Raw genomic sequence first — 288,358 nt, forward strand, 5'->3', positions numbered from 1 at the left:
AATTAACTAAAACTATGCCACCTGAACAAGGAATTTTAAAGTGGAAATAGGTTTGCCCTACATTGAGTTGTGAACACCTCTAAATGGAAGGTAAAGTCACTGTAGTCCCAGAGGACTACAAAGCTGCTCTCTCAGTGGAGAGATGACTGGTGGTGAGCATAACCCTTTGTTCACCATACTTCAGGTGAAGGGAGAATTTGAGAAGGTTGACCTTCGTGGTGACCTCAGCCGATATTGGAATTGAACCAGTCTGTTGGCGTCACTCTGCATCGCAAACCAGGTATCCAGTCACCGAGTTAACTGACCCCCTATGGGGTACTGTGGTGCAATGGCAGTATCATTACATCTGGGCCAGAGGTCTGGTTTCACGTCTCACCTGTCCTGAGGGTGTGTCATAATATGTTCAAACAGTTTGATTAAAATAATCTTAAGTGATCTGCTGTCAGCATGACTTACTTCCTCATGCTTAATGAGTATCTGTAACATTGTTGTTGAGGTTAAAAGAATTTTGTGTGTGATTTTTGTAGTAAAACTGTTTCAAATTGTTCTTGTATATTATATTTACCATTTTTTGCCTATGAACTCTCACCAAGTTCCATTCAATCACATTCATTGACACCAAATTGAGTAACGTCTCCCCTTTAAGTTTCTCAAACTTCTCTTGAAATTCTCCAATGGCCTCACTCTTCCTCTTCTCCTGTAATTTCCAGGCCTACAATTCTACTAAGTACAAAGCTGTCTAATTCTGGCCTCTTGAATACTCAACTCTCCCTTTCTCTAGCTGTACAAAGCTCCTCAAAACGTATCTCTGACCAAATGTTTGATCATCCACCTCGATGTAGCTTGGCATTGAACTTTGTTTCATAGTGCACTTGTGAAGCACCCTTGTGCCATGTAAATGCTGTTGTCTCCACTGGGTAGTGGGTCTGTTTGTTAGTCCAATATTCTTTATTTTGCATATGTACCTTACTTTACGAGGGAACAATTTTCAGCATAATCATTGATGTTATTTTGCTTGTTGCCAAAAACTTATTAATTCTTATATGAAACAAATCCCTGTTTTTCATTTATTTGCTATTCAGATTTTTCTGAAACATTCCTCCAGTGAATGGTGAGGACCCACTGTAAATGTATACTAGCTGGTTTCAATAGGAAGATGTTAATATTTAGAAATTCCATTTCCTCCTGTCCCACTTCAGACTTTTAAAAAAGACTCCACCAAAAATGCTAACTTCAGGTGTCAGATGCCATTTATTTCCAAGACTTATTTTATTTCCTTATATATGAAATGTGAGTGCGCCTTGCTGGTCTAGCATTTATGGCTTCTTCCTAGTTACCTTTTTGAGAAGGTGGTGGTGAGCTTCCTTCTTGAATCACTGCAGTCCACGTGCTGTAGGTAGACTCACAATGCTATTAGGGAGGGAATTCCAGGATGTTATATTAGAAATTTACAACAATTATCTGGACAAATTTAGGGCAGCATGGTGGCTCAGTGGTTAGCACTGCTGCGTCACAGCGCCAGGAGCCTGCATTCAATTCCACTTTGGGTAACTGTGTGTGGAGTTTGCACATTCTTCCCATGTCTACATGGGTTTCCTCCCACACTTCAAAGGGTAGGTGGCTTGGCCATGCTAAATTTCCCAGAGTGTTCAGGGATGTGTAGATTAGGTGGGTGACAGGGGAGGGCTGAAGGGCCTGTTTCCACACTGTAGAGATTCTGTGGATTCTTTAGAAAATTAGACCTTACAGATGTATGGTGCCACAGCACATGGGGATCCCTTGTATCACTAATGAAGATGTTCTGATTGGAATACTTCTTATTGCTACATAGCAATCATCAGGACTCAATCAATTTGTGCTTTTTGTAAATTATTCACTATGCCCATCTGTTTAGTAAGACAGACTGAAATGAGCAACTCTGGTATACAGAGCTGATCTCCAAAATAAATATGCAGTTTTATCCATATCGTATTTTCAAAATCTCCCCTTCCCCCACTGCATCCCAAAACCAGCCCAGCTCGTCCCCTCCCCCACTGCATCCCAAAACCAGCCCAGCTTGTCGCCGCCTCCCTAATCTGTTCTTCCTCTCACCTATCCCTTCCTCCCCCCTCAAGCCGCACCTCCATATCCTACCTACTATTTATCCTGCCTCCTTGACTGTCTGTCTTCCCTGGACTGACCTATCCCCTCCCTACCTCCCCACCTATCTTCTTTTCTTTCCAACTTCGGTCTGCCTCCCCTCTCTCCCTATTTATTCCAGAACCCTCTCCCCATCCCCCTCTCTGAAGAAGGGTCTAGGCCCGAAACGTCAGCATTTGTGCTCCTAAGATGCTGCTTGGCCTGCTGTGTTCATCCAGCTCCACACTTTGTTATCTCTTATCTCCAAAATAAATGTGCAGTTTTATCCACATCGTATTTCAAACTCCTTGAAATTGTAGTATATGTTTAACAACGGGAAACAAACGATACCCTCGCTGCTTTCTACCACTCTTGAAATTGTACTCCTGTCAAAGTCACAACCATTGTTTGCTTTGTTTCCAGTTCCAGACCATCTCCCACATCCTCAGTACTGATGAGATTTCCAAGACAATAGAAGCTGTTTCCCCAGTGGCATATGTTGGATACTTGTTGTCAAGTGCAGCATTGTGTTTTACAAACCAGAATGCCCATGTTCAGTGTCCAATCTGTGCCAACTCAGTTATGCTAGCAAGAAGGATGCTACAATTGGTATTATTGAGGATAGAGGTGAGAAGATTTCAGCCAGGTTTCTGTACATGATTGCCCTCCCTTGAGTCTTGCTGAAAGATGCATATTGTTGGACGGCAACAGAATACAAGATTTGACAAGCATATTCAATTGGACATAATTTTTAAAAAGAGATAGAGGGAAATTGCATGAATTCCAACATGCATCTGAGAATTTTAAAACCTAAAACAAATTACGCTTGGACCTCCTAGTGACGATATAATACATCTGAGTGGTTTACACATTGAAAAATCACAATGCCATGACACTCCAGAAGAAGCTGTTGTAATAACCAGTGTCTAGGCACCATAATCAAAAGTAGCAGAGGAATGAAAAAGGCAAAGATTAAAAATAAAAAAGTTCACCATTGTACGACATTTTATTTTTATCAAATACAGACTCCCAAAACGTTCACGACATCTTGGCAATTTAGAATATAAATATTAATTTTGGCTATACTGTGCAGGAAACTGGCTCAGGATACTGAGCACGACAGGGCTGGATCTGGAAGAAATTCCATTCACAGTACAAGAATAAAATTAGGACAACACAAATGTAGTTTGTCAGTACAAATATTCTGATTCGGTCATACATTTATAGATTTAATCCCACAGGAAAAAAAAAAGTGACAAGAGCACAGACAAAAAACAAAAATCAGAACAGGCGACAAACTCTGATAGCAAAATGTAACTTGTTTCCTTGTGGGGTGATAGTTTTAAGACTGACTGAATGATTGCACTGAATATACTTTTTCTTTGTTGGTCCAATTGACCGTAACAGTGGCAAACTAGCAGATTCAGTGCAATTATCCTGATTTTCTTCATCCCGGATTAGTCAGATGTCACCGACAAACAGAATAATCACAATTAAGTTGGCAATTTTCTCTTGTTTAACAGAACAGTTAAAAAAAAAGGAAGCCCAAACATTTTAAAATCTTGCCTGGTCTGCAAAAATACAACTATACCCTCCACTTGTTCATTTTACACAGTGTGTGCACATTCATTTATAGATATAATTCTTTCAAACAGATTTAACAATTGTTAAAGTACTTATATACTGTTAGCACTCCTCAGTAGAATCACTTACTGGGGTAACTGATGCCCAGGGACATAATTGTGTTTTTTTTAAATACCAAAAGAAAACATTTGAATTTTCAGAATGAATGTAATTTCCTTCAGAAAACAGGGAGGTAACTATTATGATTTGACGTATCCTTTCTTTAAAAAAGTGTCAGATTAATCAGGAACTGTGGATAATAGAAAAAAATTCACCAAATGGATACTGTAGATGGTTATGGTCCATAACTTTCTGTGCAACAGTAATTAATTAAGAGTCATCTGATATTTTCCTACAAAGGTGAACTGCAACAAAAGTTGACATCTAAGCAATTAATGCAGAGGTTTTCAAGAAGGCTGTGATAACCCTTCATCAATTGGATTTGAGGCACACACAGCTCCACGAGCACATTTATACCAACATCAAGCACAGGTAGCTATGGTTTATGCTTATACCCTATATATGCATCCACACATCAATAAGGCATATCCACAGGAAAGATTTTAATGACATTATATGAAGTACTTTAACATTTAGTTGGATTAACTTGAATTCATTTAATCAGGTTTGTGGTACCTTTAATATAATTACATGGAAACTGTGGTGCAATTTTGTGTAAAGGTTTACATATCTTTAAACATTTTAAGAGCTTAAGCACAATATTTTGGAAACAGTCTGTTTTTGTTTCAGGTCCACTTGGAGGAGAGATTCTAGCAATGCAAGTGGCTAAAGGGGATGGGGGGGTAGAAAAAAAACACATCCTGCATATCAACAGTTGGGGGGAGGTCACAGATGATATCAGTACTAAGCCATTCTACCATCTTGTTCAAAATAATCAAATAAAAGATTAAAAGTTTAAGAAATAGCACTGTCAATGTGCAAGGACAAGAAAGCGGGGAATAGTTGAACGAGGGGTACTATTCTATTTAAAATCAAAGACCTCTGAGACCAATTGTGAACTCTTGAGCACAACAAAAATTAAATAATTTAAATCAATAGAAATGCTGTATGACATGACACTCATTTAAAGCAGCTGTGATAACAGCACAATTCTCTTCAGAATTATCAGTGAAAACTCTGGCTTCAGAGTCAGTCAAATTGGCATGTTAACACTATGCTGGCACTTATTGGTCTAATTTACCAACATTCAAAGTAATTTTATAATAAAAATGTAATATATCCTAAAATTCAACATTTAGATCAACACATTGGCTGGTAGGGTGTATATTAAATCTCGACGACAAAGGAAGTCAAACCATTTTGCAACTGTACAATACAGCTTAACTCATTTCAGTCAGCTGTGTTTTCTCTCCACAAAATCCTGGGTCTGGATTAACCAGCCCGCTGCAGCTGGTTACTTTCTGTTTTAGCATCAATGGGTTGGGTGCCTTTCAAAAGATAGATTTTACACTTAACCACGTAAAACCAGACAATGGAGTTTCCCATCTACCCCAACACTAGGTCCTTGCTGGGCAGCTGGTCAGATGTGGACTTGGGTTAAATAGTTCATCAGGAGCATCAAATTGATTCTCAGTGTTACCTGCTTTGGATCTGGCAGCTTCTAACAAACAGACAATGAAAATGTATATATACACATGCACATTATATATACATAACATTATATATAGCTTATATATAATATACTATATTGTATATAACATATGTTATATATTTATATTATATTATATATATATTATATATAAATAAATAAGCTCGATATATTATAGACTTCTTCCACATCCAGCAATGTAGATGAAGCACACTCGCACAATGCACCCCCGACGTTGACCATGCTCAGTGAATTCATAATTATCCCTTTTAAAAAAAAGTGTAAAATATACATCCCACCCTGTTATTCCAGAAAAGCCCCTCATAGATGACCAACTGAGACAACAAGATGCCTCAGGAAGATTGTTCTTTGCATTTAGGAAATAAGGATATACTTTTTAAAAGTCCAATTAACTGTTTGCATCTCTGGAGTACAAAAAAAATTAACCACCTTCAATTCGAATTAGCAGCTTTCAGTTGTGAAGTTAGTATCCAGTTTACCATATGTAGCCATGCTGCAGAATCCAGTTAACACACAGGTGGGGATTCCAACTTGATATCTCCTAATTAAACAGTACTTATAGTGTATACAGCTATCTCCATTGGTTGCTGCACATGGGCTGCACACAATACAGTCTCCACTGCATAAAATTTCATTAAAGTTTCCTTCATTGAATTGCACTTGATGATTTTACTCCCCATGTTCTGAGGAACCTTCATTCTAGTCACCGACATCTGCATCTCGATCACCGATCAGCCAGAGAATGTGGAAGCTAAGTGCCAGGAACCCTGTTCCCAGGAGGTCGCCCAGAGCCGTCAGGTAAGGGATTGAGAAGTTATCTGGGTCCATTCCCCGCCCCCACATCCAATGAATCATCCAATCAGCAACATAGAGCAGAATTAGCACCTGTAATGCAGTACAGAATCATAAATCCTGTCCCATCAGACAATTATTGCTCAAATCATTCAAAAGCACTTAAAACATCTCAATTTTATTCATTTATTGGAAGCAAGGCCAGTATTCATCACCCATTCCTAGATGCCCTCGAGATAGTTGTGTCAAGGTGCCTCCTTGAATACAACTCAGGTGGGTTGCTAAGTGAAAGGGTAGTTATGAATCAGTCAAATGTCTTTAGTTATTGTGTCACATGTTCACCGGACTGAGCAGAGATGGAAGATTTCCCTTAGAAGAAACGTCTTCAGCCACAGAGTGGTGAATTCATGGAATTCACTGCCACAGAAAGCTGTGGAGGCCAAATCATTGAGTACATTTAAGACTGAGATAGATAGTTTCTTGATTATCAATGAGATCAAGGGTTATGTGGAGAAAGCAGGAGAATGGGGTTGAGGAACTTATCAGCCATGACTGAATGGCAAAGCAGAATTGGTGGGCCGAATGGCCTTATTTCTGCTCCTATGTCTTATGGTCTTATCAGTGAAGAAGATGGGTTTTTAACATTGGGTTTGAACTTATCTCTAGATCATTTATTCAGGTCTCTGGAATATTAATCTTGAAACAGAAAGAATATACTGTCATATTCTTATTTCGTATCCACCACATTTACATTGCATTTGACTAGAAGTTACATATATTTACAGAAGTAGGGTCTGAAGAAGGGTGTAGGCCCAAAACGTCAGCTTTCCTTCTCTGATGCTGCTTGGCCTGCTGTGTTCATCCAACTGTACACCTTGTTATCTCATATTTACAGAAACCAGTCACAGATGCAGTGATGGTTTTGTTTTTGAGGGAAGGATGATCCTTTGGATGAATGTTTACCTGAGCTTCATATTAAGCATGGTTGAGGGAGGGACAAATAGTTGTCAATATTCCTGGAGTGTCTAGGACAACAACAGTAAGAACTTTCTTCAGTGTTCCCATAAATGGTGTTACCGAGCACTCTGCATCCCACTCTCTACACAAACTAGATAATGATCAAAAATTAAATTGTAGCACCTTTTCAGCTCATCTATGTTTTATTGTAATGTCTAATATTCTCTTCAAGTTCTGAACAATTCTCATTGAAGTGTCGTAACACCTTTGATTTGTTTTTCCCTAAACAGTCATGTGTGATGTGCAGTTGGACTTGTCCCCTTAAGCGCTTTGAATACCTTGCTCTAAAAATAAACAAGTCAAATTGGAGACTAGACAAAGTGACCCAAGTGGGCTCTCCTCTTTGACGAAGACCTTTTCTTTACTTGCAACTTGTACATGCACGTGTCAGACTGAGAACTCTTGAATCTATCAAACGGGAGAATTCACTTTCTAATATTTAACTCTAGACCGGGTCATGATTAGGTTCAGTTTTTAATAATTTCTGATGAAGCTCAGAATAACTAAGTAGTCTTTTTCCAAAATTTTTAATTGCTAAAACCCTACAGTAAAGTTTGAAACTTTGAAAAGAGATACATACTTGCAACAAAGCAGCCATCATGTAGAACACAATAAATATTGGCGTCAGTGTTGTGTGTCCCCCCTGCATTGAGTTAATAGTGTATAGAAAGACAAGGTGTCCAGGGACGACTAGAAGGAACAAGACCCGAGCTGATCTTGAATTCAAATCTGCAAAAGAATAAACAAATGCAAAACGTTCTTTTTACAGCCATCTGAAATGATTAAACACTACAGTTTTAATTCTGGACTAATAAAGCAAATCTTAAGTATCACAAAAATGCACAGACATAAGGCAGGCCATACTGCAGGATTTGCAGTGTTTAGGAAGTTTAACTTTTTTGCTGAATAGCATCATTTCCAATTAGGAAGCCCTTCATTTAATTTGGTCTTATACAAGTGGTGAAACATTCTATCAACAATTATTGTTAATTCTTGGAGATTCTTGTCTTGGACTGAAGGAAAAAATTCAGCATTTAAATAATGGTATTTTACATGATAATTTGACTAGGCATAAATCACAAGCATAAATGTTCAGGCAGAATTAGAGGAGTAGAAAAGTTGATGTTTCGGGTTGGGACCCTACTTCAGAAGTGGGGAGGAAGAAGGCAGCTGAGAAATAGAGAGAGAGAGAGAGAGAGAGGAGGGGTGGGGCTGGGGAAGGTAGGTGGGATGGTGATAAGTGAGTGCAGGTAGGGAGTGGCATGTAATATGTGAAAATGGCCCTTGCTCACTCCTATAGGCACAACAAATCTCAAGTCCATTGAAATAGCAACAACATGATATATACCAATTTGATAACCTGGATCTGAAATGCTAATTCGGGTTGCCTGAAGAGGCTTGAGAGAAATAATTTCTCCTTACTGCCCACTGGATTGGAGTAACATGTGGTATCCACCACAATGAATCAATTTGAATCTGCCCCAAATAGACAGAAGTATTTAAATTGCTTTAAGCCTTTTCAACAATATTTATATAATGCACTTAAAGTTGAAAAGGAACTCACCAAATTCCTACTGAACAAAATTGGATGCTAATTTCAGTACAAAAGGGCTGTGGAGACACAGAGAATATTACCTTTAAGTTTTGAAATCTTAAACTAAATTGACTGATAAGCCTCCTGTGACTAGAAGTGTGTAAAAAGCTGGAGTAATTCCAATTAAGTTTGTGTCCTGAGTACAGAGTTGCCTCTATTCAGTCCCAATTGCTAATCTAATACTCAAGGGTGGCCGATGAGAAAGGTCACTGGCACCGCAGGAAATACAGTTTAGAGACAGGCTTCCTCTGGTCAGTATTATTTTCATTTTGGGAGTTCTTGATTTAGAACAGGCTTAAATGGGTGATGAAACATTTGTTGTAATGCTGGACCAGACTTCTAACTTTATGTTGTGATCTGTCTAGGGAATAATTTTTTTGTTAAATGTAGGCAAAGTATGTGATCCTAAGTACTTGAGAATAAAACCACAAGCTTCTAATTTTGTTCTTTTGGCTTGTGTGTGAATAATTATTTCTGAAAACAACATTTTTTCTATACTAAACTCTTCATTTGGTTTTAAGCTTATTTTGTATTGGAGTAAAGGATAACTTTCACACTAGAACATTTGATGAAATACGATTTTGTCCTATTCACTTGTACTGTGTAAACCAGTAATTTGTGAATACCATAACGTTCGGAGAACTTGGTGTTCCAATATTATTTGCACTTGAGTTCCTGTGCTAGTATACAAAATAATGGGGATTGAAGGAATAATTTGCCTCAACATAAAACAGAAGAAAAATATGTTTCACGATTTAAATCACAAACTGAAATTGCATTCTTAGGAAGTTAGAACACTGGTTACTTTTAGAGGTTTAGTAGAACTCTTGTCACTGTTCATAACAGCCACTGCATTTCCATTCAAGACTGAATTTTACTATAGATCGGCTACAACCCAAGTGTGAAGTAAAAGCATATGTACTTTACTGATGTTGAAAGATACAAGACTTAGAGACATCTATATTACAAAACACCTATCATAAGACCATAAGATATAGGAGCAGAAATTAGGCTATTTGGCCCATTGAGTCTGCTCCACCATTCAATCATGCCTGATAAGTTCCTCAACCACATTCTCCTTTGAGAGTTTTTCTCCCCATAACCCTTGATCCCCTTGACAATCAAGAACTTATCTATCACAGTCTTAAATGTACTCAATGACCTGGACTCCACAGCCTTCTGTGGCAATGAATTCCATAGATTCACCACTCTGGCTGAAGAAGTTTCTCCTTATCTCCGTTCTAAAAAGTCTTCCCTTTATATAGATGATTTGAAGTTGGGGACTATGTGTGGTGTGTCAAAATTTGCAGATGACACTAGGGTGAGTGGTAGACCAAAGTGTGCAGAAGACACAAAGTCTGCAGAGGGATATAGATAGTCTAAGTGAGTGGGCAAAGGTCTGGCAGATGGAGTACAATGTTGATAAGTGTGAGGTCATACATTTTGGTAGGAATAACAGCAAAATGGACAATGTTTTAAATGGTAAAAAATTGCAGCACGCTGCTTGGCAAAATGACTTCGGTGTCCTTGTGTATGAATCGCTGAAGGTGGGATTGCAGATGCAGCAGGTGATTAAAAAGGCAAATGAAATTTTGTCTGCCATTGCTCGAGGGATGGAGTTTAAAAACAGTGACGCTATGCTGCAGCTGTATAGGGTCCTGGTGAGGCTACATCTGGAGTACTGTGTGCAGTTTTGGTCTCCTTACTTGAGAAGGGATATACTAGCACTGGAGGGGGTGCAAAGGACATTCACTCGGTTGCTTCCAGAGTTGAGGGGGTTGGATTATGAGGAGAGACCGAGTAGACTGGGCTTATACTCATTGGAATTCAGGGGAATAAGGGGAGAACTTATAGAAACATATAAGAAATTTGACAGGAATAGATAAAGTGGAGGCAGGGAGGTTGTTTCCACTAGCAGGTGAAACTAGGACTAGAGGGCATCGTCTCAAAATAAAAGGAAGCAGATGTAAGACTGAAGTCAGGAGGAACTTCTTCATCCAAAGGGTTGTGAATCTGTGGAATTCCTGCCCAGTGAAGTGGTTGAAGCTACCCCACTGAATGTTTTTAAGGCAACACTAGATAAATTTTTGACCAGTAAAGGAATTAAGGGTATGGCGAGTAGGCAGGTAAGTGGAGCTGAGTCTCAAAGATCAGCCATGATCTTATTAAGTGGCAGGGCAGGCTCGAGGGGCCAGATGGCCTACTCCTGCTCCTAATTCTTATGTTATGTACGCTAAGGCTGTGCCCTTATGTCCTACACTGTCCTACCAATGGAAGCATCTTCCCAAAATCCACTCTGTCCAGGCCATTCAGTATTCTGTAAGTTTCAATTAGATCCCCCCCTCCCCATGCTTCTGAACTCTAATTAGTATAGTCCCAGATCCTTTTAAAAGTTGCGCAATATACAGATAATTGTGTTCTTCCCTCCACCTAAATACATTTGAATAATATATACATACAGGCCCACCAAGAGATAATTAGTAGTTCTTAAGTGGTACTTCACCTGATTTGTTCATTCTTCTCCACTTAGAACATTCGCCACCCCACTAAATTGTTCATACAGATACAGTGTTTGATTGCGATGTGCAGCCTGGGTATAAAAGCTGATTCAATCACCCAGGCACTCATTTAGAATGTGTCCAATTTTCATTAAATTTGATGGATTTAAATCAGTAGTAATCATATCTGCTTAACACAGAACACCTGCATATTACATGAATATAAATCCTGTGATTCACAGATAGCAAGATTCACAATGCAGAAGCACACTAAGACTGCATTTCACAAATACATTGGGACCTTCCAACAGCAAAACAGACAGACAATTGCCAAATCAAGTTCTGGACAGAAAAAGAGTATCAGAGGGAAATGTTTCATATAAATTAACAATTTTATGGGTTAGTTGAGTGATTTTTTTGTTTTAAGTGTTGAGTACCATTTCTCTGTGGTAAATGAGGTTTCCAGCAGTACATACATCAGTAAAGGAAAATTGGCAGACAAAAGCTCAGAGGAAATTGTTTGCACAATTTTGTTGGCTTCCTGGAACTTGCTGCCAAGTGTAAAAAGGCTTTGTAAAAGAAAGCATCTGACCAATTTACTCAATTTTCTGCCATTTACTCATTTCCCTTCAGGATCATGGACTGAATTGAACTTATTATTTATCAACCTTTAGTGAGATGCGTATTTTAAGGTTCCATCCTGGCTAATGGTGCTTTGAGGAGCCAATAGGGAGTTTATAATGACCTGTTGTCTGTGCAGATGACATGTCAAATATTTAGTTGGATGCACTGCAAAACTTGTTTTTATTTCAATACAAGTTTTTATTTAAATAAAAACAAGCCCTAACTGAGACAGGGGTTAAAATTTCAGGGAAAGTGGCTGCCATCTCAGTGTGCTCGAGAGGACAGCGTCTATCGTTGAAAGTTTTGGAAAAGAACTGTAGCTCGGGTTGTGGATGAGATTGTTGACTTGCTCACTGAGCTGGCTTGTTTTCGTTCAGACATTTTGTCATCATGCTAGGTGACATCATCAGTGCAGCCTCCGATGAAGCAAAATTATTCTACTCCTCTTGGAATTTATATTGTTTGGTCTGTTATGGTGAGTAGTGTCATTTCCGGTTTTGATCTGTATAGGTTTAAATATGGGGTCCAATTCTATAAGTCTGTTGATTGAAGAATAGGTGGAGAACTATGCCTCTAGGAATTCCCATGTGTGTCTGTGTTTGGCTTGGGCTACTTTGGTTACTTTGTCCCAGTTAAACTGATGGCCTTCGTTGTGTGAACGCACAGATATTAAGGAGAGTTCATTGTGTCGTTCTGCTGCTAGTTGATGTTCATGTATTCTGATGGCTAGTTTCCTTTCTGTCTGTCTAATGTAATGTTTGTAGCAGTTGTTGCATGGCATTTTGTAAACCACATTGGTTCTGCAATGTTGTGGGAATGGGGTCTTTAATCCTTGTAAGCGTTTGTCGTAGAGTGGCTTGTGGGCCTCCATGATTCCTAATGGTCTTTGGAGTCTTGTCGTCAGTTCCGACATATTCCTGTTGTATCCCACAACATGCAGAATAAACGTAGTTTACAAATCCCATGTAATGACAGCCACAAACATTACATCGGACAGACAAGGAAACTAGCTGTCAGGATACACGAACGTCAGCTAGCAGCAAAACGGCATGATGTACTCTCCTTAATATTTGTAAATTTAGACAAGGAAGGCCATCAGTTTAAATGGGACAAAGTAACCAAAGTAGCCCAAGCCAAACATAGGCATGCATGGGACTTTCTAAAAGCACGGTTCTCCACCCATTTTTCATCAACAATAATAGAATTGGACCCCATATATAAACTCATACAGATCAAAACCAGAAATGACAGTACTCACCCTAACGGACCAGACAGGATCAATTCCAAGCGGAGGAGACTCCACTGATGATGTCACCAGCATTGTCATGAAACGTCTGAATGAAAACAAGCCAGCTCGGCAAGCAAGTTAACAACCTCAGTGTTTATTGCGAATACCACCAAATGCAGCAATCTTCATGCCTGAGCACAGACACTATATCACAGCCAAATGACATAATTGGCCCTGGATGCACGCACGGGTCCATTTTAGCACTTATTTATAATCATTCCAGCTAGAGGACTAGTTCAAACCAAACAAAATAAAATGCCACAAAATATGGTTTAGTGGAGATAAGCTGTGGTGAGATGAGTATAGGGTAGTTTGAAGAAGAAATCCTGCAGGCTGGACCCAAAAGCAGGGGTGAAAAAGGTAAAATTATTGTCATTGTTTTGAAGGGACTGTTCAACTAGAGCTGGTCACACTGTGTCCACAGAACTGTGATATCACACCATCGTAATCACCGTAAACATAATTGAGGGGGCTCTACACAAGTGCGTCATTTGGTGAAAACCCTGCTTGCTCACTCAGGTTGATTGGGAGGTTATACTGAAGGAGGATCCAAGGCTAAATCCGGTGTGTAAGAGAGGAAATGGAAACTATAGCTGGCGAAGACAGGGTTTTGAAGGATACTGTGCCTGGTGCTGTATGTGTTGAATGAACTACCTGATGAAGCATCCAGACCCATTTTTGTTTTATCTACTTATAACATCCATGTTTTGCCATTAATTCATTGTTTATGCTGGCTTTAGTCTTTTTTAAATAAAAGGAAGAGTGAACAAAAATGAAAACAAATAACTGCAGACACTGGAAATCACAAACAAAATCAGAAATTGCTGGAAAAATTCAGTAGGTCTTTACTATTTACTATTACAAGGGGACATAATATCAAGGTGATTGGAGGAAGGTATGGAGAAATGTCAGAAGTAGGTTCTTCACACTGAGTGGTGGGTATGTGGAATGTGCTGCCGGCAGTGGTAGTGGAGTCAGATACTTTACAGATTTTTAAGTGACTCTTGGATAGGCACACGGAGGATAGTAACATGCAGGGTATACAGGATAGATTGCTCTTCGTAGGATAATAGGTCAGCACAACACCATGGGCTGAAGGGCCTGAACTGTTCTATGTCTGGCAGCATTTGTGGAGAGAAAGCAGTTAATGTTTTGGTTGAATTCTGAAGGAATTGGACCCAAAACATTATTTCTGCTCTCTCTCCACAGATGCTGTCAGACCTGCTGGGATTTTCCAGTAATCTTGATGTTGTTATGAAAAATGTAGTCTTGTTAACTGGTTGTCTTGTCGGATCCCATTAGTCGGTAAATTCAATTCCATTTTATTGATGTTCATGGGATTATCATACCAGCAAAACTTTTATTTAGACTGAATATAAGTTAAGGCTAGAGTGATTGCTCTGAATTAGTTCTTCCACAATAATGTCCCAGTTCGTAAAGCTCACTGCTGCAGATCTTGTGTTCCTCTCTCATGCCCTAAGGAGTCGTATTGTTCATAATCTATTTGTTATAAAGAGCATTGACTGATACAAGGTTATTATTTTGAGGGAGGATAGTATCAAAACACAGAGTGCTTCATAGTTGTCAAAGTTCTACACAAAAATGCCCAGCCGAACTTCAAAGAAAAGCATTAGTCTGACATTGCTTTCTAGACAATGCGAAGAGGGAACAGAAATGCTGGAAAACTCAGCAGGTCTGACAGTATCTGTGGAGAGAAAGCATATTTAACAGTTCAAGTCAGTGACCCTAAAGTTGTGAAATCTGCCTTCTCTCCACAGATGCTACCAGATCTGCTGGCATCTTTGTTTCTGTTTCTAATTTCCAGCACCTGCAGTATTAGTTTATTTTACATGTGTATTGTGATGAGAGGAATGGATTGGTGCCCCCTGCTGACTGGAATTAAATAATGCTTGTTCACCATATCAGGTTATCCCCACAATTTAGGAACCAGCTGTTTTAAACATGTTTAAGATAGGCAGGTTAGCTATGAGGCCACCAGCTTTGAGGATACCACTTTCTAGAAACAATCAAGCTCTCAAATTAGTCACTCCTTAAACATTCAATAATTGATCTGTAATGCACATTTTAGATTTAGATTTTTGTTTCTGACCAGAATTGAGGTTACAAACGACAGAAATTATGTGCCTTTGAGAGACAGAATGTTTGATTTATGCTCTCAGTTCACCACATGCCAATTTGCTGACTGTGTAGACAAGAGGAGACTAGTAGGTGGAAATTTCTTAAATTGCTCCTTGAAGGTTATATCCTATATATCAGCTAAATAAAACATATGAAGAAATTATTTGAGCAATTTACTCAGTCTCATGATACTTGTTGCTTAGTAGAAAAATAATGAGCCTCTTTACTCATCAGCGTTCTCCAGATTACTACTGCAAGGGATTGGTTTGCATCATCATGGAGCTGCAATCCAGACATTTTAACATTCCTCCTCAAAACCTGGCAATTTGCCCTCTCCCACTTAATCAGTAGTGCAACAGAATCAAGCTGGACATTACCTAGGCAACCTGCACCATCTCATGCCTTATTCAATGGGAGCATTAGAGATCTCAAGTTGCTCGTTGGCCACTGACAAAGGGCTCTCACCTGAACTACAGAAAGTACGACAAGGACTTGGGCAGGTTTTGTGCATGTTTTCCGGTCCCACGCCAGGCATACTGGAGAGGTGGAGGAACGTAGAAATTCTGCTGGCTTGCACTGCCACCAGGTTGCCACCAACACCTGAGAAAGGAGGAGAACAATATACAGGATAATAAAGTGTGAGGCTGGATGAACACAGCAGGCCAAGCAGCATCTCAGGAGCACAAAAGCTGACGTTTTGGGCCTAGACCCTTCATGTCAAACAAAGGCCTATACTGCATCTAGATTTTCAGATAAATCTTATTCTGGTTGGAATTTTGTAAAATCAAATCTAAAATACCCTTCAAAAGGTTTGTTAACAAGGATCAGAGTTAAATATAGGTTTCAAGTGAGGAATAAGTTAGAGCTTAATTGAATCATGTGCACAGGTGTAATTCAACACTCATTTCAGAATTGCTATGCTTAAATACTTTGAGTTTATTTATTAATAGCAATGTTTATGGCAATCTGAGAAGTAAAAAGAGTTCTTTAGGGCTTCGTTGTTGCATTGTAGCCCTATGTAGCTAAGAAACTGACAGGGGAGTGATGACCTAGTGGTATTATTGCTGGACTGTTAATCCAGAGATCCAGGTAATGTCCTGGGGACCTAAATTTAAATCCCACCATAGTGGAATTTGAATTCTATAAAATCTGGAATTAAGAGTCTAATGATGACCATGGATCCACTGTCAATTGTCAAGAAAAACCTGACTACTTCACTAATATCGTTTAGGTCTGGCTCACATGTCACTCCAGACCAATAGCAATGTGGTTGACTCCTAACTGCCCTTTGGGATGGGCAACAAATGCTGGCCTAGCCACAGATGCCCACGTCCTGTGAACAAATTTAAACTCGATATGAAACAGCAGTGTGAAATTGCAGTGTACCAGTTTTACAGAGGATGGATGGTGCTTCCGAACACAGTGAGATCGGGAGAACTAGAACAGAAGAAATAGGAGCGGAACTAGACCACCTCTGTGTTATTTAACGCAATCATGGCTGATCTTGGACTTCAACTCCACTTTCCTGCCCACTCTATATCTCCCCAATTTCCTGAGGTAGTGAAAACATGTCTATCCCAGCTCTAAATGCATTCAGTAAGATTGCAACTTTTGCCAAACACTATTTTTTCAAACCCAAAAGCCCCTCACTCGATTGGCTAAACAAGTCCAAATCCATTTGCCTCAATAGGACAAACAGGGCATTGTTCGGTGTTTAAAAAATTGCATTGCTTTCTCCTGCAGTTTCTTCAACTGTTGCAAAGAAAATATCTGTGGATAATTGGGAATGCAAGTACATATATAATTCAGGGACCACAATGTTGACAACACATTCTAATGCCAGAGTACACAGTGGAAGAAACCTGGGATTTTCAACCTCCGGTACTGCCCACTCATTTCTGAATCATTACTGCTGTCAGTTTGTTGAAGCTGTGCAAGTCCAGCTTGTCCGATCCACAATGTTAAGGTGTTTCCAACATACAAACCAAAATGCTTTTCTTTCTTTTCCCCTGTACTCCATATAAATAGGATGATGGCACCGCCTGCTGTACGTAACTCAGACAACTATGTCTGTACTTTTTATAGCAATCACTCTTTTTCTACCAACAGTTAAAATTGACATCCATGCAATTTTGTCAAGCATCATAATGACAAAAATTCACAGCACATGAATAAATGTCCTTACCGTTGATAACTGGAGTGAAAACAGCGATCCCCGCAAAATTTGGATCAGATACTGTTTTATCCAAAATCAGTCCACCAACACTGTAATACACATTATATCACATGGTTATCACAAAGCACAGAAATGTAACATTGTAAAGTTAACTGTTGTTTTATCATTTAAAAAAATGACGTCAATAACAGCAATTCCCATTCAGAACCCAGCAAATGTAAGAAAACAGGCAAAAAGAGTTCTGCACTTAGAACTTTACTATAGTAAATTGGTTAGGTAAGAACATAAGAACACGGGAAATAGGAGAAAAATTATACATGGACTAATTTTCTTGGACAACATAATATACTGGTTTCCATGTGACCTGGTAGCAATACAAGTAGGAATGAAGTAACTGTAAGAAATGTGACATGGCATGAAGACAGCCTGATAGCACACAAATGCAGACACAAACGGAAAGCAGACAGAGACAGAAGGTGGAACGTAATGAATTGTGTGAAGTAGTAAACCTCTCTCCAGAAGAGGTCAATTTTTCTGTTCAGTAACAAAAATGACAGGTCCTCTTGGAGGCACAGTGTGACTAGACTAAACAAAAAAGTTTAAAACCTGGAAGATAAAGTGTGAAGCTGGATGAACACAGCAGGCCAAGCAGCAGAGGAGAAGGAAAGCTGACGTTTCGGGCCGAGACCCTTCATCAGAGAGGGGGATGGGGAGAGGGTTCTGGAATAAATAGGGAGAGAGGGGGAGGCGGACCGAAGATGGAGAGAAAAGATGATAAGTAGAGAGGAGAGTATAGGTGGGAGGTAGGGAGGAGATAAGTCAGTCCAGGGAAGACAGACAGGTCAAGGAGGTGGGGTGACCTGTCTGTCTTCCCTGGACTGACTTATCCCCTCCCTACCTCCCCACCTATACTCTCCTCTCTACTTATCTTCTTTTCTCTCCATCTTCAGTCCGCCTCCCTCTCTCTCCCTATTTATTTCAGAACCCTCCCCCCATCCCCCTCTCTGATGAAGGGTCTCGGCCCGAAACGTCAGCTTTCCTTCTCCTCTGCTGCTTGGCCTGCTGTGTTCATCCACACTTTGTTATCTTGGATTCTCCAGCATCTGCAGTTCCCATTATCACATCACATTAAAACCTAGAAGGTTGTGTGAACACCCAGAGATGCTATATAGCTGCGTTTTTTAACAGAAGGGGATAAACAATGAACTGGGGTATTATTGGTTATTTAGGAGTTCAGGAACCACCAACAGGATAATCATAACCTAAGGAAGACAGGGCTTACGGGAGTCTGCTTTGATGATGGTAACCATTATACCCATGAAACCCAGAAGTGAAATTTCGGTCTGATAGGGTTCCTGACCTATTCTGAATACAGAATTTGCATATCTACTCCATGTTTATGATGAATTGTCTTTAAACAGACATTGAGCTTTACAAACAAAATGCGAAATTTACCATTTTATTTGCAATATCGTTTGCCAGTTAATTCACCTGCAATTTAGAACATAGAACATAGAACAGTACAGCACAGAACAGGCCCTTCAGCCCACAATGTTGTGCCGACCATTGATCCTCATGTGTGCACCCTCAAATTTCTGTGACCATATGCATGTCCAGCAGTCTCTTAAATGACCCCAATGACCTTGCTTCCACAACTGCTGCTGGCAACACATTCCATGCTCTCACAACTCTCTGTGTAAAGAACCCGCCTCTGACATCCCCTCTATACTTTCCTCCAACCAGCTTAAAACTATGACCCCTTGTGCTAGCCATTTCTGCCCTGGGAACCAATTTGCATTGGTTCTGCCGTGTGTGTGAGTAAATGTTAAAAAACGTGAAATTCTGTTTGTAATTTCTTCACTTCTGGGTGATCTGGTAATTTTGGTTGTTTCAGTTATGGTTCCCCCACAGGTTTCAGAATAGAACTTTATTAGTCCACACCTGCTAATTGTCATGGCGATAATAACAGGTTCCCAACCAGAGTATAAGACCTCTCGTGTGGCTGGGTTCTTCTTTGATATGATGATCCACAGAGGTGTCAAAGCCACAAAGAAAGCACACACTAGTGGGTTGATGTAAGGATGTTCTTCTGTAATTATATAAAACAGAAGTAGTTAGAGCATTTCAATAAAATCATAACATTTGCAGCAACACTCACAACAGTCTCATATCCTTTCAGTCTGAGTTTATGTAAAAGCTGTTGGGGAGATGATGATGATGCAGTGATAATATCAGTGGACAATTAATGCCAGAGGCCTCATGGTCTAGATACTTGGGTTGAAATTCGACCAATGGCAGATGGTGGAAATTAAAATTATAGAAGACAGATTCAGTTAAAAATCTAGAATTGACCGTTTTTCCTCAGTAATAGTAATCATAGAATCATGCAGTACAGAGAAGGCCCTTTAGCCCTTTGAGCCTGTATTGCCATAGCAGCTATGATAGCCCCAAAGCTGAACTGCCTGCCCAGTTTCCCTTCACTCGTAGGGCTGTGGGGAGGTGTTGGGGGTGAAGGAAGAATGGACCAGGGTGTCCCAGAGGGAGCGGTCCCTGCGGAAGACTGACAATGGAGGGGAGGGGAATGTGTGTCTGGTGGTGGCATCTTGCTGGAGGTGGTGGAAATGGCGTCTGATAAAGAGGCCTGACCATTTTGGAACTGCAGAGTTAGTAGCGGCATTCTAGCCACGGTAAAAAGCAGTCCCAAGGATGAGCCAGCACCTTCAAGCTTTCGTTCCCAATACTTTTTAGAGAATGTTGTAAGGCACTGTTTCTGGAATAGTACCAGTACAACATGTAACAGTTGAGTTTGATGTATAATTTCTACTACTTTAAGCTAGGGAGAGGATGTGAACCAACCCTCCCTTACAGTGTAGATATTAAGATAAAATTTGTTTGTTTAGCCAAAATGAAGATAAAAGAAATTACACAAAATGAGGACCAAAAATGTATTGAATTGCGGTGATCTGATGATTAGAAAAGTCACTGGTTATAATGTGTTTGCATTTTGCTGAAGCGATGTGCGTATTTTAGATTGAGTGTTCTAACTCAGAATGAGCTAACTGTCACAGTAACTTTTGAAAAGCTAATGTTTTGTTTCAAAATGTCACAGTGAATCAATATAATATGGACTATTTATTGGCTAAATGTGAGACTCTCATAGAATTGTGCTGTGTAAATATCATACAGTTGACTGGAAGACCTCAAAGTGGTGAGCAGCCTGAACAAGCTGGCCTGATGTCAAAGTTCATGTGAGATAAGCCTCTTTCCAGGGAATGGCATACAGGTTTCAATGAACAATTAATCAAACTATCATGGAAAACACTACATGTCTGAGATAAAAACAAAGCTGCCGGAAAAGCTCAGCAGGTCCGGCAGCATCTGTGGAGGAGAAAACAGAGTTAACGTTTTGGGTCCGGTGACCCTTCCTCAGAACTGATGGTGGCTGGGAAAACAGCAGTTTATATGCAGACAATAGGGAGGTGGGTGGTGTAGGGAGTAAACAATAGGATAGAGCCCAAAGAGAGAGAAAGACAATTGGACAGACAAAGGAGTTGCTAACGATCAGGCTGGGAGGGTGAATAGTTGTTAATGGGGACTGTTAGTGACTGACAACCAGGGTTGAGTAGTGGCAGGCTATGTGGTAACAAGGCCTGGTGTGTGGGTGGGGGGTGCTGAGACATGGGAGAGTTTAGGCCCTAAAATTATTGAACTCAATACTGAGTCCGGAGAGCTGTAGGGTCTCCAAGCAGAAAACGAGGTGTTGTTCCTCCAGCTTGCGCTGGGCTTCGCTGGAACACTGTAACAAGCCGGAGACAGAGATGTTGGCCAGGGAGCAGGGTGGTGCTTTGAAGTGGCAGGCAACAGGTAGTTCAGGATCTTTTTTGCGAGCAAAACGTAGATGTTCTGCTAAGTGGTCACCAAGTCTATACTTCGTTTCCCCACTGTAGAGGGGACCACATTGTGAGCAGCAAATGCAGTAGACTAGATTCTTCGAAGTGCAGATGAGGTGTTGCTTCACCTGGAAGGTGTGTTTGGGCCCTCGGATACTGGGAAGGGAGGAGGTAAATGCGCAAGTGTTGTACCTTTGCCAGTTACAGGGGAAGGTGCCATGGGGCTGTGGGGAGGTGTTGGGGGTGACCAGGGTGTCCCAGCAGGACCGGTCCCTGCAGAAGACAGACAAGGGAGGGAAGGGGAATGTGTGTCTGGTGGTGGCATCTTGCTGGAGGTGGCAGAAATGACGTCTGATGATCTTCTGGATGTGGATGCTGGTGGGATGGTAGGTGAGGATAAGGGGAACCCTATCGCTGTTGCGGGAGGGAAGAGAAGGGGCGAGGGCAGATGCGTGGGAGATGGGTCGGACCCAAGTGAGGGCCCTGACAACAACGGAGCTTGGGAATCCTTGGTTGAGGAAGAATGCAGACATTTCGGAGGCTCCCTTGTTGAAGTTGGCCTCATCTGAACATATGCGAAGACAGAGGAACTGAGAGAATGGGATAAAGTCTTTACAGGAAGTGGGATGTGAGGATGTATAGCCCAAGTAGCTGTGGGAGTCGGTGGGTTTGTAATGGACATTAGTGGCCAGTCTATCTCCAAAAATGGAAACAGAAATGTCCAGGAAGGGAAGGAGGAGTCAGAGATTGACCAGGTGAAAATGAGGGCAGGGTGGAAATTGGAGGGGAGATTGATGAAGTTTTCCCATTCTCGACGAGACAGGGAAGCAGCACTGACGATATCATCGATGTATCGGAGAAAGAGTTGTGGGTGGGGGCCGGAAAAGGACTGGAACAAGGAATGTTCCACGGCATAACTGGGCCTATGCAGGTACCCATGGCAACGCCTCTTACCTGAAGAAGATGAAAGGAGTTGAAAGAGAAGTTGTTAAGGGTGAGGACAAGCTCGGCCAAGCGGAGGACGGTGGTGCCTGGGGATGGTTCAGGTCTTTGCTCCAGGAAGAAGCAGAGTGCCCTAAGACCCTCCTGGTGGGGAATGGATGTGTAAAGGGATTGTACGTCCATGGTAAAGAGGTGGTGGCTGGAGCCAGTAAACTGGAAGCTTTGAAACCAGCGTAAGGCGCCAGATGAATCGTGGATGTATGTGGGTAGGGATTGGACCGGAGGGGAGAAGACTGAGATGAGTTCTGTGGGGCATGAGGAGGCTAAAACTCTAGTACGTCGGATGGATCACTTTTTGTCCAACGTATGCAGGAGGGTTTCCTGACTCAGTATGTTGAAGGGTCGACAAGAGGAGAGGCCACACTGGATCTGATACTTGGTAATGAACCAGGCCAGATGTTTGATTTAGTCGTAGGTGAGCACTTTGGAAAGAGTAACCACAACTCGGTTACGTTTAGTTTAGCAATGGAAAGGGATAGGAACATGCCACAGGGCAAGAGTAATAGATGGGGGAAGGGCAATTACAATGCGATTAGGCAAGACTGAAGAGGCATAGAGTGGGTTAGCAAAATGCAGGGGATGGGGGACAATCAAAATGTGGAACTGGCTTAAAGGAACAGATATTGCGTGTACTTGATAGGTATGTCCCTGTCAGGCAGGGAGGAAGCGATAAGGTAAGGGAACCGTGGTTTACTAAAGAAATTGTATCTCTTGTTAAGCGGAAGAGGGAGGCTTATGTGATGAGATGGTTCAGATGAGGCGATGGAGAGTTACAGATTAGCTAGGAAGGATTTAAAGAGAGAGTTAAGAGGAGCAAGGAGGGGACATGAGCAGACATTGGCAGGTAGAATAAAAGGAGAACCCCAAAGCTTTCTATAGGTATGTGAGGAATAAGAGGATAACTAGGATAGGAATAGGGCCAGTCAAAGACAGAAGTGGAAGTTGTGTGTGGACCCTGTAGAGATTGGAGAGGTGCTAAATTATTATTTCTCATCTGTTTTCACTGACGAACAGGAGAATATTGTAGAGGAGATGACTGAGTTACGGGCTACTAGAATTGAAAGGATTAAGGTTAGTAAGGAGGAGGTGTTATCAATTCTAGAAGGTGTGAAGGTAGATAAATCCCCTGGGCCAGATGGGATTTTTCCGAGGATTGTCTGGGAAGCTAGGGAGGAGGTGGCGGAGCCTTTGGCCTTGATCTTTGAGTCCTCATTGTTTACAGGTTTAGTACCAGAGGCCTGGAGGATTACAAATATTGTGCCCTTGTTCAAGAAGGGCAGTAGGGTTGACCCAGGTAATTATAGACCTGTGAGCCTTACGTCTGTTGCAGGAAAAGTTTTTGGAAAGGATTATGAGAGATAGGATTTATAATCATCCACCAAGCAACAATTTGATTGGAGATAGTCAACATGGATTCGTCAAGGGCAGGTCGTGTCTCACAAATCTTCGAGTTTTTTGAGAAGGTGACCAAGCATGTGGATGAGGGAAGGGTAGTTGATGTGGTGTACACGGACTTCAGTAAAGCCTTTGATAAGGTTCCACATGGTAGGCTATTGGAGAAAATACAGAGGTACGGGATTGAGGGAGATTTAGCAATTTGGATTAGAAACTGGCTTTCTGTAAGAAGGCAATGAGTGGTGGTTGATGGAAAATATTTAGCCTGGAGTCAGGTCACTAGTGGTGTGCCTCAAGGATTTGTTTTGGGACCACTGCTGTTTGTCATTTTTATAAATGACTTGGACGCAGGCATAGGTGGATGGGTTAGTAAGTTTGCAGATGACACTAAAGTCGGTGGAGTGGTGGACAGTGTGGAATAATGTTGCAGGTTGCAGGGAGACTTGGATAAACTGCAGAATTGGGCCGCAAGGTGGCAAATGGAGTTTAATACGGATAAATGTGAGGTGATTCACTTTGGGAGGAAAAACAGGAGGGCAGAATACTGGGTCAATGGAAAGATTCTTGGTAGAGTGGATGTGCAGAGGGATCTTGGTGTCCACGTACATAGATTCCTGAAAGTTGCCACCCAGGTTGATAGTGCTGTTAAGAAGGCTTACGGCATGTTAGGTTTTATTGGTAGAGAATTGAGTTCCGGAGACGTGACGTCATGCTGCAACTGTACAAAACGCTAGTGCGGCCTCACTTGGAATATTGCGTGCAGTTCTGGACGCCCCATTACAGGAAGGATGTGGAAGCATTGGAAAAGGCGCAGAGGAGATTTACCAGGATGTTGCCTGGTCTGGAGCGCAGGCCCTATGAAGAAAGGCTGAGGGACTTGCGTCTGTTCTCATTGGAGAGAAGGAGGCTAAGAGGGGATTTAATAGAGACATACAAGATGATCAGAGGATTAGATAGGGTGGACAGTGAGAGTCTTTTTCCAAGGCTGATGACTTCAGCTTGTACAAGGGGCATAGCTACAAATTGAAGGGTGATAGATTTAAGACAGATGTCATAGGCAGGTTCTTTACTCAGAGAGTGGCAAGGGCGTGGAACGTCCTGCCTGCCAATGTAGTTAACTCAGCCACATTAGGGGCATTTAAACAGTCCTTGGATGAGCATATGGATAATGATGGGATAGTGTAGGGGGAGGGGCTTAGATTAGTTCACAGGTCGGCGCAACATCAAGGGCTGAAGGGCCTGTTCTGCGCTGTATTGTTCTAGGTTCTAAACAATGGGTCTACCTGTCTGAGATGTTTGCCAGTGGTTTAATTGATTGCTTGGTGGAGACTGGACAGTATAAAAGGTTTAATGCACAGCTTGTCTGTAAGGTAAAAAGGGTTTAAAGAAAGCTTACCCAGAGCATAGTTAGCTAGTTCAGGAAGGGGTCACCTGATCAGCAGCTGTGGGTTAGGGTGGAACAGACTGATCGCCTGCTCTGATCCTTGGCAGGTCCACCTGTGATCATGAGCACTAGATGGACGAGATTTATTATGTATTTTCTGTCCTGTACTTTTCTTTAATAAAGAACATTGAGTTTATTTCATTGTTGGAACTGCCTTGGGTTATTGATATCTTCAGTGAACCCGACGAACTAGGGAAAATGGGAATAAAAGCTGACAATGGCCAGCCAATCTTAGTAGTTTGTATACTGTACAGCTCTTCCCATCAATTCTGTTCATAATTATTTCTGGCACTTGATCTCCACATCTACAGAATGCATCCCAATTGAGAAACAAAGCTAACATTGTAGTAGATGAGGAAAAATAAAACAAAGCCATAGCAATTATTTGCATTTGTTAATATTATTACTTACGTAGCTGTATGTAAAGACCCCAACTGATTCCAGACAGCAGTGCCAGGGTGATGAGGTCCCCAAGACTAGCAGCAATGGGAGTGGCCACATTATCAGGATTTATACCAATTTTCCTTGAGCCAATAATTACACCGACCATGATTACCCCTGGGTGAGAAATAAAATGAAAGATTAATATTCCTGCAAAAGCACTCAACATTTCAGTGCAGAAGTCTGAAATTGAGTGTGTTTTGCTAAATATTCATGAACTTCCAACCCTCCAGCTGCACGTCAGACAATTTTGTAAAGCCTGTTGTTCTGGGGCATAGTTACTAGGAAATGTCGTCCCTATGGTTTGGTGTTGAAGTGATTGTACTGCAGTGCTATTTCTCAAATTTCTACACCATCTACTTGTTACTGAGCCACAGGCAGAATTAAGTCCATTACATCTGCCTTTTCTCAAACAAACAGTCAGACTGTGGGTTCAAAGATAGTAGGAACTGCAGATGCTGGAGAATCTGAGATAACAAGGTGTAGAGCTGGACGAACACAGCAGGCCAAGCAGCATCAGAGGTGCAGGAAAGCTGATGTTTTGGGCCTTGACTCTTCTTCAGAAATGAAGAACGGTCTCGGCCCGAAACGTCAGCATTCCTGCTCCTCTGATGCTGCTTGGCCTGCTGTGATCTTCCAGCTCTACAGATTGTGGGTTCAGAACAGATACAGAATGATTTATGGAAGTAATAAAATATCAATACAGTAATGAAGTATGAAGTACTTTTTGTCTGAAACGGATGGCTCACTTAATTGGTCATAACTTCAAGTTGCATCTTTGTAGGTGATTCCTATGATATGGTAAAAGGTCAGCTCTTGTTCCTCAAAATAGGCAGCTGCCTATAACGGTGTGAATGTTTTTAAACAACAATTTATACCAAAGTGCTGGAGAAACTTGGCAGGGTCTGGCAGCATCCATGGAGAGAGATAAACAAAGATAAGAGATTTCAAGTCTGATACGTATCTTCTTCAGAAGATTGTATGCAGTATGTGTTTTCCACACTTGGTCCCAAAAATACATTAGTGAGCAGAGTAAAAGGGTTGCAGTAAAATCATCCAAAATAACATTTATTTGTCTGTAATTTGTATGATATCTACTTTTCTACACTATTTCAATTTAAGAAAATTGTTGATGGGATGTGTACATCGCTGGCAAAGCCAGCATTTATTGTCCATTCATAATTGTCTAGAAGATAGTTAAGAGTCAACCACATTACTATGGGTCTGGAGTCAAATAGGCAGGACAAGGAATCTAGAGATTTCTTTCCCTCAATGTCATTAGTAAACCAGATGAATTTTTAACAATGGGCAGTTGTTATGTACTCATCATTAGGTTAGCTATATGTTGCAGGGTTTTATTGCATTCACATTTCACCATCTGCCAATGTGGGGTTTAAACTCATGCCCCTAAAACATTAATCTGGGGTACTGGATCACTAGACCAGTAACCTTACCACTGCCACCCAAACACTGGTCATCCAAAATTGCTCATGGAGGTTGGTAACTCATATTGGATTGCATAAAATTTACAGCAGGAACAGGCCATTCAGCCCACTGCTGTACAATTATGCTCCATGCAAGGCTTCTCTCACTATTTAATTTCTTCATATCAGTATAACCATCTTTCTCCCCTACATTTTCATCTAGTTTCCCTTAAACAACGTTTATGGTTGCCCCCTCAATTCCTCCACTCTACAGTAAGTTCCATCATAATTTCCCATTGCAATGTAAGAACATTCTTCATGAATTATTTATTGGGTTTAATAGTCACTGAGTCAAAGAATGGAAACAAACCCTTCAGTCCAACCAGTGCACCTGACCATGTTCCCAAACTAAACTAGTCCCATCTGCCTGTACTTGGCCTAAATCCCTCCAAACCGGTTTTAGTCATGAATTCATCCAAATGTTAGTGACCACAAAATTATAGCCCCTTGTTTTGGGCAACATTAACCATTTTAATCAATTCCATGTGTTCAGTTCAACAATATTCAAATAAACACAGTTAGCTGCACCAAAAGCTTAAAAGCCATAATAGATTCATTTGTGTATTTTTATGTTTGGTATTACTATGGCAGAACCCACTGGTTTTTGCTGGGCAGAAGCGAAAGGTAAACTGCCCAGCAGTCAATCAAAACAATTTTTAGGGCGGCACGGTGGCTCAGTGGTTAGCAGTGCTGCCTCACAGCGCCAGGGACCCGGGTTCAATTCCAGCCTCGGGTGACTGTCTGTGTGGAGTTTGCACATTCTCCCTGTGTCTGCATGGGTTTCCTCCCTCAGTCCAAAGATGTGCAGGCTAGGTGGATCGGCCATGCTAAATTGCCCGTCGTGTTCAGGGGTGTGTGGGTTATAGGGGGAATGGGTCTGGGTGGGATGCTTCAAGGGGCAGTGTGGACTTGTTGGGCCAAAGGGCCTGTTTCCACACTGTAGGGAATCTAATATGATCTAAAAACAACATCCAAACAAGAGACACTTCTGATTATAGGCTAACATGTATGTCTTACCCAATATGAGGGAAGCTATAAACGCTGTTGCCATGCTGCTGGCACACAGGAGAACAGCATGATCAAGTCGGAAGTGACCCTCAGGGATCCATCCAAACACCACAGCAGCCACAGATGCCAGGAAACCGACCACAGTGGCCTGGACCTAAGAGGGAAAAAAATTACAAAGATCCGATTTAACATTGAGTCAATTTCACAATTTTTTTTTGGCTGGGACCAGCTGTACAAATATACAAACACCAATTTTCTCGACCTCTGACCTATCCCAGGCAAGGCTACTCGAGCACTTAATGTGTTCTTGACAAAAGCCTTTTGGAGTAAAATGTTATTGATCTGTTTTAAACAGAGTTGTTGAAGTTTTCTGCAATTAACCAATCAACAAAACATTCCTCTCAGAAACTGTTCATGTCAAAATTGCACATTTCAAATACCAGCATTCTTCTGTTTTTTTTGGACAGGGAAATTGTGGGCTTTAAGTCATATAAAACTGAAGAGTCTATAGAAATCAAAACTATTCTTTGGCTTCATACTACTTCAATTCATTGCATTGTATGTAGCTATAAGCTTTATCCTCAAACAGACTTATCCCCCTCCCCATCTGCACAACATGCGCATTCTCTTACTTAACACCAATATCTACATTTGAAGACCTGAATCTTCATTTGATTATATTTAATCATGCTAAAATCTATTAGAACTATTAAAAAGAATAGTCCAGACATGCAAAATCCCAATGCATCAACTGCAAACCATTCTGCACTGAATTCCAAGAAATGGGTCTGTTCCAATATGGCAGCAATGATCATTGTTACAAAACAAAATACTCTGGGATCAAGCTAATGGATCATGAATTAGTGGGTAAATGCACCATTAAATGTAGTAAAATAAACAAACTCTGGCACTAACCCTGGACTTCGAGAGTGCAGTGAGACACCAAGAGAGAATGGGATGGGAGCAGGTGGTGGAAGGGAAGATGAAGACTGTGTCCAATTTTGGGCCCCACACCTCAGGAAGGACATACTGGCCCTGGAGCATGTCCAGCAGAGATTCACACAGATGATCCCTGGAATGGTAGGTTTAACATATGATGAACAGCTAAGGATCCTGGGATTGTATTTACTAGAGTTTAGAAGGTTGAGGGGAGAGCTAATAGAAACTTACAGGATAATATATGGCTTAATAGGCGTGGATTCTGGGAAGTTGTTTCCGTTAGGCGAGGAGACTAGGACCCGTGGGCACAGCCTTAAAATTAGAGGGGGTAAATTTAAAACTGAAATGAATCGACATTTCTTCAGCCAGAGTGTGGTGGGCTTGTGGAATTCATTGTCACAGAGTGCAGTGGAGGCCGGGATGTTAGATTACTTCAAGGCAGAGATCGACAAATTCTTGATCTCACAAGGAATCAAGGGCTACGGGGAGAGTGCAGGGAAGTGGAGTTGAAATGCCCATCAGCCATGATTTAAATGGTGGAGCGGTCTTGATGGGCCGAATGGCCTTACTTCCACTCCTATGTTTTATGGTCTTAACAGTAGTTACTGCCCCCATGTAATTAAGAGACCTTTACCGGAGTGAGTACATTTCCAAGTGAGAGCACTGCTATTTTGTCCTCTACACTTGAATAGCCTGCCGACCATCTAGATTCCTTTCACTTTATTTCAAATGGCCAAAGTCGGCATAGTTCCAGAGGATGAGCTCCTCTCTCGTTACAGAGAGACGACCAGTGGTGAGTTTAACATTGAGGGTCACCACACTACAGATTCAATGACAGGCAAAGTGGAGGCAGCAGGGCCTTCACAGCGACCTCAGATTAGTCACTGAATTTAGTCAGTATTGATAAAGCACTCTAATTCTGTAAGTACAAAAAGTTTTTTTGCACTCTCTGATAATATCCACAACTTCCAATAGCTCTCTTATATGTCCATTGTATTTATGGAAAAACACTAACATCAAGGAGAGGGAATTCTAGAGTGGGTCAGGTTGAGACACATTGTTAGGGCAGAGTTGATGAAGCCCAATATTCCTTTAAGGAGCAATTGCACATCATGCACATGAATAACCGAGTTAGATATATTGATCGGCCATGAAAGAAATATAATCTATTTGAACAAGGCAAGGGGTTACCTCGCCTTTCCCGTATTTACCAGTAAAGTTAGTCCACCCTCACATTAGAGGGTAAACCTCCAACACACACACCTGAATTAGTGCCAGATTTCCTGTGATCATCTTCCACTGCTCTGCAGCTGAATCCATCTGGCCAATGTTGGCCTGCGAAAAAACAACAGAAAAGTAACTCGTTAAATGGCGAAGAGGCGGTGGAAAAGGTTTTTCAGTGCTGTTTCTGAACACAGAGATAGATTTGCTCATAAGCTGAAACTTTTACCTCCCACTGTGAGGCAAATACCAAAGAAAATCCTTACAGTTTTTAGCATTTTGATATGAAAATTTCATTTCACTTTCATTTCTTTTAAAAAGTAAAATACCATTTTCCAGCTATTCGCATGTAATTTTACTGTGCCACACTTGCCCGCTCCAAAAAAATAGACCAGTGGAATCCATTCCAGGGAGAGGACTGAATAACTATGCTATGAAAATACCCAACACAAACTTCTTTTCAAATAAATATAAACATAATGTTCAAAGGCTTATGCATCCTTGCTACTTTCAGTGCAGTAGTATGTCCAGTGATATAAGTGAGGTAGCCAAGAGTTTGATCAAGGAGGAAGATGTTATGGAGCATGTTAAGCAGAAGGCAGACAGAGATCCACAAAACATAGGAGCAGAAATTAGGCTATTAAGCCCATCAAGTCTGCTCCACCATTCAATCATGGCTAAGTTTCTGAAACCCACTCTCCTGCTTCATCCCCGTAATCCTATATTCCCTTGAAAATCATAACCCTTGATCCCCTTGACAACTAAGAATCCATCTATCTCTGTCTTAAATATATACAATGACCTGGTCTCCACAGCCTTCTGTGGCAATGAATTCTATAGATTCACCACTCTCTGGCTGAAGATGTTTCTCCTTATCTCTGTTCTAAAAGGTCTTCCCTTTACTCCAAGGCTGTGCCCTTGAGTCCTAGTCTCTCCTACCAATGGAAGTATCTCCCCAACATCCACTCTGTCCAGGCCATTTAGTAAGTTTCAATTAGATCCCCTCCCAGCACGATCCATCCTTTTGAATTCCATCGAACGTAGACCCAGATTCCTCAAACGTTCCTCAAACATTAAGCTTTTCATTCCTGGGACCATTCTTGCGAACCTCTTCTGAACTTGCTCCAGGGCCAGTACCTCTTTCCTGAGATATGGGGCCTAAAACTGCGCACAGTACGGAGAGGTTTAAAGAGGGAATTGGAGAGCTGGGATTTTGCTGACCATGCCGTTGGCAGCCAATGCCTGTGGGTAACATTAAGCAAGAAGCCAGAATTTGAGGACTGCAGAGATCTCCAATATTTGTAGGACTGGTGGAAGAAGTGACAGACATAAGGAAAGGAATGATCAAGAAAGTATTTGTACACAAGGATGAGAATTTTAAGATTAAAAAGTGTGGCTGGATTGGGATTCAAAAGGGCCATGTGCTCCTCCACTATCCAAACCTGAGGCAGGAAGTTTATTTGAGATAAGAGAAGACCGAGAAAAAGAAAAATCAGTGGAAAAATAAGACAAAATCCTCCAATGTTAATGCAGTATCAAGCACAAGTCACGTTAAAAAGTAAGTGTCCACATATACTTTTCATTTTGAAACATCTAGAGATTTAGGCAAATTATGAATGCAGGCAACACACTGAATTTCATAACAGCTGTTTTTTTGCAAGGTTCATATTATTTCAAAAAGATTATCTAACTGCAGAAGCTTTAGACTAATTTCAGCAGCATTTGTCTTACAAGAACTGATGATGATCTCTGTAGACTGTGGAGGATGCATCACCAGGAGTAAACAGAACAATAGTCCAGATCAAAGAGCCAACAGTCCAAGAAGTAGAACCACAGAATCCCTACAATGTGGAAGCAGGCCATTCAGTCCCCCCACCCCCACCCTGACATCCCTATAACCCCATATTTCCCATGGCTAATCCACCTTGCTTGCTCATCCATGGACACCATGGCAATTTAGCATGGCCAATCCACCTAACCTACAGATCTTTGGTCTGTGGGGGGATACTGGAGCAGACACGGGGAGAATGTGCAAACTCCATGTAGAGTGTCATCTGAGGCTGGAATTCAACGTAGGTCCTAGTGCTGTGAGGCAGCAATGCTAACCACTGAGCCACCGTACTGCCCTGAAGTTTCTCGTATAGGACAGTGCTCCAGGTGGAATTGCTATGCAACACATTTAATAATTTTAAAAGTCATTTTAACATTTAATCTCCCCTGCTTAATAAACTAGAGATTACACAAGCATTCATGGCAATACATACGAGTTACAATACGGTAACAGGTCATAGGGTTCAATCAATCAGTCCTTTTCAATGTTTACCATCCTCACAAACAAACAGTCCTAACTCATGGAAAACACACTGAAGTAGCTTTGTGGAAAACTACCAGATCTACCAGTGATTCCTCAAGAAAAGGTCACACAGACATTTCAAAGTAAACAGACAAGGTCATTTGCTGCTCTCTGCCCCAGATCTACTCAACAATCTTCTTACTCATCCAGAAACCAACATAAAAAGCCACGGAACACAGGGCAAGGTTTCAAGGTGCAAATGGAGGGGGTAAGGCCAAAACAGCTGGAGTGACAAGGTGAAATAAGTAGCTCTACAACTGCCCTCTGTCTTGGTCTAGGGCTGACCAGTATCATTTGTCCCTTTACCTTAGTAAAATGCAGCCAGCTTTCCTCTGAACTGTTGGCACTGTGGGTCCTTCTCCTGTGCACATCTAGACACAGCTATGACATTTTGATCAATAGATCGCCAGTCTTCCCAGCCAATGGTCTTCAAAACAGTTTCATTTATTTTGACACGACTGCTGGCTGCTTGAGAACATTATTACTGCAGCCAAAAATTTAAAGTCAATTTAAAAGGAAGTTTCATATGTTAATGAGACCAGTGTGCATAACTTTCCATTTCTTCAAAAAGTGGCCCATTTAGAAACTTCAAAGGAATCTTCCCCACTGTTTTGTACCACATCAGCAATTTTATTGAAAAAATTTCAGAGTGTGAATTCTTTTTAGGCAATGTTTCCCACTGGTTACCACGTTGTACTTTAAAATATTGTCCTTCAGTTGACATTTTATAAACTTCCTGGGTGAGAGGCGTTGAAAAGACAAATATGTATCTGGAAACCCCTTGCTTACAATTCCACTAGATAATCGGAGCTATTCATTGGGAGGGATACCTTTTAAAGACCATTTTTTTTATCTTCCTGTATTTTTGATTGTGGACTCAAGTGGGAAAAGGATTTTTTTAAAAAAGGACAAACAGGGATTTGTGAAGGGATTGCTGCTCTTTTTAAAAGCAGTTGACTGACCGTCATTGTAAGCAAAGTTTACACTGCAAACTGTTCAAGCAGCAGGGAAAGGTTACTGCAGATAGGCTGGAGCTACGGGAACGTCTGCCAGCAACACACAGCTGATTGGTCTGCAGAGTGGTGATTGATTGTTGATGTCAAAGATCTACTGCCTACCAAAAACTACTTGATTGGCTTCTAGGGACCTAAACAGCTTACAGGTGTGAATAATTTAGGCCTTTCGAACTCTGGCAAGGGTGTGCTGTCTTTCTCTAAGCAATTAAAGAAAGTACTTAAAGCCTGAAGAAAGCCAGTGAATTTTCATTCACCAGTTGTTATAACTGTTACTTTTAACTAATAAATCAGAGACTTTGAGTGTGAACCGGGCACTCTGTGCCTCCTGCAAACAGGAGAAAGTACCTAGAGAACAGATATTGAGGAATAGCAAGTCCTGGCAAGCCAAATGAATCATTTCAGTGAATTATGTGCACAGGGACCAGTGAACCACCTTCCCAGTTTTTAACCTCTGCTCATAACACCGGTGTTTTATTTATCTCTGATCACAATTTTATTTTATCTGTTTACATTTGTAGGGGGATTTTAGAAGGACAGTTAGAATTATATATCAACAGTTCATAATTATTTACCGTAGCTAGAATTTTAAAAATTTGTAATAAGTAGTCATTCTGAAATACAGAAACCTGATTGGTGCTGTCAACCTAGGTCTAAAAGGACATGTTAACTGGGAATTTTTCATACTTCTATAAAATCTTTAACTTTTGTGACAACTCCAGGAAGAGTGGGACTTGATTTCCTGTGCACTACCCAACAAAGCTTAACACCCTCAAGAAATAGAAATCTCCCATCACTTGGCATCACCAGTAGAGGTGACATTAAACATGGCCTTGCACAAAATGGTTAATGACTTACTATGATCACAAATTCAGGATGTCAATACCAGTGATCTATTTGCTAAATTCAAAGGCCGGGGACCTCGGTGTTAAAAGATGTGGAGGAAGCACAGGATGTAATTGACCTCATTTCAAACATACTGCAGTGATTCTAACAATTTGGGGCACTGTGAGGTCATAAAGGGCATTATATAAATGCACATTTGTATCAAGCACCAATACCCGGAGTGATGCCACTGACTACAAACTGAACTAGACTAGCCATATAAACATGATGATAGGAACAGCAGGTTGGGAGTTCGGAATTCTGGAGCAAGTAGCTCATCTCCTGACTCCCTAAAGTCTGTCAGCCACAATTCAGGGTGTGACGGAACAACAGCAGATTCAAGAACAGTCAAGATGCTGAAAACTAAGCAGGATGAAGTAGCCTACTTAATTGACACGTCTTTCCACCACCTTAAGCCTTCACTCTTCGCCACCCACAAACATGTATACGCACACACGCACACGCGAGGCATGTGCACAACAACTTGCCAAGGCTCCTTTAACAGCACCTTGTAAACCATCGACCTCCATCAGCAGGAATAAAAAGGGCAGCAGACCTGCCAATTCCTCTGAAATGACATACCAACCTGACTTGGTATTACATTACCGTCCCTTCGCTGCTGCTGGGTTAAATACCTGGAACTCCCTACCTAACAGCAGCTACATTATATGGACATGAATGTTGGCTCATCATCACTTTCTCAATGAGAATTTGAGATTCTAAATAAATACACTCCTTGCTGGTGCTCACACCCAGTGAACAAATAAAAAGTAAGTTATTTAATTGGCATCACTTACAAAGTTTGTATCCAGTTAATGTTGATCTAGTGACTGGACTGTAAATCCATAATGTTACATCAGAGTGAGTAATTTCGGAGATATAATTTGCTGGGTGTAAAGCGCATCAAGATGTCTGGTGATGATGGACGTGTTAAATGCAAGTCTTTTTTCCTTCTTTTGAATAAATGAATGACAAATCCCCCAATTTAAAACAATTATGCATTTATACAACTGGACGATGGCCTTGATTTAGAGTTTCAGGTCATTGTGACATGAATCAAAAGACAGGGACTGAGTCAAGGCTGTCTGCAGTTCCCATTATCTCTAATGCTGATAACATCTCAGGTTAATTCAAAATTTTAAATCAGACTGTGGTTGAGATAATGCATCAATCTTTACAAGCTCTCTGAACACTTGTATTTTTTTGCAGCATTGCTAAATTCACTAATATTTAGGCCCTCTCAGGAATTTGTTTTGTAAGGGGTTGCTGCTGGTAATAATTAGGCCTGTTTGTTGGGAAGTTAAAAAATGAAACAGCAAATTTCATAATGTCCAATGGAAGGTGTCCAGGATGTTCACACAAAGCTCTGCATGATCATGCAAAGTCTGGCCAAGCAGTACAATAAATTCACCCAGCAGCCAGTGCTACTTTTGTGCATGATAAAAACTGATTTAAAGATAATAAAATGTGAGGCTGGATGAACACAGCAGGCCAAGCAGCATCTCAGGAGCACAGATGCTGCTTGGCCTGCTGTGTTCATCCAGCCTCACATTTTATTATCTTGGAATTCTCCAGCATCTGCAGTTCCCATTATCTCTAAAAACTGATTTAAACATGTTTAAAAAAAATAGTAAAATGTACTGCAGACTATAAGGAAATGGATGGATAGCCTAGCAGGTAAATGTATCTGTATCTGTCCATGAGGATCTCAGACTTGTATCCTGAATTAGAGAATTTTATTACCGGCAGCTAGAAGGGGCACTGAACTTGGGTGTGGTATGACTGGCATGATTGCCGGGATGGGTGGTGTTTAAGGTTTAGTCAGCCAGATTTGGCAGTCCTAGCTGTTGTCTATTAACTCTGGAATTACTGTGCATGCACGTATGTGTATGTACATATCTGTTGATGAGATGTCTCTTCATCAGACAGTCTGTGTGGTTTTGTACATGCTGTTTTTACGCAATGGAACCCCAGCACAAATCAGCACCATCAGCATGAAGTACATAAAAGAAAGATTTAGTTTTAAAACGGTGAAAATCTGTCAGTTAATTGGTTAACCAAAACAGAAAACATACACAGATTTAAATCCTATTTGTAGGCATACATCTATCCCATCACAGTTGACAATTACTTGTAAGTCATAAGTGCATGTAAAACTAAAATACATCATTCAGCTGGTTAATGTGGAAAAGCCAAGTTTCTTCAAAGATTAAAGGCACGCCCTGAAACAAGAAGTCATTGTAAAATGCACATTAGAACCAATTTCATAGTCTTAGAGTCCTGAAAGATCTGGTGCTACTTAAAGCATGGAATGTGACTGTGACAAGTTTAAACTGTTTTGTATGTTTTAAAAGTGGCTTTGAATTTATCTGTATGAGAAAACCAGATTCCTTCTGAAAGTCCAGTTAGATGTGAAATAGGGGCCGGCAGCAGGGAAGCATTAATTCCCCTTTATGTGTCAGCCCTAAGCTGACCACTTTGGCCTGCTCCAAAGTTCCCAGCTGCTCATGGCTCACAGCCGCTTACCTTTCTGCCGTAGCCTTGCTCATGAACCGGTGGTCCTGGACAGGGGACAGAGTCTCTGCTGGCCGGGCTCGTGGCCATCGTCACCAGTGGATACCACAGGAATCGCAAAATGGTGCAGACACCATGAATTGTATTGTACGTGTTTAGAGGGCTCCTTAGTTTTATAGTAATGCCCCCCATCAGCTGTGCCCCTTTGAAAAGGGAAGATTTGACTTTGGACTGATGACGACAAAGCAACCAAGCTGGTGTTTTCCTTAAGGAGTTGTTTCAGAAGCTATACTTTGCCAGTGGTGAATCCAAGTTATAAACACAAGTATAGGGCTGGCCTGTCGCCATGTGCTGTGTTCTCTTCATGAAATTAAGTTGATAAAGTTTGATCTTCATTTTTTATCAGAATGGGAGGCATTGACAGAAATTCAAAATTATTTTGAGGACACAGTTGAATTCCCAAGTCTGAGTTGCAGACAAGCCAACACTTTGACTGGATAAGCCCACTAGCTTATATATGAGAAATCTGACAGGTTTCACAGACGTGAACTGGTGAAACTACCAAAGGGGAATAAACTGATTGCAACAATGTGGTTGAAAGAACCACTGAGCAAACCCCAGGAAAAGGCTGAAGCTATGCAGCTCATTGAATACAAACAAGAGATAACACAGTGTGGAGCTGGAGGAACACAGCAGGCCAGGCAGCACCAGAGGAGCAGGAAAGTTGGTGTTTCGGGTCAGGACCTTCTTTAGAAATGAGAAAGGGGGAAGGGAGCTCAGAAATAAAGAGAGGGGGAAGGGGTGGAGCTGGGGAAGGTGGGTGGGATGGTGTTAGATAAGTGCAGGTAGGCAGTGGTGGGGATTGGTCAGTGAGGTGGGACAGAAGATGGACAGTAGATGGACAGTTTGTGTCAGGTCAAGGAGGTGGGGATGAGAGGGAGGGTTGGACATGGGATGAAGCCGGGGTGGGGAGATTTTAAACTGGTGAATTCCATGTTTAGGCCATTGGGCTCCTGAGACGGAATATGAGGTGTTGCTTCTCTAGTTTGTGAGTGGCGTCATTGTGACACTGGAGCCAGCCCAGGATAGTCATGTCACCCAGGGAGTGGAAGGGGGATTTATAATGGATGGTGACTGGAAGGTGGTGTTGTTTGTTGCGTACAGGGCGCAGGTGCTCTTCAAAACGGTCTCCGAGTCTAAGCCTGGTCTCGCGGAGTAGAGAAGGCCACATCAGGAGCAACAGATACAGTAGGCTAGTAAACTAGAACAAGATGCTTTTGATTTCAATTTTACTCACCGCGGTGGAGAGTCTGGAGGCAAGGGTCATTTCCAAGTTGCCCTTGAGACCAAGCAAAGCAGGGACAAGAATGAAAACTTCTGTCACCTCTTTAAACACACTCCAGTGCTGCAAGAGAAGAAGGTGCAAATGAATAAGAGAGACAATGTTAAAGAGAGAATAAGCAAACATGCTCCGATTGTAGTAACTCCTTACAAGATATTGATATAGCCATTCTGCTATACTACAGTGAAAATACAGAAGTTATTCAGCACATCCAGGCCCTGGCAGCATTTACGACTCACTTGAACCTCCTCCCATCCTTTCCATATACTGACGTAAAGCTTTTCCATAAATAGCAGTGGAGGTTAGCTCAGTTGGATGGTCAGTTTGTGACACAAATGATATCAACAGCGTGGATTCAATTCCTGCACCAGCTGAGCTTACCATAAAAAGGCTTTCCTTCTCAACTTCTCCCTTTTCCCGAGGTGTGGTGACCCACAGGTAGTATTATTATTATTAATAATAATTATTATTATTATTAATAATAATCATCATCATCAGATCTCTCTTACGAGACAGCGGCACTATGGTCTGCTGGGACTACAGCAACTTTATCTTTACAACAATGGCTACACTCCAAAAAAGTGACTCATTTTCTGTACAGCTTTGTGATGTCTGGTGGTTGTGAAAAGGTGCGATATAAAAATAGAAGTTTTTTATCCCCCTCAAATACTCCCTCTGGCCTCCGCAACTTAATCTGGCAAATGAGACGTGCCACAGTGGCAAGTCAGTTTGAATTAATAGTCAAGCACAGCATCAGCACACACGAGCAGATTTTACCATCACTACATTTCCCAACACTAAAGGGCTTAAAAAAAAATTGGGATTAATCTGTTATTGTTGATCTCCAGGAGCATGTTAAACAAAAACATTTTAAAATAAACATTGACAAAATAAAAGCAACCATTGAGTCCAATGGTGCTGTTACACATTTTGCTGAACGTGCAAGTAGATTTGAAACATCCTGGCTGACAGTTGGATAGCTAATTAAGGTACCTTCTGGAGATTTCAGCAATTTCTCCAGTATGTATCAATTAGATCAACTGCAACATTCCACTGGTCCAATGTATCAAAAGGGACCGGAAAAGTGAATTTACAACAAATGCAGAGAATTTTGGAGACGCTCAGCAGGACTGGCAACATCAGTGGAGACAGAGTAATGTTTTAAGTCCATTAAGACACGTCTTTAATACTGAGACTCAAGAGTTCCGAAAACTCACACCAGATTTGAAATGTTAACACTGTTTCCCTCTCCATAGATGCCGTCAGACTTGCCGAGTTTTTCCCCCGTTGTGTTTTTTCAGCTTTCTAACGCCCGCAGCATTTTGTTTTAATTTGAAAGCAGAGCTTGCAGCTTGTTCTGCAGAGACTACTTGAACTTCATCCTGATGCCATTGGCTCCCTTTCTCTACACCACTGCACTGTCAGCCCCCAAGGTCAACGAAGCCCTCTTCAGAGACAGAATCCAGAAACTGGACTCAAAATATAATCTTGTGTGGGGCCAAGGAGACTGGGATTCAGCTTCCTGTACCACGTGATTCAACAACCAGCCAAGCACTAGAAAGGACTGTTGAGAAAGTAGCACCAACAGTAGAGGTTCAGGCCTACATTTAAATTTTACATTTGGGCAAAAATTGAGGGATTGGGAAGCAGCTGTTCATGCCAATGAAATTTAGTGTAAGCGGTCACTCTCATAGTAGACAGTGGAGGTGGGAAAGCCAGTGCTTGAGAGGAATTATTTAGAAAGATCATTAGAGAATCCCTATAGTGTGGAAACAGGCCCTTCGCCCCAACAAGTCCTCACCAACCCTGAGCATTCCACCCAGAACCCATCACCCCTATACTCCACCAATTTACACCTCCCTGAACACTGTGGGCAATTTAGCCTGGCCAACCCACCTAGCCTGCACATCTTTTAACTGTGGGAGGAAACCAGAACACCCGGTGGAAACCCACACAGACACGGGAAGAATGTGCAAACTCCACACAGACAGTCGCCTGAGGCTGGAATCAAACCTGGGTCCCAGGTGCTGTGAGGCTGCACTGCTAACCACTGAGCCAGCGTGCCACCTAGATGCTAAGCTGTCATGGCAGAGAGTGGAATGTCAGATGTAACCTGTCCTAACAAGAGCCAGATTAAAGTTGGAACACAACTTGACTGCACCCTAAGTCTGACCAGTAGGTCTCTTAATATCACTTCAGAATGAAGACAATTTAATAGGAAAAGCAATTCAGACTGCGAGTGATCCATGACACTTCCTCGTACAAGTCCAAGAAGCTGCATAGAATCTAAAAGCTTACACACTGCTGATGCCAAACCCTGATAGGTTTTTCAATCTACTTTTTATCCTCTTCAATTAAACAAAACAAACTGCTCTTACATCAAATCAGATGTTTAACAGTAGGTTTGGGGATGGCTCACTGCACTTGGAGTAGGTATATTACCCCAAGTTGCCAACTAACAGTCAACTCTTCAATTCCTGAAACATCCAAGATCAGCCAGAGGCCAACAATGAACTAACTAGGAGCACACAGAGTGACCAATCAATATGAGAATGTGATTTCCATCTCTATGTCTTTGCAGCTCAGATCCTAGAGAAGCCGGGTAAAATTGGATGCTGTGGAATGTTACCCTGAAAGTGTGCAACAGAAAACATGCCGTACAGACCAGGGTATCCTATTTAAAGTATAGACTAGAGCGCAAGTAATTTGACAGCTGTTTGGAAAAATCTATATGAGGCATCCACTTGCATCTCATTACAGTCCACTTCTATAAATCGAATGCAGCTAACTAAGTTTAGTGTTACACAGCCTTCAGTTAAAGGACTGGTGATCAGCACAATAAATAAGACTATAGAAGGCATGTTTCAATGCTTCTACTCCGGACACACACAGAGACTGTGACTGACAGCTAGTTCAAACTCTACTGAAGGGCATCTGTAATTGACATTATCATAATAGTGGTCATTATGTTGAGAAAGAGGTAACAGCCAAGGCTGCTCAAGTGTAGCATCACCCAAATTAAGATGCTCACTGTAGTTACGAGTGCCGCGTAATCTGCAATGCCTCAGGACTCACAAGCTGGTAAATAAAAACAAAGGTGAACTTGGCCCTGTGAGCCTGTTCAACTCATGGCTGATTTGTGCATGACTTAATTTAACAAAAAGTCCATTATTAATTGAAATGTTACCTCCTTACTTTTACTCTCACCCTCCCTACCTCTAATCTTCCACAGTCCCACCTCCCTCCAAAATGTGATGTGGAGGTGCCAACGTTGGACTGGGGTAAACAAGCTCAAAAATCACGCCAGGTTATAGTCCAACAGGTTAATTTGAAATCACAAGCTTTCACAGCACTGCCCCTTCATCAGGTATAATGAGAGAAGGTATCAAAACACAGAATGTTTAGGTACAAGATCAAAAGGAATATACAACTGATGTCAATGTATTGAATAAACCGAAAATGGCTGGCTAACTCCCTCCTGTTCAATCTTTAATCAGGTAGAAAGGAGGTGCAGGTTTTGATTGATTAAAATGCAAATCCCAGAATTTCTTTCAAGTCACTGTCCTAAGATGACTAAAGGTTCCAACACTGTATACAAGAGATGACATCTCAGGTCAGACAATGCATTTTAGGTGTGAGGCCTTGCTTAGAATCTGTGCTTTAACTTGGAGTCAGACTGGTTTTATTTCAAAAGCAGGGATTTACAGAATGCCCCATTGACTGACTGTCTACAAATTGTGCTCTTTTTGTTCAAAATTGAATGTCTATGCAAATAAATATTCACCCCATTATGGGGGGGGGCGGGGGTATGTCTGCGCGTGCGTGTATAGACTACACTCTGACACACACACTGACACACACACACACACAAACAAACACACACAGACCCCTGCCTGCCCGCGAACCCCCCCTTCACACAGTGCACACATGTATTTGCGCTCATTTAATTCTGGACTTTTCACAATTTTCAACTTCAATTGCACCAGTGGTTTTGCCTTCCACGATCTAGACCTTTATTTTTGGGATTCATATGTTACTTTCCGAACTTGAAGAAGTTTATCTGAGACAAAGCCAGATATGAATCTTCAAAATCTTGCCTTGCACAGACAACAAATAACCAAGTAGACTAAAGGTTATAATTTAAGGCAATGGACTTCCATCCTCTCCTTGCGAACAACAAAAATTAGCAAATGCACAACACTGAACTGCTCAAATGAGCTAAAGTTCCATTTTGGCCTTGCATTCTGGTCTGGTGCTCAGCAGAAATATTCACCAATTTGTGGCAATCCAATGAGATCACAGCAAAGATCTGGAAAATCTGAGTGATGCAAAAATATTTCAAACAAAGGCTAGAAGGGGAAAAAGGAGTTCAATTGCAAGTGTCACTTGTTTTTTTTTAAAAAAGCAGGACCCCTGATAAGCAGGCCATCAAATTGCATAGGAATTGGCATCATTATTGTCCCAAGGTTTGTAAAGCCTGGAGCTTGATACTTATTATGTACCCAAGTTATTTCCACATATTATGGACCAAAAACTAGAATCAATATTAGCTCTGTTGTACCTTTTCAGAAGAATAGCTTATAGGAGCTGGAATAGGCCATTTTTGGGCCTTCAAGTCTGATCCACTATTCAACAGGATCACAGCTGATTATCCACCTCAGCATCTTGTTCCTGCTTTCTCGCCATACCTTTTGATCACCTCAGCCCTAAGAACCTTATCTAACTGCTTGGAAACATTCAGCATTTGGGCCTTAACTGCTTTCTGTGACACAGAATTCCACAAATGCTGGATATGGATATGGATATGGATATGGATGATGACATTTCTTCTCACCTTAGTCTTAAATAGCCTATCCCATATCCTTAGACTGTGATCCCTGGCTCTGTATTCCCCAAACATCTTTCCTGCATTTATCCTCTCTAGTGCCGTTAGAATTTTATAGTCTTTTTGTTTTAAGTTCTCAGGTTTTGGACAGAAATTTATTATTATAATGTTATAACAGAGGTTGTCAGGATACCATTCCAGGCTGGGATGACATAATAAAAATTAATACCAAGTATTCCTGAGAAAAGACATTTTGTCAAAGCTTCAGACTCTGCACTCATCGAGACAATTTGCAAGAAATAACAAAAGTAAAGTGAAAACATTTAAACAGTGTTCGCATTGGCGTTCTTGCGAATTGTTCTGAACTATGCAAGATGAACAGCTTTGACAAAATGGGTCCTTTTACAGGAATTTAAAATAAGATGATGAACCAAAGCCCTATCTGCTCTCTCAGATGGGTATATGATCCCAAAGCACATTTCTAAAATGAATGGGGAGTTCACCAATGACCAAGGCAACATTTCAGAATCAATCAACATCAGCCAAAGGACAAATGCTAACTGCATGATTGTGCAGTGCAGAAGGTGCATCACGTAATTTCAAACCACCTACCTTACAGTGACCAAAGGACGAAAAATGTCAGAATTAAACTGCAACCTCTTACATGTTAACGTGCACTTTTTGAGGTTACAATAGTAACTCTCATTTGTTCTACATTTATCAGCCGTCATTACTCACTAGCAACTACACGATAAGTGACTGCACTGTAAAAGTACATAACGGGTTAGGAACAGCCTTGTGATTGAAAATCCGATCGGACCGCATAGATCATTTGGAGCAGCAGTTAGAGGCAATGACGAGTTTGCAACAGCAAAGCGGTAGGCAGTTTTGGGAAGGTGGAGACACTGAAAATACAATAACATAGATGGCTGACCGCTAAAAACGGTAGGATTGACAACTAGGTCATGCAGGAGTCTCCCGTGGTTATCCCCATCTCAAAAAGCTACGTCGTTCTGGATACCGGAGTGGGGGGAAATAACCTCTCAGCAGGGGTACAGCACTGACAACCAGGTCTCTGATACTGAGACTGGTTCAAGTGTAATGGGGGTATGTCAGGTTCCAAGCACTCGATTATAAGAGTCAGGGACACAGATAGATGTTGCTGTGGCCATCTTTGAGACATCAGGATGGTCCATTGCCTCCCTGGTGCCAGATAAAGATGTCTCCGAGAGGGTGCAAAATATTCTGGAAAAGGAGAGTGACCAGCGGAGGGTGTTGCACACCAATGACTCAGGCAGGGATAGGAATGAGGCTCTGCAGGGAGATACCTGTAAGGAAAATAGGGTTGTAATGGTCGGGGATTTTAACTGTTCAAACATATATTCTGGGACTACCATAGTGTTAAAGGCCTAGATGGAGAGGAATTTGTTAAGAATGTACAAAAACAACATGTTATTCAATATTTGGTTGCACCTATTGGAGGACCAGCAATACTTGACCTCCAGGTGGGAAGTAAGGCTGGGCAAATGACCGAGATGTCAGCGAGGGAGCACTTTGGGGCAAGTGATCATAATTCTGTTTGTTTCAAAATAGTTGCAGAAAAGCATAGAACTGATTTGAAAGTTAAAATTTAAGTTGGAATAAGGGTAATTTTGTTGGTATTAGGCAGGAACTTTCTAAAGTTGACTGGGAGAGGCTATCCGCAGGTAAAGGGACAGCTGGGAAGTAGGAGGCTTTAAGAATGAGATAATGAGAGTTCAGAGACAGTACGTTACTGTTAGTGTGCAGGGCAAGGCTGGTAGGTATAGGAAATGCCGGATGACTAGAGAAATTGAGGCACCGGTCAAGAAAAAGAACGAGGCATAAGCCAAGTATAGACAGCTGGGATTGATTGAATCCCGAGAGTATAACAGCAGTAGGGTTACGCTCAAGAGGAAAATCAGGAAGACAAAAATGGGACAAGATATAGCTTTGACAAGAGTTATGGAAAATCCAAAGAGATTTTATAAATACATTAAACAGCAAAACAGTAACTAGGCAGAAATAGGGACCCATTACGATCAAAGGGGCAGTTTATGCGTGGAACCACAAGAGACGAGTGAGATACTAATGAAATATTCTGCATCAGTACATACTGTGGGGAACGACATGGAAGCTAGGAAACTTGGGAAATAAAGAGCGATGTCTTCAGGATATCTGGGTGGCATGGACGAGTGGGACCAAAGAGTCTGTTTCCATACTGTATATCTCTGTGACTCTAAGAGGGGACACTGGAGGTCTTAAAATGCTTAAGGGTAGATAAATCCCCAGGTCCTGATCAGGTGCTTCCCAGAACTTTGCAGCAAGGTTATGGAAGAGATTGCTGGGCCCCTTGACGAGACAGTTGCATCATCAACAGCTACAGATGAGGTGCCAGAAGACTGGAGGTTGGCTAATGTAGTGCCTTGAAGAAAGGCTGCAAGGAAAAGCCAGCAAACAAGGCTGGTTGTTATTATATTTGTGGTGGGCAAGTTGTTGGTGTGGATTCCAAGAGCCAGGATTCACATTCATTTGGAAAGGCAAGGGCTGATTAAGGGATAGTCAGCATGGCTTTGTGTTTGGAAAATCATTGATTGAGTTTCTTTGATTAATGAAGGCAGAGCGGTAGACAATGTCTATATGGACTTCAGTAGGGTGTTCAACCAGGTTCCACATGGTAAGCCGGTTACTAAGGTTAGATCACATGGGATCCGGAAGAGCTAGTCAATTGGATATAAAACTGGTTTGAAAGTAGTTGACAGAGGGTGGTCATGGGAGGTTTGTTTTTTTTAAACTGGAGGCCTGTGACCAGTGGTGCGTCACAAGGATCAATGCTGGGCCACTGCTTTTCACCATTTACATAAAAGTGATCGGGATGTGAATACAGGAAGTATGGTTAGTGAGTTTGTGAATGACACCAAAATTGGTGTCATGGATAGTGAAGGTTATCTCAAAAGTACAATGGGACCTTGATCAAATAGGCCAATGCGCCATGGAGTGGCAGAAAGAGTTTAATTTAGACAAACATGAGGTGTCGCATTTTGGTAAGGCGAGCCAGGGCAGGGCTTGTACAGTTAAAGGTAGGGCCTGAGGGAGTGTTGTTGATAAGAAAGGTTTAAGAGGGATATAGACCAAATGCTGGCAAATGGGACTAGGTCAGATTGGGATGTATGGTTGGAGTGGACTGAAGGCTATATTTCCTCACTGTATGTTGATGAATTCGTGTGTGTTTCTAATGCATCATGAAGAAATCGCCAGTGCTAAGCTTTCCAAATGCATGTTAAATCAACGCTTCCACGTGACTTCCCAGGGCTCACACAGGTCTAATACCTTCGCTGGGCTTGTAGCTCAAGTTCCAAAATAGCTACTGGCTCCACCGTATATAAACAGCATTTTAATTCATTTTTAGTACAGTAAATAGTTTCCCACCATGCTGTATGTTGCAGATTCTGAACAGCATCGAGGCAAGATGGCAAAGCTTCATGAAATGAATTCTGGTCAAAATGTGCACATAATTGCCAAAACATATTTTCTGCATTCTTGGTTGAACATCAAGCTGGCAAAACATGCTTACATTTAGGAACATTGCTGTTTAAAGATCTTAAAACGGAACATGAAATTCTAGTTGTACTAGCTTCAAATTTCTAGTTCCAAAAGCAGAAAAATACAGCCTGAACTTGCCTGTGAAACTCAGTGCAGGAATGCATCTTATGGGTGGTTGGGCGTAGAACAGATGCATACACCTGGGACCATTCTGTGCTCGCAGGAGGATGGAGGGATAGCCATGTTTGTGTTTAGCTCATAACAACAACTGAAAAGGTATTATCAGATGTATCTTAAATTATTATTAAATATGCATTAACACTGAATAAAGATAGGGTCTATCTCGATTGTAATATTGAGGTGATTAAATATGTTGTTAAACGTATGCTCAAATCTAGGACACCTAGTCTATGCTGGCACCTCAATGCAATACTAACAGTTTGCTACACTGCTTTGAGTATAATATTAAACAAAAGCCTTTCCAATTTTCTCAGTCAGGGCAAAAAGATCCCATGGTACTATCTGAAGTGGAGCTGAGGCGTTCTTTCTACGTCCTGACCAATATTTATTTCTCAATTATCATCACATAAAACAGACCTGTCATTGCTTCATGGCTGTAGATTGTACCCTACTCTGTGCATACTGGCTACTACTGTTTCCTTACAATGACGACTACACTTTCCAAGTACATCCTCGGCTAGAAAATATGGAGACACATTTTGAGGTCTGGTGTGTGCTTGCCTCTAACAGGGTGCTAGTTTTTAAACCTGATGCAATAATGCTCATGGTATCTCCTATAAGACGACAAACTTGGAATGCTTGTTGTGGTATTGAAGAATCCAACAAAGGTTTATGTACAAACATTACATCCCCCAGGCACACAAGCATGGGCTAACACTAAGCCAACAAGTTACAGAGGAACAGGTTTTCACTGAGGTGACATGCTACAACTGGTCAGAAGTAAGATGGAGTCTGAAACTTTTATACCCTCCAGTTACAGGCTATGATACAGTGATGATATCTTAAGCATGTCACTGAAAGGCGAGACATAATAGTGAAGCTAACCATATGAATGCAACTCCCTTCTGTTCATTTAGTTTCACATTTATTTTTTGGGGGAATTTAAGTGTTGGGAGAGGACAGTCACATGGGAGTGCCACCATTTGCAGAAAGAGACCTTAGAGTAGCTAGGTGAAGAACAGAACAGGGCCTGAGAAAATGAGTGAAGAGGGTAATATTTGAAAGAAAAGGAGGCAAGCCAAACCAGCCAACTGTCTCCAAATTCTTGAGTTGCCACAGTTCAAAAACAGTGACATCTAATATTTCACATGCCTTGCATAGTAACTTAATAGTGAATCTGTGTCAGGATGGGAAAGGATGTAGCAGATTTGTAAATCTACATGCATTTCACTTCCCTCAGCTTTTTGGAAGTCCTAAGCTTTGAAACTGGATACTAAGCTCGTAAATCAGAGTACGTGTCACATCAAATGCCGGATACTTCTACGAAAGGTAAGTGCACCAAACTATTTCTTCCCCCTCTGGTCACATCAAAAGGTGCATCCTGAGCCTTTCTGCCAAATTAGGAAGCAAAAATTGCACAATTATTTTGACTTTTCAGCTTATGTAGTGCGTAACTTATGACCAAAATCAAGTTGCTAGGACTTTAACTTCCAACTCCAAACACATTTAATTGTCTAATCTTGGAGAACACTATGAGGAACCATAAACACATTCTAAAACATTAACAAGCTTTCCATTCCAAAATAATAAAACCATCTGCAGTCCAACTTGATAGAATTGAATGACAAATTCCAATTTCTAAGGTTACATCTCCATAAATTTGTCACTAAGGTTTCAGCAATGAAGGACAGGAGAAAACAAGAAGGTGGTTCTTATCAAAACAATAAGCTATACGGTAAAAAAGACACTGTGAAAAATGGGTACCCAACACACTCAGCTATGGGCAGGAAATTTCATATAAATCATGATACATTAATATAGAAAAATCTCCCCTGCTGGAAGAACACAAACAAACAAAAACACCCTCAGAACATCCATTAAGTCTAGCAACCTTTGCGAAGTTTAGCAGAGAAGCTCAAACAGAGACAATGCGTAGTGGTTTCAGTAAACAGATAGCCACCCTATAAAAATTCTGATTTTCATCTTCACACCATGTCAGCAATGTCATTAGAACTACAGAGATAATTTGAGAACCACAATGAGGATCAATGAAAGAAGAAAGTAGTAATATTAATTTTCAAGTCAGTTCCGACAACAGGCAATTCTCCACAGTAGTGCTGTATAAAGGAGTTATTTTCAAGTTTTAAAATGCAATATGTCTACAAGATTAAACTCCGTATTGTTACACTTGTGCATCAGCATTATCCGATGCAAATGATCACATCTACCTTTCCAGAAGAAACTGCAACTGTAATGATATCATTCCATAATGCTTCAGTTCCAAAACTCAGCTTCACAGAAAACCACAATGAATAGGATATGTTATCAATTACACATTGCAGTATTCCAATTTCCTGAAGGTTTTGCAATAAAGCTACAAATAAAACACACAAAGTCATAAATACAAATAAAGAAGGAATCATACCTGTATGCCCTGGCCCAATTATCTTGCAGCTTCTGACCTTACACCACCTTTCTAATTTCATTATTTCATGGGTTGTGGGGTGTTGCAGGCAAGCTTAGCATGTTTGTCCATCATTCACTGCCCTTGAGCCAAGTGGTTTGTTATACCATTTGAGAGGGCTGAGAAAACTCGACCACATTGTGATCGCCTGCAGTCACAAGTAGGACAGACCAATTAGGGATGGTAGTGTTCCTTCCACAAAGGACATGAACAAACCACATGGGTTTTTCCAACAATCGTGTTATGGTACCATTACCGAAACTACATTTCAGTCGCAGATGTATTAATTGAATTAAAAACTGTCATGGTGGATTTAAAGAGATAGGAGGAACTGCCAATGCTGGAGAATCTGAGATAACACGATGTGAAGCTGGATGAACACAGCAAGCCAAGTAGCATCAGGGGAGCAGGAAGGGTCCAAACCGAAATGTCAAACTTTCTTGCTCCGCTGATACTGCTTGGCTTACAGTGGATTTAAACTTGTGTTTCCAGAGCATTAACATGAGCTTCTGGATAATTTCAAGAGTTTACTTTGCCCGTGTAATAACGTAGCAGCTTGCACAAACAAATGAAAAATGTAGAATTTAATTGAAACAAATTATGCAAAAAAATTACCATGGCTAACAAGGTGTGGAGCTGGATAAACACAGCAGGCCAGGCAGCATCAGAGGAGCAGGAAAGCTGACATTTCGGGTCTGGACCGCTCTTCAGGAATGGGGGAGGGGAAGGAGACACTGAAATAAACAGAGAGGGAGGGGGAGGAGGCAGATGCAAGGTGTATAAAGGAGCAGTGACAATGGGAACTGCAGATGCTGGAGAATCCAAGATAATAAAATGTGAGGCTGGATGAACACAGCAGGCCCAACAGCATCTCAGGAGCACAAAAGCTGACGTTTCGGGCCTAGACCCTTCATCAGAGAGGGGGATGGGGAGAGGGAACTGGAATAAATAGGGACGGGGGGAGGCGGACCGAAGATGGAGAGAAAAGAAGATAGGTGGAAAGGAGAGTATAGGTGGGGAGGTAGGGAGGGGATAGGTCAGTCCAGGGAAGATGGACAGGTCAAGGAGGCGGGATGAGGTGGTAAGTAGGAAATGGAGGTGTGGCTTGGGGTGGGAGGAAGAACAGGTTAGGGAAGCAGAGACAGGCTGGGCTGGTTTTGGGATGCAGTGGGTGGAGGGGAAGAGCTGGGCTGGTTTTGTGATGCAGTGGGGGGAGGGGACGAACTGGGCTGGTTTTGGGATGCGGTGGGGGAAGGGGTGATTTTGAAGCTGGTGAAGTCTACATTGATACCATTGGGCTGCAGGGTTCCCAGGCGGAATATGAGTTGCTGTTCTTGCAACCTTCGGGTGGCATCATTGTGGCACTGCAGGAGGCTCAGGATGGACATGTCACCTATGGAATGGGAGGGAGAGTTGAAGTGGTTCGCGACTGGGAGGTGCAGTCGTTTGATGCAAACCCAGCGTAGATGTTGCACAAAGCGGGCTCCAAGCCTCCACTTGGTTTCCCCAATGTAGAGGCAGCTACATCGGGAACATTAAATGCAATGTACCACATTAGGAGATGTGCGGGTGAACATCAGTTTAATGTGGAAGGTTTTATTGGGGCCTGGAATGGGGGAGGTTTGGGGCAGGTGTAGCACTGGATGTGAGTTTGCTCACTGAGCTGGAAGGTTAGTTTTCAGACGTTTCGTCACCATTCTAGGTAACATCATCAATGAGCCTCCGGTGAAGCGCTGGTGTTATGTCCCGCTTTCTATTTATCTGTTTAGGTTTCCTTAGGTTGGTGATGTCATTTCCTGTTCATTTTCCTCAGAGGATGGTAGATTGATTTGGAGCCAATGTGTTTGTTGATGGAGTTCCGGTTGGAATGCCATGCTTCTAGGAATTCTCGTGCGTGTCTCTGTTTGGCTTGTCCTAGGATGGATGTGTTGTCCCAATCAAAGTGGTGTCCTTCCTTATCTGTATGTAAGGATACTAGTGATAGTGGGTCATGTCGTTTTGTGGTTAGTTGATGTTCATGTATCCTGGTGGCTAGCTTTCTGCCTGTTTGTCCAATGTAGTGTTTGTCACAGTTCTTGCAAGGTATTTTGTAGATGACGTTCGTTTTGCTTGTTGTCTGTATAGGGTCTTTTAAGTTCATTAGCTGCTGTTTTAGTGTGTTGGTGGGTATGTGGGCTACCCTGATGCCAAGAGGTCCGAGTAGTCTGGCAGTCATTTCGGAAATGTCTTTGATGTAGGGGAGAGTGGTTATGGTTTCTGAGCCCGTTTTTTCTGTTTGTTTGGGTTTATTGCTGTGGAATCGGTGGACTGTGTTCATTGGGTACCTGTTCTTTTTGAATACGCTGTATAGGTGATTTTCTTCTGTTCTGCGTAGTTCCTTTGTGCTGCAGTGTGTGGTGGCTCGTCGGAATAATGTTCTAATGCAGCTTTGTTTGTGGGTGTTGGGATGGTTGCTCCTGTAGTTCAGTATTTGGTCCGTGTGTGTTGTTTTCCTGTAGACGCTGGTTTGAAGTTCCCCATTGACTGTTCGCTCTACTGTGACATCTAGGAATGGCAGTTTGTTGTTGTTTTCCTCCTCTTTTGTGAATGTTATGCCAGTAAAGGGTATTATTGATGGTCTTGAAGGTTTCCTCTCATTTGTTTTGTTTAGTGATGACAAAGGTGTCATCCACGTAGCGGACCCAAAGTTTGGGTTGGATGATTGGCAGAGCTGTTTGTTCGAGTCTCTGCATTACTGCCTCTGCTAAGAACCCTGATATCGGAGATCCCATGGGTGTACCGTTGGTTTGTCTGTAGGTTTTGTTATTGAAAGTGAAGTGGGTGGTGAGGCATAGGTCCACTAGCTTGATGATGTAGTCCTTGCTGATGAGGTTGGTGGTGTCTGGTGTGTGTGTCTTCGGTTCTTCTAATAGTGTAGTCAGTGTTTCTTTGGCCAGGTTGATGTTGATGGATGTGAACAGGGCTGTTACGTCAAAGGAGATCATTATTTCATCCTCTTCTATCTTGGTGTCTTTGATGGTGTTCAGGAATTCTTGGGTGGAGCGAATGGAGTGGCGGGAGTCTTCTACTAGGCGTTTTAGTCTTTGGTGTAGTTCCTTGGCTAATCTGTTGGTTGGTGTTCCAGGTAGCGACACTATGGGCCTGAGGGGGGGCTCCTGGTTTGTGAATTTTTGGTAGTCCGTAGAAGCGTGGTGTGTTGGATCCATCTGGTTTCATTTTTTGGAAGTCTCTCTTGTTTAATTCTCTCTTAAACCCCTTACTGGCATAACATTCACAAAAGAGGAGGAAAACAACAACAAACAGCCATTCCTAGATGTCACAGTAGAGCGAACAGTCAATGGGGAACTTCAAACCAGCGTCTACAGGAAAACAACACATACAGATCAAATACTCAACTACAGGAGCAACCATCCCAACACACACAAAAGCTGCTGCATTGGAACGTTGTTCCAACGAGCCACCACACACTGCAGCACAGAGGAACTACACAGAGCAGAGGACAATCACCTATACAGCGTATTCAAAAAGAACAGGTACCCAATGAACACAGTCCACTGATTCCTCAGCAACAAACCCAAACAAACAGACAAAACGGGCTCAGAAACCGTAACCACTCTCCCCTACATAAAAGACATTTCCGAAATGACTGCCAGACTACTCGGACCTCTTGGCATCAGGGTAGCCCACAAACCCACCAACACACTAAAACAGCAGCTAATGAACTTAAAAGACCCTATACAGACAACAAGCAAAATGAACGTCATCTACAAAATACCTTGCAAGAACTGTGACAAACACTACATTGGACAAACAGGCAGAAAGCTAGCCACCAGGATACATGAACATCAACTAGCCACAAAACGACATGACCCACCATCACTCGTATCCTTACATACAGATGAGGAAGGACACCACTTTGATTGGGACAACACATCCATCCTAGGACAAGCCAAACAGAGACACGCATGAGAATTCCTAGAAGCATGGCATTCCAACCGGAACTCCATCAACAAACACATTGATTTGGAGCCAATCTACCATCCCCTGAGAAAAAGAACAGGAAGTGACATCACCAATGCAGGAAATGACATCACCAACCCAAGGAAACCTAAACAGATAAATAGAAAGCGGGACATAACATCAGCGCTTCATCGGAGGCTCACTGATGATGTTACCTAGAATGGTGACGAAACGTCTGAAAACTAACCTTCCAGCTCAGCGAGCAAACTCACATCCAGAACCTCAACCTGAGCTACAAATCTTCGCAAAACTCGCTAGGTGTAGCACTTCCTGTGGTTGCAGGGAAAAGTGCCAGGGGTGGTGGGCCTAATGGGAGTGTGGACCGACATTGGAGTCATGGAGAGAGCAATCGCTCCGGAAGGCAGATGAGGGTGGGGGCGGTGGGGTGGGGAGGAGGTGCAGAATGTCCTTGGTAGTGGGTTAGATTGCAGGTAGCAGAAGCGGCGGACATTGCATCTGGAAGTTGGGTGAGGACGAGAGGGATTCTGTCTTTGTTGTTATTCCTTCAAGAATGCCATCCCCTATTCCCAAATCCTTCACCTCCGCCATATCTGCTCCCAAGACGAGGCCTTCCACCCCCCAACATCCCAGATGGCCTCATTTTTCAAGGACCGCAACTTCCCCTCCACAGTGGTCGAAAATGCCCTTGACCACATCTCTCGCGTTTCCCACAACTCATCCCTCACACTCCTTCCCCGCAATAACAATAAAGACAGAATCCCCCTTGTCCTCATGTACCACCCCACCAACCTCCAGATTCAACGCAACATCCTCCACCACTTCCGCCACCTGCAACCTGACCCCAGTACTAAGGGCATTTTTCCCTCCCCACCCTTATCTGCCTTCCAGAGGGGCTGCTCCCTTTCCTGACTCCCACACCTACTTTCGACCTACCAACCTCATCACCGCCTCCTCGACCTGTCCATCTTCCCTTCACTGGCCTAGCACCATCCTAACTCACCACCTACACTCATCTTTACTAGCTCCATTCCTGCCTCCTTGACCTGTCCATCTCCTCTCCACCTATCTGCTCCTTCATCCACTTCACCCCCTCTCTCTAATTAGTTCAGAGTTCCCTTCCCCTGCCCCATTTCTGAAGAAGGATCCAGACCTGAAACGTCAGCATTCCTGCTCCTCTGATGCTGCCTGGCCTGCTGTGTTCATCCAGCTCTACACCTTGTTATCTCAGGTTCTCCAGCATCGGCTGTTCCTACTATCGCAAAATTAACATGGAGTTGTCTGAAGTGAGAGTATACAGTCAGGGTTGGATTATGCACCTCTGTACTCGATGTTTCTGTTGCAAGACTAGGTTAAGATTTGGTAGAAGGCTAGGTTCCATACAGGAGTTAATGTGAAGTCTTGAACTGAGTGCTACACCATGTCAATCTAATAGGTCTTTCCACTCCCAGGCTCTTTATTGTTCAGTACATTTTACCAAATAAAGAGCGGGGAGTGGAAAGACATAATAGATTGTCATGGTGTAGCATTCAGCATTTAGAAATGGTGGATTGTGGAAGGTTAAAAAAAAAGTGAAGGTACTGCGAGCCAGGAGGAGGAAAACGAACACTGAAGGTAAAGGACACAATGGTGATATCAAGATGGAGAAAACTACAGTGAGAAATCTAATAGCAAAGGGAAAACAAAATGCATGCCATGACTGAAACATCTCCTCCAATCTAAGAGAAACAAAAGTGTCAGTGTGACTCAATTTGTAGCACTTGTCCAAATCAGAATGTTATGGCTCGAGTCCTTGAAAATAACAATCTGGGCTGGCACAAAGAACGTGAGAGAGAAAGAGAGACTGACAGTGACAGCAACAGGCAAAGAAACAGAAAGAGTTGCATGACTACATACATTCCATCTTAACCAATGTTATTAAGAAAAAATATTATTGCATCTATTTCTGCCTCCAAGCAAACTGGCTTCCAATGTCCCTGTATTACAACAGTGGCTACATTTCTAAAAGTACTAATTAGTTGCGAGAACCTTCAGGACATCCAGATTCTTTCAGGATTGGTATGAATACAAAGTTCTTTCTTTGCTAGACGTGTCATCTTTACAAGTCAGGTGTTAAACAAAGGCATTGTATCCATATAAAAAGGCGGAGATAAAAGGTTCCCAAGGCATTAAGTAAACTGGAGAATGGAGTTCCTCTACTTATCCTCATCACACCTACCCCTCAATAACCAAGAAAATTGAAGAAGTTTTGATGCATCGATGGGCTACCATAAAAGATGTTCCTTGATCTGGATCTTCCAGAGGAAGCAAATGTCTATAAAGATAAACTAGAGGAAGTTTGAATGTGACAAGAAAGGTAGATTGGGTCAACTTGTTCCACACAGCCAGTGGTGCTTATTTAGAATGAGCAGCCAGAGCAAGTGGTGGAGGCTGGTATGATTACAATATTTAAAAAGCATCTGGATACGTACATGAATGGGGAGGGATATGGGCCAAATGTTGGCAAATAGGGCTATATTACTTTAGGATATCTGGTTGGTACAGTCGAGTCGGACCAAAGGGTCTGTTTCCAGGCTGTATGGCTCTGTGACTCTAAAAGCCTTAGGGCAGCAGGTAGGGGGGAAATGAGAAGTAGAATGCAAAAATCAAATATCAGTCAGATAATTCTCGAAGGTTTGGTAATAGGGATAGAAGACATAATAATTAAGAAACCAGAAGTAATTATAGAGGAATTAGACTGTCTTTATTGAAGGACACTATTGGGCTGATATTTTTCTTTTGTTGCCAATTATTTGTGAAAATAAGCAGCAGGATAATGACAGATTAATTAATATGCACTGTACAGAGTGTGATTCAACTGAATGGGTAAGGAACTCCTTCATATCCTGGCAACCCAACTGCGATTTCATTGCAAATTGAACTGGGGTCATGCGTAGGTTCATTGCATCTCTTTAATGCATTGTCCAGATGGAACAATATGAAGAAGTCTCATCGGGATCAAACTGCAGTTAAGGTTTTCGCGTGTGAATGGCTGCAAACACTGCAGAGAATTATTTGATCTTTGCAGCTACCATTATACAAATAACGACAAGGCAGATCTAATTTTAAAAAACGTTTGTACTTGCATTAAGTAAAATATTGCTGACCCATTACTAGGATTAAAATGAATGTAAACCGCAAAGGATTCAATGTATTAATATGACTTGGGATAAATTCAGCTGGTTGCAGATTTTGTTGAACTCTGGCAATATTCCACATCCACACTGCAGAAGAGGAGGGAAGAATAAGAATTGTAGTGGTCATGGAGGAAGGACAGGTAACAATGTGAAGTTTTTCCTCTTTCAGATTCAAAATCACAAATTAGAGTGCAAAAGGAGGTCATTCAGTGCAACGGGTTTGCACCAGCATTATGACTCAGTATTCAGAGTTATGACAGCTGAATGGCATTGTTTCCATTTAAATCATCATCTATGCTCACCCAAATGTCTCAATTGAACTTCTATCTACCACACTTCCAGGCAGTGCATTCCAAACCATCATAATTACTGTGATTAAAAGTTCTCTTGCATCATCTTGCTTCTTTTGCAAATTTCCTTATCTCTATGGCCTCTTGTTCTCAATCCTTTTATAAGGAGGGAACAGTTTCCTTTTCTTCCCCCGCCTTAAGATTCTTAGCTTTTTGCTATTTTCTCATACGCTTCAAAATAATTGTTATCTCCCCAAGCGGTTAACTCACACTATTTTTTTTATATAGGCAATGGTAGATCGATTCCTGACTAGCAGGGGAGGCAAAGCTCATTGTGGGTAGAAGGGAATGTGGAGTTGAAGCCACAAACAGATCAGCCAAGATCTAACTGAATGACAGAGTAGACTCAAGCAGATAATTGGCATACCATTGCCCCACATTCCAATGCTCATAATTATTTCAGTTGATTCTATACTGGCAGTTTTATGTGGGAATGCGTTCTATATTTCATGCCCTCAAAAATGTTGTGTTGTAATTTTGTTAGTGCCTTAACCTGGAATAAAATTTACTTAGTTCAAATTTTATGCTCCCTTGTTTTAAATGCTTTGACCAGAGAGGGGTTAACCCCATCAGGTCCCATTGAAGAATGGTTTTAAATCTGTAAATGACTAAATGATACATTGATGAACTCATCCAGGACAATCCAAAATATCATGACAATGACCTTTGGAGGCACAGCATGCTGATATTCATGACCACAACCTCTTTTTATAATTTGGACATTACATGCCTATCACACACAAATGAGCAACATGGCAAAGACTTTGTCTTCATCTCAAAACCACAATGAGCAGGAGGAGCAGGCAGCCTGGATAATCTCAACCAAACAGGACCGAGGTCAACTGGACGAAGTTGAACAAAAACAGAAGCTGCTGGAAAAGCTCAACGGGTCTGGCAGCTTCTGCCAAGCGAAATCAAAGCTAATGTTTCAGGTCTGGGGACCCTTCCTCAGAACCAAGAAAGTTGAAGACGAGTCACTAGACTCAAAACGTTGATTCTGCTTTCTCTCCAGAGATTCTGCGAGACCTGCTGAGTTTCTCCAGCAATTTCTCTTTTCGTTTCAGATCTTCAGCAGCTGCAGTTCTTTGTTCTATTTTAGTGGGCAAAGGCAAAGCTAGCTTGAAACACAGGCCTTGGTCCCATCATAAATCAGCAATTCTGTTGTTGTGTTAACATCAGGTTACTGGGATCCATCTATGCCATACACAGGTATGGTGACTGGACTACCGATATACAGGAAATTGCTGAGTCTAGTCCACAGGAATATTTCTAGGCAAGGAAAGAAAACACAGCTGTTAAAGGTGTAAATTGATGGATAAGAAACAACATGAACTACAATGGGAAGACCGATCAACCAATGCAAATTCTGCACAGGAAAGGCAAAGCTGTCCTTACCCAGCTTAGACTGACTCAATTCCAAAGTTTTAATTACTCGTTTCAAAACCAGCAAAAGTTGCCCGAGAGGCAGCCAGGAATCTACAACTACAAATCCAGTCTCATTCTCAAAGCTATGCCAGCTTCTCGCAATTTCTCCCGCTCTCTGGGCCAGCAACCCACAAGCTAGAGAAACAAAACAAAACTATGTCGTTTGTTTTGCATGAACCTCTCTGCAAGCCCACTGCAGAAGCACCGAGCACTGCCAACAACCGCAAATTTTCAGGGGCTGTCAAACCGTGATAGCGCCTCTAGTCTGGGAAAGTTATTGAAGCATTACAGGTGGAGAAATAGCATCTGTTTAAAGTTTCTCCATAGTGTTCAAAGGCAGCAATGACGTGTCATGACAGAAATAGCGTTTATGGAATTATACAGGACCGATAGTGATCCCTCAGCACAACATGCCAGTGCCAGTTATTTGGAAGGGTATCCAATTAGTCCCAGTCCCCAGCTCTTTCTCATGCCCTGCAACGTTTTCCATATCAAGTATTTTTATCCAATTCTCTTTTGAAATCGTTATTGATTCTGCTCCCACTGCTCTAGAATGCACTCTAATCAGAACTTGCTACATAAAACAAAATTCTCAGTCCTTCCCTCAGATTCTTTTTTACCAATTGCTTTTAATCTGTGCCCCCTGTTCTGACTCCCTGCCAAAGCTAGTTTCTCCATGGCTATTTTATCTAAAACAGTCATAATGTTTCAATAGCTATGTAACCTTCCCGTAGTCAAATTTATTACCACTTTCTTTCATCCGTCTCATGTTTGTAGCAATATTTGTACTACCTCTTTGGACAATGATAAAAAATCCTATATTGACTTTTCATGACATATCTACACTAACTATTTACAATTAATAATACTGCTGAATAGTAGTATCTGAGGCATCAAGTGAATTAATACAGTGTTGACAGGACAATACAGGTTTAAACATGAGATATTCAGGCAAACCACATCTTTAAATACCACATTTATCAGATTTCATTTGTTTATCGCACAACATCAGATGTGATAACACATCTGCTCTCTCCAGAGTTGGGTGTGGTTCTGACATTTTGCTTCCGCAAAGGACTTGAGGATCTGCAGCCTTCCCCGTGCCCCCCCCCCGAAATGTAAAGTCAGTCAATCTCACACTCAGGTGTGGGTAACAAAGTGTGAAGCTGGATGAACACACCAGGCCAAGCAGCATCTCAGGAGCACAAAAGCTGACGTTTCGGGCCGAGATCCTTCATCAGATGAAGGGTCTCGGCCCGAAACGTCAGCTTTTGTGCTTCTGAGATGCTGCTTGGTCTGCTGTGTTCATCCAGCTTCACACTTTGTTATCTTGGATTCTCCAGCATCTGCAGTTCCCATTATCACTCACACTCAGACGTGCATTGGTAACAACACAAAATCACTGAGCAAAGAAACGAAGGTTTGTCCTCATTCGTTGCTAGTGAAGATACAGCAGTGCCACTCTGATAACTTGCAAATTACTTCCTCAATCTTGCCTTCTGCCTACAACCTTTTAAAGCTCAAATTTCTCCATGACTGAGCACTTATCTCCTGCTCTTCAATATTGGCAAGGCCTTGTCCTGTGGACCTTGGCTCTGCATCTAGGCTTCTAAAAAAAAAATCTACAACACAGAGCTCATGGCACAAGCTCTTGCCTCCAAAAAAGTGACACCACAATGAAAATTGCAGGGCTTAAAGAAAAGCACAACTCATTTGCCACTTTTAAAACTAATCAATACAAAAAAAGCCCAGCAGGCCTAGCCAGTGAGCAATGCCTGCAAAATTATTCACTTCATGACAAACCTTTTTCGCTTTGATTGAGCTGCTGTGAAGTGAACAGACTGTCCACAAACTCAACTGAAGTAGGGGCGCACAAAGGGCAGTGAATTGTACAAAAGATTTGAAAACTGTTAGGATTAACCTTCTGACTGCCTTATTTCCACTGAGTATATCTGTTCTACGATATCTGCAGCTGAACTGTGCAAAGAGATTACTGGCATGCCGAGTGGCTGGAATGAAATCTCAGACATGGGCTGTAGGAGGTTTGAAAAAAGCCGGAGGAGGAGCATGATGATGCCAACAGCGCTACCAGGCTACAACAGAGCAAAAACTGCAAAGCCTCGAATGCTCATTATCTGCTTCGAGGCCACAATACAATCAACTGAATGAATAAAGGGAATGTGGCTATTTTTCCCTACTCTCCTACAACAGAAAATATACCTGCCTCTAATGTCATTCTAGAATTGACAGGACCAGGTGAAACTCTTGAACAGTAAGCAAAGACTGGCACAAATTACGCAGCTGAGGTGACCAATTCACCTCAAGACACATTATGGACTCAAACATTTATAGAAACAAACTAATACACACACGAGGGATTGAGTGGCTTACGTCTATGCTTCAATTTCGATAGCTCAGTATAGGAAAACATTGTAATGAAAAAGACCAGACTTGATTTTCTGTGGGGAGATAAGGACGAGAATAATTCCTCAAACCCCACTCCCACATTAAAGGAAAAGGTGCAAGGTACAATTAACTGAACAAAATTTAGTGGACCACATGGGAACAAAGCGAGTGACAGCCGAGAGAAGAGTTTTTATGGAATGGTTGTACTTGAAAAACACTGAATCAAGGATAAGAAATGATAAACCTGGGAATGTAGAGTACAGTGTTTCCACTGGAATGAAGAACAACTGCAAGGGAACGGGGGAGGAGCAGAAAAAGTTGTAGGTGAAATCTTTTGTATCAAGTCAACTCAAACTTGTGGAAAACATCCGACTTCAACTGTACATCTAGGTTTTGGACATAAAGAAGGTAGACTGAAATATGCAACAGTGCCACACAGCTTTACTGGTTACAGACTGCTGCAGCAGATAGCAGAGGGGTAGCAATCTCTGCTCATAAATACAGAATGTTACAAGTGCGTGTAAATAAGCTCAGTAACAACGTTGGAGCAGGAATCGTAAATAAAATCTCAACTCTTCTTGAGCAGGAGACACAGCCATATTTACACAGCTCAGAGATATAACATTACACTATTTATTTTAGCCAAACAAACAATCAATGTCCTTCCCAACCACGTGCTCTAATTGAGGGCTAGAAGAGGAAAGGGAGAAAGGGAAAGAGGAAGACAGAGCAAAACTACTATAATTACTGTGCATGAAGCTGTCATATCTGTCATAATTATACATGACATCTATCCTGAAATCTCAGACACTCTGGAGACAGAACTTGAAAATTAAACCTCAGTTCTTTGTACTGGCAAGATATGCTCAGAGTGTTGGCAGAGCTTAAGAGCTGCAAAACGTTTAGGATTAGCTTGGGCGATAAATGGGTTAGGGTAACCAGGCAGGCAAGTTTGATTAAGATTACTTGCTGATAAACAGATAGGTTGGGCAGAATGGTTTGTGCCTGAACTATAACTTCCACATCTCTCCCTCTCAATTTGCTCACAGCTGAACCACAGGAAGTACAGAAATGGTGTGCGCTGCTGTACTGTGGTTCACGTGATCTCAAAAACGCTTCAAAACAATAATCTTGGTGACTATTTTCTCCTTCAATCAATATCACCAAACTAGATCGCTTGGGCAGTATTGCCTTCTGGTTGGAGGGGCCTTGTCTCATCTGTTGCATTTTTACATTATAACAGACACTGCAGTGCAGCAGTGCTTCATTCGTTGTAAAGCGTTCTAGGACGTCCTGAAATCATGAAAGGTACTCCACGAGTGCCATTTTTGTTGCCATTTTCTGTTCTCTGAATGAACTGCTCGTCACTGGAGGCAGAGTGATAAAAGACAGATTTAAAAATAAACTTACAGTACAATCTTGTCACATGCATACAAAGGGCAGACTAAAGCCTACTTGTTACCGCAGACACAGACAGCAGTACATTAGTTGTGACAGGTAATCACTAGAGAATTACAAACAATTAACTCGTTTTAGAGATAGGAGGAACTGCAGACGCTGGAGAATCTGAGATAGCAAGGTGTCGAGCTGGATGAACACAGCAGGCCAAGCAGCATCAGAGCAGGAAAGCAGACGTTTCGGGGCCCAGACCCTTCTTCAGAAAAATACATTTGGTTAGGGTTTCCATTTTGGGCAAACAGCTTTAACTATTCAGTGAGATTTCTGACAGCTGCATTTAACAATCCAATTTGTTTGGGACTCAAAAACATTATCACTATAGAATTTGCTCAATTGAAGGAGGAATAAGTGTAATTTTATGAATGCAGTGGGATTAGGTACATATCAGAGGTTAAAAGTGGGGCAAGTGAATTACCAAAGATACAAACATATTTGGAGAAAGTTTCATGTTTTGGGATCATTAGTGCCTCCTGTGTGACATGGACTTTTTTTAAAACACTTTCTGAAACCTTAGAAGAGTTGTAGATGCATTCAGTCAACATTAAATGAGCAGTTGCACTTGAAACAACTGCTCTCATTTCTTGAGCTGACCATGAAATACCAGGTTGTGGGCTATTTAGTACAGCATTAATTTGTGCTGCAGAATAGGACAATCTAGAGCCATAGAGTGATAAAGCATGGAAACAGAGCGTTTGGTTCAACTTGTGCACACCTCCCAGACATCCAAATCTGACCTCGTCCCACTTGCTAGCATTTGACCTAGACCCATTTAAACCCTTCCTACTCACATACCCATCCAGATACCATTTAAATACTGTAATTATAACCACCTCCACCACATCCTCTGACAGCTCATTGCATACATGCACCATCCTCTACATGAAAATATTATACCCCTCAGTTACTTTTTAAAATCTTTTCCCTCTCACCTTAAACCTATGCCCTCTACTTTTGGACTCCCCACAGAAACGTCAAGCTTTCCTGCTCCTCTGATGCTGCTTGGCCTGCCGTGTTCCTCCAGCTTCACACTGTGTTATCTAGGAAAAAAGATCTTGGCTATTCACCCTATCCATGTCCCTCATGTTATAAACATCTGTAAGGTCATCCCCCAGCCTCCGACACTCCAGACAAAATAGCCCCAGCTTATTCAGCCTCTTCCTACAGTTCAAACCCTCCAGCCCACAAGCATTCCTTAAAGGAATCAGATTCCTCAACTAGATGCAATTGGATAGGGAAATTGTTTATTTCCGGCTGTTACCATGTTCCTTGTGAGGAGTCAAATTACAAGATTCTGGGAGTGGCAAAGATGAACTGCAGAGAAGGGGATAACCGGGTTGGAGAGATCTCTACAGGAACCAATTTTTGTTTTGGCATTCTGGAGAACCACAAGGCGCAAAGTTAAATGCTCATTATTTTGGATCACTGCTGCTTTAAAAGGCTGAGGTTCTCTTCTCAAACACACAGCGACTGTAACAGGTAAAGGTAAGACAAGTATCTGAAAACAATTAAAAACCAAAAGAACTGCGGACGCTGTGCGTCAGGAACAAAAACAAAGCTGCTGGAAAAGCTCAGCAGGTCTGGCAGCATCTATGGAGGAGAAAACAGAGTTAATGTTTCGGGTCCAGTGACTCTTCCTCAGAACTGAAAACAACTGTACAGATTTGCAACTCAAGTCCCAAACCATATAGTTATATGATCCAACCAACACAACCTGTACATTTCAGATTGGGTGGGTAGTATTAGATCAGTTTTCATCCTGCCCTGTGAGCACTGATATTTCATCACGGGCAAAAGAGGAAATCAGAAATGCAGTCAAAGTACAATTCAAATTGTAATCTCTCAGATCGGAAGCACAGAAGTAAAAATATACCAATGGGAAACAGTCTGAACCCTTGCACTACACCTCACTGATATTTTTGTCATAACAATTCCTGGAATGAATTTTGTTGGGAAACATGGATATTGGCTAAGGACAGAACAACGTTTACTGCCATTTCCAAACACCATTCACTATCCAAACTCACCTCTGAACTGCAACTCAGTAAAGTATCAAGAGCATTTCAGAGCATGTGAAAGCGAAGCCCAGCTAGAACTCTACCAGACAGGAAACTGCAGAAGGATTCTTTTGCAATTTGTTCCACTGGACACCTTCTCTTTGACCAAGGGCCTTGTTTACCTTCAATGACTGTATCAGACAGAAGATCATTCAGGATCCTCTTTACAAGTAGTAGAATGAAAATTCCACTTATGTAAAAAGGTGAGAGACAGAGACTATTATAGAATCCTGACAGCGCATGTGGAAGGCATTTGGACTATTAGTCCGCACTGACCCTCCAAAGAGCATCCCATTCAGACCTAGGTCCACCCCCAATACCTATCCTATCTCTGTGACCCTGCATTTATCATGGCTAACCCAGCTAGCCTGCACAACCCTGGAAACTATGGGACAATTCAGCATGGCCAATCCACTTAACCTGCTCATTTTTGACTGTGGAAGGGAACTACAGTACCTGCAAAAACCCACACAGACACGAGAAAAACATGCAAACTCCACACAGACAGTTGCCCAAGGTTAGAATCAAGCTCTGATCCCCGATGCTACGAGGCAACAGTGCTATCCACTGTGCTGTGCCACCCAATGATTGAGGTAAGGCACTAGGATCTTTACAAGGGGAACCAGGTTTCAGGTCAGTCCAACAAGCTGTGACAAACTAAAACAGCATTCATTGTTCCTCAAGATGTCTCCTAATTGGGGGAGTAGTTTAGACATGAAACTTGCAAAAATCAGGAGTTCAGTCAGACAAAGGCAAACTTTTTAAAAGTTTTCATTTTTCACCTTAAATCAGTCTATTGTTGAGTCTCTTCATAATCCTGAAAACTTCAAAAACACATCACCTTCTAATTTGCCTTACGCTAACAAAGGATAAACTAGCTTCTTCCTATGCAATCATATCTGTGTCAATGACATTTATGCTTGCTCCTCTGTCCTCAACATTCTTCAAGTCAGGGCACTTAATATTAGATATAAGGCTCTAATTGAATTAAGACCCAACTGCTTATTTTGCGTGGCTAACTCTTTCCCAATCTGCTCGGAAAACAAAATGCAGATAATCTCAGCTGGTGCTACCTGGATGTTGAGGGCCATCATGTGATGAGTTCTCACTAACTGTATTTTTTTCTGGGGGAGGGAGCCGTGGAAAGAGTAAGCAGGTGCAATCTATAGCAGGAATTTGAGAAATTGTGCATACAACTTACAAACAACTGGTAATACAAAATAGGCAAATTCAAAACACGAGCAGTTTGATTATATCATGAGAATAATTTCTAATTGATACAGAAGTATTTTGCTACTCGTTGCACAAGTCTGGGCTCGAGATTACCTGCATTGGGTGCGTTCTCCCGTTTATAAGTTAAGTATTTGGGAATACTAAATCAGCATTAATCTCAACTAATGCTACCTTTCTCCTCAAGGTGAACATTGGTAAACAAACAAACAGTTTACATTATTTCAGGGCATGCAGCTGATACTTTAACTGCCCTCTGAAATGGCTTAACGGGCCACTCCATTCAAAGGCACAATTCTCAAAAAAAAATTCTCATCTCTGTATTAAAAGCATGCTCTTTAAAATTTTAAAACGGCGTCCCCTAGTTCTAGATTCACTCACGATAGGAAAAAAAATTTAATATCCACGTTGTCAAGCCCATTTAGAATCTTATGGACTTTAACCAAGTCACCCCTTCCTCTTCTAAACACCAGTGAAAGCAAATCCAACTTTTTTCCTCATAATACAACTTTCGCATTCCAAGTACCAAAACTTGAATCATCCATAATGTATTTAGAGTCTTCTTTAATAAGGAGACCAAAACCTCTCAGTATTTGACATGTCGTCTCAATAATGCCCTGAAAATTATAAAATAAAAAGTCATAGGTACAGACAATAACACAATCTTTCCCACTGCCTTCCAAGCTCCAAACCACTATAAATATATCCTTCTAATTTCATATGATAGACAAAGCTGCTGCACTTTTTAAAGTTGATTCACAAATCTTGACAAGACATACTCTATGATCCTGTATGGAAGTTGCAACATGTGTCAATGCAAAAGGTGAGAAATCTATTACTTGCAGAATTATGCCACTCAGGCACTTAACACAGTACAAGTGCCATTATTAAATGATGCCTGGTCTGCGCTTGAAAGCAACTTTTCCCACCAGGGAATCTATTTATCACAAAATGCCAATACTCAGTTCTCAATGCTTCAACAAAACCTCTTTCCACACCACAAAACAAAACAAGGTGTGCTCAAAAAGAAATGACAAACTTAAAATGCGCACACACACACACACACACACACACACACACACACACACACACAGTCATTCTAAAGACAGCACTAATTGTAAACTAACGTAGAATAATTACACAAACACTGATTAAAACAAAATTGGATTTTAAAGAGGAACAATGTGTCCCATTAAATCTTCTACTACAGTGGATTTTATGTTATTTTTTGAAACTGAATGGAAGCAGAATAGTGTGTCAAAACTTACGAGGCAAATATCAAAATGCTGAACTGAGAATTTTAATAAATTATTTTTTCCCCCCATCAGAACAAGGTTAAAAACTTGCCAATTTCACCTTCCTCACAAAAAAGAAACACCATTTTACAGCTACCATTGAGTATAATGAAAATAAAAAGGGTACATTTAATGATTGTGACATTACAACAGCAAGTACCAAATCATACAAGGCAGTTTTTTTCCTCCCTCAAGGGGCTTCCACATTCCGCTAGTAAATTTGGAGCAATTTTAACACATGCCAATGTACATCCTACTGAATGCAATCTTAACAAGCAACAGTTTCAAAACCATACAGTAATTCCACAGGAAACACATGGCAGATTTTAAAGAATGAATATTTTATTCATTGATAAATCTAACAAGACCCTGCAATTTCAAGTGGAACAGTCAGTCAGTTCCTGCGCAGGCTTTTTATAGTGGACTTTATTTTCTTTCTCAGGGAAAGAGCAGAGAGATGAAAGAAAGAGTATGCTGCAAATTTCAGCTATTTCCCCACGGGCTGCTCCAGAACTTTACCAGAGACTGGGGTTCTCTACCTGCAATTGTCATTCTAGAGAGATTGGTTTTGCCATCACGGTACCACACAAATAAGACACCCGCGCACACACTTACCTGTACAATATCCAAGACCATTCCAGCTGCCACTGTCCCAAAGCCTGCCAGCAGGAACGGAAACACAACCTGCAGTCCTATGGAGAAAGAAGTCTCTTTAAGGGAATCATGACCTCGAGTTGGGTCAGTGCTGATATCATCGCTGTCAATACTCTGACTGCCGTTCTCCAGAAGGGCATCTTCCTCCCTTAAACCTTTGGCATTGGCACGAGAGTCTCTTACTACAACCTCCACCCTTTCACTCTGTTCTCTCTCTTCTGTTAAATAGTCTGAGTTCTCCACCAGGTCCTTGGAGGAATTAGGAGTTATAGAAATGGCAAATTCATCAGGGTTGCCAACGACAGGATAGGCATTTCCATTGGCATGGTAAAGGGGGCTAAGCTCTTTCTGTTCCACAGAGTTAGACATAGCGAACTCACAATCTTTGGGATATCATAACGTGTTGCCTTGTTTGCTATCCTCTTTTCCGGTTTCAAATATTAAAATGTTTATAAAACGTTGTTCTCCTCCCTCACAAAAAAATGAAGGCAAGCTTTGTAGTTCTTGTTTGCAAACTGTCAGATTTAGGTTATAAAAGATCCTTTTCAGCTTCTAGTTCCACAATGAAATTGGCAGAACTGTATTTTTGTCAGAAGCAGCTTCATGATGAAAATGTACCTTTTCAACACGTGGCAAAAAAACTCCCAGTGCAACACCATGAGACAGACGGACCTTTTTCCAATGGTCTCTGAGTCAGCCTGACGTGAGAAATCGATACAATCTGCGAACAGAAGGAAAATGATACATTAAAATCTAATTCTGCATAATATCTTTGGGGAAAGAAGGGAGCGAACTTGACAAGCTGCACATTGTTCGGAACCAGCCGATCACTCAATGGGAGTCAATCAGGAAATGAAAACTGGTAGCCAACGTTTGGACATTTATGTTTCGTCCACTCCAATAATAAGCAAGCTAAACTGGGACAAACAAAAACAAAAAGAAAACAATCCTCTGAAAAAGCCCAGGGGCAGGAACAAAACAGAAAGCAAAATCAACTTGCAGTTCTATCCACCACTGAGCGTTACCTGACCTGTCTGTCAAAAACAAAAATTCTCTGACTCAGATAGACAGTTAAAGACTCTCTACCTCTCAGTTATCAAACAGTTTGCAAAGTTTCCTCCTGTGATCTCTAAAGACGGATTTTTTTTTAAAAAAAAGACAGCAACAAACTGTGGCCTCACTTTATCCTGTTAAGTTGCCTGACTGGAAGAAAGCCCCCCAACCCCCCGCAGTCTCTTGTCACTGTCTCTCTCACCGTCTCTTGCTCCTTCCTTTTGGGTTTTTCTCTGCAGGCTCTCCACCCACGCCCACACAGAAAGGGGCGGGGGGTAGTGGTGGGAAGAGACAGATTGAGACACCTCGTTCCCTCTCTGCGGGTTAAAATGTTACCTGCTGGTAGACGTAAGGCGTTAATCGACCGTCACTCATTAATCGGCGGTTGAGTCAGCCGCTATGTAACAGGGCCTCCTCCCTCCCCCTGCGGCTTCCTTCCCTCCTTCTCTCTCCTCCCCCTCTCTCCCCGCCTCCACCGTCTCTGATACGGTGCCAGGCTTCGATCCTCCTGCGCCTTCCATCAGTACAGCCTCCACGCAAGCGCGTAACGGAGAAGCCAGGCAGGTCACCTGTCTCCAATGACATCACCGCCCACCAGTCAAAACGTCCGTTTGTTTGATGGACAGTCCAGACACCATTCAAAGTTTAGGCCTGTGAACAAGGAACCCGTCCACGCAAACGTCACAGTGAGATTAGAACTCCATGTATCAGAGAATGTAACAAATTGAGGAAAGTTTCTGTTCATGACTCAGACTCAGCCGGAAGATGGGTGGTGGAATGTTAGGATTCAGTAACTATTTAGGATTTACCATTAAGGGCCAGGCAGATTGCCAACTGAATAATATCCTGCTTTTATTATCCTTGTGTCTCTTGCCTATCTTGTACAATATCCTTTTTTTATTGTCACGTGTACTCCAGTGTAGGTGCACAGTGAAAATTATTTGTAATTTCTGTCTTCCTACAGCGACATCTTAGGTACAAGTACCTAGGTCGGCTCTTGGATACAGCAGAGGAATGGAAGTAGTTGCTTAATTACAGTGTTGAAAGTAAGTGAAAAATAGGAAAATGTTAAGGGGTTGACATTAGTGTTCTAAGGTAAAGGTTTCCCCCTTATACTGGTCTCTTTCCGGGATTCTGCCTGCCTGCATGCAGGCAGCAACGCTGCTTCCCATGTGCTGCTCCATGCTCACTGCGTTCTGGGGTTCACGGGGCATACCCGCAGGCCCCAGAGCACAAGGCCATGCTGCACGTGCTGGGCAAAGGCCTGTGTTTTCATCTGTGCACAGCGGCACTTGGCCCGCTCGCTTCGGTCTGCCACAGAACCCGGCCTGCTTGCTCCACAACACCACCCTCCAGCGGTGGGTGGGAGGGAAGAAAGGGGGAACCACAAGAGGAGAGAACAAAATGGGGGAAAAAGGTAAAGGAACTGGTGAGCTGAGGAGCTCTGACATGTCATTTTCTGGTTGACAACATGTAAGGAGAGATATGCCATAGGTATCAGTACTGGGACCTCCACTGTTTAAAGTTGTAAATCTTTTGGATCCTATTCAAGTAAGATTTCCTTGAAAAATACCCGGAATGGGGCAAGTGTCTCATGAGGACAGGTTAGAAAAGCTAGTTGAACGGTATATATTTTTAGTTACTTTGCTTTACATGGGTGGCAAAGTGAGCTGAGTGGATACTCCAGATGAGTCTGATTCATATCTGCACCACAGAAAATGTTATAATATCATTGGAATTGAGGGGTCTTCCAAAGGTAGAGACACAAGAGCATAAAATAGGCACAAGAACCTCTTGTAGCATTGTAGTAGTGATCTTACCTCTGAGTTACAAGGCCTGGGTTCAAGTCCCACCTGCTTCAGAGGTGTAATAACATCTCAGACAGATTGATTGGGAAAATGTCTGTGGCTATATAGGGAGGATGTTGGAAGTTATTACTAAAGACATAGTAACGTATCAATCAAAAGTTCAAGGTCATCTGGCAGATTCAGCAAGTAAAAGCCAATTCATATCTAACCAATAGTAGAAGTTCTAGGAAACAGCCTGCTATGAATACAGAGATAATGGGAACTGCAGATGCTGGAGAATCCAAGATAATAAAGTGTGAAGCTGGATGAACACAGCAGGCCCAGCAGCATCTCAGGAGCACAAAAGCTGACGTTTCAGGCCTAGACTCTTCATCAGAGAGGGGGAAGGGGTGAGGGTTCTGGAATAAATAGGGAGAGAGGGGGAGGCGGACCGAAGATGGAGAGAAAAGAAGATAGGTGGAGAGGAGAGTATAGGTAGGGAGGGGATAGGTCAGTCCAGGGAAGATGGACAGGTCAAGGAGGTGGGATGAGGTTAATAGGTAGGAAATGGAGGTGCGGCTTGGGGTGGGAGGAAGGGATGGGTGAGAGGAAGGACAGGTTAGGGAGGCAGAGACAGGGTGGGCTGGTTTTGGGATGCAGTGGGGGGAGGGGAAGAGCTGGGCTGGTTGTGTGGTGCAGTGGGGGGAGGGGGCAAACTGGGCTGGTTTTGGGATGCAGTGGAGGAAGGGGAGATTTTGAAGCTGGTGCTATGAATACAGTTGTGTTGTATTGTATTCAGATTTCCAGAAGACTTTGATTAGGTGCCATATCGAAGGTTATTGCAGAAAATAAAAGAACTCATGATGGTGGGGTTAACTATTTATTAAGCTCATGGCTGATCTGATTACTCCACATTCTCGCCTATTCCTGACAACCTTTCATCCTCTTCACATATCATTAATCTATCTATGTATGCCTTTAAAAATATTCAAAGACTCTGCTTCCACTTTCTTCTGAGGAAGAGCAGTCCAAAGGCCCAAAAAACCTTCTGTGAGAAAAGAATTCTCCCCATTTCTGTCAATGATGCCAGCTTAGCTAGTTAATAGGAAACGGAGTACCCTTGAACAGATCATTTTCTGGTGGGCAATATGTAAGGAGAGGTGTGCCATCGGGATCAGTGCTGTTGTAAATCTTTTGGAAGCTATTCAAATAAGGTTTACCAGAAAAATACCTGGAAGTGGGGTTGGGCTGTGTTATGAGGAAAGGTTAGAAAAACTAGGTGTGCGTCGACTGGAGCTTAGAAGAATAAGGTTGCTTATTTGAAATATATAAAATGCTGTAGGATCCTAACCACATGAACATTACTTCTTGTAAGAGAATCTAGAACATGTGGTCACCATTTAGTTATAAGGATCTGCCCATTAGAGACAGAAATGGGGAGAATTCTTTTCTCACAGAAGGTCGTGGGCCTTTGGACTGCTTTTCCTCAGAAGAAAGTGGAAGCAGAATCTTTGAATTTTTTAAAGGCATACATAGATAGATTCATGATATGTGAAAAGGATGAAAGGTTGTCAGGAATAGGTAATCAGATCAGCCATGGGCTTAATAAATAGTGGAGAGAGCTCGAGGGACCTGTTATGGTTGCAAATTCATATATTTGTATGTTGCCATCTGTGAATTGCTGTTTTATTAATGTTAATAAAGAAACTGTGGAATGTGCTGCCTGCAGGAATGGAGGAAGTACAGATGATTGATGATTTCAAAAGGAAATTGTATGGTCACATGAAGGAAATAAACCTTTAGGGTTACTTAGAATAAAGTATGGAAATGGGCTGATTGTACAGCTCGACAGAACTGGCATTGATTTTATGGACCAAATTACCTCCTCCTGCACTATAATTACTCCCTCATACAGAAAGAGGCTATTCAGGCCATCATGTCCATGCCAACCCAAACAGAGCTATCTGGTCTAACCTATCTTTCAGATGCTGATCTGTGAACCTTTAGGTTTACAGCATCTCAAATGAACATTCAATTTAGTTTTTTAAATGCAATAAGGATTTCTGACTGTACCTCCCCTTAAAGAAATGAGTTCCAGACATCACTGTTTGGATGAAATAAAAATTTAAAACCACAGTAACAGATGTGCCACCTTTAGTCTCGGCATGTGCTGTATTAGCTAATCTCAACAGGAGCACCACAACTGATCTGAGCTCCCCTTCCAATAGCAAAGAATGTCAAGCAAGTGTTCCATGCTTCATAGATTTCAGTGGCTCCCTCCTTTAAAAATGTGTTGGATTAATTAGATTTGACTGCAGTGATCTTTACAGTTGAGTCCTTATTGCTGGATGCTCATGTGTAAAATGGCAAACAAATTACTCCTTGACGAATAAAAAGAAAATGTAACTATATGCAATATTGGAGCAAAAGATATTGTTATGTTGCTGGATGCAATGTCATTGCTGAGTTCAAGTCTCACTCCATCAAGGTTGACAGTCCAGTGTGTATGAATTGTTGTGTCGTTGGAGGTGGAATAGCCAAGGTGCCCTTTCTAGGGAATGTAAAATATCCTGTGATGTCATTTTGAAGAAGAACATGGGAGTTTTCCCTGGGGTATAAACAGCAAATTCTGGAGATATCCAGCAGGTCCATTAGAATCCGTGGAGCTATGTTAATGTCAATGACCTTCCTAATCTGATCAATAGTTAGCCACCTGAAACATGAACTCTGCTTCTGCTGTAGTCTCAGAGCTGCTGGATATCCTCAATATTTGCAGTCTTTATTTAAGGCTTCTAGCATCTGCAGTATTTAACTGCCGAGTACTGCACCTGCCCCACCCCCACCCCCCAGGGTCCTGGCCTACACGTATCCCTTAATCAACATCTCTAAACAGATTATCTGGTCATTAATCATTGTTGTTTTTGTGAGTTTGCTGTATGGATTTAACTTCTGCATTTACTACATTACAACAACAACGACTCTTCAACAGTACTTCATTTGTTGTATCGCACTTTGAAAATCCCAATAACCATGAAAAGTGTCAAATCAATGCAAATATTTTGGTCTTCTTGCTCTCCTTCTCCTTAAGAAATCTGTGGAAAACAAGGCTGGACAAAAGTAATACCTGACAGAAGAAAGCTAATGTCGCAGAAATTAATATCTTAAAATGGTAGCACTGCAGCCACGTGCCAGGGACCTGGGTTCAATTCCAGCCTCAGGCGACTGTTTGTGTGGAGTTTGCACATTCTCCCCATGTCTGCGTGGGTTTCCTCTGGGTGCTCTAGTTTCCTCCCACAGTCCAAAGATGTGCAGCCTAGGTGGGTTGGCCATGCTAAATTGCCCGTAGTGTTCAGGGGTGTGTGGGTTATGGGGGATGGGTCTGGGTGGGATGCTTCAAGGGGCGGTGTGGACTTGATGGGCCAAAGGGCCTGTTTCCACACTGTAGGGAATCTAATCCAATCTAAAGAGTTAGGATCAGGCTGATACATTGCAAACATATAAGACTGTATGTAATAAAGTGTAGAATTGGATGAACACAGCAGGCCAAGCAGCATCAGAGGAGCAGGAAAAGCTGACGTTTCAGAGGGTTTAGGCCCGAAATGTCAGTTTTCCTGCTCCTCTGATGCTGTTTGGCCTGCTGTGTTCATCCAAATCTACACCTTATTATCTCAGATTCTCAGCATCTGCAGTTCCTATTACCTCTAATACTGTATATGTCCTATTCAAACTTGTGTGCTTGCCAAGAATAAAAGACACATTTCACCTCAGCAATTAAAAAGGTGTGGAGCTGGATGAACACAGCAGGCCAAGCAGTATCTTTGGAGCAAGAACCCTGATGTTTCGGGCCTAAACCCTTCACCTTCAAACTGCTCGACCATGTCCTGAAGCAAACCAGGTACTACAGCCACATCACCCTTCTTAGTACCTGCCTAAGGAACCTGATCATCCCCAATGGACTACAGTCCACATTCAAGCCTTCCCAATTTGGCCACAACCGTGACAATATCCATGTACAGAACATTGAGACCCTTCAGAAGCGTGTCTCCCTGCGACTCCTGAATCACAAACTCGCAGCTATGCGCCGGCATCTCCAGCCACTGCAATCAAGCCTACCCCAGCTCAGAGCCTCCCTCTCCCAGACCTGCAAAGGACCTCTCCTGTTTTTTTATTCTTGGTAGGATCCACAACCTGAATTCACAGTTCTACTCAGCTTTATTGGACACCATTTCTGATGAAGGGTCCAGGCCCGAAACGTCAGCTTTCCTGCTCCTAAGATGCTGCTTGGCCTGCTGTGATCATTCAGCTCGACACCTTGTTATCTCGGATTCGCCAGCATCTGTAGTTCCTATTATCTCTTGTTCACCTCAGCAAATATTTTTAGGAAGAACTGATATGCATATTCCTTTCCTAAACTGGAAAAGACACTGCTGCACTGGACCATCAGGATTGAAGTGTCTGCTTGTTTTTTCTTAAATAAAATGAATATCACAAACTCATTCATCTTGCTTTGGTGCTAACCAGAAATATAATTATTTTCCATGCCACAAAGGATGGAACTATTGCCAAGGACATGCAAATGGCTCAATGTGTGCAACAATGTGAAACAGTGATCGTGTTTGCCAAAAAGAGCAAATAAAAGGACAAGGAAAATTCTGGTGTGGACATGTACAGGATGTATGCCTGAATGAGCACAAAGCACCACTTTTGTTCCCAACGCATCTGACTCACTACAGATTGTTCTAGTTACTTGGGTCACTTGGGTTCAGCAATTCTCCTTTTAGCAGAATAAATAGTCAGAACAGGAAACTTGAGCTGGACTTTGTTTCCAAATTGTTGTCCATCACCCAACCAAACACATATTAATGATCCTTCCTTGGTAACAGGTTAACAATACTGTAAATTCTTTGTAAAATATTGTACAAGTAACACCAAAGCATCACAGTATGGTTACCCCAGAGTTATGGTTGATTGCGGGCTACTTTAGATACACTGCAAAGATGCAGCCAGTTTATCCAACAGTACAGAAAAAAAAATCTGAAGCAGACATTCTAATTCTCATATTTTCCACTTAATTTGTCCATTTTGTAAAGTTCACGTCCTTGCGCAAGCCACCATTTCGGAATAAAACAATAAGGAAAACCTCCATGTGAAATGGGTAAAATAGACTCTATTAAGAACTGCTGGCTAAAGAAATGCCAATATTGATTTAGTTTGTAGTTGCATAAAGTAATGATAATGGAGTTGCTGACTGCTCATAGCAATAAATCTCTACCAATTAGGCTGCAATAGACAAATGGCATGATGAGAAGCCTCAAGAAAGCTTTGGGAACCAATTATGTGAAGTCTCTTTTATCGTACCAAACATGCTACATTCATGATATGTAACGTCTCAAATAGACCATGTAGTGTATCCCAAATTGTCATTTTCAAAAAGGCATCTATTTTGTATTTGAACAAATTAATAGTAACTACTTCTACTATTTATTAGCTTTCCAGTGGATTGGAAATGTAACAGCTTTAATAAAGAAAGGAGGGGTGGCAGAAAGCAGAAACTATACACCTGTTAGCCTGGGGAAGCTGCTGGAATCTATTGTTAAGGAGTTAATCAGTCAGGGTCAACATATCTGTGAACAGAAAACTGTGTTTAACTAATCAATAAAAGGTTTATGACAAACTAACATCAACAGTGAATAGAGGACCATTGGTTGATACAGTGTACTTGGATCTCTGAAAGACATTTGTTGAGGTGCCACATAAAAGTTGTTGCAAACCTCAGAGCACATGGTATAGGGAGTATCATATTAGCATGGGTAAAGAATTATTTGTCTAACAGAAAACAGAGAGTAGGGATAAATGGGTTTTTCTTGGGCTAGCAAATTGCCATTAATTCTAAGTCCTCAGCCATTTACAAGCTATACCAATGATTTGATTGAGGGAATCAAATGTATAGTCACTAAATTTGACAATAATGCCAAGGTAGGTAGGAAATTTAGTTGTAAAGATAAGGTAGAGAGTCTGTAAAGTGATATAAACAGGTTAAGCGATTGTGTAGAAAAAAGACAAAAGGAGCAAGACCTGGGGAAATGTGAACTTATGCACTTTGGTGGGAAGAATAGGCAAGCAGTCTACTATTTAAATAGAGGAGAATTGCATAGCTTGAAGGTACAGAGGGATCTGGGTAACTTTGTAATTGAATCATCTAAAGTTAACATGCAGCAAATCATTAGGAAGGCAAATGAAATGTTATTGTTTACTGCAGGTGAAATAGAATATAAAAGTAGGGATCTGAATAGGGTGTTAGTGAGACCACATCTGGAGTACTGCATATAGTTTTGGGCTCCATTTTGAAGAAAGGTACAAGGTTCACTCATTCCTAGGATGGAAGGGTTCTGTTATGAAGAAAAGTCAAAAAGGTTAGGTCTATACCTATTGAAGTTTGAAAGGAAGCGAGATGACCTTATCAATGCATAAAAGATTTTGAGAGACCAAGTTGCCATGGATTCTGGAAGGAAATGTTCTCCTTTAGGGGGAGATGAAAGCCAGGGAACATATTTTAAAAATAAGAAGTACCCATGAAGACATAGGTGAAGAGTGAAACTTTCCCCCTTCTGAGGCGACAAGAATGAGGGTAATTCATAGAAACCCTACAGAGTGGAAACAGGCCATTCAGTGCATCAAGTCCACAATGCCCCTTGAACAGCATCCCACCCAGGCCCAACATCCCCACCTCATCCCTATGAAACTGCATTTCCCATGGCTAACCCACCTAGCCTGTACGTTATGGGCAATTTAGCATGGCCAATCCACCCAATCTGCCAAGTCTTTGGATGAGAGGAGGGAAGACACAGAAAGAAATTGCAAACTTGACACAGACAGCCACCCGAGAGTGGCATCAAACCTGGGTTCAAGGTGCTGTGATGTAGTAGCTCTGATCACTAAGCTGCCCTGCTGCTCCATGCAGCAAACTAAATGGGCGAGAGTCCAAAAATCAGATTCTTGTCATCAGGAAAAATTCTCCCATGGGAAGCATGGAAGTGTAAATGTATCAGTCAGACAGAGGGTGGACATGTTACTGCATGGCACATGCTACTTCAAGGTCACAGCGGCAGCATATGTTTGCAGCTTTTATTTTCCTCCAATGTCACATGCAAGGGCAACGTTTGTTATCAATCCCTAATCACCCTTGAACGGATTGGCTTACTAGGCCATTTCAAAGGAATGTTAAGAATCAGCCACATTTCCTTGGGTCAGGAGCAAGCTGATGCTGTAAACACAGTGCATGAGGTAGCATGCTGAATCACAGCATCCCTTCCAAGTGTTATATCCCTGGTACTGTGCGGCAGCAAGCTAACTACTGAGCCCCCATGCTGCTGAAAGTCAAGATCTGCCATTCCTCAAGTCATCACAAAAGTTAAAGGTTTTATCATGGTATGCAAAGTCACCCATTTACCTGTCAGAAAGATCCAGGTTAACAGAAAACATAGACCAGGTTTCCGTACTTAACAAGAACTATTATTTTCTTATACATTAATGCATTCTAACCACAGGTAAACAGCTACAAACTATCAACATATAACTCTATTAAAACTCTTAGTTTGCACCCCACTTACCCCCTGCCAACTAAAGCCTCCCTATACACACGTATAGCCAGGCAAAGACCAAGCAAAAAAAAAGCTAGTGTTATGGGTGGAGGATAAAACAACTGCGGGGGAAACAGTTTGATGGTGCCATTCCTCAGGATTCGACAGAGTGTTTATTTTGTTTCCAATGTCCTTCAGTTGAAGCAGGTCAGAGAAAATAAATTGGCTTTCTTCAGGCTTTTACATTCTACTTGAGAGAGAGAGACAGAGCGAGAACAGCCTGAAGGCTTTAGCCAAGCTGTCCAGCTACCTGGGAGCAAATCAGTTAGTTGCTGGAAGGCTGATAGTCATCCATAACAACTCCACAAACCAATCAGCAACCTATCACAATCCAAATCCATAATTTGTATATACTCTCTGGTCCCATCCCTTTTGAAATGAAGCAACCATGTAAACAGAACTTACGATGAGTTTCAGTAACTTTATTTTCAAAAGTGCCGCAATTCCTTCCGCAAGCCTTTGTTTTAAAACAGTCCTTTTCCCATTGAGTCCACAATCAAAACTACAGAATAATAAAAAAAATTCAACCTTTACAAGGTGCATTAAAAAATGGAGATTTGAGAAGGTCAAAGGGCATGAGTATTCAGTGAGGTGAGGGTGGACTCCAGTCAGGGAGAGCGGGTACTGCCACACTCAGTCAGAATTCTAATCCAGAGGGATTCATTATGGTTAGTCAAGTGCTTAGTCATACTCAATGGGCTTCCAAGCTGTATGAGTAGGGGACTTAGGCAGTGGTCTGTCCTTGCGGCCAAGTTTCAGCAGCCTGGGCATTCCATGTAGGTAAGTCACAGTACTGTTGAGAGATTAGTCCATGGAGTTGGCTATGGTCGGTTTGAAACTGTCCTTTTGAGTCTGTCCTGGGGTGAACCAGAGTCACAAATGGAGTTCAGTTTTTAACTGTCAAGGATAGAGCAGCAAAGTTGACTTCTAAGCCCTGAAACAGGCAATTACAGTAATCAATGCTACTCATATGCCTCAAATCTCACTTCATCTGAAGGATAGATAGTTGCGAAAGAATGCAGATATCAAATAATGGCCTCAAGCAATCACCAGCATTACTTTTTGCCCCTGTTCTTGCAATATAGGCCAACAATCCAGAAGACAGATACTGGAAGACTGAAGGTTGGCTAACATGATGCCATTATTTAAGAAAGGTGATAAAGAAAAGCTAGGGAAGTGTAGATCAGTAAGCCTGACGTCAGTAGTGGGCAAGTTGTTGGAGGGGTTCCTGAGGGACAGGATTTACATGTACTTGAAAAGGCTTTGTACATGGGAAATTGTGTCTCACAAACTTGATTGAATGCTTTGAAGAAGTAACAAAGAGAATTGAATGAGGGCAGATCAGTAGGTGTGATTTCGATGGACTTCAGTAAGGTGTTCAACAAGGCTCGTCATGGTCGACTGGTTGGTAAAGTTAAATCATATGGAATACAGGGAGAACTTGTTATCTGGATACAGAACTGGCTAAAAGGGCGGTGGTGGAGGGTTGTTTTTCAGACTGGAGGCCTGTGACCTACGGCATGCTGCAAGGATAGTGCTCGGTCCACCCCTTTTCATCATTTTTATAAACAATTTGGATGTGAATACAGGAGGTGTGGTTAGTAAGTTTGCAGATGAGACCAAAATTGGAGGTGTAGTGGACAGTGAAAAAGGTTATCTCAGAGTACAATGGGACCTTGGTCAGATGGGCCAAAGAGTTGAAGAGTGGCAGATGGAGTTTAATTTAGATAAATGTGAGGTACTGCATTTTGGAAAGGCAAATCAGGGCAGGACTTATGCACTTAATGGGTAAGATTCTGGGGAGTGCTGCTGAACAAAGAGACCATGGAATGCAGATTCATATTTCCTTGAAAATGGAGTTGCAGGTAGACAGGATAGTGAAGAAAGTGTTTGGTATGCTTGCCCTTATCAGTCAGTGCATTGAGTAGAGGAGTTGGGAGGTCATGTTGGAGCTGTACAGGACATTGGTCAGGCCACTTTTGGAATATTGCATGCAATCTGGTCTCCTTGCTATAAGAAGGATGTTGTGAAACTTGGAAGAATGCAGAAAAGATTTATAAGGATGTTGCCAGGGTTGTAATGTGTGAGGTATAGGGAGAGGCTGAATAGACTGTGGTATTTTCCCTGGAGTGTCAGAGGCTGAGGGGTGACCGTACAGAGGTTTGAAAAATCATGACGGGCATGCATAAGGTGAATAGCCAAGGTTTTTTCCCCAGGGTGGCAGAGTCCAAAACTAGAGGGTATAGATTTAAGTTGACAAAGGAAAGATTTAAAAGGAACCTATGGAACAGCTTTTTCACACTGATTGTGGAGCATGTATGGAATGAACTGCCAAAGGGAGTGGTAGAGTCTGATACAATTACAATGTTTAAAATGCATCTGGATGAACAGGAAGGGTTTGGCGGGATATGGGTCAAATGCTGGCACATTGAACTAGATTAATTTAGGATATCTTGTCAGCATGGCCAAGTTGAACTGAAGGTTCTGTTTCTGTGCTGTACAACTCTATGACTCTATATGTCTTATTGTAACAAGCAACATTGAAGTTAAACCTGATGACCCCAATTGACCATGACATTCTCTAGCAAATACTGGAAAACGTAACAGCTATCAGATCCTCAGACACAAAGGCAAATCTTTGAGGACACATGCTGTGATGTGGAAAGGAGGTTTAGGGATGGGATTATGTTTCATGGGGACCCATTTGCAGAAGGACTGATACTTTGGTTCTCCAATGATCATTCGGTTCGGTTAAATACCATGGAGCTCCAAGGCATGTCTGTGTCCTCCTTGGGAAGCTTCCAATGTACATCGCATGGGAGTAGAACATTCAGCTCGATTTTTCCGGATGTGGGGTTTCAGGGATTCCTACAATTACGATCTGTGACCGCAGACATTTCCCACAGATTATTGTTTAAAACGGAACTGACATGTCAGATGCAGTGTCTGATGCTCTTGTGGCCTCTTCATGCTGTAAATGAACAAGTGGATGAGACTGTGGAGTCGAAGACTTCAGCAAGTCCCATAAAACCATAACCTCCAGTGACTGCTTCACACAGCCTCCAGATGGGGAAGCTGCCGAACAAGGTCCACTAAGGAGGTGCAGAGGAATGTAAGAACCAGGCATTTATGGGCTTCATTGCAGTTATTTGAGAATGTCAGAACATCAATGATGCGGAAAATTAATGATGTCCAGATCCAGCATCTCACAGCGATGCAAACTGTTGGATGATGGCCAAGTCCTAGGTTTTATGTTCCAATGTCTGAAACTGCAGGGCAACTAAGCAGGATGGTAATATACATGGTTCCTTTCCTTCATCTAGTTGTGGTTTTAACTCTCTGATCCTAATGGCATTGACTCCTCGCAGGAGCATGATTCTATGAACATCAGTTGCCACCCAATTAAGAATGCTATTTTAAAGAATTTTTAAAGTTCTCATTTTTGCTTTCCTGCAACATTGATGAAGCAAAAAAACTCCATGCTATAACTCTGACAGCTATCACAGTGTAATCTTTATTGCAGAGATGCAAGGCGCTAAGATTTAATGAGCAGCAAATAGACCACAGATGTGATTTTCCTTTGTCACATCAATAACTAAACTTTAAAAATTTTGGCTATATATTGCTTTGAGACACGCTAAGCTTCCTAAAGGATTTTATCGATGCAAGTTGTTCTTTTTCATTTTTGCTGAGCTATTTTGAAGCAACTGTCAATCCACAAATTCCTGAATTATGCAAAGAAGAGATATTATTAAATAATGATTTCTTATGTACAAACACTGGAGATATTGCATTGGAAAATGGCAGAACAGCTAACGAAGGCTTCAATTTCCAGCCATTTGAAAGGGGTTAATCTCATCAAGGAAACAATATTTTTCTTTAATTCCCTGACTTGCTGTCAGCAATAAATTATATGCAATGCCCAGACACCACTTCTTGCATTGAACACCAATAAATTACAATAAAACATTCATAAAGTGATATTGCATTACCCTTCCACACGCTCTCTGTTCAAAGGTAGGCCTTTGCTCCTGAGCCAGATTTCTTGGCAGATTTTTTGCCAGTGGTTGATCGCCATTGTCTTTCACTGGTAGGGGTAGGGTCAGGAAGCAGGCTGCAGGTCTACCTTATCTGGAACAGGAATCAAAGTCATGATTTTGGCATTATTCTGAGCCACCCTTGCCCAGGTCTTTGAGAGTTTTGTAAGTCCCAATTAGATCACATCACATTCATCTAAAGACTACAGGTTCAGTCTACTCAATTTCTCCACATAAGACAATCCTGCCATCCCAGGAATTTGTTTGGTAAACCTCTGCTGCATTCCTTCAATGAAAAATTCTTCTTTGGAAAGGGGGACCAAAACTGCTCACTATGCTCCAGGAATTGTCCCACTGAAGTTCTATATATTTGCTGCAATACCTCATTACTCCTATATTCAAAAGGAATCCCTCTTGCTCTGCTAATTCTGCTCAGTCACCTTGGCAGCTTCATACACTGATTCGCTACGCTTCTCCAAATGATGACATCTATGCCTAATGATAATCAAAACTAGTTTAGCCCGCAGCACCAGTAAGATAGTCTTTCAAAATCATCTGGATTTTTGAATGATCGGAATGAAATGGCAGTTGATGAATTTTAAGTAGCCTCACCAGGAACACAGTAATACCGGTGATAATGTCATGAGGCAAATAACCAAATGTTCAGGGGACATGGCTTCAAATCCCATGATAGCAGTTGGCGGAATTTAGTTTTAATTAATTTTAAAAAATGCCTGACACTGAACATGTTGACTATGAAACTTGCTCAATTAAGTGAAAAAGCGTCTGGTTGACTAATATTCCTTGAGGGAATAGTCTCTGTCATCCTTACAAAGTCTGGCCTTGATGTGACTCTGAATTACTTTCAAGAGCAGTCAAGGATGTGGAACAAAAGCTGGTATTCCATTAAATAAAGAATAAAAAGATCAATTTTTCCGAAAATTGCCACCAGTGATATTGAACACGAAAGACCATTTACTGTCATTACTGAAATGTCATTATCTGAATTAGCAAATTTATTCGTTAGTTGTTTTACACAAGTAACAGAAGAAAGAGTGATAAGAGATTTAATCTAAATGTAAAGAATTGAGAGAGGATAAGTAAATCAAGATGAATTATTTCCATTTGTTTCTAATTTGATAATTAGAGGGCATGGGGAAGTTTTCAATGAACTGCAATCTTTGGACAGCCTGGTAAACAGTGAATAGCATATTTGTGTATTCAGGTATTGGAATGTACGGGGTTCTTGATATGTAGACATAATATTGTACATCTCAGGCTACTATGTTAAAAGTCACATTGCCAGGACAGCAATACACTCTGCCCCATTGCAGTCCTTAAGCTATATGTTGCTGGCCACTGAGGAAAAGGACCCCAGGCATACTTTTCTTTCCGCAAAGCTCTGAGGATCAGGACTGCTCTAAGATACATGTGACTGTATCTCTCGATATTGTTTACTGCTGCCAGAAATTTAAGGTACTTATTCTATTTGCTGCCCCTTCTAAAGAGGCTGGGATCAGAGGGTAAAAGAAATCTTCTTTAAAAGTGTGATCTCTGTAGGCTTTTCTACGATTACACCGCGATGGAGAAAAATGCAGCCTCAGGCTCAACAAGTGTAATCCCTTTTGGAGAATTACACACCTTGGAGTCTCAACTTCTGTCCCCCTCAATCTATTTTCATTCCATCCCGGGATATTCAATTGAATTGTGAGAGAGATGAAGCAGAAACAGACGAAACACGTCAACTCTATGCAGAAAATATTGAGGGCGGTGATACTTTCTCAAAATGATTGAAACAATTCCCTGTTAGAAAAAATGTGTAATGTAGATAATTGTAGCTTTTGGGATTTGGATTCAAAAATAGAGACTGGTCAATTCTATGAAGATGATTTTTCTGTTAAAAGGTCAGAAAATTATTTGGGACAGTGACTTAAATGATCATTTCCAAGAAGGCATGTGATGTCAGTCCCTCTGATGAAGGGTCGAGGCCCGAAACGTCAGCTTTCGTGCTCCTGAGATGCTGCTTGGCCTGTTGTGTTCATCCGGCTTCACACTTTGTCATCTTGGATTCTCCAGCATCTGCAGTTCCCATTATCACTAATGTCAGTCAAGTCTGGATGGCTATATGAAAAGGAAGGGTTTGGAGGGATGTGGGCCTCTATGCTGCAAATGGAACAAGATTAACATAGGATACCTGGTCGATATGGATGAGTTGGATCAAGGTGTCTGTTTCCTTGCTGTACATCTCTATGACTCCGGGACCATGAATCCGATGATGAAAATCTCCCAAAGCAATGAAAGGGGGTGATGTGCTGGATGCCAAGGAACTGGCAGGAGCGGTCATCCGAGGACGAGAACAAGGACTTTGGGAAGGAGGAATCTGTCCTTGACAATGACAGAGCTCAGCTGCATCAGGTGTTACAAGCCAGACAGGAGCTGGCTGACACCTGGTCCCAGTCACTGGGGCCTGGTTTCAGCAATTGTGAACTATTAGGCAGTTGTTAATCATTATACCAGAATTTGGTTTTTATTGTGGGGTGAAACATAGCCTCTATTTGTTTTGTTTTGCTGGCTATAAATTAAAACACATTTTTGGAACTGTTTGATTAATTTACTGATTGTGATGTTCTGATACTGGCCGTGGTGCCCAGCGGCTCAGTAAGGTCAGAGCAGCAAGGACCCAGAGAGGGTGTTTAGACAGGATGTAGAACAAGTAAACTATATGTGGCCTGGTGTTTAAGGAGTGACTAGGAGTAGAGAATGGGACTGTGAGGAAGTGTCAGGCATGCTGGCTATGTGCTGTAAGCAGTTTGGGTGTATGCCTGCTGTAACGTTACGTTGCGGATGAAGGGCAACCCAATTGTCAGTAATTGCCCAGGTACACAGTGGCCTCTTATCAATGGCACGAGCACTTGAGGGGTTGGACTTTTGAGAATATCTGGTGAGTGGCATTGTTCTGGGAATGGCAGGTGGTAGAATGTGTCCAGATTTGGGTAAGAGGGGACACAACAGGGACAGGATAGGTAGTTAATGGGATGAGGTTGGTAAGATGCAGCAAAATATTGTGCTAGGTCTCACAGAAAACTTGATCCTTCATCACAGTGGGTGTGTGAGGGCTGTCCACTCTTTCTGATCCTTTTTGTCTTCATTGGTTTCGCCATGAGGAAGGTGAAGGGCGAATGCAGCGTTAACAATAACATGATGAACAAACCTGGAGTGAAGTAACAAGTAGTCATTTATTTCTCTCTCTCCATGCATTGGAGTTTCTTTTTGTGAGCGTGTGAGGGGCAGGCGGGGTGTGGATCCGAGAGGTCAATTCTTGACCTCTGGTTGTCGCCTCCTACACCAAAATATTCAAACTCTGGCTCCAAAGCATCTGCAATATCGCAGATATTCTACACTTAAGATTTTGATCAGTAATACTAACCAGAATGTTATGAGATAACACTGTGTGGAGCTGGAGAACAGAGCAGTAGAGGCAGCATCAAAGGAGCAGAAAAGTTGACATTTTGGATCAAGACCCTTCTTCAGAAATGTTATGTGTCTTTGCGGCATTAGTGGGTGTGATATCTGAATTATTCTGAATGCTCTTCCAGGAAAATTTTAAAATTCTGTGATGGATAAAATGACAGAAAATTTTTCAGGAAATAATTAATTAAATAAAATCTGTCCAAAGCTGCTTACCTTTCAACATTTGGAAGAAATTCCCTAATCTAACCTGAATGTAAAACAATTGATTTCAGGACACACTAATTTTTTGGATGTGGATGTTGGGGAAGAGTATTATATTTTTTCTAGGCTCTTAGCTCTGTGAAAGTAGTAATTTTTTCTGTAATCTTTCAATCAGGGAACTCCCTCCGTCCTAACACTTCCTGTGGAGCAAATTTGCAGAACTACCATTACTGAGTTTTGGAAATTTCTCTGTTTTTACCGAGGACAACATTGGGAACCTAGTAGATTTAGGTGTGGAACAATGGCCTAATATGAGGAAAATATCAATGTTCTTTTTGATAATGATTCATTTGTGAACTTTAAAACAGTACTTCTGTTAAATATTGCCAAGGAATTTGTGAGTAGAGAAATAGGAATTATTAACAAGATGCAGTGGCATACATTTTGCTGCAACCTCTGACCAATTGCTGCAATTATAGTAAAATCTCTCTCTCTTGCAACATTATTTGTAACAATATAACACTTCCTTTTAAACTTTTATTTATAACTTTTTGATGGCTTGGGAACATGTTGTTCAGCGATGCGGTGCAGTCAGGTTCCAGGTTAAGCTTCATAATCCCAACCCTAAAAGGCTAGCCCCACATATCATCATTTGTTTATTTTACTTTTTTACTAACTTATGTTCTGAGGTGGGTTTTGAAATTGTGTCACTATTCTGATCTAGCCTATTAAAGATGAACAGTCAGAGAGAGAGAAGGACCAACAACAGGATAGATTAGAATTACTATGGTGCAGGTTTAGTACACTTCCCTCTATGCTAGGAGAATTTGTCTTCAAGACACTTGCACATAAATTTAGACTGACTCTACAATGTCATATTGAAGGAATGCTGCATGGTCAGCGGAGCTGTCTTTTGGATTTGACATTGCAGGGATTGTCTGCCCTCACCAGAGGACATAAAATCATTTTGAAAAGCTGGGGGAGTTCTCATCCATGCCCTGGTCAATTTACCTCCCTCAACATGATTCACTAAAAGCATTCTGAAGAAGAGTCATTGGACTTGAAACATTAATTCTGTTTCCTTCTCCACAGGTGCTGTCAGACCTGCTGAGTTTCTGCAGCATTTTTTGTTTTTATTTCAGACCTCTAGCATCCACAGTGTATTTCTTTTATCCAGAAAAATAGATTTTCGGCTTAATATCTCATTGCTAAGCTCAGTGTGTGTCATTTCCTACATTACACCAACGACTACACTTCTAAAGTACATCACTGCTGTAAAGTACTTTGGAACATTTCAAAGTCATGAAAGATGTTGCATAAATGCAAACGTTTCTTTCAAAAATGCAAAATTAAAACTAGATATATCATTACAGTGAGAGAGACAATGCAGATGCTCTACTTTTCCAAAACCTGATAACCATTACTGGTTATGGTTCTATCATTGATAGAACATTAAGAGTACCACACTGACTTTGTCAAAAGACAGCATTATTAAATGGATATAAATTAACCACACTCTATTCACACTGTAATCATTATGATAATTAACAATAGCCAACAATGCAGCAATTAAACAGCAGCACCTATAAAGATGCAAATAAAACTGGTTTTGGGCTTTGCTGTCATCCTTCTTAACGCCATTTGCTGCTCTTTATTAGATTTTGGTCTTGTAGCCAGCTGCCACCCATCTAATAAAAACTATATTTTTATGCTTTTACTTGCAATAAATTGTACTGGGTTTAGACATGATAACTTACTTAGATATATGACTGTGATGATATAAAGTATGGACAAGTTAACAAAACCTTTATTTTTCATGGAAGTCCAAAGCTTTTGCACACCCATCAGTTGAAAGCCAGATCGCTTGCAGCTTACAGACCCTGTGATAATTTGGAATCTTGAAATCCACATTCTCAAGGGCACTAATTCTCTAAACATGTAAGTGATGATTTATAGTAACATAGATTTAATATTTAGAATGAATTACACATTTGCCAGCAACTCTATACTGATAAATTTATACAATTTAAATATCAAACAGCTTAATCAAGGGCAGATGCATCAGCTCTGCTGTTCAAGAGAAACCGATATTATAATCTGGAATAAACATTGACCTTGTGGTTGTTGGTTGATAACTTTTAGCTTTCATTTCATCATCAGATAACACAACATTATACATATTTATGGTACATTGTAAACGTAAGCCTACATATGAGGAAACAGTGAGGTTGCAGTAATCCAGAGACCTAGACTAATGCTTTGGGGTCATGGATTAAAATCCCACTCAGTTGATAAATTTTAATTTCAAATAGCAAATTTGGAATATAAAGCCTGTCTCAATACTGTGCTGCTAAAACCCCAATTGTTGTAAAAGCCCATTTGGTTTACTTATGTCATTTTGGGAGGGAAATCTGGAATCATTTGCCCTATATGTCATTCTAGGTTTCCAGCAAAGTGATTGATTTTTAATTTCCCTCTGGATTATGGCTGTAGCAAAGCATTCAATTCCAGTGTAGTTAGAGATGGCCAATAATACCCAAATACCATGAAAGAATCAAGAGACAGTAACAGACTTGAATGTGAATTGTTAGGTAAATGATAGTCAAACAAACATGATCTTCATCTTTTACTTGCTGAGTATATAACTTATTCCAGAAGTGATCAAAAACAACGAGGAAATGGAATAACCACATGAGTTGTAGAAGTACTTTACTTCATAGGTATAGAGTAAGCACTGTTGCCACACCTCAAAGTTGAGAATTTTGCTTATACTGTAGGCTGACATGGAGTAGAGTTCCAAACATAAAAACAAATTTAATTTGTGGGTACATAAAGTTATTTATTGTAATTTCAGATCATGCTGAAATGCCCTGTTACTGTGTGCAAGGTGAGTTGCTAGTGTGCTAGAGTGATTGACAGCCACGTTAGAAAGACCAACCAGTTACATTTATGTAGCACCTTTAGATAGTAAAACAGCACAATGCATGGGAAATGGTATTAGAACTTGAGTAAATGTAGTTTCAAATTTCATTTAATTCTGTGTTATTGTGGCGCATGTGCTCAGTGATTCATCACACACAGCAACTATATGCAATCGCAAGTTATGATGACGTTCTTCTTGCTCTGGTACATATTTAGCAGTCTTCCTAGAAATGGTAAATGGATAAATGGAACTCAACTGTTACTAAGTAAAGATGCACTATATCATGTATTTATTTTTCTGCACAGTAATGAATTATGGAGTAGAAGTCAAAAACATTTCAATTGAAATGAAAATTATTTCTGAAAATGAGAAGATCCTGAGACACTGGACTTTTTGGAAAATAGTATAATTCTTTGCACCTGAATATTTTACGCAGCTAACACAAATGTAATCTTCAGTCCCTAAACTCCCTATGTGTTGGCAGTCACTCAAAAAATTACATGATAAAGGTTTGGAATATGTAGCCTTTGGATCCTAAACAACTACAATATTAGGTCTCTGGCAATTTTACATTCAGTTAATAAGGGTACATAATATAGTGGTTATGTTACTAGAATAGTAATTCATTAAGTCTGCACTAGTCTGTCAGAGAATTTGAGATCACATCTCACCATGGAAGCTTGTGAATATGAATTCAGTTTGAAAAATCCTGAGTTAACTATCTAAAATCAGTAAAAGTGACCGCAAAGTTGTTAGGCTATCTTGTAAGGGTTGACTCAATTTGTGGTGCAGAGTGATGCTGACAGCATAGGTTAAATTCCCACACTTGAAGGACTCTCCTTCTCAATCTCTTCCCTCCTCTGAGGTGTGTTGGCTGTCATGGTAAATCTCTACCTGTCGTCTCCCTCTACGAGAGGAGAATTGACAATGTTTCCCGAAACTGTCTTTTCAGGTGGTTCTGTGACATTTAATTAAACGGGAGGTCATAAAGTCATAGAGTGATAGAGTCATGCAGCATGGAAAAGGACCCTTTAAACCAACCAGTCCATGCCAAACGTAATCCCAAACTAAACCAATCCCACCTGCCTGTTCTTGGCCTACATCTCTCCAAATATTTCCTATTCATGTACTTACCCAAATGTCTTTTAAACACGATAATTATATCAGCATCCACCACTTCCTCGGGAAGTTCACTTCACACATGAACTATCTTCTGTGTAAAAAACTTGCCTCTCATGTCTTTTTTAAAAATTTCTCACCTCTCACCTCAAAAATGTCCCCTTGTCTTGAAATTCCACATCCTAGGGGAAAGACAACTACCGTTAATTCCATCTATACACCTCATTAATTTATAAACTTCTGTAAGGTCACCTTTCAAACACCTATGCTCTGGCAGAAGGAGTTCAATCTGGATAAATGTGAGGTGTTTGAGTACAACAAACAAGGGTAGGGCTCAATTATAGGGCCTTGGGAAGTGTTGTAGAACAGAGGGACCTAGGGTGCAGGTATATAATTCTTTGAGTTTGCATCAAATAGACAGGATGGTTGAAAAGGCGTTTGGCACGCTTTCCTTCATTGCTCTGTCCTTTTAGTATAGGAGTTGGCAGGTCATGTTGAGGTTGTATAGGAGATTGGTGAGGCATCTCATGGAATACAGTGTCCAGGTCTGGCCACTCAGCTATTGGAAGGATATTATCAAGCTGGAGAGGGTTCAGAAGAGATTTACCAGGATATGGCTGGGAGGTAGGATTTGTTGCTTTAATTTAATCCCAAAGAAAGCCGTGCAGAAACTATTATTTCCCACCTTGTGTGTCGAAAGCTATGTCATGCACACGTAAATGAGGACAGGTAGACCCAGGCAAGCTGCCTGTACAACTATCCCAGCATAATAAGTACATTAATAAAATTTTAAAAAAAAACACAATTAGAAATCAGTACTTAGTTATTTCATGTTTGTCGCACTTCATAGAAAATGTTAAAGAAAACTTCCCTTCGCTTGGGAGTATTCCTCCCAGATCCTTCAACTGGAAAATGATGTGACATTTACAATGTATTACAATTGATATCTCCAAGTAATTACTTACAGAGATGCTATGCAGTTCACCTGAACACACACTTAAAAGGAATTCTTCAAGATATTTTCTAATTGTTCACTGATGTTATCACACTTTTTTGGGACAGCTGGTACTTGAACCCAGGCCTCCTGCCTCAGAAGTAGGTACATTGCTACTGTACCACAAGAGCCCTTCAGGGAAATATTCAACCTCTGCTGCATTTACTTAACTCAGTTGAGGCAGATTCTCTTTCAAATTTGCTAAAACCCTGGTTCATGTCCCACCTGTTCCACAGGTGCATCGTAACACCTCTGAACAGATTGCTTAGAAAATATCCTCCGTTTGATATGGATTAGTGACAAATTTAAAAAATGCCAAAAGAGAGCTGAACGTCTCAAACTTGTAAAGACTTTGGAACACATACAGGAGGTAAAGCCATGGGAGTTATTTCTTTCAGTGATCATGCGCAATTATCCAACAGCCAATCATCTCAATTTTTTCATGACTTTTCCTTATTTGGTAGTTAAATATACAACTTCTATTGCTGCTCTTCACTTTTGAGATTTCATATAACAGACAAACAAGCTTCCCTCAGGCTTACTTCCTTCTACTATGCTTTCCTTTTGCAATGATTCAACCCAGTTTCAAACTCAAAAGAAACAATTTGGCTTTCTTGGATCTAAAGTGTATCACCTGACACTTCGCCATAATCTGCTAATGTCCCTTTCGAATTTCCTGCTTCTATTTACATAACAAACTGTGCCTACCAACTGAGTCTAAACTGCTGAATTGGATATGCAATTCTCTGTTCCCTCAAACAGCTCAACATTACTATCTGTTAAAACTGAGAATTCTGGTACAGATCATATCTTGTCAATTAGCCTATTTATCTCAATCTTCCTATTTCCAGCCTCATAAACAATTACTATAGAATCACCAGATTCCTGCAGTGCAGAAGCAGGCCATTCAGTCCATATTGACCCTCCAAAGAGCATCCCACCCAGGCCCACCCCATCCCTGAACCCTGCATTTCCCATGGCTATTCCACCTAGCCTGCACACTACAGGGTGATTTATCATGGTCCATCCACCTAATGTGCACATCTTTGGACTGTGGGAGGAAACCCACACAGACATGGGGAGAACATGTAAACACCACACTGACAGTTGCCTGAGGCTGGAATTGAACCTGAGTCCTTAGCACTGTGGGGCAGCAGTGCTAACCACTGAGCCACAAAACCATACCATTAGGTTATTCTAATCCCAAGCACAAGCACTTACTGTCCATCCTTAATTTCCACGTAACCAACTGAGTGGCTTGTTCAGGATGTGCAGGTTTGCAGGTCCACATACATGGTTAGGCAGGTTAATGATGGCTTACTAACGTCATCCAGCCCCTTGACCTGTCCATCCCCCACGGACTGACCTATCCCCTCCCTACCTCCCCACCTACACTCACCTCTACTGGCTCCATCCCCGCCCCTTTAAATTGTCTGTCTCCTCTCCACCTATCCAACTTCGATCCACCCCCCCCCCCATTTATTTCAGAACACTCTTCCCTTCCCCCTTTTCTGATGAAGGGTCTAGGTCCGAAACATCAGCTTTTGTGCTCCTAAGATGCTGCTTGGCCTGCTGTGTTCATCCAGCTCCACACTTTGTGATCTCGGATTCTCCAGCATCTGCAGTTCACGTTATCTCGTATGATGACTGAGTTCTTTCCACAATTAAACCAAGTCTCATATTTTTGTGTTTCAGCAGTTATATGGTTACTAGTATGAACATAGAACATAGAAGATTACAGCACAGTACAGGCTCTTCGGCCCTTGATGTTGTGCCGACCTGTCATACTGATCTCAAGCCTATCTAACCTACACTATTCCAAGTACGTCCATATGCTTGTCCAATGACGACTTAAATCTACTTAAAGTTGGCGAATCTACTACCGTTGCAGGCAAAGTGTTCCATTCCCTTACTACTCTCTGAGTAAAGAAACTACCTCTGACATCTGTCCTATATCTTTCACCCCTCAATTTAAAGCTATGCCCCCTCATGCTCGCTGTCACCATCCGAGGAAAAAGGCTCTCCCTATCCACTCTATCGAACCCTCTGATTATTTTATATGTTTCAATTAAGTCACCTCTCAAACTTCTTCTCTCTAATGAAAACAGCCTCAACTCCCTCAGCCTTTACTCGTAATAAAATGAATGATTCCAGTTATTTTGCAAGAAATAGTGACTCCATTCAAAGATTTTAGTGTGTTATCATCCTCAAATTCCCTACTTTTTTTTAAGATTCCCTACAGTGTGGAAACAGGCGCTTTGGCCCAACAAGTCCACACTGCCCCTTGATGCATCCCACCCAGACCCATCCCCTATAACCCACACACCCCTGAACACTATGGGCAATTTAGCATGGCCAATTCACCTAGCCTGCACACCCTTGGACTGTGGGAGGAAACTGGAGCACCTGGAGGAAACCCACGCAGACACGGGGAGAATGTGCAAACTCCACACAGACAGTCACCCGAGGCTGGAATTGAACCTGGTGCTATGAGGCTGCAGTGCTAACCACTGAGCCACCGTGCCACCCCTGTTGTCCCAAACTTATTACTGACAGAGTAAGTATGTACCACTTCAGCCAATCTATTTACACATTGTGCAGTATTCAACAGTGGATACTCATTTGCAATCAAAAGACTCTGCCACCAACACATTCAGTACTGGGGGTAAATGTCTTTGTAACCAATGCAATATCCTCCCTTTGGTCTGTATTTATATTCTTGTCCCTTAAATCGTCCATTTCTTCTTTACATTGAACATGCCATTTTACCTTTTGGGACAGTTCATGGTGTAATGTACTTTGAATCACATCTGAAAGATTGCTTGATGATACCCCCTGAGCATTTCTAGGATTAACTCTATTATTGCAAATCCCAAATTCTCTTGGATCTTCAAAATTATCAATAGCATTACTGTTCCCATTTGTTTTAGTTACAGTTCCCCTTTCATACTCTTGCCCTGACCTGTATCAAGACAGTCTTGGCCTTTTAATTAATATAATGAACCCATTTTCTGATCTGTCACTGACATTTGTTATTCTCTAAATATTGCTGGAAAGAAATGATTTCCTAAAGTTTTTTTAATGCTTTCAACATTTTCTCCATCTGTGCATGTTTATAGACAAAATTAATCTCTGTCTAAACCAGAATTCTGTTCATATTTGATGCTTTGGCACTATCCAATTATTTAAATGCTCTTGCATACAATCCACTGAATTCCATTGTGCACTTTTCCTTGGTATTACCCTCAACCTTTATAAATTTATCAAAAGCTGACATGCCTCATGCACAGTCAAAAAAATCAGCTTTTTGATAAATTTTATCTATGAAATGTAGCAATTTGTGCAAACTTTCAGCGATGTTCAGAATATCAGATTAAATTCCATAAAAACTTTGCTTCTTACCTCACTTCTACATACTTAAGTATTAAGCGTGTACCTTGTTTCCGCTTTGGCAAACAAGTAACCTATGCCCACAATATAACTTAATTATTCAATCGGCCATAAGGCCATTCATGGAAAACAGGGTGCGTTATCATACTCAGAAACCTTACATTTTGACTCAACCATCTTCTACTGCCAATGTTACAGTGTAGGAGATAAATTTTGTTTTGAACTGAGTCCAAGTCCACACTTTTATGTGAAAGCTTAATTACACTTAACCACACTCCATAAAAGACCCATCCCACTGGTTACTAGCTTCTCATAATTATGCAACCAATTCACACTAAATTAATCCTATATCAGTACATTCATCACTTGTTCACTCATTCCATAAGGCCTCAGACATCTCTTCAGATCTTATTAGATGATAAAATCTTTTATTCACTGTCAAATATCTGGCCCCTTCTTTGAGTTATGCACTTGTACTCAATGGTTTGTAAGAATGTGCTGTAGCTGTTCTCAAGTGCAACCATTGACAATGCAACAAGCCACAATGTGGAAAATCAAATTCACTTCTGTGATGCTTTCAACTACTGCAGCATTATTAGATTTTTTTTTCTCTTCAGGCCTCATTAATTAATGTTGCAGAGAATCCTCAATCAAGTTCTGATGAAGCTGCATGAGGAACATTGGGCTGGTTTTGGTAGGTATAACAGCAAACGGGCAGAAATTGTGGAGGAGGAAACCAGACAAGAAGTTTCCTTTTTTGAGGTACTTTGAATTTAAATATAAACAGAAGATATGTTTATAACACTCCTGCAGTCACGAGGTTAGATTTGAGCTTCCATACTTTCACTACAAATAGATAAGCACAAAATCCAGGGACACACTTCAATGTAGTACTAAACAGATAGCTCTGAGAAAGTACAATCCAACATGGATTTTTCTTTACAGCAGAATCCCTACGGAAGGGAAGCAGGCCATTTGGCTTATCAAGTGTACACTGACCCTCTGGAGATCATCCCACCTATACCCAGACCCCTACCCTATCCCTGTGACCCTGAATTTACCTTAGCCAATCCACCGAGCATGCACATTTTTGGAATAGCTGGGTATCTTTATAACAATGCTTATGACATCCTTTGTTACATAAGAAACTGGGGCGTGGGTACAATGAGATTGAAATATCCAACAGACATTTGTCATTGCTAATTAATATTACATTTACAGGCACATCATTGCTTGGGCAAACATTAAGCTATTAGGTAACACACAGTAGCACATTTCCTCAGTGTGGCATATTTTTCAAGTGGTCCCAATTAAGTTGAAGTCTGAGATCTTTATACCCTCAAGTCACATGCTGTAATTAAAGATGAGATCATGATTGTGTCTCTTAAAGCTACACTGACATACTCAATTTGGGACATAACCCAACCTCACCTAATAGATGATAAGTTAAATCCCTGAAGGTTGCCTCACTAATACAACTGAGCATATCTCATTAATGTTCAAGGGGGCTTACTGTGAGCAAATTAGCTGCTGCATTTCAGTAATATTACAGCAGTGATGCAGTAAAGATGCTCTCTTCACTACAAATCATTTGGAATGTCCTGAGTTTGTGAAAGGTGCTATATAAATTCAATTTTTTCCTTTATGATATTGAGAAGCAATTTGAACTTCAAAAACTAACAGAAGAAAGCATAAGCGAAAACATGGCACATATGGCTGGGAAGTTCATTGGAATTGCTCCTAGCCAAATGCTGCAATTTAAGATTTGGGCCATACATCAGGCAAAGTTATGGCAATTGGAAGCAGTTCAGGAAATTCCAGGCCCTGATTTCTGGAGGAGGAAATGACTTACAGTTCGGAAATAAATACTGTGATTATTACCAGAGGAAGAGGAAGTGTTTTAAACCACAGAGAGGAATGGAAACACTGGGACATCAAAACAGTGTTTGACTTCACAAATACATCCAAGGCGGAAACACAGCATGACTCAGTCAAAACAGCAGGTGAATTTAATAAAGTGCTAAACAAAATACCAGGGAATCAATATTTGTAAAGCAATGTTAGCTCTGGGCCAAAATCAAAGTTGCATGCCACTAATGTGCTACTGACCTTGCGTGGGATTTCAAGACCTAAAGCACAAGGAATTATGCCTCCGAGCTCTGAGAGTCTTTGTACAATGTGGCAAAAGTTACGGAACACTATTTGATTCAGCAGAGTGATACAGATTGCCTTCTGTTTCGGGTGCAGCACTTTAGAAAAATTAAACTGCTTTATTTTGCATAAATATTTGTCAAGACTCTGTCCTTCCCCTCCCCTCCCAGTTTGTTGGCAGTCTAATTCCAATTCTGCTGAATTCTAAACTCTCGAGAAGTTTTCACTTGGTGTGATTCTTATTCCTGTCAGCAACAGTGCATTAATTTATCAACTAGCTCATTTTTTTGCTGACTAATGAATGTGGTATTAAAGTAGGTACATAGTAGGCAGTTGTAATACACAGTTAATCACTGTAAAGGTTAACTGCCATTGCAAGATACCCTCAACCTATCAGAATATAAAGGACTATTTCTGCAAAGAGAGACGCAGACTTATTAAGAGGTGCAGATTGCTCTTCATGCCTTGTCTGAGAGTTGTGTACTGTATCCTTAATGTAACCAATTTTTCAGTGATTGTATCTCACAAAAAAACCATACGTATCTCTGATGTAATTTATTGGCACGGTGGTTCAGTGGTTAGCATTGCTGGCTCATAGCACCAGGGACTCAGGTTCAATTCCAGCCTTGGACAACTGTATGGGTGGAGTTTGCATGTTTCCCTGTTCTGCGTGGGTTACCATCAGGTGCTCCAGTTTCCTCCCACTGTCCAAAGATGTTCAGGTTAAGTGCCTTAGCCATGTTCAATTATCCTGTTGTGTGCAGAAATGCGCAGGTTATGTGCTTTAGCCATGGAAAATGTGAGGTTATGGAAATAAGGTGGGGGTGGTGATCTGGATTTAGGTGGGATGCTATTCTGAGGGTCAAAGTAGACTCGATGGGCCGAAGAGCATCATTCTGCACTGTAGTGTTTCTATGAACTAGTTAATCAACATGATAGTTGGAGACTTCCCAACCCATGAATGACATGAACCATGGCAAGAGTGTTGGGAAAATGAGGTGAGGTGTCCAGCAAGGATCTTCTTAGCATTGAGATCAAATAGTCACATCCTCTAATCAAGTGTTGATCTGCAGATATTTGTTCAGAAGTGGAAAGAGAGGCCTATTTGCATGGGTTATTGCTCGTTATCACTTCCATTTGTGTGCAGTTTCCCACTCTCTCATGCTGTGTACTCAGTGACTTCAACTTGCTACTTGCTCCTCTAGACCTCCACATTGGGACAGCATCTCACGGCATACTCTGTGGACAGTGACCGTGTGCAGCCCACATTCACGGACATTGATATCTGACATGTACCAGCCTCATTGAAACAGCATGACACGCCTCTGATCCACTTATGGTATGGTTCTGCACGTCAATACAGTTTTGGAATTCTATGAAAATTTTCATGGAATGTTACTGCCAGGACATGTTGCCCACAGTGACAGGCACCCTCTCATGGATTTAAACAAGGTGCATCTCTGAGCTGCTTACTCACTTTTTTAGCACTCACTTTGTGCCTACTGCTCTAGCCTTGCCTGGAATTCCTGTGCCTTGTCTTTACTTTCTTTCACTCCCCCAACTAACGGGCTCATGGTACTTCTGTCTTGGCTTACCTTTCAGTCGAGACACAAAGCCAGGCACTTAGTCATGGTTGATCAGTCAAGGGATGGGTATGATGCAGTTTGGCACTGTTTTATGTCAGTTTCACACCTGTACCAACTTTCAAGGTGTACCTCTAAATGCAACACATGTATAGCAATCAAATCAAACTAGGGATTGTATTGCCAATGTTAGAGACAAATAAAAAGTGCAGATGTTGGAATCCAAGGTCGGCAAACAGGAGGCTGGAAGAGCGCAGCAGGCCAGGCAGCATCTGGAGGAAAGGGGCAGGCAATGTTTCTTCAGTCCTAAAGAAGGGTAATACCCGAAACATTGACTGCTCCTTTCCTCCAGATGCTGCCAGGCCTGCTGTGTTCTTCCACCCTCCTGCCTGTCTACCATGGTATTGCCAGTCTTGTACTCTGCAGCCCTATCTATTGATAATCACAATGACCGAGTCAGAGTCTGGAAGACCCATCGAACAACATTATGCAAGAGTCAATGAGAATTCACATGACTTTTAAACATGAGAATAAATGAAATTCCATTCGGAATTGAGCGTGCGAATGAATACAATGCATTTGAACGCAATGATTGAAAGATGCAGAAAAAGAAATCAAATTGGTCCGAGCAAGGGTTTAATTACACAGTCATTATTTCTTTGACACTGTTTCATTTCTACAATGGATCCCAAAGTAATCTACATTGGGTGCAATGACATCTGTTGGTTAACGGGAAGTCACATTCCAAACAGTGTCACAAATGTTTCCTGCATATGTCTGAGGGACAGGAAGTCAAAGCTATTATTTTTTGCACCGAGAGTAAAAATAACTGTGAAAATCTTGTTGATGTGGGCAAACTGCAGGTGCAGGTTTTGACACCAAAGAGGCTGTATCTAAATATTGTACCAACTGGTGCCTAACAATCCTTCTAGATTTGTGCTTCATGCCAGCCTGTATTGGTACTGCCATTGTATTTTGTTTATATATCCAAACCATGAAGGATGCATTAATTCTTCAAGCCACTTCAGACAAAAGGAGTGGCCGAGTGGCCCAGTGGTTAGCACTGATGCCTCATAGTGCCAGGGACCTGGGTTTGATTTCAGCCTTGGGCGGCCGTCTCTGTGCCAAGTTTGCACATTCTCCCTGTGACTGTTCAGGTTTCCTCCAGGCGCTCGTGTCGCCTCCCACAGTCCAAAGACTTGCACGTTAGGTGGATTGGCCATGGGAAGTGCAGGGTTACAGCAATAGGATGGGGGGGGGATGCCCTTCAGAGTGGGTGTGTAGATGCAATGGCCTGCATCCATATTGTAGAAATTCTCCGTAAATGGACATTTTACTTTGTTATAGGCATTGCATAAAGGCAAGTTGTTGTTGTAGTGCATGAATACAATAATGTTAAGAATTCCAAAAGCACTTCGTCAAATTATGCATACTTCCTTGGCTGTAAAGTACTTTGGGATATTCTGACATCCTGAAAGACACTATATAAAGTGCACATCTTTCTCTAAGTCTTTTGCAAAACCTCAGCCACTCTCACTGATTTTGAATGAATGTGTTAAATCTGCAGCATTTGATATGAGGCTAGTTGGCTTGAATATGTGAAGACGATTGCATAAGCCAGGCAATGTCTGTAAGTGGTAGAAGAAAGATTGAAGAATCACATCATAAGCAGACTGTAAGTCTAGTTTTAGTTTTGTGCTGTGTAACCACCGGTTATTTTCTACCTAATGGGAAAGCAGTAAAGTACACCACTATGGTAACATAATGTAATTCTGCTGCTACTATCTGTTTGTACTCCTAATGTTTAATGAATTTCCTGGGCAATTACAGCTGAAAACAGATGTGGTGTGGAGATGATCCAATACTTACAAAGACAAGGAAGCCATAGAGGCACAGAATGAGACTGGTACCTGAAACTGCCTAAAAATAGTTTCTAATCATTATTTCAGGGCAGAACAATATTTCGCCAGAAATCAGAGGAAAAGGGTCACATATGGAGCTGTGTATCTCTGAGATAATGTGAACAATAGAAGACAAAAGCAATACATTAGAAATGGTAGAAGAAGCCAAAATGTAAGGCCTTTTATCTCATTCATTTAATTTTCACTTCTAATTTCTTCATTTTGCATCTTGCATCCCTTGTTTCTTTTCAATCCCTTGTTTTATGGAAAGTTTCAATCTGATCAGCTTTATCCGAACATCAAAACTGTAATTGTGCCACCTCAAAGTCTTTTCCCTTTCTAAAGAGGTCAAGATAGGAATCTTAAACCTCTGCTTGAAACTAATTTCACATATGAGATGGGAAGGTTCAAATATCTGGGCAGTCGTATAAAATTCAAGATGATTTGGAAAGGTGCAATTGGGGTAGTAACATTGGCTGTACTTGGCCACAAAAACGTAGGAAGAGTTCAAATTAGGAATTATCATATTGGACTCGAAGGATTAATTTTATTTTTCACTGCACAGACACTGCTTGATCTGTTGAGTTTCTCCAGCACATTTTATTTTTATTTTTAGATCTGCAGCTTTTGCAGTAATTTGCCTTTAGTCTAGGGTTAGAAATGTTGCTCCCCAATTTTATTCAAAGGTGGATTGTCAGGTTTGGGAAAAATAACAAGAAAAATTTTTTTGAGAAAAATTACAGAGGTGTCCCATAACACATAACATCAGAGTCAAAGAGATGTACAGCATTGAAACAGACCTATTGGTCCAACTGGCCCATACTGATCACATATCCCAAATTAATCTAGTCCCATTTGCCAGCATTTGGCCCATATCCCTCAAAACCCTTTCTATTTAAATGCCTATCCAAATGCCTTTTAAATGTTGTAATTACACCCACCTCCACCATTTTCTCTAGCAGCTCAACCCATACACACACCAACTTCTGCATGATAAAGTTGCTCCTTCGGTCTCTTTTAAATCTTTCCCCCTCACCTTAAACTCGTGTTCTCTAGTCTTGGACTCCCCAGTGCTAGGGAAAAGACCTTGACTATTCACCCCATTCATGCCTCTTGTGATTTTATAAATATCTATAAGGTTGCTCCTCGGTCTCTGGCACGTCAGGGAAAATTGTGCCAGCCTCTTCTGCTCGAACAGGTGGATTTTAAAAAAAGGTTCACTTTTTGTAATGTATACAATGACATGTCACGGTTGTGAAATGAAAGGACTCAATAGTGTAAAATGTACTCAAAGGATTGTTTTGTTTGACTTTTGGAATCCACATTAACACGTGGATAGAACCTTGATCGTCAGCAAACACAAACATTAACGAGAGCTTAACTGTCTCCTTGGTGACACACTAATTATAATGAAGTGTTGTGCAATTCTCAAGAGGTCAGAACATGCTGGGACACTCAAGATGTCAAGTAGCCTTTGTCAAAGGAGAATCTGAGTCATTTGACAGGATGGGTATTGCACATTTTCTTAAATTGAAATGTGAAAAATGAATAGCAGTTAGTAACAGGTCAGAACAAGAGACAATGGCGAGAAGTACACAACAGCTAAACATACAAGAGAAGGAATTGAACTGTTTTAAATTGTCTAAATGGCATACTGGAGATGGTTAACTGATAAAAATGATATAATGCATGAAGTAAAGCATAGATGTGACATTATGTATTCGTTTATTTACAGGGGACTAGATATTAGCCTTGATGCATTTTGGCTCTGGGACTTGGTTCTGTGTAACTAGTTTGTGCCAGAATCAAGATTCATCAGCATCGTTATAGATTGGTGCTTGGGGCATAATAAAATATTCATATACTATAGAATCTGGTTGTACCTCCATAATAATTCCCTTGGATGCAGACATAAAAGTTGGGTTGCTGGCATTCTGAATACAAGCTGAAGAGTAAGTTCAGGAAGTTGGATTGGAATGAGCTATGGGGAAGGAACTGGGGAGGCGAAGGAATGGTCATGGTGATGATATCTGCCTTAGAGTTTGAAAGAACTATCCTGTTCCTCCTGGCTCCAAAGTCTGAGTCTTCTAACATAAAATTATTCCTCTCTTGCCTGAATTTGATATTTGTGGGAACCACTGAGCAATCTTGAGTGGAGAAAGGCTCAAAATCTGCTCCAGTAAGAGGTCCCAACCTAAATGCCAACTTTCTTCCCTCTCCCAACCCTCAAGCCATTGGCCTACATATTTCAAGTGGGAAATACATCTTATTGTCAGTTAAGAAAATAAATCCCTAGATAATACCAGCTGTTTATATTGCATTCTTATTGGAGATGGACAAGAATTAATCACTCAGTAATGCTCTTTTCTGCAGTTTAGACCAATTGTCCTTGCACCCTTTCTGCGGAGATCATAGAGGTTGTCTCCATGTTATGTATAGGATAGCTAATGACAGGAGAAAGTGGTTCAAAAGGTGATTTAGTTGCATCTGTGACTATGTTAATTTGCAGTTTTACTGTCAAAGTGCAACCTCGTGTAAAACACTCCTCAATTATTTGTAGGGCTAACTCCAAAATGGGGCAAAAATAAGTGGAAGAGAAATGTGGATTTCACATATGCTGTGGTTAGATCAGATGCATATTTCTTCTGCAATAAGTTAATTTGGTAAAAAATTGTCAATATCATTTTGAACGTAAAGGAGTTTGCAGTAGGTTACATATCAAGTTATGTGAGGTCGGAAGGTCCATCTTCAAAAGTAATTCCTAATTTAACAAGAGGAAATCACTTTAAAATTTAGAGAAAATCGAGATGCAGCATTTATTCATTAACAGGCTCAGTGACATGTGCCTGCTTTTTAATGAGTTTGATTAGAGAAGATAACTTATTAAGTCCGGTGGAAGTTGATGTTGATTTCTAGCCATCTGAACAGTGTAGATCTGAGACAAAGTCCTATTTTATTTCATGAAACATTCCTAAATAATTTACCTAGAGTTTGATTAGAATGTGGAACCAGATACAGCATGGATTGGTTGATTCAAATAATAGTAATACAATTAGGTTAAAGTAATTAAGTACATGAAGGAGCAAGCTTAGGAAGGTATGCTGAAGAGCGGTTGTGAGAGAAGCCTCATATTGAGCATAAATACCTACATAGAGCAGCTGGCCTGAACGGCCTGCTTCTCTACTGTGAACATAACACAGAATAGGATTATCATTAATTCACAGTTATTGCTTCACAAATTAACCTTCCAGACTGAGTTTCTGCAAAACTATGTCCTGGCATACCTCTGTGAATTCTGATGTGGACAATCGAAAAAGAAACTTAATGCAGCAGAGAGGAAATCACTCGTCAAGTCCAGCATTCCCAGATCATGACCAGACTTTTTCCCGTAGATTACAATAGATTTTTCTCTATTTCCTTGTAGGTTTTCTAATATACTATGTCATGACCGCATTCAAGTGGGAATACACCTGGACAAGAATAAGAGCCCGATATATTGTTAAGAGTCATAAATATAAAGTGGTTGAACATTTGGAAATTGCTAATGGAGTTCAGTCAAAACTTGGAAACCAGAAAGGCAATCATGTAATTGTTTCAAACTTAATTCGTGTTTTGCTGTGTATTGTTTGATTTTTTTTCCCCTCAATTTGCATTTCCTTCACAAATTTTTATTTTTTTTCTCTTCCCTGATGCACCTTTATCCCTCTGCTTTTACAAAAGTGTTGATGTCTCTCACTCTGTTGCTCAATTTACTTCTCGCAGAGCCTTTCTTCTGGGGATTGATTCACACAACATATTCTAGCAAAACTTGCATATCTATGGATTGTCAGTGATATATATTTTGTCCGTCTTCATTAGGCCTGTTCTACTCAGGATTCATCTGCACTTAACCAACAGCCTGACAACATTCTCCCCACAGCACCTAAGGATACTGGTGATGGATATGTTTATTTTTATCTGCTTTATGTGAAACCAGAGGGGCAGGAGCTCATTTCCAACTTCACATTTGTTGCAATTAGCCTCGCATCTAATACTTCTGTTCCAACCTCCTTTCACCCCAAGGACTTGAGTCTTTGTCAGGGAGGCTTGACATTTGTGAGTGACCTCGGGAGTGCATTAGCTGCTGGTACCACGCACTTAAAATGTAAAGACGACATTCCAACCAGCCTTGGGCCTCGATCTCCGTTTCGGTGCATGTTGCCTATACGTTATAAACATCTGCAGTTTGCCTGTGAAAGTTTTATCATTTGGGGCTTTTTCTTTTCTCACTTTCTATCTCAGTTGCTTACATTTCAATTCCAGTCACTTCCTCTCATTCTCTATCTCTCTGGTCTTCAGTAGCCCTAAGTTAAATTACTTTACATTGATCAGTTGTATTTTCTGGCTTCAGCTGCCAAGGTTCTAAACTCTAGATTTACTCTGAAACCTCTCTACATCACAAACACTCTTTCTCCCTTTAAAACCCTCCTTAAAAAGTAAACCTCTTTGACTCTGCTTCTAATAATCTACCCCATTATCTCCAAACTTGCGTTGGCATCAAAGTTTGCTTTTAAACAATCAAGACACAAATATAAGTTGTTAATTTCAATTTTCTCAGCCTCTACCTTCCTGTCTGCTGCTTATTTTCTTTCTTCTAAACTTTCTTGCTTGTTTTTCTTTGTGCCAGGATCATTTTATTTTGGTTCCTCTTGGTTGAAGAAGTTGTATCAAGCACGGGCCAACAAGTGTTGAAAATGAAAGTTAGCAAAATATCTGCTTTTTTTCCCTTTATTCGTTCACTTGCTGAGTGGCGTTGCTGGCTTGGCAGCATTTATTGCCCATCCCTAATTGCCCAGAGGGCCATTAAGAGTCAAGCACATTGCTGTGGATCTAGAGTCACATATATGCCAGACTAGATATGGTAGAGGTTTCCTTCTCTAAAGGGCATTAATGAACCAGATGGCCATCACCTTCCCTAGCAAAAAAAGTTTCGTAGCCAGGTTAACATTATGAGCACAGTTTGACTTTCATTTCCAACTCAATGCTATCCTGGTTAATTAATGCTTTAACTTCTTGGTCTGTTTCTCTTGCTTATCATTCTGTGTCTGCTTCCTGCTGAATGTGTAATTTTCTTCCTGTCCTGTCAATTTCATGTGACCTAGCAAGCATGGTCACTAATTTTTTGAAGTAATTATTATACTATCTGTGGCCATTTTGAAGCAAAATCACATAAACGTTCATGCAGTTTTTAAAAAATGAACATCCTGTGTTTGATGGTCAGTTAGCTTCTTTTTCTACTCATGTCTGGTGTTCTGTTAAATATAAGGATCCTTTGACCTGGGACTTCAAGCTATGTCAGAACCACGTGAACAGAAAATTAAGCAGAGGCTTCAGATTAATAACTGCTGTTACCAGGACATTTCCAACTGTATTTGGACTGTGGTGACAGGAAGTCACTTGCACAGTTCCAAATCTATTAAAACATCTCAAATTTGACTTTGCACTGGTTGAAAATTAGGGATATTTGGGCAATTAAGAGTAGAAATGCCAAGTATTGACGTAAGCTCATTTGTTTTTGCAAATACTGTAAAACAAGTGGCAGTAAGTTAAGTCATGCAATTAATTGCAAGATGCAATCAAAGCAAATTATCAACTCAACAATTAGAAATGAGGTACTTGACCTTTACAAAACAAGATCAAATTTGACACTGGAGTCAAGAGATGTATTAAAAGGAAAGAGGCAGTCAAGGGCTTTAGATCCATATGTTCCTGACAGCTGGAGTTGTGAAGCCTCTGTAAACAAAGCCTATTGACAAAAGAGGGAAGCCAAGGAACTTAGGAAGCAGCTCAACAGTTTAAAATAAGCTACATGTGAAGATGGCTGAGAAGGAAGGGCATAGGAAGACCGGCTGATTCAAAAGTTGACTTCAGAAAGGAAGGTGAATTCAAGTCTCCAGATGTTTGAGGAGGAGACTATATCTATGAGTATTAAAGTTTGTTGAAGGTTGTGTGGATTTTACGAAGGTTTCATTATTTTTCATTAATTTGCTTGATGCCAGTAAAGTGCTGCAAGATGCAGAATAGCTCACCGTTTGCAGTACAAATTGATAAAGACCAAGCAAGCTCATATTTAATGCCAGGTTCAATTACTTCATCTTTACCAAGTCGACAGTTGGACAGAGTTAGAGTCCTGTGTGCTGGGGCAATGAACCTGGGTTCTCAGTGATTGCTAACCATTTGCGCTCACATGTATAATGACATTAGTGGGAGACGGTCTTGTGACTGATGCCTTGAAATAAAATTGGCAAGGGCAAACTCATTGGTGAAACTGACTTATGCAGAATGTCCACCTGGTGACATTTTGGGGGATTACTGTCATCTGTAAAACTGCATCTCTTTCAGGAGAAAAAGATATAGAAAACTCAAATTAAAGTTACAGAATACATAATTAAATGACTAAATAAAACAAAGTGTCAGACCATTTAATGCACTAATACAAAGGGGGGGGGGGTGGTGGTTGGCACCCCAAGTGTGGTTGGGGGCTGAGTGTTTGGGCAGCAATAGGCGCCACTGAGACTGACCATGTTGTCATGGCCGTGTTCTATCTCTACAAGACCCATTCTCTCAATTCTCAGCAAGAGATCGTGAAAATTTATTTGGAATATTGTGTCCAGTTCTGGTCGCCCTATTATAGGTAAGATGTGGAGGCTTTGGAGAGGGTGCAAAGGAGGTTTACCAGGATGCTGCCTGGACTGGAGGGCTTGTCTTACAAGGAGAGGTTGACTGAGCTCGGACTTTTCTCTCTGGAGAGAAGGAAGAAGAGAGGTGACCTGATCGAGGTGTACAAGGTAATGAGAGGCATGGATAGAGTCGATAGCCAGAGACTTTTCCCCAGGGCAGGATTGACTGTCATGAGGGGTCATAGTGTTAAGGTATTAGGAGGAAGGTATAGAGGAGACGTCAGAGGGAGGTTCTTCACTCAGAGAGTTGTGAGCGCATGGAATAGTTTACCAGTGGTAGTCATGGAAGTAGAGTCATTAGTGACATTTAAGCGACTGCTGAACATGCACATGGACAGCAGTGAATTGAGGGGAATGTAGGTTAGGTTATTTTGTTTTTGGATTAGGATTAATTCACGGCACAACATCGTGGGCCGAAGGGCCTGTACTGTGCTGTACTTTTCTATGTTCTATGTTCTAAAAATCAAATGCTTTAAAATGGGAAACACTGCACTATGCCACCAAACAAAGTCAAAGTTCAACTCTTCATGCCTAATTTTGTCTCGTCCTCAATTTGAAAGCTATTAACCAATCTGAAGTGGAGGATGACATAAAAGTTAGTAACCAAGAGACGGGGAGTGGCAGTGCAATTGTACGTAACAAATCTACATTAATAAAATACTGCCAAACCCACAACCTGAGTGAAAAATTGTGTTGGATTTGGTAACTTGTCTGGACTGTCCAGGGAGTGAAATGTTATCAGTGGTAGGTGGGAATATAGAGTAAATAGATCAACTATGATCTGAGTGAATGACTATGCAGGCTTATGGAGACAAGTAGCTTACAGCAGGTCCTTAAGTATTTGTTCATATGTATGTTTCTAAGAAAGAAATATGGTCCTAGTAAAATTCTGACCTCTCTGCACATTCCTTTGTCTTTCAGTTTACTAGGAGGAGAAGCATGGTCTGCACTCTCAGATCATGTCGTATGTGCCACAATCTTCTTCATATTGACTTTGGAATTTTCCAACAGGTGGTCAAGGGAATGAGTAGAACTAGCACTCACATTCACCTGTTGGCCCTACTGGTCTCCTGTCAACCAATCCATTCCACTTCATAGAATCTGCACAGTGTGGAAACAGGCCATTCAGCCCAACAAGTCCACACCAACCCTCTGAAGAGCATCCCACCAAGAACCACCCCCTCCAACCTATCTGTGCATTTCCCATGGCTAACCTACACATCGCTGGACACTATGGGCAATTTAGTGTGGCTAATCCTCCTAACGTGCACATCTTTGGACTGTGGGAGGAAACCGGAGCACCCATCGGAAACCCGCACAGACATGGGGAGGACATGCAAACTCCACACAGACAGTTGACAGAGATTTGAATCGATCCTGGGTTCCTGGCACTGTGAGGCAGCAGTGCTAATCACTGACGCACTGTGCTATCCTGACTTGGGTGTGAAATTTTCCTGGCCAAACCTTGTCTGATACACTTGGATGTCAGAGTGTGTCAAAACGTTCAATTATTGCCAAGTGTCTGATGTGCCATCATGTTCAGAAGCTGACCCATTGGAAGCTCAGAACCTGTCCCATTGGAAGCTTAGAACCTGGCCCATTGGAAGCTCAGAACCTGGCCCATTGGAAGCTCAGAACCTGGCCCATTGGAAGCTCAGAATGGTATTGGCTCTAATTGAAGCTCCACTCCAGACAGCCTGTATTTCTGACATCACTCAGGCAGTAGTGGGTAGAATTAATGACCTGAACATTATCAGTAAAAAAGAACATTCCTGTTGTTTAATAATTTGACTTGTCATCTCTGCTCCTTCCACAGCCTATGTACAAAGAACCATTGCATTGACTTGACCTCATGTGTTTAATCACTTTCAGGAAAGGATTGTGGTCACGACCAAGATCCATAATTCTCAAGGTGTGCCTAAGCCTAAGGCCCAAGAGAGAGCTAAGAGGCAGAATGAAATTTGAGTCAAAGTACCTGTTCACTTAAACTTTCGTGTCATCTTGAGACTTGAACTTAGTTCTCAGACTCCATTTGGAAACCAGCAGTATTGATGAAGCTAATTCCGCAAATAGTTCCCTGATAACTAGGGAGAAATCCAGAAGGTGTATTTATCCAGTGATAATGGGAACTGCAGATGCTGGAGAATGGTGTCGGTGGAGGGTGGCTTGTCGGGTCTGCGGGACAGGAAGAAGCGGAGGGCCTTGAGGCCATCTGCATGCGGAATGCAGGTGTATAGGGACTGGACGTCCATGGTGAAAATGAGGTGTTGGGGGCCAGGGAATTGGAAGTCCTGGAGGAGGTGGAGGGCGTGGGTGGTGTCACGGACGTAGGTAGGGAGTTCCTGGACCAAAGGGGAGAAAATGGAGTCCAGATAGGTGGAGATGAGTTCGGTGGGGCAGGAATAGGCTGAGACAATGGGTTGACCAGGGCAGGCATTTTTGTGGATTTTGGGAAGGAGATAGAAACAGGCCGTGGGGGGTTGGGGAACAATGAGGTTGGTGGCTGTGGGTGGAAGGTCCCCCGAGGTGATGAGGCCATGAATGGTGTTGGAGATGATGGTTTGGTGCTCGGGGGTGGGGTCATGATCGAGGGGGCGGTAGGAGGTGGTGTCGGAGAGTTGGCGTTTGGCCTTGGCGAGGTAGAAGTCAGTGCACCATACTACCACTGCGCCACCCTTGTCTGCGGGTTTGATGGTGAGGTTGGGGTTGGAGCGGTGGGAGCGGAGGGCTGCCCGTTCTGCAGGGGAGAGGTTGGAGTGGGTTTTCCAGATAGGTGGAGATGTGTTCGGTGGGTCCAGGAACTCCGTACCTACGTTCGCGACACCACCCACGCCCTCCACCTCCTCCAGGACTTCCAATTCCCTGGCCCCCAACACCTCATTTTCACCATGGACGTCCAGTCCCTATACACCTGTATTCCGCATGCAGATGGCCTCAAGGCCCTCCGCTTCTTCCTGTCCCGCAGGCCCGACCATTCCCCCTCCACCGACACCCTCATCCGCCTAGCCGAACTCGTCCTCACCCTCAACAACTTCTCTTTCGATTCCTCCCACTTCCTACAGACAAAGGGGGTGGCCATGGCACCCGCATGGGCCCCAGCTATGCCTGCCTCTTTGTAGGCTACATGGAACAGTCTCTCTTCAGCACCTACACAGGCCCCAAACCCCACCTCTTCCTCCGTTACATTGATGACTGTATCGGCGCCGCCTCTTGCTCCCCAGAGGAGCTCGAACAGATCATCCACTTCACCAACACCTTCCACCCCAACCTTCAGTTCATCTGGGCCATCTCCAGCACATCCCTCACATTCCTGGACCTCTCAGTCTCCATCTCAGGCAACCAGCTTGTAACTGATGTCCATTTCAAGCCCACCAACTCCCACAGCTACCTAGAACACACCTCCTCCCACCCACCCTCCTGCAAAAATTCCATCCCCTATTCCCAGTTCCTCCGCCTCCGCTGCATCTGCTCCCACGATGAGGCATTCCGCTCCCGCACATCCCAGATGTCCAAGTTCTTCAAGGACCGCAACTTTCCCCCCACAGTGGTCGAGAACGCCCTTGACCGCGTCTCCCGCATTTCCCGCAACACATCCCTCACACCCCGCCCCCACCACAACCGCCCAAAGAGGAACCACCTCCTTCTCACACACCACCCCACCACCCTCCGGATACAACGCATCATCCTCCGACATTTCCGCCATCTACAATCTGACCCCACCACCCAAGACATTTTTCCATCCCCACCCTTGTCTGATTTCTGGAGAGACCACTCTCTCCGTGACTTGCTTGTTCGCTCCACACTGCCCTCCAACCCCACCACACCCGGCACCTTCCCCTGCAACCGCAGGAAATGCTACACTTGCCCCCACACCTCCTCCCTCAACCCTATCCCAGCCCCCAAGATGACTTTCCATATTAAGCAGAGGTTCACCTGCACATCTGCCAATGTGGTATACTGTATCCATTGTACCCGGTGTGGCTTCCTCTACATTGGGGAAACCAAGCGGAGGCTTGGGGACCGCTTTGCAGAACACCTCCGCTCAGTTCGCAATAAACAACTGCACCTCCCAGTTGCGGACCATTTCCACTCCCCCCTCCCATTCTTTAGATGACATGTCCATCATGGGTCTCCTGCAGTGCCACAATGATGCCACCTGAAGGTTGCAGGAACAGCAACTCATATTCCGCCTGGGAACCCTGCAGCCATATGGTATCAATGTGGACTTCACCAGTGTCAAAATCTCCCCTTCCCCTACTGCATCCCTAAACCAGCCCAGTTTGTCACCTCCCCCCACTGCACCACACAACCAGCCCAGCTCTTCCCCTCCACCCACTGCATCCCAAAACCAGCCCAGCCTGTCTCTGCCTCCCTAACCTGTTCTTCCTCTCACCCATCCCTTCCTCCCACCCCAAGCCGCACCCCCATCTACCTACTAACCTCATCCCACCTCCTTGACCTGTCCGTCTTCCCTGGACTGACCTATCCCCTCCCCACCTCCCCACCTATACTCTCCTCTCCACCTATCTTCTTTTCTCTCCATCTTCAGTCCGCCTCCCCCTCTCTCCCTATTTATTCCAGTTCCCTCTCCCCATCCCCCTCTCTGATGAAGGGTCCAGGCCCGAAACGTCAGCTTTTGTGCTCCTGAGATGCTGCTGGGCCTGCTGTGTTCATCCAGCCTCACATTTTATTATTATGGTTTATTTATCCACTTTGCTTCAGCTTGTCTAACATGCCTTTTCCAAAAACTGTACTGATACTGTTATGTTTTACCTAATGAAAAAGCAAAACAAAACAAATAATAAATTGTTGGAAACGCTCAGCAACTCAGGCAGCATCTGGAGGGACAAACAGAGCTAACTTTTCAGATCTTTGATCTTTCATGTTTTTGTAAGTGTTAAGCATAGCTGGCAGTACACCCTGACCAGATTCCTAGAAAACTGGAACAGTCTTGTAGAACTGTTTTCCCACAGCTCAGGTTAATATTATCCTTAACCTACTTTAACATTTGGATTGAAAAGACAAATTAATGTGAATAATCCTAACTTTGAATTCTGCTGGTGACTTGGATTAGAGATTTTTTTTATTCCACAGATGGTTTTACTTAATAAGTACTGAATCACTGTGCTTGTGCAAGCACATTGTTAACAAGGAGGTTAAGGTAAAACCAGCTTGTTTCTGTTGATGCCAAATTAATGTGAAAGGTCTTCAAGAAAACAATCAAAATGCCTTGGGCCGTGTGCTGCTTTAAGGTCATGTAACGTCCAAATTCTGTCTTAAAAACCTGCCAGATCTCTTCCACTTTAGCCATTTAATGAAAGCTCATAACAAAGCTTTGCTTCAGACACCATGTTCTTTAACCCTGTAAAGAATGGATATACCATTTTTGAGTCCTGTTTCAGAAAAGCACCTGATTAAGCACATTCTAATTCATCAATATCGTGTTTGTAATCCCAGTATTTGTTGTGAGTCAGTCCCACACATCCTATGTTAATAAACTGTAGCTTTGAGAAGAAACAATTAAATGCCTAGTACCAGAGAGGAGAAAAAGCAAGATGCATCATTTTAGAAGGTTAAGGGGTGATCTGATTGAAGTCTTCAAGATATTAACAGGAAAAGGCAGAGTAGATAAATGTAAATTATTTCCACTGGTTGGGGAATAGTCTGAGAATCAGGGCCTGATCATTGAGGAGGCATGTTAGGAAGGACTACCATAACAAAGACTGATAGATATTTGGAAATTTCCTCTACAAACAGTAGTTGATGCTAGATCTGTTGTTAATTTTAAATCTGAGGTAGATAAGCTTTTATGAAGTAAAAATATTAAGGAATATGGCCCAATGGCAGGTATATGGAAACAGGCCACAGGTCAGCCAAGATCTTAGAGTGCTCAAAGAATTGACATCCTCTTCTCAACTTGGTGGCTTCCTTCATGGGTCCGTTGCATTCTGGGAAAAATGCCCACCTAACTTGGTTCTGGCCTTGGACAGGGCAAGTCGGAATGGACAACAAATTCCAGCCCTGTCCAGTTATGACCAACACCGTCTAAATCCACGACCCTTACCACCTTGAAGGACGAAGACGGCAGATGGGAATCCTACCCACCTGCAACTTCCCTACAAGTCACACTTGCCGACTCGAGTTGAAAATCTACCGCTGTTCCTTCAGTGTCACTAGCTCAAAATCCTGCAACTCCCATTCAAACAATATCAGTTTCCCTACACCACGTGGACTGTAGCAGTTCAAGAGGACGGCTTATGACCATCATCTCAAGGGCTGTTGTCACATTGTATGAACAAGTAAAATAAAATTAAGTGAAAGGTCCAGGGACTGAGAATGGAAGTCCTGATGACATCTTTGTTCCATGTACCTGGGTTGGATTTTAATTCAAGCAGCAGGGATTTATTACATTTCATTAACCAGTTTCTTTTGAAAATATTAATGATCTTTTCAGGTCTGGCAAGATGAGGATGATAATGTCAAAGACTAAAATAAAGTGGATTCACAAAAATTCTCAATATTAGGTCAGGTCTAAGAAGTAAATACAGACTAAATCTTCCCTCTCTTTCAAGGGCTGTATTTGGCATCTCAAATGGCGCCATCTAGTTTCTCACTGGTACCTTGGAGAATTGCAGAGATTAAGTAACAATGAGCTGTTAATGCATGCAATTGAGACCCTCACCACATCACTTACAAGTGAGATTCTCATCTAGCTATTAAAGCATCAAACAGAGGATCAGACCTTTTATTTTTGACAACAAAAGTTTCATTTTTTTCATTCTTGTTGCATTTTCCCAATTTTCTTACCATTGCCTGTGTCATTCAGAGGCTGGGAAAATTAATCTCAAGATACTGCCATTAACCCCACCCTCACAAAGGTAACACTTCACACTCTTAATTGTCATTTTTCAACATTGCAATTCTTGCCAATTTGATGTCAAATTCCGGTAGGTTTTGTGATGGGCACTGTCGTGAACGAGGTTACACCCTCCCAAAATATATCTTATTTTAGTCTTTTCAGCAGACAGAAAAAGGCATTCCTTTTGGTAGTTGATAATTGATTCAAGGATTTAAAGGCATTGTCCAATTATACTGTGACCCCTTTTTTTGCCAACTGAGCTGCAAATTGATCTCAAAATAATAACTTGAGGTAACTTTAATGCTAAAATGAGTACAATCTTTGTGTGATTACCAGACATAGTTCAAGTCACACACTCAATCATTTTTGACCCGTCTTTGGGAGATAACATTTCCTCATAGTATTCAGACCTTCCACTAAATTCTTTTGCCCAAAGAATCTGGACCGAAATATGTGCAGAAATCATGGCGTATTGAATCTCTACAGTGTGGAAACAGGCCTTTCAGTGCATCAAGTCCACACCAACCCTCCAAGAGGATTCTACTCCCACAACCCTACATTTTCCATGGCTAATCTACCCAACCTGCACACTATGGGTAATTTACCACAACCAACCCACCTAACCTGCACATCTTTGAACTCTGGGAGGAAACTACAGCATCCAGAGGAAAACCATGCAGACGTAGAGAAAATGTGCAATCTCTACACAGTTGCCAGAAGATGGAATTGAGCCCATGTCTCTGGTGTTGTGAAGTAGCAGTGCGAATCACTGAGCCACCATACTACCCATGGTATGAATTACTTGCTGTTAAAACATCGTGTATTGGGCATATTATTCACACTCCGTTAGGCAATTAAATATTCTACATGTGCATCACCTGAATTTATAGCCTTTCCTAAACTGTTATATAGTCTCAAAACTGAGAAGCAAACCAACAACACTTACTGATATTGACATGTATTTATGGTTGCAATTTATCCCAAGACCAACACCTAAAAGTGGATTATCTGTTCTTTACCTATTGTCATTTGTGGGAGCTTGCTATGTGTAAATTCATTGTAGTCTTTCCCACATTAAAACAGTGACTGCACTTCTAGAGCACTTCATTTACTTTAAAGGATTTTGTGTTGTCCTCACGTTGTGAGATTATAAACTATTGTTTTTTTTCATGATATGACATTTGGAAACATAGTTCTAATTGTCATTCTTTAATCTTTAATTGACTAATTTGCACACTTGAAAATATCTGTGATCACACCAGCCTCCACCTCTTCCTCTGGCAGATCACTCCAAGCACGCACCACCCTTTGTGTGAAAAAATTGCCCCTTAGGACCCTTTTATATTTTTTCCCTTTCACCATAAACCTATGCCCTCCAGTTTTGGGCTCCCTTACACTATCCAAACTGATTACAATTTTTTATGAATAAAAATTTGCTCGTTAATCTAAATGAAATTACCTTATTTATTTTGTTTTATTGTCTGTAGTTCTGTCATTCTCCTGATGTAGTTGGAGCAGATGTAGACCTTCTGTCTTGTTCCATCACTCAATAAGATCACAGCAGATCTGTTTGTGTCTATAATATCACATGCCACTTTACACCTTTGTCATTCTTCCCTGTATGTGTGAATATATGTCCTTGTGGTAATTCTATAGACAGTGTTAATCCTCTGGCACATCACCCAGTCCCTCACCTTGATACCTGAAAGGAAAAGCCAACTTGATTTTCTCAAACGTGAAGACCTTGACTCCAATCATAGTATCTGCAGAATTGGCTCCATGGCTGAAACAATTATTTCAGCATTGGTAATGAATTAAAGCTGATTTTGTGGTCTGTTACCAACATTCTATCACTGTTTATATTAGCTACTTTACTTGACCCTGAGCTGACCTTATAACTACTTTTCCTCAAAGACTTCCAGCTATCCTCCAACGTACTCTTACCTCACCTTACCTTCTGCTAAAACTCCCAAAAATGCATTTTAATTCTGTCAGTCTCAATTAAGTCAATAATCTCCCGGCAACCTCCTAATCTCCAACCTCTGTAACATTAAACTCAACAAAAACTCAATTCCTTTTCTCCCATCTGCACCAAGCCACTTACCAATTATTGTTGGCCTCTACTGAATCTCTGTCTCTTCTACTTCATGTTTGAATATACATTTCAATACATCACTGATTTATTCATAACATTTCCAGTACAGCAATGATTCCTCTGATCCTCAGAGACCAGCCTCTGTCCCATTCCTGGTGAAGGTGAAGTAACTATAGTCTCAGAGGACCGCGGGGCTGCTCTATCAATAGAGAGAGATGACTGGTGGTGAGTTTAACCTGAGAGTGGGTTTTGTTTATCTCAGTTATCTGGACGGCTGATTTGTGATGCAGCATGATGCCAACAGCATTCCTGTATCGTCTGGGGTTACCTTGAAGGACTCCCCTTCTCAACGTCTCTCCTTACCTGAGGCGTGTTGACCTTTTGGTTAAATCACCACCAGTCATCACTCTCTAATGAGACAGCAGCCCCATGGTCCCTGGAACTATGGTAACTTTACCTTAACCTGAGGGTAATCACGCCTCAGGAGAGGGGTAAGGTTGAGCAGGCAGGGCCCTCATGGTGACCTCGGCCAGTGTGGGAACCATGGGCTGCATTTTGGCTCCCATAACCTGGAATTCTGTCTCCAAATCTATTCCCTTCATTCCATCTTCTCTCTCAAGATTGTCCCTAAAAAAAAACTCCTTTGGAAGCATTTGTCACCATATGTCCCAATATCTAATCCAATAACCTTCATAGGCATCTGCGAATCATCTTGAAAGAATTTTCGAGATTGACGTTGGTAGATTAGTCGAATTGGTAGAACCGTCATTTGTTAGTAATCCAGATTCTGCTGACTTACCTGCAAGCCCTGATAAGAGGACACTGAACTGGCCATTTTCCTATCTCCATGAACATTGACTGGTCTGTATAAAGGTTCCGTTCCTTCGATTTGATTTTAGATTTTAGCATTGGCAGAGCATGGTTTTTTTGATGCTCAGCTCAATTACTGTAGCAGATTTTTTAAAATGCAGACATTGAGAGATGACATAGAGCTTCACTTCAGTCTCAAACAGCAGTTGGTAAGGTCAAAGCTAAAATACATTCAAGCCATTACCTTTAGCAAGAGAGTATTCCGATGTCCAAACATACTAAGTATTTTATAAATTAACGATACCTTCTAAAGTTGAGCAGACGAAGCATCAATTATGCAACAGCGAACTTTAAACCCAAACACAATACAGGCCTAAAGGAGCAGACTGATTTTGTATCCCTATCTTATTGCTCCATAGCAGACCAAATTGTGCTTTTATTAATGGCAATGTTATGTAGAGTAAGTCTAGAACCGTTTCATTTAATTTGTATTATTAACTGTACAATTTCTTTAAATCTAATTGCACATGGCTTTACGGTAGGAGATAGAGAGTAAATGGTGGAGGATTGCTTTTCAGACTGGAGGCCTGTGACCAATGGTGTTCATAAGGTTCAGTGCTGCATGCATTTTTATTTGTCATTTATACGAATGATTTAGATGAGAATACAGTAGGTATGGTTAGTAATTTTGTGGATAACACCAAAATTGGTGGTATAGTGGAGAGTGAAGAAGGTAATCTAAGGTTACAAAGAGATTTTGTTCAAGTGGTCAATGAGCTGAGGAATGGCAGATTGAGCTCAATTTAGATAAATGCATTTTGGTAAAACAAGGGCAGGACTAATGCAATTAAAAGTAGCACCTTGGGTGGTGTTGTAGAACAGAGAGGCCTAAGGGTTCAGGTACTTAATTCTTTGACGTCAGTGCCATATAGACAGAGTGATTAGGAAGGCTTTTACCACATTTACCTTCATTGCTCAGCCCAAGTTGGGACATGGCTAAGGTGTTGGTGCGGCATCTTGTGGAGTGCTATGTCCAGTTCTGTTAAAGGAAGGGTGTCATTAAGCTGGAAAGGGCTCAAAAGAGATTTACGGGATGTTGCCAGGAATAGAGTGTTTGAGTTAGGAGGGGAGGCTAGATAGGCTGGGGCTTCTTTCATTGGTGTGTGGGAGTTTGAGAGCTTATAGAGGTTGATAAAATCATGAGGTGTACAGATAAGGTGAATGGCAGGATTCTTTTCCTTCGGGTGGGGGATTTCAAGACTAGGAGGTATTTCTTTAAGATGAGAGGAGAAGTATTTAGAAAAGACTGAGGGGCAACTTCTTTCACACAGAAAGTGGTTCATGTGTGGAATGGATGTCCAGAGGAAGTGGTAGATGCAGACACAGTTACAATGTTTAAAAGACAGTACATGAGTAAGAAACCTTTGGAGAAATATGGGCCAAGTGCAGATCGGTGGGACTAGTTTAGCTTGGGATTATGGTTGGCATGGACCGAAGGGCCTGTTTCTGTGCTTTATGACTCTCTTTGGTTAGAAATGTAGATTGAGTATTTCAAACTTGCGGCTCAGAAGATGGTTTAAGTCTGATTTCTTTAAATTTGTTTACATGCTGAAGGAAGTTCATTGGCACATGATTTGCTAGAAGCAGCAGCCAATAAGATACGGCTGGTTACCAACACACAAACAAAGAGCTAGTATAGGCCATTCAGCCCTTTGAGGCTGTTCCACGATTCAATAAGGTCATGGTTGCTTTGATTTTGACTCAACACTTCCTTCCTGCATAACCCTGATAATCTTTTGTCCCCTTGGTAACTAAGAATCTCTTAAAAATAGTTCAAATCCTACATCCACTGCCTTTTGTGGAAGGAAATTCCAAAGACTCTCAACGATATGAGAGAAATAATTTTGTTTAATACCCTGGGACTCAAAATCACCTCGATGAAAAGAATTTTAAAAGTTTAAGTCAGCAAATTGACAGTCTATCTCCAGTCCACTGGAAGACAATCCATCACAAACATATGAATATAAAAATGCCCTGTGTCAGCACATGCACAGAACATAAAGCACTGCAACACAGTATCTGTAGTTATTTAGTAATCAACCTGTACATGTGCCAAAATCACCATGAGTACATTTGCTACTACTCCCACCATCTCCTTTAGAGCCCTGGGATGCATTCCATCAGGGCCAGGAGATTTGTCTAGCTTTAGCTTTTTTTGTGGCTTTCAGTTGATATCTAAAGCTTTCCCAATCTCCCCTGTAATCAACCTATCACAAGCACTGGAGCATTTAGCGATTGAACCCAAGTCTTCTGATCCAACGATGGGGACACCACCATTGTCCCATAGAACTTCCACCCACAGCAGTGGCAAACGCACATCAGCTTTGGCTCAGTCAGTAATACTCTTACCTTTGACACATCAAGTTGTGGATTCAAGTCCCTCTCCAGCATTGAAAACTAAACTGACTCACTAATGTGGTACCTTGCAGCCTTTAGGATAGGATGCTAATCTGAGACCCTCTCAGGTGGATATAAAACACTCAGAGTTGCTATTTTGAGGGGGAGTTATCCTGAGTGTCCTGGCTGATACTTATCCTTTAATTCAAATCACAAGAAATATGGATTATTTTGTCACATCACCTTGTTTGTTTGTGGGAGCCTGCTGTGTGCGAATTGGCAGCTATTTCGCCCCATCTTACAACTGTGGGTACATTTCAAAATGTAGCCACAGGAATATCCTGTGGTCTTGAAAGTGCTATATAAATGCAAGTTTATACTTTTAAGTGCAAGGTTTGTGAAAAATCACGGACAATGAAGTGGTCCTCCTGTTTTCATATGTATAAAACAGCAACAATGTGCATTTATGAAGCACCTGGAACATAATAAATAGCCCAAGGCCATTCTTAAGCTATATTTGGCATGGAGGCACATAGAAGGTGCAAAGACAGGTGACCAAATACTTTGTTGAAAAGTTAAATGATTTAGGAAACATTTTGGAAAGCAGGAGAAGTTGAGGAAGAAAATCTATAAGAACCAGGAGCAGGAGTGGGTCATCCGACCCTTTGAGCCTGCTCCACCATTCAATAAGATCATGGCTGAACTTTTTGTGGACTCAGTTCCACTTGCCCACCCTCTCACCATAACCCTTAATTCTTTTATTGTTCAAAAAATTATCTATCTTAGCTTTGAAAATATTCAATGAGAAAGCCTCAACTACTTCACTGCGTAGGGAATTCCACAGAGTCACTATTCTTTGGGGAAAGAAGTTCTTCCTCAATTCAGTCCTAAATCTGCTCCCCCTCCTTTTGAGGCAATGCCCTTTTGTTCTAGTTTCAGCCACCAGCAGAAACATTCTCCTTGCTTCGATCTTATATATTCACTCTATAATTTTATATGTTTCTATAAGATCCTCCCCTTCATTCTTCTAAATTCCAATGAATGTAATCCCAGCCTACTCAGTCTCTCCTCACAAGTCAACCCTGTCCACTCTGGAATCACCTAGTGAGCCTCCACTGCACCCTGTCCAGTGCCAGTACATCCTTTCCCAAGTAAGGAGAACAAAACTGGCTGTAATACTCCAGGTGCAGCCCCACCAGCACCTTATATAGCTGTAACATAACCTCTCTGCTTTTAAACTCAATCCCTCTAGCAATGAAGGACAAAATTTTATCTGCCTTTTTAATTACCTGGTGTACTTGCAAGCCAACCCCCCACAAAGCAGCATGCTGTAATTTTTAACTGTTCACATAATACTCCTTTTTAACGTTATTCCTACCAAAATGGATGAATTCACATTGTATACTCCAATTCCAGACCTTAAACTAACTTACTTACTTAATTAAACTATCTATATCTTCCTGCAAACTTCCAGAGTTCACTGTACACTCTGCCCTACCATTCATCTTAGTGTCATCCGCAAATTTTGACACACACTATATGTGACCCCAACTCCAAATCATCAACGTAAATTGTAAACAATTGTGGTCCCAGAACTGATCCCTGAGGGACACCATTAGACACTATCGCCAATCAGAAAAGCTCTTTCCTTCCTGTTAGTTTACCAATCCTCTATCCATGCTAATACATTGCCCATAACACCGTGCCCCTTTATCTTATGTGACAGCCTTTTGTGTGGTACCTTGTCGAATGCCTTTTGGAAATGCAGATACACCACATCCACTGGTCCGCATTGTCTGCCACGCTCATAATGCCTTCATGGAATCCCAACAAATTAATTGAGCTTGACCCGTCTTTCATGAACCCATGAGCAAAAATAAAGTTGCAGGAAAAGCTCAGCAGGTCTGGCAGCATCTGTGGATGAGAAAACAGAGTTAACGTTTCACGTCCTGTGACCCTTCCTTCAGAACTGTGTTCTGAAGGAAGGGTCACCAGACCCGAAATGTTAACTCTGTTTTCTCCTCCACAGATGCTGCCAGACCTGCTGAGCTTTTCCTGCAACTTTATTTTTGTTCCTGATTTACAGCATTCACAGTTCTTTTGGTTTTCATGAACCCATGTTGCATCTGCCCAGTGGGAAAATTTCTATCCGAATGTCTTGCAATTTCTTCCTTGATGATAGATTCAAGCTTTGTCCCCACTACAGAAGTTAGACTAACAGGCCTATAATTCCCCATTTTTGTCTATTTCCTTTTTTGAACAGTGGCATCACATTTCCTGTTTTCCAATCTCCTGGGACTGCCCCGGAATCCAGCGAATTTTGGAAAATCACCATGAGTACATTTGCTACTACTCCCACCATCTCCTTTAGAACCCTGGGATGCATTCCATCAGGGCCAGGAGATTTGTCTAGCTTTAGCTTTTTTTGTGGCTTTCAGTTGATATCTAAAGCTTTCCCAATCTTCGAGTTTCCCACTGGTCTTTGCCATTTTTCATGCCTTATCTTTCAATTTGATAGCCTCCTTTATGTCCTTAGACATCCCAATGGCTGATTACCCCTTTTCCTACAGTCCTTCCTCTTCACTGGTATATACTTCTGGTGAGCACTTTGAAAAATTGCTTTGAAAGTCCTCCACTGTTCCTGAACTGCCCCACCGTAAAGTTGTCACTTCCGGTCTACTTTAGCTAACTCCTCCTCATCCTATTGTAGGCTTCTTTGTTCAAGAATAGAGCCTTAGTATTGGATTTTATTTTCTGACTTCCTATCTATATTCTAAATTCAACCGTTCTGTGATTGCTCCTTCTAAGAAGATCCCTAACTATGAGATCATTCATTATTCCTGTCCCAGTACACGGGACCAGGTATACAGCAGATTGCTCCCTCATCGGTTCCATTCCATACTGTTCAAGACAATAGTCATGGATACATTCAGTTAACTCTTCCACAAGACTGTCTTGTCTGACCTGGTTTGACCAATCGACATGTAGATTAAAATCCCCCCATGATAATTACCATACCATTTATTCAGGCATGAGTTACTTCTTTGTTTATTGCCCGCCCCAGTGTGATGTTATTATATGGTGGCTTATAGGCTACGCCTATCAGTGACCTTTTCTCCTTAGAATTTTTAATTTCCACCCATTTAATTTGGTTTCAATATGAAGTTCTGCTATAGTATTCTCTGGAAAATAAAAATATGAATCAAACTCATCATTATTTTATTGTACGAGCTACAATCATGTTTAAAAATTGGTTTTAACATGCATGTAATATTTCATTTGGCCACAAGAGGATAGTATAAGGTAGTAATATTATAGAAAGGTGCAGCTGGGGAAGAGGGTGTCAAACATTGGGGAACACCATGGAAATCGAAACACTCCCACAGATTATAGTTTGAAAGCAAATGTTTTAGTTTATCAGCATTAGGAAAAATAGACTGGCTCAACAAATGCCAATTTTTCCAATGCTGAAAAGAATTAAATAAAGTTCAGGCATCTGCTATAGTTGCCAACTTCTGCTGGATGTAATTCCTAGGCAATTTTTTGCAGAACTCCTGTTGTTGTGTTATTGCACAGATATTAGAAAAAACACTTTTAAGGCAGCTAAATGATTTACAACATGTGATACTTCAATGTAAAAGTCTCCATCTTATCCTCTGTACAGACAAACAGTAGGTCAGATTAATAGCCAGCCCATCTTCTGGCCATTCAAAGTATGTGTAATAATAAGACAGGGCTTGGGCTATGTAAATCAGAGATGTCGTATTAGTTGTTGTTAATAAACTTCCAGATATCTGTCTCAATAAGAAACCTACACTCATGAGTTAATGTATAGACATCGCCTGCTTCCAAACTTTTCATCCATTGAAATAGTTTTATTTTCGCCCAATCTCCAATATTTTATAACAAGTGAACAAAAATATTGAAAAAAATTGAGACAATTTTGTCAAGTTTTGCAAAGGGTTTCTCTCTGTGAGGCTTTGCAATTTCTCACTATATCATCCTAAATGCCTCTCATTTACAGGAATGGAATTTTGGCCTTTATTGCTTGGGATGGGGGGAGGGTGGGCTTTGGATTTTAAAAATAGGAAGTCTTGTTGTACTGTAACAGGGGAATGGTAAGGCCACACCCGGAGCACTGTGTACAGTTTTAGTGCCCATATTTAAGAAAGGATATGCTGGCATTGTTGACAGTTCAAAAGAGTTTCACTCGGCCAATTCCTGGGATGAAGGTGGTGACTTCTCAAAAATGGCAGAACAGCTTTCTTTAAATTATTCATTCACAGGATTTGGGCATTGCTGGCTGGGCCACCATATATTACCCAGAGGGCAATTAAGAGTCAACCACATAGCCGTGGGTCTGGAGTTACATGTAGGCCAGGCCAGGTGAAGCTGGCAGTTTCCTTCCCTAAAGAGCATTTTGTAAACCAACTGGGTTTTTTTGATAATCAGCCATTGTATCATGGTTATCATTCAACTCCTAATTCCAGATGTTTTATTAAGTTCAAATTCCAACGTCTGTCAATGGCAGGATTTGAACCTGGGACCCTGCAAGATTACCTGAACCTCTGCATTAAAAGCCTAGTGATAATACTACAGGCCACGGGCTTTACTTTAGGTTAGGCCTTTGCTCTTTAGAGTATAGAAGTTTAGGGGTGATCTTATTGAAACAAACAAGATTCTCAGATTTAACAGTAGCCTTGAGATGCAGTCTGGATGATCCCTTGAAGCAATAAGGCCGTAAAACATAACGGCAAAAATAGACCAGTCAGCCCATCGAGTCTGCTCCACCATTCAGAGGCTCAGTGGTAGGGACACTGCCTTTTGTTTTATCCTAGGCTGCTTACGTATGATCCTCCTGAGTGGTTAGCTTTCAATTCTTGAACAGTCCAGGACAATCCCGGAGGGTTGGCAACCCCATGCCAACACTCCTTGTTTTAGTTTCAACATTTCAGAAAAAATATTCCTGCATTAGGTAGTGGCTCTGAGTAAAATTCATTTTACTTTAACTCATTACAGTGTACGGGAGGAACCATCAGGAACAGGTATATCTATAGTAGCTTCCTAACGTCCTAGGAATTATGCCTGACCCAGTGTACTTGTACTTATTGCAATCATGCAAAAACCTTTTTGTTGTCAAAAAACAGTGCCTCTCTTCCGTAGATACTCTATGGTGATGTATCCTCTACCACTAACCACAGGATACATTCAAGACAAAGCAATGACAAAGGAGGATTGGCGTCAGCAAGCTACCCCAAATCAGTCTTACCCAGTACCACAAACTGGTTGAGGATGCAAATACTACACAGGACCACGAGTGGTCATCCGGGAGAGTGCAGTACTACAAGTATTGGATGGCTGGATTGCAGCAAAAGGTAGGCCTGGCCGGACTGTTGGCTACATCCTGCAGTCTCACTGATGTTAATCATTTTTTGATCCTAACCTATCAGCCTGATCTTCAGGACTGTTATTCTGGCTTAATTTCACAGCATCTACTGCCTTGTTCATTAAACTGAGCAGCAGGTAATGGCAGAATGCCATCGAATAAATAAATCTTACACTGTTCCATTTTTACTTAACAGCTGAATTATAGGAAAATAGGACTTGGGTACAAGAGTCCCGATTCAATGAGATAGTGCTTGATTTGATTGTGGCCTCAAATCCTTTTTCCTGTCCGGCTCAATAATCCTTGACCCTGTTGATCAGTCAGAATCTATCTAATCTGAATAGAATACAGGGACATCATTCTGTAAACCATTCTGATTCAATCCTTTTCATATTGTTGGTGTCAAAGCAGTTAAGGATGCAGTCTGTTGCTGTTCCAGCTTTTAGTTACTGCTCAAGGAATAAATGCATAAAAGGAAACACAAGATTCATTATCAGAAACAGCACGATTTTTTCTGCAGGATTTAATATTCATTAACTGTGTCACCTATTATGAGGCATTGCACACAGCAATTATCCATCATAATCCACATCTCTTGATAGATTGTAATAACTTTGTTTGTCTGATTATTACAATGCCAGTCTGGAAATGTTTTGTGACGAACCACAGCTGCCGAGTTGGTTAATCCCACATGCTACTTGCTATAAATTTCATTCCTCATTATTCACAGTTTAGTCTGCATCGTTATGTAATGAAGGGCGTGTTATACAATTAAGAGACATTATAACATAACTAAGCAAACAGCTGTGGCTCATTGTGGCAACTTTCTCTTAGTCAGAAGGCTGTAGGTTGATATGCTAAGTCCCAGAAACCTGATCATAATCAAGACAGGCAAATGTAGAACCAAGACTGGGGGCTTCCATGTAAGATGCCATATCTTGGTGTCACAGTCAATATTTATCCCTCAAATAAAATCGGTAACACACTCCTGCACATCCCAGATGTCCTCGTTCTTCAAGGGCTGCAACTTCGCCTCCCCACAGTGGTCGAGAACGCCCTCGACCCTGTCTCTCGCATTTCCCGCACTTCATCCCTCACACCCTTCCCTCGCAATAACCACCAAAAGAGAATCCCCTAGTCCTCAGACACCACCCCACCAATTTCCGAATTCAACGCATCGCCCTCTGACCCTTCCGCCATCTATAATCCGACCCCACCACTAAAGACATTTTTCCCACCGCACCCTTGTCTGCCTTTCGGAGAGACCACTCTCTCCGTGACTCCCTTGTCCGCTCCACACTGGCCTCCAACCCCACCACACCCGGCACCTTCCGCTGCAACCGCAGGAAGTGCTACACTTGCCCCCACACCTCCTCCCTCACCCCCATCCCAGGCCCCAGGATGACTTTCCATGTCAAGCAGATGTTCACTTGCACATCTGCCAATGTGGTATACTGTATCCATTGTACCCTGGTGTGGCTTCCTCTACATTGGGGAAACCAAGCGGAGGCTTGGGGACCGCTTTGCAGAACACCTCCGCTCGGTTTGCAGTAAACAACTGCACCTCCCAGTCGCGAACCATTTTAACTCCCCCTCCCATTCCTGGGACGACATGTCCATCCTGGGCCTCCTGCAGTGCCATAATGATACCACCCGTAGGTTACAGGAACAGCAACTCATATTCCACTTGGGAACCCTGCAGCCCAATGGTATCAATGTGGATTTCACCAGCTTCAAAATCTTCCCTCCCGCCACTGCATCCCAAAACCAGCCCAGTTCGTCCCCTCCCCCCACTGCATCCCAAAACCAGCCCAGCTTGTTCCTGCCTGCCTAACCTGTTCTTCCTCTCACCTGTCCCCTCCTCCCACCTTAAGCCACACCTCCATTTCCTACCTACTAACCTCATCCCGCCTCCTTGACCTGTCCGTCCTCCCTGAACTGACCTATCCACTCCCTACCTCCCCACCCATACTCTCCTCTCCACCTATCTTCTCCTCTATCCATCTTCAGTCTGCCTCCCCCTCTCTCCTTATTTATTTCAGAATCCTCTCCCCATTCCCCTTTTCTGATGAAGGGTCTAGACCCGAAACATCAGCTTTCCTGCTCCTAAGATATTGCTTGGCCTGCTGTGTCCTTCCAGCCCTACACTTTATTAGCTTGGATTCTCCAGCATCTGCAGTTCCCATTATCTCCCTCACACACATAACCTGGACGTTATTACTAGAGATAGTAGGAACTGCAGATGCTGGAGAATCCGAAGTAACAAGGTGTAGAGCTGGATGAACACAGCAGGCCAAGCAGCATCTTAAAGCAGGAAAGCTGACGTTTCGGGCCCAGACCCTTCATCAGAATGTTGTTTGTAGGAATTTGCTGAGATTGTGACATCTCCACAGTAGGTGTACTTTAGTAATAATTCAAAGGCTGCAAATGTTCTACGGTGCATCCTGAAAGTAATTTAAATATTCAAATAAAATTAAAATATTTATAAGAAGGAATCAGTTCACAGCCTTTTATTATCCAATTGTTAAGTGTTTCTTTCAATGTCATACTTACTCTTCCTGTTTCTTATTTTAGTGTCATTGAATCACACAGCATGGAAACAGGCCCTTTCATCCAACTAGTCCACGCCAACCATGTTCCCAAACAAAACTCACTTGCCTGCGTTTGGCTCATATCCCTCCAAACCTTTTCTTATCATGTACCTAAACTGAGTAATGGAGCATGAGGTTTGCTCAGTGTAGCATATTCTGAGAGTGGATATGAAGTAGTGTGAAATGGGGTCAAAAGATTATGACGGAGACTTTAAATGGGAACAGATTAGAGAAAGTGAATGGAGTGACTTAAACCAATACATGAAGGATAATCATCATGTGACAATCACAGAAGTGACAATTGATCTTCCCCACCCGGGAAAGGCACCCACTGGATGAAGGCAAGGCAGGTAGCTGGATAAATGAATGAATATCATAGAATCCCAAACAGTGTGGAACCAGGCCATTTGGCCCATTGAGTCCACACCAACAGTCTGAAGAGTGGCCCACCCCTATTCCTGTATAACCCTGCACTTCCCATGGCTAACCCACCTAGACTGCACATCCCTGGACTATGGGCAATTTAGCATGGCCAATCCACATAACTTGCACATCTTTGGAGCATGGGAGGGAACTGGAGCACCTGGTGGAAACCCACGCAAACACAGGAGAATGACTATGTGGAGTTTGCACATTCTCCTGAGTGTGGACCGAACTTGGGTCTCTAGCACTGTTAGGCAGCATCACGAACAACTGTGCCACACAAAAGTGAATGCTGCCTCAGGGTGCAATAGAACCAACCTTTCTGTGAACAGTCTGCAGCATTAAAACTAATTGCCTCTCAACTTCATACTCTATTTGTGGTGTATGGTACAAATTCAACACATTCATTTTGCACTATTGCAGATGTTTTATGCTAACTAACTAGTGAATGAGATTTCATATTGTGGCCTATCTGAAGACAGGACGGATGATGCAGAAACTTAATTTTATTTTCATGTTTAAACGCAGTAGCCTAAGCTGACCAACATGCTGTAATATTGGACATGATTTTACATTTCTTTAAGATCTAGTCACTCATCAATAGTTAGTCATTGATGGGTGGTTTCCATGAGAGAAGTGTATGAGTCAATGACTAACCAAGTTAGTGTGAAGTTTTGTCAGGAATCCCATTCATTCCCACCTCTTCATTAAACTAATCAGCACTGGACAAGTATCTACTTAGCTTGTTGTCATTGTAGATCTTAATCCCCAGCAGGTTACATAAATTATACTTTCTGAATTATTGCTGTTTCGTAAAGGATCTTGTGGGTCAGTGGTAGGACACCTGGATTCAAATTTCGCCTGACCAAGTTGTGTAATAACATTTCTGAACCGGTTGATTTGAAAAAATATATACATCTCTGTTTCTCCTCTTGCTTACTCTTTAGGGAAAAGAAACTGGCAAAAGACCATGCGAGTCCCCCAGTCTGAATGTACGCAAAATCTGTGTTTGACAAAATTCACTCTAGCCCTGTAGGTGTAATGCCGCTGAGAAATGTGGTTGTCGCGAAGTGGACATGGGGTGTGGTCTTATGAACTAAAGCCCTAATCTCTCTGTCCAATATCTATACTACACAGGCTCAATGCCACACTGTCAGTGTATCTAATGTTGTGGTCTTGCCAGTATTTACCAGGAATAAAGCATTTTTTTTAGGACAAAGACTCTGGCAGAGGGCTGCAAGAACCTGCCCTGGGACACCACAGCACTAATTGGCTTTCATGAGACCTGCTTGTGACCACTTTGAGAAGAGTAGAAGCATACGCAATGGTCACAAGACGTAAATTGCTTGAAGGAAAATTAGGCTGAGATTTGAATGCAGATCATACAGATTTTGATGTGTAAGTGATTCAAGTGGGACAGGCAGGGAACTGCAGTTTAAAGCTACAATCAGTTTAGTCATAAGCTTGTTGAAAGGGGTAGCAACCTTGAGGGGCTGAATGGACTACTCCTGCTACTGTTTTTCATGATAGTTCCATAGATTGTGAAATTATGGATCCAACAAAGATGAGTTAAAAACAAGCAGCAGAGGAAAACAAGATGCCATATGCACTAATATAAAACACAGAACTGTGGAGGCTGGGAATCTGAAACAGAAATTGCCAAGTCTGGTGGAAAGCAGAGTTAATGTTTCAAATACAGTGACCCTTCTTGGGTTAAGAAGCCAAAGACGGTCACTGAACTCAAAATATTAACGTGCATTCTCTCCACAGATACTGCCAGACCTGTTGACTCTCTCCAGCAATTGCTGTTTCTGTTCCAAAATGAGCCTCCTGCCTCATATATTCAACAATTCGTATCCTTTTACTTCACAGAATAAAACAGCAATATAACCAGGTTTCAAATATGTCTTTATTTATGCAATAAATTTAATACTGTTCTGGCAAAAAGAAAACATAGTGTTGTGAAGCCACAAGAATGGCATTGAAGAATTTTCCTGACTCAATCGGCCCCTTTATAATTCATGTATAAATCATTTTTAAATATAGGCTTTCATTGTGACTACCCTGAATAATTATATAAATATTTCTGGGAAACTATTATTAAGATTATTTCATTAAACATAATTCCACAAACTGCATCGCCTGTAAAAGGTGTTGGATAATGTTATTTACCACACGGAAAAATCCAGTAGGAACATTCTCTCAGGCAGATGACAATATGTATACATATGCATTTCGATGTATTCATATCACCATGTTGATTAAATGCAGTTGTAATTTGTAGGTATCAGCATACTTTGTAATGGTCTTTTCAACTCTTTTCTAATATTTGTTGCTATATATCTCTTGGATCATCACTGTAGTAGTTGCTGATGCAGCTCTAAAAGAGACAATACTTGTCCAGTACATGTGCTTCCTTTCTACCATTCACATTTACAGGCGAATGTAAATGTGTAACCTTCCCTACCCAGCATCAGCCACACATTAACATTTCCAGCTCAGGGCTACTGTGTCGTATCAGGAACTGGTAACCCTGGCTCATTCTTTTCCCATCTTTCCAATCCCCACCACCCACATCCACCATGCTCTCCCTACCTTTCTGAGTCTAAGCACAATAAACCAATTCAACTCAAACCAGAGGATAAACCCTGTTTCACACATCGAGTCATTGAGATGTTTCACAATTCTCATTCCTTATATTAGTTGTGCTAATCACACATGCCCATAAGTCTGCAAAATTAAGACGCGTTGTCCACTCTCTGACAAGATTGAGAGGTAAATATGTGTGGTTGAATTTTAGTTGGATTTTGTGTGAATGTTATGGGAGTATTTGCAACATAGGTTATGCTGGTAGATCCCAGAGAAAGCAGTCCATGCCAATCCGGGAACTTTCTACAGGTCACAAGAGGGAACGTGGGGAGATGGTAGACTGCTTAGATCAGAGTTCTGCAGTAGCCGGAAATAGAACTTCACAATTTCTTCATAGTTCTTTATTGATATTCTTTCATTCACACCGTGTACCCTAAAGAGATAGAGAGATGAAGAAAAAAAGTGCTAATTTAAAGAATAATCCATTGCTTGTGAGAATGACTGTATGAGTTATTGTGTAAGGGCCACTCAGCTCCTGACTTCATTACATGGGATCAAGGAGCCTTGCCAAAACTTGAGTCAACGGGAATCAAGGAGAAATCTCTCCATTGACTGGATCATATCTGGCCCAAAGGAAAGTAGTTGTGTTTGTTGGAGGCCAATCATTTCAGCTCCAGGATCTCCCTGCAGGAGTTCCTCAGGGGAGTGTAGTAAATCCAACTATTTTTAGCTGTTTTATCAATGGCCTTCCCTCCATCATAAGGACCACAGATATTTGCTGATGACTGCATTATATTCACTACCATTTGTGACTCCTCAGATACTGAAGCAGTCCATGCTCATTAAGCAGCAAGAAGTGTATAATATTCAAGTTTGGTTCGGTAAGTGATAAATTCACCATACACAAGGACTTAGAAATGATAACCTTAAAGATAAGAGACAATCAAGTCACTGCCTCTTGATACTCAATGGTGTCTCCATCACTGAATCTCTCATTATCAACATCCAAGGTATTGCCACTGACTAAAAACTGAACTGGGCTCACCATTTAAATACAGTGGCTGCAAGAGCAGCCTCAAGGACGCCAGTTCAGAATAATTATCCAGGGCCCCTGCTCTGGATCACCGAGTGTTGATCCCTGTTTAAACTCAGCCAGGGCGGACATTGCGTGCGTAGATGTTCAAGGTCAAATAGTCCATTGAAAACACAAGTGGCTCATTCATTTAGCTGTTTGTTTAGTACCTGTGGATCAATGCTTGGCAAAATAAAAACAAAACTGCTTCAAGAAGGGCAAGGGGATGAACATGGCAGGGAAATGTACTTAACGTCACTGGGTTCAAGAACCAAAAATGTGAGACTGGTATTTTAACCCCTTCCAATAGTAAGAATGACACAGCTGGTGTGCTAAGGTGAGCTAAGATAGCACATAATAAGTTAAGGTGGCAGACTAGAAAGACCAACAATCTGCTTCTGAATCAGACTCCCCACAGTCTTTCCATCATCTCCAACAAAATGCCAGAAGCTCAATACCAACCAGGACACAGCAACATGTTTAACTGGCACTGTATTCACCGCCTTAAACATTCATGCCACTCATTACCAATGTTCAGTGGCAGCAATGTGTACCATCTACAAAATGCACTGCAGCAACTCAACAAGGCTCCTTAGACAATACCCACCAATCACATGGTGTCCACCACATATAAAGGGCAGCAGATACAGGGGAATACCATCACCTGCAAGTTTCCTTCCAAGCTACATGCCACCTTGACTTGAAAATTTATCACTATTTCTTCATTGTTGCTGGTTCAAAATCCTGGAACTTCTTCCCTCATAGCACTGTGGGTGTACCTGCACTAAACAGATTGCAGCAGCTCAAGAAAGCAGCTCATCACTACCTTCCCAAGGCCAATTAGGGATGGGCAATAAATGCTGGCCCAGCCAGCAACACTCATATCCATGCAAGAATAAAAATAGGGCTTTTAGATATAAACAGCCAATTGGAAATATCGAGTTAGTTAAGCATTGAGCAAGAATTAAAAGTCACGGCAGAACTCAAGGTTTTAAAGTGCAATTGCATGGAAGCAGCAAAAAGAATTCATAATGTTGTACAGAAAGTCCTTGGAAAGAAAGCATATACCAAATCAATCTGTCCCGTACCCTTGTACAAAGTTAGCAAATTATTCTCTGCTGTAATTATAATGAATCAGGGCTAACAGTGTATTGACTCTCCTCAGAGTGACCAAGCCACTTGCTAGGCTACCACATTCACTGTACCAGCCTTCTTCAACATAAGGCAATGACCGAGAATTACTTAACGGCAGACAAGCTAGGCTTGGAGCTCTAGATCAAAAGGGTTGAAAGTTGATTAATATCATTGAGATGACTTCTTACCGAGCTAGGTCTTCTTGCTTCAATATCATTGGAATAAATCTGTAGAGTTCCTTGGTCAGTTTCTGGTAGTGCCTGGTATCTGTATTTGCGATGCACAAACCTAATAGAAGTTAAGAAAATAATTAGCAAGTACCGGGCTGTGTATCTCTTAAGATTCTTGGCCTTCATTGTTTAAACAACAAACTATTAACATCACTTCTGCACTGGACATTGATTCTTACCCATTTGTTCAAAGTAAGCCACATTTGAAAATTTCAATACTTTTTTTTAAGTAAGGTGATCAACCAGATATATTCATGCTGTGTGGTAGATAGACTACTAACTTCCATTGATCTTTCCAATCTACTTTGCCAGGAGATTGATGGATCTCCTGAAAACCAGTGTTCATGGGCAAAAGCCCCCCTTATCTCAAAAAGGTTTCCATCACATGACTGTCAAAGATTAGACAAACCTTGTGGAAATCCATAATCTCGAACTGTATGTGTATTTTCACAAACACTCAATTTGATATCATGCCAGAAACTGGTTAAAAAAATCCAACACTGTCATGAGAGAATGTGCAGCAGCAATAATTGAAAATGGTTGACAGAGGGAAAGAGTTAGTGTGAAGCTTGAGTTAGACTATGACTGGGTACGGCATATCCTAAGGTTCTGTGCTACACATGGCATGTACAGATGATCCTATCTTGCTTGTAATGATGGTACAAAGACAGTGGAAAGGGCTGTCAAAGATTTCAGGAAGACATTTGGGTTGTTTGGTAGCCAAATGGTAGATGCAACTGAACGTGAATGAATGTAATGTAACATAAACAAGGACAGGAAACCCTTGCAGTGTGTTGTTCACTTAAAAGTAGAAAAGTGTTTGCATTTGTTGGGTGTTTGCTGAAGAATAAGGGGGAAATAATTGCCCCCGAGCCCCATGAGTGTATGTTTGTAGAGTTGATCAAAAATGTGGTCAAAGAAATTAGTTGTATGGACAGCTTTGAAGAAGGAAAGGGATGGGAAGACATGCAGGGAGGAATTCTGGAACCTGAAGATTAGTCATTAAAAATATCTGGTGAGACTTTGATTACATTTCAGGCAGAAGGAAAAAGATTTTTGATGAATAAAAAGATAAAAGATTATCAAGGCTAAAGCCAAGTGTGGAAATCAGATTAGCTATGATCTTATTGAATGGCAATGCAGGCTCAAATGGCCTAATCTTGTCCCTAATTCATAGGTTTTGATTTGATTTGAACTGATTTGATTTATTGTCATGTGTACCGAAGTACAGTGAAAAGCTTTGTTTACAAGTGGTACAGACAGATCATTGTAAGTCAGGACATACAAATCATAGCATGAAGAAAACTTTCACAGAGTAAGGCATACAGGCTAGACTGCACAGGATGTGCATGAAGCAAGATCAACACAAACAAGATCGACATTATTTGAAATTAGACAGTCCATCCATCAGTCTAATAACAGCAGGGAAGAAGCTGTTCTTGAACCTGTTGGTACGTGTGTTCAAGCTTCTGTATCTTCTGCACAATGGAAGAGGTTGCAGGAGAGCATTACCATGGTGGGATGGGTTTTGATGACGTTCACAGCCTTTCCTCGGCAAGGAGATGTGTAAATGGACTCCACGGATCAGGTGTTGGCGTTGGCTTCTGTGACGGTCTGGGCTGTGCACACAACTTTCTGTAGTTTCTTACGATTCTGGGCAGAGCAGTTGTCACACCAGGCTATTATGTACCTGGACAGTATGCTTTCTGTGGTGCATCTATAAAAGTTGGTGAGAGTCCTTATGGACATGCCGAATTTCCTAAGCCGCCTGCATTGTTGTGCTTTCTTGACTGTCACCTTTTGTATGTATGTGGCCACCAATGAGGTGAATGTATTGAAGACTTAGAAATCCCGACAATACAGATAGAGACCATCTTGGCGATCAAGTATACACTGACCCTCCAAACAGCATCCCACCCAGACCTACACATCCCCACCATGGTTAACCCACGTAAGCCTACTCATCCCTGGACACTACAAGGAAATTTAACATGGCCAATCCACCTACCTGCACATCTTTGGATTATGGGAGGAAACTGGAGCACCCGAAGGAAACTCATGCCAACACAGAGAGAACGTGCAAACTCCACACAGACTGCCAGCTGCGAGTGGAATAAAAGCTGGGTGTCTGGTGCTGTGAGGCAGCAGCGCTAGCCACTGAGCCACTGTGCCGCCTGCCTGGCTTAAGGTTGAAAAATTAGGAAGAGTTCAAGAGGAGTTGCATTGGGCTTGTTAACCTCTGGCAAACCTACAGATATTTTGTCACAGAGGCTCGCATGTACTTAGCTCCAGATTTTTCCAGACCAGATTGATGTTTTGATCAAACTAGGCCTCAGGTATTGTTCTGCTGTTTTTTACAGTTGTTAATAATTTGTGAGCTACATTTCCACAATAATGAAAGACTATGATGCATCAAACCAGACTTTAAAGATGCTTGAGTCACAAGTCCTGATGGCGTCCCTCATGAAATTTGGAGGATTTCTGGATGTTTTATCAGGAGATGGAGAAGCTGCAGGACAATGTCTCTCTGTGTGATTCCAGACATTACAATTACTTTAATCTAAATGTGACAGTAGACATTGAGTTCAGGAAGTTTTTTTACCTGGAGCAACAGCTACTTCAGGGAAAACATTTTGAATGGTTCCTTTGATAAGTTGATAGCCGAATGAAGTATCATCATAAGAACTCATTGGGAGTGAGGGATAGAGCTGCAGAACTTCAATCTTCACTCGTTCATCAGAAATAATATGCTGAATTTGCTGGAGCAGCTGGAAAGAACATATATTTAATGTATATTAAGTGATTGAGCTCTCTGCTTTAGAAGGTGAAGGGAATGGGGTCATTTTTAAGACAGAGGTAGATAGATTTTTGTTAAACTAGAGAGTCAAAAGGTTATCGATGTTGGATGGGAATGTGGAATTTGAAACACAAACATAGCAGCCCGATCTTATTATTGAATGCCAGTTGCATTGTGATACCCCTCATTCAATGGTATGTTCTGTTTTCCGTGCGTAAGCCTGACCAGCAAATATCAGTAAGACCATATAGGGAAGGGTGCATTACAACTGAGACTGATCAATTGGAATTAATGGACATCGATCATAAATGGGAACCAATCTGCAGATTGGAAGGTCCTAAAGAGAGTAACAATGACTGCCTAGTTCCTACATTTTGGTGATTATTAATTGAGGTATAAATTTTGGCCAAGACAATGAGAAACTCTTCTGCTCTTCAAATAGTAGCACACATTCACAATCAGAAAGTTGGGAGAGACACAGTTTAATGTTCCATCCAGAAACAGTACCTCTGACTGTGTGGCATGTCTTCACTTTGACACTAGAGTGTTAGCTTTGGCTTGGCACTCATGCACATGGAGGGAATTTTTAACCCACAACCTTCTGAATCAGAGGCAAATGGGCCATCACTTAGTCAAGTGAACATGTGGGTAGATACATGGCTGCAATGGAAAAATGTTACCATTCATTCATCTGTTTTTTGATGCTCTGTAGATGATAGTGAACCACATCCACAAAGAGATATCATGGTCTTTAAGGAACCCATTACTGCAGAACATTACAAAATGGGAGTTGAATTCTCCTGAGAGTCTCTGTAGGAACTAAGAGCGGAAGTAGACCATTCAGCCCATTGAGTCAGCTCTACCATTCACTAAGATCATAGCTGATTGGATAGTTCTCAGCTCCACGTCCTTGCCTTTTCCCCACAACCTGTAATTCCCTTACTGATAAAATTATAAGAAAAAAGGCTTATGTATTGGGCATGAATTAGGAGCAAATCAATTTAACCCCTCAAGCCTACACCATACCATCATCCCAGGTGGGGCTTGAACCCATAATCCCTGGCTTTGGAGGTCAGAGTTCCAGTGGCAGCCAACCCCTAACCCGAGACTGTACACAATTTTGACCAAGCATTAGTGAAAGGATTTTGAGAAAATTCACCAAAGGACACTGCAAGATTATTTCCGAAGTTATAGGCCATGTGTGTTAACATCAGTTACAGTTGATAAGAATTGCTTCCAATTAAAATAAGGAGTAGTTGGATCTTAATCACATTATCGGAAGGAGACTTAAGTCAAATGCCCACACACACTGGCTCTGTGAAGCAGAGGGTGAATTTGGAGAAGGCGGCGATGCTTTAAATAGCAGCTTGATGCACCATGTCCAATTAAGAACAGTGGGTAGGCTCCAGAGGCTTGAAGGCCAACAGGTGGTCCTCCTGCACACAGGGGTTGGTCGCCTCATCGTCAGAGGCAGAACCTGCTGAGGTAGGTAGGAGAAAGAGGTGTCTCACGATGGAGGTGCTCTCCAAAGTGATTTCACAAATGTGTTGGCTAGGCCATCATCATAGATTGACTGCAATGGTGGATGTGTGGTCATCATGAGTGCAGGGAGTGAGCTGTGTTCTGTCATGTCACCTCTCCTTCCAAGATCTGCCAACTCCGTCCACTGGCTGTATTTCAATTGTAGTGGGTAAAATTCCAAATGGTGTGTTCAGGGTGGTCTTGGGGCTGCATGATGGCTCAGTGGTTAAGACCTGCTGCCTCACAGCACCTGGGACCAGGGTTCAATTCCACCCTCAGGTAGCTGTGTGGAGTTTGTATGTTCTCCCTGTGTCTGAACTGGTTTCCCAAGATGCACTGGTTAGGTGGATTGGCCATGGGAATTGTGAGGTTATTGGGTAGAGTGAAACGCTGTTCAGAGGGTTGGTGTGGAGTTGATGGGCCAAATGGCCTGGTTGCATGCTGTAGAGATTCTATGCTGAATAAATCCTTTTCTTTGTTGGCTTTCTATTGCATCCAAGCAGATAGCTGTTATACCCACTTCCCTCAACCCCTTCTACATCGCCCCTGATCTGGGCTTGACATAAGGCAGAACTAGACGCCAGCACATTGGCTGGTGATGAAATATCACTGACCTATCTGGCTCCAATATCTTTTACTAATCAACCTGTTCAGAGATGTTAAGACATACCTCTGGAGCAGGTGGGATTTGAATCGGGCCTCCTAGCTCAGAATTAGGGGTGCTACCCCTGTGCCACAAGAGTCTCTCAATCTGCTGCGAGTTCCACCTCTGCAACCAGATGATAATTAAGGCTGGAGTTTGCATTTAGAATCATTCCCAATTCACATTCTGAATACCTGATCCAGAGTGTGGGCTGGATGGAGCCGGAAGTTCACAGTTGCCCTCGCGAAAGGAGCTATCACATTCTCCTGAACAGAAAAGAACAAGAACAACATTGACATGGAATACTTAATGAAATTGCAGCAACTTTTCACCGACTATATACACAAGGCAATGCAAACTCTGGGACATGCAAAACAAGATCTGTTCCAACCTGTGACTTATTCTGGATCGCGAAGTCACCATTGTCCCAGCGACCATTGGGTTGCTTTTCATAAGAGTTGACTGGTGGTGGTTTAACCTGAGGTACACCATGACATAGGTGAGGGAAGAGATTGAACAGTCCTGGTAACCTCAGCCAGTGTAGGAATTAAACTTGCGCTGTGGGCATCACTCCACTTTACAAACCAGCCACCCAGCCAACTGAGCTAACTGCACTAAATAGGACAGTGTAAGTGAGTGAAAATAACGTTATTGCTCTGGTGGTCAGGAGTTGAAGCCTATTTGTCCCACACAGACACTGGTGCTTATGCAGATTGGTTAAACAGTCAGACTGAGAGTCAGTTTCACTGTAGTTGCTGGGACATGCTCTTCAGCGGTGCGTATAATGGGATACCAAACTGCCTCATGTAAACAGAAATTGCTAAATTCCAAACTAACTGTTTGTGTCCCTATGACGCTGAATTTTTTCCCACTCAAACATTGATCCAATTCCCTTTTGAAAAGTATGACTGAATCTGGCAGTGTAATCCAGATCCTAACTAATCAGGTTGGAAAACAATTTTCTCACATGGTCCCTTTGGTTCTTTTGCCAATGGTTTTAAATCAGTGTTTCTCTGGTTCATGATCCTTTTACCAATGAATATAGTTTCTCCCCAGCTACTCTTGTCCAGACCCTCTCGATGTTTTGAACACTTTCTGAAGTATTACCCTAACTTTCACTTCTGCAAGGAGAATACCCTCAGCTTCTCCAGTCCACATAACTTAAGATCCCATCCCTGGAAATGTTGTCAAATCTTTTTGTATGTGCTCTGAAGATGTACATTCCATCTAATCTGCTATGTCCAGAAGTAGCCACAATATTCCTGTGTTTTTAATGAAGAGCAGCAATCAGTGAGGCTAGAAAGTGAACAAGGATGAGACAGAAATTTTACTTTCACTCATTTGCAGGATGCAGGTACCACTTGCCTACCCCTAATTTCCTAGACGGCAGTTAAGAGTCAACCACACTACTGTAGTTCTGAGTCTTTGTAGGTCAGTACAGGTAAAGGACACAAGTGAACCAGACCAGATTTTACGACAGTTATAGACTCATACAGCGCAGAAAAGGTCTCATTTAGCTAACTTTTAATAAATGCAAATTTCATCATCTGCTGTGATGGGACCTGAATCTTTATCCCCAAAACATTAACCTGGGTTTGCTGGTATATTATTCCAGTGACATTACCACTGCACCATCATCAGAGAAAAACAGTGTGAAAAAGCAAGATGAAAGTGGGCCAAATGAGAGACAAATTGAAAGAGAGGGAGAGACACACACACAAAGAGAAAGCACCAGAGTGAAAGAAAGTGCTGAGATAAATTCAGTGTGTTGACTCAATACTGATGACAGCTGCATGTTTGAACAAATCCCTTAATGGAAGCCCAAAACAACAGAAAAATCAGCAGGTGCAATATTGTCAATCACCTATGACACACCAAAGCTTATCTATCAACCTGGTTTTGAAACCAGTCTTTATTTAAACAGCTTGCATTATTGTTGGTTGGATGAATGATAATTAATTGGGTATCTCAATCTGATCTCGCTATACTGCTGCTTGCTTCAAATCCAGGAGAGGCTTTAGATTCAGGGATGCAAATTGCTCATAGATTTTCTCATTTCTGCAAACAAAAATTTCTAGGCGAACAATACTGGTGATTGGGATCTCCTACAGAACATCATGATGTCAATAGTTACATTTCGCATTGTTAGCAAATGTTTCCAAAACAATTCAACATGTACCTGTCTGCAATAATTCAAGAGGATTAAAAATGCGGGAGGAGGAACAGTTATTGAGTCAGTGTTCTTCCTCTAAGTTAAGAGAAGATATCAATCTTACCTTAATTCTTTAGATAGTAATTTTATCACTATCGGGGTAAATTAAAATCTCTTCTAAGATCATCATATCTCTAGAACTGTACCACAGTCTTATATCTTGGCATGATTTCAAAGGCAAACTACAGTTGCTGCAAAACCGATATATATGCAGAACAATAAAATGTGAGGCTGGATGAACACAGCAGGCCAAGCAGCATCTCAGGAGCACAAAAGCTGACGTTTCGGGCCTAGACCCTTCATCAGAGAGGGGGATGGGGAGAGGGAACTGGAATAAATAGGGAGAGAGGGGGAGGCGGACTGAAGATGGAGAGTAAAGAAGACAGGTGGAGAGAGTATAGGTGGGGAGGTAGGGAGGGGATAGGTCAGTCCAGGGAAGACGGACAGGTCAAGGAGGTGGGATGAGGTTAGTAGGTAGATGGGGGTGCGGCTTGGGGTGGGAGGAAGGGATGGGTGAGAGGAAGAACCGGTTAGGGAGGCAGAGACAGGTTGGACTGGTTTTGGGATGCAGTGGGTGGGGGGGAAGAGCTGGGCTGGTTGTGTGGTGCAGTGGGGGGAGGGGACGAACTGGGCTGGTTTAGGGATGCAGTTGGGGAAGGGGAGATTTTGAAACTGGTGAAGTCCACATTGATACCATTAGGCTGCAGGGTTCCCAGGCGGAATATGAGTTGCTGTTCCTGCAACCTTCGGGTGGCATCATTGTGGCAGTGCAGGAGGCCCATGATGGACATGTCATCTAGAGAATGGGAGGGGGAGTGGAAATGGTTTGCGACTGGGAGGTGCAGTTGTTTGTTGCGAACTGAGCGGAGGTGTTCTGCAAAGCGGTCTCCAAGCCTCCGCTTGGTTTCCCCAATGTAGAAGAAGCCACACCGGGTACAGTGGATGCAGTATACCACATTGGCAGATGTGCAGGTGAACCTCTGCTTAATGTGGAATGTCATCTTGGGGCCTGGGATAGGGGTGAGGGAGGAGGTGTGGGGGCAAGTGTAGCATTTCCTGCGGTTGCAGGGGAAGGTGCCGGGTGTGGTGGGGTTGGAGGGCAGTGTGGAGCGAACAAGGGAGTCACGGAGAGAGTGGTCTCTCCGGAAAGCAGACAGGGGTGGGGATGGAAAAATGTCTTGGGTGGCGGGGTCGGATTGTAAATGGCGAAAGTGTCGGAGGATGATGCGTTGTATCCGGAGGTTGGTAGGGTGGTGTGTGAGAACGAGGAGGATCCTCTTAGGGCGGTTGTGGCGGGGGCGGAGTGTGAGGGATGTGTTGCGGGAAATACGGGAGACGCGGTCAAGGGCGTTCTCGATCACTGTGGGGGGAAAGTTGCGGTCCTTGAAGAACTTGGACATCTGGGATGTGCGGGAGTGGAATGTCTTATCGTGGGAGCAGATGCGGCGGAGGTGGAGGAATTGGGAATAGGGGATGGAATATTTGCAGGAGGGTGGGCGAGAGGAGGTGTATTCTAGATAGCTGTGGGAGTCGGTGGGCTTGAAATGGACATCAGTTACAAGCTGGTTGCCTGAGATGGAGACTGAGAGGTCCAGGAAGGTGAGGGATGTGCTGGAGATGGCCCAGGTGAACTGAAGGTTGGGATGGAAGGTGTTGGTGAAGTGGATGAACTGTTCGAGCTCCTCTGGGGAGCAAGAGGCGGCGCCGATACAGTCATCAATGTACCGGAGGAAGAGGTGGGGTTTGGGGCCTGTGTAGGTGCAGAAGAGGGACTGTTCCACGTAACCTACAAAGAGGCAGGCATAGCTGGGGCCCATGCGGGTGCCCATGGCCACCCCCTTATTCTGTAGGAAGTGGGAGGAGTCAAAAGAGAAGTTGTTGAGGGTGAGGACGAGTTCAGCTAGGCGGATGAGAGTGTCGGTGGAGGGGGACTGGTCGGGCCTGCGGGACAGGAAGAAGCGGAGGGCCTTGAGGCCATCTGCATGCGGAATGCAGGTGTATAGGGACTGGACGTCCATGGTGAATATGAGGTGTTGGGGGCCAGGGAATTGGAAGTCCTGGAGGAGGTAGAGGGCGTGGGTGGTGTCACGGACGTAAGTGGGGAGTTCCTGGACCAAAGGGGAGAAAATGGAGTCCAGGTAGGTGGAGATGAGTTCGGTGGGGCAGGAGCAGGCTGAGACGATGGGTCGACCAGGGCAGGCAGGTTTGTGGATTTTGGGAAGGAGATAGAAACGGGCCGTGCGTGGCTGGGGAACAATGAGGTTGGAGGCTGTGGGTGGGAGGTCCCCTGAGGTGATGAGATCGTGAATGGTGTTGGAGATGATGGTTTGGTGCTCGGGTGTGGGGTCATGATCGAGGGGGCGGTAGGAGGTTTTGTCGGAGAGTTGGCGTCTGCTGGGCCTGCTGTGTTCATCCAGCCTCACATTTTATTATCTTGGATTGTCCAGCATCTGCAGTTCCCATTATCTCTGATATATGCAGAACATGCTGGAAATACTGACCTAATTTGTATTTGCAGCATTTTCTGTCTCTGCTTTTGAGCACTGCAGTAATCAATCCTGGACAGTAATTAAAACAAAATGCATTCTCGACTATTCATCCAGAATCCCTACAGAATGGAAAGAGGCCATTCACCCTATCAAGTCTGAACCAAATCTCTGAAAAGCATCCCACACTACCCCCACGACCCTCTATTTACCGTGGCTAACCTACCTAACCTGCACATTTTAGCATGGCTAATCTGTCTACACTGCTCATCTTTGGACTGGGGGAGGAAATGGAGAACCCAGTGGAAACCCACAGGGAGAATGTGCAAACTCCACACAGGCTGGAACTGAACTCAGGTCCCTGGTACTGTGAGGCAGCAGCTCGAACCATTGTGCTGCCATGCCACCCTATCCTGTGGGTTTATAGATAGAGGAGGTTCTGTCCACATGCTGGAAAACAGGAGCCTTTATTAATATCATATACTCATGTGGGTAGAGAGAGCATTCACAGAGCACTGCAGGCTTAGCCCTGGGTCCCAGGGTGTCTCCACTTCTACAGGCATCAGTGAGGATGTAGATACTTCCTAATCTTTCTGTTCAGAGATGTCATTATGCATTTCTGGAACAGATGAGACATGAAGCCGGGCCCCCTGGCTCAGAGGTAGGGACACTACCATCACAACATACCAGCTCCTCCTCCCCCATCACCAATGATCTATGGTTTTCATTGGCTATTATCCTGCAGGGCGCTCACAGTATGAGAATAGAAACATAGCATATTGCAGCAGGAGCAGGCTATTTGGCCCCTTCAAGGATGGTCTGCCATTCAACATGAGCATGGCTGATCATTCGCCTCAGTACCCTGTTCCTATTTTCCTCCCATATCTTTTGATTCCTTTAGCTTTAAGAGCTAAATTAAACTCCTTCTTGAAAACATTAAATCGCTTTCTGTGACAGATTTGCACAGACTCACCACTCCCTGGGTGAAGAAATTCCTCCTCATCTCTGTCTTAAAAGGGACTACTCCCTGGTCATTGAGAATGTCCTTCCTGCATCTAGCCTGTCTAATCTTGTTCAAATTTTATAGATGTCTATGAGAAGTCAGTCATTCTTCTAAATTCTCGTGATTATAGTCCTAACCGTTCCATTATCTCCCCGTTTATCAGTCCCAGGGATCAGTCTGGTAAACCTTAGGCAGCATTCCCTCTATAGCCAGAATCCACAGATAAGGAGATAATCTATATGCATTTCTCCAGGTGTAGTCTCACTAAGGCCCTGTACAATTGCAGTAAGACATCCCAGTTCTTGTACTCAAATCCCTTTGCTACAAAGGCCTATATACCACTTGTCTTTTTCAGTGCCTGTGGCACCTTGCCTACTTTTAGTCACCAGTGCGTGAGGACACACAGGTCATATTTCAGCTCTCCCTTTTCCCGTCTCTTCTTCTCCTTTATTCGTGGCGAGGCCAGCATTTATTGCACATCCCTAACTGCCCATCCCAGACAGCAGCTAAGAGCCAACCACATTGCCATGGGTCTGGAGTCCCATGTACACCAGAACCAGTACGGATGGCAGTTTCCTTCCCTAAAGGACATTAGTGGGTTTTTATGACAATCGGCAATGTTGACCAATTATGGTCTTAATTCCAGATTTTTATTGAATTCAAATTCTGCCATCTGCAGTGGCAGGATTCGAACTGGGTCCCAGAAATGGTACCTGATAATGGGTTCATGGTCATCATTAGACTCTGAATTTGACTTTTTTTTTAAATATCTGGAATTAAAACTCTACAATCTGTCATGGCAGGCTTTGAGTCTTGGTGCCCAGAACATTATCTGGGTCTTGGGTTTAACAGGCTAGTGATAACACCACTAGACCATCACCACCCCAGTCTATTGTCACTTAGATAATAATCTGATTGTCTACTTTTGCTACTAAAATGGATAACCTGACATTTATCCACATTACGCTCCATCTGCTGTGTATTTGCCCACTATCTTATCCAAATAACACTGTCAGCTCTCTGCACCGTCCTCACAGCTCACTTTGCCACACTACTAGGCATACTCTGAGAACTACGCCTGACTTCCAACTGAATTCTGTCAGGCCTGTCTTTGGTGACCGTCCTCTGCAAACAGTTACAGACTGTGTCATTAACTTAACCTGACAGTTGCCCTCAGGTTTGAGATCTTCCTGTCAAGGCATGGTTTCCTGTTGGAGTTGGGTGGGACGGGGTTGGGGGTGCAGAGTTCAGTGACCCAAGGTTGACTCAGCTCAGTCTCCTCTTACCTGACACAACTGGCAGGGGAAGCCTGTAGGGGGAAGTCAAGGGCCCGACTAACAGTCGCCATGACAACAGTAGAAGTAAAGCCTTGAATAAAAAGAAAATGGACTTTCCTTTTCTATCCCCAGTTGTCGTGCAGATTTTCAAGTCTGCCCCACTATTCAGTAAAATTCTGGCTGATCTACCTAAGGCTTCAGCTCTTCTTTCATGCCAGATCCTATTGGGATGTGAGTTTTCAGTGGTAAAGGTCAACAGAGATTTAAAAAATGCCTTGAAATTATTCGGTGGTGCTACATTGATCAGGCTTTAAATTATTTTATTCCTACTTGTTGTATGAGGGATGGGATCTCCCTTCAGACAGGAACCAGTCCAACTCCCCTTTGAAGATACAAAGTGACACAACACTCACCAGATTATTCATGGAATTAAGTAGGAGGGCTGGGTTCAAGTCTCACTTGTTTTAGAGACATAGAACAACATTGCTGAACCGGTTGATTAGAAACATAGATCAAATTTAAAAAAATACAGGTGAGTTACCCATACTGTATCCTGTAAATTTCACTGATAGGTTTATTGAGCAGTTTGCATTTCATCCCCCACATTATGTTTGCAGGAATTTATCTAGGGCAAGCAAGCTCATGAGAATCTGTAAGGTTGTAATTGACAATGATCTCAATCAGGTTAATGATTAAAAGGAGTGACCAGAGATAATGGGAACAGCAGATGCTGCAGAATCTGTGATAACAAAGTCTGGAGCTGGATGAGCACAGCAGGCCAAGCAGCATCTTAGGAACACCTAAGATGCTGCTTGGCCTGCTGTGTTCATCCAGCTCCACACTTTGTTATCTCTATTAATGATTAAAAGTCTAGGTTTGCCCAGGGTGCTCATGTGTGAGTATCTGGTGTGTGACAGTGATTGATCTATGGGGGGGATGTTCCACCTGCTCTTTCTTGGCCATTAAGAGCGTCATGGGACATGGGAAAAGGGTAGGATTGTGGAGTCAAGGTAGACGATGCCACTTGATCTGAATTCCATTCACCTTGTAAACATTCACTGCCTCCATGACTGGAGTCAGTGGCAGAGGCCCATACCAGCCTCGGGGGGCTTGCAGTGCAGCAACTCATCAAGCTCCTTTAACAATACATTCCAAAGCGAGGCCTCAGAAGTGCAAGCAAAGGCTGCACCATCTGTTAGTTCTTCTCCAAGTCACACATTAGCCTGCTTTGGAGATATATCACTGTTTCTTCACTGTCACTGTGCCAGAAACCTGGACATCCCTTCCTCGCAGCACTGTGGGTGTATCAACACCACCAGATGGACTGCAGTGGTTCAAGAAGGCACTCACTTCTACCTTCTCAGGGCACTCAGCAATGGGCAGTAACTCACTTCCCAGTAAGAGCTTGCATGAAAGAAGAGCTGAAGCCTTAGGTAGACCAGCCACGGTTTTACTGAATGGTGGGGCGGACCTTAAAGGCCGAATGGCCTCTTGCTATTTGTTATGTTGCTATTTATTACAAGGATAGGTTACAAGCAACGTTCCCTCTAAGCTGCGTGGCTGCACTGGGAAGCTCTACGCTTGATGATCGTCACTGATGAATGGTCTTCACTCGTGGAAGTTTTTGCCACACAGAGAAGACAGGAAACAGTGCCAAGCATCTTGGCATATTTTCAGGAACAGGATTGTTTGCATTGGTTAGGAGCACTGTCTATATTTGATCATGAAAACTGCCTGGAAGAGAGGGTGAGGAGGTGGAAGGTACCTGGTCATACAGAGCCTGGTGGCCTTTATTGTAATTATTGCTAAATGGATTACAGGTGGACCTTCTCAATAACAACTTCTCAATAGTGACAAGTGGACAATAATGCTGGCCTAGCAAGTGACACCCACATCCTGCGAATAAAATCGATTCACACTAAATGTCCCATCTTCCCCTGTCCCCAGGATTTCTGGATGCCATGAGCAAACTGGTGTCCTTTCAAACAAATGTTGCAATTGATAACTTGGAATTACAATAAACCTTTGTGGAATGGTGTGAATGATTATCCAGTCAAAAACGCTTGCAGTGGACAATGCCAGACATGGTGTTTGACAGTTTGAGTCAAAATTGACCTGGGGAATTGTCAAAATCTGGGCTGCTATGTGGCCAAAGGTGCAAAGTTACAGTAGATGCCCAGTTTTTTGGGAAGCATACTCCAAACCATTCAGCAATGGGTGAAAGATGCAAATCAATTCAAATCTTCAAAATGACATCAAATTTAGAAACTGTTCTGCGGACAGTCAATAGGTTACAAATACTCACCCACTGATAATAACAACTTGATGCGGAGAGAAAACAGGAATGTGGCACTGGGATAGAGGATCAGCCATGATCATACTGAATGCTGGAGCAGATGCTAAGGGTCGAACGGCCTACTCTTGCACCACATTTCTGCGCGCTATCAAATCTCACCATCTTTTTCTGCTCTCAATGGACATTTCTTAAATAATTTATTGCAGTTCATTCAAATCCTCTGGTCATTATAGTTGGGAGTTGGCAAATTCTTCAGACAAATCAAAATCATCTTAAATGACTGATTTGACTCATGATAACATTTGTTCTTTAAAGCTGCATTATAAAGGGAGGTGATGGCCAAATGGCGTTATTGCTGGACTGTTAATTCACAGACCTGGGGGTACTGTTTCACAGACCCAAGTTCAAATCCCACCATGGCAGATGGCAGAATTTGAATTCAATAAAAATCTGGAATTAAGAATCTGATGATGACCACGGTTGGTCAATCATTGCCAATTGTTGGAAAAACCCATCTGGCTCAGTAATATCCTTCAGGGAAGGAAACTGCCATCCTTACATGAGATAATGGGAACTGCAGATGCTGGAGATTCCAAGATAATAAAATGTGAGGCTGGATGAACACAGCAGGCCAAGCAGCATCTCAGGAGCACAAAAGCTGACGTTTCGGGCCTAGACCCTTCATCAGAGAGGGGGATGGGGGGAGGGAACTGGAATAAATAGGGAGAGAGGGGGAGGCGGACCGAAGATGGAGAGTAAAGAAGATAGGTGGAGAGAGTGTAGGTGGGGAGGTAGGGAGGGGATAGGTCAGTCCAGGGAAGACGGACAGACAGGTCAAGGAGGTGGGATGAGGTTAGTAGGTAGCTGGGGGTGCGGCTTGGGGTGGGAGGAAGGGATGGGTGAGAGGAAGAACCGGTTAGGGAGGCAGAGACAGGTTGGACTGGTTTTGGGATGCAGTGGGTGGGGGGGGAAGAGCTGGGCTGGTTGTGTGGTGCAGTGGGGGGAGGGGATGAACTGGGCTGGTTTAGGGATGCAGTAGGGGAAGGGGAGATTTTGAAACTGGTGAAGTCCACATTGATACCATATGGCTGCAGGGTTCCCAGGCGGAATATGAGTTGCTGTTCCTGCAACCTTCGGGTGGCATCATTGTGGCAGTGCAGGAGGCCCATGATGGACATGTCATCAAGAGAATGGGAGGGGGAGTGGAAATGGTTTGCGACTGGGAGGTGCAGTTGTTTGTTGCGAACTGAGCGGAGGTGTTCTGCAAAGCGGTCCCCAAGCCTCCGCTTGGTTTCCCCAATGTAGAGGAAGCCGCACCGGGTACAGTGGATGCAGTATACCACATTGGCAGATGTGCAGGTGAACCTCTGCTTAATGTGGAATGTCATCTTGGGGCCTGGGATGGGGGTGAGGGAGGAGGTGTGGGGACGAGTGTAGCATTTCCTGCGGTTGCAGGGGAAGGTGCCGGGTGTGGTGGGGTTGGAGGGCAGTGTGGAGCGAACAAGGGAGTCACGGAGAGAGTGGTCTCTCCGGAAAGCCGACAGGGGAGGGGATGGAAAAATGTCTTGGGTGTTGGGGTCGGATTGTAAATGGCGGAAGTGTCGGAGGATAATGCGTTGTGTCCGGAGATTGGTAGGGTGGTGTGTGAGAACGAGGGGAATCCTCTTGGGGCGGTTGTGGCGGGGGCGGGGTGTGAGGGATGTGTCGCGGGAAATGCGGTCAAGGGCGTTCTCGATCACCGTGGGGGGAAAGTTGCGGTCCTTAAAGAACTTGGACATCTGGGATGTGCGGGAGTGGAATGTCTTATCGTGGGAGCAGATGCGGCGGAGGCGGAGGAATTGGGAATAGGGGATGGAATTTTTGCAGGAGGGTGGGTGGGAGGTGGTGTATTCTAGGTAGCTGTGGGAGTCGGTGGGCTTGAAATGGACATCAGTTACAAGCTGGTTGCCTGAGATGGAGACCGAGAGGTCCAGGAAGGTGAGGGATGTGCTGGAGATGGCCCAGGTGAACTGAAGGTTGGGGTGGAAGGTGTTGGTGAAGTGGATGAACTGTTCGAGCTCCTCTGGGGAGCAAGAGGCGGCGCTGATACAGTCATCAATGTACCGGAGGAAGAGGTGGGGTTTGGGGCCTGTGTAGGTGCGGAAGAGGGACTGTTCCACGTAACCTACAAAGAGGCAGGCATAGCTGGGGCCCATGCGGGTGCCCATGGCCACCCCCTTAGTCTGTAGGAAGTGGGAGGAGTCAAAAGAGAAGTTGTTGAGTGTGAGGACGAGTTCAGCTAGGCGGATGAGAGTGTCGGTGGAGGGGGCCTGGTCGGGCCTGCGGGACAGGAAGAAGCGGAGGGCCTTGAGGCCATCTCCATGCGGAATGCAGGTGTACAGGGACTGGACGTCCATGGTGAATATGAGGTGTTGGGGGCCAGGGAATTGGAAGTCCTGGATGAGGTGGAGGGCGTGGGTGGTGTCACGGACGTAGGTGGGGAGTTCCTGGACCAAAGGGGAGAAAATGGAGTCCAGATAGGTGGAAATAGCCTGCTCCTGCCCCACCGAAAAATAAAAGCCTGCTCCTGCCCCACCGAAAAATAACCCAAAATCCACAAACCTGCCTGCCCTGGTCGACCCATCGTCTCAGCCTGCTCCTGCCCCACCGAAAAATAAAAACCTCCTCCCTCCGGACCAACCTCAGGGAATCTCTCTCCCATTGCAACTCTCTGGTAATCTCTTCGGCCTTGAAACTGCTCGACCATGTCCTGAAGCAAACCAGGTACCACAGGCACATCACCTTCCTCAGCACCTGCCTACGGAACCAGATCATCCCCAAGGGACTACAGTCCACATTTCAGCCTTCCCAATTTGGCCCCAACCGTGACCACCTCTACACCCAGAACCCTTCAGAAGCGGTTCTCCCTGCGAGTCCTGAAACAGACACTCGCAGCCATGCGCCGGCACCTCCAGGCACTGCAATCCAGTCTGCCCCAGCTCATGGCCTCCCTCTCCCAGACCTGCACAGGACCCCTGCTGTTTTTTATCCTCCGCAGGATCCACAGACTGAACACCCAGTTCCACTCAGCTTTACTAGACACCAAAAATCGTAAGTACAACAAACTCACTGGCCCCTGCCACCCACAAGAGGATTCCTGGGCCTCCCAAATCCCGACTCAGTCCCTGCCCCTCCCCCACCATGCACCCGCCGCCATTGACCATGAGGACACGGCCGGAGACCCCACCGATGACGTCACATCCGCCTCCAACGGCCACAGAACTTCCGGAACCGCTGCTGCAGTCACCACCTCCATGTCCAGGTACTACAGCCCACACACCACCCTCACCTCAGCTGCTGCCGCCCACCCCGATCCTCCAACCGCCGACGCAACCCCGCCCACGGTTGACGCCGACGGAACCCCGCCCACGGCCGGCGAAACCCCGCCCACGGCCGACGCCGACGGAACCCCGCCCACGGCCGACGGAACCCCGCCCACGGCCGACGGAACCCCGCCCATGGCCGACGGAACCCCGCCCACGGCCGACGACCTCATCGCTCCGCCCACAACCTCCACAGCCTGCAACCCCAGAGGACACAGCCACACTGAGCCCTGCCGAATCTTCACCATCCCCCCAGACCTCCCACTGACTGAGGACGAATGGTCAGTCCTTAGCAAGGGGCTCACCTTTGTCTCCCGACAACCACACATCAACGAATACCAGTCACGGTCGGACATAGAGCAGTTTTACCGCCGTCTTCGCCTCCATGCCTACTTCTTCAACCGGGAACCCAACCCTCCTTCCACTGACCCCTTCACCCGCTTCCAACACAAGTCCTCCTCCTGGACACCACCCCCAGGCCTCCTACCCTCCCTCGACCTCTTCATCTCCAACTGCCGTCGAGACATTAACCGCCTCAACCTCTCCACCCCTCTCACCCACTCCAACCTCTCCCCCGCAGAACGGGCAGCCCTCCGCTCCCTCCGCTCCAACCCCAACCTCACCATCAAACCCGCAGACAAGGGTGGCGCAGTGGTAGTATGGCGCACTGACCTCTACATCGCCGAGGCCAGACGCCAACTCTCCGACACGACCTCCTACCGCCTCCTTGATCATGACCCCACACCCGAGCACCAAACCATCATCTCCAACACCATTCACGACCTCATCACCTCAGGGGACCTCCCACCCACAGCCTCCAACCTCATTGTTCCCCAACCCCGCACGGCCCGTTTCTATCTCCTTCCCAAAATCCACAAACCTGCCAGCCCTGGTCGACCCATCGTCTCAGCCTGCTCCTGCCCCACCGAACTCATCTCCACCTATCTGGACTCCATTTTCTCCCCTTTGGTCCAGGAACTCCCCACCTACGTCCGTGACACCACCCACGCCCTCCACCTCCTCCAGGACTTCCAATTCCCTGGCCCCCAACACCTCATATTCACCATGGACGTCCAGTCCCTGTACACCTGCATTCCGCATGGAGATGGCCTCAAGGCCCTCCGCTTCTTCCTGTCCCGCAGGCCCGACCAGGCCCCCTCCACCGACACTCTCATCCGCCTAGCTGAACTCGTCCTCACACTCAACAACTTCTCTTTTGATTCCTCCCACTTCCTACAGACTAAGGGGGTGGCCATGGGCACCCGCATGGGCCCCAGCTATGCCTGCCTCTTTGTAGGTTACGTGGAACAGTCCCTCTTCCGCACCTACACAGGCCCCAAACCCCACCTCTTCCTCCGGTACATTGATGACTGTATCGGCGCTGCCTCTTGCTCCCCAGAGGAGCTCGAACAGTTCATCCACTTCACCAACACCTTCCACCCCAACCTTCAGTTCACCTGGGCCATCTCCAGCACATCCCTCACGTTCCTGGACCTCTCAGTCTCCATCTCAGGCAACCAGCTTGTAACTGATGTCCATTTCAAGCCCACCGACTCCCACAGCTACCTAGAATACACCTCCTCCCACCCACCCTCCTGCAAAAATTCCATCCCCTATTCCCAATTCCTCCGCCTCCGCCGCATCTGCTCCCACGATAAGACATTCCACTCCCGCACATCCCAGATGTCCAAGTTCTTTAAGGACCGCAACTTTCCCCCCACGGTGATCGAGAACGCCCTTGACCGCGTCTCCCGCATTTCCCGCGACACATCCCTCACACCCCGTCCCCGCCACAACCGCCCCAAGAGGATCCCCCTCGTTCTCACACACCACCCTACCAATCTCCAGATACAACGCATTATCCTCCGACACTTCCGCCATTTACAATCCGACCCCAACACCCAAGACATTTTTCCATCCCCTCCCCTGTCTGCTTTCCGGAGAGACCACTCTCTCCGTGACTCCCTTGTTCGCTCCACACTGCCCTCCAACCCCACCACACCCGGCACCTTCCCCTGCAACCGCAGGAAATGCTACACTTGTCCCCACACCTCCTCCCTCACCCCCATCCCAGGCCCCAAGATGACATTCCACATTAAGCAGAGGTTCACCTGCACATCTGCCAATGTGGTATACTGCATCCACTGTACCCGGTGCGGCTTCCTCTACATTGGGGAAACCAAGCGGAGGCTTGGGGACCGCTTTGCAGAACACCTCCGCTCAGTTCGCAACAAACAACTGCACCTCCCAGTCGCAAACCATTTCCACTCCCCCTCCCATTCTCTTGATGACATGTCCATCATGGGCCTCCTGCACTGCCACAATGATGCCACCCGAAGGTTGCAGGAACAGCAACTCATATTCCGCCTGGGAACCCTGCAGCCATATGGTATCAATGTGGACTTCACCAGTTTCAAAATCTCCCCTTTCCCTACTGCATTCCTAAACCAGCCCAGTTCATCCCCTCCCCCCACTGCACCACACAACCAGCCCAGCTCTTCCCCCCCACCCACTGCATCCCAAAACCAGTCCAACCTGTCTCTGCCTCCCTAACCGGTTCTTCCTCTCACCCATCCCTTCCTCCCACCCCAAGCCGCACCCCCAACTACCTACTAACCTCATCCCACCTCCTTGACCTGTCCGTCTTCCCTGGACTGACCTATCCCCTCCCTACCTCCCCACCTACACTCTCTCCACCTATCTTCTTTACTCTCCATCTTCGGTCCGCCTCCCCCTCTCTCCCTATTTATTCCAGTTCCCTCCCCCCATCCCCCTCTCTGATGAAGGGTCTAGGCCCGAAACGTCAGCTTTTGTGCTCCTGAGATGCTGCTTGGCCTGCTGTGTTCATCCAGCCTCACATTTTATTATCTTGCCATCCTTACATGGTCTGGCCTACATTTGACTCCAGGCCAATAGCAATGGTTGACTCTTAATTGCCCTCTGGGATGGGTAATTGATGTTGATGGAGCCAGTGATGCCCAAATCCCATGAATGAATAAAAAGAATCCTACTTAGGGATGGATGTGGTAATGTCAATGGGCTATTGACCTAGAGGTCCCAAAGCCTAATGTCCTGGGAGCATGGGCTCAAATCCCACTAGGGTAGCTGGTGAACTTGAGTTGCATTAGTAAATCTGCTACTGAAAGCTAATCTCAGTAACATTGATCATGAAACTGTCATTTGTTGACTGTAATTTTCTGAAGGAGAACCTTTGGACTCAAACCATTAACTGTTTCTCTATCTACTAATGCTGCCTAATAGGGGTCACTCATTCTTTTCAGGAGAAGAAACCTGTCATCTTGCCTCAGGGATTTGTAGAATCCCTACATGTGGGAGCAGGCCATTCAGCCCTCCATGTCCACAATGACCCTCCAAAGAGCAGCCCACCCAGACCCAGGCCACTACCCTATTTCTGGCATTCCACTTAACGTGTACATCTTAGACTGCAGGACGAAACTGGAGTACCCAGAGAAAACCCACACTGACACAGAGAGAATGTGCAAACTACATAGACAGTCGTCCAAGGGTGGGATTGATCTTGGGTCCCTGGTGCTGTGAGGCAGAACTGCTAATCACTGAATCACCATGCTGTTCTGGCATGCAAATGGCCCCAGACCCACAGCAATGTGGTTTACTTTTTATTGCCCTCTGAAATGGTCCACAAAGTGACTCAGGTAGGGGGGCTGGTAGGTTGGGAAATGAATGCAAGACTTGCCAGTTATATTCACATTCCACATTTTAAAAGAAAATGACGAAAGCCAAACACAGTTGAGAACAACTATGATAAAATACCAAAGTACACTTTTGAAAAGAAAGCTCCTGACTTGTGAAATTAAGTTATTGATTTTTTTTTACCTTAACCCCAGCATGAAACTCTGTAACTGCAGTGGTGGTACGGACAATACTGTTTGTACTTTGTTTCTTCTCCAGCATTCTGGTACATGGAGGAATAAAGAGAAAAAGGGTTTATTTATAGATTTGTTTCACGTGTTTCAGCTGTCCCAATTTAACAGGAAAAGGCATTCTGCAGGATGTTCTGTGGCACCTCATAGGAAAGTAAAAGATTGTAACATGATTAAATTATTCAACCCCAAGTACGTTCTGATGTTTCATAAGATCGTGTCTCAACTTTTATATCAGCTCCACTTTACTGTTTTATCCTCATTCCCCTCGATTCCCTTAATATCCAAACACTAATCCTCCTTGTTTTGAAATTGCCCAACCACCGACCATCCCATGGTTGTCTGGAGTCAAATACTCCAGAGAATTCCAAATACGTGCAACTTTCCGGCTTGTATGTTTTTATGCATCACAGGGAATAGTTCAGGACATGGAGATGTAGCCACAATCAAATTGATTTATTTGGAGCATATAAAATTCCTGAGGGATTTTGACAGGGTGGATGTAAAGAATGCTTCGGGAGAAACTTGAACATGCCCGAGGCTGCAGTGCGAACCACTGAGCCACCGTGCTGCCCAGAATCTTGGTGGTGTGGATGGGCGGAGGGATCTCGGTGTCCGTGTGCGTAGATCCCTGGGAGTTGCCACGCAGATTGATAGGCTTGTTCAGAGGGCGTACGGCGTGTTAGGTTTTATTGGTACAGAGATTGAGTTTCGGAGCCATGAGGTCATGTTGCAGCTGTACAAAACACTGGTGCGGCCGCGCTTGGACTATTGCGTACAGTTCTGATCGCCACATTATCGGAAGGATTTGGAGGGGGTTTATTAGGATCTTGTCTGGTGTGGAAGGAAGGTCTTATGAGGAAAAGCTTCGGGACTTGAGGCTGTTTTTGTCAGAAGAAGGTGAAGAGGCAACTTAATAGAGACATACAAGATAATCAGAGGATTAGATAGGGTGGACAGCGATAGTCTTTTTCCTCGATGGTGATGGCGAGCACGAGTGGAGATAGGTTTAAATGAGGGGAGATAGATATGGGACAGAAGTCAGAGGGAGGTTCTTTATTCAGAGAGTAGTATGGGTGCGGAATGCCCTGCCTGCAACAGGAGTAGATTGCCAAGTTTAAGGGCATTTAAATGAACATTGCTAAATATATGGATGGTTATGGAATAGTGTCGGTTAGATGGGCTTCAGGTTGGATTCACAGGTCGGTGCAACATCGAGGGCCGAAGGGCCTGTACTGCGCTGTAATGTTCTATGTTCTATGTTCTATAGAGGCCACTATTTAAAAGTAATTTGAGACTGATGTCGATAATTTGTTTTGTTGCGAATCTTTGGATCTCTCGTCTTCAAAAGGTGATGGGAACAGTCTTTGAGTCTTTTAGGGCTAGGGCAGTTATGGAGTATTGACCAGCAAGACGGGTGGAAGCTTTTTGGAGGCTGTGGTATATGGAATTTGGAATACAAATCAGCTCATTGTGATCTAATTGAATGGTGGAGAGGCATGAAGGGCCGAGTGGCCTACATTTCCTTCCAATCCCAATGTTCTAATGCATGCTTCGAGTGAAGAAATTTTTCCTCAGCTAGATGTCTCATCCATGGGGCAACAGCCACTGTCAGGCTCCCTTGGAATCCTACACGTTTCAGTGGAATGTTTCTAAGCACCAGAACTGTTGGCTCATTCTACTCAACCTCTCGTCAGAGGACAACTCTCTCATCCTAGAATCTTAGCAAAATCCCTACAGGGGCATCTGCCTCCCATGTGACCATGACCCTCCTATCAGAAGCAGCAGTGGCGTCAGAACAACACTCACATCCCAGTCCAAGGTTCACACAATCTGTCAACCTGGATGTATGTCACTGTTCCTTTATTGCTATTGAACTAACCTCTTTCACCATTGTTTATGGCGATATTTTGGGAAATGCAGATGTACAAAGGGATCTGGGTGTCCTTGTACACCAGATAACAATCAGTGAGTTTACAGAAGACACAAAGATCGGGCAAGCTGCAGATAGTGGAGAGGATTATCAGAGTTTACAGCAAGATATTGATAGGCTGGAGACTTTGGCAGAGAACTGGCAGATGGAATTTAATCCAGATGAATATGAGGTGATATATTTTGGAAGGTCTAATGCAGGAGGGCAGTATACAGTAAATGACCGAACCCTTAGAAGTATTAATATACAGAGAGATTTCAGAGTTCCCTGAAACATGCTGCACAAGTAGATAAGGTGGTTTCATTTGTTGGGGCACAAAGTGTAAAAAAATTGACAAATCATCTTGGAACTGTATAGCCATGATGTGGAGGTGCTGGTGCTAAACTAGGGTGAGCAAAGTCAGAAGTTACATGACACCAGCTCATAGTCCAACAGGTTTATTTGAAATCACAAGCTTTCGGTATGCAGCAGAGATTCACTGGGCTGACAGGACTGGCATTTGAGGAAAGCTGGGTTCATGTGGGCCTGTTTAGAAGAGTGAGAATGGATTTGTTTGAAATGTATAAAATTCTAACAGGGCTGCACAGATGCAGCAGGGATATTTTCCCTGGTTGGGAAGTCTCCAGCAGGGTCACAGTCTCAGGATGTAGGGTAGGTCATTTAGGACTGAGATGAGGAAACATTTCTTCACTCAACGGGGTGGTTAATGTGTGGAATTTTCTCCCACGGGAAGCTATGGAAGCCAGATCACTGAGATACTTAAGAAAGAGATTGATATCAAAGGCATCAATGGTTATATAGAGAGAAAGGGGAAAATGGGGTTGAGAAAGCCATGATCATGATGAATAGTGGACCAGGCTCAAAGTGCTGATTGACCTACTCCAGCTCCTAACTTCTATGTTATTTTTCCAGCAACAACGATTGCAGGGATTCAAATTGCTGGCTGGGGAGATGATTAAAGTTTCAACGTCAAGGTGGGAAATCCACTTGTGGTCAGGTGGCCAGCAGCAGAAATGGCTACAAGACTAGTTAAGGGCTACAATCAGGCATGCTGGGAACTTTGGTCAAGCTAGTTTAACCTCTGACCTGGGTTAAAACTGCAGTCAGGACATGTTGGGACCCGTCCTGTAAGCCGTGACCTGCAGTTTCCTGTGTTAACCAAAGAGGTGTTATAGTGATTTGACTGGTACCATTATCACTTTGTATGGAGAACAGGATCGACTGCTTGTAACTTTGGGAGTTGTTCCCCAGTAAACTCCATTGGCTGGGATCTAACATCGTGATCAGGTTTCAGTCAATTCATTGGCTGAGTGCCAGAAAAGTTTCTGGAAGGGTGAGCACGCTTTGGGATAAAGTTAATTTTCCTTCGTGACCTCTCGAGACCCATGTTCGTGATTTCGGCATCCTGAAATGATGGCGAGAGAGACAAAGAACCCTGAGGCAAAAATCTACAGTGGGAGCGAAAGTTGGCTGCTTCATTTGAATCGGGGTGGTATATGTTACAAGCCAAACTTTTAGGGTTAGAGTTAAATGTGACCCTAAATTTGCAAAACAGAGCGGTTTGCGATTTTTTTGATGTTAACTGTTAAGACAAAAACATATAAAAGGCACTCAAATTCATGCAAATGGAAGAGATTAATAAGTAGAAATTTAACAGCATTTTTGATGCAAGTAGTGGAAATATATGAGAAAAGAAAAGACGCTTGTGTTGATAGGGTTAGATAGCATTATTCAAAGGGACACTGTTGTGAAGTGTAAAACTGACCATGAATTGATAGTCATAACGTTTAGAAGACATTTAGATCAGTACATGAATAAGGAATGTTTGCAGGGATATGGGTTGAGCGTAAGCAGGTGGGACTAGTTTAGTTTGAGATTGTGATCAGCATGGGCCGTTTGGACTAAAGGGTCTGTTTCCGTGCTGTATGAATTTATGACAGAGCCAATTGGCTGATTATTGCTTTCCTTCTTTGCGTTGCTCCCATTTTGTTTGGGATGGTTGATCACCTTTCTCAGTGTGTTCCTGTCAACCACTCATTCCTTTCTCAATCTCACAGCATTCAAATCTCTCACCACTGCATCCTTTCATTACTCTTTGGTCTTCCTCTTCTAACTACTTGGCCACCCATTTCCATCACTTGACTTACTACATGTCCTCTCTCTCTCTCCCCCTCCCCTCCCCATAGCAGGTGACCATAAGCTTTTCAATCTCTCCTCAGACACTTCATTCAACGTTACCACAATTTACATTGACGTCCTGAATTGTTGGTTCCTGGTTTTGTCTTTTCTCAAAACTCCACACATTGCCCATCTCAGAATCTGAATTGCATTATTTTCCAGTTGCTGTTAATACACATCTTCTTAAAATTGCCCCTGTTTCTGTGCTACAGAGCAAGGCCTGTTTCTCCATTGTATACCTTAGGCAAATCATTTGGTCGTCCCTGCCTTCAGACTTTTTTAATGGACATTTTTTGATACATTTTTGGAGCAGGTAGGATTAAGATCCAGACCTCGTGGCTTAGAGACATGAACTTTGCTACTGCACCACAAGACCCTAACTCAATCATATTTAAGGTACAGAGTAATTAGTGTCATTTTGGTCATTACGTACCTGCTAACAATTGGAGAAAACAGCCACAGGTTGGCCATGACCATGTTCAGAGGAAAGTTGAGCTGCAAGATAGGAAAGGAAGACACTTAAGATGCCAAAAGTTTCCAGGGTTAGTAGAGTTTGTGTTCCATCTGTCCTTGTGCACTACCACATGACTGCCCCTGGCATTAACATGTGAACCTTGCACTTTCCCCCACGCACAGCTACAGATTCACACTTGTGGAGCCCCTTCGATCTGATAAAACATCCGAAGGCACTCGCCCGTTTGCACAATGTTTGTTTGTTTGCAGGTTTTCATGATTATTCTGTGTAATGGAAAAGTCACCATAATCCCAGAGAGCCATGGGGCTGCTCTCTCATTAGAGTGACACAACTGGTGCTCAGTTTAGCTGGACATCATGCTAGGTGCTGCTCCTGGCTTGATGGTAATGGTTGAGCCAGGGATGTGCCAGGCCATGAGGTTACAGTTTTTTCCTGGAGTACAATTCCACTGCTGTTGATAGCCCACAGTCTCTCATGGATACCCAGTGGTGAGCTGCTAGATCTGTTCAAAGTCTGTCCTATTTGGCACGGTGATAGTGTCACACAACACAATGGAGGGTATCCTCAATTTGAAGGCGAGGCTTTGTTTCCACAAAGACTGTATGGATCAGATATGCACGTAAAGACAGACATGGTTGGGTGAATATGAAGGAGCTGCTTCTGCACTGCAATACTCAATTGCAGTTATCTGGGAGAATGGGAGTGACGAATCAGGATGGAAGTGTGCCGGGAGACTGTGCGTATGGCTACTAGCTGCCTTGCTCTTGGCTTTAAAAATTGGGAAACCCAGCAGTTATGACAGCATTGGCTTTTACAACGAATGTTACAGCTTCCCTGCGCAACGTGGCATTCTAAATTCACACAATCAAACAAGCTAAATTTTGCTGTTGGAACAGTAGCTACTAAGAAAAATGAAGACCATCCATACCACACCCCTATCGTCATCACTGTAAAACCCAGCAACTAACTGACCATATCTTGCACTAGGTGTTTTTGTCATTAGTGCTGGCCATTGTATAAAATGAGAATTGGTTTCAATGTGTCAGGGGATGAAGATTTTAACAATGAGAGAATGTTAATTGCCGCACTTTGATACTTAATGATATTGCTATTGATGTTCTCCACCATCAACATCCTGGGGGCACCCCATTGACCAGGAACTTAACCAGGTCAGTGCCATAAAGCCCATGGTTTCTAGACCTCGTAAGAGCCGAGTTTTCTTCAATCAGAGAGTCATTTTTTTGACTCCCCAATATCTCTCCATGACCAACAATGCACAACTCAAGACTGTAATGGTATACTCTCCAGTTTCTCTGGTAGCTGCGGTTTCAACAACATCTGGTACCTTGACACTTCAAGACAAAGCTTGATTGACACCTAACCCACTGATTCAACCTTTCACTCTATCCACCAATGGCACAACATAGCTGCAATGCATACTGTCTACAAAGATATGCCACAGCAGCCTGACATTGCTCTTTTGAAAACATCAATAAAACCTGTGGCCTGTCCTGCCTGGAAGGGCAAGGGAAGTAATTGTTGTCCACTCTCCACACAATCATCTCCACATTCCCCTTCAATTCACACACCAGTCTGGCTTGGAGATACCCCTTTCATTGTTGCAGGATTAAGATGCTGAAACATCATTGTGAACAGCAATTTGGGGACATCCCCAACACCGTCTTTATAGGAAAATTAGTCGTGAGCAATCTCTTGCTGGCAACATTTACATCTCAAAAACAAAAGTAATGCATGGTTTAAAAGCTAGGGTCATGGTTACACAAGTGTAGTGAAATTTGGCAGCGTGCATTGTGACTGTACATGACGCATAATGTGTTTTCAACACTCATTCTTTGGATCACAGCTTCCAGATCTAGGTTTCAAATCTCTATTTGAAAAACAAAGCACTAGAATGCCTTTAGAATGTTACACCCTTTTTCAGCTGAAAGGCACCTGGTATTTCATGGTCAGAGCCAATTATTAGCCATCAAGGAGCTAGGAAAGACTCTTGCAAGAAAATAAATGAAATAACTCCACAGAGCCTGTATCCTATCTCCGAGTCACCATTTATTCATACACAAACAGTTCTTGACCTTAGTACTACCTCATACAGAGTCGGACACCTGAGTGTCAGTATCTCAGGCACTCACCCTTTTCATATGTCAGCCAGCGCTCCCTCATTGGACCAGATTAACAGTCCCATTTAGGGAACTCATATTCTATAATGTCCGGCTGGCTGACCTTGCTCCAATCACTACAACAAAAGTCCAAGCAAAATGTTACAGAGATAGTAGGAACTGCTGATGCTGGAAAATCTGAGATAACACGGTGTGAAGCTGGATGAACACAGCAGGCCAAGCAGCATCAGAGGAGCAGGAAAGCTTGACATTTCGGGCCAGGACCCTTCAAGCAAAATGTGTTTTTGGTAATTAACTAATTTCAATCTTAATTTAGCTTGAAGCAATTGAATTCAGTGTCCCATGCTGCAAACAGGGAGAGTTTAGAATGACTCCATATGGTACAGCTGGGTCATGACCTCAAGCCAGATTAGGAACCATGCTGGAGCTGTCATGCCTCCTCGAAACTATAGCACAAGGCTGCAAAATCGATATTCCTGCTATACAATGTTGAGGGTTTCCTTCCTTGCTCCTCGAGTGACCGCTTAGTCGGATGGGAAGTCGTTGCCCACCTTGTTTTGTCTGGCCACAATCTGGACCCTCCCAATTGATAAGGTCACACTCATCGGCGAGAGGAGTTGGGGGGCCTGAATGCCGCTAAAGATAAATTAATATTTCAAAACTCCACTCACCCAATCATGGGGGATGGTAACCTGAACATTTCTGCTGGGACTGTGGTGAATGGATGATGAGAAAAAGTCAGAATCATTGAAGGTCAAAATAATCACCAGTATGTAATTATTTAGAAATACTTGTAACTCTATCTACTAAAATATGAAACGTATAACTGAAGATTTTGTTTATACAATTAGAGTTGTACAATCAGAGATCTACAGCATGCAAAAAGGCCTCTTGGCCCACTGAGTCCATAGCTGGTCAAACACAACCACCTAACTATTCTAATCCCATTTTCTAACACTTGTCCCATAGTCTTTGTATGCCTTGGTATTGTAAGTGCACATCTAAATATTTCTCAAATGTTATGAGAGATTCTGCCTTTATCACCATTACAGGCAATGAGTTCCAGATCCCCATCACCCTCCGAGTGAAATGTTTTCCTCATCTCCTCTAAACCTCCCACCCTTTCTTTTAAATCTATGCCCCCTGGTCATTGATGCCTCCTCCAAACAAAAGTTAAAGGTACATCTAATGTGTAAGATCAAACATAGAGCAGAATAAGTTGTGTTTCATCGAACAGACAGTGTAGCATTCCACTGAAATGTCCTCTGAGATTACATGCAAAAGGTTCTAGAATAGATTTTAAGAACTCACAACTTCTAGACTTACAGTGAGAATGTAGCCACTCAGCCATCGTTGATATGACAGACCTGATGAGCTAAATGCACCTTAAAAAGGAACAGAAGGTCCTTGGAGTGAATGCCCACAATTCTTGGTGGTGGCTAGAGAAACTTGGAATTCTATTCCCTGGGGAACAGAGGAGGCCGGATCATTGAGTATTTACGAGACTGAGTTAGGCATATTTTTGAGTGACAAGTAAGCCAAGAACAGCCATTAAACACTGTCAGACTGCAGGCAATGAAAGGGAAAGACCTTCTCTTATTCTAAGTGCTGCCAGCCAGGCGCTATTGAAAGAAGATTACATGGTGTGAAGCTGGATGAACACAGCAAGCCAAGCAGCATCAGAGGAGCAGGAAAGTTTGACGTTTTGGGTCAGGACCCTTCTTCAGGAAAGTCAAATTTTCCTGCTCCTCTGATGCTGCTTGGCCTGCTGTGTTTATCCAGCTTCATACCGTGTCATCTCAGATTCTCCAGCATCGGCAGTTCCTACTATCTCTATTGAAAGGAAGCAGGATTAGAGAATTTCAATCAACAAGGCTAAGAATTATGAAATTGGCCGTTCAATTACCAACTTCAGTAACATTCATTGTTTTACTGTCCATTCTTCATGAATGGCTCAGAGATTGATCTTTGTTTTAAACTTGGTGTGTTTCTTCCAACTCACCCCTTATTCCTGATCTGTGTATAAGTTGCGTCATTATTTCTTCTTGTGGTTAGTAACAAATAAACTCATCCTTTTGTTAACTAAAGGGAGCCTGGTTTAATTGGTTCCATTTAAAGCATGCACTCATTTGATGTGAGAGAAAGGCATCCCAAACATTTTAAATTAACCTTGATACAACCAACCAAAGGAGTGGATGAATGAAGAGGAGGAGCCAGTGCACGACACTCACCCAGGGTCTTAATGATTTGGGGTGTCTTGTCTGCAAACTGTAACAAACTGGGGAAACTTGCCCCAAGACTGATCATAACAATAGCCTCTTGTCAGCCATAGTGGAGACAATGAGTCAAATGGCTTCCTTTCCTGCAGTAAATGTCGATGATTCTAATTTCATATTTCACTAAACATATCTGCATCATTTATTTCCAGGCCATATTTAGTCTCTAGTCACAAGGTCTGCACATACTGGGCTGAAAAACTGACCTAACTGATGATTACTGATCACTAATGCAACTGAGTTTACATAACTATTTCTTACAACTATTCATTAAAAAAATAGACTGTATGGATACAGTAAACGTTTGGTGCCCAGCTGTAAGTAGCATATTTCCATAAAAGAGAAAACAAAGTTTCATTAAAACATGAAGGATGCAGTTCAAGGAAGTACTACTTTTGATCTTCATGTAACCCAGCTTGAAACATATGTGTTGCGAACTTAAACTCAATAATGCAGGAAGTATTTTTCAGAAATTTGCAACATATGAGTTTTCAGAAAAATAAGAATGAACAGACAGAAAGTTGAGCAACTTAATCCTGAAACACTATATTGAACTAATTTTCATCTTGTTTCTGGTGGTCATTTTATTCTAATGCAAACCAGCTGATTCCTCATGCAGCTGCATAGTGCAAAGATGAAAGGACATTTTTCAGAAAGGGATTCTACATACTGTGCTTCAAATAGCGATCACATTTCTGTTATGTTTACTTTAGTGATGGAAAGGGATAGGTGTATACCACTGGGCAAGTGTTATAGCTGGGGGAAAGGCAATGACGATGAGATTAGGCAAGATTTAGGGACCATAGGATGGGGAAGGAAACTGCAGGGGATGGGCACATTAGAAATGTGGAGCTTATTCAAGGAAAAGCTCCTGTGTGTCCTAGATAAGTATGTAACTGTCAGGCAGGGAGGAAGCTGTAGAGTGCGGGAGCCGTGGTTTACGAAGGAGGTGGAATCTCTGGTCAAGAGGAAGAAGAAGGCTTATGTTAGGATGAGATGTGAAGGCTCAGTTAGGGCACTTGAGGGCTATGAGGTAGCCAGGAAAGACCTAAAGAGAGAGCTCAGAAGAGCCAAGAGGAGACATGAGAAATTGTTGGCGGATAGGATCAGGGTAAACCCTATTGCTTTCGATAGGTATTTAAGGAATAAAAGAATGACGAAAGTAAGATTAGGCCCAATCAAGGATAGTAGTGGGTAAGTTGTGTGTGGAGTCAGATGAGATAGGGGAAAAGTTAAATGAATATTTTTCAACAGTATTCACTCTAGAAAACAACAATGTTGTCGAGGAGAATACTGAGATACAGGCTAACAGACTAGGTGGGATTGAGGTTCACAAGGAGGAGGTATTAGAAATCCTTCAGAAAGTGAAGATAGATAAGTCCCCTTGGCAAGATGGGATTTATGCTCGGATCCTCTGGGAAGCCAGGGAGGAGATTGCCGAGTCTTTGGCATTGATCTTTAACTCGTCATTGTCTACAGGAATAGTGCCAGATGACTGGAGGATAGCAAATGTGGTTCCCCTGTTCAAGAAAGGCAGTAGAGACAACCCTGGTAATTATAGACCAGTGAGCCTTACCTCAGTTGTTGGTAAAGTGTTGGAAAAGGTTATAAGGGATAGGATTTATAATCATCTAGAAAAGAATAAATTGATTAGGGATAGTCAGCACGGTTTTGTGAAGGGAAGGCCGTGCCTCACAAACCTCATTGAGTTCTTTCAGAAGGTGACCAAACAGGTAGATGAGAGTAAACCGGTTGATGTGGTGTATATAGATTTCAGCAAGGCGTTCGATAAGGTTCCCCACAATAGGCTATTGTACAAAATGCAGGGGAATGGAATTGTGGGAAATGTAGCAGTTTGGATCAGAAATTGGCTTGCTGAAAGAAGACAGAGGGTGGTAGTTGATGGGAAATGTTCATCCTGGAGACCAGTGGTGTACCGCAAGGGTCGGTGTTGGGTCCACTGCTGTTTGTCATTTTTATAAATGACCTGGATGAGGGCGTAGAAGGATGGGTTAGTAAATTTGCAGACGACACTAAGGTCGGTGGAGTTGTGGATAGTGACGAAGGATACTGTAGGTTGCAGAGAGACACAGATGAGCTGCTGAGCTGGGCTGAGAGGTGGCAAATGGAGTTTAATGCAGACAAGTGTGAGGTGATGCACTTTGGTAGGAGTAATCAGAAGGCAAAGTAGTGGGCTAATGGTAAGATCCTTAGTAGTGTAGATGAGCAGAGAGATTTCGGTGTCAATGTACACAGATCCTTGAAAGTTGCCACCCAGGTTGACAGGGCTGTTAAGAAGGCATACAGTGTTTTAGCTTTTATTAATAGAGGGATCGAGTTCCGGAACCAAGAGGTTATGGTGAAGCTGTACAAAGTATTGTGTACAGTTCTGGTCACCGCATTATAAGAAGGATGTGGAAGCTTTGGAAAGGGTGCAGAGGAGATTTACTAGGATGTTGCCTGGAATGGAGAGAAGGTCTTACGAGGAAAGGCTGAGGGACTTGAGGCTGTTTTCATTAGAGAGAAGAAGGTTGAGAGGTGACTCAATTGAGACATATAAAATAATCAGAGGGTTAGATAGGGTGGATAGGGAGAGCCTTTTTCCTAGGATGGTGACGGCGAGCACGAGGGGGCATAGATTTAAATTGAGGGGTGAAAGATATAGGATAGATGTCAGAGGTAGTTTCTTTACTCAGAGAGTAGTAAGGGAATGGAACGCTTTGCCTGCAATGGTCGTAGATTCGCCAACTTTAGGTACACTTAAGTCGTCATTGGATAAGCATAGGGACGTACAAGGAATAGTGTAGGTTAGATGGGCTTGAGATCGGTATGACAGGTCGGCACAACATCGAGGGCCGAAGGGCCTGTACTGTGCTGTAATGTTCTATGTTCTAAAACAGCAAATAGCTCTGATCTTTCATTGCATGACTGAAGTATAAAATCTATGATGCTGAGAGTCAGAATCAAGGCAAACATTATGGACGAGAAGAAAACAACTATTGAAGTTTCAATAGTATTTTGCAGATGTTATTTCAATGCATGGTGGAAAAGTCAGCCATTGAAAAAATACCACATTCCTTCCCTGACCTTTAAAATTGTGATCAAGATTACAAGATATTCTGTTGAAATTCCACCCCACATTAGTATGTGAGCAGAAACCACAAAAACTGAGTCTTTTTTTCCTCTTTTTATGGCACAGATAAAGTAATTTGTAGACAAATAGAAGCAAATCATTGCAGACATTCAGCAGGTCTGGCAGCAACTGTGGAGAGAAGGCAGAATTAATATATACAGACCTATCAATTCTCCAACAATTAGTGTTTTAGTTTCATCTTTTATTCATTCATGAGATGAGGGCATCACCAACTAGGACAGCATTTATTGCCTATCTCTAATTGCCTGAGGGCAGTAAAGAGTCAACCAAATTTATCTGGAGTTGCATGCATGTTGGACCAGGTAAGCACAGCAGTTTCCTTCCCTAAAGGACATTTATGAGACAAATTGGTTTTTCTGACAATCAGCAATGGATTGATGATCATCATTGGACTCTTAACTCCAGATTTTTATTGAATTCACATTCTGTCGTAGTGAGTTTTGAACGTGTGTCCCCAGAGTCAGGGGGATTAACTTAGGTCATTAGCTGGGTCTCTTGATTAACAATCCAGCAATAATACCACTACGGCTGTCACTGCCTCTTTCCAGCATCCACTTTTTGTTGTATTGTATTAGTGTAGACAAATAGGTTAGGAAAGTGGTGGTAATGGTAGTGGACATAAGTGCCAATGTTGGCCATTGGGCCCATCAAGTTTGTTCTGTCTTTCTATGAAAACTTGACTGATCTGATAATCTTCAACTCTGCTTTCTTGCCTTTTCCCTGTAGCCCTGCAAATTAAAAATCTACCAGCTTAAATGAAGAAAAAATCTGCAGGAAGTTGTACACAAAGGGCTTGAGGCACTTGTGTGAGAAACATGGAAAGCTAGCACACAGGTGCAGCAGGTATTCAGGAAGGTTATGAAAATATTGGCCCTTATTTCAACGAGTTGGAATACAAGAGTAGCAAGTCTTAATGCAACTGTACAAGGTGCTGGTGAGATCACGGAGATAGCAAGAGCTGCAGATGCTGGAAGTCAGAGTCAATAAGGGTAGAGCTAGAATAACGCAGCAAATCAGGCAGCATCAGAGGAGCAGGAAAGTCATTGTTTCGTGTTTGCACCCTTCATCAGGACTGGGGAGGGGGAGGGGAGCTCAGAAATAAATGACAGGGTGGGGCTGGGGGGAAGGTAGGTGTGTTGGCGATAGGTGGATGCAGGTAGGGGTAATGGAGATTGGTCTGTAGGAAAGGTGGGCCAGACAGGTGGGAAAGGAGATAGAGAGGTTTTGTCAGGCCAAGGAGGCGGGAATGAGAGAGGGGATTGGACATGGATAAGGCTGGGGATGGGGAGATTTTGAGATCATACCTGGTCCCTTATTTCAGGAAAGATATGTCATTGGAGGCAGTTCGGAGAAGTTTCACTCGGATGATCGCTGGTATGGAGAATTGTCGTACCAGCAAAGGCTAAGAATTTTGTGATTCTACTCAATGTGTTAAGAAGAATGAGGTCATCTCAGTGAAACATGCAGGATTCTTGAGGCACTCGACAGGGTAAATGCTGAGAGGATTTTTCCCAATGGGATTAGGACCAGACGGCATAGATTTGGGATAAAAGAATACAAATTTCAGACTGAGATGAGGAAGAATTTCTTCTCAGTGACAAAGTCAGAAATCACACGACACCAGGTATAGTCCAAAACACAACTTTCAGAGCCTCACTCCTCCTTCAGGTATTAGTGAGAGAGTTAGTGTCAGACACAGAATTTATAAGTAAAAGATCAGAGAGTCACACCAATGACGAGGATGATTTAAACAAACCTAAGATGCTGTTAGAAGGTTTTAATTGATTAATATGTATATGTAAATCACTGAATTCTTTTCAAGTCACTGCCCTGACAGAACTAAAGGTTTTCTCACTCTAAAGAAGAGGTGACATTTTCGGTCAGACAATGCATGTTAGGTGTGAGGCCTTGTTTAGAATCGGTTTGTTTTATTGCTCTAACACACACACACACACACACACACACACACACACACACACACACACACACACCTGAAGGAGGAGTGAGGCTATGAAAGCTTGTGTTTTCAATTAAACCTGTTGGACTATAAGCTGGTGTCGTGTGATTTCTGACGTTGTCCATCCCAGTCCAACACCGGCACCTCCACATCATTCTCCCAGAGAGTTGAGAATCTTTGGAATTCCTCGGTACAGAGAGCTGTGGGGGTAGAGTCCTTGTGTATATTTAAGGTTGAGAATAGATTCTTGATCAGTCCTGGAATCAAGGGAGACAGGGAAAGGACAGGGAAGTGGACATGAGGAATGTCGGATCAGCCATGATCCTATTGAATGGCAGAGCAAGCTCAAAAGGCTGAGTGACCTATTGTTTTTCCTATTTCTTATGGTCTTAAGCTTGTGGCAACTGAGCTTTTGCTTTATTTTTGTCTTCATCTCTGTGATGGCATGAACGAAGTCAGAAACTCACCCTGTGAGGAAGTTGTCCAGAAGATATCTCTTTCAGATATCCCTTTAAAACAAAGAACACCTTTACATCACCTTGCCCATTACACACTTAATGTGTATGAGTCACAAAAAGCTAGCATTCACGAGGACCCTTACATTCCTCTATGCTGTAGCTTTCTGCAGTCTTTCGCCATTTAAATAATATTCAATTTCTCTATTCTTCACACTAAAGTATATAACCTCTCATTTTCCAACATTATATTCTACCTGCCTATTTTTTGATCAATCAGTCCATATTTGCCTGTGTCATCTGCAAACCTGGTGACAGTCCATTCACTTCTCTCATCCAAGCCATTAATAGATATTGCAAATAATTGTGGCCCAGTACTGATCCCTGTGGCATGCAACTAGTTAAAGCTGTCATCCTGGAAATGCTCCCATTATCATAACTCTCTCTTCTACTGTATTAGCCAACCCTCTGTCCATGCTGATATATTACATCCAACACCACATGCTCCTATGTTATTAAGTAGCCTAATGTGTGGTACCTTATTGAAAGCCTTCTGAAATTCCAAATGTTTACCAACTGCTTCCTCCTTATCCATCCTGCTCAAAGAATTCTAATAAGTTTGTCAGGCAGGTTCAGTACAAAACTAAATTGTCAAATTTATTTACTAGTTAAGTATTTATAAATGATGCTAGAAACTAACATCCTGATTTCATAATAAGCCACTCTGTACAAAGCAACATAGATCAAAAATCTTTTGACTGCACCTCCAATTATATATTATGCTCTGATGAAGGGTCTAGGCCTGAAACATCAGCTTTTGTGCTCCTGAGATGCTGCTTGGCCTGCTGTGTTCATCCAGCTTCACACTTTGTTACCTTGGATTCTCCAGCATCTGCAGTTCCCATTATCTCTGATATAACAGATTTGTTCTGCTGCCTTAGGCCAGTCACCGGATATCAAAGCAGGATCGAGATTTCTGGGGGGGAACCCAGACATAGCAATATACAGAATATGTAGTATACACGCTGGCCATTTGGGTTAACTGTTTAACATTGGTGTTCATAAACTACATGAGCATTCTTTCACTCCACCTATCTGACTCAGCCTAATGGCAGAGCTAAGCACAGGCAAGGCAGTCTGACAAATCTAACATGCAACAACTAGTATTTGGACCGAAGCACAAAGTTCACCTGTGAGAATTAGTTATTGGCTTTTTTCAAGTCACTGCAATAGGTCAAACAGTGGTAACTTCAAGATAATGGCATCTTGATCTGCAAACATCAGGACAAATGGTGGTATCTGCTGTAATTCCTCTTGTAAAAACAAATAGAAAATAAAAAATCACTTTCTAAAAATGCATCTCCTTGACAACTGTATTTAAATTACATTGTCAATTGAAATAAACACGGAAGTGTTCCTGTTTGAAGCACGATAGAATTGTCCTTCTATCACACATGATCAACGTTTCCTGCAGAGAAAATCATACCTGAGGACTCAGATGTTCAAACAATCCACGTTCTGGTCCTTGCCCAAACATTCTGGGCATTGGGTTCTTTTCCAGTCTAAAAATATAGATAAACAGGTTTAGGCATTATTACAAAGTGCCATTATAATTATTGGTGGACCTTTTGCTTCTTAGAATGTGTCCCGGCTCAAAATCTTTGGTCTTGTAATTCTGGATACAGAAGGTCTGTTTGTCATTGGTCAGGTTCTTTTTAATTCAATTGATGAGGTGTCCAAGTATTTCCCTCTAATTACGTTGTTGAGTTATTCAAAGCAGGGTCTGAAGTATTGAGTAAAACTAAATTTTGGATTAGCTATGTACATTTTATGGACTTTGTTGGAGTTTTTGCGATGTGTTTGAGCTGTGGTTCAAAGATCAGTGGTTTCCAAGCCAGGAAACTGCAGGCTCACAGCTCAATGCAGGATTGAAGTCTGAAAGATTTGGCTGACACGACAGTGCAACACAAAACGGACGTTGTGCAGTCACAAGAGCTGTCTTTTGGATCTGATTTTAAACCACAATGCTTTTCACAATCCTAAGATCTAAAAGATCCCATGGCATTGTTTGGAAGAGTGTAGAGGACATCTCCCCCATATCTTTAGCCCACAATCTATTCGACAGAAAGAGATTTCTGATCATTGATTCATTGTCGTTTGTAGGGAGCTTGCAGTGTACAATTTGGCCACCGAGTCTCCTGCATTGCTATGGTAACAACATTTCAAAAGTATTTGATTTGCTTGGGATGCTTCAGATGTTCTGTAGTTGCGAATGGTGCTGTACATACCAAGGATTTCTTTTTCCCGTTCAAACCCTGGGCGGTGTGTAGTATTGTTTGTGTAATAATACTGTAGATCTAAAATGCAATTTGAGTAAATAAGTTAATGAGAGTGTAAACGGTGCCAAATTCCATCTTTATATCACCACCCACATCTATACAACGATGTAAGAGAAGGGAGGTGATGTGTCTCTCACGGCACTAATATATCACGACCAACAAAGTAGCTAAATAGCAGACAGAAACTCCAAGATAAAGGACTTCTTTCCCCATTCAATGAGTTTAAGCAATGAGCAAAGACTGTGACTTGTGTTTGGGTGGCAACGCTGTCTTTTGTTGCTTCAATGCAGACTCTTTTTTCTTCCCATGAGCAGGCTTTCATTTCCTTTCTGTCCTCCGATTCTCAGATGTGGGTTCCCCCACTGTTGGGTTGTGGGCATCTGTTTATTTTCAATGCTGTGTATCACAGGCAATGTCAAGCAGAGCAAATGATTCGAGTGATTCCAACATAGGCTCAAAGCAGGTCATGCAAAATGATTCACCCAGGAATGTGGGCGGACAGGAGGCCAGCTCAGTGACTCTGTGTCCATTCGGAAGATTGTCAAAATGTATGTGGAAAAAGACAACACTTACATTTGCATCACACCTACAGAGTTACTGGGAATTCCAAAGTGCTTTATAGCTAATGGACAGTTTATAAAGTGTTGACACTATTGTCCGGTAGAAACATAGTCAGCAATTTGTGCACAGCAAGCTCCCACAAGCAGCAATGTGGAAATGACCAGATAATACATTTTTGTGACATTCGGAGAAGGGTAAGTATGAATCAAGACGCTTATAACTAACTCTCTTATCTTCTTCAAAACTGTTATGTTAGTTTCGACATCCACCTGTAAGAGCAGGTATGAGCACAAGAATTAGGAGTAGGCCATTCAGCCCCTCGAACCTGCTCTGTCACTCAAAACAATCATGGCTAAATCTTATTTGGACCTCAACTCCACTTTCTTGCCTGTTTCCCATAACCCTATAACTAGTCTCTCCTTAAAAATTTGAATAAATTTAAGGAGGGGACAGACAATGTTCCAGCATCCACCTCACTCCGAATTCACAAACCTTTGAGAAAAGTTTTAAAATTGCTACCCTTAGCCTGTAACCATAACCTCTTGTTCTAGATCGTCCCATATGAGGAAACATCCTTTCTACATTTACCTTGTCAATCCCTTCAGCATATCATATCTCATTCTTCTAAACTCCAGAGAGTGTATGCTTAAACTTCTCAGTCTGTCTTTATAAAACATCTCTGGAATTAATTTTGTGAACCACCTCTGAGCTGCTTCTAACACAACAACATCCCTCCTAAAGTAAAGGGATCAAAATAGAACAAAACCCCACTGTTAAACTGATTATCTTTTCTGCCCACATTTGGTTCACTTATGTTCAGTTTTCCATTTAATCTGGGGCTGATGTGTGGAAATGATGCATTTCTAAAAAGCTGTTTTTTCATTTTTGCTTGAAAGCCCACTGCTGGGGTTTCCATCCGAGGAAGGTCATTGCAATAAAAACAGGACAGAGTGTCACACCTATCCACAAGGATAGGAAAGGAATTGTAAAAAGGGAGAAACATGCTGTGCTCTGTGCATCTGGGTTACAAGAGGAGACATGACAGAGGGCCGAGTGCAGAAGGACAACTTAAAAATTATAAAACTATATATTTTAAGTAAAAACTGAAAACCGAGGATACTGGAATCAGAAACAAAAATGGATATCGCCAGACCTGGTGAGCTTTTCCAGCAATTTCAGTTTTTGTTAAATATTTTAAGTTTTTGTTTATTATTTCAGGGAATGTAGGTATCAATGGCTGGTCCAGCATTTACTGTCCATCTGTAACTGCTCTGTGCAAGTTAACAGCTCACTGTTACCTTAAATGGGGAAAATGAAGAGAAAGAGTGACAAAAACAGAGAGGGATCAAAAGTATAGGCAAACAAAGAGAGAGAGATGCTGAGAGAGATAGAAATGCTGGTAATAAATGGGAAGTGTAAGTGGTTGAAATGGGGTTGGCTGCGCAAGCAAGACAAGACCTCAAGGTGTGATGGCGTTGTGGAGTAATAACCGACACAGAGAAGGCTAGGCATCTTCTAAAATTGTTAAACTCAATTGTTATTTTGAAATTGTCAATTTGTTAAATGTCTTCCAAGCATCCAGTCCTGTCAGAATTTTATGCGTCTCAATAAGATTCCCTCTTTTCTAAACTCCTGACAGGTTCTGGACAGATGTGAGTCTTGTGGGAGGTGGCAGTCAGGGATTAGAAATTGAGTGAATTGGACACTGGAGAAATCGAGCTTAGGAGTGACCAACATGTACATTCGGGATTTTTGCAATTTAAGTCAGAGATGATAAACTGCATTGAGACCAAAAAGAAATAGCTCAAGAGATTAAGGTGCCTTGAGAACAGTCTTCATGTAAAACATCAATCATTCTCCTCTTACTATCAACAGAGGGAGCTGAATGGGAGGAAGGATCTAGCATCATACACTAAGTCTCCAGAAAAACCATTGGCATCTTAAGAAGAAAGATAACAAGGTGTAGAGCTGGATGAACACAGCAGGCTTTGATGCTGCTTGGCCTGCTGTGTTCATCCAGCTCTGCACCTTGTTATCTCAGATTCTCCAGCATCTGCAGTTCCGACTATCTCGGCATCTGAAGAAGTTCTGAATTTGGAATTCTGAAGAAGCATCGATGGACCCGAAATGTTAACTCTGCTTTCTCTCCGCAGATGCTCCACAGCCAGACCTGCTGAGATTTTCCAGCAATTTCTGTTTTTGTTTCTGATTTCCAGCACCCGCAGTTCTCTTTTTGTAAACCATTTGAATCCTGTGACACTTGCACAGCTACAGAAAAAAATGCACATTGTAGTCAAGCTATTGAGAATGCACAAAGTGATTTAGCTCTATGCGTTCAGTCTCATACTCACTTGGACACTGCTGCTGCCAAGATTCCAATGCTAGTCTCCTTTGGTGGCATTGAGGAATGGCCAGTGTCCGTACTCACACTCAAACTAACGGTAACAAATCCCTTTTCAGAGGTAGCTATACTGGGGAGAATGAGACAGGGGATATTTAGTAAATTTAAATTTCAGTTCATTCCATCCATGTAAAACAAAAAGCAAGAAAAACAAATTGTGTTATTGACAACAATGATTTGCATTTGTCTAGTGCCTCTGACTCACTAAAACCTCTCAAGGCATTTCACAGGACCATTATTAAACTAAAATGTGATGCCGAGTCACATAGAATGATATTAAGGAGTGACCACAAGTTTTGTCATTGAGGTAGGCTTTAAGGAACATCTTAAAAAGGTGAATAATTTTCAGTAAGGTGACGTATTTTTGCTCTGAAATGCCAACCACAACATCAGGAGCTATGGTTTACTGAAACATCTGAAACTGAAGTTACTTTGAAGCTGCTATTGCATCAGATCAGAAGTCAAACTGAGAGATTTAGATTTAAACGGCGGAACAACATTCTCATTTTGCCTCAATGGTCATATACTCAGAAGGGACCTGAGCACATGACTGTTGACTAAATGTTTATGGCATCTCTGAACTAAAATAGCAATTACAACAGCTGACTTGTAGGGTGGAGCGTGTTTGTAACTACCCTGGGTAACAAAAACAGGCAGACAGTTTGTTTTCAGGTTCATTGGTTAAGGATAAAATGTTGGCCAATTTATCAGGAGAACTGCCTGATTCTCAGGCTCAAATGGGATCCTGTGTATCCACTGCAAAGGGGAATATGAGGCCTTGAAACTGCGTTGATATATCAGCCTGGAATATCTGTTCGAGTCTCTGAAGAGGGGATGAACCCACCTGGTTCAACATTTATTTTTAGATTCCTTTACGTGATGAGGGAATCACTGGTATGGTCAGCATAGACCACCAGTTGCCAATTATCCAGTGGGCAGTTGGGAATTAACCACATTTGCATGGCTGTGGAGTCACATGCAGCGCTCCAGCTAATTAACCTCCCCATGTGTGAGGATCTCCATCTGAAGAACCCTAACCTTATCATGCTGTGAATGACATTAGAAAGCCCATCATCATTCATGGACTCGCAGGGCAGCTGTACAACTTAGAGGGAATATCGGTCAAGTGTAAGTCATTTCAGGTTAGAACTGCAGATTTCCCTCCCTAAGGAACATTAGTGATCCAAACTGGTTATCAGGTAAACATCCACCTAACTTTTAAATTCCAGATTTTTTCCTGAATTCAGATTTCACCATCTGCCACCAATATGAACACATGGCTGGAGAACTTTAACTAGCAGTACCAGACTACTAGCTCAGTGGCACTACCACAAACCTTCCACCATCACTTTCACTCTTATGGAATGATATATCACCATGAAGGGGCATTGTGACAAATACACATGGGGAAAGATGGGTAATGTTCCTGACGTCAGGCCTCAATTCCCAGTTCATTGACTTGCTGGAGGGGAGGGATGTGAGGCTGTGAGGGCAGATCAGCAGGGGTAAAGAGTAGTGCACAATGATATAAGTATAGGCTTCCCTTACCTCAGAGGTCTCTAAGCAGGCTCAAGTCTTGCAGATTATCACATTGAGATGTTTGCCAGCTGCTATTGAGAGCTCCATGAGCCACCAGAAAGTCCCAGTGAACTGATGGGCAGCTTAATCCTGACTTCTCCAACTATGTTTCGCTTTTCTGACCCAATCACCTAGAATGGACCCTAGCAGGAGATGATTGATGCCTGAGATGTTACAAAATCAATGACTCTGTCAGCTGGGGTTTGGCATTAACACACAACATTCACCTCCTTACAGGGAATGCTCTAAAGAAAGAGCCTTTTCAGCACAAGACATTTGGCACTCGATACTCTACATGCCTGTTGCAGCAGTGTACACAAGATTTTAGCAAGATCGGCTGTTTAGCAAGACAACATCTCAAATTTCCAAGAGGGTTTTGCGAGAAAAGTTGGGGGAAATCCCTGGAGAACTTCCACCAAAGTAGTGGCGATAGATCTGGTAGATCCTGTGTACATTTCCAGGAAGGTCCTTCAACAATCTGTATTCTGCAATGCAGTTACAACATAAATGCTAAGTTGCTGAAGCTGATGATTCTGGGGCTTACTGCATCATTTCACCATAGCTCAAATTTTAGCAAGGCTCTGTCTGTGCTGTGGTAATATTCTTATCCACTTGTGGAACATTGGCATCACTGGCTAGGTCAGCATTTTGTATTGTGTTTCAAATTACCCTTGAGAAGGTGATGGTGAGCTGCCTTCTTAAACTACTACAGTCCATGTGCCGTGTGTTGACCCACAATGTCCTTAGGGAGGGAATTCTAGGATTTTGACCCAGCAACAGTAAAGGAATGGCCAATATATTTACAGGTCAGGATGGTGAGTTGCTTGGATGGGAACTTGCAGGTGGTGGTGTCCCATGTGCCTGCTACCCTTATCCTTCTAGATGGAAGTGGTCATGGGTTTAAGAGGTGCATCTAAGGATCTTTGGTGAATTTCAGGCTATGAGGAATACCCAACACTTGTCCTGGTGCCATGCTGGGCTATGCTGGAGGATGTACTGTCAATGTGTAAACAGTATAAACAAAGATTAATTGGGCCAATGGCCTGAGGAGTGGCAGATGGAGTTTAATTTGGATAAATGCAAGACATTGCATTTTGGTGAAAAAAATAAGAGCAGGGCTTATACAGTTAATAGTAGGGCCATGGGCAGTGTTGTCTAACAGAGAGACCTAGGGGTTCAGGTACATAGTTCTTTGAACTTTGCTTCACAGGTATATAGGGTAGTGAAGAAAGTATTTAACATGTTTGCCTGCATTGCTCAGGCCATTGAGTATAGGAGTTGGGGCGACATGTAGAGGTCCTTAGGATGTTGGTGACGCCACTTTTGGAGTACTGTGTACAATTCTAGTCACCTTGTTAATGGAAGGATACTATTAAATTAGAGATAGTTCAGAAAAGATTTACCAGGAAATTACCAGAACTGGAGGGTTTTAGTTCTAAGTATAGGCTGGGACATATTTCCTGAAGTATAAGATGTTGAGGGATGACCTCATAGAGGTTTATAAAATCGTGAGGGGCATAGATAAAGTGAATCACAAAGGTCTTTTCATGAGGGTGGAGGAGTTCAAAACTTGGGGGCATGTTTTAAAGGTGAGGGGAGAAAGATTGAAAAGAGACCAGAGGGGCAACATTTTCACACAGAGGGTGGTTTGTGTGTGAAATGCACTGCCTCAGTAAGTGGTGGATGCAGGCACAGTTACAATATTTAAAAGACCTTTAGACAGGTACATGATAGGAAAGGTTTGGAGGTATATGGGCCAAATGGGTCTAGTTTAGTTTGGGAAACTTGGATGGTACGGCCTAGTTGGACCAAAGTGTCTGTTTCTGTGATAGTAGGAACTGCCGATGCTGGAGAATCCAAGAAAACAAGGTGTGGAGCTGGAGGAACACAACAGGCCAAGGCAGCATCAGAGGAGCAGGAAAGCTGACGTTTCAGGTCTGGACCCTGGTGTTTACAGTCTGAACTCCTAAATGGTTGAGTGCATAAAATTTGTAATTGGCATGAGACTTTAAGGACTCTGTGTGTTTCAATTCTAACCAGCCTTGATAGATTCTCAATAGTTGGAGTGAACGGACTGGCTCAAAAGAGTGAAGACAGTGGACAGGTTTATCTGGCAATTACTTTTGAACTTTATGATCACAATGTTTATATCTTGCTCTGTGCTTTCAACAGAGCCTCATAATATGATACAAAATATCCAAGGCATTCCTAAAATTCCAGGCTGTGCCTTAAACCATAGACAAGTTCAAGGCTGACAAACAGCATATGCTGAATCTGATGAGTTGTGAAAGCGCAACCAGTGTGTGTATTTAACAAATGTGGAATTGGCAGCAGTTACAGTCTCCAACACGGCAGGAAGATGATCCTTAATCCCATTCTTTTGAGTGTACGAGCACTCTTGCTTTCACAATACATTAGACAACTCCCATTAACTGCTATTTATGTTTGGACTCCACTTTAAGAAAACAGAGTTAAATACCAAACACACTTGATAGCTATTGGCAGAACTTGTGTACACAATGGTAGAGTATTTCTCTCTGGGGATCCAATTTCCTTTATCAAAGGATTGGGCTGTGAGGTCTATCTTCCCTCAGGTACAGAAGTTTTGCCATTACATGTTTTTCCATATGATTTTTGGCTGAGTCAGTTCACCAGGAGTATGGATAGTAGCTGTGGCTGCTAGCATTTCATTTGTCATTGACCTGGAGAGATGGGGCCTGAAAACGACTCAATCCCAGATTTCAGCTGAGGCTGGCATATCGTTGTATTGATGCTACAGCCTATTAAAAACACATCATGACCAGAGATAAATTCCATTCAGATTTACTTTAGGTTTAAGCTAGTAAATAGACTTTCAGTCAGCCTGGGGGAGGAATGGAGATGGAATCAAACATTTGTTTGTTATGATTTCTTTCAAGACCAATAGAGTACTTAATAAAAAGAAATCAAACTTCCAGCTAATAGATGAAAGATGACAAGATTTCGTTTCTTTTACTTATTTACTGTTTAAAAGCACTATTGACTAAACACTATCTTTGTAAGCAAATTTTAATTTTAACCAGAAACAGAAGACCCCAGATTTTATTTAACAAAATAACTTCACAACTATATGTTACACTGTTCTTTATGTTGATATTCAATTCTTCCAAAATAAGTTCAAAGTGATTCTTAATTCCAAGGGTTTACACTTCTGACCTTTTCCTTTCCCAGTTTAGAATCTTAAAACTCCAGAAATCCCTTTCATTGTTAGAATTTTCCAAAAGAAGTCTCCCCCGAGGTAAATCTTCCAACCTGTCTCAATGCTCATAAATTTGTTTGTTCCAATCTGAAGGCAAGCTCTCACCTGCATTTCTGTGCAGAGATTCAGAGACTCTGAGTCTTTAGCTGCCCTCTTCCTCTTCTGGGCCCTGGAAGACTAAGTGAGTTGGAGTGTTTTTAGGGATAGTTTAGATATTCTTCCTTCCTCAAAGCTCTTTTCCATAACTACATGAGTCAGTTGGGCACGTTTGCAGTTAGAAATGTTGATCAACTATCTCAGAAAACCCAATTTTTCTCATCTGGTAACTAAATGGTCAGTTTACAACATAATGGATACAACCTGACAAAATCAATCAATCAACTAACCAACACTTTCTGGGAAATTGGAGATTAACGGTCCATCCGCTGTTAGAATTCCAGCTATTGCCCTTGTTCAAGAGATATCATCTTGCAAGCTCTTCCCAGAAAAACAGTCTGGGTCCCCTTTAATTTCTAACAATCAAATTAGACTGATGCGCTTCAGAACATGGTCATCTGACTTGGCTAAAATTTCAATTAAATGCAGTCCTCAAACATAATATCAAAATTCACGATGTGCTGCCGGTGTTGGACTGGGGTGGAAAAGGTCAGAAATCATACAACACCAGACTATAGTCCAACAGGTTTATTTGGAAACACAAGCTTGTGTTTTCAAATAAACCTGTTGGACAATAGCCTGGTGTCGTGTGATTTCTGACCTTGTCAAAACTCACAATTGTAACCTTTTCCAATAGAACTAAATAACAAATTGTGATCACCATCCTGTTAGAAAAGTCTTCATCCTTACTAAAACTGCCACTTGGGGATGGGATTAAAAGATGATTATGTCAGCCCTTTTATATGACATGAACATTTTTTTTTATTTCCACATAAATTCACAGACTTATAAAAAAGAGAATTTGTAAAGTTAAGCTGTGAAAGCCGTTTTAGCACATCGCCCTCTGGGCATTTTCTTTCTAGTTTCATCCGGAAAGGATCTGTGATTAATTACATACAAAAGTATTTTGCATTATTTTGTTATGTAGATATTCGCTGCTTGTGAAAGATATTCTTCTGGCAACAAAGAGACCTTGGAGGGCAGTTCATGGTTCCTTGAAGGTGGAGTCACAGATAGACAGGATAACCAAGGAAGCGTCTGGTATGTTTCCCTTTGTTGGTCAGTGCATTGAGCAAAGGAGTTGGGATGTCATGTTATGGTTGAACAGGACTTTGGTTGGGCCACTTTGGGAATACTGCATTCAATTTTAGTCTCCTTGCAATGGGAAGGATGTTGTGAAACTAGGAAAGATTTACAAGGATGTTGCAACATTTAAAAGGCATCTGGATGGATACATTAATAGGAAGGATGAAGAGGGATATGGGCCAAATGCTGGCAAATGAGACTAGATTAATTTATGATATTTGGTCGGCGTGGATGAGTTGGGCTGACAGGTCTATTTCTGTACTTTAGATCTCTATGACTCCAAGACTTTATAACCAACAGAAATTACGCTGTTTGAACAAGGGCAGCCAAGATACTTACATTGCAGCATGTTTGTCCAGCCCTGGTATAACTCCATCGAGTATAACTGAGCCTTCATCCAGAAGAAAGTAGAGCTTTTCTCCTCTGGACTGCAGGACTTTTGCTATGTTTTTAGCTCCATTGTTTCCCCCAACCTATAGGCAAGAAAGAAAGGTTTGCCTTTCAATAAATCCTTTCACAAACTCGTGACTATTGCCAAAGCCCTTTATTGTCAGTTGGAAATGTAGCAAATGTGGCAATTTGCCACAGCGAAGTCCCATAAAGAGCAATGTGGCAATGATTGAACAGTTGGTCTTTTGTTTTAAGGATGTTGGTTAAGGGATAATTATTGATTGATAGGACTGTAACCTAACTTGCACTTCCAATAATGGCATAAAATCTTTTACACCGACGAGATGGCCTGGTTTAACAGCTCATCTGGACCACAGCATGTCTGACAGTGTCACACTGCATTGTTATTGGATTCCTTGTTCAGCTTGAGGCCTTGAATTTACAGTCATTTTATTAATTCGTAGCTTGCGGCCACCATTGACTGAACCAGCACATATTGCCCATCCCCAATTGCTCAAGGGGCTGATAAAAGTATCGTGAGTCTATGTGGAAGCAGTCCATTTGGCCCATCAAGTCTGCACTGGCCCTCCGAAGAGCCTGCACAGACCCATCCAGCTGCCCCAATGCCATAACCTTCCATTCTCCATGGCTAGTGCCACCCAGCCTACACATTCCTCAACACTATGGACAAATTCCCATGGCCAATCCAGCTAATCTGCACATCCTTGGTCTGAGGGAGGAAATCAGAGCACCTGCAGGAAACCCACGCAGACACGAGGAGAATGTACAAACAACTTACAGACAATTGCCCGAGTCTGGAATCGAACATAGGTCCCTGGTGCTGTGAAGCAGCAGAGAGGGGTGGGAAGCTCTTTGGAGGTCAGTTCAGACCCACCGGGCCGAATGGCCTCTATTTGCACTGTATGGATTCTACGATCACATACAAATTGGAAGCACTTACTCGGATGCACCTTACCTTAAACCATAACATGCAGGAGCGTAAGTTTGTGATTCAGCCCATTGACTCCAGCTCCATCATTCAATGAGATTGTGGCTAGTCTGATAATCCTCAGCACTACTTTGCTGCTTTTCCCTATAACTTTCTCAAACAGTTTCCCGAAACTTGCTGTGTTTGTCCACTTTGCAGTGATATTAACATTAGTGACAATATATATGTTTCTTAGTTAATTGTTAATGCTGAGTTTCATCGAACACTAATAAACCTGTATTTATTGGGAGACTCACATCGAAACAGCATCTTAGGAGCACAAAAGCTGACATTTCAGGCCTGGATCCTTCATCAGAGAGGGGGATGGGGAGAGGGTTCTGAAATAAATGGGGAGAGAGGGGGAGGTGGACTGAAGATGGATAGAGGAGAAGATAGTTGGAGAGGAGAGTATGAGTGGGGAGGTAGGGAGGGGATAGGTCAGTCCGGGGAGGACGGTCAGGTCAAGGGGATGGGATGATGTCAGTAGGTAGGAAATGGAGGTGTGGCTTGAAGTGGGAGGAGTGGATAGGTGAGAGGAAGAACAGGTTAGGCAGGTGGGGAGAGCTGGGCTGGTTTTGGGATGCAGTGGGGGGAGGGGAGATTTTGAAGTTGGTGAAATCCACATTGATACGATTGGGCTGCAGGGTTCCCAAGCGGAATATGAGTTGCTGTTCCTGCAGCCTTCGGGTGGCATCGTTGTGGCACTGCAGGAGGCCCAGGATGGACGTGTCGTCTACGAATGGGAGGGGGAGTGGAAATGGTTCGCGACTGAGAGGTGCAGTTGTTTAGTGTGAGCCGAACGTAGGTGTTCTGCAAAGCGGTCCCCAAGCCTCCGCTTGGTTTCCCCAAATGTAGAGGATGCCACACCGGGTACAGTGGATGCAGTATACCACATTGGCAGATGTTGCAGGTGAACCTCTGCTTAATGTGGAAAGTCATCTTGGGGCCTGGGATAGGGGTGAGGGAGGAGGTGTGGGGGCAAGTGTAGCACTTCCTGCAGTTGCAAGGGAAGGTGCCGGGTGTGGTGGGGTTGGAGGGGGGTGTGGAGCAGACAAGGGAGTCCCGGACAGAGTGGTTTCTCTGGAAGGCAGACAAGGGTGGGGATGAAAAAATGTCTTGGGTGGTGGGGTCGGATTGTAGATGGCGTAAGTGTCGGAGGATGATGCGGTTATTGTGGGGGCGGGTTGTGAGGGATGTGGTGCGGGAAATGCGGGAGACACGGTCAAGGGCGTTCTCGACCACTGCAGGGGGAGTTGCGGTCCTTGAAGAACGCGGACATCTGGGATATGCGGGAGTAGAATGCCTCATCCTGGGAGCAGATGCGGTGGAGACAAAGGAATTGGGAATAGGGGATGGAATTTTTGCAGGAGGGTGAGTGGGAGGAGGTGTATTCTAGGTAGCTGTGGGAGTTGGTGGGCTTGAAATGGGCATCAGTTTCTATCTGGTTGCCTGAGATGGAGACAGAGAGGTCCAGGAAGGTGAGGGATGTGTTGGAGATGGCCCAGGTGAACTTGAGGTTGGGGTGGAAGGTATTACTGAAGTGGCTGAACTGTTCGAGCTCCTCTTGAGAGCATTAATGTAACGGAGGAAGAGGTGGGGTTTGGGGTCTGTGTAGGTGCAGAAGAGGGACTGTTCAACGTAACCTAGAAAGAGGCAGGCATAGCTTGGTCCCATGTGGGTATCCATGGCCACCTCCTTTGTCTGTAGGAAGTGGGAGGAATCGAAAGAGAATTTGTTGAGGGTGAGGACGAGTTTGGCTAGGCGGATGAGGGTGTCGGTAGAGGGGGACCGGTCAGGACTGCGGGGCAGGAAGAAGCAGAGGGCCCTGGGGCCATCTGCATGAGGAATGCATGTGTATAGGGACTGGATGTCATTGGTGAAAATGAGGTGTTGGGGGCCAGGGGATTGGAAATTCTGGAGGAGGTGGAGGGCGTGAATGGTGTCATGGACGTAGGTGGGGAGTCCCTGGGCCAAGGGGTGAAAATGGAGTCCAGATAGGTGGAGATAATGGGAACTGCAGATGCTGGAAATTCCAAGATAATAAAATGTGAGGCTGGATGAACACAGCAGGCCAAGCAGCATCTCAGGAGCTCTCTGATGAAGGGTCTAGGCCCGAAACGTCAGCTTTTGTGCTCCTGAGATGCTGCTTGGCCTGCTGTGTTCATCCAGCCTCACATTTTATTATCCAGATAGGTGGAGATGAGTTCGGTGGGCAGGAGCCGGCGGAGACAATGGGTCGACCAGGGCCATCCCCCTCCCATTCCTTCGACGATATGTCCATGCTGGGCCTCCTGCAGTGCCACAATGATGCCACGCAAAGTTCACAGGAACAACAACTCATATTCCTCTTGGGAACCCTGCATCCCAATGGTATCAATGTGGACTTCGCAAGCTTCAAACTCTCTCCTCCCCCCACTGCATCCCAAAACCAGACCAGCTCGTCCCCTCCCCCCACTGCATCCCAAAACCATCCCAGCTCGTCCCTGCTTCCCTAACCTGTTCTTCCTCTCACCTATCCCCTCCTCACACCTCAAGCTGCACCTCCATTTCCTACCTACTAACCTCATCCCACTCCCTTGACCTGTCCGTCCTCCCTGGACTGACCTATCCCCTCCCTACCTGCCCACCTAGTCTCTTCTCTCCACCTATCTTCTCCTCTCTCCATCTTTGGTCCGCCTCCCCCTCGCTCCCTATTTATTTCAGAACCCTCTCCCCATCCCCCTTTTCTGATGAAGGGTCTAGACCCGAAACGTCAGCTTTTGTGCTCCTGAGATGCTGCTTGGCCTGCTGTGTTCATCCAGCTTCACACTTCGTTATCTTAGATTCTCCAGCATCTGCAGTTCCCATCATCTCTGATCAGTTACAGTGGGACAGTTTTATGAAATTCAGACACTGCAGATAGGAATTGATAAGATCCCAGCAAACCACATTGTTCACATAGAAGTGATCTACAATACAAGAGGAGAAGTTCTAAACTATCTTCTGCGGTTGTAATAAAGAGTTCTAATATATCCAAATTCATGCGCAAAAGAGTTCTAATATATCCAAATTCATGTGCAAATTGATTTTGAGACTGCCTGCATCATCTATTAAGAAAGCCCATTTCTTTGAAACTCTGGAGTAAACTGACCTCTTCTGTTCTTGGATCATTTACATTTGAAAAGTTGCCACTTCCACGTTTCCTGACTCACTTGTTTTTGTTTAAATAATCACTCATGGAATGTGTGTGTTGCTGGCTGGGCCAGCATTTATTGCCCATCCCTCCGTGCCCTTGACAAATTGGTGGTGAACTGCCTTCTTGAGCCCCTGCACTCCATTTGCTGTAGGGGTATCCATGATGCCTATAGGGAGGTGGTTATAGAACATAGAACATAGAACAGTACAGGCCCTTTGGCCCATGATGTTGTGCCAAACTCTTGTCCTAAACCTAAGACCTATCTAACCTCCAACGCTACCTTATACTATCATCCATATGCTTATCTAATAGCTGCTTAAATGCCCCTAATGAGGCCGACTCCACTACCCTCTCCGGCAATGCATTCTACACCCCCACCACTCTCTGAGTAAAGAAGCTACCTCTGACGTCTCCCCTATATCTACCTCCGTTCACTTTAAAACTGCGGCCCCTCATAAAAGCTACCTCCACCTGACGAAAATGTCTCTGGCTGTCTACTCTGTGCCTCTGATCATTTTGTACACCTCTATCGAGTCACTTCCCATCCTTCCTAGGTCTAAAGAGAACAGCCCTAGCTCTCTCAACCTTTCCTCGTAAGACCTTCCCTCCATTCCAGGCAACATCCTGGTAAATCGCCTCTGCACCTTTTCCAACGTTTCCACATCTTCCCTGTAATGAGGCGGCCAGAACTGGACACAATACTCCAGATGTGGCCGAATCAGGTTTTTGTACAGCTGGAGCATAACTTCACGGCTCTTGAACTCAATCCCTCCATTAATGAAAGCTGGTTCTACAATATTGACAAGGTGACAGTAAGGAAACAGTAATGTATTTCTAAGTCAGGGTGTTGAGCGGCTTGGAGGAAGTCTTGCAGGGAGTGCAGTCATGGTTTAGAAAGTGCTGTCCAAGGAGATTTGTTGAATGTCTGCCACACGTCCAATAGATAATGCACACTGCTGCTACTGAGCGGAGGTAGTAGAGGGACTGGGTGTTTGTGGATGTGGTGTCAATTAAGCAGGCTGCTTTGTCCTGGACAGTGTCAAGCTTCTTCAGTGTTGTTGGACTTGCACTCAGCCAGGAAAGTGGGGAGTATTGTGCTCCTGAGATGCTGCTTGGCCTGCTGTGTTCATCCAGCTTCACACTTTGTTATCTTGAATTCCATTATACACCTGCTTTGAGCCTTGTAGATGATGGACAGGCTTTGGGGAGCCAGGTGTCTGTTACTCACTGCAGGATTCATAGCATCTCACCTGTTCTTGTAGCCACAGCATTTGTATGTCTAGTCCAGGTCAATTTCCGGTCAATGGTAGCCTCCAGGTCGTGATATTTGGGGCTTCAACAATTGTAATGCCATTGACTATTGAGGAATGATGGTTAGATTGAACTTACACACTTTATTTGAAATTATTAAGGCTTCAGGCTTATATTAAGCAATGAGCACTGCATTGCCCTTCACACTTTACAACTTTAATGGGGGGGGCGCTAAAGAAAAGGGAAATCTGAGAAATGTCTTCTCAAAGGTCATTAACACCACTCTTAAAGGAGACAAGATGTTGTATCATTACATAGTTCCTTATTGTGTCCTTTAAACATCTCACAGCACTTGTTTCGAGCCTTCAAGATACCTACAAAACCTTCAAGATATTCTGACCTCTTGCGCATTCCCAATCACAATTGCTTCAAGAGGAGGGAGTCAAGTTGTCAAGACTCCGGGTTTGGGAATTACTTCCATGTATCTACCTATCTACCTTAAAGCCTGTGTTTTTAGTCAGCTGACCCAGTACCCCCTTATGTGGCTCCATGGCATACTTTAGTTTTAGGTTTGTGAGAAGCACCTTGGTACAAGTCCTCTTAGGGGGAGGAAAGCTGACGTTTCGGGCCTACATCCTTCAAAACGTCAGCTTTCCTGCTCCTCTGAAGCTGCTTGGCCTGCTGTGTTCATCCAGCTTTACACCTTGTTATCTCGGATTCTCCAGCATCGGCAGTCCCTATTATCTTTGGTACAAGCCATGTTGTGTTCTATTTGTGTTGAAGCGTTCTTACTAAAATTTTATTGGTAAACAGGGAAATCGATTTGTAGGCAGCAGAGCCCAACATCCCAAAGCTTTCACTTTCTAATGCTACACCTTCCTTTTCAAAAAGTCCATTTAAATTTCAAAGTCCGCCAAACGGGGCCTCAATCTAACCCAAAACATAATTCTGACACTACCAGTCTTTTTCCATACTGTACTGAAGCAACAGCCTAAATTATATGGCCAATTTTGTCTCAACACAGGAACCCACAACTGCCTGATTTAGAAATGAGTTTGTTCCTATACAGCCAAGTCAACACACAACTATTTTAATGCTCTTTTGAGTGTTTTCACTGCCTTGAGATCTTCTAATGTGATCCACCCATTTTCTCCTCATTCTGTGTGCTTTTATAAATACTTACTAATTAGTTAGTTAACTTCCTCTCCAACAGTATTCCTGACTCTTGGCATTTTTGCTGCACTCAGTCTTTCACCTTTCATAAATATAAATTCGATGAAGAGACAGAGAATAGTGATATAGGTTTGTTGATGATACAAAGCTGGGTGTGAATGCAAGCTGGGAGAAAGACACAGATGCTACAATAAGATATTGACAAGCTAAATGAATGTGCAACAAAGTGGTAAATGGAGTATGATATACAGAATGGTAAGATTATTCTGTTTGGCTTCAAGAACAGAAATTTGTATTTTTTTTGAAGAATGGTGTGAAACTTGTAAATGCTTCGACAATCTTGCACAAGGAACACATAGTTAGTTTGCAAGTGCAGCAAGCAGTTGGACATATGGTATGTTGGCCTTTAATGCAAGGAAGTATAAAACTAAGGGATAGTAAGAACTGCCAATGTTGGAGGCAGAGATAACACAGTGTGGAGGCAGAGATAACACAGTGTGGAGCTGGAGGAGCACAGCAGGCTGGGCAGCATTAGAGGAGCAGGAAAGTTGACGTTCCGGGTCGGGACCCTTCTTCAGAAGAACAGTTCTGACCCGAAATGTCAACTTTCCTCCTCCTCCAACGTTGCCTTGTTTGCTGTGTTCCCCCAGCTCCACACTGTGTTATCAGCTTAAAACTAAAGCACTCTTGCAATTATATAGAGATTTGGTGAAATGCAGTTGCAGTCTTCATGTAAAATGAAGGGAATACTTACCTTGGAGATAATAGTGAAGCTCACTAGGGTCATGTCTTGAATGAGAGGTTATCCTATTGTTAAAGAGCTGGGTAAGCTGGATCTATGTTCTCTGGAGTTAAGAAGAATGACAGGTAATTTCATTGAAAACATTCAAGACTGTGAAGGGATGTGACAGCATAGATACTGAGAAGGCACAGTTTCAAGATAACAAGGTGTGGAGCTGGAGGAACACAGCAGGCCAGGCAGCATCACAGGAAAGTTCTTCTTCAGAAGAAGAGTCCTGACCCGAAACATCAACTTTCCTGCTCCTCTGATGCTGCCTGGCCTGCTGTGTTCCTCCAGCTCCATACCTTGTTATCTCAGACTCCAGCATCGTCTGTTCCTACTATCTCACAGTTTCAAGTTAAGTGGCTGATCACTTGGGATTGATACTGGGAGATTACTTTTTCATTCAAAAGGATTGTGAAATTTGGAATTCTCTACCCAGGAAGGCTGTACCTCCATCATTGAATAAATGTGAGGCTGTGACAGACACAGTTTAGGTCTCTCAGGGAACTAAATGGTATGAGGAGTGTGTAAGTAAATGAAGTCAAAATCAAATATCATCTAATGAATATCAGTGCAGGGTGTGGGCCAGAAATTCCTTTCCTGCTTCTATTTCTTTTGTTTGTTAACCTCCTTACTCCTCTGACACTCTCTGACCTGTTGTGTTCCTCCAGCTCCACACTGTGTTATCTCTGGCTCCAGCATCTGCAGTTCTTCTTATCTCCAAAGCATTTGTTCCACTACAGAAGGCCCCGTACCCCAACCTCCCAGGTTCAGCACTTGACCTTGAGTTACCTCTTCATCATGTCCAATTCCAATGTAGAATGATCGACAGGGTTTGTAGCCTCGTTTCAGTAAGAATTCCAGGCCTTGGAGGATTCCCTAGGGAAAACAGAATACTTAAATACAGATGCACCAGCACTGGAATTTTCTTTAAACAGGTTCTCGATATGCTTAAGAGTTAAACCTTGGCAAAGATCTTATGATTAGGGAAACACAGGGTCCACGATTGTCTGCGTTATGTCAGAACGTTCTACAACACAAAAATAGGAAGCATCACACTTAACGTGATGGCCTTTATCACAACTGAAGTGTCCTCCTCACCAGGGTGCAAACTTGGGTAGTAGTTATGGAAAAATCTTTGTCTGCTTAAAAATTGCGTTATCCGTCTCAAATCCTCTGGCTGAGTCGAATAGAATACAAATCATTAGGTGTGTAACTGTCTTCATTGCAAGAATGACAGGACATGCTGTATCAAGGCTTCATGGATGACATCTTCCAAACCTATGACATCTACCAAGGTTACCTCTGACAAGGGAACACCACCACACACACAAGTTCCTCTCCAAGCGACTCTCCGGTCTGACTTGGAAATACATTGCCATTCCTTCACTATAACTGGGTCAACTCAGGGTCTCGGCCCGAAACGTCAGCCTTCCTGCTCCTTTGATGCTGCTTGGCCTGCTGTGTTCATCCAGCTTTACACCTTGTTGTCTTAAATAAAGGGATGCTTTCCCTGACCGTGGATCTTCCTATACCCCAAGGATTGCAGCAGTTCAAGAAGACAGCTCACTTCCACCTTTTCAAGGGCGATTAGGAACAGACAATAAATGCTGGTCTAGCCAGCAATGCTCACAGCCCATGAACTCATCAGGGAAAAATCTCAAAAAACACAAATTTTATAAAAGCTGACAATTCACAGTCTCACACAATATAGATTGGACGATCTGTTGAACACAATCCATAAGCTCCTATACAGAGGCATTATTATAGTAAAATAAAACCGCTCAGAAAGAAGCCATTCTGCCCATCATGTCCCTGAAAAAACATTTCCCCTATCACTCTACGACTGCGAATATGTTGATTAAATCGACTCCTAAAATCTTTTCTGCTCCAAGGGCAACAAACCCAGTTACTGTAGTATCTCCGGACTTGCCCTCACTCTGTGTGGTGCTGTGGCCAACAGTGCACCACGTTAGCTGCCGTTCCTGTTTATTCTCCTGAATTCCACGTCCCACTCATGCTGCACTTTACAAACTAATAGCTGACACGGGTGGCAAGCAAATTGCTAGCCAACACCACATTGAATCATAGGTCACCCGTGGAAGAAACTACTATCAGACCAAAGAATAGTCTGAGCCTGACGTTGCAAAGAGTTAAATAAACCCAACTTTTCGAATCAGCCTGTCTCTGTAAAAAGGGCTTCTCATTCCTTCGCCATGTATAAGTTGAAGATTTATTAAATATTTCAATTACACAAACATTTCCTAGATTTTGTTTTATTCTGCATGTACTAGTTACTAGGCTTTCTCTTCTTACTCCCATGGTTAAATTAACAATTTGCTTATTTTGTTTGCTGGATAATTCATTTGAAAACATGCCAAACGAAATGCTAGATAAAGGTGCAATTGCAACATTTAACAGACATTTGGACAGGTACAGGGTTAAGAAAGGATTAGAGGGATATGGATCAAATGCAGGCAAATAGACTTTAGGAAACCTGGTTGGCGTGGATGGGTTAGGCCAAAGGTCCTGTTTTTGTGCTGTATGATTCTGAAACAATTCCAGAGTTCAGCAGATACGATTCCCCTTTCTTATCTCATGCATTTTATTCCAGGCCTGAAGTTAAAGCCAACTCATTGCCTGACTAATTGGTGAAAGTGCAAAGTTAAACAGCTTTATTTCACAAATGTCAACCTGACCACAATAAAAGCCAACTGGATTTTTATGAAGTGACGTTGTAGGAAAGTTGTGTTTTAGGAAAGGAAACTGATTGAGCTGGGCAGACCTTACAGCTGTATTTTTCTTCCCCCAGCACAAAGAATGACGAAGGATTCCAGAGTGGAAAACTCTAAGGAATAAAATGATTGATTTGGCATGTGCAATAATACATTTTCCAGAGATGGATCAGGCAATGGGTTTTAAACAGTTTGCCGGAAATTGAGTTCGAACATTTAACTTCAGAAACTTGTACCATAAGAGATGACTTGTCGTCCATAGACCCACGTCCATATACATAGCCATCCTTCTCCTCTGCAGAAAACGGTGGAACATCCCACTCTTCTTCCAATGCAGGGACCACATCCAGGTGGGCAATCAGCATGAATGGCTGCAGGCTGTCGTTTGATCCATGGACAGTAAACAAGTGACTGTAGTTAGCGATAATCTCATGTTGTACAAAGTTCGATGAGAACACAGTGGGAAATACTGCCAAGAAACAAAAAATGGATAATGTAATCAGGTAATGAGCAGATGCGGCTTTTGAGTTTTTCTTTAAGATCCTGGTTTTTGCAAGCGTCTTTGAGAAATGAATGCAACGCTTTGTCCCTGCATAGCAGATCCCTTGTAAGCCTGCCGCAGAATTTAAAAATGCTCGTGGTAAGAGAAGGCAGGAGAATGGGGTTGAGGAGTAGATTGAACGCCAGAGCAGAGGGTCACCGGGCCTGAAATGTTAACTCTGATTTTCTTCTTCACAGATGCTGCCAGGCCTGCTGAGCCTTTCCAGCAACTTCGGTTTTTGTGTCAGGGCAAACTCAACGGGCTGAATGGCCTAATTCTGCTCTCTTCTCTCTCTCTCTCTCTCAGTCTCTTAAGTGACAAGAATCATTTCTTTGCCATTTCTTTATGACTTAAATTCATAATGTTCATCAGTAGTTATTTGTAGAACCTAAATGTTGTGTATTTACTAATTTGCAATATATTTTGTATTGCTGTCTTACCGCAGAACAAATCAGATATGACCCCTATACTAATGAAGGCTTTTACCATTTTTTTGCTCTTCACAGATGCTGCCAGACCTTCTGAGTTTCTCCGTGCCTTTTTAAAAATGTTATAAATATGCTAGTTTTTATTGAAGCACAATGGCAGTGTTACTACCTCTGAGCCAGAAGCCCTGGGTTCAAGTCCCACCCACTCCAAAGGCATCCTTGTGTAACATGCCTGAGCAGGTTTATTAAAAGTATCGACACCAGGTTTATTTACACTGCTTAAGAATATCAGCCATCACAAGTTCTCTACACAACATGTTCCCAGATTAGAGCTCTTAAGTATTTCTGGAAGCTTCTGTTTCCTCTAGCTCTCAGAGCTACACCCATGTTTAAATCAACTATAGTGGAAATAGATCAGCCAACCGACTAACAAAGAGGAATTTACTTATTGAACATTGCATGAAACAAGCTTAAACAGACTTCATGTAGTGTGCTTCTAGCCAGATGCTTATTGTGTCTTGAAAAATATCTTGGTGATGTCTTGCTTAAAACATGAGTTTAATACCTGGAATATCACGTACAATTCTGGTGTCCTTATCAAAGGAAGGATACCCTTGACTGTGAAGGAACGCAACAAGGGGTTCACCAGTTTAACCCCTGCCATTGTTTTATGACAGATTGAGGAAACCGGATATGCGTTCTCTGGAATTTCAAAGAATGAGAGATGGTCTCATTGAAACTTCGCAAGATTTTTATAGCATATAACGATGTGGACATAGATAGGATATTTCGAGTGGGCTGGTGAATCTGATAGCAAGGAGCATGGTCTCTGAATAAGGATCGGGCCATTTAACACAAAGACTTGGAAGGATTTCTTCACTCAGGTGGTGAACCTTTGGAATTCACTCCCACCGTGGGTATGGAAGCTCAATTACTGAGCATGTTTGAGACAGAAATTGGTAGATTTCCAGACCATAGGGATAGCATTTTAGATGTTTTTTTTTAAAAGATCAGTCACGGGATGAGGGCTTCACCGGCAAGACTAGCATTTATTGCCCACCCCAGAGGGCAGTTAAGAGTCAACCACATTGCTGAGGGTTTGGAGTCACATGTAGGCCAGACTAGGTAAGGATGGCGGTTTCCTTCCCTGAAGGACATTAATAAACCAGATGCTGCCCGACCTTCTGAGTTTCTCCTGTGCTTTTCAAAAAATGTTATAAATATGCTAGTTTTTATTGAAGCACTGTGACAGTGTTACCACCTCTGAGCCAGATGCCCTGGGTTCAAATCCCACCCACTCCAAAGGCATCCTTGTGTAACATGTTTCCCAACACCGGTAATGAATTCATGGTCATCATTAAACTCCTGGTTCCAAATTTTTAAAAAATTGAACCCAAATTCCACCACGTCAGGTATTTGAACTCAGGACCCCAGGATGTTATCTGGGTCTCCAGATATAACAGCCTAGTGGTAATACCACAAGGTTATCACCTGCCCTATCATCCCTGTCCAATATAATGGTGGGGTAGGCTCAAGGTGTGAACGTTCCTATGTTCCCCTCTTTAACCTAAATAAAATGAGGAGAAGCCTTGTTCTTCTTAGCAAAGTGCTAACTACACGAGATTCTCACAGTTTATTTCAGAAAGCACTGCACAAATTAACTTGTGTGCTATCACTCAATAAACCATAATATTTTCCAAATGCAAATAAATAAAATTGTTTGGATGACAGAGTGGACATGAAGCACAAATGTATAAACACTTTCATAGTTTATACTTGAATATAGAGTCATTCAGCACAGGCACAGGTCCTTCAGCCCATCACATCCATGCCAACCACATTTACTAAACTGTTCTCGTCCCATTTGCCTTTGTTTGGCAGAGGAAGTATTAGTGGCAAGTACAATGACAACATTTTAAAGATATTTTTACAGGTACATGGATAGGAGTCTATTAAGACATAAAACGACACAATTTATAATTGAAGATGTAAATATTTCATGACTAAGGGTAAAGAGCAGCTGAGTTTCGTCCAAAAGCTGTAATTAAAATGATGGGCTGAATATCCGTCATTCTGTGATTCTATGATTAAGAATCATCTCAGAATCTGAAGCCAGCCAAGTGGGCAAGTCAAAATACTACAATACAAGATAATCACTTACACCAATTAGAATACAGAATGCAACTCCAGTGGTTTGTTGCAGGATTGGAGAAGTACAATAAAATTCCAAAATGAAAAGCCAGATCATTCTGTTACTTCTCAAGTGTTCAGCTGAAGTGCACCACCGTTGGGGAACTGCCTAAGGAGGTAAATATTTTGGTAATGGAATAGCAGCATGATAGCTTAATGGTTAGCACTGCTGCCGCACAGCACCAGGAACCTGGGTTGGATTCCACCCTTGGATGACTGTCTGTATGGAGTTTGCACATTCTCTCTATGTCTGAGTGGATTTTCTCCCATGGTCCGAAGATATACAGGAAAGGTGGGTTGACCATGCTAAATTGCCCATGTTCAGTGTTCAGTGCCATGTTCAGTGATGCGTAGATTATGGAGGGAGGGGTCTGGGTAGGATGCTGTGAGGGTTGGTGTGGACTTGTTGGGCCAAAGGCCCTGTTTCCCCACTGTAGGTTTCCTGTGGAGAAGTACCATTTTTAGCAATTGTGGTGGCATTATCTAAACTACATTAAAATTACAAAATAATCTCACCATTAAGAGTTAACATGACACATATTTTAAAAAAAAGCTCTGAGATAAAAAAGTGACATGTTGCAAAATCTCTGAAGAATTGCACAGAATGAATGAAACAGAAATAGACCATTTGGCCCAACTAGTCCAGTTTGGTCGTGATGCTGACATAAGCCTCCTCACACCCTGCGTTGCCTGATACTCTCAACAATCCTTTTGTTCTTTTCTTGTGTGAACGTATCCAACCTCCCCTATATTCACCTCAACTATTTCACCATGCAAGTTCTTCATTCTAAACATTCAATGGTTAAAGACGTTCCCATTAAAAACTCGACTGGGTTTATGAGTGGCTGTCTTACTTTTATGAAATAAAAAAGTTGTGGGGCAAAGATAGAGAAAAGAATGGGCTTCATTTAATATAAGGCACATATTCCATACTTTATATCGGAAACAGTGTGAGGACGTGAGTTCCAATCTCAATAAAGTCGAACTCTCCAGTATTGAACTGAAATTGATGCTATCTTTTGGATGGATTGTTAAACTGAGTCTTTAACTCCTCTGTCAGGGGAAGATATCTGCCTTTGAAGTACAGCAGGGGTGTTATCCACAGTGATATAGCCAATATTTATCTTATCGACAGGAGCAGATCATCCGTACATTATCACTTTGGTTTTTGTGGGAGCCTGTTGCGTTAAAATTGTTAGAGACAAAAATAAGCTCCAGATGCTGGAATCCAATGTAGACAAAGAGGAGGCTGGAACAACACAGCAGGCCAGCCAGCATCTGGAGGAAAGGTGCAGTCGACGTTTTGGGTATTACCCTACTTCAGGACTGGATGTGGGTTAGCGGGAGCTGTAGATAAAGGGGGTGGGAAAGGAAGTAGTGGAATGGCGGTGGTAGGTGGGCGCTGGTGGTGGGTATGCCCTGGTAGGTCAAAGGGAATGCAGCAACAATCCCAACACAAGTACTTCATTGGCTGAAAAGTCATTTCAGATATCCTGTGATTGCAAATCTTATTTAAATACAAATATTATTGAAGTACACATACAAATCTTATTTACCCTCCCTTTCTTAACCAGAACAAGCCATATTGACAATTAAGGATCTGTTAAAATATTTTCAATTTAATCTTTTCAGATATGCTATTGCACGCCTCTGGAGTGGGTGGGACTTGGACACAGGCCCCCTGACTCAAAAAGCAGGCTAATTACCACTGCACCAAAGCAGCCTTCCAGGCTCTGTTAGATATTTTCTAATTAACCTGTTCAGGGCTATCATTACACAGTTCCAGAGAAGGTGGAACTTGAACCTAAGCCTTTCTCGAGGACGCTGCCACTGTGCCACAATAACCGTATGAGCCACTGCTCATTTTTTTTGAAACACATATCCAGAAGTGCTATTACACACAATTAAACTTCTCTCTCCCATTGTCAAATCATCTGTGCCTTTTTTTCATCCGTTAATAACCACTAGGTAATCACCTGTGTTTTCCAATTGATTAATTTATATGCAAAGCCCATTAACTGCAACAAAACTTTATCGATAATTAGATATATAACATAGTACATAATATAATAAATAAATAATGTGTATATACTATAGTTATATAACATAATATAGATAATTAGACTCTATTTATCGTTTTAAGGAGTTTCAACTCAGAATTAATAATCACTGGTGGCACAAATCTGGTCTTGGGACATTTTAGGTTTGCCTCTTCTTATCCCCGGGCCTTTTCCTTCCCTTCCTTTCCCTTTTAGCCACAGTTGGTCAAATTGTCTGTCTTTTCACAGCTGTACGTCAATGTTAATCTTCACAGGAACCCCCTCGGGAGAAAAGCAGTGGCAAGCAGAAAGAGAAGGACCTCCCTCAGGAGACTGACCAGCAGGCTACACAAAATGGAATTTCCCTTACACACTTGGTCAGTAAGCAAACAGAAGATAATTCTTGTTTGGGCTGGAATACAGCTCTTCATCTTACTTCACGTAAAGTACGATCAATTGTTTTACCATCATTCTGAGACTGTTGCATTTACTCACATCCTCATACAGTGGCAGGAAAGGAAAGGATTCTGGGAAGATCAAACTACTATTTCCTACAAATAAAGGAAGCACTGTTATTTCTATCTTCCACATTTTCTGTACTATAAAACTGTAATCCCAATTGAATCCGTCATTGGCAAAAAACTGTTAAAAGATGTTATTTCAATGGAGTTTATCTTCACTTGAAGACATGTCCAGTACAGCAAAGAAAAATGGAACTCGGTCTTCATAAATCAATACAAAGCAGCTCTTTCACAATTTTATCTGGGATGGAATCTTGAGCATCATGTTATTCCAGGCTCCACAAACAATTTACTGGTTCTCAAGTGACATGACGGCAGAGTGAACATTATCACTTCTCCTCAATCACATTCTGCCATTTAAAAAAATGCATGCTTTCAAGTTAAATTACACAAGTGAAACAAGGTTGTTTTGGTTAGATACAAACATTCAGCTGTGAAATCAGACTGTGATTCTGCTAAGTCATGAAACTTAATAACAAATTGAGAAGGAAGTGCAACAGCAGAATAAACTCCACACTCTTCAACTTTCGAATACCTTATCCAAAGAGACTTTGGATCTATGTGCCTTATGTATCTTGAAATAGGGAGGAAATTGAAGCATCTTGCATGGCTCAGTCACAATACAGTACTGTGAATCTAACCTTAAAAATATCTTAATGATACATATATTGGGGTTTTAAAACTGTGTTCAGCTGCTGAGTATTTATTCTCATGCGTATTCATCTTCATTTGTCCTCCTATCTACAGGGCGAGATCGCAACCTCTAACTTTTCGAGGCAGCTGTTGCTCAAGTTCTGTCTGCACTTCAAACCCACCCTCCTGATCTTTCACAGGACACAATGGCCTAGTGGTATTATTGCTTGACAATTAACCCAAAGACCCAGGGAATGTTCTGGGGACCCAGGTTTGAATCCTGTGAGGGCAGATGGTGCAATTTTAATTCTATTTGGAAAGAAATTGGAATTAAGAGTCTCAGGATGACCATGAAAGTGTTTCCGAGTGTTGGGAAAAACCCATCTGGCTCACGAGTGTTCTCCAGAGAATGAAATCTTCCATCCTCACACAATCTGGTCTACATGTGATTCCAGACCCACAGCAATATGGTTGGCGCTCAGCTGCCCTCTTGCCAATGAATGCTGGCTTAGCAGCAATGCCCTCATCCAGTGAACAGACAGAAAAAGAGATTGAAGACCCCTGTTATGGGTCTGTTTCTGAACCAAGTCTTATCGTATCTCTTCGGTGGCAACATCTATATTGGGGTGTCCCTGGAGAAGGGACAGCGTGTCCCTGGCACACTCAAGATCTTCCTTAACTGGTGGAACTTTGGGCAGCTCAGCGGTTAGCACTGCTGTGTAACAGTGCCAGGGACCCGGGTTTGATTCTACTATCCGGCAACTGTCTGTGCGGCACTTAAAACGTTATCCTAGTGTCCACATGGATTTCCACCAGGTGCTCCGGTTTCCTCCCACAGATTAGGTGAATTGGCTGTGCTAAATTATTCCATTGTGTCCAGGATTGTGTAGGCTGGGTGGATTACCCACGGTAAATGTAGAGTTATGAGAATATGGTGGGATCTGGTTGTGGGTGGGATGCTCTTCAGAAGCTGGTGTCAACTTGATGGGCTGAATGGCCTCTTTCCACACTGTAGGGATTCTATGGTGAGTACCACAGGGACTGTAGTTCATCCTCAGCACCCAAACACCAAATATTAATACAAATTTTGAAATTTTCCTTTGTGATTTTGATTCTTTTACAGTGCCGTTGAGTGTTGTCACTTGTTAATTATATTTATTAGCCAATTGTTTCACAAAATAATGTACACAAGAGCGCACAGACATTGTGAATATTCAATTGAAAGTGTATATTATGTAAAGTGTGTATGAATGAAAGCTTTTAACTTTATAAAGACTTAGCTCCTTTGAGTTCTAACAGTGCCCATTAATCTATAATGTTGAAAAAAAAACCATGTTATAACCTTGTCTGACTTATGTAGCTAAAAGAATGTTGTGAAATTGTTATCCATTATTAAACTTCCATTTGTAAAATATGTTAAAGCAATGGCAATACACTTATTTATTTCAGAATAATACTAATGGAATTAACAAGTTAAAATTTTGACAATTCTGCAATGCTTTATTTTAGAAACTGTAACTTTCAGTTCACTCACAGGAAGTAGTTTGTTTCAAAACATAGTTCCTTTGCATATTCTATGTAACCTTAGCAACAAGCAGACATTTAGCATGTCTCTAGAGTTTAAAATGTTGGCATACTTATTCAAGTAACATTAGAAAAGTTACATTTGGACAATTTACTGTAAGTAAACTTCCTCTTCCTCACTTCACTACCCAATTTATGCATGTATTTATGTGTATCTGGAAGATAAGGAAATCCTTGGTCAGCACTTTCAAGATAATGTTTCACCCCACCCGCATACATTTCCTGAGCTGCAGTTTAAATCTTCTTTGTTGACCTTTGGTCAAGGTAGCCATTATAATCATCATCTTCTCTGATGTGATTTCAACATCTCCATCAGTAAATCTTAGAGTTATTTCCTTCATTGTCTGGGATCCTGATTAGGAACATGTCTAAGCTATGGAAACTTGGCACGGACACACAGCCTTTTCCAGCTGCATTTCGAGCAGCGTCCGAATGCACAGCCCCTTTCCATGGAGAAAAATGCCACAAGATGCTTAGCAGATCGGAGGAGAAAAGCAAACTCACAGGCTTTGAGTGGGGTGGGGGGAAGAAAGGAGAGGTGGGTAAAGCATGGTTAGATACAGATTGCGAGAAAGAGTCACATGGGAGGGTGACGATACAGCAAAGTACTGCCTATCCATTCTCCAGTCAGTAAGAGCTTTGGTGACTTCTTGTAGCTCACTGCACTATGTTGTCTGATAGCTCTGGGCTCAATGTTCTCATGCAGCTGAAATGCCAGAAAAACAATGAAAATAAGCTGTCTTTGCATCACCAGCAGCACTTACTTGTATGAAAAACCTGCTCAAGAAGTATCTTGCTCCCAAATTTTGTCTGTTTCTTTTTCTTTTGGAGTTGTATTCTTTTAAAAGAATATTAAGCAAGGTCTTTCACCAGCAGACATTTACTGATCCCCATTAATACTCATTGTTAACTGAAGAGGGTGGAGGTGGGTACAATTACAACTTTTAAACGACATTTGAACAGATATATGGGTAGGAAAGGTTTAGAAAGACCTGGGCCAAATGCAGACAAATCGAACTGGTCAGCATGGATGAAGTGGGCCGAAGGGTCTGTTACTGTGCTGTACACCTCTATGACTCTAACAACATTAGATAGCCTTTTAATTGCACTTTGCAGTGATTATTCTTCTAAGGGTCTCATACCTTTTTTCTTCGAGGCTCTGGGAATTAAAGGCAGCGAGCTATTACCCACCACCTAATTTAATGTTTATTTAAACACACCACACTTCAGTCTGCATTAAATTTTGTTTGGCAGTCTTTCCTTAAAAATGAATTTTTCTTTATTGTAGCATGAGGTTCAAAAAGTAATATTAAAGTGAAAGAGATAATCTTTTGGTACAGTTTACAAAATATGGACTTCAAGAGACTTTAAAAAGTAGACAAACACCTACACTGCTTTCCAGCACAAGATTTTACAATAATTACAGACAGATAAAAGCATTTGGTCCATCTTTATATTGCTGTTCAATGTCTCTCGCCTATTGGAGTTCTTTTGGGACAGATGAAAACAAATTGAACACAAAAATTAGGAGCAGAAGTAGATAATTTGTTACTTTGCGCCCTCTGCCCTATCCAATAGCTGAGCTGATTCTGGCCTTAACTTTAGAATATAAGAAATTAGCGCTGGAATGAGCCATTTGGCTCTTCGAGTCCATTCCATCATTCAGGGAAGAGTCAGTCATTGCCTAATGGAAACATCAACTATTGTTTAAATAATTCTTTTTTTTCTGCTTATGAGCTGGGTTCTAAATAAATGCTGAACATTAATGCCCGCACATAAGCTCAGGAGAAAGCAACAGCCTCTAAGTGGCTGAAGTGGGCAGAATTTGTGCAGCATTCTATCCTTAATGTTAAAATTCCCATTCGTAACAGCTCATAAAACAGTATTCAAAGCCACTAGCCAAGTATTGGAAAATGAGATTAGAATAAATGGATGCTTCGTGGTCTGTGCTGACATGATGGGCCGAAGAGCCTCTCTCTGTGCTGTAAAAGATCCTTTGGGAAAGCAGTCTGGACAGCCACTTGCAACTTACCTGCAGGATGGAAGGACACAAGCTGAGCCTTATCAGACTTATTGTTTTACGCATGTAAACAAGCAAATCAAGGCTTTATTTCCCCCTCTCCCCAGTGCCCCCAATACCTATCCCTCTAATCTTCCTTCATAGCTCAGAGCAGAGTTTGCAGATCAGCCCTTGTTATGCCCCTCAGCATTAGCTCCAGAGCCTTGGGTGTTCTCTAGTTTCAGGCCAGCAGAGATGAGTTTTGTATTGCACTTTAATCAAAGCACAATCAAATTTGATCAGTACCTCTTTTGCCTTTTCTACTGCTTGACTTTGCGGTTCAAAAATTAGAACTTCAGTCAAAATGTTGTCAATTTATTAAAACCCATCTGGAAAAAATATAGGATAACAAAGTGTGGGGCTGGATGAACACAGCAGGCCAAGCAGCATCTTAGGAGCACAAAAGCTGACGTTTCGGGCCCTGTTACAGTGTCACATGAAACATTTTCCATGATTTTTATGCGCATGCATCAAGTGAAAAATTAGAATTGTGCAAGGAGAAAGCCTGGTTGAAATGAAATGTCCAATCATGTGACCTTTGTAATAGGAGAGGTATAAAACATCCCCATGTCCGCCAGCTTGAAAAACGAGCGAAAGCTTCAAAAAAGCTAATGACGTCTGGAAATCCTTATAATTTCACGTAACAAATAGTTTTACTGAAAGAAAAGTGGGGCTGTACACCATATGGAGTACTGCTTTTTGCATTTTATAGGCTTGTTATATATGGACTTGGGATTCTTGCATACAGGCCAGACCAGTGCATTAAGTTTTCTCAATGTCCATCACCTACTAGAGTTCTTTAGGGATGGATAAACAATTTGGAGCAGAAATAGGTAATTTGTCATTTTGAGCCCTCTGCTCAATTCAATAAAATCATGACTCATCTGATTCCGGCCTTAACATTCGAAAATTCGAAAGTAGAGCAAGAATAGGTTATGAAGCCCTTCAAATTCACTCGACTATTCAGTGAGATTGGGGCTGGTCTTTGACTTCAACATCATTTAGCTGCACTATCCATGAATCTTTGAAGTTCTTTAACATGTAGGTATGTTCTGATCTTGGTCTTAATCATAGTCAATACCTAAGCCTTGCAAACGCTCTGGGTAAGAAAATTCCAAAGACTCCCTACCCCGAGTGAAGAAATTCCTCATCAGTTCTAAATGGGTTACCTGTCATTCTGAGACTTTGTCACCTGATTGTACACTCCTCCCAAGTCAAAGGAAGAATCCTTCCTGTTGAGTTCTGCAAGACCTTGGCATGTTAGTATGAAATTATCTCAATCTTCTCAGCTCCAAAGAATAAAGGCCCAATCTATTCAATATTTTCTCAAAGAACAGTTCCTCCATTCCAGACAATAGTATGGTGGCCTTTGTTGCCCTCTTTCTATGGCAAGTATGTCTTTCGATAGGGAAACAAAGCAAAACTGCACACAATACTCCTGGTGTGGTCTAACCAAGGACCTATATAATTGTAGTGAAATTAGAGCTGATGTTTTGGGTCTAGTGACCCCGAAGTGTTATAAAGATGGGTCACTAGAACTGAAATGTTAACTCTGATTTCTCTCCACAGATGCTGCCAGGCCTGCTGAGTTTTTCCAGCAATTTCAGTTTTTGCTTCTGATTTCTAGCATCTGCAGTTCTTTCAGCTGTTTATAATAATTGCAGTCCTATCCTCAAATCCTCTCGTAACAGGTCCAACATGCCATTTGCTTAGATAACAAAGTGTGAAGCTGGATGAACACAGCAGGCCAAGCAGCATCTCAGGAGCACAAAAGCTGGCATTTTGGGCCTAGCCATTTGCTTACTTATTTGTCTGCTGAACTTGCATATTAAAATTCAGTGATTGGTGAACAAGGATAGCCCATTAAAGTTCAACACTTCCCAGCCTCCCTCCACTTAAGAAATAACTCCATATTTCTGTTTTCTTTTTCAACCAAAGTGGATAATCTCACAATTCTGCACATTATATTGGCCAATCTTCAAATCTTTTCATTCTCCTCACAACTCATCTTCCCATTTAGCTGGGTGCCATCTGCAAGACTAGAATGCAACATCTATTCCCCACATCCAAACCTTTGATATACATTCTGAGCAGCTGGGACTCATGCAATAACCCTTGAGAATCTGTTGATACCAGTCATCACTTGCCAGCGTGAAAATGGCCCATTTATTCTCACTCCCATTTTTCTGTCCATTAACCAGTTCTCATCCCGTACCAGGAGATTTCTCCTGATCCCTGTGCTCTAATTTCATTTACCAACCTCTTGCATGCGGTCTTATAAGACACTTTCTGATAAGCAAAATATATACCAAATGCACGACACCTCTTTATCTACTCTGGGTCCTCAAAAAACTCCACCCAGATTGTTAAACATGATTTCCTTTTCGTGAATTCATGTTGACACTGCCTCATCCTAACCCCTAACTCCATTTTCCTGTCTGCATTTCCATGATCCTTGACTCTTTTGTTAGTCAAAACTCATAGGTACTCAGTTTTGAATACATTCAATGTCAGCACAATGTAGACTAAAAAATGACCTCAAGCTGAGGGGATGGACAGGAGAGGAGATCGTCCAGAGATCTATATTAACTGTCCTGCAGACATTGGTTAGACGGCTTCAAATGAGCATGTGATAGGTACCTTGGCCCCAAGAATTAAGTTATATTAACAAGTGTTTGGAGACATGAGGGCAGTTCTTGTCAGGAAGATGTCTTCTTTAGATGGAAGGTGCACTAGGAATGCTGGAGGAAGACTGGGGGTAAAGAATTTCTTCTCAATTTGCTAGAGTGCAGAATACTGCCGTCACAAATTACTGAGCTCAACACACTCTGTGCCAACCATACACTTGACTGCCTGTTCTCAGTATGTCTGGCTCCCAGCACTAACATATTATAAACTTCTCTTGTTTTTTGAGGAAAAGAGTTCCACAGACCAACGAGCCTCATAAAATGTAGCTCTTCATCTCAGTTTTTAAAAGAGATACAGCTCTATCTTTTAAACTGTGTCTCCTAGTTGTAACCTCACCAATAAGGAGACACATTAATTCCGTCAAGTCCCTTCAGGATCTTATATGTTTTATCAAACTGCTCAAATTTTCTTCATCAGATAACCCATCATGTCGTGAATCAGTTGAATGAGCCTTCACTGAACAATATTATCCTCATTATAACGGAAGTATATACTTCTCAAGTAAAGAGACCAACACTGTACATACCACTCCTGATGTGTTCTCACTAAGCTCCAGTGCAACTGTAGTAACGTTTCCCACTTTTATACTTAATTTTCCTTATAATAAATGGCATTATTCCACGTGCCTACCTAACCCTCGCTAAATATTTGACTAATGTGATCCATGTAGGAGGACTCCCAGATCCCTCAGCGCAGTCTTGCTCAATTTAAATAACACACTGCTTTTGTATTCTTGCTGCATTCCACATTTTGCTCTGACTGCCAACTTTTTGCCCATGATTCAACCAGTTTAAGTACCTTCATAGACTCTGTACTCTTGACAACATACTTTCTGCTTATCTGTGTCACCTACTAATTTAGATACGTTCAATTTTGCCAGCACTTGTCGCTTATTAAACTGGAAATACCTGTAGCTGAGCTGTCAGTACTACTCCTTGGGGCATGCCACTGGTTATAGGTTGCCAACTCAAAAATAACTCATTTATCTCTGCTCTCTCTTTCCTGTTAGCTAACCAATCTACTATCTGAAGTTAATGTCACTACCTAACACATGAGCGCTTACTTTGTGTACTGACATTTGATGTGACACCTTATCACATGTCTTTTGGAAATCTAGCTATATGACATCCATAAAGGTTCTCCTCCGTTTTCCTTGCCTATTAGCAATGATACCAAGTTAGTTTTGCCTTTTGCTTTGCCTAATGACTGGCTTTATGCTTAAAATTTCACTCTCTCTCCCTCTTCACATGTTAACAATCAGTGTGCCTTTCAAATACATTGAAACAGTTATGACTCATCTCCAGTGGCAGAAAAGCCCAAATAAACATTTGTTAAAAAATTACTTGGAGCATGATGTAAGATCTGCTATCAGAGCACAGATACCTTTTAGGTTTTTCAGAAAGAACTAATCAGTATTAAATAGGCCCTTTAAGTTTCAGCTCAGTGAGAGGGAACACCTGATGACTGGGGATGTTTTGTGTAATTTGTAACATGTTTGCAGAAAATAAAATCACATCGGGTGATCACAGGCATGCTGAATCAGCGCGTGTTTTCCAAATGAATGCAAACGGCCATGAACTGAATTAAAAAGGCTGTCAGTGTAAAATAAGAACAATTTTAATGATAACGTTGGTTAAATTAGCTTTGAATTTCTATTCCAAACATTGCATGGTACTTGTGCTTGGCCATAATTCTTAAGGTTTTCTCAAATCTACCATATGGATCTGATCTCTCCCTCCTTTAAGATTGGTCATAAGGTACACCGCTGCCTTTCAAAGATAGAAATATTTACTCCATCATTTTCTAGTCAATACAGGGGTTCTACCACTTCACACCTACACTTCTGTAAGGAATTCTTGTTTAATTGGCTATGCCTGGCTGCTACCTGGATGGATCAGAGTCTACTGGTTACTAAGGCAGCAGCAGCATTTGAAAGGGGTTGTAAATTGCAGTGAAAATCAATCAGACAGTGGATCAGGACCATTGTGGAGGGGAAAGGACTGTAGCATTGCAGGGGTTTGTTGGAAATTGAATCACAACCATTTGCGTTGAAGGAAGGAGACGATAAAGATTTCACTCTGCAATAATTGAACTGAATAGCTCATTGCGATACATCAGGGTAGCACAGATGTGCTTAAATTCCTGGTGGATTCTAGCAAACAGCAATAAATTGACTAAAATAAAATAAAGAACTGTGGGTGTTGGAGATCTGAAACAAAGACAAGAGCTGCTGGAGAAACTCAACAAGTCTGGTACCATCTGTGGACAGAAAACAGGCAACATTGCGAGTACAGTGACCCTTTGAGTTCTGAAGTTCTGAAATGTTAATGGTTTTCTCTCCACTGATACTGCCAGAGGTGCACAGGCGCTGGATCTGCAAATATGACTGTTGCACAGCAGGGGAATTGGTTTTTATGCTTTTCAATAGTACCAAAATGATATTATGGTCCCTGTTCTTATTGGTATTTACTTATTCCTAGGTACTTCATTGAATAGTTGCTTAGAAATGTCGTTACAAACTATTCTGTCAGAATCTCTCCCAAATTAATATTTTGATACTTTTTTTTGTAATTTTCCTCTTTCCTATAGCTTAGTAACCCATCGTGTTATTGCACATTTCTTTTGATTTTCTGATTTCTAATTTCCCCCACAGTAGTAGCTGTGCTCTCTCTCCGTCCAGTTACTGATTTCTTTTAGTGTTAGGGCCCAAGCTAAGAGCCTTGTGTGTGCACCCCATTTTGGAACAATGTGTTGCAATAAAGTTGAATAATGCCATCAGTACGAACAGCAGATAAAAAGTGAACCTGCTACAGAAGTCGATCTTGCATACAAACAAACTGTTCTCTGACATCAGTGACCTAGGATTTTGAAGTTGTGGAGATACCAGTGTTGGATTGGGGTGGACAAGGCATCAAATCAAATGGCATCAGGTTATTGTCCAACAGGTTTATTTGAAAACACAAGCTTCCCGGCATTAAAAGGAGCAGTACAGGATAATTGGGAAACTCTAGTGATTTCAGGTTACAACAGTGTTTCCTAAATGTTTTCCCATTGTGGCCCCATTCGGAGGCTTGAAAAGAGTTGCAACCCCTGGGTGAGCGGTCAGGCCGGGAGAGGAGAAGACGCCATTAGAGAACGGGAAAGTCAGGGCTTGGCCATCTCTGCCTGAGAGCTTAATCCCAGTTAGGGTCCCGGCCACTGCTTTAGGAAATCCATGGAAATTAAGGGACTGAGTTAGTTGTTTTATTGTGGGCTCACTGTGATGTCTGTCATGTGAGGACTGGGGGGTGTCAGTAGAACCAAACCTAGCATGAATCAGCCTGAAGATGTAGAAAAACAACATCAAGCACTAACATTATATTAAACATTGTCTTTGCAAAGTATAATTAGATGGGGCTCTGCCCATGACCTACAATTATACTTGCAGTTGTGCATATTCATGTTTGCAGCTGGCAGTCAGTCAGGCATCCTCCCTGTCATGCATTCAATAACATTTTCCTAACGTAATCAAACATAACACTTGTTACTGGCATAATGCCTTACGTAAAGATGTATGAAGTTGAATTTCTCTCAAACTTTAAATGTTGACCTTAATTTATTCATGTGCTCTTACACTCAATGATGATCCAGCAGCTCCCAATTTCAGCAAAAAAAGACAGTATAGGCTGAGGCAAGGGGGAAGAGATGGCTGTTTGAGTGACAGGATTAGCAATTCAGGAGCTAACACTCTAGGGAATACAGATTCAGATCCCACTGTGCCAATAGCTGGAACTTGAGTTTAATTAACAAAAATTTGGAATTTGAAGCTAATCTGATTAATTGTGACTAGATTATGGCAGAATGCACCAACAGACAATGTATGGTCAATTTATTGTGGGGTTATAACCCCCTATTATAATCTTTTGCCCATGAGGCGCAGTAATTTAGGGGACTATTGTCACTTGCAAACCCACTCCTCACAAAATACCTCAGCCACCGATTCCCAAAACAGAAAGCGAACCGACAGAAGAAAACCTTTTGTCACCAGGAATCCACTGGATCCTGACAATGGACTCATTTTACTGCCAAGTCAACTTCATAAAGAATTCAAAACAGTACCTTTAGGGAGAAAGTCTCCAAACGCTTCCAGGGCGGAGATGTCAAAGTCAGCGGCGTTGTGGCTGACAGTGCGGATGCGAATTGCCTCTTTCAAATTGCCCAGAAGTAGTTTTCTTTCAGACTCACTGAAGTTTGCTGCAAAATTTGCATGATTCCTATCAAAGGCGCTGGAATCCAGGTTCCCGGCGGCGCTGAATGTGTGGGTCCTGATCAACAAAGCGCTCAGAAAGATTAGAAACACAGACAGCAGAAGCAGCAGGATGATCAGGGCGACTTTAACCTTGCCTCTTGTATTTTTCATCTCTCCTGTCCAACATAAAATAAAACACACCCCACTATCCCGGCCCCAGTATTACTTGCAGTAGCACCGACTCCCGCAGTTCTGCGCTAACACAGCTTTATCTCTCTCTGTCAATTGCAGTACTTGGGGGAGCTGTAGTTCCTGTTCTCAATCTAAAATTAAACTTGTGTTGAGCACAATCACATGCGGCTGTCTCACCCCCTCCCTCTCTCCCTCCCACTCCAAAGCACTGCCTACCCCTCACTACCACCATCTCTCTCACACACGGAGACATGAACACAATTCAACAAATTGCTGGAGAAACTCAGGCAGCATCTGTGGGCAGAGAGCAGAGTTAATGCTTGGAGCCAGGTGACTGTTCATTGGAAAATCCAAGGTGGACCCTACCAGTGGGCTGCCGCACTGTTGGAGGTGCCTTTCTCCACATCGCAAAATTGTTACAGCATTGAAGGTAGCCACTCACGAGGAGACATAGCTTTAAATTGAGGGGTGACAGATATAGGACAGATGTCAGAGGTAGGTTCTTTACTCAGAGAGTCGTAAGGGCGTGGAATGCCCTGCTTGCAATAGTAGTAGACTCGTCAACTTTAAGGGCATTTAAATGGTTATTGGATAAACATGTGGATGATAATGGAATAGTGTAGGTTAGATGGACTTCAGATTGGTTTCATAGGTCAGCGCAACATCGAGGGCTGAAGGGCCTGTACCGCACTGTAATGTTCTGTGTTCTCCTCGGTCTGTCATGTCTGTGCTAGGTCTCTGAATGAGCATTGGGATTTGCTGCCATTCCCTAACCCTTTCCCCAAAGCCCCGCTCATGACTTCTATTTAGATAATCACCCAATGCATTGTTCAATGTTTCAATGGAACCTGCATCCATCACATCCTCAGGTAGTGCATTGCAGACCCAAACAACGTGGGTGATTATCAAATCCCTTTTGCTTTTTTGACAAATGACCTTGTTTCATTCTCGATTGTTTTATGAGAAGGAATATTTTCATGACCTTGAAAATTTCTACCAAATATCACCTCAGTCTTCTCTCTGACATAAAACAGTCTCAACCTCTCCAATCTGTCCTCAAAACTAATGCTTCTCATTCCTGGAACAAGTATTACTATTCCTGGTCTGTATACGCTGTGTCGGCATGTCAAAACTGTCTCCAAAGCTGATTTCTGGTTTCTTAAGTTATTGCCTGCACAGACCTCGGAGGTCTGTGTAAAAGAGAACACAAAGGCCTGCAGTTGTCAATGCCAGCATTTATTGCCTGTCCTCACTGGCCTTGAATCAGTCCATTCCAGAGGATAGTTCAGAGTTAATCATTTAGCTGTGGGTATGCAGTCACGTGTGGGTCTGATTGAGGAAGATAAGTATTGTATAATGTGATGGTTATAAACGCGTTAATGTTGAAATTACATTAAGTTCCGCCCACTCTGTCAGACAAACTTTGGTTGGAGGACCAGGTGGTCTAACACAAGGTCCAGATGGGCTCAGAAGTGACATATCCGGCTTCTCATTAATTAATTATAACCAGCTAATCTGCACCCATCGCAATCATGCAATAAGCTGCCTCTTGGTTTGTAAGACAAATACCTCTTCTTGTTAAGACTCATCAATTCTCTTCCACTAATAATGAGAAACCCGTAGGCTCAGCATAGAAAGGAAGGTTCCCAGATTGATATTTTAATTTAAAATCTGTAAGTTTTCTTTGTGACATGACTTTTGTTACAGTGCTTCCTAGGGGCTACTTTCAGATTGGGTTCAATGTCGTTTAAGTTGTTCAAAAAGCAGGAAGGAAAATGGGTGGCAACATTCTATCTTAACCACCCAGAGTTCAATGTAACAATTGGCAGATTTTCTTCCTGAAATCAGATAGAATGAGAATCCCACCACTTTTGACCACCTCAACTCTACAGTCTCCTCCATCTTTACAAATACCCAAGGAATCTGTATTGTTCAAAATCATCTCTTCTGCTTCCTTCACTTTATTCTTCCTGACATTGGTACCTGTTCCTTCAACTGTACAGATGTTAAACTATGAAATTCCTTTCCTAATCTTTTCCACTTCCCTCTGCTCCTTTTAAGATGCCTTGATATCCCTTCCTTTGTAGCAGTGAAATTATGATTGATATGCAGCTTGACATGGGGCTGGTGAGCTCAGTCGGCTGGACAGCAGGTTGGCAATAGACTGGGTTCAATTCCTGTAGTGCCTACGTCACCGTGGAGGTCCTGCTTTCTCAAACTTGCCCCTCACCCGAGGCATGGTAGCCCTCAACACCAACCATCTCTCTCTTTCTCTAATGAGCGAGCATGCCCCTGGACACTGTACTAAGTTACAGTAACTACATAAATGGAGGTTGGCATGTTGGCTCCATCTATTCTCTCATGCTTGCTGGGCATGTTCTATGAATGGCATTCATCGCCATTTTCTTTGATTGTCATCATTGCCTCCCTAAACTCTCAGGAGACATGCTAACCACTTCATGAAACGCAGATAACTTAGGAGACATTATTCAATGTCACACCAAAAGAACAGCCAGATTGTTTGGGGCCCAAACATGTCTAAATTTCTAGATAATGCTATAGTGGAGGTCTTGTGGTGCAGTGGCAATGTCCCTTTCTCTAGGCCAAAAGTTCTGAGATTTGAATCACATGACAGGTCTTTTTTGGCGGTGGGAGGTGCATTTGTAGCCTGACCAATCCAGTCGATTGCCAGCCTGGAAATCATTCCAATTTGCCTGATGCTGAGTATAAGAATGGGTGAGTTTCCTGGCAATGGCAAACCACTGGGGAGTTTTGCCGATTAGGGTGGACCATCCTAGTGGAAAAGTGAGTGGGAGAAAAAACAGGCAGTCATAAGACTATAGTTAAGCAGAAATATGTTTAAGATTTTACAGAAGAAATCTTGGAAATGTGTCGCTAGTACTTCAGGAATTCCCTCCCCAAGGGCATTGTGGGTTTGTACAGCAGATGGACTGCAGCAGTTCAAGAAGGCAGCTCATCCCCACCCATTCAATGGTAATGAGGGATGGAGCAATAAATGCTGGAAAGCCAGTGGCACCCACATCCACAAGGAATAGGGCAAAAATTCCCTTGCATAGTTTTCCAAGTCATATTTGGCAACAGTTACTGAAGTAAACAATGCTTCATAGCAACCACATTATGTTAATCTAATCACAGTCATCATATCAAATCAATATTTATCTTCATTTGCCATTTAAAGTGAAATCTGTGTTGTTGCCTGCTTTTGTTTAATCTCTTTGGTTACTGTCCTGTTTTTATACAACAAAACTTCATTTTCCAGTCCTTGAAAAAATTGACTGTGGTAGCAATGAGTCATTCTGAAGCACTTTATTTTGTACAGGATTACTTTTGTCTCTTTATGAGAATTAAAGGGAGATTTTGCTTATGAACAGAAACTTGATAATAAATCCTACTTTTGATTATTAGTTTAGATGTATTATTTCAAGTTCTGTGATTTCCCATGCAGTTGAGAATCTACTTCTGTCCTGGCTACATTCTCTCATAGTCTTTTCCTCTCACATCATGCCCCAGATCGTATGACCCTGCACACGCCACCTATGTGTCATTTCATGTCTCTACATTGAAGCAACAGTAGCTGCTCCTCCTCTCTTACACTGGGCCATCCTGAACTTCTTGATTATATTTATAAGTCGATTCATATGCAAGTTGGAACATAATGTGAAATAGCTGTTACGAAAACAGACATTGCTGGAAAATCTAAGCAAGTCTGGCAGCATCTATGGAGACAAAGCAGAGTTAATGTTTCAGGTCCAGCGGCCCTTCTTCAGAACTCAGAACTAAAATACATTCAAGAAAATATTCTCAAGTCAGATCTTTAAAATTAATGCGAATACATTCACGTACGGGATCCTGTTTCTAAGTACAAGCATTTGTAATTCAGACATTCATAAATTGGAGACTGCCTCGATAAAAGGGTGCTGCAACTTTTGGGAGTTCAGTCTTTTAGATGTTGTAACAAGTTGACATCTCTCCTGAGGAATGCAGTCTCTGATGAAGGGTCTAGGCGCAAAACGTCAGCTTTTGTGCTCCTGAGATGCTCCTTGCCCTGCTGTGTTCATCCAGCTTCACACTTTATTATCTTGGATTCTCCAGCACCTGCAGTTCCCATAATCTCTGACATCTCTCCTGCTTTTTGGTGTGGATCTAAAAGGCCCCAGGGGGTGATCGGGCAAGTTACCTTAATCTGTTGGCCAATGTTTCTCCCTTGATCGACATGAATAAAGTATTCTTCTTTCTATGCTCCTGTTTATAAAAGCTTGTTCTGTGCAAATTGCTGCACAACTGTAGCTAAACTTCTTAGAGAGATAGTAGGAATTGCCGATGCTGGAGAATCTGAGATAACAAGGTGTAGAGCTGGATGAACACAGCAGGCCAAGCAGCATCAGAGGAGCAGGAACTTCACTAATTATTAAATTAGCTAGAAAGTACTTTGAGAAGTCTTGAGGTTGTGTAAAGTATAAATACATGCTTTTCTTTTTGAAGATCCCTGGCCTTTTGCCCCCATTGACTTTTTCCCTCCTGTTAATTGTAAATCCATGATTGATGATGCGCTCTGAGCATCTCTCTATATTTAATGCATAAACGGTGAATTTCCTTTTGTAAACATGTGATAAATATCCTTGGATTTGCCATAACTTTGCCTCCAAACCATAAAGCATCTTAACTTGGAACCATATCAGTGTTTCTTCACTTTCACTGATGGATACCCAGGGATTCCCTTCCTAATGGTGCTGAGGGTGTCACTACACAACATGGACTGCAGTGGTTCAAGATGACTGCTCACCACCACTCACTCAAGGGCAATTTGAAATGGACAACAAATGCCGGCAAAATCAGAGACAGCCACACCCTGCAAACAACTAAATAAAAATAAACACTTTGGATTACTATATTAGCAGAGTTTTCACTGCCTTTTTGTGGAGATTACAGCTGCAGATTCCGAATAGCTCTGAGGAAATTAGCACTCGTTAGCTTTTTCCTTACTAGAAAGTAAGCATTGGCAGCAATAGGACATGTGAGTTGATATTAATTGCTTGCATGTGCGAATGTACTGTGGCGTTTTCAGAATTTGTCAAAAAATGTGGAGCCATAAGAACACAGCAGGTTAGGCAGCTTCAGAGGAGCAGAGAAGTCAATGTTTTGGGTCAGGACACTTCTTCAGATGCTGTCTGGCCTGTGTTTTTATGGCTCGACATTTTTTGACTCTAGCTTTCAGAATCTGCAGTCTTTTCTGTCTCCAAGTTTTCAAATTCTGCCTTGGTACTTAACAGCAAAAATTGCAGCGGACATCTTGCAGTGCAACGAGTACTGTCCCTGTCTCTGAGCCAGCAGCCATCAGTTTAGGACACTCATGATGGGTTCAGACTCGTTGATTATTAACCTGTAAATCCCCCCAAAATGCCTGTGGCAGACGGCAGGAGCGGAAGCAAGGAGAGCTTATTGTCCAGTCAAAACTGCGGGGTACTCATAGCGCAACAGCCTCCTCTTGTAAAAAGACTCCGCACCCAGATACTCACCACAGGCCACACTTTATGGCAAACATCCCCTTTGCTTCAGGGACGACAGGAAACCCATTTAGCTTATCTTGTCCATACTAGCCCTCTCGCCATCCTCCTGCAAACCTTTCTCCATGTATTTGCCCAGTTCCAGTTGAGAGCTATTGTTGAATCTGGCTCCATCAAACTTGCAATAAATTAATTCTAGACCAGAAGAAAACTCACTGCTTAAAAGCAATATCCTTCTGACCTTGCCCTTTACCATTACATATCTTTAATTTTCATTTAACAGACATCTTATTACTGTTGGCAATGGGTTAACGTTGTCTAGCAGGAACTATTTCTGTAGAGAAATCTACAGTACTTACATCACAAACAACTTAAATTCTTTCCATGTGTGTGTCTTGGCATTTGCTGCTATTTTCAAAGACAATTTGTACTACAAAGATATGAGATATATGATTGGACGCTAAAAACATTGTTACTTGCAGTACACAGGGTACATTTATTTTGAATAAAATGTTATAATATCTATACAGTCAATTGTCACCCCACAGGTGCAAAAGTTCCAAAGGATCAATATTCTATAAAGCAAGATTCACAAATTCAACGGAAGTTTCCTATTTCATAGTCGCCATAGCAGGTTAAAAACCAATGTTTATCCTTCACATGAGGAGTCAGCCTAGGCTGTGTGCTTGTCCTGTTCCCATTTCTCTTCACAGCAATCACCATGCAACTATTTCTTGCATTTTTCTGCAAACACCTGTTTTATTCCAATACCCAAAATGCAGAAGGCGGCCATTTGGCCCATCATGCCTGCACTAGTTGTAGATATGATTAGTAAGGTTGCAGATGACACCTCAGAGTACAATGGAACCATGATCAGATGGGCCAATCGATCGCGGAGTGCCAGATGGAGTTTAATTTCAATTAATGTGAAGTGATGCATTTTGGTAAGGCAAACTAGGGCAGGGTTTATACAGTTAATGGCAGAGCTCTGGGGAGTGTTGCTGATCAATGAGACCTAAAGGTGCATGTGCCTTGATAGTGGAGTCTCAGGTAGACAGGATGGTGAAGAAGACATTTGGCATGCTTGCCTTTATTGGTCAATGCATTGAGTTTAGGAATTAGGATGTCATGTTGTGGCTATACAGGACTTTGGTTAGGGCCGCTTTTGGCATACCGTGTTCGATTCTGGTCTCCCTGCTATAGGAAAGATATTGTTAAACTTGAAAGGGTTCAGAAACGATTTACAAAGGTGTTGCCAGGGTTGGAGGGTTTGAGCGATAGGGAGCGGCTGAATAGATTGGGGCTAGTTCCCCTGGAGTGTTACAGACTGAGGGGTGACCTTATAGGGGTTTATAAACTCATGAGGGGCATAGATAAGGTGAATAGCCAGGGTCTTTTTTTCCAAAGGTAGGGGAGTCCAAAACTAGAGGGCACAGATTTAAGATGAGAGGGGAAATATTTAAACCTATTTAGACCTAAGTGGCAACATTTTCACACAGTGGGTGGTGTGTCTATGCAATGAGCTGCCAGACGAAGTGGTGGAGGCTGGTACAATTACACCATTTAAAAGGAACCCGGACAGGTGTGTGAATAGGAAGGGTTCAGAGGGATATGGGCCAAATGCTGGCAAATAGGACTAGATTAATTTAGGATATCTAGTTGGCATGGATGAATTGCACTGAAGGGTCTGTTTCCATGCAGAGTGATTCTAGTTCAAACACACAGTGCCATTCTTCTAATATCTCCCTGTAATCCTATATGTTGCTCCTTTTCAACTACACTTTAACCCATTTTTGAATATCTCAGTTGAAATTGCCTCCATCTTGTTCTCAGGGAGTGGAATCCACACTCTAATCGCTAACTAAATAGAAATGTTTTTTTTTGCCTTGTGTCACTTTGGCTTCTGTTACCAGTCATCTTCAAAATGTTCCCCGTCATTCCCAATCCTTTTATGAATGTGATCAGCTCCTCCCTATTTATTCTGTCCACAAGCCTTGATGACGGCCACATAGCTACTGACCTCATTACAACCATGGTTCAAACATGGACAGAAGAGCTGAATTCCAGAGGGAAGGTGGTGAGTGACAGCCCTTGACATCAAGCCACATTGACCAAGTGCGGCACTTAAGAAGCTCTAGCAAAACTGGAATCAATGGGAATCAGGGGAAAAAAGAACTCTCAATTGGTTGCAGTCATAATTAGCTCAAAGGAAGATGTGGCTATTGGATATCGATCATCTCAGCTCCAGGCTATCTTTGCAGGAGTTCCTCAGGGCAATGTCCTAGGCCCAACCATCTTCAGCTATTTTAACAATGACTTTCCCTCTGCTGTAGCGTCAAGTGTGGGGGCATTCACTCACGACTGCACAATGTTCAGCACCATCTTCTTGACTTTTCAGGCACTTAAGCAATTTGTACTCACATAAGGCAAGACCTGGATGATATCTAGGTTTGGGCGGTAAGTAGCGAGTAACATTCATGCCATACAAGTTTCTTGCAACAACCATCGCAGATAAGAGAGAAAGCAACCATGGCCCCAAATATTCAATGGCATTACTATCACTGAATCACCCTTGATCAATAACCCAGGGTTTACCATTGATCAGAAACCAGACTGGACCATGGCTGCAAGACCAGGTTGGAGACTGAGAATTCTACAATGAGACTGAGTCCATCTCCCAAGTCCCCAAAGCACTACCACAAGACCCTCTAACTGGCCAATGTAAGTTGTATCTGATTACTTACAAGCAATTAATTACAACACCACCACCTTCTTGGGGGCACTTGTGGATGAGCAATAAATGCTGGCCTAGCTAGTGACATCCCCCATCCTGCAGACAAATTAAATAATGGCCCTCTGCCAAGACCAGGATCCAGCCTGGTAAACTCTGAGCAATTACAAGTGTTTTTATGCCGGGTGAGAGGAAGTGTCACAGCTTGCTGATGAGAAACAGATAGCTGACATTAACATTGTTTCAGGAAAACAAAAGGACTGGGTCATAATGATGAGTCTTTTCAAAATCTGTATTTATGTGGTGCACAGTTCATTCTATCAGCCTAACAGGAAAGGGGAGGGAATTGGTCCAATATTTTAAACTCAAGCACCAGCCTTTGTATCCACAAGTACTTCCTAACACTTTGTTGAACAGTCTGGCCTTAATTTTTTTAAACTATGAATGAGCTTCAAAATCACTGATCTGTCATTAAATATTTACAAGGCTGCTGCAAATGGATCCTTCTTCGGCACGATAATCAGAAGTTATGGAAAGGAGATAGGAGTGTGGAATTTCAAACACCAATAGGTCAAACATGGGTGGAACAGGCTCGAGGGGCTGAATAGCCTACTTGTGCTCCTAGTTCACTTACTTGTGTGTAAATGTTGTACTAATTTGACTCTTGAATTGTGCTGATCCAGTACAGGAGTGGCACCACAATTACTCACATTCTGTCTCCCTACTCCACCCAGGGTGGGAAGGGAAACTAAAACATGAACTGGAATTTCCACACTTAATTCCACAAATTGAGCAGAAAGTTGGAAATTGAGTGGAATTGGAATTGAGGTTGACTGTGAGGTCCGCCCCGGTCAAACAGCCCAACATTCTCGATTCTGATGATAACCAGTTGCATGGGGTACCAGAGAATTCCCAGCACCAATTGAGCTGTAGCTTTGTTCACTTCTTGGGCAGTCTTCTCAGGATCAAGGATAATGTGACTGCGCTTCAGTCCTTTGAGCTTGACTATGGATGAAGAGACTATTGAGTGATCTACTGTGCCACATCCAAGTGTTTCATAGAATCCCTACAATGTAGATAGAGGCCAGCGAGTTTTGAGAAGATTTGTAGTTCAGGTTGAGGTTCTGGATGTGAGTTTGCTCGCTGAGCTGGAAGGCTAGTTTTCAGACGTTTCGTCACCATTCTAGGTAACATCATCAGTGAGCCTCCGGTGAAGCACTGGTGTTATGTCCCGCTTTCTATTTATCTGTTTAGGTTTTCTTGGGTTGGTGGTGTCAATTCCTGCGTTGGTGAAGGACACCACTTTGATTGGGACAACACATCCATCCTAGGACAAGCCAAACAGAGACACGCACGAGAATTCCTAGATGCATGACATTCCAACTGGAACTCTATCCACAAACACATTGATTTGGAGCCAATCTACCACCCTCTGAGAAAAAGAACAGGAAATGACATCATCAATGCAGGGACATCACCAACCCAAGGAAACCTAAACAGATAAATAGAAAGCGGGACATAACACCAGCGCTTCATTGGAGGCTCACTGATGATGTTACCTAGAATGGTGACGAAACGTTTGAAAACTAACCTTCCATCTCAGCGAGCAAACTCACATCCAGTAGATAGAGGCCATTCAGCCCATCAAGTCTGCACTATCCTACCAAAGAACATCCCACCCTTTCCTGTAACCGCCCCCATTTCCCATGGCTAATCCACTTGGTTTGCACATCCCTGGACACTGTGGCCAATTTAGCATGGCTAATTCAGCTAACCTGCATATGTTTGGACTGTGGGAGGAATCCAGATCACACAGCAGGAACCCACATAGATGCAGGAAAAATAGGCAAATTCTACAAAGGCAGTTGCCTTTGGCTTAAGTTCCTGGGGCATTTAAATGGTCATTGGATAAACATATGGATGATAATGGAATAGTGTAGTTTAGATGGGCTTCAGATTGGTTTCACAGGTCGGTCCATCATCAAGGACCGAAGGGCCTGTACTGCACTGTAATGTTCTATGTTCTATCAGGCAACAGTGTTCACCATTGTGCCACCATGCCCTCCCAGGATGATTAGATTGATTTGTTGGGGAGTTCATTCTGCTGCTGCCACCTTTCCTCAGTGTGGTCCCTTTGAAGTCCCTTGGGATTATCAGTGCCTTCCCAAATCTTCTTTCTCCATTTTAGATGTTCGTGGGCTGAGGTTATGAATCAAGGGGTATGGTGGACCTCTTCAGGGATTCTTCAGGACCACTTCTTCTGATCTCCTGGGAGTTTCCTGTTGCAACAAACTAAAGTAGTTAAGAATTACAGGAGATACACAACAGACTTTTTATTGAATTCAATTGCACAATCAGCGTTGGTGGGATTCCAAACAGGGCCCCATTGCATTACCTGGGCCTGTGGATTGGCAGTCCAGGGAAAATACTAGGCCATCACCACTGCCTGGTTGGCTACATGGGTGATCTATTGGTGGCAGTTAATAGCTGAAAACAAAAAAAAAGTCACAGTGATTTGGTAATGGGAAAAGAAAGCCATTCTGGTGCATATACGACCACTTCTGGATCACAAAAATCCCACCAGGCATTGCCCTTAATGAACTTTGCACATAAATTGAACTATTGGAAACATGAGTGATTTAGTGACGGTGATTACTAGATGAAAATTTGCTGGTGGGAAAAGCCATTTAGTTGTGCGTGAGGGACTGGGTGCTTGAGGTGCAGGAGGACTGCTGCTACCTCTGAGCCAGGAGGCCTGGGTTCAAGTCCCACCTGCTCTCAACAGGCTGATTTGATATTATCCTTGAAGGATGCACAAGGGCCTTTCTGGTGAAATGGTACCAATGAATGCAAAGCATACACTGGACATAAAGATGTGTCACAATATGCCTGTTGTGTGTGAGACAGCACTTTTGGATTTTTTTTAAAAAGTTGACAAAAACAGATAATTCCATCTAGTTCCCTGATGCTTATTAAAGAGGGAAACTTGTCCCTTATCAGGTTTGATTCACGTGCAACTCCAGTGGTTGAAATGGTCTACCAAGCCACTAGCAGGGACATGGGCATCAAATGTTGGCCTTGACAGTGACATGTGAAAGAATAAAAAATAAGATTGAGAGTTGAGCTTAATCAATTCTCTGGGGAATCTTTACTGAGTCTGGAAACCCACCTCTGAATCATTTCTGGATGACAGCATTCTTGCTGGGCAAATTGCCAGAAGGGAACAGAATGCAGTTGCCCTTGGAAAAGTGCTATAAATAGGCTTGTCTGAAAATAAACACTGATAGAGGCTTCCCTGTTGGATAAAAACCTAACTTTCAAATCTCACTGAGGCCTGGGGCTCACCCATTGCCAACCATTTGAAACCTTTTGCACAATAAAACACATTCTAAGATGGAACTGATAAAACAAAGAAAAATGTACATCACAAAATATATAAATATTGAGGAAAGCGTTGAAGGATAACAAAGAAGCTGGCTTTAGTTTGGAAAATGTGTATGGTTATCAGGTATTTACACTAAATTTTTATGAGTTTCTTTGTTTTACTATCTTTAAGAATAACTTGTGTCTCTTTAATGGGGTCACATGACATGGGAACCACTGGCTGGGCTAGGATATATTGCCTATCACTAACTCTTTGTGAGAAGGTGATGGGAACCACCTCTGAACTGCTGAGATCCATGTGATGTTGGAAACTCACAATGCTTTAGCAAAGGTAGTATGAGGTTTTCCAAGCAGCAACAGTGAGGGAATAGTTAAGAGTTAGCATGGGGCTTGACTGGGATGGGGACTTATAGCTCATGGTGTCCTGATGCATATGCTGCCCTTATCTTTCTAGGTGGTATGGGTTTGGATTTGAACAGGATGGACAAAAGAGCCTGGTGAGTTACTGCGGCACATGTTGTAGATGGTGCATGCTGCTGCTACTGTGTCACTGATTGAAGAAGTAAATATTTAAATTGGTAGATGGGGCGCCAATCAAGCAGATTGCTTCCTTGGATGGTGTTGACTGTTTTGAGTGTTGTTGGAGCTGCATTTATCCTAGCAAGTGGAGAATGTTTCATCACACTCCTGACCAATGCTTTGCAGATGTGGATTGGCTTTAGATAGTCAGGAGTCGGGATTTTTTCACTCTAAAATTCTCCGCCTCTAAGCAGTTCTTGCAGCCACAGTAATTATATAGCTTGTCCAGTTAAGTTTCTGATCAATGATAAACCCCAGGATGTTGATCAGAGATGGGAACACCAGGCAATGTCAATGGATACATTCTTACAGGATGCCTGGTCATTGCCTGGCACTTTGGTGGTGTTAATGGTTATCAGCCTCAGTTATTGTTCTCCATGTTTTGTTCTATGTACTTCCAGACTGCTTCTTTATCTGAGGAATCGTAAGTAACACTGAGTCCTGTGTAATCATTAGTGAAGATTGTGTCTCTGACCTTGTGATGGAGGGAAGGACACTGATAAAGCAGCTGAAGGTGGTTGGGTCAAAAACATTCGCAGAGAGAGTCACGCAGGGATATCCTGTAGCCGGGATGTTTGGCCTCAAATAACCACAAACTGAGTCACCAAGGAAGATTTTCCTACTGAATCTCATTGACTTCAGATCAACTCAAGTCTGTTTATACTGATCCCAAACAAACCCCATCTCTCATCTCAGTCCAGGGAATTCAGTTTCATTGAGCATGTTGAGACCAAAGATGTTGAGCTCAGTTTTTCTGACAGAATCCAAATGGCCTCATTGAGCTGGTTATTGCTTCGTAAGGACTGGTCAATAGCACCAGGCTATTTGTAACTCCTAATTACTAGCTTTATCAGCAAGTATCACATGTCTTGATCTCGGGGCTCCTTCAATTCTGAACTCTTGCGCATCTCAGCTGTTAGTCACTCCACCATGGACAGCAGACCCTTCACCTGCTGGGCTCTTATGCTCTGAAATTCCATTCCTGGCCATCTCCATCTCCCAACTTCATCAAGATGCTTCTAATACTTATGTCTTTATCCAGGTCTTTGGTCACCAGCCTTAGTTCCTACTTTTCTGCTTGGTGTCTGTTGTGATTGTAATGTTGTTAGTCAAGTGGATCTCATAGAATATGAGTTCCTTGATTGGGGGCTGTTAATCTGGTTCAATTAGGGACCCCTGGCCGACAGTTATAAGTAGGAGTGTCAGAGGTTCTGTTCACTCTGAGAGATGACTCTGATGGAGCTGAATCAGTGCCTAGTGCAGTCCATGTGTAAATAAAAGGTGACTTGCTGACAGGGTACCAGGTACTGTGGAGTTATTTCAGCGGAGAAGAAATTCATTCTCCTCTTCAGGAAGCAAAGATGTTGAGATGGTGACATCCACTGCGACCATCTCAGATCCCAAGCTATCTTCAACACTTGACAGGGAGACAGAATCCATGGGTTCCTGAACAATCAGTCGAGGAGCTGGGCATGTTTTGCGCCTGCACCGTTCGCGAGTTTGCAACTTTCATATGAGGGCCACCTGGTTGACCTTGTTGCGATCACTAGTGTTAAATTACGTTTGATAATGCTCCAATGAAGATCCTTATGATGCTGTATTAATGCACCACGTCTTTGGGAACCCAGTGTAAATTTGTATACTGTGATAGAATAATGGGAATGACTGAATCTGAACTGTTCTTTGGCTATGTCCCATTAAACAGGCCAAGATTGAAAAGCATTTACTGGAGAGGAAGGGTTACCCACTGTAAGATGATTCAAATCTGACACCAGAGAAGTTTGCAGTTGAACTATTAATGTGTGATGTATTTTCATTGATATTAGCATTCACAATGCTGGTGCAAAGAAAACAAAATTACCATCTGCCTTTTTCTCATGTGCTTGGAACCTTGACCGAAGATGACAAGTTTATACTTACTGACATTCAACAAAATTCTTGCGTAATCATTACTCCCTATCTCATTTGATTTTTCATTCCTGGGATTTGAGCATTGCTGATAAAACCAACATTTATTGTCCATCCCTAACTTCAATTGACTAGTTGCTGGGAGCTGTAATCTAAACATCGGAATGTAATTGTACTGGTGGGTCTGGACCCACGTGTAGACCCGAGCGGGTAACAATGGATCAATGGTGTCAGTGGGCAGTAGGGAATTAGTTGGATTTTTGCAGTAATTTGCTAATTATAAGATCACGATAACTGACGTTAGTTTTCCTCTACAACAAGAAAAACAAATCGCTGGAGAAACTCCGAGATAACAAAGTGTGGAGCCTTCATCAGGAGGGTCTGGGCCCGAAACATCAGCTTTTGTGCTCCTAAGATGCTGCTTGGCCTGCTGTGTTCATCCAGATCCACGCTTTGTTACCTCGGATTCTCCAGCATCTGCAGTTCCCATTATCTCTGCTGGAGAAACACAGCAGGTTTGGCAGCATCTGTGGAGAGATATCAGTGTCAACAAATCAGAGTCCTCAGATATGAGTTTTCCTCTATTTCAGATTAATTTAAATAACTGAATTTAAAGTCCACACCTGCTGGTAGTGAGAGTTGAACTCAAGTCCAGGCCTTTTGGATGACTAATTCTGTAACCTAACTTCTAAACCATGGCTTCTCAAACTGGGGGTCGGGACACCACAATGGCTCATTACTGTAATTTTGGGGTCATGACCTCCAAGGAAATGGCCAAGATAGAATTCTGAATGAGTTATGCCAATTGTGTCCTGTGCTAACGGATGGATTCTCACTTGTATATAATGCCCCTTCCTCTGGCCATGCCTCCCTATCACCCTTCATCCCATCTATCACAGCTCGTACTCAGAGCTTGTGACAATTTTAAAACCATAAATTCAGAAATGTGATTAATAGTAGATCAATTGTTAATTTTAAATCTCAGAGAGATAAATTTTTGTCAAGCTGAGGTATTAAGAAATATGGGCCAAAGGCTGATAAGTGTGGTTAGGCCACAGATCATCTACTATCTCATTGATGGAACAGGCCCAAAGGGCTGAATGGCCTAATCCTATTCTTATGTTCCTATGAATAATTTGAGAAGTTCAGTTCTATGCTATCATTCTAATTTTCACTTTTCCTGCCAAGTTTTTACAACATCTTATTTCTTGTCTTTTAAAAAGGCCAGTGTAAAAACAGCTTTTGCAACCACCTTTTGATAGCTTTTCTCCCCCACAATATGGGGTGATTAATTCAAATATTTCAATTTTTCCAGGGATTCATGTACTTTTGCCCACTCTACTATAAGGGTGAGCTGCACCCAGTTTAACCTAAATGTATATGGGTTTGTAAGGTGTACATGTTGTCACGACCAACGGCCCTGAATGTGCTGCAAGCCAGGAATTTGCGTTTGTTTTTGCAGCCTCCTTTCAATTTGTTAGTATGAGGTACAGATTGAGATCAGAAAATACTGTGTAGTTTCAGTGTTTCAGGGAGCATAAAGAAATGCTCTGTTTTAATTCATAAACAACCAACAGCACAAATTTGAGCAAGATAAAAGGTTAGTTTATTCAACAAGTTTTCGCTGGGAGTTATTTGAGTAAAAAGTGATAGTTGTGATCTAAAATATTGACGCGATTTAAAGTAAGTAAGGATAACAGTTACATATAAAGCTGAAAGTGAGATCAGTCTCTGATGTTAGAGATAATGGGAACTGCAGATACTGGAGAATCCGTGATAACAAAGTGTGGAGCTGGATGAGCACAGCAGGCCAAGCAGCATCTCAGGAGCACAAAAGCTGACGTTCTGATGAAGAGTCTAGGCCAAAAATGTCAGCTTTTGTGCTCCTAAGACGCTGCTTGGGCCGCTGTGTTCATCCAGCTCCACACTTCGTTATCTCAGTCTCTGATGTTGTTGTGGGCCTGGCCTACTTGAGGCTTCTTTTGCATAGTGAAGGAATGAAAACTTGAAGCTCAATCCAGAACTGTGATGGTTTCTGTCATCAAATGCTTGGAAATTGCTTCCAGAGCTGGGCTGAGCAGATCAGGTTCTAGGTGTGAGTAAAGGATCCTTTGTTTCACTTTCAGATGATTGCAGTTTGTAGCTCTTGGCTACCTGAAGTTCTGAATCACCTTTCATTCTTCTAAACTCCAATTACTACAAGCCCAACCTGCTCAACATCTCCTCACTCCTTGTAAAAAATGTAGAACGCTATGAAGATCAAGTGAGGTCAGGTTTGTGGGAGCAGGGGCAGTACTGCTTTTGGTTGGCAGATGTTTCCAAAGAATATATTGTGACCTTTAGATATACTTAATCTTCTGAAATGGGACTAGTTCAGCTTAGGAAGCTTGGACTGGTTGGGTCAATGGGCCTGTTTCTGTGCTGCACGACTCCATGAGTCTATGAAAGATTACAAACTATCAGGATTCTATGAGAAAGGGGAAACCCTGATCCCAGCTGAGGTCAATCTGAGGCTGAAACTGGAATGAGATGCTTCAGTGATAATGGGAGCTGCAGATGCTGGAGAATCCAAGATAACAAAGTGTGGAGCTGGATGAACACAGCAGGCCAAGCAGCATCTCAGGACTACAAAAGCTGACGTTTCGGGCCTAGACCGATGAATGCTCTTTGATGAAGGGTCTACACCCGAAACGTCAGCTTTTGTGCTCCTGAGATGCTGCTTGGCCTGCTGTGTTCATCCAGCTCCTCACTTTGTTATCATGAGATTCTTCCTCTTGGCCAGGCAGGCAGTGTGGGCTATCTGAGCTCCTTGAAACTCAGGATGGAAGAGACGTGAGCATTTTCAGAGAATTTTTCTCTCCCTGCGGTCACTACCTGAGAAGCTTTTGTGCAATTACTGCAAATTTCTATCAGTAAGACCTATTTCATGGTAATGAGGTTTTTCTGAGAAGTGTAAAGGAGCATTGTTAGCAAGCCTCATAATTGGCAGATTTTCTCATTGCTGCTGACAAATTTCACAGTTAATGAGTTTACCTGCAGCAGAATCACACACAATACCTGTCACTTTGATAAGGCCTTGCTAATGTAACTGAAAAATGGCAGTTAACACTTCATTTAGTGAAAAGAATAAAAGCTCCCGAATACCAAATACATTTTTTAAAGATTTAATCCCCTCCTTGTCTTCCCACCTCTCCCTCACCTTAGTCGTTTCTGCATTACCCTTAACGGGCTTTGCATGTAAATTAATCAATTGGAAAATGGGTGAATTATTGCATGGTAATAATTATGAAAAATACCACGGTGGCTCAGTGGTCAGCACTGCAGCCTCACAGCACAAGGGACCCGGGTTTGATTCCAGCCTCGGGCGACTGTCTGTGCGGAGTTTGTACCTTCTCCCCGTGTCTGCGTGGGTTTCCTCCGGGTGCTCCGGTTTCCTCCCACAGTCAAAAGATGTGCAGGGTAGGTGGGTTGGCCATGATAAATTGCCCAGAGTGTTCAGGGGTGTGTGGGTTATTGGGTGGGATGCTCCAAGGGGCGGTGTGGACTTGTTGGGGTGAAGGGCCTGTTTCCACACTGTAGCAAATCTAATCTAATCTAACGACAAGTGATTTGGTGATGGGGACAAAACCATTCGGTGGTATGGATATTCAAAAAAGGTCCAAATTATACTTGAATTTGTATGCGGTCCATTTGCACTTATATTATTTTTACAGTGAGCAATATTTGTGGTCATATGAGTTATGCCTCAATCCATTTAATTCTCTGCTGTCTTTAAAGTCCACATATGAGTTAGGATGGCGTTAACTCCATTTGCTACTGATTCTAATTGTCCCTGTTTGTTTATAATCAAAAAACGACAGAAATGATGCAAAAGATGTGCAAAAGAAACAAGTGAGAAAACACTTCTTCCCTTCAGTAAGCAGTTAGAGTGTGCAATGTGCTGTGTGGAAAGATGGTGGATATAGATTCAACTGAGGCATCCAAGACAATATTGGAGGATTATTTGGACAGAAAGAGTGTGCAGAGGTTTGAGGAAAAGGTAGGGGATTGGCACTGAGTAATAGTGCTCACTTGAAGGGGCAGTGCAGCTTTAGAGGAGCAGGAAAGCTGACGTTTCAGGTCAGGACCCTTCTTCAGAAAAATAGCCCAGCTCATTTGGTACTGCACTTTCCTCTAAACCTCGCAGTCCAGAATTCGAGTCCAACTCTGGAACTTGAGTACAAAAAATACCCCTGCAGCCGTTGTGAGGGAGTACTGCAGTGGCTGAGGAGCTAGCTTCCAGGTATGTTAAACCAACCCCTCAGTTGGACAAAACAGATCCCAAGGCACCATTAAAGACAAATCCTCCTGCAGAGGTGTCAACCCTGGTATTTTAGTGAATAGCTATCCCTCAATAGCCATCACAAAAGCAGGTTATCAGGTCATCGTCACATTGGGAGATAGTAAGAACAGCCAATGCTGGAGTCTGAGATAACACGGTGTGGAGCTGGAGGAACACAGCAGGCCAGGCAGCATCAGAGGAGCAGGAAAGTTGATGTTTCGGGTCGGGATCCTTCTTCAGAAAATTTCCTGAAGAAGGGCCCTGACCCGAAACGTCAACTTTCCTGCTCCTCTGATGTTGCCTGGCCTGCTGTGTTCATCCAACTCCACACTATGTTATCATCATATTGGTGTTTGAGGGAGCCTTCAGTGAGCAAATTACTGCCTTTTTTTCCTTCGATGTAACAGTGCCTGCACTTTGAATTAATTGTTTTCACAGAAATGTGAAACATCTAGTGGTGAAAGATAATCAAAAGTCTACCTTTTCTTTCTCCTTTAAGAAAATCAGTTAACGATTTGGAGAACAATTTGTTCTGGAGAAGGGTTACTGGACACGAAACATTAATTCTGTTTGGTCTCCCCACATGCTGTCAGCCTTGTTGAGTTACCCCTGGAACTTGTAAACTTGTTTTGTAACAGTTTGGGAGCTTTTCTGAACAAAGGACTAGAGCAGGATGCTGACGACTGAGATGACTACAGCAGTTAAAACTATTTCACAGTTATCTAAATAGGCTTAACATCTAGGTGTTTTCAAATCAGTAAATTAAGTAAATCTGGAATAAAAAAATCCACTTCAGTAATGGTGACCATGGGCCTATGAATCATGGAACACATCATAACCTATGATTGTCATAAAAGCCATCATATTCTTTCAGCCAGGAAATTGTCCACTTTATTTGGTCACAGCTATCTTTGACTTCAAATCCACTGCAATGTGATCAGTAATTAACAGATTTGTGAAATGGCCTAACAAGCTGCTTAGTTGTTGTGTAGCTTGGTGAGCTAGTTGGTTAGCTTTCAGATGTTTCATTACCCTGCTGGGTAACATCATCAGTGCAGCCTCCAATGAAGGGCTGTTGTACTTTCCTGCTTGTTATTTAAACTCTGGGGTCTGCTTCATCTTTGCAGTGGTGTGTAGAGGGTCTAATTTGATGTGTTTATTGATGGCCTTCTTGGTGGAGAACCAGGCCTCAAGAAACTCCCGGGCTTGTCTCTGTTTGGCTTGTCCTGGGATCCTGATTGTCCCAATTGAACTGGTGGTCCTCCTTGTCCGTGTGCACGCAGACAAGTGAGTGTATCTCTGAGTATCGGTCGTGTCTTTTTGCTGCTAGTTGCTGTTCATGTATTCCCTTAGCCAGTTTCCTTCTTGTCTGTCCAATGTAATGTTTGTCGTGGTCCTCTCATGGAATCCTGTATATTATGTTGGTTCTGTCCATAGTGGGTAAGGGGTCTCTGGTCCTTGCTTGCAGTTGGTGTAGAGTTGATGTAGATTTGTGTGCCGCTCTGATGCCCAGTGGCTGTAGGAGTCTTGTGGTCAGTTCAGATATGTTTTTGATGTATGTTTATGTGACAAGTGTGTCCGGGCAAACTGTATCTTCCTGTTGTTTGTGTAACGGGCATCATTTGAAGCCAGTTGTTCGAGTATCTATTGTCCCTAAATGCTTGGTGGAGGTATTCTTCTAAACTTTTGTGAAGTTGTGGAGAGCTGCAGAGTGTCGTGGCTTTTCTGAGTAGTGCTTTTACGTCACTTTGTTTGTGGGTGTTACCCACTATGGACAGAATCAATGTAACATACAGGATTCCATGCAAGGACAGTGACAAACATTTACATTGTAAAGACAGGAAGGAAACTGGCTATGGGAGTACATGAGCACTAACTAGCAACAAAAAGGCACAATCAACACTCACTTGTCTCCATACACATGGATAAGGAGAATCACCAGTTCAATTAGGACAATGTCAGGATCCTAGGACCGGCCGAACAGAGACAAGTACAGGAATTTGTAGAGGCTTGGTTCTCCACCAAGTCAACCATAAATAAACACGTAGAATTAAACCCTACAGATAAACCACTGCAAAGAAAGACTGGAAATGAGATAATCAACTCCAACAGACCCCAGAGTTTAAACATTGTGTGGGAAAACATAACAATGCTTCATCGAATGCTGCACTGATGATGTTACCCAGCAGGGTAATGGAACATCTGCAAACTAATGAACCAGCTCGGTGAGTGAACCAACCACAGTATCCACAATCTGAGCTACAAACCTGTTCAAGAATCTAAGCCACTCAGTTGTACCAAACAGCTAGGAACACTGTAATGAGAATAAAACAAGTTGGACATTTCAGAACTGACCTTTGTTCTCATCCTGATAAAAGCACACTGTATCCAGTTAACCTTGTAGAAATACGTTAAAAGTGGGCATGTTTTACCACAAGTTAATCAAGCAACAGCTTGATATTGTCATAATTACTGTACTTTTCAACCAATATTCTGGACTCCTCTGTCACTGTTCCTGTGTATGCCCTGTTTCCCCTGCTAGTTATTAAATATGAAATTCATATACAATGGTGTTCACTGGTATATGTCACATTTCATATACTCATAATAAACACAGGCTGTACTCAAATAGACCACACTCTCAAAACCCAAAATGTGACAATGAAATGGCTCAGGGCTGATGGACTTTCTTTAAGCTTTATCTTTCTATTACCTTCTTATTCTTAAAACTATGCAAAATGGAGCTGGATCATGGTGACAGTGGAAAGGCTTTTCACTGCATTTTACTGGTTTTCTCACTGTGAAATATGTGTGACAATAAAATCATTCATTCGTTCACAAAACAGTCGTTATTTGATGCAGTTAATCAGCATTTTTTGAATAATCCTGAGTGTAATACAAGCTATAGTAACAGCTAATTAAGATAACCAGTTGAGCTCCTTACACAATGCACTTCTGGCTGCAAGATATGATAAACATAGGAACACCTGCTTTGCAAAAGAAAGGAATATGTTGAACGCCTGCAGCTTTCTTGAATTATCGGGGAACTTGGGAGCATATATTTCTTATGTTTTCTTCAGGGCAATGACAAAGATAGACAGAGCCAACTTGCTAACCAATCAGCATCTTTATGCTCCTGTACTATAGATTGCTGTGATCATTTGAAAGTTGACATTTTTGCATTTGTCCTGATGATTGAAGGATAAACACCTTTGCCAATGTGTCTTTCTTTGCAGCAATGTGTTTCAATTACTGGCATCATACCTGGAACAAACATAGTTATAGTTATGAGAGGCTCTTCATTTTAGTCCCAGGACATCAGTGCGGGAATTTCTCAGGGTAGTGTCCTTTATCCAACAATCTTCAGCACTTCATCAATAACCTTTCCTCCATCAAAAGGCCATAGTGGGATTTTTGCTGTTGAATATATGATTTTCAGTTGCATTCGTGATTCCTCAGATACTGAAGGGAGCTGGGTTCATTTGCAGTATGACTTGGACAACTTTCAGACTTAGGCTGATAATAGACATTTACCATTTGTGCAACTCATGAGCCAGGCAAAGACCATCTCCAATAAGAGAGGGACACACCATCTTCGTTTGACGTTCAACGGCATTTAGCTGTACAAAACTCTGGTGTGGCCGCACTTGGAGTATTGCGTACAGTTCTGGTCACTGCATTATAAGAAGGATGTGGAAGCTTTGGAAAGGGTGCAGAGGAGATTTACTAGGATGTTGCCTGGTATGGAGGGAAGGTCTTACGAGGAAAGGCTGAGGGACTTGAGGCTGTTTTCGTTAGAGAGAAGAAGGTTGAGAGGTGACTTAATTGAGACATATAAGATAATCAGAGGGTTAGATAGGGTGGATAGGGAGAGCCTTTTTTCTAGGATGGTGACGGCGAGCACGAGGGGGCATAGCTTTAAATTGAGGGGTGAAAGATAGAGGACAAATGTCAGAGGTAGTTTCTTTACTCAGAAAGTAGTAAGGGAATGGAACACTTTGCCTGCAATGGTAATAGATTCGCCAACTTTAAGTACATTTAAGTCGTTATTGGACAAGCATATGGACGTACATGGAATAGTGTAGGTTAGATGGGCTTCAGATTGGTATGGCAGGTCAGCACAACATCGAGGGCCGAAGGGCCTGTAGTGTGCTGTAATGTCCCATGTTCTATGTACCATTGCTGAATTGCCCACTACCAAAATCTTACAGTTTTACCATTGACCAGAATCTGAACTGCAACTGTCATATAAATAATAGGGTTACAGGATTAGGTCACAGGCTGGGAAATCTGTTGTGAATAAACTAACTTTTGATTCCCCAAAGCCTGACAACCATCTATAAGGCAGAAATTAGGAGCTTAATGGAATACTGTCTACTTCACTGGATGAATGTGACTCCAACAACATTCAAGAAGCTTGACATCATCCAGAACAAAGCAGCTCCACTTAATGGGTACCTCATCCACCAACTGCAACATTCACTCCCTTCACTATGAAGTACAGTAGCTGCAGCATGTACCATCTAAATGATGCGATGTAACAACTGGCCAGGCTCCTTCGACAGCATTTTCCAAACACATAGGATTGAATGCTACCACAAATCAACTAACTGTTATTTTTGTGTTTCGTTGGAAGATTTCTCTCCGTGAAGCCTTGCGGCTTTTCTGTACCACAGTCCCAGAATCGCCTCATTAATCATGTTTACAATGAATCTGTGAGGGGAACATAAGAAACAGAATAAGTAATGAATGTGAATAATGTGAGTAGTCAGCATACACCCTACTCAAATTACATAGTTACATACAATGAGACATGGAACACTCCAATAAGAAAGATCACAGAATGCCTTTATGTAATATTTGACATTAGACCTTGTTCCAATAAATACAGCACCAGCATGTTGGAAAGACACAAAAGGAGGTTTAGTACTGCATGAGAACTGAGACCTTGTACTCCCAGCCCCAAAATCTCCAAGAATTCTTTCAATTTATTACTATGAAGAGCAGATAGAGATCATCAAATACTCCCCCACAGTATCCCTGACACAACCTCAACTTATGATTTTACTCTGTCCTATCGGACATTAAAAACTGTGAGCACACCCAACTGACCAGTGCCTGCCACCAAACACAGACTTCTTCCATCCCCAAGTTCACAACCCTCGCCAGGACCTCCCCCACGATGTGACTGACCCCACTGCAACCATCAAATTCGCTGTAGTTTCTGTGTGTTTGTGGAGCATACAGAAAGGGTCTGTTCTAATTTATAAACAAGCAACAGCACAGCTTCAAAGGAAATGAAAGATTAGTTTATTGAACAAGTTTTTCTGGAAGTTATTTGAGTAAAAAGTGACGGTCATGAACTAAAATATAGATGCGATATAAAGTAATTAAGGATAACAGATACCTATGAATCTGAAAGTAAGTTGAGTCTCTCATGTTGTTGTGGGCTTTGCCTTATTGAACCTTCGCTTATGAAATGAAGGTGTTGAACACTTGAAGTTCGATTCAGAACTGCGATGATTCCTGTGGTCGAATAGTTAGAATTTGCTACCAGAGCTGGACTGAGCAGAACAGGTTCCAGTAGACCACTGCAGGTTGTGCTGTTTGGTCGCCTGGTTCAGTCAAGTAGTTTTGCATCACCCTTTCATTCTTCTAAAGTCCAGTGAGTTCAGGCCCAAACTGCTCAACCTTCCCTCACAATGTAACTCCTCATTAGAAGGCAGAATAGTATGAAAGTCAAGTGAAGTTTGCTGGAGCTGGGGAAGAACAACTTTTGGGCAGCAGATGTTGTCAAAGAATATACTGCAAAATTTAGAGATATTTTGCGTCCTGAAATGGGACTATATTTGTTTGGAAAGCTGGTTGGCCTGGACGAGTTGGGTCGAAGGGCCTGTTTCTATACTGTATGACTCTGTGAAAGATTAAATGTACCACTGTGCATTAGGCCGTTGGTGAATACTTACGGTTCAAGGCAGGAGGGAATCAGCCCCTGAGTAACTTATGAAATCTTGGGGTATCTTTGTACTTTGTGGCCTGCAGGTTCCAGTTTAAGGTGACCTGTGGTTATTTCAACCTCACAGAGATGACTATCTTTAATCAGCATTACCACACTGTTGGACACTACGTACATTTTACATGCACAATGCTATAGCCACAAATGGTTTCGGCCTGTACTGTGGAAATGCCTGATTAATACAATCTCCCTTTGCAGTTTCACAAGAGGCCCACACTTCGGGACGTTAGAAAATAAGCACCAATTCTGCTCACTTCTGACGTGATTGCAGATACGTTTTTTTCCCAGTTTGTATTTAGAAGCCAAATGTAAATAAATGGCCATGCTGTCATGGCTGTCACAATGGATCTCAGGCTCAGCCTAGTAGCGAAGGTGTTTCTCCAAGCCAAACCATCCATACTGACCCCCTACATGATCCCACACACCAACCAGGATTACATCATCAATTTGTCATTACACTCTGAACCATGGCCCTACAGTTTACACCTGCCTACGATCATGGTACTCAGCTCATTGAGGCTGTGAGAGTGATGACAGCTGGTAATTCCCACTTTGTCATATTGCATGCCCTCCCGTGCAGTAGCCCAACAAAGCTCCCCCTCGTTACCATCCTTGTCTGACCTCCATCTCAGGCTCTTGGCTCCAATCCCATATCCCTAACACAGTAGAATGCCCTGATAACAGCACCCTCTTAACTTTCTTTCAGCTGACCTCTAGGGATGGTAATGGCCTATGTCCATGACTATTCCGGACACAAGGCCCAAACTGATGAATGACTGGACACCTGATCAGTCTCTGAGCATCTCACTGACAGCTATACCCTGAAACCTGGGACTGCTTGCACTGGACTGCAGGTCTGTTCCCCAGCCTGTATTGAGAAGAGGCCTTGACTTGACTGCCTGAACTGGATGACTAAACTGGCCCAAGCCTCTGTACAATGATTGTATGATGCATACAAGGCTACGGAACAAGTTCTGGGAAATGGGATTAGATGGATAGGTGCTGAATGACTAGTGCAGACTTGATGGGCCAAAAGGTCTTTCTCCTTGCTGTAATTCCATGGTTTTGAAAGCAGACCTGTTCAGGGGCTGAGAACCTACTGTGGTTGGGGATATCAGAGGAAAGGCTTGTGAGTTTTAGATATAGAGATCAGGTTTTGCATGGAAATACTTTGAGGAGGACAGGAGGCTGGCCAGGAGAGTGCTGGAATAATCAGATCAGGAGGCAATGAATTTGTTTATGAAAATTGTAGCACTTGAGATAATGACAGATCTTGCCCAACAACCTTGTTAACCCCTTTACAATGATGTTCAGAGAATGGCTGTTGGCCACAAAAAATCTTTCTACATCCTTGGCTGATTTTGTGATGCTTCCTGATCCAAGATTCCCCAAAGCTTTCAAATTCTCCAGTTTTCTAGGCTTTTTGCAACAAAGCAGGACATGTTGGTATGAATCCTAAATGTCACGGTGATATTGAACTTAGTGAAGGTGGCCTCTAGTGGCACAGTCATAGTATGCCTTCCTCTGGACTGGTAGACCTGAGTTAAAGTCCCACCTGCTCCAGGGGTATGTAATAACATCTCTAAACAGATTGGCTTGTGGTTTGGGTGGTGGGTGCCTGGAACTCGCTAATGGCGGAGGTAGTGGAAGCAGATACGATACTGACTTTTAAAGGCATCTTGAGAAATATATTGATAGGATGGGGATAGAGGGATATGGTCCCCAGAAGGGTAGGGGATTTAATTGTCATGGGAAGCATGTCAGTACAGGTTTGGACGGCCGAAGGGCCTGTTCCTGTTCTGTAATTTCCATTGTTCGACAAAGATGGTGGTGACGATGCAGGTCACGTGTGGGCTGTGAGCCCAGGGCTAATCCACTCCTCTCTCTAACTGCTTTTCTTTTCCTTTTTACTTGTTCTCAGCTTTTTCTTTTACGTTTTTGCCTTCGTTTAATGGACTGGTTTGCAGCGGGCAGTGGTGATGACAGTGAGGTGGGTCCAGAGCAGGACCCTTGACGACAGCTGCAATGGTGGTGTGTTGGTGGGCCTAGTGCAGGACCCATGGTGATGGCAGTGTTAGTGGGCCCACTGAATGCCTGAAAGAGCAGCGGCGTCACCGGGTGAGCTGCCCGCGGCTGAGGGCTGGCCGACTGCTTTGTGCCGGTGACCTTGACTCAAGTGTAGAAGTTAGCCATGGGCCCATGGCTAGTTCTGGTTCGGGCACAGTAGCCTCGGCATTGGGTTGGAAGAGCCAGGCACCAGGCCCATGGCTCAGTTAGGACACAGTGGTCACAGGAGCGCTGGTGAAGGTGATGGAGATGACAATCACATTCGAGACTCAGAGCCCATTCCGAAGACTCCAGAGTCTAGAACCAGAAGCAAGTGTAAAGATGAACTCTATTGTTGTATTTTCTGGCTTTATATTCTGTATTTTGCTTTCTTTGTGTTTCAAGATGGTGCCAAACAAAGGCGACACGAAACAACACTTCTTATTGTAGCTGTAATACACATAACAATAAATGAATAAATCTAGATATAATTGATCACTGAAGACTCCATTCTGTGCGCATGGGGCTAAAGGAGGACAATAAGAAATCCTGAACTGGAAAAGGTGTTTTGTATTTAAAACAAAAAGAATATAGCTTCAAGCTAGTTTGAGTTTACCCCAGAGAACTTAATGTGCAATTTGAGAAATTTCCAACAACAGAGGCATTATTTATTCTTTTTAGCTGTTACATGATGACAACTGGAACAAAAAAACAGAAGTTGGCCGGAATCATTTACTGCAGCAAGCAACTTGAAAGGTACACGAATAACATGAATTTTCTTGTAGGTTTAATTATCCATTGATTTTACATAATGCTTTGACTGAAAGAGTGAAAATGATAAATTTCAAGATTATTACATAGTGAGGAATGAATTATGCTTCTATACATTTTGCAATTTGTTTGATCCTCTTCTGAACTTATCACATTTTTTTGTGGATGCCATGTAACTGCAGGCCAATAACTGTGAACATTTAGAGAGATGAAACAGCCTCCCAGCACTTGAGGGGATAACTAAACAAACTATGGTTTGGCAGTTTAAATATCACTATTTATGGTGCGTTGGCTTTGTTTTCTTTATAAAATGACTTATGTAAACACTGACTAACAACTGGTGAATGAATCTAAGACCCTGGATTATTTCAGATAATTTGCCCATTTCCAAAATTGGACTGAATGCTCAGTTGAACAAAAAGGTCCAAAACAAAATCTTTCAGCCCTCCTGCATCTATCTACAACTAATCTGTTACAGAGTTTCCTTCATCACTGTCTGTGGGACACTTTTTTTAAAGGAGTTCATTCACAGGATGGGGGCATCACTGGCTGGGGCTAGTATTTATTGCCCATCCCTAATTGTTCAGAGGACAGTTACGAGTCAACCACATTGCTGTGGGCCTGCAGTCACATGTAGGATAGCTGCTTCCTTCCCTAAAGGACATCAGTGAACCTGATGAGTTTCCTCGACAATTAATGTTGATGGTCACCTTTAGACTCTTAATTCCAGATTTTTATTGAATTCATACACCACCATCTGTTGTGATGGGATTCAAACCCAGGTCCCCAGAACATTGGCTGGGTCACTGGATTAGTAGTCTATGAGAATACTACCAGGCTGTCACCTTCCCACTTTGGTTGTAAGAAGCACTAACTTTCTTTCTTTATACCTTTCAAAGTAATAATGTTTCAATGCCCTGAATGGATATCTGTTACATTTTCTGATGGCTCATTCCTTGTGTGGACTGTTTATACTCCTTGGTAGAGGGTGTCATGGCAGGGCCTTTTTGAGTTCAATTTGACTGCTGGTGAAAAATTATGATCAAGTGGACAACCTTTTCTTACATAAAGATAACAAAGTGTAGAGCTGGATGAACACTGCAGGCCAAGCAGTATCAGAGGAGCAGGAAAGCCGACATTCCGGTCAGTTTCACTTCTGAAGAAGAAGGGTCTAGACCCAAAATGTCAGCTTTCCTGCTCCTCTGATGTTGCTTGGCCTGTTGTGTTCATCCAGCTGTACACCTTGTTATCTCAGACTCTCCAGCATCTGCAGTTCCTACAATCTCTGAAACCTTTTCTTACAGGTGCCTAATAATCTTGTAGGTCTGTTGGGATGGAACAGGGAAATGGACTCACTAGATTAAGTATAAAGATATATAGAACAGTACTGCATAGGAACAGGCCCTTTGGCCCATCATGTCCCTGCTGCTCATGATGCCATTCTAAACTAGCACCATCTGCCTGCACATGATAGATATCCCACTATTCCCTGCTTGTTCATGAGTCTTAATGCCTCTTAAACATTGTTATTTTATCGACTCCTACCACCTCTCCTGACAGCAGTTCCAGGCACTTGCTATCTTCTGTGGCTCACAAAAATATGTCTTAAAAGTTTTCTCATCTCACCTTAAACCTATGCTACCTAGTGTTTGACATTTACACTCTTGGAAAAAGACTTGGACTATCTAACCTTTCCACACATCTCATAATTTTATATACTCTTATAAGGTCGCCCCTTAGCCTTGCACACTGTAGTAAAAACAACACAGGTTTTTCCAACTACTCTTTATAGCTCATACACTCCAATACAGGTAACATTCCGGTAAGCCTCTTTTGTACCTTCTCCGAAGCCTCTACATCCTTACTACAATTTGGCAACCAGAACTGCAACAGAATACTCTAAATGTGGTTGAATTAAAGTCTTATACAGCCTCAATATGACTTGCCAACTTTTATACTCAATGCTCCAACAAATGAAGGCAAGCAAGCCAACAACCTTCTTTACCACCTTTATTCACCTGTGTTGGGCAACTATGAACTTGTCCCCAAGATCCGTCTGTATATCAATGTTCCTAAGCGCCAAATCATGAACTGTACATTTTCCTGTGGCATTTGACCTCCCAAAATGCATCAGCTCACATTTGTCCAGATTAAACTCCATTTGCTATTTCCCTGCCCAGTTTTTCAATTGATTTCTGTCCTGATCTCATCTTTGATGACCTTCCTAACTATCCACAACTCCACCAACTTTTGCAAACTTGCTAATCAGATCACAATTTTCATCAACTCATTTTAAACATTACAAACAACGGAAGTTCCACCACTGATCCTTGCAGAACACCACTAGTTACTGACCTCTATTCAGAAAAACACCCTTCCACAAATAGTCTCTGTCTTCTATGACCAAGTCAATTTTGTATCCAACTTGCCAACTCAGCATAGATCCCATTAACCTTCTGGACTAGGCAAGCATGAGGGACCTTGTCAATTGCTTTAGTAAATTCCACGTAGACAACATCCGCTGCCCTATCCTCATGAATCATGTTCTTCACTTCCTCAAAAAATTCATTCAAGTTCATGAGACAAGACCTCAAATATTGAGCTGCCAGTCCTGCCCTTCTTTCAACCAAATTTCTGTAAAAGCCACCACATTGTAGACCCATATTACCCTGATCCTTCCTGTTCTTCTATTTAGACTTACTCGACTTAACTTGTATTTTTGCCTCAAACAAGTAGAGCATAAACCAGGAATGAATTACCCAGCTAACTACCTAACCCACGACTCACCAAAATCAGATTTCTCACTCTCTGTACTTAACAAACTACCAACGACCTTATACTTTACATCCCTCCAGGCGCTACTCACTCAGTCTTTAAACCTGGTTAGTGATCAGCTAATCCTACGTCACTCTTTAAACTTCGTCACCTCCAGTGTTGCTTCTTTGGATTTTGCTCTGAGTGAGCTGATTCCAGGCCCCACTCCTCAGGCTATTATCTGAAAGCACTTGCCACTGTTTACTGCCATGTTTGCTCTCTCCATTCTGCTGTGCTCCCACTGCCGCTCTGACCGAGCTCAGGTAATTGTTCTACAAAGATCTGACATGGATTGGTTGGGCTGATTGGCCTCCTTCTGGAGGAGTAGTGTCTCAATATCTTTGATTGCTAATGAGCCAGGCAGCTCTGAAATGGATGGCTAGTCATTGCTGAGATGCCCTCAACAATAGAACATCAATACAATACTCAGCATGTAGGTTTGAATCTGATGTCCTTTGAACTTGGCTGCAGATAACTTTTCAAGCCAATGACTGTTGTGTGGTTAGACCATTCAGATTCTGCCTATCAAACTCCAGCAGCACCTTGTGTGCACATTGGCACCTGACATCCGGAATTTACCCTCCCCGGATTTAGTTAAGCAGGATGTGCCCTTGAGAGATAAACACAATATTCTCATGAGTGGAATCTGGAGACTCTTAAACATGATGACCCATTTCTGTGTGCTCCACTAAGCCAAAAGAAATACTCATCATCCTGTGGAGAAATATTTTCTACTCTTTAACGTTGTGTGAACCTTGTGGAATTTATGCTTGTGCCCTTTAATTCTACGCCCACATTAAGCGGCAAAGGTGATAGTTTATCTTTCAGCAATCAAAATTGAATTTGGAAATAGTATATGTGAAGGGGAGTGAAAGAAACAAACAGTTTTTCATCACTTATGTTATTGACAGTCAAGCAAAAATGTGATCAAGTGACAAAATTTGGATTCCCAACTGGCTATACACATATTTTGTAAACAGATCCTACAAGTAATAAGGACCCAATTGTTGCCTCGTTACAAAGCAGCATAGAACTGAATGACTTTCCCGTCTGTTAGTTACATCTCTCTGAAGGAACAAGTTGTATTTTGCAACCAGGCAGGAAGCAATGAGCATGTAGCATGGTTACAAGTGCTTCAGGTAAACACTAAGCATCAGATTTAAGATCAGTTGAGATGGGGGAATTAGGGGACTGAGCGATGCTTATGTGGTCATTGTGCATCAAAATAGATTTTCCCATAAGTTGATTGGAGCTCACTTCTCCTGACTGATCTTTAGTTAGGCATGGAAACAAAAGATATAGTCTTCCTAGCTTTATTATTTTAGCTTGCAGGATGATAAGGCGTACCTGCTTGTCACTACTTACTTGCTTTGCAGTGCTAGTGATCTGTGTTAATGATAATACTGCTGTTAAACGCATATGTTTCACATTGGTGATAATGGGAACTGCAGATGCTGGAGACCGCACCTCCATTTCCTACCTACTAACCTCATCCCACCTCCTTGACCTGTCCGTCTTCCCTGGACTGACCTATCCCCTCCCTACCTCCCCACCTATACTCTCTCCACCTATCTTCTTTTCTCTCCATCTTCGGTCCGCCTCCCCCGTCTCCCTATTTATTCCAGAACCCTCACCCCATCCCGCTCTCTAATGAAGGGTCTAGGCCCAAAAAGCCAGCTTTTGTGCTCCTGAGATGCTGCTGGGCCTGCTGCGTTCATTCAGCCTCACATTTTATTGTCTGTGTTTCACATTGGGCCCATTTGCATTCTCTCACAGTTCCTGTCACTTTTTTTGATTCGAATATTTTGTATTGATGTGTTTAGATTTCAATCACAGGTCCAAGCAGCTTTGCTGGAGTCAAAAATAGCCAAGTTTACTTGAATGTTTTCGCTCTAATCCATGATTTATGATTAACAACTCAATGGTCAAAACAATCCCCAACTCAAAAACTTGCTTCTTCGCAGGTTCAGCAAACAAGTTAAATTTTGTTTTACTGAACTATTGGTGGTAAGCTAATAACTGCCATTTGTCAAAGGGTCAAGTCGATCTTTCAACATTGCCCGGATATGTTAGTGCGGGATAAATTATTCGCTTTACTGCTCAGTGCTGAACTATGCATGACAACTGTCAAAATTAAGAACTTGATTGTGAAGTTTAGCACAACGAGAAAGTGGTCTGCTCAATCTTCAATGCATTAAAGTTAATGGAGGGGCAATTCTGTGGAGCATGAATGGGGTTATGACCTCTGTGCCTAGACTCCTGTTTCATACTTATGTCTATGAAGCTTTGAGCGAGAAATGTTAAAACCTACACTTAAACGTGTCCCTTAAAGGTTTATTTTTCCTGAACTTCTTCCATACAGTTCATTTTGAACTATTGCTCAATTCATTTTAAAATCTGCAATCTTGAACAGACTTCACACTGATTCATTTACCCACCCACCCACTCACTCACTTCTTAGAGATTTGATTCCCAAGGTTGTCTTGAGGCACATGTTTTTAACCTAAGGCTGATGACAATCAGTTGGATGTAGTCAATGGCAGCAACTGTTGAAGTTATTGAAAGTTCTTGATACTTTGAGTTTTTCGTCCGTAGAGGTTTCTAAGAGAACTGAGTGCCAATTTTGTAAAAAGAGAAAATATGGAGACAGCTTCTCTTCATTTCAAGCCAAAATGATATTGAAACCCCCCTTGAAATATTGGTCCCAGTGTGTGTTCCAAGTCATTTCTTGAGTTGGTCTGACTGTCATGCACATTTTGTCAATGTCCAGCGCTTTGGTAATGTCTTAATGAGGCCATGCTAGGTTTCAATATGTTCCTAGATTGTAGGACATCCGATTTTAATACACATCAAGAACAATTTGTTAATTTATCACCTTGACCTTGAGTTGGCTGTACAATTGCTTTGCTTCAGTTCAATTTGCAACAGTTCCATCCAGTCAGGAGATTCAAAATCACATCCTCAAGCACTAAAGGAGTATAGCCTTGTAGCAATGGTATCACCTGTATTGTACAGACTCCGACAATTCAAGAGGGACTGCCACCTCAATGGTCAGTAGGGATGGGATAGAATGCTAGTCATTTGATCAATGTTTATGTAACAACATTCAGAAAAAATAGCATTCAATTGCATGTAGATGATGCGTATCTTTCTTCAATTTTACATATACAGGAGCAAGTTGAAACTGTCAGTGTTGGTTAGGAATCGGACAATTCATTGTATGCATTATGGTAAGTAAAAGCCTGTTAAGATATATAACCTCCTCTCCAATGCTTCATCGCTGATTCTAACATCAGCCACATTCTCGTGGGACTGTAGTCACTAGACAAGGGTGGCAAATTTTTTTCCCTGAAGGACATGAAAGAACTAATCAGTCTTCTATGACAACTCAGCACGTTCATAGTTACTTCCACTGATGCATTAACATTACCAATCCCTATTGACTTTATTTTCACCAAGCTTTGATAAATTAATTAAAATCTAAAACTACTATGCAGAATTGAAACTCAAGCACCCTGTAACTGTAACAGAGTGGCTTTTTGAGTGAGCTCTGAATCTAGGTCTTTGAAAGAGAAGAATTCGAGTCTTTTGCAAACTTTACATGATATTGGATGACCGCAGCGTCACTAACATCTGGGGCGGTTGCTGAGAAATCTATAAGGCCTTTCTTTGACAGCATTTGCTATTTAAGATGCTCTGAGGTGTGCACAGCCACAATTTGTCTGTTACTCATATTTAGCTCTGCTTAATTTAGGATGTTAGAATATTGGTGCATGAATAGGGTGAATAGCCAAGGTCTTTTCCCCATGGTAGGGGTGTCCAAAATTAGAGGGCATAGCTTTAGGGTGAGAGGGGCGAGATTTAAAAGGGACCTGTGGGGCAACATTTTCTCTCAGAGGGTGGTACGTGTATAGAACGAGCTGCCAAAGGAAGTGGTGTAGGTGGGTGTAATTGCAACATTTTAATGGTATCTGGATGGATACGTGAATAGGAAAGGTTTAGAAGGATATGGGTCAAATGCTGACAAATGGGACTAGATTAATTTAGGATATCTGGTTGACAGGTGGGACTGTTTGTTTAGTGAATATGGGAACTGCAGATGCTGGAGAATCCAAGATAACAAAATGTGAGGCTGGATGAACACAGCAGGCCCAGCAGCATCTCAGGAGCACAAAAGCTGACGTTTCAGGCCTAGACCCTTCATCAGAGCCTCTGATGAAGGCTCTAGGCCTGAAACGTCAGCTTTTGTGCTCCTGAGATACTGCTGGGCCTGCTGTGTTCATCCAGCCTCACATTTTATTATCTTGGACTGTTTGTTTAGTTTGGGCGCATGGTTGGCAAGGATTAAATGTACCAAAGGGTCTGTCATGCTGTATAACTCTATGACTTAAAGACTCTACAAGTTGTGTTTGTATGCAAGTAGATTGTATTATTATTCCAACTTTGCTTAGTGAAGTTAGAACAGTACTAAATTTTGATCAAAATGTAAAGATCTCGTGGCTTTATTCTCTTAGAAAGCGCCTGTCAGGTTCGTTTTCGGAGACCCTCACGGACTTGCTGCAATAACCAGACACTGACCTGTTTAGAAAAACTCAAATCCTTTTATTACCAAGCAAGTACAAGCAGTGGAGAATCACTGTACTTAACCCGGCACAGAGTGCAGAGTCTCGCAAGTAATTCTCCCCGAGCAGCGGACAGTCCCCACTTTTTATACTTTACAAAAGACATGATACATAAAACGATTTCACAATTTACAATGGCATGATACATAAAACAATTACTACAACAGACAAAGACAGGATACCAAACAATTATTACATCAACAATGTAAAAGACCAGGATATAATATTGATTGCTAGTGAAGTAGCTGCTAATGGCAGGAGGCGGTTTCGAGTTGTTGTCCAGGACAGAATATGATTTCAAGTTGCCAGTGTGTCTGGCTAGAACAAAGTCAGTGCCCTGGCCCCTTTGTCAGCGACAGAAGTTACATGCTTTAGAGGTTTCACACCTTTACAAATTTTCCCCACCTAACCCTGTTTGAAACAGTTTGATTCTAATTTTAATTCAGTCAGGAAGCTTAAGACAGTGTCTGCATACCGATGTGTGAGAAGATAAGGAGTTACAAAAGTTTTACACTGAATTCCTAGCTGGGCAGGAAGCTTCAGGACAGTGATAATGGGAACTGCAGATGCTGGAGAATTCCAAGATAATAAAATGTGAGGCTGGATGAACACAGCAGGCCAAGCAGCATCTCAGGAGCACAAAAGCTGACGTTTCGGGCCTAGATCTCTGATGAAGGGTCTAGGCCCGAAACGTCAGCTTTTGTGCTCCTGAGATGCTGCTTGGCCGGCTGTGTTCATCCAGCCTCACATTTTATTAGCTTCAGGACAGTGCCTGCATACCTATGTGTAGGTAGATAAAAGACTTAACTTCTATAAATTAAAGTCTCTGTATAAGAATCAAATGCAGATAAAAGAATTTAATTTATAGAAGTATAGAAATCAATGGGACTTTATCACATTAACATCTCACGCCTAGGATTTAAACTTTGTCTCCTCTTAAAAAGTACATTTCTCTTAAATAGTACCTACTGGTCTCTGGTTGGTAGTAATGTAAATTTAATGGTCAGAGATGTCTATGTACTGCATGGATGAGTCCCACAAGTATTCACTATATATACATGAGGGAGAAACATGGACAGGAAGGATAGGCAAAAATTCTAAGTCTGGCAATGAATGAATACTTAGGAGCAGTGTAGTGATGTGGGCTTATGACCAGGATATACAGATTTGGTATGAAATCGCACATCTTAGTAACACATGGGCAGTAAGAGTGGGAGAAATTCTCAGGCCAGAACAGCCATGAAGCAAACTAGGCAAATGCCAAGAATGTGACATTTTGGGAGGGTGGGTGTGGCAAAAAATTGAATCAACTATTCATGAAATTTTATAGAAAAACAAATATGTTTCAGCTGTGGGAATGAAAAGTCTCAATCTACTGATATACATCCACATATACTATACGGACTTACACACAGATTATCATGTATTTACATTGTCATTATTCCCAAAATTTCATGTTATTTCCTTCATTATGTTAATTCAACTAGTTAGCAAACTTGTATATCTCCCTGTAAACTAGTAAATAACATGAAAAATTGTAATTTAATCCAGACCATACTTTCAAAGTGACTTTGTAAATTTTTGCAACAATTATCCAGTAACTGTTGCTAGAACACAATATTGCATCATGTGACATATTCTAATCTGCACTTCCTCCAGTGCATAACTTCTGAAAAATGTAGCATAAGAAAGTACCATTAGTAGCATCATATAGTCCTTTCTCATGTAAAATAAATCTTTAATTATAAATGCAGAATTTGGATTATACGAATGCATAATATTCATTTTTGCAAGTTAATTATGTGGAAAAAAGGATGCGCCAGGCAGTGGTTCACAGGGGCACCTAATACTCTAGCGGGCGGCCTTGTCAGTTGTCTGATGACAAGGAAGTTGGAGCCTGTGTCATTATTAATAACAGCTCCAGACAACATCTTGCTTGTGAAGTGCCTATTACCACAGCAACTCTGATTGCCTCTGTGAACTGTAATACAACACCATTACCATGGCTCACTGTCCCGAATAAACCACGCCCCAGCCTGATATGGAAATATATCACTGTTCCTTCAGCATCAGAGAACCAAGAATTCAGGTTCCACTCCAGTTACTAAGCACACATGTTGCCCTGGCATTTTGGGGTGGTTTTGGCTGGTTATTGCCTGGTTGTGGGCACTATCTTTCCAGACAGATGATTAAATGGAGGCCTTGACTGTCTGGGCAAGGTAGGTGTATTAAATCGATAACACAATGTGGTGCCGGAGGAAGGTGGGATGTTATCCCAATAACATCTCAATGAAATGTTATTGGCATAACATCCCAAAGGGTCCTGACCCGAACCATCAACTTGCCTGTTCCTCCGATGCTGATGGCCTGCTGTAGTCCTCCAGCTCCACACTATGTTGTCTCTGACTCCTACATCTGCCATTCCCACTATCTTTGTATTAAATTGATGGTGTGTTTTAAAGAATGGAAAGTGATGTGGCCACTCCAGTGTTTAACCTTCAGCAACCACAATGAAAGGTGATTTTTTTTAATATCCATTACTCTGTGTATATTGTCTGCAAGGTTGACTTGATAATAACTGAGATAAATACATGATAAAAGTAATTAATGCTCTGTGAAGCATTCTGTGATGTTTTAATATCATAAATTGTACTCTACAAATGCAAGTTCTTTATTTGTGTAGCAAATATTTGATTGCAAACTGTGTAAGTTTTCCCAATCATTAATTTGAATGGTCAGAAAATGGCACACATTAGTCCATAGACTTTCCAAATCAAGCTCCTAACAAAGTCCAAAATGATCCCACTTAAATCACGTTATCTACCAAATAAAGGATGACACACGAGGAGAAATGTTTTAGTAATTATTACTTTCTTGTCAATCATAAAGTTAAGGTTTATTCATGTCATGTTAATTGCTTTGTTAAGAATGACAGTAAGTATGAATTATTTACCTTTTGGCACAGAGAAAGATGAGGACCTGCAACATTGGTAATAGTGGTGTAAGACGGATAGAGTCAATAAACTCTCCAATTAGAAAGGGAATTGTGTCTTGGTTTCTGTTCCACCAGCCCGTTTGCATTCTGACAGCAATGATTTCTTGCCTTTGTCCTGGGAAAACCAAAAGGTGCTTAGAGTACATGAAATGATCATGGAAGAACTTATTTCATTTCTGCTCCATGAAACTGTGCAGTATGTGATAGAGTCTGGTGACCCATTCTCACGGTACATGTATGGGTTAACGACAAATAGGATGAATGATTGGAATATCCGGATCAACACTGCCAAAAAAAATTCCATGATTTAGCGTAAAGCGCTCATGGAGAGTGAATGAATGTTACCAATTAACCAGCTTCCTGGCCCATTACAAATTTCAAAGGTCACAGCATTTCAGTCGCTGCATCAAAACTGTACGAAACAATCATTTGCTTGCAAGAGTCTCAGCAATACATCAATAAAACAAAGTTAATTATGTTACAGAACAGCGACAAGTCTCACGTTACTGAAGGACACATGACAGATAGCTTGATAAATAAGCTGAATAGATGCTATTAATGCTGATTCTCATACCTAATTCTATTTCCAATGATAAATAAGGGCACATTAGCCTTTAACGTTCCTGGCACAAATCTTGCTGGCTAAGTATGCCCACTGGCAATCTGAATTTTCTCTATTTTGCTTTGGAGGTGTATGCATTAAGGAAAATAAACATGGCTCAGTGGTCAGTGTTGCTACCTCTCAGCACCAGGGACCTCAGTTCAATTGCAGCCTTTGGTGATGGTCTGTGTGGAGTTTGCATGTTCTCCCTGTGCCTGCATGGGTTTCCTCCCATAGTCCAAACATGTGCAAGTTAGGTGGATTGGACATGTTAAATTGCTCAGAGTGTCGCTGAATGTACAGGCTATGTGAAAATGCAGGATGATAGGGTAGAAAGATGGATCTGGGTGAGTTGCTTTTTTTGAGGGCAGTGTGAACTCAATGGGCCAAATGGCCTGCTTCCACACTGTAGGGATTCTATGAATAATTGCAAGGTATTTGTTTGCCACAATGAGTATTAATTATGGCACCAGTAAGCCCTGTTTTTGTCATGCGAGATCTTGAAATCCTTCAGCAAACAGATTTCGAAAAATCAGACTTGCATTATAATTCACCTTTAAAATCTCATTCCTCGTACAACACATTTCAATGTGTTCTACAACAAATAGAATATTTTGATGTACAATAGATATTATAATGCAAGAAACATGTCAGCCAATTTGCTTTCAGCAAGCTTCCACAAACAGCAACGTGATAAGGACCAAGATCAGCTATTTTAATAATATTGGTTGAAGGACACCTGGGACAAATTCTCTGTTATCCTGAGAAGCTCTACCTCTGGTTTTGCAGAGTGAACGGGGCTTTGTACACAAAGATAGCACTTACAACAGTTCAGCATTCACTCAGCACTGCATACTAGCTGCATCTATTCCCTGTAAGTGTTTGAACCTTCAATGATTTTTTCATTATTTTGTTTTATGATATTTATCAGTTTTGAATTATGAATTGGAATTGACTGAAGGGCTTTGGGAGAGCTTGGGTTAAGAAGAAAAGAACAGGTCGAGCAAGATTGATCCAGGTCAGGACTGGAGCCTAATTACAGGCTTGATTAAAAAGTTCCAACAGACTCAGTGAACTCCTGGGAAAAGCATTGTGTTTAAACAGAGAGCAGAAATTGGTTATTAATGAAGTCAGTATCTGGTGTTGGTTCCTGTGAGTCTCAAGTAGATCCTATGTTCATGCAGATGGCAAATGGTGAATGGTGACTGAAGCCTCTGAGAGAGTGGATCAGGCATGGAGGAGGAGCCAGAATTAAAGTTTGAGAATTAAGAGAGATGGCTTCGGGCAGCTGCTGAGACAACATGAAGATTTGTATGCTCCCTGCCTAACCTGATACTCTGGTTTTCAAAAAAGCCGAAAGTTGAGTTTTGCTTTCTATGCAAGGATGAACTGAGAAGGTTACCCCAATCAGTGTTTCAGGAAAAACAGCCAAAGACCCCACATTTATCCCTGTGAACAATGCATTGAGATAGACATTTTAGTAATCTGGCCAATTTTGATATTTTCTTTCTTTTATCTCTTGCGAAATCCTAGAGCCATAGACTCATACAGCATGGAAACTGACACTTCTGTCCAACCAGGCCTTGCTGAGCATGATTTAAAACCAAACTACACCCACCTGCCTGCACCTGGCTCATTATCACTCCAAACCTTTCCCAATAATATATCCATCCAAATGTCTTTTAAACATTGTAATTGTACCCACATCCGCCACTTCATCAGGAAGTTCATTCCATGCACAAACCACCCGACATGTAAAATAATTGTCTCTTATGTCTTTTTTAAATCTCTCTCCTCTCACCTTAAAAATGTGCCCCCAGTCTCAAAATTCCCCAGCACAGGGAAAAGACAGCCACCAGTAACTCTATCTATACTGTATGTTTAACTCTCTTTTGTGTGAATGGGACTGAAAATAAATACTTCAGATTTAAAGCACAGACATTAATCAGCTTACTGCGCTGTTTAATTTTTCTCTCTGCTAGGGTTACTTTGTATGCAAGTCTTCTGGTTAAGATACAAAACCGACGTCTGGAAATCAATTATTCACAAAGCCTGGAATGTGGCATTGAAACGTTTGGCTTGGAACCATTTGAGGGCATGTGCCAGTTCAATGTTACTTTGTTGAGAATGCAAAGTTAGAAAGGCTGCTTTGGTTCAGCTGTTGGTGTCTCTGTCATAACAGTTGTGAGACTCACAGGGTACAACTTCCTCACTTTCAGAAATTAAGTGCCTTATTGACCGTGGCTCATCCTTGGATTGGAATCGGACAAGGTCCGTAACTAATTGCACCGCCACTCCCAAGACTTGACTATTGCTCCCCTCCATTAGCTAAGGACTGCTACCCTTTGTCTTTCCCACATGGCCATTGATTTGCAGAACATGCAGTGTGTTTGCCACTTAAATGGCTGGCACATGTTGCAGGTGTGAAGTCGGTGTAGCCCAGTGCCATATAGCAATGTGTTCACCCTCTTTGCTGTTCAGTGCTACCCACTGTCACAAGCTGCTTGCCTCTCCCCCAGTGCTACAAAAACAATTCAAGCCACAGAGGTTGCTAGCCTGTAACTGAGCACTGAAGCATTGAGAAAACAATGTGACCCCAACAGAGGCTGGCAGGTCATAGTTGTTGCTGAGGTCAATGCGTGGGTGCATTATGAAAGCAAGGAGAAGTTTATTGATGCAGGCAGCCTTCAACTAAATGCAATACGAGTGAGCACTAAGAAAGCAAGCTAAAAATAAAATGCCGTTAGAGGCATCTTGGCTAGATGCATGAATTGTGTGCGTGTGTTTGTGTGTCTGTGTGTGTGCGTCCCTGCACGCAAAGTGACTTCGCAGAAGGTTGTAAGTCTCTGAAAACCAAAATAAAGTGTTGAAGGGCTGAAGAGGTTTAAAAGTTTTGAGTGTAGGCACGGTGCAGCAGGGATGTGTGTAGTTTGCTGACAGTGATTTGCGTGGACGAAGGGCCAGTGAGTCTGGATACCACAGAGGATGTAGGGGTGACATTATGAAGAAGCATGTATAAGATGGCTGGGATGGGCATTCTGCAGCCATCAGGAGCCTGCTCAGACTTGCCAGGCGATAATTTGCACCAACTAGTTCCTTGAACATGGAGACGAGAATTGGAATTTGCTTCTAAATAAGGTGACATGCTGCTTTCATGGGATTAAATGCATGGATATAAAACAGACACTGCTCAGTAGCTAGGTTCTAACATTGCCATTTAAGGCTTGAGGGAAAATTGCAAAAGATTTTATAGTTATCAAGATTCTGATTTTTTAAATCCTCTACCTCTTTTCTCATGTTTCTCCCCATTGCTCAGTTAGGTTGGAAATCCTAACCCCAATCTTCCAATTCAAATGCAAATCTAATATTGATCTGATGGTAAAGTAGTCAGTGTGCAATGATCTCCACGTTTGATGTATGGTATATTGTTAAGGAGCAGAGAAAGTTCCATGGAGCCAAAAGAACGTCAGAATAAATGTTAAATTTGTTTCTTTTCACAGGTATTGGACCAAGCAGGACAGTTTGTACCAACTTCTAATATTGTTGCTGCTGATGTTGCAAATAAAAACGTAAGATGCTGGAAATGAATAATCTGCATTTTTAAACTGATTTGGCAAGGTAGCATTTTAAATACCAAACACATTATCTATTTTGATGAAGGTTGCACATTTAGAATAATTTGTCATTTTCCTTTGGAGGTAACTGACTAAACCACCTGGTACTTATTGTGTTCTCTGTTCTCATTTCAAATGTTGAAATGTTTGCTGTTTTTTCCTTTAACAACGAAAGGACTGAGGATTGGCTGAGTTTTCTCTGAATATCCAGTAAATAAATGACTCACTGGTCTTATTAATTAACACAAACATCCCCTCAGGTGAAGTCATGTCCTAAATCTGCTTGCATACTTATTTCCATCCAGTGTATGTGTCTTGGGGTGAATAGGAGTCAATCACTTTTATGGATCAAAGACCCAGGTTAAACCTTAGCTGTCCAGAAGGTGTGTCATAACATCACTCAAACAGGTTGTATATAAATATTTATAAATTATAATGCATGTGTTTATTAATAAATCCCATTGATGAATTTAATCATAGAATATCTTTTCTTTTCAATGCATTCAACATATTTTCTTACAATTAAAACAGATTAAAAATAATGGTTTTGTTGCAGGTGGACCGGAATTAAAATGATATTTAACTGAGCAAAAACATGAATGACTTTTTACAAGAACGTTGCCAGGGCTGGAGGGTTTGAGCTATAGGGAGAGGCTGAGTGAGCAGAGGCTATTTTCTCTGGAGCGTTGGTGGATAGGAAGTTTAGAAAAACCTTATAGAAGTTTTAAAAATCATGAGGGCCATAGGTAGGATGAATAGCCGCGGCTTTTTCCCCACGAAGTTGGAATGCAAAACTAGAGGGCTCAGGTTTAAGGGAAGAGGCGAAGGATTTAAAAGGGACCTGAGGAGCAATATTTTCATGTAGTGGGTGGTACATGTATGGAACGAGCTGCCAGAGTACGCAGTGGAGGCTGGTACAATTGCAACATTGATCAGGCATCTGGATGGGTACACAAATAGGAAAGGGTTACAGCAATTTGGACCAAATGCTGGCAAATGGGACTGGATTATTCGAGGATATCTGATCGGCATGGACGAGCTGGAGTAAAGGGTCTGTTTCTGTGCTGTATGACTCAATGACTCTGAGTGTAGAAAATGCCTCAGTACCCTGAGGAGCCTCTTTCATACCTCCAGATGCAATTAAATAAAAAACATTTCCTCAAATGAATGGTCACTTCCTCACTCTCTAGATTTGAAAAGGATACTGTGTTCTAAAGGCAAAACAGAACTGCTTTATCGAGCTGAGCATGTCCTAAAGGCAATGAAATATATTTAGAATGTAATCACATAATTAATTTGTGCGCAACAATCTTCCACATACAGTAACTTGATATGTGATGTAGATTGAGTGATAAATATTGGCCAGGACTAGTGCTACGGAATGTTTTTCATGCTCTTGAACCTACAGACAGGGCCTTAGTCCAATGTATCATTTGTATCCTCTCACTGTGGCCCAGTGGCCAAATTAGACTTTTGTGCTCAAGGCTCTAGAAGTAGGAGCCTTCTCATTTTCATTCTCAGTTAGTGTTTTCACAGCTGAGCCATGCCTATCTTATAATAACAGCCCTGGTCCTGGGTGGCGTGGTGGTTCAGTGGTCAGCACTGCTACCTCATAGCACCAGCGTTGCAGGTTCAATTCCAACCTCCTGTGACTATGTGTGCGGAGTTTGCATGTTCTCCCCGTGTCTGTCAGGGTTTCTGCTGGATGCTCCAGTTTCCTCCCTAAGTACAAAGATGGGCAAGTTAGGTGAATTGGCTGTGCTAAATTGCCCACAGCGTTCAGGGATGTGTAGGTTGGGTGCATTAGCCATGGGAAATGCCAGGTTACAGGGATTAGGTAGAGGGATGGGTCTGGGTGAGATGATCTTCGGAGGGTACTTATGGACTTGTTGGGCCAAATGGCCTATTTCTGCACTGGGGATTCTATGGTTCCTTTCAATATATTACTTGAAAGTGGGTTATTGATGATACAACTTGCAATGAATGGTCCTATAGAAATGGAAGTCTGTCTTCTTGTGTACAATTGAAATTATAATCTGGATATTATAGTGATAGCAAGTCTACATTAGCATTGCTATATTATTTATTTTCTCCACGGCTTTCCCTCTTTCTAGGTTACTGTTCCCTGGATGTTGGGAGCAAGCCTCCTCCATTGAGCCCTGATGTCATTATGAAGTGACTGGTGAGCCTGGATTGTGGTGAGTGGTGAGGTGAAAGGTGAGACAAGATGGCAGTCAGCAGTGGAGTGGCTGGTGAGCCCAGATGTCATTCGCTGGTGAAGCGGATGGGTGAATTTGGATGGCGGTCGACAGCAAGGTGGTGCTAGAATGGTAGTTGACACGAGGGGCTTAGCCCGTTGTGGGGGAGATCGAGCCTTCATGGGGAAGGCCCAGTGTGGAGGGGCTGCAGGCCCATGTCTATAGAAGGACTGTAATATTGAACTTTTACCTTATTTCTTTATATTTCTATTTTGTACTCAAGATTTTGTATCAGGGTACCTTTGTGCCTAAGATGGTGCTGGGACTGGTGGCATTGTACACTTTTCACTGTATTCCTATCCCCTGGTACGTGAGAACACGTGACATAAATCTAATTCTAATTCGATGAGAATGAGTCAGTATCACAATGGTTAACAAGTTAGGCAACTGAGGTGCACTTCAGAGTCGACCTGTCTTGCCTAATGTCTACAACGATACACAGTCCGGTGAGGGTCATTGGACTGCAATCAGAAGCATGACGCAGGCTGATTCTCCCCTTCTCCACACTAACCCACTCCCAGCCCAATGATTAAAACACATCAGTTGCTGCATTGGCTGAGTGGAAGCCAGCACTGAATGGAAATTGATCTCGGGGTTTTATTTGGCTCTATTTGTGTTTTGCATCAACACGGCCTTTTCCACTAAGCCTCTGGAAACAAGGTGAGCCCTAAACAATTCAGACTGTTACTTCTGTCAGAATGCAACTTGTCTCACAGTAGTTAAAGGGACACTGTGTCTTAGCACCAGCAATATGATTTAATTGCTATGTTAATTTCATTGTAATAAGATACGAGGGGCAGGCAATGGCCTTGTGGTGTTATCACTGGGCTGTTAATCTAGAGACCTAGCTGGTTTTGAGAAGATTTGTAGCACAGGTTGAGGTTCTGGATGTGAGTTTGCTCGCTGAGCTGGAAGGTTAGATTTCAGACGTTTCGTCACCATTCTAGGTAACATCATCAGTGAGCCTCCAAAGAAGTGCTGGTGTTATGTCCCGCTTTCTATTTATATGTTTAGGTTTCCTTGGGTTGGTAATGTCATTTCCTGTTCTTTTTCTCAGAGGATGGTAGATTGGCTCCAAATCAATGTGTTTGTTGAGACCTAGCTAATGTTCTAGGGACGCGAGTTTAATGGCAGATGGTGGAATTTGAATAAAGATCTGGAATTAACAGTCCAATGATGGCCATTAATCCATTGTCGATTGTCAGGAAAATCCCATCTGGTTTCGCCTCCATGTGACTCCGGAATAACAGCAATCGGCTGACTCTTAACTGCCCATGGGCAATAAATGCTGGCCTAACCAGCTATACCCTCCTCTTGTGAACGAATAAAAAAAACGAGTAGTGACTTCTTAGTTTTAGAGGAATAAGGCAACTCAGAACTAACTGAAAAAATTCCATCCCCTATTCCCAATTCCTCCGCCTCCGCCGCATCTGCTCCCACGATAAGACATTCCACTCCCGCACATCCCAGATGTCCAAGTTCTTTAAGGACCGCAACTTTCCCCCCACAGTGATCGAGAATGCCCTTGACCGCGTCTCCCGTATTTCCCGCAACACATCCCTCACACCCCGCCCCCGCCACAACCACCCTAAGAGGATCCCCCTCGTTCTCACACACCACCCCACCAACCTCCGGATACAACGCATCATCCTCCGACACTTCCGCCATTTACAATCCGACCCCACCACCCAAGACATTTTTCCATCCCCTCCCCTGTCGGCTTTCCGGAGAGACCACTCTCTCCGTGACTCCCTTGTTCGCTCCACACTGCCCTCCAACCCCACCACACCCGGCACCTTCCCCTGCAACCGCAGGAAATGCTGCACTTGTCCCCACACCTCCTCCCTCACCCCTATCCCAGGCCCCAAGATGACATTCCACATTAAGCAGAGGTTCACCTGCACATCTGCCAATGTGGTATACTGCATCCACTGTACCCGGTGCGGCTTCCTCTACATTGGGGAAACCAAGCGGAGGCTTGGGGACCGCTTTGCAGAACACCTCCGCTCAGTTCGCAACAAACAACTGCACCTCCCAGTCGCAAACCATTTCCACTCCCCCTCCCATTCTCTAGATGACATGTCCATCATGGGCCTCCTGCACTGCTACAATGATGCCACCCGAAGGTTGCAGGAACAGCAACTCATATTCCGCCTGGGAACCCTGCAGCCATATGGTATCAATGTGGACTTCACCAGTTTCAAAATCTCCCCTTCCCCTACTGCATCCCTAAACCAGCCCAGTTCGTCCCCTCCCCCCACTGCACCACACAACCAGCCCAGCTCTTCCCCCCCACCCACTGCATCCCAAAACCAGCCCAGCCTGTCTCTGCCTCCCTAACCGGTTCTTCCTCTCACCCATCCCTTCCTCCCACCCCAAGCCGCACCCCCATCTACCTACTAACCTCATCCCACCTCCTTGACCTGTCCGTCTTCTCTGGACTGACCTATCCCCTCCCTACCTCCCCACCTATACTCTCTCCACCTATCTTCTTTACTCTCCATCTTCGGTCCGCCTCCCCCTCTCTCCCTATTAATTCCAGAACCCTCACCCCATCCCCCTCTCTGATGAAGGGTCTAGGCCCGAAACGTCAGCTTTTGTGCTCCTGAGATGCTGCTTGGCCTGCTGTGTTCATTCAGCCTCACATTTTATTATCTCAGAACTAACTGTATTGGTTTGATTAAAACAGGCAGCACTATAGTAATAAACTCATAACAATGCTCATTTACATTGTACAACATCACCACCAACTGGTAGAGAAGTTATATTGAAGACAACCCCTTTCTCATCCTGTTACTTTGCCCTATAAGGCAAGGGACTCAAAATCAGAAGTTATTCCCTTTAGTGGAAAGTGAAACTTCAGATTTGATTGCTCATCTATTCTAGCTAAAGATGTTTTTGGTGCTAATGTTATGTTTAATTGAGTTTACTGATAGGGGAAGCAGTTGCCTAGAAATTCAATGGTATGATGGATGGGGTACATGCAATATTCAACTGGAAGTTCAGCTGGAAGTGCACCACTCGTAAACTTGGTTTAGGCCTCAAATGAGGTGCCCTCTATGCTTGGCTTTTGGCCCTTACCAAATAAGGTGTCTAGATCTTGTTTGAGGTCTCCTTCACCAAATTTTAGAAAGTATCCTGGACTGGCTACGTTCAGGAATTCCAGGAGACCTGACCAGCAGCCCTTTGAAAGCCACCACAAAAACTTGAAAGTGGAGAACGGTGGTTCAGGGATGCTCCTCTTCCTGGGCCCATGCTTATAATGAAAAGGAGTTTCTCCTCCCAGTTACATGCTGCATCTCCCAATCTTCCCCATTTGATTTAGATTTGTTCACTTTCCTTGCAACATTGACACAGAGTTATAGAGTAAGAGAGCATGGAAACAGACCCTTTGGTCCAACTTGTCCATGCCAACCATGTTTCCAAACTAAACTAGTCACACTCACCTGCTCTTGGCCCCTAGCTCTCCAAACCTTTCCTGTTTTTGTATATAACTAAATGTTTTTTAAGTGTTGTAACTGTACCCACATCTACCACATTGCTTCAAAGCAGAGGTCGCGTCCCCCCCGATACCTAAAACCAAAACACCCAGCGAGGCTCACCTTGCCCTATAATCCATTAGAAGCAGTTTCAAAAGTGGTATAACCTGCCTCTCATCCCCCAATCTGTTGTAAAAGTGTGATTGAATGAAATTAACTCCTGATACTCACTCTACAATCAAAAATAGTAATTTACTTATCTAACTCTAAGAAATTAACTATTAACAAACCAAACAATTCCTCTCTAACTACGGACCATTCCTGAATAAAACAAGACTGTGCGCCATTCTCATCAATACAAATTCCACTTATATAAACCAAAATTATAAAAAGTTAAAACTTAGTCTCGAAATTACAGCCAGGTTACGCCTTCCAGAATGTTCTGTGCCTTCTCCATTGATTTTCTATCAGGAACGTTCTCTCTATGAATTCTACTGTCTGGAATATTAGCTAAGGGTGCCATGCTACCTCTATTAATTAGTCAATGCTTTCTCGAAGAGCTGAGAGAGCTGATCACTTACCAGATGGCAATTGGTTCTCTGCTGATTTCTCAACTGTCTCTGTCTTTTATGCCCTTGAGGACATATCAATTTCTTTCAACAGGATTGGTCCTATGTTGTCAAAACCATTGAGTTTAAATTTAACTGGTTTTTAGTATCTAAGTGCCTAGTTTAAATTATTAGGCTCCATTCAAATTTGTTGTCTTGATAGAAATATTGCTTTGCCTGCTAACAGAATAGTCTATCGACACAACTGTTATAATTCAATGCTCAGTGCACCTGCAAAATTCATATGCTGCCCACAGATCCTTTTTCTCCCTCCCCAAGCCTAGAAATAACACACCATCTTTTAAAGGGACAACACACTGCTTCTTCCCCAATCATTTGAGAAACATCAATATTTTACAAACACCAATTTCTAACAGCCTGCCTTCCAAGCCATAAGTACTCTAACGAACTTTGCAACAATTTGTGTGAGTGTTTACAACAACTTCCTCTGGCAGTTCACTCCACACACTAGCCACTCTCTGTGTAAAAAGTTGCCGCTCATATCTTTTTTAAATCTTTCTCCCCTCATCTTAAAAATGTGCCCCCTAGTTTTGAACTCCCCCACCCTAGAGAAAAGACCCTTGTCATTCACCTTATCTCTCCACCTCATGATTTTATAAACCTCAATAAGGTCAGCCCTCAACTTCCTACGCCCCAGTGAAAATGTTCCGGACATGAGGGCCACAGGCTGCTAAAGCAGCATTCTGGTTGATTTCACTGATCAGCTGCTTGGCAAAGTGGGATTGGCTCAACTGCCAATCTGGTTTCACTCACTACAAAGGCCCAAAATCGACCTCTGTACTGGAACGTCAAAGTGTTGAGTCAAAGATGTGAACAGCTGCTCCGGTCTTTATCTCCAGTGCTCCGCTCAGAAGAACGTAATACCTCCCGCACACCAAACCCCCCCTTCCCCAGCTCTCATTTATGAGGAAGGAGGCTTGAAGAAATGATTGAAGACATGCTTCCCTTCATTGGTCAAAACATTGAGTACGTGGGCTGGGATGTCATGTTATGACTGTGCAAGATATTGGTGAGAGCATATTTGGAATAGTCTGTGCAATTCTGGCCAACCTGCTATAAGAAGGATATTGTTAAAGTGGAAAGGACATAGAACAGACTTGCAAGGATGTTACCAAGACTGGTGAGTTTGAGTTTTAAGGAGAGGCTGAATAGGCTGTGTCTTTTTATCCTGAAGAGTAGGAGGTTGAGGGGTGACCTTATAAATGTTAAATAAAATCTTGACGGTTATAGAGAAGGTGAATAACCAAGGTCTTTTTCCCCAAGGTAGAGGAGTACAAAACTAGAGGGCATGGGTTTAAGGTGAGAGGGTTAAGATTTAGGTTGGACCTGAGGGGCAGGTTCTCACATTGGGTGGTGCATATTTGGAACAAGCTGTCAAAGGAAGTGGGTACAATTAAAACATTTAAAAGATGTTTGGACAGATACATGGATAGAAAAAATTCAGACAGATATAGGTTAAACGTAGGCAAATGAGACTAGTTCGGTTTAAGAAAACCTGTTTGATATGGGCACATAGGTCTGTTTCCTTGCTGTATACCTCTATAACTTGTGACTCCATACTTCATTCACTCGCCCATAACCATCCAACAAGGAACAGCAGTAGAAGTGTCTACTTTTTATTAGCCATTTTTTCTTGGCACATTGATTTTAGCCTTATGAATAAGTACCTTTGTGTGAAATGAAAGTGCTGCTACCAACTTTGTTTTGTCATTAAAAAAAAAATTCTTTGAGAATCTTGTTGGTGATATGAAGGTTGTTGCAAGTGATTTTTGGTATCCATGGCTTCTATAAATGTTCACTTTGTGAACACTTTAGATCTTGTTTTTTTTTAATGATATTGGACGTATTTGTTGTCAACTCTTATTGAGAAGGAATGTTTAAACGGATAAGAAAGGGGAATGGCATTGTGCATGGTGAAAATGATGCTACTCAGGCTGGTATATTTGCCAAGCTGAGCTCTTACTTAATTGTATAGTATCAGCTTTTGATTCAACAGAATTGTTGTATTTGATGTAAGGTACAACACTCTTTTTAGAAGGCAAATGACATGTTATATTATGACTAGATTTCAGATGAAGTTCCCCCAGTTATTATAGTTTCACATGTATATTCCAAATCGTTAAACTCCTGAGGGAGGAAGGATGACCTGGCTCCTCTTTATTCACTCCACCTTTTGTTTGGCTGAAACAAGGTTCATTTAAAAATGACCCCTCCCTTGTGGGATGCCTTTCTCCCAGATCAAATGAAGTTAAGTTTTAAAAGGAGCTAACACCCCAAAAGGGTGACTTTATTTGTGGTTAACTATGAAAAGAAATAATAAAGCAACACAGACACACACACAAATACACACACAGAGGTTGGGAATAAGAAGAGTCTAAAAGAAATAAAAATTAAAAGATAAATGGGTCAGTCTTTCTGCATGGTTTGTGAAGTGTAGATAGAGTGGAATGTTGATAGTTGAACAGTTGATTTCTGAAGTTGATTTTGAAATTAGTCCCACACTTCTGCTCTTTCACCACAGCCCTGAAATATTCTCCATTTCATAGATTTATCCAACTGTCTTTGGAAAGGATAAAAACGAATAATTTAAGAGCACTTGGAAACTATTTGACAACTTTATTTGCAAAATGACAAAGTCCAAATAGGTTACAATGTATTCACAGAAAGCTGCAATTCTTGCAGAAAAATATCCCTTGTATTATACAACATGAAACATTGTTTTTATTAATAAATAAAAATAAATTAAATAATGAACTGTTAATGGGATGTAATAATTAACATTTATCGCAGACATATAGTAACTGGGAATAAAATATAGATAATCCAATCCTTTGTGATACTGGAGCACAACTGATGTGATGGGCAAGGAAACTGTGGACCTCACCTATGAACTAATGTCAAAGACCCAGCATGTAGTCATACAATAGAAAAAGAATCTGTATTACCAAACAGAAACTTCAGAAGATAACATGCCAGTCTCATAAGGGAGCTGCGAAAACATATGGGCATTGGACGTAATTGGTTTCATTACACCAGGTAACAAAGCAAGACAGGAGCTAAACTAACATTGGCCTGGCAAGTGTTTCACCTTCAATTTAGAGTTTGATTCTGTGTGCACTTTGCAGCCGCTGTGTCAAAATCCTGGAACTCTCTTACTGATCACCCTCTCCGGCACTTGAGCACAGAAATCAATGCTGATAATTCAGCGTCGCACAGACGGAATGCCACACTGTTTTTATTTCTGAGTGTGATGTTAAACTGATACCCCTCCCGCCTGCTATAAAAGATCTCATGGCACTGTTCAGATTTCCTCAGTGTCCTGGCCAATACTTATCCCTGAATCAACACTGCAAAAGAGCAGATTTTATGGGCTTTTTTTTGCTGATTGTGGGAATGTACTAAGCTTATAGGAGCTCTCCCATTTGCCACATTACAACACTTGAATAAGAGTAGTCATTAGCTGAAAAGCAATTTGAGATATCCAGTGGTTGTGAAAAGTGCTATATAAATGCAAGCCTTTTTTTCTACCTTCTTTCTTTTGGAATCACATGCACACTTGCCCATTTTTCAGCAGGGTGACTGAAAAAGCTGATCTTCGCCTCCTGTCTTCATGCCATGTTTGGTGAAAATGATCCTTCCATCTACATTTAGAATAAAATCTGATGACCATATGCACTACAATTTTAGTTGAAGCAAGTTTCTTGAAGGATGAGTTTTATGTTTAGTCAACATGAAGTTCACTCGTGTTATTGAACAGGAGACTGAGAGTCACAGTTTTTTCCAACATAGCACTGACAGGTGAATTTTTCAGCCAAGTACAGCAGGTCACTGAAGGATGGTTGGCCTTTTACTGCAAGGTGCCCATTTTTCTTTCTGTGTATCTTGAAGCTGCTCGGGCTCAAGTGCAAATAGTCACTGGATTCCCAGTTCTTTCTTAAACACCTACCTTTGTTGCTGCACAGTGCCCTGCTGCACAGTCTCGCTGCACGGGTTACATTGAAGATGTAGCGGCTCAGGACATCGTCAACAAAACTCTGCAGCATTGAGCACGATTGCTGTGGAAAGAAGTTCAGTGCAATGAGTGTCTCCATAGCGAAAGCTACATAGGAAAGGCAGTAAATTTCACCAGCTTTTCTTTTAATTCATTCATGAGATGAGGGTGTTGCTGGCTAGGCTAACGTTTATTGTCCATCTCTAATTGTCCAGCAGGCAGTTAAGAGGCAATCACATTGTTGTGGTTCTAGAGTCAAATGTAGGCCAGGCCAGGTAAGGTTGGCAGTTTCTTCCCCTAAAGTATGTTGTGAACCAGATGGATTGACAATGGCCTTATGGTCATCATTAGACTCTTAAATCTAGGATTTTATTGAATTCAAATTCCACAAACTGCCATGACAGAATTTGAACCTGGGTCCCAGAACAATATTTGGGTCTCTAGATTAACAGTCCAGCAATAATACCACTAGGCCATCACCTCCCCAAATCATATACCCAACAGCAAGTTACATTTCAACAGTCTAAAGAGAAATGAGCAATAACTCTAAGTAGGAAGGCAATGGCTATACAGCAGTGCTCCAGGCTACTATAACCTTGCAAGGTGGACTACACGTACATACCATCCTATTTCTCCTGGTCTACACTCCCATTTCTATAACAGTTAAAAGCAGGAACTACCCTAGGTCACATTTACACTCTCCTAAGTACTTGAATAGTTACAACCCAGTGGTGTATTTGCAGGTGACGTATTCAATAAGAGAGGCACCAAAGGCTACAGAAGGTGCAAGCTTCAACATTAGGATAAAGAAATCTTGTTGGAGAGGACTAGATTCTAAGCCCAATAACTATGTCAGACCTCATTCGTGGACAGATTCTACAAAGATTAATAGGCAGTTTAATTAATCCAAAAACCCCAAGTAAGGTCTCTATTCTGTCACTCCACTGTTTGAATTGAGCTGATTGGTTTATGCGGTGAAGTTTCTTTTGGTACTTCTAGTTTGAAAATGATTGTGTTTCTCAGATATTTTAATTGTTTTTGTCAGCTTACTTCCAAATCTTATTTCCAATGTGACCCCAATTCAAGGCTGGAAAGTTACCATTGAGACTTTTCATTTAGATTTGCAAGAGATTTAAGTGGGGCGGCTGTTGAGGTGAGGGGGATTGGGCAATGATGATGGGGAAGCTAAAGGGGTTATGGGAGAGGGGAGCAATATGGGATGGGTCAGGTCATCTGTTGGGATTTGTGAGGGGTGGGTGTGGGAGAAGTGATTTGTGTGACTTAGAAAGGGGAAGGACAATGAGGCACATGGAAGATTGGAAAGGAGGCAGGATGTTTAATCTTCAAGGCTTTTGAAACAGAAGCTGTCTTTGCACTTGCTTTCCTTGGAGCAGGAATTAAGGATTAGGCCATGATACCATTAGAAAAACAATACACATTTATAAGGCTCTCATAGCCAATGGTACTCTATCAGAGTTCCACACCAGCTATTGCTGCCTCACAGCTCACCACCCCTGAATCTTGCATTGTGATGCTTAGTTTGGGAAGGCCCAATAATCTTTGGCCCGTTACTATCCAGGTACTTATACATTTTTAACCTCATTTTTTTTGTACTTCATTCACAGGATGAGGGGTTTGCTGGTTAGGCCAGCGTTTATTGCCTTTCCAGAGGGTAGTTGAGAATCAATGACATTGCCATATGTCTGGAGTCACATGTATTCCTGACTAGGTAAGGATGGCAATTCCCTTCCCTAAAGGGACATTAGTGAACCAGGTGGGTTTTTATTACCAACAATTGACAATGGATTCATGGTCACCATTAGACACTTGATTCCAGATTTGTATTGAATTCAAATTCTGCCATCTACCATGGCAGGATTTGAATCCAGGTCCCCAGAACATTGTTTGGCTCTCTAGTTTAACAGCCCAGTAATACCATAAGGTCACCACTTCCCCCATCTCTGATGAAGGTTTACGTTGTTTGATGTTACCAGCAACTGAAAGATATACTTTGAGAGAATCAATGTAGACTCAATGGTTCTACTGCTTGAAATTTGATACAAAGTACCAGAAATACGAAGTTATTTCCCTGTGAAATTTCACCAGAAATATCAAGATATTTCTTTATGATTACCTTACAACTTTTAGACTTCCTCAACCAGTTTTGTGCCATGGAGCATCATCCTTGGAGTTTGACTAATTATTTCTGAGTTAAGAGCAGATTGTAATTGGAAATTTCAGTTCACTTTAGTATGATTACATAAAATGAGGCGAGTACAGGTATTCTGTTAAACAGCAGGAGCAAAGTGGATCATGACGAATAAAAAACTTACTTTATTTTGAGTTATGTTTGAGCTTTCCCACACGATGACCCCTGCTGCTCCAAGAGATGCACTTTCACCAATTGTCCTGACAAGGTCGTCCTGGAGAGAAATTTTGTTTTTAACACAAGAAAGGCCGAGTAAGTCAGTGTACCAATACTTCTGGATTAGCTAGGTCAAAACACAAAAGTTTATAAGGCTTTTCTTTTTGCAAACTCGATTGTGTTCTAGTTGACTGACCATAACAAAGCTACAAGATAACCTCAATCACAGCAGGCTATTTCAACTGGGTAATTGCATAAATCAAAAGAAGTTTCGCTGATTGGGCAATTGGTTACCCCCCAGGGCTTGACTACACTAACAAGACTGACTCTCTTGTGCAGTACTAAGGGGACACTGCCCTGTTAGAGGTGCTGTCTTTTAGAGGTAACAGTAAACTGAGGTCCTGTTTGTCTCTTCAGGGGGATGTAAAAGATGTTATCATATTATTTCTGAGAGGGGCAGCAGAGATATCCCAAAGATCCAGTCTCTCAAATAAGATCACAAAAATCAGAACATTTCAATACTATTTATGGAAGCTCACTGGGTGCACTTTGGCTGTTGTGTTTCCTAGATTACAACGGTGATTTCATAAAGCAATTAAGGCTTCATAGAGCAATAAAGCACTTTGAGACATCTGGTCATTGTGAAAATTGTTATGTAAAAGCAAGTCCTGCTTTCCTGAACTGAACTGGAGTCTGGATTTATCTAAACATATAGTTGACACATGACTTGATTGGCCATATTGTCATCTCAGTTCAGAGCTATTTAGTTCTTTTGAATTCCACACTTGTTTGGTACCAAAAAGACCATGTTCCAGCATTAGATGCACTTTATGTACATTGGAAAAGGGATAGAGAAGGTGGCAAATAGTCTGTGTGAAGTGAAAAGTAGATCACTTGCAAAAATCAAGTCTTGCAGTTTGTGGAAGAGGGTAATTAAAGGGTAGAACTCAAAGAACCTAAACAATACTAAATGGAGTGTTGTGTTATGGTTCAGTCAAGGAAAAACCGGGAAGAAAGGACTGAGGATGTCAATAGGGATATAACTGCAATCATAAAATAGAAAGAATATTTTTTCTGAGTGCTGAATGTTTGGAATAAGCCTGCTGCATGGGAAACATCATGTAAAGTGCTCAAGGATGAAAGGAGAGAGGTTATGCTAAATGTGATATAAATATTCTTACTTGTGTTTAATTTTGGTTGTCCTTTTCTAACTGCCAGTTGACAATAGTCATTTGGAAAACATGTCCAACTGACACAGTTCTAAGAGCTAAGGATGAAGTCATGTTGGAATGGCAACTGTGGTTAAAGTTTTGAGTGTTTCCACATAAGAATAATGTTTGCCAATTGACTGGTGGAATTCATCAAATAATGTTTGTAACTGAGCTCAGTGTCGGCCAACACTGAAACTCAAACTCCAAACCGCAGCATGGTAATATGAACAATTTGTTTGAGAACGAAGTGGGTGGTCAGAGAGGGTCATCTCAGCGGGAATAGGTGGAAATAAAAGGATTAATTGCACAGTGAACTGCAAACTGATTGTATATGCCAACATAGTTGGCTTATTAAAATAAAATTTTCTCCTACAACATGTATCCAAAGAATGTTTTATTTACCTAAAGCAGAGCAGCACGGGGTGTAAAACTGCCTTTCCTGATGCTCTTGAGGAATAATAAATTATTTCGAATAAATCCGTACAGAGATGTCATACCACACATCTGCAACGAGTGGCACTTGATCCTGGGCCTCCTGGCTTAGAAGTATGGACACTATCACTGCGTCACAACTGCATCAAGACGTCACTACTAAGCATCTTAGATATTTTTTTCAAGGTTGGTGCATCTCTAGAGCAAGCGGGACTTGAACCTCAGGTTGAGTTTGAGCCAGAAAGTCCAAGTTCAAATCCAGCTCCAGAGGTTTATCCAACTCTGAGCAAAACCAGAAATTGGTAAAGAAACTCAGCAGGTCTATACATAGAAGCCCTACAGCATGGAAACAGGGCCTTTGACCCAACGAGTCCACACTGGCCCTCTGAGCATCCCACCCGACCCATCTCTCTATAAAACACCTAATCTATGCATCCCTGAACACATTGAGCAATTTAGCATGGCTGATCAACCTAACCTACATATAAGATCATAAGACCATAAGCCATAGCAGCAGAAATTAGACCATTCAGTCTGCTCCACCATTCAATCATGGCTGATAAGTTTCTCAACCCCATTCTCCTGCCTTCTCCCCATAATTGATAATCAAGAACTTATCTATCTCAGTCTTAAATGTGCTCAATGACTGGCCTCCACAGCTTTCTGTGGCAGTGAATCCCATAAATTCACCACTCTCTGGCTGAAGAGGTTTCTCCTTATCTCTGTTCTAAAAGGTTCTCCCTTTACTCTAAGGCTGTGCCCTTGGGTCCTAGTCTCTCTTACCATTGGAAGCATCTTCCCAACATCCGCTCTGTCCAGGCCATTCAGTATTCTAACCTTTGGACTGTGGGAGGAAACCCACACAGACACAGGAAGAATGTGCAAATTCCACACAGATAGCTGCCTGAGAGTGGAATCGAACCTGGGTTCCTTGTGCTCTGAGGCAGCAGTGCTAGCCACTGAACCACTGTGCCACCTGGCAGCATCAGTGGCCAGAACGCAGAATTAATGTTTTGAGTTCAGGGTCTGGACTGGAATAGGTAGCTCGATTATTTGCATGTAAATAAAAACTTAAAAAGAGAAGGATTAGATCCCAGTTCTGTTCTTCACAACGTGATGTTCTGGAATAAAGTCTTTGGCACTGATAAATACAATACTTAGTCACGCCAATGACCTGCTTGTGTCCTTTGGCACTTCCCCTATGTGCTACTACTTCTGGCTATCATGAGCTGTCTACTGCACTCCACAGTGCTCTCAATCACCCAGTTTACTATTATTTTTATATCTCTGCTAAGCTTTATTCTCCTTTAGTACGCAGCAATGCTGAAAAGCATTTTCTTTTTAAAATCCAAGTGAAATCTTGCCATAATTTATGACATTAAGATTGGAAATGACACAAAGTATAAATCTGTCTAGGTTTGATGTTGGTTCCCAGCTGGCCAATACTGAGAACTCTATAGCATTGAATCCCATTTTTATGATCTGTACTTGTGTTAACATATTTGAATTGGACTGCTACCACTATCCCATTGTATCTACCGCTCTAGATCGCTTTATTTTCTCCTCCAGATCAGAACCCCCAGGTTGTTAATGCTTTCATTTCACTTCCTGGTAAGAGTTGGGTAGAAGCCTGAATGCTCCAGTCTGCAGATGAATGACCAATGGGCAAGAACTCATGAGATTTATACAATCATGATGCTCATGTGTAGAGTAAACTGTCAATGTCTTTTCCCTGGGGTGGGGGAATCCAAAACTGGAGGGCACAGGTTTATGGTGAGAGAGGAAAGACTTAAAAAGGACCAAAGGGGCAACTTTTTCACATAGAAGGTGGTGCGTGCACAGAATGAGCTGCCAGAGGAAGCGGTGGAGGCTGATACAACATTTAAAAGACATTTTGACGAGTGTGTGAATAGGAAGTGTTGTGAGAGATATGGGTTAAATGCTGACAAATGGGACTACATTTATTTATGATATCTGATCGGCATGGATGAGTTGGACCAAAGGGTCAGTTTCTGTACTGTACATCTCTATGGCTCTGTGAACTCATTGAATGGCTGAAAATTTCTGTCCTCTAACTGCACCAATGTACCCTCTGACTTTTGTTCTCTTATTCATGTGGTCACCTCTGGCAAGATCACCATTTATTACCCTTGGAGACAGGTGTTACCTGCCTCTATGAACAGCCACAGTCCATGTAATGTAACTGCACCCAGAGGGCTTTTCCCTGTCATGGGGCTTGCTAAGAATTGAGCATATTGCTGAGGGTCTGGAGTCCCATTTAGGCCAGACCAGATAAGAATGGCAGATATTCCTTTCTCCAAAGGGCATAACTAAATCGCAACAACTCATTATTAGTTATGACTAGAATTCTATTCCAAATTAATGAATTGAATTTAATTTCTTTCCCAAACTGCTGTGGTAGGAAATGAACACATGTCACAGGATTATTAGTCCAAACTGTTGATTAATTAAGTACTAACATCGCCATTATGTTATATTCTAAACTTATTTCTCCGAGACAACTTCTTTGACTAAGCTTCTGGTTACCTGCACTTGTAATCCCTTCAGGACTGTATTAAGTTTTGGCTGATTACACAATACATCATTTATATATGATAGGTTCCCATATTTATATGTGATAAACACGGTGGCTCAGTGGTTAGCACTGCAGCCTCAAAGCGCCAGGGACCCGGGTTCGATTCCAGCCTCGGGTGACTGTCTGTGTGGAGTTTGCACATTCTCTCTGTGTCTGCGTGGGTTTCCTCCGGGTGCTCCGGTTTCCTCCCACAGTCGAAAGATGTGCAGGGTAGGTGGATTGGCCATGATAAATTGCCCACAGTGTTCAGGGGGATGGGTCGGGGTAGGATGCTTCAAAGGGCAGTGTGGACCTGTTGGGCTGAAGGGCCTGTTTCCACACTGTAGGGAATCTAATCTAATCTAAATACAAGTTACAGATAATTTACATGAGCCACTTTACTGCTCCAGTTTTGAATTGCTTTTGATGGGAATAACAAGTGTTTAGAATTAGCATTCATGAATCAATAGCCCCATCACTTTAAATTCTGTTGCTGATTTGTTAATAATGTTTGCTGAATTGTCTTCTTACCTCAGAGAGGGTTTCATTCAGAGAATCACGGTAGACTACTCTGGTGTAGGGGTAGACAGGGAGAGAATGGTTTTCCTTGGAAAATGCTGCCACCCTCATCGCCTCTTGGACACGATTCTGTGCAAAAAGCTTTGCATTGTTGGAAGTCTTGAATATTCTGGACATATAAATACTCGGGTATAAGGCTGTGCTTTCTTGCCATAACCAGAGGAGTTCATTATTCCGTGATATTGCGCGTGGCGGACACATCCCTGTGTATGTTCTGTTTTTGTTCTTGTGCATGTAGTTGTAACAATGAGGGAACAAGTAATATCCCCAAAGTTGATTCGGTCTTAATTTCTTTCCCAGCTGCAAAGACTTTAATAGAAACTGTTTTGCAGCTTCTTGGAATTCAGTCTTGGCAATAGCAGCTGCCCTTTGCCTTGTTAAGGATAGGTCCCTCTGCTGGACTAATTCAATGGACTGGCGTTGGTAGATGAGTTTGTGGTGCCAGTTTCGACCCCAGAGGGGCCTCCAATTTTCCCAGTCAATAATTGCCAACCCTCTGGACGTGTTTGATGGAATTAACTCTTCAATATCCTGCGCAGCCTTTTGCAAGTGCTCATCCATTTTGACCTGCTGTGGGATGCCACCATTGAATTCCTGACCAGTTAGCTCATTGTAGTGAGGATAGTGGCCAATCATACCATTGAAGAATATTCTAATGTCCTGCTGAAGTGGATTTCTTCGTGTGGTGGATACCATTGGAAAAGGTGTTAGATTAAAAGTCACTCCAAACTTCTTTGTGCATAGCTCTGTTGGTGCATTCCACATGGCAAGAAATGGAAAATTTCGTTTAAGTGGAAGTGCAGTCTTAAGTTGCAACTGGCTGAAGCATAAGGGGATGAATGAGAGGTGCCAAAAAACTGCCAAACCATTAATGCAACTACTGAAACGTCCTAAAATGTTGAATGAGTCCATCATGGCAAAGGTTTTGCAGCTTCTAATAAAATATTGGGTGAAAACACAAGTTGTCACATTTGAAAATGCACTCATAAAATCTTATTTAAAATTTAATTCCAGCAAAATGCATAGCTCTTAAGTAACTTTCATAGACTCCACACAGTGCAGGCACAGGCCATTTGGCCCACTGAGTGTGCATTGACCCTCTGAAGAGCATTTCACCTAGACTCACTGCTTCCACCCACTCCATCCCTGCTCATCCCCTGTAACCCTGCATTTTCCATGGCTAACCCACCTAGTCTGCACATCCCTGGACACTATGCACAATTTAGCATGGCCATTCCACCTAACATGCACATCTTTGGACTCTGGGAAGAAACTGGACCACACGGCAGAAATCCACGCAGATATGGCAAACCCCATTTGGACAGTGTGGCTGGAATCAAACTCAGTTTCCTGTGAGACAGCAGTGCCATCCACAGTGGCAACTACTGTATCAACTGCTGTGCCCCCCTAACTTTATCTTCAAGTCTGATGTACTAACATATAATTGTTATTCTACCATTCGGCCAAATTAAAGATTGCATATTAGAAATATTAATTTGGGAAATATTCTGATGAAGAAGTGCTTATATTAAATTTTTGTATTTTGTAGTTCTGTCTCCAGGGCATGTCCTTCAGTGATCTCTAAAGGCAATTCCAACAAAGTCCTCACCTTGGGAATATTGCACAGAAATCCTTGTTGATGACCACCCTCATCAATTAGCTGACACTTGCCTTATCCCTGAATGTGGTGATATCCTTGTAACCAATCCACTTCCTTACATTCCACTTTGTCCTAATCTCATACTGCACACTGAATTTTTTGATTATTCATTCATGGGATGATGGTGTCACTATCAAGGCAGCATATATTGCCCATCCCTAATTACCCAGACGTCAGTTAAGAGTCAACCTCATCGCTGTGGGTCTGGGCTCACATATAGACCAGGTAAGGATGGCAGTTTCCTTCTCTAAAGGACATGAGTGAACCAGACGGGTTTTTCCGATATTTGACAATGGATTCATGGTCACCATTAGATTCTTTATGCCAGATGCTTTACTGAATTCAAACTCCACCATCTGCCACGGTAGGATTCAAACCCAGGTCCGCAAGATTTATTCTGGGTCTCTGGATTGACAGTCTAGTGATAGTACCACTAGGCGACCGCCTCCCCTTTACAGGCTGCAAAAGGATTAATCTTTTGTCTCTGTTCCTGTCCAGCACCTCCACTGCAGCCTCCCCACCTCTTGGCACTGTAACACAAGCCTCGTGCCTTCTTCCTTACAGATAGCCATGAATTGCCTCCTGGCCAGACAGTGGAGTAGCAACAAGTAGTCAGAGAAGAATGTGTTGTCATCTCACTTAACTGCATATGTGCAACGAAAAGATTAGGCACTAACACTATTTTAGAGGATAGACTAGAGGTAGGATCTGTATGTGATGAGACATTTAATTAATGGGATATGGATGTCACAGGCTGAAACAGTTTTTATTGCTCATTTCTAACTGCATTGGAGATGGTGAGCTGCTTTCATGAACTGTTGCAGTCCATGTGGCACTTTTAGGGGGGAGTTCCAGAATTTTGACTCAATGCCACTAAAGGAAAGGCAATATAGGTTCAAATCAGGACAGCATGTAGCTTGCAGAGGAACTTGCAACTGGCAACATTTGTCCTGGTCCTTCTAGATGTTAGGAGTTGTGGGTTTGGAAGTTGCTGCTGAAAGAGTCTTGATGAATTTTTGCAGAGTATCTTCAGACTGAATGTTGAAGCTGTTGGATAGGGTGTCAAACAAGTGGGTTGCTTTATTTTGAGCAGTGTCAAGCTTCTTGAGTGTTTTTGGAGCTGCACCCATCCACTTAAGTGGAGAGCATTCCATCAAACTCCTGACATGCAGTTTTGATGATGGACAGTCAATGGGAGTCAGGAGGTGAGTTATTCACCAAAGAATTTCCAGCTTCTTACAGGGTCTGCAGTCACAGTGTTTACATGGCTGGCCCAGTTCAGTTTCTGGTCAATGGTAACTCCTAAGATGTCATTGTTTGAGGATTCAATGGTTGCACTGCCATTGAATATTCGAGGGGCAATGGTTGGATTCTAGCTGGGGATGGTCATTGCCTGGCGCTTATGAGGCATGATTGTTACTTGCTATTTATCTGGGGCAGGGGCAAAGACAGTGCAGGTGCCAACTTGTTAGAGGGTGAAGGTGTGCGCAGGTTTTGCTATAGGGCACTCAGATGAGGACTATGATGCGATATCCCGTAGAAGAATGTTGATGGACATACACAGTTAAAGGCTGAGTACAGTACGAGACCAGAAGGCTTTCAGGAAACAAGAATGGTGATGCCCAACACCAGCTTGATGCAAGAATTCACATGGAGCTTGGAGCTCATCATTTCCAATTTGGAAGTGTTGGTCGACTCTTCTTTCATACTTGTGGATCCAACCAAGTTGTGTGGTGTGGTTAACGTTAGCTCTACTGCAGTGCAAGCATCAGTAAGCTGACGTCCGAGTGCTTCAATGGAAACTGCTGTTATCTTTGCTGTAGGTTACAACACTCCAGCAATCTTCAATAGATTACAGGCTTTACCAACACAATGTCCTGTAGATTATAGCAATGACTGTGTGGAGTCTGTCCTTTCTCAGGAAGGTAAGTTTCACTCTCCCATCCCATCTCCTCAACCCACATCCTTTGCTATAAACAGGAAGATAACTATTTATGTAGGGTTTGTGTCTGCACTTTTAGTAAGGGCTTTATTTCACTTAACCATGCTCCACTTATTACATTTTTGTTTTCATTTTGTGTTATATCCTGAAGTGTACTTCTACACAACTGCATGTTTTTTCCTCCAATCACCAAATTACCCGTGGTATTTAAAAATTTTATCTAATAACCATTACCAGTCAGTCACAGTTGGTAACGACTGAATAATTTTTTGCGCAAAGCCCATTAAAGGCAGTGCAAACCACTCAAGGGAGAGAGGGAGGGGGTGGGGTCTAAATCAGAATGGAGTTAGAAGGGCTCACCACAGAATACTAGTTCTCCCATCCTTGTGCAACCAATCAATGCTCAATTAACCCTTTTTAAATATATTTATCACCTGTTTCCTTGTTTCATTAAGGTTTGAACATTACTTCAGACCATATTAGATGATAACGTCTACTCTTGCCTGTCAAACTTGCAAATGCAGACTGCTATATCCAAGTATGGAGCTGGAGGGACTCAGCAGGCAAGGCAGCATCAGAGCAGTTGGAAATTGGAAGTTTCAGGTTGGGACCCTTCCTCAAGAGAAAGGTCACGAATCGAAACTTCAGCTTTCATGCTCTTCTGATGCTGCCTGGCCTGATGTGTCCGTCTAGCTTCGCACTGTGTTATCTCTGACTTCAGCATCCGCAGTTCTTACTATTACTGCTGTTGCCCAGGCTGCCTTGGTGAAACCTGTTTCAAGTTACTCTCCAGGGCCACCTGCAGTCTTTGTCACTATATGTCAGCAATCTTTCACTGGCCATACTGCAGTGACTGGGAAAACACTATACAGAAGCATGAGAGGCAAAGGCACTCATGTGACAGGAGGCAAGAGAATGCACAAGAAAGATTCTCTTGTTCTGAGGAAGGGTCACTGGAACAAAGAACCAAGAACAAAGAAAATTACAGCACAAGAACAGTACTTCAGCCCTCTAAGCCTGCGCCGATCCAGATCCTCTATCCAAAGCTGTCGCCTATTTTCCAAGGACCTGTATCCCTCTGCTCCCTGCCCATTCATGTATCTGTCTAGATACATCTTAAATGATGCTATCGTGCCCACCTGTACCACCTCCGCTGGCAGCATGTTCCAGGAACCCAGTAACCTCTGCGTAAAGAACTTTCCACGCGTATCTCCCTTAAACTTTTCCCCTCTCACCTTGAAACCATGACCCCTAGTAATTGAGTTCCCCACTCTGGGAAAAAGCTTCTTGCTATCCACTCTGTCTATACCCCTCATGATTTTGTAGACCTCAATCAGGTCCCTCAATCTCCGTCTTTCTAATGTATATAATCCTAATCTATTCAACATCTCTTCATAGCTAGCACCCTCCATACCAAGCAACATCCTGGTGAACCTCCCCTACACCCTCTCCAAAGCATCCACATCCTTTTGGTAATGTGGCGACAGGAACCGTACGCAGTATTCCAAATGTGGTCAAACCAAAGTCCTATACAGCTCTAACATGACCTGCCAAGCATGCCATATGCCTTCTTGATGGCCCTATCCACCTGCGCTGCCACCTTCAGGGAACAGTGGACCTGAACACCCAGATCTCTCTGTGTATCAATTTTCCCCAGGGTTTTTCCATTTCCCACATTGTTTGCTCTTGAATTGGATCTTCCAAAATGCATCACCCCGCACATGCCTGGATTGAACTCCATCTGCCATTTCTCCACCCAACTCTCCAATCTATCTATATCCTGCTGCATTCTCCGACGGGCCCCTTCACTATCTGCTACTCCACCAATCTTACTGGACCCAAAGCATCAACTCAGATTTCTCTCTGCAGATGCTGCCAGACCTGCTGAGGTTTTCTAGAAATTTCTGTTTCTATTAAAGGTTCCTGACATCTGTTTCTGTTCTGAGGAAGGGTCACCAGACCAGAAATGTTAACTCTCTTTTTTTCCTCCACAGATGCTGCCAGACCTGCTGGCCTTTTACAGCAACTTAGTTCCTATTCCTAACATCTGTTTGCAATGTGGCATAATTTCATTTATAAACTTCATTTGGAGTGTTTAATTTGTGGGTTTTTTTTGTTTTTGCATGGTGGCCAAGTGAATACAATCTTGGTTACTGACAAGTGGGAAGGTCAGGTGAGCTTTTTGTTCCTGGTACATTTTCACTCCTCTTCCACTTTGCCAACTATACCTCTGCTCATTAGCAGCTCGCTGTACGCTGGCGACACAAGCTGTGCCCCTTGTTTTGTTGAGTTTAAGGCAGCATGCAGCAGGCCTACCAAGAATCTCGTGTCCATCTTGCCAAGTGCTGCGGGGTTTCTCTAAAGCAATCCAGGCAGTTGGAAGTATTGTTTCAGTAAGTCCGTGGTCAGCTCAGTCTCACTTTGTGCGACAACATGACTTGCATTGTTTGCATGTTGCCCGATGTGTGTGTGTGTGTGAATTCCATGCTCATATCATTAACTATATCGTTGGCAGATAATTCTTGTCATCCAGCAGTGATCCTCTGGGTTACTATGGTGATTTGAATGCAGCTTGCAGAGCAGACCGGCACGGAATGAAGGGTAGCAAGAGACTCATCACTTACCGGCATTATTGCTGCCTATGGACACATGGGTGAGGGACTGGAATCTCTTTTAGTTCCGGTGTTAAGGCAGGATAGACATATGGCACTGGCAATGCAGTGTGTTTGCAGCCAATGTGTGGGTTTTCTTTGGGTGCTCCGGTTTCCTCCCACAATCCAAAGATGTACAGGTTAGGTGGGTTGGCCATGCTAAATTTCCCGTAGTGTTTAGGGTGGGAAATGCACAGATGGGATAGGCAGTGGGTCTGCGTGGGATGCTCTTCGGAGGGTAAGTGTGGACTGATGGGCTGAATGGCCTGCTTCCACATTGTAGGTATTCTATTCTATTACAATGGCACAGTGTACACACAGGGCACTGTGCTGTGCCAGTGAAGCTGCATGGTGTCTTTGCCTGCTCATCCCTGGCAAGAAAGAAAGTGAATTTTTGTTCACCGTGTTCGAATGGAGAACTTCAAGTACTTATTCAATAGTGGATGGTGAGCGGTTGCTAATATCTTTACCTTCAACCTGGAAGGAGTAAGGCACATTAACATGCATCAGTATGGTCACTTTCAGAGCAGCTGGCAATGTTGAGTTGGCACCGGCACAGAGCAGAGCGCACAGAGAACACAGCTGCCTAGACACTGGGCACTGATCTCCATGAGTCAATGTTTGTCATTGTCACTGCAGCAGTGAGGGGGTGCATTTCTACGCTGATCTCCAATCTGAAGCAGATGTCAGACACATTGTTCTTCACTGTCCTTCAGTTAGATCATTCACTCTGAACATTCCCTGGATGGATATTGCCTCCTGCTGAGAGTACTTCTCAACCCTCCTCTTCGGCTTCTCTAACACAAAAATCATTCTGAGTGGAATGCACCCAAGTCCCTGGAGCAATTTCTACTGTGCAGAAGCCTTGAAGTCAACAAAACCCCTTCAGCTCCTGCACAGTATTCCACTCGATAGAAATCTGCAACTTGAAAAACAAACTACAGAAAGCTACAAACATTGGTGGTACAATAGGAGCTCTGGAGAAAAAAAAATCAGTACAAATTTAACCTGAAAATATCTAATAATCACTTTAAATGGAGCAGGTAGAGCTCTGTGCTGTAGTGGCAGTGTGCCTACCTTTGAGCCAGGGGATGTGAGTTCAAGACCCACCTGCTGTGGGAAATGTGTAATAACATCTCTGAGCAAACTTTTTTCTTTTTTTTTAATGCGTTGAAGTATCATCTCACATAACTGAACAGCTTTTTGCCAATTACCAAATCACTCATATTTTTCACCTATTAATTACCAGCGTTAAATCACCCCTGTTCTAACTGATTAACTTACATGCCAAGCTCTTTAACTATAATGCAACAATACTGACGCGAGGGAGAGCTAGGGAAAAGAATTAAATCAAATTTGAGTTGGGATGGGAGATTAAATGCTCCAATCCCATGGCACCTACCTTTCCATAAAATCATCGAGAGGTGAACAGATTGATTCAAACCTACCTTTACACAGAGTTGGGTGGGAGAATTTTGTGTCATTAATCTGGAGTTTAAGTCTGAAATGGCAGCACTGACATCAAACCCATGTTGCTCTTCTGACTGATGACCTCATGGTAGTATTGCTAGTATATTACTCTAAAGACCCAGGGGATATAGGTTTGAATCCTGCCATGGAAGACGGTGAAATTTGAAGTCAATAAAAAGCTGGAATTAAGAGTCCAATAATGACTATGAAACCATTGTTGATTGTCAGGCAAAACCCATTCGGGCCATTGATTCTGTTCAGGGAAGGATGTCGGCCAAGCTTATCCAGTTTGTGTGACTTTTTAAAAGTTCATTCATGGACTGAGGGCTTCCTGGCTAGGCAGCATTTAATGCCCATTCCCGAATTGCTCAGAAAGCAGTTAAGAGTCAACAGCATTGCAGCGGGTCTGGAGTTGCATATACGTGAGAACAGGTAAAGATGGCAGTTTCCTTTCCTAAGGGGCATTAGTGAATCAGAGGAGACTTTCCCCTAACAATCCACAACAGATTCATGGTCATCATTAGATTCGTAATGCCAGGCATTTATTGAATTCAAATTTCACCACCTGCCATGGCCGGATTTGAACCCGGAACCCCAGGACATTACCTGAGTCTCTGGATTAATAGTCCAGCAAAAATACCACTAGGTCATTGCCTTCCTATGACTTCAGAGCCACAGCAATGTGATTGGTTGCCCACTGACAGATGGTCAATTAAATCTGGCTCAGCCTGTAATAGAATTTAAGAATAAGTCCCTTGATCTATCTGCTCCACATACTTCTGAGAGATGTTTATTGTCTGTCCATCTGCCAACAAGGCATTCAGTCTGATTTGTCCCACATCAGTGCAAGGAACCACAAGAACCAGTGAGTCTAATTTCTCACTGAAAAACTCAATACTGCCTGTTTGTACTGCTTCAAAGTAAGTACTGATCTGAAAAAAGAACTGCATCATCAGAAAGTACAAGCTAACAGTAAAGAGAGCGGTCATTCAGCCTAATGCTTCCATGCCAACTCTTCAGAAGAGTTTTTGAATGTAAATGGCTCTGATACCCTGCTCTTTCATCATAGCTATTTCAAATATAATGTATAGCTCAGTGAGTGTATTTCAATAAATCCTGGATTGTACAGGAAGCAAACTCTAGCTTTGACTCAAAATCTGACTGAGGTGCACCAGAGCACAAATGACTAAAAACACTGCAAATAAATGAAGAGCAACTTAATACATAAACAATCTTAATGTTGCACTGTTATACACTGCTAGACATCTGAGCAATCATCAGCAGACCTAATGCTTGCATTAATGTCCCAAACATACAAACGTATTTCTCCTTAAATTGTACGTCAGCAGCAACATAAAGCAAAGTTTACATTGACTAGAAACTGAAGTATAGTTTCACATGCACGACAAAGAGTTGAGCCATCAGTTTGCATGCTAAATTTACCTTTCACGGCTGGTTTCAATATATCCACTTGTTGTTCTTTCTAGAAGAAATTTGTTGACCTGCTTCAGATTGTTCTGAGTAGTAGTCAGGTTGTAAGCACCCTTATATAATTCCCATTTGAGCCAGTCTTCTCAGAATATTGAATCACTTAGATGACGAGTGTGAAATTGCTAAATAGAGATGTGTGGGATGAATGTAAACCTTTTAACCATTAGTCACATTTTTGACTCCAGCTGTTTTAAAGGATCAGGGTTCTAAAATTACCCTAGATTATTCCACATTTTTATCATAAATTGTTTATTACGTTTCCTGATGTTTTTGATGAGTTTCATTTCACAAGATGGGAAGTTTGTGCAGCTGGAAATTAGTTCATTCAATTCATTGCAGAAGGTTTACTGGAATTTTCCAGATAACACAACATTCCAATAAATGTGTTCCCAGTGGTTTGGAAGGTAATAGCGACCAGAAATGGACAAACCTTTCAGCATCAGGAAAAATGTTTGTTTTTGTCATAATTTGTTTTTTTTAAAAAAAACTTTCCCTCCCAGATCTGTAGGCTGAAATGTGGCATCCTTGTGTTCTACAAGGAAAGGTCTGTAAGTGTCAGTTAAATCTGGATTCAAGGCCAGTAATTGGCTGCAACTCAAATCCTTGTTACAGCTGAGAATTCCAAATTGGCAGTGCAAATTCATGAATTAAAATGGTTGTTCTGCTTACCCATGATCCCTAGAGTAGGTGAAACCACTCTATAAGTTTGTAACAAGTGCATGTGCAGCACCCAAAGGTTGGCTTTGTCTGAACAACATATGACGTCGCTTTTTCAGCACGATCTCTGTGTATAACATAAGTTAAATCAGCAATTCACGCTAAAATCGAGTTCTGATTATCAACTACATGTCCTGGTTGAACTTTTAAATTCTGAATATTACAAAAATTTTATGGACAATGAATATTATTCTGTTCATCATTGTTCATCACCCAGATCAAACATGTGAATGTTCATTCATTGCAATATTCAACTAACATTTAAATGATGACTGTGACTACAATATGTTAGAATTCTTCATGAAAATGGAGAGTCAAGTAGCAAAATGCAAAACTAGGGTCCCGAATCTAAATAAAGGGAATTACGACAGTATGAGGCACGAATGGGCAATGGTGAATTGGGGAACCTTGTTAAAAGTGTTGATGGCGGATAAGTAAAATGGTCAATATTTAAAGAAACACGTGCGTGATTCATTCATCCCTTTCTAGCTCAACAATGGTCCACAAAAGAAATGAGTGACAGCATTAAATCCAATGAGGAGACTTATAAAATTGCCAGAAAAAGCGGGAAACCTGGGCATTCGGAGCATATTAGGATTTAACAAAAGAGGACATAAAGTTTGATCAAGTAGGGGAAAATAGAGTGTGAAAGTAAAATTGCAGGGAACAGGAAACGGACCATGAAAGCTTCTATAGATACGAGAAGAGAAAAAGAATAGCAAAGACAAATGCAGGTCCGTTACAGTCAGAAGCCAAGGAAATTATAACGGGGTACAAAGAATTGAACACATACTCAAGTTTCATCTTCATGAAAGGGGGCATGAAAAGCCGAGCAGTAATATTAGAATAACAGATTTGTGACAGGGTAGAAGGAGACCAATTGGCCCTTTGTGCCTGCAATGCTCTATTTCCTAGTGCCAGTCTTTGTTTTGCTTTTCCCTCACATTTTTGCACTCCATTTCTACTCAAGTTATCATCCATTGCCATCTTGTAAGCCCGAACTGGACCTGCTTCAACCACATTTCCAGGCAGCGCTGCTCCATACCCTAACCACTCACTGGGAAGAAGATTTTTATCATATCACCTTTACTTTGTTTGCACATCACTTTTAACCTATACTCTCCTGTTTTTTTTCTTTTATGAGAGGAGGAATCGTCCCCCTATCTATGCTAGCCAGACTGTACATGACTTTGAAAACCTCCATTAAATCTCCTTTCAATCCTTTCCTCTCCAAGGACAACAGCACCTACTTTTCAAATCTATTCTCATAAGAGATCCTCACGAGATTGAGTAGACTGGGACTGTTGTCCATCGGAATTTAGAAGAATGAGTGGGCAATCTTATAGAAACATATACAATTATGAAGGGATTAGATAAGATAGAACCAGGAGTTTGTTTCCACTGGTGGATAAAATTAGAACTTTAGGGCATAACCTCAGAGTAAGGGGGATCAGATTTAGGCCTGAGTTGAGGAAGAATTTTTTCACCCAAAGGGTTGTGAATCTGTTGAATTCCCTGCTCAGTGAAGCAGTTGAGGCTACCTCATTGAATGTTTTTAAGATAGAGATATATAAATTTTTGAACAGTAAAGGAATTAAGGGTCATGGTGAGCAGGGTGGTGAGTGGAGCTGAGTCCACAAAAAGATCAACCATTGAATGGTTTAGTAGGCTTAATGGGCTAGATGGCATGCTCCTACACCTATTTCTTACGTTCTTATGTTCTTATAACTGAAGTTTCTCATTTCTAGAACCATTCTTGCAAATTGCTTCAGCACTCTATCCAATGTGTTCACATCTTTCCTATAATGTGACACCCACAACTATACACAGTACTCCAGGCGAGTTCTAACAAGTATCTTGTACAAATTCAACATCATTTCCTTGCTATTGCACTCTATTTCCCCTATTAATAAAGCTAAGAATACTATATGTTTTGTTACCTTCTCTCTCCACCTGTCCTACCACCTTCAATGATCTGTGCATAAATATGCCCAGGTTCCTCTACTCCTGCATCTCTTTTAAGATTGTACCCCTGATTTTACATTGTCTTCGAATGGTCTTCCGATCTCATACTTCTCTGCATTGAACCTCATTTGCCACTGACCTGCCTACTCCATCCACTTGTCAATGCACCTTTGGAGTTCCACACTACCCCCCTTACAGTTTACAGTACATCCGAGTTTAGTGTCATCTGCACACTTTGAAATTGTCACCTGCACACAAAGATCCAAATCCTTTTATATGCCGGAAAATAAGGGTTGCAATACCAACCCCTGGACACTCTACTACAAACTTTCCTCCAGCTTGAAAAATTGATAATTACTTCTGTTTCCTATGGATTAGCCAATTTTGTGTTCATCTTGCTACTGCCCCTTTTACACTATGACCTATCACGTTGCTCATAAGTCTGTTGTGTGCAAGTTAATTAAAACATCTTCAAAAAGCTTTAACAGGATTGTCAAACATTATTTTGCTTTTGTAAAACCACGTTGAGTCTGTCCAATCAGTTAATTATTTCCTCAGTCCAGTTATGATATTCTATTTAATAGATTCTAGCATTTTCTCCATGACTGACATCAGGAGGACAGTTCATTAGTTCCCTGTTAGGCAGCCCTCTTTTTTTTATTAAGTAGTGGTTACATTTTCAATCTTTCAGAATCTACAGCATGTCATTATTATTGGTGACTATCGAACACCAAAGCATCTACGATCTCTAGTGTCATTCTATTAATACTCAAGGACGTAGATTATCAGGTCCCAGGGATTTGTTTACTCTCGGTCTCATTAGCTTCTTTGTAAACTTACATTTCTTTCTGTTACTCATTCTCACTCGGCTTTTGAGCCTCGATTAATTGTGGAAGATTCCTGTTTCTTCTGAAAACATAAAGTTACTACTCAGCTTTTTTTGCCAATTCCCTGTTTCCCGTTATGTATTCTCCAGTCTCTGCCTATAATGGACCCATATTTGTCTTTGTTAATCTTTTCCTTTATACATACACCAGAAATTTATTCAGACAGCACCTTCCAAACCCATGACCACTAGCACCTAGAAGCACAACGGCAGCAGGTATTTAGGAAAGCAACCAACTTCAAGTTTCCCTGCAAGCCATTCACTATCCTGACTTGGAAATATACTGCTTTTCCTTCACTGTCACTGGGTAAAAGTCCTAGAATTCCCTGCCTAATGGCATTGCGGGTCAATCTACAGCAGATGGACTGCAGCGGTTCAAGAAGGCAGCTCATCGCCACCTTTGCAAGGGCAACTACAGATAAGCAATAAATGCTGGCCAACTAGCGATGCCCACATATCATTAACAAAACCTATAGAATCTTTTACAGTCCAGTTTTAAGATTCTTACTCATTTATATTCATATTTATTCTCCCATTATCAGCTTCTTGCTACACTTTCGTTGAATTCTAAAAGGATCCCATCCCCAGGCTTACTACCTTTTTGGCAGCATTACAAGCTTCTTGTTTGAGGGAATTAATTTGCATATACTGTACTCATTGATTGGTCATAGTCATCTGACCTCTACCTCTGTTGTAACTTGCATTCATGTTAGCTTGTGGCAGCTATTAAATATATTACTTCAAAAATAACGTCAGTGGTGAATCTTAAATGAATTTTCAGCACTGTAAGAGGGGTGTGAAGAAGAAACAGTGACTTTGAAGGGTGAATCAGAATGGTTGTGAATTTTTCACTCCCTGCTGCTGTGGGACTGAAAGGAAGTAAGATACAAATTAAAGATTTTACTTTTAGTAGCAGAATTGGGAATTAGCTATAGAATTGAACAAAATAAGGCTAACAAATCTGTTATCAATGCTAGGGAAAGTGTTCTACGAACTGTATTGTATCCTAAACTTCACTGAGAAGCACAGAATCCAGGCATTAGAGATTTTAAAGGTTTCCAAGATGTATCTTTGAACACAGCATTAATTTTACCAGTGAATGGCATGTTTTTGATATCAGAATTTAAGAGGAGAGGGAGACCACTGATTTGATGGCACTGTTATGTCTAGTTGAATATTATGTTGGAAAATGATCTCTTCATAAAATAGAATAATCTTAGAGATAAGAGATCCCATGTCTCCTTGAAGAGGAGAAATGTATACTCAAGAAAGATATCATCATATGCAGAAACTGTTAGGTCGAGTGCTAGAGTGCGTAACTAGTGTTGAACAGTTGAGGCTTTGCGTACGCTAAGAGATATTCCAGACTGATGAGAACAACGAATTGAAAAACGAATAAATATTTTCAGAAAGACCAACATAAAAGCTAAGAACAGAGAGGCAGTATGTAAATATTGTGGAGAACATCACGCACAAGAAAAGAAAGCACTTTCCAGAATAGAGAAACTCACATTCTAACTGCAAGAAGCAGAAACAGTTACATGCAAATTTATAGCTGGAAGAGAGGAAAACAAATCTATGAGGGTGGCTTCTAGGGAGATGTCAGCTGAAGATTCTCTGAATGGTGGGTTGATGCTGTGAGTTCTATAGGTGATAAATAGCTTGTGAATTATGTCTGCAGGAGGAGAGCATCAAGCCGATGGGAAGTGTCAGATAGACACTGGTACTTTGTGCAAAGTCATGAGCTTCCAGGCCTGCGTGAAGTGGGTGAAGATGGTATACCAAAAATGAAGACCTCAAAGGTAGGATTGAGGCTAAATGATGAAATATTGCTCACCCCAAGTGAACAAATGCCCAAACTAAGACAAAAGAGCTGAATTCTGTAGGTGAGGTGAGAATGACAGCTTTTGACATCAAGGCTGCATTTGACTGAGTAAGGCATCAAGAAATTCTGGCAAAACTGGGATCAATGGGTACTGGGGGCAAACTCTTCAATCGCACATAGGACAATGGTTGTGGTTGATGGAATTCAGTCATCTCACTCCAGGACATCTCCGCAATTTTCTCAGGGCAGTGTCCTAGGCCTAGCCATCTTCAGCTGCTTTCTCAATTACCTTACCTCCATCATAAGGTTTGAAGTGGGGATGTTTGCCAATGGTTACACAATGTTCAACACTGTTTGCGGCTCCTCAGATTCTGAAGCAGTCCATGCTTAAATACAACAAGATCTGGACAATATCCAGGCTTGGGCTTACAAGTGGCAAGTGACATTCGTGTCACACAAATGCTAGGCTATGGCCATCTCTTGTAAGAGATGATTTAATCACTGCATCTTGACATTCAATGATTGTGCCATCATTGAATCACCCACTATTGACCTCCTTAGTGTTACCAATGACCAGAAACCCAATTGCACTCACCACATAAATGGAGCAGTTATAAATGTAGATCAGGGGCTGGGAATTCTGTGGTGAGTAAATTATTTTTTATTCACCAAATAAAACACAAGTCAGGGTTATATGAAATATCCCCCGCATGTCCGGATGGGTACAGCTACAACAACACTCAAGAAGCCCAACATCTTCCCAGGCAAAGCAGCCCACTTGATTTGGCATCACATCCACCCATATCTGGTACGGCACGGTGGCTCAGTGGTTAACACTACTGCCTCACAGCGCCAGGGAGCCAGGTTCAATTCTAGCCTCGGGTGTCTGTCTGTGCAGAGTTTGCACATTCTCCCTGTGTCTGTGTGGGTTTCCTCCGGGTGCTCTGGTTTCCTCCCACAGTCCGAAGATGTACAAGTTAGGTGGATTGGCCATGCTAAATTGCCCATATTGTTCAGGGATGTGTAGCTACGTTGGGTTATAGGGGGATGGGTTTGGATGGGATCCACCTGAGGTTCGGTGTGGACTTGTTGGGCCAAAGGGCCTTTTTCCACACTGTAGGTATTCTATGAATTCTATATCCAGTCCCTCCACCACTGATTCTCAGTATCAGCAGAGTGTACTGTTATACAAGATGCATTACAGAAATTCACCAAAAGATCCTCAGACAGCATCTTCTAAACCCAAGGCCATTTACATCTAGAAGGACTAGGGCAGCCAATACAAGGGAACACCACCACCTTCAAGTTCCCCTTGATACCACTCACCATTCTAACTTGGAAATATACTGCTGTTCTTTCAGTGTAGCTTTGTCAAAATCCTGGAATTCCATCCCTACTGCATTTTGGATCAACCTGCAGAAGACGGACTGGTTCTCGAAGGCAACTCAACACCACCTTCTCAAGGATAACTAGGGACTGCCAATAAACGCTGGCTGGCCAGCAATGTTCACATCCCAAGAATGAATGAAAAAATCATTGACTTGTTACCATCATTGCATGAGTATATTCAAGCTACTTAAAAGTCAATGATTCACAGTAACAATCGAAGCTTCACAATGTCATTGATTCTACCAGAGACAATGGGAACTGCAGATGCTGGAGAATCCAAGATAACAAAGTGTGAAGCTGGATGAACACAGCAGGCCAAGCAGCATCTCAGGAGCACAAAAGCTGACGTTTCAGGCCTAGACCCATCTGATGAAGGGTCTAAGCCTGAAACGTCAGCTTTTGTGCACCTGAGAAGCTGCTTGGCCTGCTGTGTTCATCCAGCTTCACACTTTATCATTGATGCTACATGCTGCTTACGCTTTCAAAGCTGATAGGAAGGACCTGATTTTGTATTTTATAGAGCACTGCATCAGTTAGACTTGTTCATGCACATTAATGTTTTTGGTTGCTGAGCTTGTAAGCAAAATTGTGAAGACAACATCGCATCATTGGAGTGCACCTCCTTAATCGATGTTACAAAGACTGAATTTTACAAAACAGTTTTGTTTTAGAATGTCCCATCAACTGAAAGTAAAACAACTTACTCTGAAATAGGTGGATGGTGAATCCTTGATAAACAAGAAAAAGGCTTCATGTGATGTCTGTTTGCTGTGAACTTAAATAGAAATCCATTTAGGCACTTACTGGCAGATGTAGAAATTTTTTTTATTTGTTCACAGGATGAGTGCATTGCTGGCTAGCCCAGCATTTATTGCCCACCCATAATTACTCAGACTTGGAGATTGTAATGACTGCAGATGCTAGAAGCTAGAGTCAATTTATGTGAGTTGGAATAGCACAACAGGTCAGGTAGCATCTGAGGAGAAGAAAAGTCAAAAGTTTGGCCCCATGCATTGGCTTTAGTGCTCCTCACATGCTGTCTGACCTGCTGTGCCTTTCCATCTCCACATTTATTGACCCTAATTACCCAGAGGCCAGTTAAATGTCAATCACCTTGCTATGGATCTGAAGTCACATGTAGGTCAGACCAGGCAAGGATCGCAGTAACTTTTCCTCATGGGCATTAATAAACCAGATGGGTTTTTTTTGACAATTAAAATTTGTTTCATAGTCACCATTAGACTCTTGATTGTAGATTTTTATTAAAAGTTCAAATTCTACCATTTGCTGTGGTAGAAATCAAACCTACATCCCCAGTGCATTACTTGAGGCTTAGGATTAACAGTCCAGTGATAATACCACCAGGCCAGCACCTCCCCTTATATCTCATGGAACAGAGTGCAGCTGCTACTGAGATACAGGAATAAAGAGAATTGGAATACTCCCATGGAAGCCTTTTGTAGGAATTGATAGGGAACAGAAGTGTAATTCTCAGTGGAGAAAAGGGCTTTACCAAAGATGACTAATGATTTAAAGGGGATGGATACAGGAATATCTGGAATTGTGGATCAATAAGATTGCCATGGCCTGAGTGAGAAGGGTGCTTTTTAGTTATTATTGAATCCAGGAGATTCAGATGGAGTAGAATGATCGTTGAAAGTCACTGGAAGGCATGACATGGTAACTCACTGCTTAGAGCCGGAAGTGACTTTGAGACTTTCTTTAATATTACCACATCTGCAGAGGGTAAACATTTCATAATAGATACTTGGATTACAGTAGTTAGACTGGTATATCAGTTGTCTGATAATTACTATATGATCTATGTTAATTATAGTTTGTTTGTTGCAGTAAAAGTTTTAAAATTGAAATCTGGACTGCCCATTTATTTCCTTTGGCATTGGAGGAGATTCCTTTCATTTTAGAAGTTATCAGCCTATATAGGGATCGTAAAGCCAATCAGGTTTGGTGACTTGGAAATAGCCAAAGGAAGAACTAAGCAGGAGGGAGAATTAGGGTTGGAGAAATTCAATGTCAAATCAAATATAGGAAGAGAAATAAATGAATTAATGGAAAGATTAGATTAAGAGTGAGAGAGGGGAGAAAATAGACATTAATTACGAGGCTGAACTTTATGTCAAGACTCTAATGGGTAGCAAAGCAATGATACTCAGAGGGTTTTAAGCAAGAGGTGCTGACTTCATAAAGCTAATGATGGAGCAGTGTAAGTTAGCCTAGCATTTGTGATAATTTGCAATTCATGCCCCATTCTTCCTCATCACTCCAGTTTGTGCATTAATAGCAGGATGCATTATCGAAACATCATTATTTTTCTAGCAAAATCCAGTTTGCAGGATGAATCCTTCGTATGTCTGACACTGCAACTTTTGAAGTCAGGCAGGAGCTAATCCAGTGCGACAGAGGTGATCAGGGACCTAGTAACAGCTTGGAAAAAGTCAGCACATTGCAGAAAGTGGCTCTTTTTAAGAGACAGTGAAGCACAGGAGAAACAACTGAGCTATAATGTTAAATTTAATATTACTTAAATTCTTGTGTAACTGTCTTTCTTCATTCGTAAATGATTTGCCAATGTTCAATTACACTTTCCTGCTGAAATGTTTTGCAGATTTTATCTCATTTAAAACATGTTTTCGCTGTTTTATAAAATGGGACTTGTTTCCACAGCTGAAATCCTAGTTTCAAAACACCATGCTCGATTTCTCAAGGGCCATATGTGTATATGTTCCATGAGCTTGATTCAGTTTCAAGAGGTGCCAAACATGCTCCCCACGTAAAAAGATGTTGATTTTATTCAGTGTTAGGTCAACATTTTTCAGCAATCACACGATTTAAAAATAACTTGGTAGCTGGGCTCGGGTTTTAAGCAGTCAGCTTTGATATCTCTACCCTTTGAGCAGCAAATACTCCAAAGATTTCAAAGCATGTTTTTTGAACAAAAAGCAAATTTATAGATGCTTGAAGAACAACAGGAAAAGTTTGTATGTGTTCAGGGTAATTGGTAAGATGTTGACGTGCAGTTACATGCACTGCCTGGTATGAAGGAAAATGATGGGCACCGTACACTAAAGACTTTTCCCTCTTGTTTATCCAACCAAGGTTATGAGGTAAAAAAACACTCAGTGGAACAAGGGAAAGACACTCTGGTTTCTGGACAGGGCTTTTGCTGCAGGCTACTTAACCATGCAATTGGGCTGAAATGATTGTCAGGTACCTGCTCTGTGCAGGAAAGATTTGTTCATTGCGATTTTCTCTGGGGGAACAGCCAGTTGCTGGGCTCTGTCTCAAAATGTGACAGTCAACAAGTGGCAAGGTCAAAAAGATAGACGGGCATAGGATGAATAAGACCAAGCAGGAAAGTGGGAGGTAGTAGTGCAGTGACAAAGTAGTGGATTAGTAACCCAGAACTCCCAGGCTGATGATCTGAGGCATAGAATTGATTCCGACAGTGGTGGACGATGAAACATGATTTCACTTAAAAACCTGGACGAGGCAGTGAGCCTGATGGCGGTGACGTAGCCATTGTTGTTTGTCAAAAGAACTCATCTGGTTCACTAAAGTCATTTAGGGCCGATATGTGACTCCAGAACCACAGCATTATGGGTGACCCTTGATTGGCCACTTGTGCATTTGATGTTTTAGTCTTCACTGGAGTGACTTTGCAAATTGTGGTCTCTGTCTACGTAAGGTTCATTAGGACCATCTCTCTTCCTAGGTTGATTTTTACAGTAATGGTCAATCCAGCCTGTTAGCAGCCTTTTACAGCCAATAAAAGATTAGAAATAATTTGTAAGTACATTCCTGAGTTTAAAAGAATTTTTGCCCACTACAAAAATTAGTTTCTAATTCATCTGATGATTTTTTAAATATTATATTCACAGGATGTGAATATATCAGGATGTGATCATCAATGACAAGGCCAGTATTTGTTGTCCATCCCTAATTTGCCCAGAGGGCAGTTGAGAGTCAACTATGTCGCTGTGGGTCTGGAGTCATATATAAGCCAGACTGGCAAAAATGGCAAATTTCCTTCCTTCAAGGATATTAGAGAACCAGATGAGTTTTTCCTGACGATGAGCAGCAGTTTAATGGTGACCATTAGACTCTTAATTTCAGATTTTTAAAATTGATTTCAAATTCCACCATCTGCCATAACAGGATTTGAACCTAATTGCCCACAACTTTATGTGAGTCTGTGATCTCCAACCAATTTAAGACTATTAGCTGTAATGGAGAAAATAAATAGCTGTAACGGAGAAAATAAATAGAAAATAGAAAATAGGTTAAGCAATCCTAATACTGAGGTGTGTTAAGTGAAGTTTTTAATTGTCATCTTATTAAATTTAATGGGGTGGCATGGTAGCTCAGTGGTTAACACTGCTCCTTCATAGCACCAGGAACCCAGGTTCGATTCTACCCTCAGGCGACAGTCTGTGTGGAGTTTACATGTTCTCCCCATATCTGAGTGGCTTTCCTCTGGGTGCTCCGGTTTCCCCCAACAGACCAAAGATGTGCAGGCTGGGTGGATTAGCCATGCTTAAATTGCCAATAATGTTCAGGGTTATAGGGGAGTGGGTCTGGGTGGGATGCTCTGAGGGTTGGTGTGGACTTGTTGGGCCGAAGGGTCTGCTTCCACACTGTAGGGATTCTATGAAATAATGAAGTAGGCTAGAGTAAACAAATGGCCTCTTTATGCTCCTATTTCTTGTCTTCTTGTGGTTGTACAATTTTCTCTTTACACAGCATATCTAGGGCACAGCATTGGTACCTGACCTGAAGGCCATTTCTTTTCTTCATTCTGGTCTGTGACCAGAATTGGATTCAAAGGATGCCATGCATATGTGTGCAAACCAAACATCACCAAGAGGCAAACTGCTAATTGGCTTGTGCAATCAGGACCATTTGTGGAGGCCAGGGCCATTAGCATGGCAACAACTCTCTGATTGGCTCTTTGGCAGGTGGGCAGACTGTGCGTAGTTAAAATAAGGGCAGATGGCATCCATACAGCAAGGCGGAGAATTTCACTTTTCTCTTTCTCTGAAGTGACGTAACCAAAAACTGAAAAATAACTAATGTCTCCCACCCGGAAACCGTCGCCTCTGACTAGTGTCTGGAAAAGTGATGTGTCAACCATATCTTTGCATCTTTTGCAATGAACTGAAAGAAACTGGATATATGGGTGGTGGTCAACTGAAGGTCTTGGAAGAAACAAAAGGGACACCTCACTGAATCCTATAGATTGATGACATTGAACCGTAACTCACCAGTACTTTGTCTCCTCCAACCATTTAACCCATTTTGCTTGTTTGTCTGTGTCAGTGTGTGAGTGTAGGGGCTTAGGAAGGGGATGGAGCTTAAGCTAGAAGAGTTATAAATTGATCATTCATATTTTGTGTTTGCCTGTGATCAGGATTGATTTAATTGTCAGAAATAATGATTCAAGTAAGGCACAGAAGCCTGGTCAGTATTTTCTGTTAAACTGATACCATCAGACAGGTAAATTGGGGAGTTTACTAATTTGATTAAGCATTAAATCAAGTGATGGCTTTGGAAGTAATGCAGTTTTAGATCAGTATACTTTCTCAGATCGGGTGTGTCGATGCTAAAGTTATTGGAAATCAGCAATGGAAATGATAAATAATCTGGAATCACAGCAGGCAATCTTTCTAACCTAAAGTGTTTCAAAATAATGAGGGGGAGAGGCAGGATAGACAGGGAGAAACATTTTCCCTTGGTGGAGGTATCAATGACCAGGGGCATAGAGTTAGGGTCAAGGGCAGGGGACTTTCAGAGGATGTGAGGAAAATATTTTCAACCATGGGATAGTGGGAATC

At 42.2% G+C, this 288,358-nt stretch overlaps 3 protein-coding genes and 1 long non-coding RNA gene across 7 annotated transcripts; 1 reads left to right on the top strand and 3 right to left on the bottom strand.

Annotated features, from left to right (window-relative positions):
- Positions 1-3,105: 3,105 nt before the first annotated feature.
- LOC125462760 (solute carrier family 41 member 1-like) lies at positions 3,106-68,985 on the bottom strand. Of its 4 annotated transcripts, none has more exons than XM_048553099.2 (11): positions 68,876-68,985; positions 67,448-68,207; positions 38,386-38,493; positions 30,366-30,437; positions 28,173-28,317; positions 25,642-25,788; positions 19,441-19,588; positions 17,509-17,588; positions 15,789-15,923; positions 7,761-7,909; positions 3,106-6,256 (listed from the first exon to the last, which is right to left on the bottom strand). In XM_048553099.2, the coding sequence occupies exons 2-11, from the start codon at positions 67,853-67,855 to the stop codon at positions 6,071-6,073; spliced, it is 1,578 nt and encodes a 525-aa protein (XP_048409056.1). In that variant the 5' UTR covers positions 67,856-68,207; positions 68,876-68,985; the 3' UTR covers positions 3,106-6,070. The 4 variants fall into 4 exon arrangements, with proteins under 4 accessions (XP_048409056.1, XP_048409057.1, XP_048409055.1 ...); XM_048553100.2 differs by lacking the exon at positions 68,876-68,985 and adding an exon at positions 68,742-68,869; XM_048553098.2 differs by lacking the exon at positions 68,876-68,985 and adding an exon at positions 68,668-68,735.
- A 466-nt stretch (positions 68,986-69,451) lies between these two features.
- On the top strand, positions 69,452-129,149 carry LOC132210838 (uncharacterized). The gene is made up of 4 exons (XR_009446998.1): positions 69,452-69,585; positions 94,719-94,795; positions 123,780-123,991; positions 128,787-129,149. It is a non-coding gene; the product is annotated as an uncharacterized LOC132210838 (long non-coding RNA).
- LOC125462663 (N-fatty-acyl-amino acid synthase/hydrolase PM20D1-like) lies at positions 128,912-207,181 on the bottom strand. The gene is made up of 12 exons (XM_059653353.1): positions 206,743-207,181; positions 190,198-190,430; positions 188,019-188,105; positions 179,805-179,938; positions 173,358-173,477; positions 169,593-169,668; positions 158,085-158,146; positions 153,494-153,572; positions 137,197-137,268; positions 134,644-134,809; positions 132,000-132,099; positions 128,912-130,038 (listed from the first exon to the last, which is right to left on the bottom strand). Exons 1-12 carry the CDS (start codon positions 207,041-207,043, stop codon positions 129,909-129,911), a joined length of 1,560 nt encoding a protein of 519 aa, XP_059509336.1. The 5' UTR covers positions 207,044-207,181; the 3' UTR covers positions 128,912-129,908.
- Positions 207,182-258,982: 51,801 nt separating this feature from the next.
- LOC125462664 (hyaluronidase PH-20-like) lies at positions 258,983-275,740 on the bottom strand. The gene is made up of 4 exons (XM_048552892.2): positions 275,677-275,740; positions 266,463-267,444; positions 261,682-261,771; positions 258,983-259,412 (listed from the first exon to the last, which is right to left on the bottom strand). Exons 2-4 carry the CDS (start codon positions 267,423-267,425, stop codon positions 259,104-259,106), a joined length of 1,362 nt encoding a protein of 453 aa, XP_048408849.2. The 5' UTR covers positions 267,426-267,444; positions 275,677-275,740; the 3' UTR covers positions 258,983-259,103.
- Between the last annotated feature and the right edge of the window lie 12,618 nt (positions 275,741-288,358).

Source organism: Stegostoma tigrinum, chromosome 21 (genome assembly GCF_030684315.1).
Source record: "Stegostoma tigrinum isolate sSteTig4 chromosome 21, sSteTig4.hap1, whole genome shotgun sequence".
Classification (NCBI taxonomy): domain Eukaryota; kingdom Metazoa; phylum Chordata; class Chondrichthyes; order Orectolobiformes; family Stegostomatidae; genus Stegostoma; species Stegostoma tigrinum.

Excerpts from the sequence above, each read along its gene's own strand:
- LOC125462760 (XM_048553099.2), bottom strand. The coding sequence starts at position 67,855 with ATGTCTAACTCTGTGGAACAGAAAGAGCTTAGCCCCCTTTACCATGCC. Across the intron at positions 28,318-30,365 it reads GAAATCTGGCACTAATTCAG|GTCCAGGCCACTGTGGTCGG; the intron begins GTGTGTGTGTTG and ends TTTCCCTCTTAG. Across the intron at positions 17,589-19,440 it reads ATCGCCATGACAATTAGCAG|TGTTGGTGGACTGATTTTGG; the intron begins GTGTGGACTAAT and ends TGTGTATTACAG.
- LOC125462663 (XM_059653353.1), bottom strand. The coding sequence starts at position 207,043 with ATGAAAAATACAAGAGGCAAGGTTAAAGTCGCCCTGATCATCCTGCTG. Across the intron at positions 132,100-134,643 it reads TGAAGTAGCTGTTGCTCCAG|GTTTGTGCATCGCAAATACA; the intron begins GTAAAAAAACTT and ends AACTTCTATTAG. Across the intron at positions 130,039-131,999 it reads AAGCAAGAAGACCTAGCTCG|GGTACACGGTGTGAATGAAA; the intron begins GTAAGAAGTCAT and ends CTATCTCTTTAG.
- LOC125462664 (XM_048552892.2), bottom strand. The coding sequence starts at position 267,425 with ATGATGGACTCATTCAACATTTTAGGACGTTTCAGTAGTTGCATTAAT. Across the intron at positions 261,772-266,462 it reads TGAATGAAACCCTCTCTGAG|GACGACCTTGTCAGGACAAT; the intron begins GTAAGAAGACAA and ends ATTTCTCTCCAG. Across the intron at positions 259,413-261,681 it reads CAAACATAACTCAAAATAAA|CAATCGTGCTCAATGCTGCA; the intron begins GTAAGTTTTTTA and ends TTCTTTCCACAG.